Here is a 288,358-nt window from a genome sequence, read left to right on the forward strand (position 1 = left end):
GCAGACATACTAACACAACTTTTGCAGACAGATGACTCTGCAGAATTTAACTTAGTGAACAAGGCCCAGTTAAGTATATTTAAGATGGATGCAAAAGGGACTTTAGGAGGCTTGTTTAGCCAAATACTTCAAGGAGAAGACATTGTTAGAGAGAGAGCAATCAAGTTCCTTTCAACAAAACTTAAGACTTTACCAGATGAAGTCTTCACAAAGGCAGTAGAGGAGCTTATACCAACTGAATCCAAAAAGGTCCTAGAAGAAGTAGCTGGTGAAGAATTTGTTCTGTTCATGAAGATACTATCTGGGTTAAAAAGCTTACAGACAGTGAGTGGAAAACAGCAACTATAGTAGAGCTGGTGGCTAAACAAGCTGACCTGGAGCAAACCTTCAATTCCTCGATCCTGACTGCATGGATAGGCTCTTACAGTGCACTTGCCAGGCAGTACCCTTCTTCTCTAAAAATGTTCATTCCACGGGGTTTGTGATTTACTACTGTGAGCAGGTTCTTCCTAACCTCAGTTCTTTGATTACCCTGGTGGAAGGTCTCGAAATACAGTTGTAGGTATTGAAATTGTTGGCAGAGATGAGTTCATTTTCTGGTGACATGGAAAAGCTAGAAACAAATTTAAAGAAATTATTTGATAAGTTATTGGAGTATATGCCTCTCCCTCCAGAAGAAGCAGAAAATGGAGAGAACGCTCGTAATGAAGAGCCTAAACTGCAGTTCAGCTATGTGGAATGTTTATTGTATAGCTTTCACCAGTTGGGCTGAAAACTTCCAGATTTCTTAACAGCCAAACTGAATGCTGAAAAGCTCAAAGATTTCAAAATCAGGCTGCGGTACTTTGGACGGGGCCTACAAATTTATATCATACAATTATGCTTGGCTCTCCAGGGGAAAACAGGTGAGGCCTTAAAAACAGAAGAGAAAAAAATTAAAGTGTTGCATTGAAAATAACAAACAATATCAATGTTTTAATCAAGGATCTCTTCCATATTCCTCCGTCTTACAAGAGCACAGTAACATTATCCTGGAAACCTGTACAGAAGGTTGAGATTGGGCAAAAGAGAGCCAGTGAAGATGCAACTTCAGGTTTACCACCCAAGAAATCTCCGGCAGGACCAAAAAGAGATGCGAGGTAAATTTATAATCCTCCTATTGGGAAATATAGTGGCAATTTGGGCAACTTTAATTATGATGAGCATTTCCATTTGGGTGCAAGCAACATGAGAGATTAGGCAAAAATTGTGTTGTACTTGATTTTAATAATTGATTATATATTATATCATAGCTTTTTCAGATGACCTTTCTGGGTTAGCTTGGAAAATTAGGACTCTTCAGGAAACAGCTTATCTTACTCCTTTCTAACATCCTTGAGGGCGCACTGAATTGAGCATGCAACGCTAACCACTTAAAGAAAAATATGTTTCTTGGATTCAGTGGACCCAATAGAAAGAAAGAAGGGACGTTGGCATGAACCATTCATCCCTTGTTTTCCCAGTTCTGTCTTTAAGGCAAGATGTTTTTATATTCTGCATATTCTTCCTCAGGGACAGATAAGGCTTATGGCAGTTATGTTATTAATGATTTCTTCTTGGACCTTGACTGGCTGGTCTTTCCATCTTCTGTAGCTAGTTCCAAAGGAGAAGTCATAGAAGTGGAGTCAGATGTTAACACATCATCTGAGAAGGAAGATGTGTTTTCACTATAGTCTTTTCTCCCTCTGTCCAGAATGTAGTCCTATCAGTGCCTCCTGCTCCCCTTTAGCCATTAGGGTCTAAAGAGAGAGCTTCCCACCAGCTCGTCTCCCAAGGTCATTCAATTTGAAGTGAAGTTTGTCTCTCATTGGCTTATTTCCTTACAGATCCTTTTAAAGAATGGACAAAAATATTGCTGACTCAGCTCCTTATCTTGCTTAGGAAGACAAAGTTTTATAATACTAGCAACCAAACATGCTTGTGGTTGTTCTTGATTAACCAGTCAACATTAATTCTGAAGTATTTATTCACAGTACATTCTGAACCAGAATATACTCTATAATTGTTTCCAAAGTGAGATAAGTCTAACATTATCTCACAATAGCTAAATTTCTCTGTTTTAGCAAATGAGTTCTAGAAGTGCTGTTCTAGATTGTCAAATGAACTGTTCAATTGCAGACTCTTTAACCAACCTTAGTGAGTAGGAAAGATACTGAGTCTCAGTTATATAATAATATGTAAATATGTATTTCTGAGCCTTTCTTTTCTTATCTGGAAAATGGCCAGTATAATAAAGTTCTTATAAGCATCAAAGAATATTTGTGGAACCGTTTTGTAAATGGAGAGGATTATATATTTTTGTCACTACATTGCACCAAATATTGCCCTCTGTGACTTACATGATTTAATGTGTCCAGCAGTACCATTCTTAAAATCAATTATCTCAGATAGTAGGAAAATTTGACTGAAATGAAAGCAATCAAAAAATGTGGCAATAAACAAGAGAATTGTATTCCTTTTCACTTGGGCAAGTTAGTTACTCTGAGTTTGCATGAGGATTCTACCTTACATGATAGTGAGAGTCAGGTGATAGAATGCATGTGGAAGAGATGTGAAAAATACAAAGCTTTAAATTGTACAAAAAAGAAGAAGATTGTATTGGAACATAGACAATATATTTGGCTCAGGACTTTCATAAATCCTATATTTTGAGTTGGAGATTTGTATCATAATTTCCCTACATAGACCACATGGTCTGCGAAATATATTTATGCCTATGTTAACGATATAGTATGAGTTCAAGGCATTGTCAAGTTTGTGGATCTATTTTACTAAGAGAGTTCTTCAGCTAATGTTTGTTCATGTTCTAACAAATTTTGTACTTGGTTTCCATATTCATGATAGATGATAAAGAAGAATAAGTCATAATGTGAAGAGACGGAAAATCTAAAAAGCAGATCCCAAATTAAAAAAAAAAAAAAGACAGTCTATGCAATCTAGAGACTTCTGGTGTAGAGGCAAGCATTTTGACATATCTCAATGTGTTCTGAAAGTATCACTACTTACAAAATATGATTATTATTAATATGTATCTTACTGAATCTGAGATACCGGCAAAGGGTTGATTGTGGTTTAGTAAACACAATCAAAGAAAAAATTTCAAAACAGGATTTTGTACCAATTGCAAACAAGGTACAAGACATTTTGGTGCTTAAATAGGCAAACCACAGCTATCTTTCAAAGCAGTATTTCTAAAAGCATGTTCTGTTGAACATCTGTCCCATTAGAAAAATGGTCTTTTATAAAAGGAGCCCATGGCCAAATACCTAGGAAACAATGTTGGAATTGTCTGCAAATTATTTTAGTTTTGCTTTTGGATCTAAGAAAATAAACTTCATCCCTCATACAAAAAGTCACTCCATGAAGACTGGGCTCTTAGCATTTAGCAGATTAGAAAAAGGTACACTACTTATATGCAGTTGATAAAAAGAAGTATTTGAAGCAGACAATTTGAACTAATGAGCCTAGATTCAGTATTTCCTCAAATAAAGGTCCAGGTTTTAGTAATCAACATCCCATTAGAGAAAAAGTCATTGCTTTCTTGTTTTCTTTTTTCTCTAATAAAATCAGTTCTACTTTCTTGAATTCTTCTTCTCTTGAAGTGGTTTGAGAGCTTTTAGTTTTAATAAACTCTTCTGAAAACTCTAGTTAGTCATTTTTCCTCTTTAAGTATATTAATTATATTCAATGGCTTTAATTATCACTTTTTTTCTCTCAACAGCTACAACTAGAAATAAAAAGCATTTTCCCATTCTCCAGAATTTTAATGATATCAATTTATTTCAGAAATAAGTGGAGCAGTGGGCAAGCTCTAACTTAACATCTCTATGTATGCCCTAATTCACGTGTTTTCTTAGCCCCGGCATTGCTCTTGTCTTTCACAGTCTAAGCACAGAGGCGCACTTTTAGAAGCATTTGGTTGAAATGTGTCAAAGACATAGTTGAAATACTGAGCACCCCAATCTCAGGACACCCATATGAAACTCTGGAATCCAACCTTGGGTAAACTGATGACCTTATGAATTGACCTGAAACATCAAAAAAAGGAGGTTATATTGTGTACTTTCAGAAACCAAAAGACAAAGCCTCTTCTGATGTGAAACAATGGCCTTTGTTCATCAGTAGATTGTTGAGTTTGATGAGGTGAGACTCTTTAATTTAATTCCAAATACAGCACATTGGATCCTAATGAGCCAGGATTTCCCTATTGCCTAATTCACTTTGTCTATAGTTAGGTGCTTAGGAAGACCGCTAGAAGTCCATTAGATTGGAATGCTGAAAAACGGGCCCCATGTGACTTAAGAGAGATAATATATCTCATTTGTAGAGTTGCCATGAAGTTCCTGACTAACTGGGAGAAAATAGTAGAGAAACTATAAGCATTTTTTTTAGTATTTGACTTTTGAACTTCAGTTGTTTTTTAAACTTGAAAATAATACCTATATGAATCAAAGGATATTTCTGTCCATTTGTCTATTATTGCATCAAACAAACACGTTTGAATGGATTTTCAACAAATTCAGAGGCTAGTTTCATGATAGTCTAACTTAAAAAAACAGGTTGCATAGTGTGCCAGTTTAGATGTATTATGTCCCCCAAAATGCCATGTTCTTTGATGCAGTCTTGTGAGGGCAGCTATATTAGTGTTGATTAGGTTAGAATCCTTTGATTGAGTGTTTCCATAGAGATATGAATCACTCAACTGTGGGCAAGAACTTTGATTGGATAATTGTCATGGAGGTGTTACCCCACACATTCAGGGTGGGTCTTAATTGAATCACTGGCATCCTATAAAACAGTCCACAGACAGAAGGAGGTGCTGCAGCCAAGACAGACACTTTGAAGAATGCACAGGAGCTGAGAGTGGAGCTGGAACAGAACCTGGGATCAGCAGATGCCAGCCACATGCCTTCCCAGCTAACAGAGGTTTTCCAGACATCATTGGCCATCCTCCAGTGAAGGTGTACTTGCGTTGATGCCTTAATTTGGACATTTTCATGGCCTTCAGACTGTAACTTTGCAACCAAATAAACCCCCTTTATTAAAGCCAATCCATTTCTGGTATTTTGCATAATGGCAGCATTAGCAAACTGGAACATATAGCATACTCAAAATTAACATGGCACAGCAGGATAGCACATTTTGCACAGTGCCTGGCATATAGTAAGTGCTCAGTTTCTACCCAGTAAGTGTTAGCTGTTTTATCATTTCTTTCATTGTCATTATCCTCATTTTCCTGATAGGCTGTAAAGTCAACCTGAACCCTTCTAATAAACATTCCCACCCCTTTTTGAAGATTTTCAATTTTGGGAAAATATATGTATAAAACCTTATTCAAAACTTATGAAATAGTTATCACCTTAATTTGTATTTTCAAATTTATCTTTGCAAAGAAAGGGACTCAGGGAAGGGACAATTTGAAAGAAAGTGGAGGAGTAAGTATTCTTTCAGTTCTTACTGCTCACATTCAAGCATCCTTACAAACTATATGTGCATATATTGAGGACTTTCTTTGTACAAGTTTTAAAATTCCTGATTTTAGTTTATTTTTGTTGAACTGAGGAACAATTCTGAGGAAGTTGGTTGCCCAGGTCTGTAGTACATATAATTTTTATGATTATATATTAACTTCCATTTCAATGAAATCATGACTCAAAGGAATGAGGCAACATGACTGTTGCTGATGAAAAAGTAATTCATAACCTTTATTAACATCTTTATTTCTGTTTAACCTTAAAATAAAAGTTCCACCTATGCCATTAGGCTTCCAGGACATCTCCTAACAGCACAGAAGTTATAATATCTGTTTATTTTGTGTTAGCAAAAAGAAAATTCTAGCAAGCTTCTCTAACTTGTTTCTTTTAGCCCCACATATATTTCAGAAATGCACTTCTAAGACCTGATGTTTTTTATATTGCCCTATTATCTTGACTCAGTTTCATCTCTCCCTTTACCACAATTGTCTCCAATACTTACAATATTGATAAACATTTTATTTTATAATTCATGCAAGATGACAGCATGTTTTTGATGACCATGCTCTTTTCTGATCTTTAAATATGTATAGCAAGTAATACCTTTTCTCCCTCCTGTGACTTTAGAATTAAAGCCTATATAATGTGGCTTAAAACTGACTGCTATTTTCTATGTTGTATGAATAATTTTTATAATAATTTCATAATATTTTAAAAGTTTCAATAATTTTCATTCTTCTAGAAATTCCCCACCAAAAAAAAGAAATGCCACCAATTCTAAAAACATAAAAGTATCATAAACATGATTATAAGTTCATAAATTCTGTAGAACATAAATAGAGAGCAATTGAGGAAAGGGAAACTGATGGAATGGAAATTACTTGCAACAACCAGTTGCAATTAAGAGCTACTTAAAAATAAGCCAATTAGGTAAGAGATCTTTCCATCTGAGAGTAAAAGCCAAAGCATTTATGAACTTTCTCATCAACTGAAAGCGGAAAGGCCATTATAGCAATGAGGAAGGAACATGTTTATGGAGGCCATTAAGAATCAGTATGTAGAAGATAGAAATGGTTAAGGTTAATTGCCTTGATAGTAGCAAACAGCAGGACCAAAGATTTTTAACCCGACAGTAAAGTCTACCTTAGAACTGTCTGTAGTTGCAGTATAGTCATAAATGAATTTGATGAATAAATTCACGTTTTATTTAGTTCATGTTATGCAATTTTAATTCTTTTGCTTGTTTGATATTAAACAAATTCTTTGTATCCATTTACTATTTGGGCACTTGTTATTTAATTTCTGCAATTCTTTTAAGATATAACTTTTGGGCATACCTACAAGAAAATGTGGGTGGCATGCTAAATTTGGTATCTAAATGCTATTCTTATCTATCTGTTACTTTAAAGTTGTATACTTTTAAGATACTGCAACAAATTTCTAACATTTTCAGAATGTTATCTTCTAATTATATTACTACTTACATCAGTATACTGCATATGTTTGTATAGTGTTTTACCAAGGTTTTCAAATTCGTTGTCTTACTTGATTGTCAAAATACCCTTTTGGGTAGGCAGAACAGGTGTTGTTACCATTGTTTGGCACACAAATAAGGCACAAAAAGAGAAAGTGTCATACCTGAGAATTCATAACAAATTATTTATTGGCAGGATTGTGATTAGAATCTAGTCTTCTCTGTTTTATTCAGAATCCTTAACACATCATTGTTCTGTCAAATTTTTTTCATACTTTCTTATGAGTTTTAACAATTTATTTTATTCAAAATAATTTACAGAAAGTGAAGAATTTATGTGGACACATATTCCACTATCAAAGATTCATAAACTTTTTTGCAAATCACTTTACTACTAAGTTTATTTCCTTAAAATATTTCAGAGCCTCAGTATTTATGTGTTAGGGGCATGGTATTATGTTTCGTTTTATCAAGTTATCTTCTCAACATATAAACTTCAAGAGAGCAGGGCCCCTGAGTTTTATAACTTTTTATATTGCCTCGTACAGACATTTTTGGCCTCTAACCCATGGAAGATTGTTCTCTGCTATTATTTATTTTTTATTTATTTTCCTTTGCACATATAAAATGATTGAAGAGACCATAATAAAGGGTACATAAAATATAAGCAATAAAGCTCAAGTCCAGTTAGGAAAGATGAATTCTAGGAATGTAGAAAATAATATCAAGCACAATGAACACTTAGAACCTACTATCAATCAGACACTATTCTAAATACTGTATGCATGAGACTGTATAGTTGCTGTGTTTAAGCATTGACTTTCCTTATAACCAAAGTAAAAGAGGAGAGAAAGAGATGGAGAAAGGGAGGAAGGAAAAGAAGGACAGAGAGACAGAGGGACAGACAGTATATGAAATGATCATAGCTATCATTTTTTTCAGAGCTTGCCACCTAGAGGCCCTGTTTTGAAAGTTTACAAGCATTAACTCATATCATTGCCATAATAGTCCTATGGGTAAGTTCTATTGATGACCTTATTTTAAATAAGAGGAAATTGAAATACAGAATGGTGAAGCAGCTTGCCTTTTTTTTTTTTAATCATTGTTTGGCACATAAATAAGGCACAAAGGTACTGCAGCTTAACTTTTTATTTAGTCATCTTCTCTCTTTGTTGGGATATTCTCATGATCAGAATGTAGAAAGCCCACCAGTTCCTCTGCAGACAGTTTTCCTGGCAGTATGTACTCAAGCATTTACTAAGTGAATCATAGGAGTAGTAGCTCAGACAGACATGCTCGGGGCCGGACCAAGGTAGAGCTGATCCACAGTAAGTTATCTGAATCAGTGCTTCATGAAATATGAAGACTTGGAGAAAACTGCCTTTGGAAAATGTTATCAGATCTAGCAGGAAATCGCACCCAGCCAAGTCCTGCCAGGCATCCCCGGAATGCAGCGACATGGACTAGACGCTAGGGGGCACTCGGCTGAGGTGGTCCAGGATTCCACCTCCGCCGAGTAGCACTGCTTGTTGAAGGATAAAGATATCTAGCGCCTTGCCGCCCCGCCGCCACCAAGCCAGCCCCTTGAGCTGCATGGGCGGGAGGGGCGGTACAACACATGAGCTCCAGGGCCTCAGGAACTTGTTCTGGCACAGGGAGACCATGTCCCCAGGGGCCTGTTCGGATACAAATTTGAGCAGCAGCCTCTGCAGGGCCTGCAGGGAGGGTGAAGACGCTGAACTGGACAGCCATGAGGGCCCAGCCGCACTGGCTCTGCTGCTCATCAGGGTAGTGCAAGAGCTGGGCAACTAGCTGACTGAAGAGCTCGTCCTGCAGGCCCGGCTTGCGCTGGTCCTGCCGCACCAAGTAGGCCCCCATGGTCTTCTCCTACTAAGACCACAAAGGCAATTTGCTGATGTCCAGGGCATGCTGAGGGCTCTCACTGTCTGGTTAGGTGAGGGGCTTGGCTAGGGGCTGCCTGGGACTTGGCAGGGCTGGCTCCTGGAAGCCGATGGAGACCAAGCTGAAAAGGGGGAAACCACTTAATGTCTGGCAGGAGGGTCATGCTGAGCCAGTCAGTGACTTCTGGGGACATGGATTCTATGATGCTCTCTGCCAGGGTGTGCTGGCGGACTTCCGCTGTCTTCAGCATCACGGCCAGCTCAGCCAGGGACAGGATATACAAGCGTCTCAGCTCCATACTTGGCACTTTTTCCGAGGCCCCGCTGCTGTGTCAGCCATGCCAGTAACCAAGCTGCAGTCTCCAGAGCAGAGGCAGGCCCACCAGCAGGATGGTGTTCAGCTGCTCCAGAGCGGCCCACCATGGAAGTATAACCTTCAGGTATGGAGCCCGTGTATGCAAGCCTGCAGCCAGGCCAGGAGGCTGCGGGGCTGGGGGGAGATGGCAGGTATGGAGGCCACAGTGCAGGGTGAGCAGGGCCTGGGAGTGCAGCCTGGCCCAGTGCTGCTCCAGTGCTGCCAGCCCAGTTCCTGCAGCAGGACCTTGATGCCTCCGAGGTCGAGGTGGTAGACCAAGGACTCTGCCAGCGCCACCTGACTCAGGATGGTCAACACTTGTACTGTTAAGTGGGGGTTCCCTTCCTCTCTGCCCCCAGGTTCTGGAACCTGGCAAGAAAGGCGTGGAAGAGCACATGCACAGGTAAGTAAAGAGCCTCCAGGATGCCTGCCTGGCACAGCTGCTCTGCCATGTGTCCCACATTAAAGAGTCATGGGAGTTTTCCTGTGTGAGCATTGAGGCACTAAATGAAATAGATGAAGCTCTTACCCAGACCAGCTATGAGTTCCTCCAGGGTCTGCAGGAAGTGAGAGAAGAATGCTGGTCTGTTTGGTGGGTGCATATCCCTCAGCCATGTTTGAGGAAGTTCTGGATTTGGGGGTCCCTGCAATCTTTGTGGAAAAGTCATCCCTGCACCTCCAGGCTTGGCAGAACTTCTGTGACTTTATGGGAATTCCCTGTCACACTGAAGAGGAACCACTAGTGACCGACATGCCTGATGTCCACAAGAGGGCCATAAGTGTCATGCCCATCACCACCCTGGGCCACTGCAACTACTGCTTGATCCTCTACCCAGATGAGCCAGATGCAAAGAACCAGCTTGGGAAAAGCATGTCATCAAGGTAGAGAAGACTTCCATCAGCCCTGGGAGAGGCTGGAATGGGCATTCAAGATGTATACATGCTGTTGGAGCACCAAGTCCTGCTGCAGAGGCACTGAAGTCACTGGAGGAGGAGAAAGTCTTGTACCAGGCCAGGGAGTGCAGGCTAATCCATGGGCCCCTGGAGTATGTGCCATCTTCTATGGTGGATGTGGTGGAAAAATGTCAGGCTGTTTCTCTGGGCTAGAACAGGGGCATCTATGTGCAGGGTGTCAAGACCAGAAGGGTGTACCTGGGATTACAAGCACCAACATGCTGACCCAGGATGAAGTCCTGTGGGAAAAAGAGCGGCCTCCTGGGGTGGTGGAACTGCTGAACAAGGGGCAGGATCCCCTGACTACCATGGTGAGAAGATGGCCAAGACACTTCAGCCCCCAGCCCTCTGGAATAAGACTCATGTGGTCAGCTACTGTGTCCTTCACAAAGCTGCTGTGCATGTGTATGACTTCAGAGAGAAGAAAGCTCCCATGGTCTCTGGATGCAAGCGGGAGTCTCTGGGCCCTGAGAAGAATTTCACAGTGTTGTCTCTCTCAGCTTGGAGGCCCAAAGTCCCCACACCCACTATGCTCTGCTTGATTCTTGGGCTGATTTCTTCACTATCACCACTGAAACAGCAGACCATGCCAGGCTGCAACTTCAGCTTGCCTACAACTGGCACTTCGAGCTGAGTGACACCCAGGAGACAGCCAAGTTCTTTTCAGTGGCTGACTTTATGACGATGCTTGCAAGGCCACCAGGTGCCAGGTGTGGGGGCTGTGGCCTCCATCATCTTCCATAAGAACTTGGCTCGCATCATCCACACCACTGTCTTTGGCTTCAAGGCTTTGGAAGCCAAGGGGCCTAATGGCATGGCCCTGCCCCAGCAGGGACCAGGTGGTCCCTCCCAAAATGGGTTGATGGTCAGCAGCATGTATATGTAATCCATGGAGTCTGTGGCCCAGAGGACCCGGGGCACCCTGCAGTGCAGTATCCATCTAGTCATTGAGATCACCGCCAACTCCCAGGAGGCAGCTTTTAAGCATGAGGCTTAGACACTAGAATAAGAAGCCTGTGGTCAACTTGAGAAACAGAAGATCTTGGGCCAATTGGAAACTGAAAAACCTCACAGGGAACTCTTGGAGCTGGAGGCACTGAGCACGGCCTGGAGAGCACCAGGACTGCCAATGCTGAGGCTGAGTCCCATGCAGAGCTGGTGTGGATTGAGGGAGAAGGCTCCATGCTACAGGCCAAGCTGAAAGCAGAGGCCTTGGCCATTGACACGTAGGTCAAGCTCCAGTGGGTGCAGAAACTGAGAAGTTGGAACTGGTCTAGGTCCAGGCCCAACTGGAGCTGCAGGTGAGCATGGCCGAGCAGTTGGCTAACGTAGGGGTGAAGAAGTTCAAGCAGATGATGGAAGCCCTGGGTCCCAGTGCCGTCAGGAACCTTGCTGTGGCTGGGCCAGAGATGAAGGTAAAACTGCTCCAGAGCCTGGGCCAGAAATCAACTTCTTCAACACAGCATTGGGTCTGCTGGGGATGGGTTCTGAGGTTCAGTCCCCAGCCAAAAGATGGCCAGTGGGCCTGGCATCCAAGAAGGCTTGCTTTTGCAGTCCCCTCCTGCCCCTCAAGCTCTCTGCTGCTCCAGAACTTTAAGATAATTTTATAAACATTTTGAGATTTTTCACATTTCAGTGTGCCATATATATATATGCACATATATATGCATATACATTTGTGTATATTTATATTTTTTCTTAACTCTGATTTCTTTCTTTTTTCTTTTAATATTATATTGTGATATTGTGCTGATATTACTCTGTGGATCTATTTTTTCCAAGGGCAACTCAGAGTATTATCAGAAAGAAAAGTTTTTCCCTACATGAGTGAAATATTACTATATCCTTTCTTGTGATTCTGATCAAGAACAATATAAAAGGATATTGGGATATTTTATTTCAGTATTCAGAATCTGCTACCCTAAATATAAAACTATAATAATGAATTGCTAAGACTATCATTATGTCAAATAACCTTCTCTCTTTAACTGATTACAAATTTATTTTATCACCTTTTATTTATTACTACTGCTACTATTGCTATACTTTACCAGTGACCATTCCAGGTCTATGTTTTTAAATAAAAAATAAAAAAATTTTATTTAAAATCCCTAGACTTTGAAGGACAAATTACTATAAAACTACAAATGCCTTTCCATGACTTAGCACATTAGCATGGAAAGGAAAATATTAAATCATTCTCACTATTTCTAGGTAATGTTCTAAAGCGAGATATTCACATATAACAAACTATAGTCACACGATCTAGGGAACATTTGGACAAACTTCCAATGACTTGCTTACTTTCCGTCGTGGTCCCCACAGCTAAAGATTTATCTTTATGATTTACTCAATCCAGAGCTTGTTCTCAGTCTCTGGCCAGGCAGCCCTCTTTCAGCTGCTCCCTCCCCTGTCCCTTCGCTATGCTGTGGTCCTCCATGTGACCACTTTCCTTTCAGTCCAGGATAGGTGATGTCACCACCACAGATGTTCTTCAAATTGCAGAGTCTCCTGTGCCCACTTGCTCCAACGTGATGATGTCACTTTGCTGCCTGAGCCATGTGACCCAGTTTGAGTTGACCTATACTGCCTTTACCTGTTGCTATTTGTTTGTTTTCTCTGGACAAATAGAAGCAACTTTAGTAAGCCATTCTCCCACAGGGAGGATCAGGACGATGCTAGGGCAGGGATAACTAGAGAGGGAAAATTTGGAGCACAGATTATTGAGGAGTAGGAAAAAAAGGAGACATTTTCTCCTGCCCTCTCAGCATCTCCTGGTGGTCGAACATGATTGCATTTTTTCCCACTGTTTTTATATTCTTTAATATACCTAAGTATTATATTATTGATGGGGTTTTAGATTTTTCCAATGTCTTGTTTTTTCAGTGTGATGCAAATAGAATCATTGTAATCAAATTTTAAGCTTTTCCTTAATTTCCTTAATTTTCCTTAAGATAATTAAGACATGGAATGAATGAGACCAAGTGTATGCTATATAAGAGGCTCTTATTTCCAAACATCCAACAGAAATGTTGGCCAGCCTCTGCCATCAGTGTATTAGAATCAACTGTAGAAATTCTTGATATTAAGAACTATTTGGCCCATAAAAATATCAATTTCATTTTATATCTAATGTCTATCATTGTACACATAGTAACACAGTATTATAATTTGCTGTACCCATATTTGTGTAGGTGGCTTATACTTTGCTTATTTATCTTTGAAACTTTTTAGGAAGTTTGTTCTCACTGAAAATAAGATAAATATTGTCCTATGATTTTACTTAATTTATGAATCATGTTTATAAATTTAAATCTTTAGATTTTTTTCTTAATGCGTTTTGCTGTACAGCGTGTGGTACTTTTCTTTTTTTTCCTGAACAGCTATTCAGCTATTCCAGTGGGACTTATATACTACTTGTTCCTTACCTCGCTAACTTAAAATGCCACATTTACCTTATAGCAAGCTATTAATATATTAGGATTTCTTTTCTTACAGAGCTTAAAAGACTCTGGGAGATGAGTACGGCTTCTCAACTTTAATTTCAAATTTTTGCTGAGAATAAAAAGCCCTTTGGCTGAAACAAGACACAAAAACCAGTTAATTCCGTCTGAGTTTATTTCCACCCTTTTGGCCCAAAAGAAATTTGAAAGCAAGGAAGAGGCAAAATAATACAACAGGCAGTGGCAAAAGACAGCTGCAAACTCACTCTTCTCTCAGTTTAAAATTTTGTGTTTTTCATTCTTTTTGATTGTCTTCTTTTCTCATATTCTGTATTTTAGCAACAGTTAAGCTGCCTTACTATTTTCTTTAAGCAGTAAACTTATGTGAATATTTTCCCAAAAAGTTGCAATATTTTCAAACATAGTTTTACAAAAAATTTTGGTGTGGAATGAGGTCATACAAAACTGCCTTTATTCCATGAGTTATTTTAAATTTTACTGACATTTGAGATAAAAAATAAAAAGAATCACATGGTGCTCAGTCAGGGAAATAGAGGTCTAATACTTGTGCAGAATTTTCCTGTTTTCAATTATGGTATTTACAGAACTAGAGTAACTTTTGATTTTAAAATTTAGAACCATGCAGTTCACCTACAAAATCCATTGAAAATTCTTTGGTTATATATTTGGTTTACAAGGATAATAATTCAATTTGTTGATGATATTTCAGTGGCAGGTTTGTAATTACAGATTATTCTGCTTGTCAAAAATATTTAAATCGATTATGACATAATGCTTTTTAACACTTGACAGACTGTTATGTGGAAATCATTAAACTAGAAATAGATCTCTGTATTTGATGGGTTAGAAATTGGCTGCACAAAAGTGAATAATGTTATAATCTAAGAAAAAATATCATTTAGAAAAATGTTTTAAATGCAGAGGTGCAAACGTAGGAGAGTCATTGCAACAGCCCAATTTATCACCTAATCTTGCTGAACACACCCAAGAATACATCAATTTGGAAAAAGGTGGCTACTAAAGAGTACTCCAATAGTGTACAATGTTGTCAGATAAAGTAGATATAAATGCTTTGCAGAAGGGGTCAGCAAACTTTTTCTGTAAAGGGCCAAATATAAAATATCTCAGGTTTTGTGGTTCATATGGTCTCTTGCAGCTACTCAATTCTGTCACTGTAGCATGAAAGCAGCCATAGGTAGTACACAAATTAATATGCGAGGCCATGTTCCCATAAAACTTTATTTATGGACACTGAAATTGGAATTTCTTATGATCATGAAATGCTATTCTTTTTTTTTTTATTTTTTTCAACCATTTAAAAATGTAAAAAAACATTTTTAACTTGTGGGCCATGCAAAACAAATCTGCAACCAAATTTGGTGCTTTGGCAGTCATTTGCTGACCCCTGCACTATGCAATGAAATTAATCAAGAGTTTCAGCTAAGTAAAATGGAATTCTCCAAACCACAATCTTTGCAGCAGCTTTCAATCCACTATTAAACTCTGGGAAACAATTTCAAGTATTTATATTCCGAATATAATATCTTCTGCCTGAAATAAATGCGAATTGCATTGAAAAGAAGCAAAATAGGAGGGAAACACCAAATCATGTGTGTGATTTGTTATAATTAAGAAATGAAAGTAACAGTTATATTCTATATCAGATGAATTAGAGATCAATAGATGGGTCTAAAATTATCTACCCATACAAAGTTATGTGGTTCAGTGAGTTAATTATCTGTTTTATTCATGAAAATCTCACTTTATTACATTGATCTGGAGAACTCAGGCCACAGGGTTTTTAACCTTCCTGATTTCATTTTGCATATAGAGATAATTAATTAATTAATTACATAATTTGCTTCTGTGTCTAAAATATGAGGTAGTGCTAGAACTTCAGTGTAACTATTCTTCATAAAACAGAAAAAATTAGTCATAATATATTGATTCAGAAACCTTTAACATATATTTAATGTCTACTTTGAGCTGTGCGTTGTTCTACATGGTGGGCTTAGAATAATGAACAGTACAGTACCAAGAACTTTTAATTAATCTGTTTCAAGGTAGACATTAATGGAGGAAGCACTTACATGGGAATTTCAGAAAATACTCACATTAATTAAAAGTCCATTTGGACATCATTATATTATTAGATGGCTTGTATGATGAACTTACTCCAATGAAGATTCATATGCACAACATGGATTTTACAATACTTATATGACATTGATAAACTAATGAATTAAATTTGAAAATGCAAATGATTCTACATACTTAGAGTAAAGGAACATCTGCTTACTGGGTTATAAATAGGAGGGTATTCCATCATATCCTCCTGGACAAATAAATGTTATTTTTCCATGGCTAAGGCTTATTCCTGTAAAAATGCATTAAAATTTCAGTGCCTGCTTGGGACATGTTTGAATCTGCCATATAATATTTCAGGAGGTTATAAAAAGAAACGTTTTGAAATATGGTATACAAGACAACATATAATCAAAAATAAGCTTGAGGGCATTGGTCACAAAATACAGATGAGTATGGAAGAGGATCAAAATTGAAAATTATTGTGTGGGCTTCTTCAGGAGGATAAATGGTTATATCATATCTCTGTTTAAATTCATGTTTAATTGTATGATAACTTTCAAGGGGGAGAAAACATTCCCAGCATTTTAATTTCTAGTATGTTTGCTAGGTAAGACTTATCATTGGAGGAGCTTAGCTCATTTTGGCCACTTGATCTTTTTATGAATGCCTTTAAGAGGTGGGGTGTAGGGGTATGGAAGGCCTGATAGGGTCATTTGAATGGACAGAAACATGGCCATATGCCATATACTTCTCAGCCCCATATGGAAACTTTTTCTTTTTAAGTGAACTTTCTATATTTTCCAAAATTCTCAACCTTTTAAAATTAACCTAAGTACTAAACTAAATAATAACAAGCAAAATAAAGTAAAAACTGTTGGAAAATATTTGACTTTATATTGCACTTTGGATTTTCATCATTGTTTCCGACAATTGCATCTAACTTCATGCACTCAGATTATTTCTGTGACTCAAAATGAGCATCTGGGGAGTGAGTGATGGTCTCCCTTGGAGACAGTTAAATAAAGGGGCAGATTCCACTTGCTTGGAACTCTGGATGACAATACAGACTAGAGCAAGACTTCAATAATGCTGAATCAAATTAAAAATAATGACCCACCAAAAAAAGAAGAGGTAGGAGAGAAGCACAGACCTGGCAGTCTGGACTCCTCCCTCATGCTCTATCCTGCACTGTGTAAGAAACACACAGCAGCAGCACCCTGATCCGGGCACCTCCTGCCCTGACCACTGACCACAGAATCACACCCAGAGTGACTTCAAGTCCCATGCACATTCAGGCACAGGGTCCCAAGGCCACATGGCACCAAGGCAGGGCCCTAACAGTTTGCATTGTAAAAGCACACAAATCAGTCTCCTGGAAATCAGAGTTACCTGCAGAAGAACTATTGGCAAGCTGTGTGCACTCCCAGCCCAGTCCCTAATTGATGGTGCACCCAAACAAAAAAATGGGTTGTTTTGAACACTGACTTCATCTGTTTTTTTGGGTCATGATTCTAAAGCAGAACTTAGCAGAGGCAGAAATGCCACATGAAAAGGGAAAACTGACCTGTTATAAGGCAAGGTGGACCAGGGTTGAAAACTGAAGTAAAGAAATGGCCCAGAGTATGAGAGAGAAGTTGAGCAATTCATAGCCTCTGGGGAAGAGAGGCTATGATTGTATAAAGACAAAGAACAGCCTAGAACTCCAGAGGAGTTCAAAGAAAGGAAATCCTCTCCTGGAGGGGAAACAGTCATACATAATAATCTTAAAAGTTACTGTATATGTCCAGGGCAAGTGGCAGTTGAAAACAGACCTGAAAATCAGAACTGTTATTATACATGGGCAGCTCTAAAGGTTCAATATAAACTGGGCCAAGCATTGAAGAACAGTTTTCACACACAGCCAACCTACACTAAAATCCTAGGCAAGAGGGAGAAACTTACTTCCAGTGTCAGCACATTAAAACAATCAAACACCCATACAACAACAAAAGATCACAAGCCATACAAAGAAAGGGAAAGAGATGGCTTAGTCTAGGGAAGAAATTAAAACTTCAGAGAAAGCAGAGACAGTGGAGCAACTAATTGAAGATGTTCAGTCATATCTCCTAAATTGATTCAAGAAGCTAAAGGTAAATATGGATAGGAAAAAAAAAAAAAAAAAAACTAAATTTGGATGTAGAGCTAAAGAATATAAGACAATGTGTGAACAAAAAGAAGAATCAAAGTTTAAAAAGAAATATAAGGATGAAAAACTATAATAATTAAAACAAACAAACAAACAAAAACCCAGAAGAGCCATTCAAGAGCAGAGGTGAACAGGCAGAAGAAATCAATGAACTAGAAAACAGGGCAATTGAAATTAAATAAGCAGAAGGGCAGATAGAGAAAAATATGGGGAAAAAAATGAACAGAGACTAAGGGACCTGTGAGACAACATGAAGCATACCAACCTATGCATTATGGGAATTCCAGAAGGAGGAGAGAAGGAAAAATCGGCAGAAAGAATATTTGGGAAATTATGCCCCAAAATTTCCCAAATCATACAAAATACAAAAATATACATGTCTAAGAAGCAAAAAAAACTCCAAATAGGATAAACCGTAATAGACTGACTCCAAAACACAAACTAATCAAAATGTTGAGTGTCAAAGATAAAGAGAATTCTGAAAACAGCAAGAGAAAAGTAATTTGTTACATACTAGGGATTCTCAGTAAGACCGAGTACAAATTTCTGACCAGAAACCACGGAGGCACTTAGTACATGTTTAAGGTACTGAAAGGGGAAAACTGCCAGACAAAAATCCTTTATCCAGCACAACTGTCCTTCAAAAATGAGGGAGAGTTTAAGACATTATGCCAGTTTAAATGTGTTATATTCCCCAAAACACCATGTTCTTTAATGAAATCTTGTGGGGGCAGACATTTTAGTGTTGTTTAGGTTGGAATCTTTGGATTAGGTTGTTTCCATGGAGATGTGACCTACCCAACTAGGGGTAATACTTTGATTAGATTATTTCCATGGAGGTGTGGTCCTGCCCATTCAGCATGGGTCTTGATTAGTTTACCAGAGCCCTATAAAAGCTCAGACAGAAGGAGCTCAGTGCTGCTGCAGCTTAGAGAGACATTTTAAAGACGGCTGTTGAAAGCCGATGCTGACACTTTGGAGAATGTCATTTTGAAATGCAACCTGGGAGCAAGCAGACACCAGTCATGTGACTTCCAAGCTAATGGAGGTTTTCTGGATGCCAATGGCCTTTCTCCAGTGAAGGTATATTCATGTTTATGCCTTGGTTTGGACACTTTTATGGCTGTAGAACTGTAACTTGGTAACCAAATAAACCCCCTTCATAAAAACCAATCCATTACTGATATTTTGCATAATGGCAGCATTAGCAAACCAGAACAGACATTAATGATAAACAGAAACTGTGAGAGTTCATCACCAAGAGACTTGCCCTTCAAGAAATGCTTAAAGGAGTTCTTCATGTCAAAAGGAAAGGACAAGAGATAGCAGTTTAGAGCAGTATGAAGAAGTGAAGATCTCCAGTAAAGGTTAATTACATTGGTGAATGCAAAACTCAATAGTATGGTCTCCTCAATATGTAACTCTACTTTTTATTTCCTATACAATTTAGAATACAAATGAATAAGAGATAATCATATATCCAGGTTATGGACACACAAAATGCAAAAGGGTAATTGTGATAAAAACAGCATAAAGAGGTGTCATAGAAGGGTACAGAAGCAAAGACTGTGTATGCTATTGAAGTTAAATTGGTATCTTTTTTGAACTAATAGTTACAAACTTAGGCTGTTTAACACAAACCCCAGGGTGGCCACAAAGAAAATATTTGAAATATATGCAAAAGGGAAATGAGAAAGAAATTTATTGGTTACATTACAAAATATCAACTATACATAAAAGAAGATTGTAGTAAAGGAAAAGAGGAACAAAAAAATAATAAGATAAATAAGAAACAAAAGATAGTATGGCTGAAGTAAGTCATGCTTTACCAGTAACTACACTGAATGTAAATGGATTATGCTCCCCAGTCAAAAGACAGATGGGAAGAATGGCTTAAGAAGCATGATACAACTATATGTTTTGTACAAAAGATTCACCTTAGACACAAAGACACAAGTGGGTTGAAAGTGAAAGGATGGAAAAAATATTCCATGCCAGAATAACCAAAAAAGAGCTAAGGTAGTTACACTAATATGGGCTAAAATAGACTCTAAGTAAAAAACTGTTATAAGAAATAAAGAAGGACTCTTTATATCAATAAAAGAGTCAATACACCAAGAAGAAATAACAATAATACACATGCATGCAACTAACCTCAGTGCCCAAAAATACAAAAGGCAAATACTGACAAAACTGAAGGGAGATATAGACATCTCTATGGTAATAGTTGGAGATGTCCATACACCACTTTCATCAATGGATAGGACACCTAGAACACCAATAAATAAACAAAGTACTTGAACAACACTTTAAAAGAACTAGACCTAACAGACATATTTAGAACACTGAACCCTAAAATAGACAAATACTCATTCTTCTCAAGTGCACATTGATCATCCTCCAGGATATACCATATGTTAGGCCACAAAACAAGTTGCAATAAATTTTATAAGATTGAAATTATACAAAGAATCTTCTCTGACCACAATGGAATGAAACTAGAAATCAATAACAGAGGGATAAATGGAAAATTCACAAACGTGGAAATTAAACAATTAAACAGTTTTGCTTAATTGACAGGATTGGATTCAAATGAAAGAAATAGACACTCTCACAGTACTTTAGAATTCAAAAGCTAATTTTATTGGTATTAGGAAAATTAAGGAAATATTAAAGAAATTAAATGATTAGAATTAAATGACTAGTTCAAACATTACAGAAACAGAACAAAAGAGAAAGAATAAGAATACATCACCAGTTGGGCAGCAGCATCCATGGGTTTAAAAAGCAACATGCTGGGAAGCCTTTCACTCTTCAGTGGTCCTGGAGCCCCAAAAGGGAATTCATCAGCCATACCTAGTGTGTTCACTTTGCAGGTGAAGTCATCAAGGAATCCAAGAGGGGCTTTCTCTTTTAAAGACCAAAATACATTTGTTATAATCAAGAGTGTTTCCTTGAAGTTGAAGCTGGCCAGACTTCACATCTCCAAGGCAAGACTCCCTCATGACATTGTTGATGTTATTTAGGATGCTTTGTCCTAATGTTATGGAGCACTAAGTTTTATGTACATGTTTCCATGGACCTCTATTACTTAGATGTTATATATTAACCTTTGGGTGAGGCCACAGGGACATGTTCTGCAGCACCTCTTCTCCTCAGCACGTAAGCTCCCAGAATCCTTCATGTATGTAGCTACACAACTCTTAAACAACAAATAGGTTAAAGATAAAATCACAAGGGAAATTAGGAAACATGTTTAGACAAATGAAAATGAAAATGCAACATACAAAGCATATGTGATACAGAAAAGCAGTGCTGAAAGGGAAATTTATAGCTCTAAATTCTTACATTAAAAAAAAGAGAAAGATTTAAAATCAGAGACTTAACCTCAAAATTGGAATAACTAGAAAAATAAGAGCAAACTGAACCCAAAGTGATCAGAATGAAGGAAATAACAAAGATCAGAGCATAGATAAATGAAATAAAGAATAAAAAAATAGAATCAACAAAACCAAAAGTTGTGTTTTTTTTTTAATAAGGTCAATAAAATTGACAAACCTTTAACTAGACTGACAGAAAAAAAGAGGATACAAATGACCAAAGAAATGAAAAGGAGGATATTACTACCAACCTCACTGAAAAAAATGGACTATAAGAGGATACAATGAACGACTGTATATCAACAACAAATTAGATAATCTAGATGAGGATAAATTCCTAGAAACTTACAAAGTACCTATACAGACTCAAAGAAATAGAAGATCTCCACAAAACAATAACTAGTAAAGAAATTGAATCAGTAACCAAAAATCTCCCAACAAAGAAAAGCCCAGCAGTAAATGGCTTCACAGGGGGACTTTTACCAAACATTCCGAGAAGAATAAACACCAGTCCTGTTCAAGCTCTTCCAGAAAACTGAAGAGGAGGGAGCACTCCTTGATGCATTCTATGAGGCCAATGTCACCTTCATACCAAAGCCAGATAAAGATACCACAAGAAAAGAAAGCTACAGGCCAGTATCTCTTGTGAATATGATTTTAAAATCCTCAAAGAACCCCACAAAAACTAGCAAACCAAATTCAACAACATATTAAAAGAATTATACATGATGACCAAGTTGGATTTATCCCAGGTAAGCAAGGGTGATTTAACATAAAAAAAAATTAGTCAGTGTAAAATGCCACATTAACAGAACCAAGGGAGAAAAACATGGTCATCTCAATTGATGCAGAAAAGGCATTTGACAAAATCCATCACTGCGCTTCTTGATAAAAACACTTAGAATATTAGAAATAGAAGAAAATTTCTTCATAATTATAAATAGCATATATGAAAAATCTACAACTAACCTTATACTTAATGGTGAAAGACTGAAAACTTTCCCTCTATGATCAGGAACAAGACAAGAATGTTATTCAGTATTGTACTGGAAATTCTAGCCAGAATAAATAGGCAAGGAAAAGAAATAAAAGGCATGCAAATTTGCTGATGACATGATCTGATATACAGAAAGTCCTGAAAAATCCAAGACATAACTAGTAGAGCTAATAAACAAATTCAGCAAAGTGACTGGGTACAGGAATGAGGAGCTCAAGAAAAAATTCCATTTAGAATAGCAATTAAAAGAATCCTATATCTAGGAATAAATTTCAAGGAAAAATTTTATTTACAGTAGCAAATGAAAGAATCCAATATCTAGGAATAAATTTAAGCAAGGATGTAAAGAACTTGTATGCAGAAAACTACAAAGATGTTAAAGAATACCTAAATAATTGGAAGGAGATTCCATGTTTACAGATTAGAAGGCTAAATTTTGTTAAGATGTCAGTTCTACACAAAACGATGTACAGATTCAACACAATTCCAATCAAAAGTCCAATAAACTTTTTTGCAGAAATGGAAAAGCCATCATCTGATTTATATGGAATGGTTAATGGCCCTGAATAGCCAAAACCATCTTGAAAAAGAAAAGTTGGGGGGTTCACACTACCTGATTTTAAAACTTATTATAGGGCGACAATAATCACGAAAGTGTGATGCTGATGCAAGGGCAGATATACAGACCAGTCTAAAACACCCTTATTCCTATGGATAATTGATCTTTGACAAGGGTGCCAAATCTACTCAGTGGGGAAAGATTGTCTCTTCAACAAATGATGTTGGGAGAACTGGATAGCCATATGAAAAAGAATGGATATGGATCCCTACCACACAGCAAATTCAAAAATTAACTCAAACTAGGTACAAACCCTCAATAAAAGAACTAAAACTATAAAACTTCTAGAAGAAGACACAAGGAAACATCTTCAGGACACTGTGCTGGGTAGTGATTTGTTAGACTTTACACAAAAAGTATAAGCAACAAAAGAAAAAATAGATAAAAGAAACCTAAATCAAAATTAAAAACTTTTATACCTCAAAGGACTTTACTAAGAAAGTAAAAAAAGTACCTACAGAATGGGAGAAAATATTTGGAAACTATAGGATAAGGGTTTACTATCTAGAATATATAAAGAAATCAACTCAATAACAAAAAGACAAACAACCCAATTAAAAAAAATAGGAACAGACTTGAATAGACATTTCTTCAAAGAAGAAATACAGATGGTACATGAAACAGATCTTAACATCACTAGCCATTAGGGAAACGCAAATCAAAACCACAATGAGATACTATTTCATACCCACTAAAATGGCTGCTATTTAAAAAAAAAAACAAAAACAAAATCACAAATGTTGGAGAGAATGTAGAGATATAGGAACACTCATTCATTGCTCTAAAGAAAAGCTTTCCTTTGAAAGGGACTTGAAACATGAGTTGGATTTCAATAGGTACGTCTGACAACTGTAAAGATTAAGATTGATCTAGCATCTAGAGTGTGCTAAGCATTGTGCAAAGTATTTGCAAATTTTAATTATTTAAATGAACTGAGATAAGTACTATTTTCATCCACATTATTCTGATGAAGAAGATCTGCAGTTCTATCTAGGTCATTTGCTGCTGGGGAGCAGCATTTAATCCAGACCAGTTTGGTTAAACAGATTGCTAGTTTGCTGGTGACAAACTCCAGACTCTAGGAGCAAATTAAAATTCACTCCACTTGCTCTTTTTCCCACATTGTAAGAATGATATCCCTTTCTCCCAACAACACATCTGATGCTAAACATATATAAATTTTAAATACTGGTGCCAGAAATGCCTCCTTTAATAAAAGCACCATAAAACTATCTGTATCCATCTCACTAAAAGATGCATTTTCCAATAACATATCTTTAAATATTTAATAAAAATTTATCAAAATATGAAATATATTTATACTGGTTTGAGCAATTGTGAAGAAACCTAGGAGACTGCTTAGGTTTGAATCCTGGCTCCATCATTAACATCTAGCTATGCTTTACTGTCTTCATTTATAAATGGGGGAAAAATAGTATCAACTTCAAAGTGCTGTTGTGAGGGTAAATGAGTTAATATTTATGAAGTTCTTGGATCACAGTGTGGTATTATTAAGTGATACATAAGCATCACCTATTCTTCTTCTTCTTCTTATTATTATTATACCACCTTTGTTGGATATTATTGTAATAATTCAAATTTCGACCTTTAGAGTCACTTATGGCTATATACACATATAATCAGAAGGAAAATCAATAAGATACATTAATGCATAAATGCATATTTGGGAAAAACTCTCTGAGACAAGTAGTGTTTCAAGAAGAAAAGAGAAAAATGTAATGTTTCTTTTAAAGGAAAGATTGTTCAGGTACTTTTTAAAAGGATGATTTATTTTATCACATATTCTATCAGAGATGTTCAAAAGAGTGATAGAACAGTTTTATGTATAAATATCATATTTTTAATACATTTGAGACTACATCCTTTAATCCCACAATGCAACAGATTTGGAAAAAGCATGGCTTTCTGACACCTCGATTTTGGACCTCTAGTCTCCAAAACTATAAACCAAAAAATTCCAGTTGTTAAGCCAACCAGTGTGTGTTATTTGTCATAGCAGCCTGGCAAACTAAGACAAGGTCTATGGCTGCAGCAGCTCCTAACCCTGAAGACCTTCATTAAGATTAATAACTGGCATAAATCATGCTTTGTCTGAAGACTTTTACATTTATATATAAAGCTAAAAAGTAGAGTCATAAAGTAATAAACTAGTAATATAATAAATTCCAAATAAATGCAAGAATAAAGCTTATCTATTTAAGAACAAGAGGACAAAATCAGTCATTTTATTGAAGCTAGCAAGGATCTAGAGGTGCTTATAAAAATAACTCTTTTTTATTATTGGTTTCTTGGAGTTATATTTTCTTATTTGGAAAGATATTTTCTTTTTCAGTCATAAAGCTTGATTAATGTGTTTGTGTGTGGGGAGGGCCTATGAGACTTTTTTTTCCTGAGGAAAGGACCTTAATTTAATGTTGTTTTCTGTTCCCTTTGTTCATTTATTTTTGATGTTCAAAACTAATTTCTTCCTCAACAGGCAATCTTCAGTTGGAAACATCCCTGTTGACCTCTGTCTTTGGTTCTGTGTTAAAATGTTTGTGTGCCATTTTTTAAGTTCACAAGTCTAATTTTCTCCCCAGAGGGTGTTCACAGTTTCTTCAAAGACTTCAGTGCTTATCTGGTGTTTGAGGTTTTCATTAACAGGGCTCACAGATTTTGCCTTGAAGGTCTTTCTTGGTCAGCTCAGTGAGAAAAAGGAGATCCTGAATACAGTTTGCTCTGAACTGACTGCTGGTAATTAGGGAGGTTAGAAAAACAGTGCATTTTACTCTGCTGTTTTCACTTCTGATAGTTTACTCAATATCAAAATTGGAGGCAGCAGACATCTAAGATCCGAAATAAAATATTCCCCCTTTTTGATCTCAGCCTTTTAGACTTAGAGATGATCATACTAAAATACAATTTATTTTAAAGCAGATTCTGGAATGTTATAGGCCGTAGTGGGACTCTGCTGAATGAGATCATGGAAGCCCAGATTTTTAGCAGGTTTAATATTTCAGATTTGTAATCCTGGATCAATTGTGGCTAAATTCTGTGTAACTCAGAATCCAGTAATTTTTCCTTTAGTGCATGGATGATTAAAATGCCAATTTAAAACACACCGCTAGTAGCTGTCAAGGAGCTCCGGTACTCTGTACATAGGTGGCAAACCAATTCCCCAGTCCACACACCCTCACGGCTCAGGCCTGCTCTCTGCCTTGTGGTTCTCAGGACCTGTCTTATGCCCTTTATTCCTGTATGTGTAGGTCAGCATGTCATCTCTCATCCAACAGTATCTAATCCCCCATACAGCTCTGTGCAATCCCTTTCTTAATCTCTTGAAAGACTTTCACTGTGCCTTCAGAAGTCATTTCCAGCATCTTTCTCCTTCACCTTAACCTTCTTGCTTTACTCTCTTGAAACCTCTCCGTCCTCTGAGAACAATGATTTTCTTCACACCTCTTGTACCTCTGAGTTTGGAGGTGGGATAATTTTTTTTCTTTGCTCTTCTTTAAAACTTCCAAGGATCTCCCCTCCCACCCCCTGTCCCAGCCCTTAATCCATAAAAGCCATTCACATAAGGTTCACATCATCAACCTTTATTACTACTCTGCCTTGTTATGTCATACTTAACCCCACCTGCCTCCCTCCCAATTTTAGTCACTCTCTTCATTTCTTAAAGATTTTGGTTCATGACTCAATGTCACTCTCTTCAACACTACTTTGATCCTAATCCTTGGAGATTTCAAAATCAGTTTAGATGATCCTTCCAACACCCTAGCTTCTTGTGCATTCCTTGATCTTCTCCCTTTCTATAATCCTATTTTCTCCACTACCTCAGCCACTCACTTTTATGCCACGTCCTAGTTCTTGTCCACCATAAATATATCCCCTTCATAATTCCAAATTCAAGTGCACCGTTCTTTAACCTGTTTTCCCTGTTCATTCCCTCTAATACTTCAAATAAATCCAATAATCTTTGTGGTGGTTTGAGGCTGTATGTACCCCATAAAAACATGTTCTTAAATCTAATCCATTCCTGTGGGTGTGAAACTGTTGTAAGTCGGACCTTTTGATGAGGTTACTTCTATTAAGGATGGGTCTTAATTCTATTATTGGCGCCCTTTATAAGTGGAATGAAACTCAGAGAGAAAAACCACAGAGGGAGCAGCTAGGAGCTGAAACCAGTGCAAACCAGAAGAGAAGGGAGAGGCCAGAAGATGCTGCCACGTGCCTAGCCATGTAACAGAGGAGACAAGTATAGCTTGTAACCAACACCAGAATGCCAATCTTCGGGCATCACCTTGATGACACTTTAATTTGCAATTTCTTTTAGCCTCAAAACCATAAGCTAATAAATTCCCATTGTTGAATACAACCCATTGCATGGTATTTGCTTGAGCAGCCTAGGAAATGAAAACAATCCTGTAAACGCAAAAAGTCACCGATGGTATGAGTATTTGCATATCCTCTCTTTCCTATTTATCCAGCTTAAACTCCGTGACTAAGTATGACAAATACTTTCTTGCTTAATCCTTGACTCCTTTGCTTCATGCATCTCTCTTGACTAACCACAACCTCAGTTAAACTCAAATCTTCTCATATCTTATGCATGCCTCTATGCAACTGAATATGGCTGAAAAAAACACAAATACATGTTGATTGGTCTACTTTAGATTCATGATCAATGTGAAGCCTATCAATCAGACCACCTTGCCCTAGTCCAATTAATCTTGCACTCTTCAACAGAATGACTTCTTACCTTCTTCTCTATCACAATCCTCCAAAACCACAATACCATTTTCAGCTGATGACCTTGATCCTTAATTTACTGAAAAAATAAAGTTATAAGATAACTTTTACCCACTTTCATCACACTTACACCACGTGCTAATATCTATTCTCAAAAACTCTGCCTTCCTTGCCACTAATATGGGTGACAAGTAAGGCCAATTCTCTATTAGTGCCAAGGTACTATTCCTTCCAGATTACTCAAGGACATTGCTTTAGCATTTTTATCTTTTCCTTTCTTCAACTTCATTTTTTTACTCTCTATTGGATATCACTATCAAAGTGCCATTTTGTTCCCCGTCTCCAGCAACATCAATCAAATAAAACATAAATCTCTCTTTAATTTTCTCTTTCCCCCACCTCTCACTTTTTGAACTTACAAACTCCTTGAAAGAGTTGACCAGGATCCTTTCCTCTGATTCCTTTTCTAGCATTGTTTCTTGAACCACTCTAACCAGTATTTTTCTCTCACATCTTCAATGAAATTATTCTAATTATGATCACCAATATCCTATAACAAAATAATTATATTTAATTGTGCATCCTCAGAAATTATCTTACCTGAATTTTTCTGCAGTGTTTTACATGGTTTATCATTCTGCCCCCACATGACTGTGGGACACTTCATTAGGGGCTTTTTCTCGTTCTTCTTTGCTAGTTTCACCTCTCCCTGGCTTCTTAAGCCAAACACTTCCTAGGGCTCAATCACTGAACCGACTTCCACTTAATCTCATTTTTATTTCCATTTACTCCCTTGATTTCATTCAGTCTTGAGATTTTAAATAACCTGTGGACAGTGATCACTCCCAAATTTATATTTCCAACTCAGGTCATTCCTGAATCAGATATTCCAGAATCAGATATTCAACTGCCTTTATGACATCTCCATTAGTACATAAAATCTACATATCAAACTTATTTCCAAACTAAACTTTTTATATCAACAATTCTATGTCACCATAAACTAACTTTAGAAAAATTTTATCAGCCCCCAAAGAAACTCTGTACCTTTAGCAGTCATTCACTGTCTTAGATTGCAAAGACTGCTATAATAAATACCTAAAACTGTTTGGCTTAAACAACCAGAATTTATTGTCTTATAGATTTAGAGGCTAGAAGGCCATAATCAAGGTGTTGGCAGGATTATGCTTTCTCTGAAGTTTGTAATCTCTGGTGGTGACTTGCCAGTAATCCACAACTCAGTCTTGACCTCTGTCCCGTGGCCGTCTCTCCCCATCTGTCTCCTAATGTGTTCAAATTTCCTGTGCTTATAATGACTGCAGTTATATTGGTTTAAGGCCCACTCTGATTCAGTTTGGCTCCACCTCAACTAATAATATCTTTGAAAATTCTATTTACAAATGAATTCATTCACAGAACCAGGATTTATGACTTGAATGTGTCTTTGTGGGGTACATGATTCAATCTATAACATTTCTCATTCTTTCCCCTGGGTCCCCCACTGTGGACCACCTCTAATCTATTCTTTGTCTCTCTAGACTTGCCTATTCTGGATGTTTCATATAAATGTGATTATACCATATATGGTCTTTTGTGCCTGCCTTCATTCATTTAGCATATTTTTTTTGTGTTATTCATGTTGTACCATGTATCAATACTTCATTCCTTTATGTGGATGTATTATATTTCATTGTATGAATGCACAGTGGTCTCCAGCTTAGTTAGTGGCAACTCAGTCCTTTTGGTTATTAATCCTGTTGGCTGTATCTTCAAACTACACACCAAATCTGAGTACCTTTGTCCACTTCCAGTGGTCAAATCACTACAACTTCTCCCCTGAGTTTTTATAAATGGTGTTGTATCTCTGTCTCCTTTCAGTATATTCTCTGCTTTCTGGATAATTTATATTTTTTATTATCCTTTCATTTTTTAAGGAAATTTTAAATAACACTTGTATTAGGTTTCATAGCCTAATTTCATTATAGTTATTTGCACTGAACTATAATGTTCATCAGCGTATTTTTGTACTTGTTTTTCTGCATGCTATGTTGTCCTCTTTCTTGGATAGTTTTTGTCATCTTACTAAAGTAAATCAAAATATTTTTCAGAAAATGTGCATAGGTCTAAATCCTCTCAATACCAATAGATTAGAAAATGTTTTCATTTTGTTTCAAACCTTAGTTAATAGTTTGAATTTGTATAGAATTATAAGTTCAAAATTACATAAAATATTTCAAGGTATGGTTTCATTGTCTTTGGGTCTCAAACAACTCAGAAGTTAATAGCAGTATTATTCTCCGCCCCTTTAAAGATACTCTGTTTGCTTGTTTCCTCTCTGGAAATATTTAGGATTTTCTTTTTCACCTTGAAGTTACAAAATTTCATCAGTACAAGTCTAAGAATATGCCTTTTATATTTCTCTTTTTCCAACTTAGCCCTCAGTGAATACTTTTATTCTGAAGAATCAAGTCTTCCTTCATATAAGAGAAACTGTATTCAATTATTTCTTTTATGATTTCTACTCCACCTCCATTATTTTCATTTACTCTCTTCTAAATACTATTCTATTATTTTATTTTACTTTACTTTTTATTGTAATTTAATTTAATTTAATTTTTATTTTATTTCATTTATTTGTTTATTTTTATTTTATTTTATTTTCCCCTTCTAACCATTGTCTCTGTTTTCTCTCTTTGAAAATCCCTGTAAGACAGATATTGGATTCCTTAACTCTGTCCTCCAATCTATTAATTTATCCCTGTATTTTTGTTCTATGTTTGGGAGTTTTCTTTGACTTTATATTCCAGATCACTAATATAGTCCTCAGCTATATTCATTCTACTTGTTTGCCCATTTATTGATTTTTGCTTAAAAATATTTTAATTTACAAGAATGTTTCTTTGCTTTCTAGTTGTTTGTTTAATGACAGCCGATTCTTGTCTCGTAGATGCACTACCACTTGAATCTCTCTTAAGACATGAATACAACTTTTCTTTTTAACATCTTTTATTTGCTACATTATTTCTCTTCCTTGGGGGTTGTTTTGTTTTGCTCATTTTGGTCCTTCTTTTTCATGCAATTGCCTTTCCTCAAAATTCTTCTGAACTATTATAGGTTCAAATTTATAAATGAATGACTAGTCCAATTAGTATAAACAGCTGCTGTTGGTGCCTCTTGAAGTTATGTAATTGTGTTTTCCCAGGAGGCCTCTCCCTTGTAAGAGAAGATGCCCATAGCTCTGTACAAGAAGTGGGGAGGGCATGCCAACAAGCAAGCTTCCTTCTGTGGGTAGGGAGCAAGCAGATAGGCTGGAGGTTCCTACGGTTGCCAAAGAAAGGGTTTCCTTTGGGTATGCAGTATTTGTATGTATTTCCCTTGTGAGTGGTAACTTTCCTTTCCCCACCCTTCCTGTCGACTGCAGAGTCCAGGGTTCCCTCAGGCTCTGCTTTGTTTCCCTCTCCAGCAGCAATACCACGATTTAAGCCCTTGCTGAAAAGCACTCATACTTTATTTCTAGAACAGTTCTCATTTGTTTAATGTATCCTTTAGAAAGAATCAATATTGTTTTACTTACCTTGCATAAAGTCCTTTCTATAATATCCCATCTTCAGTTACTTTAAAGAGGCTCTGCTTGTGGCCACATAAATGACCAGAGCTGTGGGGGGGTTTTCTTACCCCTATACAGGGAGAAAGGCCAATTGACTCTCTGTACTATCACTCTGCCTGCAGTGTAAGTATTTATAAAAGAATTGGTAAACCTATGCTCCTCGCCTCCCTTATGCATAATTATAAACTATTTAAGAAAACATATAGCATCCTATTCACCTGTCTTGCATCTGTCCTTGTCTCCTTTCAGTATATTATTAAAGTAGCATCTAGAGTAATCCTATTTAAAACAAAAGTCAGATGAGGGTGCATATATTATTCTTCTTCTCAACAATCTAAGGCTTTTTTATTTCATTATGACTCAAAAACAAATTTAAAGCACCATTACATTAGGCCTTATACCATGCCTTGAGGTTATTTTCCCCCATGGTCCTCAACTCCCACTACCTTCTCTACTCATACTTCTCTCTCTACTCTTGTTCCCTCTACTCTAGGCACTCTGAACATGACACAGAAAAAACATGATTCAAGTTTGCTATTGTTTATATGCCTTCATAATGGAATTTATCTGAGTTTTCAAAATGGTGAGCATTAATCTGTCTAAATTATAGACCCATCAGTCTAATATTCTACCTGAGTAGCAGGCAGGTTTTAAATATGTTTGATACAATATTGGTATTTTTATATAAAAGCTTTCTCTTAGAACATTTTAGATTTACAGAATTATTGCAATGATGGAACAGAATTCTCATATACCCCATACTTATTTTTGCCTATTTTTCACAACTTACATTACTATGGTATATATGTCACAGTTATGGGCCAGCCTTGATATATGATTATTAACTAAAGAACATACTTTGTTCAGATTTCCTTAATTTTTAAACTAATGTCAATTATTAAAAATCAGGGTCTGATCCAGGATACCACATTACATTTAGCAGTCATGTCTCTTTAGGCTCCCCTTCACTGTGATAGTTTCTCAGACTTTCCTCGTTTTTGATCACCTTGATCAAAAATTTTGAGGAGTACTGTAGGATGCCCCTCTATTGGAATTTGATGATTTTCTTATGATTAGGCTGGGGTTATAGATTTAGGGGAGGAAGGTACAGGAGTAAAGTGCCATTTTCATCACAGCATATCAAGCATAAACATCATCAGAATGGCTTATGAATATTGATGTTGAACTTGATCACCTGGCAGAAGTAGTGCTTGCCAGGTTTCTCCACTAGAAATTACACATTTTTCATCCCTTTCTATACTATATTTTTGGAAGAAAGTCACTATGGACACCCCATACCTAGAGAGTGGAGAACTGGTGGTAGAGTGTTGAAATCTCCAACAATAAAAGTGGACTTGTCTATTTCTCTTTGCAGTTCTATTAGTTCTTGCTTCACATATTTTGATGGTCTGCTTTTAAGAGCATGTATACTTAGGATTGTCAAATCTTCTTGGAGAATTGACCCATCTATCATTATGTTGTGCCTGTCTTTCTGCCTGGTAATTTTCCTTCTAATAAAGTCTTTTTTGTCTAAAATTCATATAGTTACTACAGCTTACTTTTGATCAGCACTAACATGGCATATATTTCTCCATCTCTATCCCTTTACTTTTAACCTATCTGAGTTTTTAGGTTTAAAGTAGATTTCTTGTAGCCAAATATAGTTGGGTCTTGCTTTTTAAAAGATCTATTCTGAAAATCTTCTGTCTTCTAATTGGATATTTCGACCATTCATATTTAAAGCGATTATTATTATGGTTGGCTTAATATCTGCCTTGTTTATGGCTGTTTTCTAGTTGTTGCCAGAGGCTTCTTACTTTTTGCTTTCTTTGTTTTTTTGGTTCTAATTGAGCATTTTATATAATTCTATTTTATTTTCTCTCTTACTGTGTGAATTATATTTGTTAAAAATGTTTCAGCTTTTTCCTTAGAGTTGACAATATATATTTTAAACTAATCAAAGTCCACCTTCAAATAACACTATGCTGCTTCTTGTATAATGCAGATACCTTATAATACCTCCCTTCCATCCCTTGTGTTATTCCTTCACTTATCCATGTGCATTGATCACCCAATACATTGTCACTGTTATTACTTTGAAAAGTTATCTTTTTAAGTCAATCAAAATAAAAAATTAAAAAAAAAGTATTTACCTTTATCTATTCCTTTTCTGACACTCTTTTTTCCTTTATGTAGATAGAAGTTTTTGACCTATATCACTTTCCCTATCTCTGGAAAAAAATATTTTAAAATTTCCTGCAAGGAAGTTCTGCTGGTGATGAATACCTTGAGTTTTTGTTTGTTTGAGAAAGTTTTTATTTCTCCTTTAATCTAGTAGGATAAATTATTGGATATAGGATACTAGATTGGCAGTTCATTTTCTTTCAACACTAAATATATGACTCTGATTTCTTCTTCCGGCATGGTGTTTTAGTCTCCTATGCTGCTGAAGCAAATATGATGAAATGGTTCTACTTAAACGACATGAACTTATTAACTTATGGTTTGAAGCTGGGAAAATAGTCCAAATCAAGGCATCCTCAGAGTGATGCTTTCTTCCCTAAGACTGGTTGCTGGCAATTCTTGACTCCTCTGTCAAATGGCAAGGCACACGATGGCATCTGCTGGTCTTTCCCTTCTCTTCCAGGTTTCATTGATTTTGGCTTCCTGCTTCCACGGTTTTCTGACTCTCTGTCTGAATTTCATTCTCTTATAAAGGATGCCAGTAATAAGATTAAGATCCATCCTGATTGAGATGAGCGGGACACATCTTAACTGAAGTAATCTCATCAAAAGTCCTACTTGCAAAAGGTTTCCCCCACAGGAGTTGATTAGGTTTCAGAACAGTTTCTCTGGGGTGCAAACAGCTTCCAACTGCCATACATGGTTTCTGATGAGAAGTCCACTGTGATTCTTATCCTTGTTCTTCCACAGGTAAGATGTTTTAATCTTCTGGCTTCTTTCAAAATGTTCTCTACTTCTACAGTTTTCTGCAGTTTGATATGATATGCCTAGGTATAGGTTATTGTCTATGTGTATAAATACATATATATCCAGTTTTCTAATGCTGCTGTTACACAAAATACCATAAATAGATTGGCTTTTTATAAATGGTATTTATTAAGTTGCAAGTTTACAGTTCTAAGTGTCCATATTAAGGCATCAACAAGATAATACCGTCACTGAAGAACGGCTGAAGGTGACCAGAACACCTCTGTCAACTGGGAAGGCACATAGCTGGTGTCTGCTTGTCCTTTGCTCCTGGGTTGTGCTTATAAACAGCTTTTGCCAAAATGTCTCTGGGCTTCTGTCTTCACTCTTCTCTCTCAGCTTCTATTCGTCCTTGCTCCTTTCTCCCAGGGTGTTTCTTTCTAAGCATCTGGTGGTCCTTTCTTAGCTTCTCCAGGGCAAATTCTGGGCTTCATCTCTTAGCTTAGCATCTCCACACATCCTTCTGTCTGCATCTCCAAGCATCTCCAAGTGTCAGCAAGCATCTGGATCTGAGTTGGCTCTTAGTTTCTCTCTTAAATATCAAGACCCATCCTGAATGGTGGGATCCACACCTCCATGGAAATAATTCAATCAGAGGTTGCACCCTAATCAACAGACTAATCAGTTTGCCCCCATAAGATTGCATTAAAGAATATGGCTTTTCTAGGGGAACTAATATATCCAAACTGGCACACTCATAGTTCTCTGAGCAACCTGGATCTATGCTTTGGTGTCTTTCATTAATTTTGGAGAGTTCTCAGTAATTATAACTTCAAATATTTCTTCTGCTCCATCTCTCTTCTCTTTCTCATGTTTCAATTAACCATATCACCAATATTTTTAAAAAGATTTTTCCTGCAGTTCTTGGATGTTCTTTTTTGATTTTTTTTTTTCTATTTACATTTCAGTTTGGGAGTTTCCATTGACTCATCTTTAAGCTCACTAATTCTTTCCTTAATCTTGTCAAATCTACTAATGATCTCATCAAAGAAATTCTTCCTTTATGTTATAATGCTTTGCTTTCTAGCATTTTCTTTCTTTCTTTTTTTTTTTAATAGTGGCTTTATTCATAATAGCCCCAAACTGGAAATAAACCAATCAACCATCAGCAGATGAATGGATAAGTAAAATATGGTATAGCAATACTACTCAGCAGTAAAATGAATGAACTTCTGATAGAGGCTTCAACATGGATGAATATAGAAAACATTATGCTGAGCTAAATAAACCAGTCACAAAAGCTGTGGGATGATTCCATTTGCATTAAGTTCTAGAACAGGTAAAACTAAGTTACAATACAGAAAGCAAATCAGTGGTTTTCTGGGGAGCGTGTTAAGGGAATGGAGAGAACATGGAGGAACTTTTAGGATGATAAAATGTTCTATATCTTGATTGAGTTGATGCCTACACAGATATGTACATTTGTTAAAATGCATTTAAGTACCTTCTTTTTAATTTTTTTTTAATTGAGATTGTTCAGATACCATACAACTATCCAAAGATCCAAAGTGTACAATCCATTGCCCACAGCACCACCATACAGCTGTGCATCCATCAGCACAATTTTTTTTTTCAATTTTTAGAACATTTTCACTACTCCAGAAAAGAAACAAAGAAAAAAAAAAGGAAACTCCCATCCTCCCATATCCCTAACCATGCCACCCCCTCCATTATTGATTCTTAGTTTTGGTATAGTACATTTGTTACTGTTGGTGAAAGAATGTTAAAATACTACTAACTGTAGTATATAGTTTGCAATAAGCATATATTTTTTCCATATATGCCTCTCTATTATTAACCTTTAGTTATAGTGACGTACATTTGTTCTAGTTCATGAGAGAGATTTCTAATATTTGTATAGTCAATCATGGACATTGTCCACCACAAGATTCACTGTTTTATACATTCCCATCTTTTAACCTCCAACTTTCCTTCTGGTGACATGTGTGACTCTGAGCTTACCCTTTCCACCACCTTCACACACCTTTTAGCACTATTAGTTATTTTCGTTACATGCTACCATCACCCCTGACCATTTCCAAATATTTAAGTTCACCCTAGTTGAACAGTCTGCTCATAATAAGCAAATGCTCCCCATTCTTTAGCCTCATTCTATAACCTGGTAACTTATATTTCATGTCCATGAGTTTACATATTATAATTAGTTCATATCAGTGAGACCCTGCAATATTTGCCTTTATGTATCTGTCTTATTTCACTCAATATAGTGCCCTCAAGGTTTCTTCATCAACCCATTTCTTTAAGATGGTTTTGTTCAAACACTATACATTCTGTCCTAAGTAAACAATTGTTGGTTCCCGGTATAGTCATGTATTTATGTATTGAACACCATTGCCACTCTCTATATAAGGACATTTCTTCCACAAAGACAGAGGAAGAGTCAAAGAAGGCAGAGAGGCAAAAGAAAAAGGCAAGAGGAAGAGAGAAAAACAAACTAAAGAAAAACTTGATAGCTAGAAGATGACAGAAGGAAAGATAGCATTAACCTAAAGTAGAATAAAGAGTCAGACAACATCACCAATGCCTGGAGTCCCATATCCTTCCCCTATTCCCCACCCCCCATACGCATTTAGCTTTGGTATATTGCTTTTGTTACATTAAAGGAAGCATAATACAATGTTTCTGTTAATTCTAGCCTCTAGTCTGAATTGATTGTATTTCCCCCCAATCCCACCCTATTTTTAACACCTTGCAATGTTGACAATCATTTGTTCTACCTCGTGTAAAAACATATTTGTACCTTTTATTACAATCGTTGAGCATCCTAGGTTTCCTTGAGTTACAGTCCCAGTCTTTATCATTCATCTTTTGTTCTGGTGTCCCACATGATACCAGCCTTCCTCTTTCAACCATATTCACAGTCATCTTTGTTCAGAGTACTTACATTGCTTTGCTACTATCTCCCAAAATTGTTTTCCAAACCTCTCACTCCTGTCTTTTCCTTTCTGTCTGCAGTGCCTACTTTAGTGTTTCCTGTAGAGCAGGTTTTTTGTTCACAAACTCGGTCATTGTCTGTTTGTGAGAGAATATTTTAAGCTTTCCCTCATATCTGAAAGATAGTTTTGCTGGATATATGATTCCTGGTTGGTGGTTTTCCTCTTTCAGTATCTTAAATATATCACTCCACTTCCTTCTTGCCTCCATGGTTTCTATTGAGAAATCCACACATAGTCTTATCACGCTTTCTTTGTATGTGATAGATCGTTTCTCTCTTGCTGCTTTCAGGATTCTCTCTTTATCTTTGATGTTTGATAATCTGATTATTAAGTGTCTTGGTGTAGGCCTATACAGATCTATTCTGTTTGGGGTATACTGCACTTCTTGGATCCGTAATTTTATGTCTTTCATAGGAGATGGGAACTTTTCATTGATTATTTCTTCCATTATTGCTTCTGCCCCTTTTCCCTTCTCTTCTCCTTCTGGGACACCAATGACATGTAAATTCTTGCTTTTCATTTTGTCTTTAAGTTCCCGGAGATGTTGCTCATATTTTTCCCTTCTTTTCTCTATCTGTTCTTTTGTGTGTAGGCCTTCAGGTGCCTTGTTCTCCAGTTCTTGAGTGTTTTCTTCTGCCTCTTGAGGCCTGCTGTTGTATGTTTCCAGTGTGTCTTTCATCTCTTGTGTTGTGCCTTTCATTTCCATAGATTCTACTAGTTGTTTTTTTGAACTTTCAATTTCTATCTTATGCACGTCCTGTGTTTTCATTATATGGTTCATCTCTTTTGTCATATCTTCCCTAAACTTTTTTGAATTCACTACTATTAGTTGTTTCAATTCCTGCATCACAGTTGAGATGCAAGTTTGTTCCCCTGACCGGGTCATAACCTCATTTTTCTTGGTGTAGGTTGCAGTTTTCTGTTGTCTAGGCATGGTTTCCTTGGTTACCCCAATCAGGCCTCCCAAGACCAGAATGGGCTGAAGTCCCGGAAGGAAGAAATATTCAGTATCCGGTTTTCCTGAAGGTGTGTCTTAGAAAATTGGTACACCCTGTGATGCCTCCAGTCACTGTGCTTTTCTGCCCAGCAGGTGGCACCTGTTAGCCTATAATTCTTGACTGGTGTAAGTTCTGAATGGAAGGCAGGTAGTAGAGCTTGCCCCCACCCCTTTCCTCTTAGAGAAGATAGAAGCCCTAGGGGGAGGTCATTAGCATTTCAATGGTCTCTTTCTGCTTGTGCTATGTCCTTGTCTGGGTCACAGAACTGGGAACTGAAAATGGCTGAGGCTTTCTCCACTGAGCTGAAAAAGGAACAGATAGTCCCCTTCAGAGCTAGTCCAAGGTGACCCTCTGGCACTCCAAGGTCAGTCGTCACCCAAAACCTCTGTCTGCTTGTTGGGGATTTGTAGCTCATAGTGAGCAGTTCACACTCACTAATTAAAACCCCAGTTGGAGCTCAGCTGACCTATATTCGCTTGCTGGGAGAAAGCTTTTCTCTGGGACCAGGAGGCTTTGTAGGTCGGGCTGTGGGGGAAGGTATTCCCGATTTGGATCCACAATTTTAACTTACAGATTTTATGCTGTGATCTCAGGCATTCCTCCCAATTCAGGTTGGTGTATGATGAGTGGACGGTCACGTTTGTCCCCCTGCAGTTATTCCGGATTATTTACTAGTTGTTTCTGGTTTTTTTTAGTTATTCCAGGGGAACTACGTAGCTTCCACTCCTCTCTATGCCGCCATCTTAGATACTCCTCTAGCATTTCTTTTTGAGTCATTCCTAAAATTTCCATCTCTCTGCTTATATTACCCATATTTTTAAAATATTGTCCAGTTTTTCCATTAGAGCCTTAACGTGATAGTCATAGTTATTTTAATACCCTGTATGATAATTCCAAAATCTGCATTTTACTTAAGTATGGCTCTGATGCTTGTTTTGTCTCTTTGAATTGTTTGGCTTGCCTTTTTTTATATTCTTTGTAGTTTTTTGTTGAAAGTTGGACACATTGTATCAGGTAATAGGAACTGAGGTAAATAGGTCTCTAGTGTGAGCCTGTATGTTAGGAGTTAGGCTTAGATTAGTGTTTATTGTAGGTGTAGTTGCCAGAGGCTTCAAATGACTCTGGTCATTTATGATTTTACTCCCTTACTGACTTTGGGCTTCCTTAAGTATTTTTCCTCAGACAGAGTTTATGACTTGCAACTGTTTCAACTGTAACCCACTATTATTATTATATTGGAGCCCTGTTGGTGTGGTGCTAAAGTACAGAGAATGGAGAGAGTTCTATAATCTTCCAGTTAAATCTCAATCTTTAAACGTGTGACTTTCACTGTATGTCTTCCCTACCCAACCCCCCTTGGCCTTAGTAGATGAGGCAGGAAACCTAAAAGGGGTTAGAGGGGGAAGGATTCCCTTCTGCCTGGTTGAATAAGAGTCTGGAAATGTCAAAGTCGTTTCTCCTGGAGAATAAACTTTTTATGGAAAACAGTCTATTAATATTTCACAAGTACTAGTCTCCTTTCCTGTCAGAGCCATGAAGTAGTTTTCTTAGAATTTTCACTGTGAGAACATGGTATGCATTTCTGGTAGTAAAGCTCATGAAAGCATGAGGCATTTCTAAGATTGTAGCCCTAGCTGGTTCCTTAGGCTTATTTAGAATATGGATTTTAATACTCAGAGATGAGATCAATAGGAATTTTATTATGATAGATTAAATAATTAATTTCAAATAATATTTCATATCATATATTATGGCTCCATTTATTTTTACAATGTATTTTAATATTTGCAATTTAAAAAGTCAACATTTCTTGAATAATTTACTATGTGATTTATCCTATGCACAAGAGACTTATCTGGATTATCTGATTCACTTTACATAAATCCCCTATGAAATGGGTATTTCTAACCTCCCTACTTTACCTAAAGACAGTGATTCAAAGAGTATGTAAACTTGCAAAAGTCTCAGGGCTAATAAGAGGTAGCAGTATTTGAATTTTTTTGATTACAGTCTTCACTCTTATGGTTCCTAAAATATCCTTTTGGATTAATTGTATGAATTACTCTCTCCAATGGCATAATATAATATAAATATTCTTTTCTAAACTGTGGTTATAAAGTTAACAGATGTTTGGTCCTGGTACCTAATGCTACCCCACCCCCAAAAGGAAATGATAGCTATTCTTTGCACTGAAAACAACACATTTTGACTAACTCTAAATAGAAGTTTGGTTCTATTTATTTTATTTATTCATTAGGTTAAATTTTGCATTTCATTTATATGAAATATTTCATCACACCACTTTAATTAAAAAATTTTGCTTGGTTTATTCAAATTCTCCTATGAACATGGTGGAGAGTTACTAACTTCTCATTTAATAATGCAGTATATTACAAAAATGGTGAGACATTTCCATTCATCTCTGTATTCCTACCCCCTTGCAATGTGACTTTGCAACTCCTTCCATCAAGAGGTAGGGCTTATTTCTTTACTCCTTGAATTTGGTTTAGGCTTGTGACTTACCTGACACACTAAATGTGGTATGAGTCATGTTGTGTCATTTCCATACTTAGACCTTTCAAGAGGACTAACATGTGTCTCCTATCCCTTTTGGAAACTTTCTGAGGCACCATGTGAAGAAGACCAGGCTAGCCTGGCTGGATAATGAGCTACATGTGGCCCAGTTAACCCTGGCACAGTGAATAGCTGGCCAATCAGCAGGCACATGAATGAGGTCATCTTAGACAAGCCAGCCTCAGCTAACCTGCCACTGACCTCAGATGCACGTGCAAATCTAGCCCAAATCAGCCAACCTGACCTAAATCAGAAAGGCCACCTGGCTGACCCGTAGACTTGGTAGCAATAATAAAAGGCTATGGTTTTAAAGCACTAAGTTGTGGGGTGGTTTGGTACACTGATGTAGAATTATTTTGTTCATTTGTTGAAAAATAAATAAAGCAGTTTCAGGGGAAATAGATTGTCCTATAGTTATTTAGCTTTTCCACATAGATGCAGAGTTCATTAAGAATAATAATTATGATAATAGTAGCAGTAATAATAATTTATATTATTATTATCATTTATAGCGCTTAGTGTGTGTTGGACACATGGTAAGTTATGAGATCGTTATGTACAATAGCTATTTAATCCTCAGAACAACCCATGAGGTAGGTCTATTATTTTTCCCATTTAACTATATTCTCAGGCACAAATAATTTAAGTAACTTGAGTCTATCTGAACAGTTTAGGAATTAGATGTCTTAGTTCCCCTAACTACCTATCTTTATGTCTTTCATAACTTTCTATCTTCTTCTCAGATATTTTAAAAATGTCTGTAAGTGGGCATACAATTAGCAACACAACACCTGTACTTCAAGCTCCTGCTAATGTATATAGGACCAGTCACTAATTTATTGCCTCAAACAAATCATATTCTGAGTAAAAAAAAAATAATCCTAATAAAATATTAATTATGAGGTAATTCAGTAACTTCCTTTTCTACATCAGTGGGTCAAGGATCCTTGAGAATATAATGAAAGTTATGAATTCTTCCTCCAGAAAAATGTGCCAATACACCAAATGTGCATTCAATTTTAGAATTCATACACCCTGCTCTGAAATCTATTTCAGGGCTGCAACATAAGAACTCCTGCTTTAGGTAAATAAAAAATATCTTTGCATGAAACTAAAACAATCAGAAAGCTACAGATTTATGTATTAAGAGCACATTTTTACCTACCTCTACCATTTCCCATCAAGGCCCTTACATTGTCCCATCTCAGGGCTTATAATCATTTTCTAAACTTAGTTCTGCTGTTATGGCCCACAAGAAGCAGCTACAGATATGGAATATTACATATTGCATTTTTTGAAGGACTTCTTTCACTTCGTCAATAAATTAAAAGACTTTATGTGTTAGGCTGTTGTGCTTCTCCTAAGCAAATATTATATGTTCATCTTGTGGGAAAAGTTAATTTCATGATTTTCTTTTTAATATTTCAACTACTTTTTTGGAGAATTGTGACAGACATGACCATGTATTAACTTTATTCAATTCCATTTTACTATTTGACTACTGTTTTCCTTTGGTTTTATTTATTTGCCTCTCTTCTCCCTCCTTCCTCACCCTTCCTTTCTTATGACATGGTATTTCATCCTGTATGATGCCTCAAATCATTTGTGCAATGAAATGGGATGTACATTCATAAGTAAAAAATAAGAAGATAAATATCTCTTTTGAAATATTCAAGTCTTCAGTGTTGTTCTTGTCATTTCCAAGGAATGTAGATTTCTCAAAGGAATTTTTCAACCTTTTCCAGATTTCAGGTTCTTCAAAATTAAGTATATTCACATGGGGATTTCATAGTTAGATTGACATTTGCTTGTGCAATTTTTTTGAATAGTACAACATCTCTATGATAATAGAATTTGGGGCTTCTTTATTCCCAACTCTGGTGTTGGCCTGTTTTTGACAAGTTGCCAAATCTCTGTACACCTGTGTTGCTCTGTGTCTGAAACTGGAGTAATAAAATTTGTTAACTCCCTTTCTCTTGAGGAATATGCATTTGTATATAAAGGATTTAAGTCTCTGAAGCAAAATCCTTTGTGTTTAAAAGAGCAGCATGGACCACTTTCCCCATTTCATGTTTTTTTGTCTCTTCAGTTATACTAAGTTGAGCATCCCTAGAGTGGCAGCTATAAACACTCTGAGAATGCACTAAGAAAAAGTTAAGATGTTCATAATTCAATCAATTGACATGTGTAGTTGTGACTTTCTATAGCCATAGAGTCACAAAATTACTAGAGCCTTTGTATGAGGTGCAATTTGTGGACTTTCAATGTCTGATTAGGCCATTTTATTAGGGCATGGCAATAGTGGAGAATTTAGTCACTAGTTTTGCTCTGTGCAACATTTTTTTAGATTGCTCTTAACCTTGAGCAGCCACCTGTTAGATACTCATTACTTGTGTTCCAGAGGATCAAGAGTGAGTATTTTCAGTTCAATCTTCATGTCCGCAATGGCATAGTAACTTAAAGGACAATTGACTGGCAGTAATTTACTTCCATTCAGAGAATGTCTGAGGAATGAAGTTTGCTCATAAGCTCCTCAATTTCACAAAATTACCTGGTGAAAATATCAGGAGGATGGGAAACACTTGGAATAAATGGTCTAGGTCAGGGTTTTTCCCATATTGTGTGATATAAATGTATCCATAAATATAACTTTATGCTATGAAAGAGGTGGAAGAAACCTCAGAGACCATTTGAACTGACCTTTTCATAAATGAGAGAACTAAGGCAAAGTATTTGTCTAAGTTTACAACCAATGAGAAGTGGAACCTAGGTTTCCTAATACCCAAAGCAGTGCCCTTTCTATGTCTTATAACGTATTCGTTTCTTCTACAAAGTCACAATTATGTATGCAAAGGCTTCATGGTTCGACCTTTCAATTTTAAAGTGATTTTTAATTCTAACATTTATGAAAATGTAATTTTGCACAGTGATAGTATTCTTGCTCATGGTCTCTACCAGAGAAGAAATGTTGCTGATTTCTTACCAGTGTAAATTAGTTTTAATTTTTATTGGTTTTGTAGCTACATTAATATGCACTGTATTCATATTTAAATCAACCCAGTCACTTCCATGAGAACATTTGGAAAAACACTGTGTTGTGTCTTGCACAGTATAGAGCTTTTCTTATTATAAGTAGTTAATAATTATTTTTTGATTGAAAGAGTCGATGGCTGAATGAATAAAATGAGGTTTAAATGAGAGATCACATAATTAGTTTTATTGGCAGTTTGATATGAGAATAGTTTACATCTAAATTGAGAAACACCTCAAGAATATTACCAGGGACAATATTTGAATCATTAGATAGCTTTTGTGTTTCACAGTGGCTTTATATAATTCTATACAGTGCTCATTTGTGCAGACATAAATTATTTGAGAGCTATTTATTACTTCAGAGAATCAGTTTTTTGAAGGAAGTTACCATGCTGCTTAACTACCTATTTGGATATATTATTCACATTTCTAGCTGGGTGTGGCTAGTGTTTTAAAAATACATCCTTGTCTGTACCTAAACATGCTAGTTAACAGATAACTCAACTTTTGGTTTCAAAATATGTAAAATTGTGAAAAATTATCTTTTTCCTAACTGAAGTGCAGTGAGGGACCAATATATTTCTGCTACTTAAATAGTTCCTGATCTTTACCTGAATGGTGATTAGAAATCTGAAGTCTTGTTAATTATTTTTATACTGCCTTGTTAGCCTGCATATGCCCAAACTTTAAAAGATTTTCTTGTGATTAATAATGTATTCTGCCATTCTTTTTGTGTTTTCTGATGATTATCTGTGATAAATGACACTAACTGTGTTTGTTTTATATGCAGAAATCATCAAGCAACTCTGAATTTCATTTTTCCTGGTTAGGCATTTCTATTCAGTAGAACATATGTTTAGCCTCTGTAACAACTCTTGGGTACATGTATGATTTTTATTTTCACTCTTTTTTCCCCTTTTAATTTCAATTTTGATAATTTCTATTGACTTATTTTCAAGTTCACTAAGTCTCTTTTCTATTGTTTCCCATCTTCTGCTAAAGGTTTTCTCCTCTCTGATCTCATGGTTTCATTCTATCTTTTCCATTTAACCATCTTTTATAGTTTCAATCTCTCTGCTGAAAATCCATAATGAATGTTTGTATTAGTCAGAGTTATCCAGAAATATGTAGTTATTAAGAGATTTGTTATGGGAATTGGCTCATAAGGCCATTAAGATTGGCAGGTATGAATTCCATAGGGTAGGCTGAAATTGGAAACTCAATGAAAGTGATGTTGAATTCTCCTGGAAAAGCTGCAAGTCAGAAACTCCAATGAAGGTCTGATGGTTAGGTTCATGTGTCAACTTGGGCAGGTGATGGTGCCCAGGTGTCTGGTCAAGCAAGCACTGGCCTAACTGTTACTGCAAGGACATTTGTGGCTGGTTAATAAACGAGAAGGTTGGTTTATTAAATCATCAGTCAATTGGCTGCATCTGTGACTGATTATATCAATGAAGGGCATGTCTTCTGTAATGTGAGAATTCAATCAGCTGAATTTAATCCAATCAGTTGAAGACTTTTAAGTGAGACAGATAGAGGACCTTCACTTCTTTGGCTAGCCAGCAAAGTGTTTCCTGAGGAGTTCATTGAACATTTTCATCAGAGTTGCAGGTTTGTTGCCTGTGGAGTTCACTGGACACCATAATTGGAGTTGCTAGTTTGCTGCCTGCTTTATGGAATTTGGACTCTTGCATCCCCACAGTTGCATGGATTCACTTTTAGAAAAACTTATATTTAGATATCTTTTGTTGATTCTCTTTCCTTGGAGAACTTTAACTAATACAGAAGATGATGATGAATTCCCAAGGAGAAGCTGTCTGTCTGGAGTAGAGACAGAAATTCTTCTTTCTGACTACTTAAATCATCAATTCTCCCTTTAAGGCCTTCAACTGATTGGATGCAGAGACTTTTCTCATTGCTGAAGGCAGTCTTCTTTGTTGATTGTAGCCATTGATGCAAGCAAGTGACTAATGATTTAAATCCACAAAATACTTTCATAGTAACAATCAGGCCAAATTGTTTGCTTGACTAAATAAGTGGACACCATAGCCTAGCTGACTGACACATGAAATTAACTATCATACTGTTCATGCATGCTGTCCTTCTTTTCCAGTAACTCCTTTAACATATTAATAATAGTTAACCTAAAGTCTTTGCTTGATAACTCCAATATCTAAGTCATTTCTGAGTCTGGTTCTGTTTACCACTTTATCTCTTGACAAAGAGTAATCCCAATTCCCTAACCTCTCCACCCCCCATCATTTCTCTGATGTGTGACTCATAATTTTTGATTGAATACTGGGCATTATGTGTAAAAGAACAGTAGAGGCTGAGGTAAATCATTCCTATGTTTAGAAATGTATGTACCTGTAGGGAATTGAGTAAACTAGACAATAGTTGAGCTGGGTTTGGATTTGTTGTAGTCATCTTCAATGCATCACAGATTTCAAATTTCTCCAGTAGTGGGATGCTGCTACCTTTTGCTCAGTGTGGTGTCCAGTGTTAGAGAGGGTTCCTTCATGCTCCTACTCCATACTCAGCTTTCAGTAGACCCTGCACTCCTTTCCTTTAAGGCGATATTTCCCCATGTTGTTGCCCCTCCTTCAGTGGTATACTACTGTTGCTGGTTACTGGGTGCGAGGCTTGTAGTAGGAGCAAGGGTTATCGCTATGTATTTATGCTCCAGCCTCAGTCTTAGGCAGGTCCTCTGCACCTGGGCCTTAAGGATGGGTCTTTCTCAGCACTCCTGACCCTTTCCCATGACAGTCAAACTCTGTTTTGTATCTATGGCATTCTCAGTTAACAAAGAGTTTCCTGCCCCTCCATCATCAGCAGCAGTCCTCTCTCACAGGGGCAGAAGATTTCTGCCGCTACCCCTTCATCAGCTGTGGTGTACCTTTGCCTGGAACTTTTTGATAAAGGGTTTTTTCTCCTTGCTCAAGAACTAGATTGCTGTTGCTTGTTCTTTGAGACAAAGCCTATGGTGGGAGAAGGTGAAATTTCCTGTCCCCTTTCTCCAGAGACAGTTTTTGCTTCTATCATTTCCTTTTCCCTGGGACTGGCAGCTGGAGGGTTTTTTGCCTCCCATCCAGTGCTTACAGCATTTTCTTCATATGAGAAAAAGCTCAAGAAATGGGCCGGGTTATATGTGCACCACCAAGGGGGCCCTCTCTCAGGTTCCCTGCCCTGACCCCAATCTTTCTCTTGAGTACCTGCTGAAGGTCCATGGAAAGGAACTAAAAGGCGAAAGCAGGGGCTCCCAAGTATTCTAAACTATCACCCTACCCCACACTTGGTCTTTAAGAATGAATTTAAATTTCAGCTGTTTTCTTTTACTTTATTTTTATGCTCTTGTGCTTTTTATTACTCTTGTGCTCTGTGAAAGGTAAAACAGTTCATTTGTCCCTTTTCTCCTTAAAGGGCTTTTCATCCTTTGGAATTCACTTTACCCTTCACTTCAGTTCCTAGATGGCTCAAAATGTTATGATTTTGTAGTTTTTACTGGCTTTTTTGTTGTTAGGGTAGAAGTGATGTTCTCCTGTGGATTTATACCTCGTAATGAATCAGAACCTGGCCTAGGATTTATACAGCATATGTAAGGCTATTACCTTTTACTAAAACAGTTTCTTGATATTCAAAGATTTAGAATTTGCAGTTTCAACTGTATGTGATCCATTACAAAATACAGTCAGTAATTTTCAGTTGAAATCTTAGTGTTACAATTGCCTGACTTGTGTAGTGAACCTAACCCAATCTTAGTTAGTATGTGGACCTAGCTCAGTTCCTCATTGTTTGCATCACAATCCCCTTATTGTTCATCACTGTTTTCATAGATCATGTAATTTACTGCATTTACTGGGGTGGGCTGGAAAATACATGCTTTGGCGATACACATATTTCATTTCATTTAGAATATGCAGTAGACTCAGGATTTATGTCTGGGTATCTCCTGGATATAATATTCATGAAGATATGCATGATATGCTTATTAAGATGGGTATGTGGCTTCTTTTTAATTATATTTGGGATGAGAATCACATTGATATCAAACAGAACTTAACACGGTGCCTATTTAACCTGAAAAAGTTTTTTTTATTCCTACAACAGAAACATTTTATGCAGAGTGCTAGATGTAAGTGTTGAGTGAGGACTGAGCTCATAATCCCGTTAAGTGACTACAAACATTGAGCTTTATTGCACATATGATTCAAATCTGTGCTTGAAAAAAAATAGACTAATCTATGTCATAGACAATCACCACCAAATAGCATATAATTGAACCAGTAACTATTCAATCTGCAAAGGACAAAGTCCTGTTGTACCATAAACAATGGCAGTGCAAAATCATTTCTGGGTTTTAGCTAGAATTAATTAATGCTTAAAAATATGCCCTAACTTATAAGCCATTAACATCTTGCAAGATAAATGGCAGCTTTTCCTTCTCTGCTATTCATTTTTTAAATTGCTAAAATGTATATGTTACTTTAAACTTAGTAAATATATTTAGTTGTAGCTTAATTACTATCTTACAGGAGAAATAAAACCAAGTTAATGATGTGTGCCGAGTAGAAACAGTCTTCTTATCAAACTGTAAGAGCCATCTCTTCTCTACAAGGAACCAATCTTCATAAGCTATGAGAACTACCCATCTGGCACACTCTATTAATTGTAATTAAAACATGACTGTCTACTTTACTGCACTGTCATTCAATAGGTTTCAATCAGCTTTCATATTTGTATCCAGAGTGGTGAATTGTGTATTGTGATTATGACTCAGTCTGAGCCCTGATATAGTATGACATTATTTGTGACAATATAAACTATGAGATTGGCCATTTGTTCTGTCTCTCCTTCATGGCAAATATAAAAGTTCTGTCAATATAGTGACATTCAAACACTGAGATATATTTGGAAATAAATGCTCAACTACTCTAATCATTTTGTAATGACTGTCAAATTGTTAATCATGATAGTCTTACATGGGGTTACTTGGATGTAATCTCATTGTAAAATCCTACAAAATCCTCTCTTGTCTGGATTGAGGCAAATGTATCTGCCTTAGTAATCTGGGTTTGACTGCATTCAGTCCCTTCCACATTTCTGTTAGAGAGATATTTGAAAAGTGGAAATGAGTGTTCAGGGAAGAGCAAACCTACCCATCAGGCAGTTTAATTTAGATGCTCTTAGTCTGGTTCAGGTTCAGTGGTTTGATTTTGAAAATGGGTTTTCTCTAGCTCTTCTGCTTCCTTCTCTATAACCTGAATAAGGTCAATTAGACCCAGAGAGGAAATGTTCACACCTAATGTGAAAATGCAAATGATTGGTTTGTTGATTTTGTGAAAATGCCAGAGATTGCCTGTGTTAGTATTATCTTTCCTTGTAGAAAAAGACAATTTGATAATTGCAAACTGCTTTCTGCAGCTGTGAATGTCCCTTTTCAAACCAATAGAAAACAACAGGAGGCCAACTGTGAACATTCTTTTGAAAATTCTATTTACAGAATGTATCCATTAACAAACTACCCACAGCTTCCTGGGAATTAAACAAAGTCGGACCTAGTAAAGTAACAGTGCTACTCAATGGAGCTTGTTTACATGGGGTTTATTGTATTTCATTGGCAGTGGTTAGAGGAGTAGAATTGATAGGTTTTCCTGGAAGTTTTATAAAATATTTCTGTTACTAGAGATAAAAGGCCTAGCCAAGGGAATAATCAAAAGCAAAAAGCCCAGATGGGATTTATAAGAACTTTTGAAGTCATATCTGGCCTTAAGGAACTATCTATAATTTGTTCCAAATTGTTCATGGAAGTACTCCAATGCATTTGAAACTTATGATTTATTGTCTTGTAGTATTTCTCTTTTCTCAATTGTATATTTTCTCAAAGTGATTGAAAGCTTTTCGAAGACAGAGAAGATACTTCTTTTTTCTTTCTTTCTTCCTTGCTCTATTTCTTCATGTCTTATTATTTAGTAGGCTCTTTACAAATATTAATTGATTGTGTATGCATGCATGCTAATATTAGAAAATAAAACAATATTTGGTGAGATATGTTTGAAAAACGTAACATTTTAAATCCAATATTTATGTCTTCTTTATCACAAATTTCTTTTATTCTTATACTTTTTGGAGATTATTGATGTGAAATTCACCAATAAAATATGTGTTTATGTTGTATTGTTCATTTTTTTCTTAGTAGAATTGAAACACTAAAAAATAGACAAACTCTATTGCAACATTTATCCCAGTTTTATCTTTTAAAACAATTTTTTTTTTATGAAATAGAGGTTAGCATTCAGAGGCATGAAGAGAAGACAAGAAGTCTTCTAGCTTATCATAATGATCCCAGCAAAACTAAACCAAAATAATCTGATAGATATTCTGGAGGACTCCTAGCAATGGCGGTTGCATTTTCTCTTTTTGTAATCTGTTTTAGTTCAATGAGCCTGAAATACATTTTAAAGGCTTAAGTGGCATTTATTTTACCAGTTTAAGATGTGGACCATGTTTTACAGCCTAAATCTTTTGATAAATACCAAATGCCTCATTCTTATACATTCATCTCAAATCCTGTGAAATACAATAGGTGGAAGAAATTATTAATCAAAAGGAATAGTAAGATAGTTACTGAAGGATATCCAAGATGTCAGAGTAGGGAGCTCTAGGATTCAGTCTGCACTCAGGGAAGCTAGTAAATAGCTAGGAACTGTCTGAAACAATAGTTTGGGAGGTTCCAGAGACCAGAAGCACATTGTACACCAGCCAGAACGAGTGGAAGAAAGAGACTGATAAATTGTAGTGAATACCTGTGTGTGGATCTCTCCATGATGTGGAGGCTGGTGTCCATCCCCCACTGGCATGGGAAGCTTCTTCATGAGCCAATCCCTGGCTGGAAATAGAAGCCTTCTCTCCTAGGATCAGGGGAGGAGGACTCGGCCAGACACCAATTGTGGCTTTTGATTAAGAAATTTGGATTGCTAGATACCAGCTAGCAGCACAGATAAATTTGCAACTCATCCAGAAAGAAAGAACCCAGCAGGTTCTCTTTCAACCCCACTCCTGGCAGGAGAGGAAACAGGGTGGATTGAGAGACATAGAAGCTTCTTGAGATGGCAGAGATCCAGTTTGCTGAATGATGGCTCTTTCCCAAGAAAAGGGGAAGGTAGGGCCAGGCATCAACTCCAGCTATTGACTGGCAAATTTGTGGTGCTGGACTCCAGTTCTGAGATCATCTACATTTTTAAAACAACCCTTTAAAGGAAACTCCTGGCCATCTCCATTTGAGTCCTACCCAGGCAGAGGTGGAAGTGGGATTGATTAGAGACACAGTAACCTCTCAGGTGGAGGAGACAGGTTCCTGAAGGATGGCTCTTCCCCAAGAAAAGGGGTGTGGCAGGGCCCAGCTCAGTTTGCAGCTGTTATTTAAAGAATTCAGATCCCAGGAGCTAGGATCTCAGCAACAATTTCAATCTGCAAAAAGCAGCTGGAAGCCTCTGTCTCAAGCATGCACCAGCAGGGGCAGAAGTGGGGCTGATTAGCTTTAACTTGTCAGAGCAGCAGTGAACAGGGTGCTAAAGGGCACCTCTTCCCCCAAGAAAAGCGTGGTGAGCAAGGCCCAGTGAAGTTTGCAGCTGTTGTTTAGAGATATCAGATCTCAGGGTCTGGGATCCCAACAAAATTTCCACCCACAGAAAGTGGCTGGCAGCCTCTGTCATAACCATGCACATGACATAGCTGGAGTTGGCTGTGCATTAAAGGTGAAGTACCACCTTAAGACTGGGAAACAGTTGGCTGAAGAGCAGCATGTGCTGGGCAGGGCAGGATAGCACAGAATCAGGAGATGTCATAAAAAATTGGCATCCTGCCAGGTCTCCTCCCCATGGCACTTTGGAACTGATCCACAACCCCTTAATGAGTAGTGGGGCTGTCTTGTCTGGGAAAAACTGACTGGCTTAAGTCCTATCTTAGAATCTTATCCCAGAATCAGCCCTCCAGGTAAAAGTAGCTAGAGATAACACAAGGATCATTAAAAATATATAGAGGCAAATAAAAAACAAATAGAATGGATCAATATTCCTGGGGGAGGTTGAGGGAAAATAAGCTTTTTCCTAGGAATGAAAAAATTGTACAAATAGTACAATCTCCAATATGGTACCATATTTGTAGGGCAAGAATTAGATAAATCTGAGCTGAAAAAATTCTGGTAAGTTAAACACAAGCTACTCAGAGGTCTAGAAGAAGTTGAAACAGTTGCCAAAGAAGAGTTTTAGCACAAAGCCAGTCAACAAAAAAACCTTAGGCAAAAGAGAGAAACCAACCTTCAGAATAAACAAATCAAGAAAATCAGATGACTAGACACCAGCAAAAACTCACTAGGCACACTAGAAACACAAAGATATGGCACAGTCATAAGAAAAACTAAAACTTCAGACAAGATACAGGAGTTGAAACAACTAATTAAAGGTGTTAAAACAAATACCTTAAATCAATTAAATGAGATGAAGGAAAATGTGGCAAAAGAGATGAAGGATATAAAGAAGATACTGATTGAACATAAAGAAGAATTCAAAATTGTACACACAAAAGACCAAATAGGAAAAGAACAGAAAAATTGGATCAGGATCTCAGAAAATTGAATGACAGTATGGAGAGCACAAATATACATGTCATGGGTGTCCAGAAGGAGAAGAGAGGGGAAAAGGAGCAGAAAGATTACTTGAGGAAATAGTCAACAAAAATTTCCCGACTCTTATGAAAGGTATCAAATTGCAGGTCCAAGAAATGCAATATACTCCAAACAGAATAAATCCAAATAGACTTTTACTCCAAGACACTAATCAAACAGTCAAATGCCAAAGACAAAGAATATTCTGAAAGCAGCAAGAGAAAGTGGTTTATCACATACAAGGGGAGCTCAGTAAGACTAAGTTCAGCTTTATTATCAGAAACCATGGTGGTGAGAAGGCAGTGGTATGATATATTTACAATACTGAAGAGAAAAACTCTCAGTCAAGAATTCTATATCCACAAAAAACTGTCCTTCAAAAATGAGGGCAAAGTTAAAATAGTCAAAGATAAACAGAAACTAAGAGTTCATTAACAAGAGATACTAAAGGGAGTTCTACAGGCTGATAGGAAAAGACAGGAGAAGGAGGTTTGGAAAGGAGTGTAGAAATGAAGAATACCAGTAAGGGTAAATAAAAGGGTAAAAAGGGAGAAAAATATAACATATGATATAGAAAAGCCAGAGTATAAAATGGTTGAAGAAAGTAATGTCTTTAGAGTAATCACATTGAGTGTTAATGGATTAAACTCTCCAATCAAAAGACATAGGGTGATGGTATGGATAAAAAAAATATGATCCATCTGTATGCTGTCTATAAGAGACTCACTTTAGACCCAAGGGTACAAACATGTTGAAAATGAAAGATTGGAAAAAAGGTATTCCATGTAAATAGTAATCAGAAAAGATCAGGGGTAGCTATACTAATAGTGGACAAAATAGACTTTAGATGCAAAACTGTTAAACAAGTACCATGCATATTAGTAAAAGGGAGAATCCACCAAGATGAAATAGCAATCATAAATATTTATGCATCTGGCCAGGATTCTCCAGAATACATGAGGTAAACACTGGTAACACTGAAGGAAGAAATAGACAATTCTACAATAAAAGTTGGAGACTTCAATACACCACTCTCTGAAAAGATAGACCATCTAGACAGAGGATAAATAAGGAAACAGAGATCTTGAATAATATGATAAATGAACTAGACTTAACAGACATTTACAGAACATTGCAACCCAAAACAGCAGGGTATACATTCTTCTCAAGTGCTCATAGATCATTCTCCATGATAGAACACATCTTGGGTCATAACACAGGGCTCAATTAATTTAAAATGACTGAAATTATACAAAGCACTTTCTCTGATCATTATGGAATGAAACTGGAATCAATAAGAGACAGAGGACTGGAAAATTCACAAATTTATGTAGGGTAAGCAACACACTCTTAAACAATCAATGGGTCAAAGAATAAATTGCAAGAGAAATCAGTAAATATCTTGACAAATGAAAATGAGAACACAATACAGCAAAGTTTATGGGATGCAGTGAAGGCAGGGCAAAGAGGGAAATTTATTGCCCTAAATGCCTATATTATAAAACAAGAAAGAACTAGAACCAAAGACTTAACCGTACACCTGGAGGAACTAAAAAAAGAGCAGGAAATTAACCATAAAGCAAACAGAAGGAAGGAAATAATGAATATTAGAGCAGAAATAAACAAAATTGAGAGCAAAAAACTAAAATCAACAAAACCAGAAGCTTATTCTTTGACAAAAATCAATAAAATTGACAAACCCTTAGGTAGACTGATGAAGTCAAAAAGAGAGAAGATGCAAATAAATAAAATCAGAAGTGAGTGGTGGGACATTACTATGATCACCACAGAAACAAAAAAGATCGTAAGAAGATAGTATGAGCAACTGTATGGCAACAAACTAGACAACTTAGATGAAATGGAAAACTTTCTAGAAACACATAAATAATGTACACTGACTCAAGAAGAAATAGAAGACCCGAACAAACCAATCGCAAGTAATGAGATTGAATTGGTCATAAAAACCTCCCAATAAATAAGGTCCAAGGACTATATGGTTTCACTGGTGAATTCTACTAAGCATTCCAAGAAGAATTAAAAGCAATCTTGCTTGTTCTGGTTTGCTAATGCTACCATTATGCAAAATATCAGAAATGGGTTGGCTTTTATAAAAGGGATTTTTAAAATTACAAATTTATAGTCCTAAGGCTATAAAAGTATCCAAACTAAGGGATCAAAAAGATGATACCTTCACTGATGAATGGCAGATGGTATCCCGAACAGCTCTGTCAGCTGGGAAGGCATGTGGCTAGTGTCTGCTGTTCCCAGGTTGCATGTCAAAATGGCATTCTCCAAAATGTCTCTGGGCTTGTCTCTCTCACCCTCTTCAGCTTCTATGCATCTAACCTTCAGGAAGTCCCATCTTAGTTTCTCCTGGGCTAGCATCTCTTAGCTTAGCATCTCCAAATGTCCTTCTGTCCGCAACTCCAAGCATCTCTCCAAAAGTCAGCAAACATCTTTCTGGAAGTCTCTCTCTTATAGGAATAAGTCTCTCTCTTATAGGATTTAATTAAGACCCACCCTCAATGGGCAGGTTCCATATCTTGGTGGAGATAATTCAATCAAAGGTCTAGTCCACAGCTGATTGAATTACATCTCCATGGAAAAAATCAAAAGTTTAATGTCTGCCCTCACAAGACTGCATTAAAGAATATGGCTTTTGGGGGGACAAAATATATCCAAACTGGCACACTGATCAAACTCTTCCAAAAAATTGAAGAGGAGGGAATGCTACCTAACTCATTCTATAAAGCCAACATCACTGTGATACCAAAGCCAGAAAAAGATAATACAAGAAAAGAAAAATGCAGGCCGGTTTCTCTAATGAATATAGATGCAAAAATCCTCAAAAAAATACTTTCAAATTGAATCCAACAGCATATTAAAAGAATTATACACCATGGTCAAGTGGGTTTTATACCAGGTATGCAAGAGTGGTTCAATACAAAAACCACATAATTATCTTGATTGATGCAGAAAAGAAATTTGACAAAATATATTATCCTTTCTTGATGAAAACACTTCAAAGGATAGGAATAGAAGGAAACTTTGTCAACATGATAAAGGGAATATATGTGAAACCTACTGCTAACATCATACTCAATGGGGAAAGACTGAAAGCTTTCCCTCTAAGATCAAGAACAAGACAAGAATGTCCACTTGTCACCACTGTTATTCAACATTGAACTGGAAGTTCTAGCTAGAGCAATTAGGCAAGAAATATAAATAAAAGTCATCCAAATTGGAAAGGAAGAAGCAAAAGTTTCACTATTTAAAGAAAACATGATCCTATGTTTGTAAAGTTGCCAAAAATATACAACGAAGCTACAAGAACTAATAAATGAGCTCAGCAAAGTGACAGGATACAAGATCACCATGCAAAAATCAGTAGTGTTTCTATACACTAGTAAGGAGAAATCTGAAAAGGAAATCAAGAAAAAAAAATCAATTTACAATAACAACTAAAAGACCCAAATATCTAGGAATAAATTTAAGCAAGGATGTAAAGAACTTATACACAGAAAACTACCAAACATTGCTAAAAGAAATCAAGGAAGACCTAAATAGATGGAAAGACAGAACTAAACGACATTTAATTAAGATGCCAACTGATCTACAGATTGATCTACCCAAATTGATCTACAGATTCAATTCAATACCAACCAAAAATTGCAGCAGCTTACTTTGCAGAAATAGAAAAACCAATAACCAAATTTATTTGGAAGGACAATGTGCCCTGAATATCCAAAAACATCTTGAGAAAGAAAAATGAACTTTAAGGTCTCACACTTCCTGACTTTAAAGCATATTACAAAACTAAAGTGGTCAAAACAGCATGGTCCTGGCATAAGGTTAGATACACTGACAAATGGAATCAAATTGAGAGTTCAGAAATAGACCCTCACATCTATGGCCAACTGACTTTTGACAAGGCAGGCAACTACACTCAACCAGAACAGAACAGTCTCTTCAACAAATGGTGCTGGGAGAACAGGATATCCATATCCAAAAGAATGAAAGGGCATCCATATCTCACACTTTATAGCAAATTAAATCAAAATGGATCAAAGACCTAAATATAAGAACCAGGACCATAAAATTCCTAGAAGAAAATTTAGGGAAGCATCTTCAAACTTTGTGGTAGGAGGTGGTTTCTTAGACTTTACACACAAAACAAGAGCAATGGAAGAAGAAATAGATAAATGGGATCTCCTCAAAACTGAATAATTTTTTGTTTCAAAGGACTTTGTCAAGAAAGTGAAAAGGTAGCCTACTCAATGGGAGAAAATATTTGTAAACCATATCTGATAAGGGTTTACTATCCAGACTATATAAAGAAATTCTTACAAACTCAACAACAAAAAGACAAATGACCCAATTAAAATTGTGCAAAAGACATGGATAGACATGTTTCCAAAGAAGAAATGCAAATGACTAAAAAGCATGTGGAAATATACTCAACATCACTAGCTATTAGGGAAATGTAAATCAAAACCACAATGAGATACAGTTTCATACCTACCAGAATGGCCATTATCAAAACAAACAAACAGAAAACTACAAGTGCTGGAGTGATGTGGAGATAAAGGAACGCTTATTCACTGTTGTTGGCAATGTAAGATGGTGCAGCTGCTCTGAAAGGCAGTTTGGCAGTTCCTTGGAAGCTAAGTATAGAACTGCCATGTGTTTCTGCAATCCCGTTTCTAGGTATATACTCAGAGGAACTGAAAGCAGGAACACAAATAGACATTTGCTCACCATGTTTGTAGCAGCATTGTTAATGATTGCCAATAGATGGAAACAGCCCAAGTGACCATCAATTGATGAGTGGGTAAACAAACTTTGGTATATACATGCAATGGACTATTATGCAGCTCTAAGAAGGAATGAAGTCATGATGCATGCAACAATGTGGATGAACCTTGAGGACATTACGTTGAGTGAAATAAGCCAGAAAAAAAAGTACAAGTATTGTATGGTCTCACTAATATGAACTACTTATAATGAGAAAACTCTGGAAGTTAAATTCGAGAGTGTGGGTTGTCAGGAGATAGAAAGAGGGTAGAGAATTGGCAGATGATGTTTAAGGTGTACTGAATGTTTAATAAGATTCATTGTAAATATTTGGAAATGGATAGCACAATATTATGTGATGGTAGCGCAATACAGTAAATGTAATTAACAATGTTGAGTGTGAGTATGGTTGACAGGGTTGTGTATGTCACTAGAAGGAAAGCTAGAGGATAAAACATGAGACTGTATAACATATGAACTTATAGTGAACAATGGCTGTGGTTAATTGCACAAACAAAAGAAATTTCTTACATGAACTAGAACAAAAGTCATCACTATTTCAAGGTGTTAGTAATAGGGTAGTATATGGAAAAAATACAATTAATGCAAACTTAAGGACCATGGTTAACAGTAACATTGTAATATTCTTTCATTAAGTGTAACAAAAGCATTATTCCAAAGCTAAGCGTCAATAATAGGCAGGGCATAAAGGGTAAGGGATTTCTTTTTTGGAAGAAATAAGAATGTTCTAGTATTTATTGTGGTGGTGGATGCATAACTATGTGATTATACAAAAGCCAGTGAGTGTACACTTAGGGTGGATTGTATGGTGTGTGAATAAAACTGTTAAAAAATAAAAAAATAAAAAAAATGGCAACTGCTATGCTAAAAAAAAAAAAGGAATATTAGAGGTGCACTTAGTCTTTAGAAAGGCAGAAGGTAACTCTTCCTTTCCAAAAAACAAGAAAGACTTCAATCTTAAATCTAGGTACAATTTGGGAACAATTGTTTGACAATTGTTTATTTCTAATCCCAGCTTACAAAATATACACAACAATCAAAGCAACACCAAATTATGGATCTCTCCGAAGGCAAACCAAACAAAAATACTAAAAACAGGTATTTTTAAAACCTTAAATATATATTGGTGAGTATTATTCTCATTATTTGTATAGCAGGCCAATACTAGGTTTCTGGAAACAGTCATTTAACACTTGTTAGTAATGTATTGCTCTTTGCTAAAGAAAATCTAATCCTTGGCAGATTCCCCCCTGCCTGATTAAAAAACATTCTCTTGGAAGATGTGATAGCGACATGAGGTCAGTTAGCTATCATTAGCAACTGCTCTGATTGCCATGGCATTGAACCTTGAGAAGAATATTTTAGCACAAAACTTTTAAATAAAAAATTTTTCTAAATATTAAACAAGGAGGAATTCCTGCCTAGTGGGCTAAATGAAACAAGGTCTTGGGAGTGAGAGAATAAAAGAGAATGCCACTAAATTTAATTGAAATCATATAAATCCAGATGGAAATGAGTTTTGTTTAGGAACATTGTGTAATGGGTTACTTGAACCCAGACAACAGAATTGTCCACCCTCTCAGGATTCCTATCAATAACTCTCGATTTTATGAAACAAGGCTTGGTTGAAAAATCACTCAACTCATACTTTGAAGTAAGAGGTATTATTCTTTTATTGATACATTAACTGGATGTATACCCTTGGCATGGATAGGAATCATCATTTTTCTCACTTAAGGCATTTTGAACATTCATGTTACCAAAATCTTTCCTTAGTAGGACTAAAAGGTAAATTGCTCAATTCTGGCCAGGAATTCCTTCTTGAGCTATGCTAATCCTCAGCTGTGGGGATTAATGCTGTATTGATTCCTACTGACTTACCACAATCTTGGTCTCTTTTAGTTATCAGGTCCCTCATTAGTAGTTGCAGAAAGTGCTTGGTGTTTGCAACTGAAAGTTTTTACTTTCAGGACCAAGTATCTGATAATTCTTTCCTTCACTATGCTGTGCAGAACAGGAATTGCTCTTGGGTAAAGCCAATGGTCTCTAATGCTTACCATGCATATTCTACTCCTTTCTGTTATATATCCTCCTTCTCTGCGGTCAAGGAAGACATTAAAAAACAAAAACAAAAACACTAAAAGGAAGAGTCCTTTCTGATTGGATTGCATCATGACACTTCCTGTGCCACATCACTATACAGCTCTATGACTTTGATAACTCAGAGTCACTATTTTAAAATTATATTTCGTCTTTCACATGATGTGGGTTATATTGGCACATGATTTTATGCAAACTTTGTATCCTTACAGTTTTTTTTTCTTGTATCAATCTTTCTTAATACCACCCTAGAGACAGGATTGTAAATAGATAGTAATCATTCATTCATTATTTTTCTTTTATATGTTACACAGCTGAAAGCATTGCAAGATATCAAAATGTATCTTATTGTTAAGTTAAAAAAACTATTGGTCTATTTGAAAAAGAGAGATTCTATTTCATCCAAGGAAACTACTAATAGAAAAAGCAGATGGTATATTGTGTGGAACATGTTCTATCAATCTGCACAATACATTTACCTAAGGATGGCAGATTTGTCTCTTGAAGTACCTTCTGCTTCTATCATTCTGCTTCTATCATTCTATAATTATGGATATTTGAATTGGAACACTGCAATAATGATTGCATTAATCAGAGATATTTCTGTTTTAATGGCAGGGTGCCTACCTCACCAACTGCATTTCCTCTAGTTTTTCTCTAGATCAGGGATTAGCAAACTTTTTCTGTATATGGTCAGATAAAAAATATTTTAATGTTGCAGATCATATGGTTTCTATTGCAACTAGTCAACTTTGCCCTTGCAGTGTGAAAGTAGCCATAGATGATAGGAGACAAACCGATGTTTCTATGTCCCAATAAAACATTATTTACAGAAATATAGTTTGCTGACTCATGCTCTAGATCATTATACACTGGCCATTTTCCAATTTTCCATTCCTTCATTCCTCCAACAGGGAAAACTCTTTCCCATTTCAGGTGCTGTTCCCCTAGTTAGAATATTCTTTTCCTGCTTTTCTGCATTCTTAACTTCTTTCTTCCATTTGATCTCAGCTTAAATGATAACAGGCTCAGAGATGGGATAACCATGCATTCTGATTTGCCTTGAAAAGTCCTGATTTATATCTGTTGTCCCAATACAGTTATTGATGTGTCAAGTGTGCTATGGTTGGGATGATAAATCATTGATCACCCTATTCATATAGGGTTTCTCCTATCATTTTATTTATATTAGGATACTATTATAAATAGAGCATCCATTATTTATATGAGATACACATACTAGAGTTTATTTATATTTGTATTGTTCATTGTATTTCTCTCCCTAGTAGAGTGAGAACTGCATGGGGGCCGGGTTGAGGCACTCCTGCTCATTGTTGCAATCCCACGCCAAGCATACTGCACGCGTGCAAGATCTACTATAGCATACTCAAGAAATCTGCTGAATGAATGAGTACATAAGTATTTATTAAATGATTCCACAGGCTCCTGAACTGATTGGTCTGATTGGGATGTGCATGTTTTTTTTAACTTAAGGACTCCTCCTCCACCTGCCCCAGGGGATTTTCAGGCAAAGGTGGTATGGGCATCATCTTAAGACTTCCTTGAATAATCTGAAGATCAGTGTTCTTTAAATGAGCCCCAGTTTATTCTCAACCATCTTCCTTTTCTCCAAGAATATGGGACCTATTGTCATCACACATTTTCCCTGACATTTTGCTACTTTTTCAATGACAATTTGTTCTCAATTTAAGGGAGATGATTTTTTAATGTTTCCGGAAAAGGTTGATGGAAATCCCATCTGCTCAAGCTTATTAAAGGAAAGTTGCGGTGATCATTGTGAATAAAGGAAATTTAACTATGCAAAATCCAAATAATATGAAAATTTCATATGGCTTCAAATTGTGAGAATGCATTTCTGTCTGTTGCTGAAAATGAAGTAATGTATTCTTAATAATTAAAATGAATTTTTATTAGTCTTAGGCTGCTGCTTATGAAAAGCTTTCTAAAAAAAAAAAAAGTTTCTACTTTGGTAGGGACCTAAGCAACTTGAAACAAAATTTAGTAGCAATCAAAAGCTTTTCTTTACTTCTAAATATGTGAATATATTAACATTTTATCTCAGCATCTTAATTTTACTTTTTGAGTATGTTAATTTCTGTATAAAAATCTCTATCTCCAAAGAAACAAATACTGATTCCGTATTCAAGTTGGTAATTAATCAAGTTGCTATGCTCTTTTTTTTAAAACAAAGTTTTCCATTTTGTTAAGAGAAATTATTTAAAAATGATGTTTCCTAAATAATAATGTATCTTAAATATTAATATCAATTTAATAAATTATCATGATATGCACATTTTGGTAATATAGAAATAATTCAATTTTGAATCATTGAAAAAAAAAAAACAATAGGTTCTTTTTGGTTATCCACAAAGCAGAATGGAAAATAACTGGCATGCTTTCTTTAGTATTAAGTGATAAAATATAAATAGCCTAGGAGAAGAAATTAATAGGAAGAAATATACTATATCTTTTGGAAGACAGCATGGTCTATGATTTCTGCTCCAGATATTTATGCTTTCACATGCATTCAGTTAAAAGAGCTACCCAGTTATCAGGCCTTTCTCCCTACATGCTACAGACAATATCTTCTTCACTACAGAAATAAAATAGAAAGATTAAAATTCATGTAAAATACCTATTAATCTCTCAAAATTTACAGTGTGGTCTTGCCTATTTCTAGATATTTAAAAATCCAAATAAATAATAAATTTTGGTTACATTATGGTTTACCCAATGCTTCAGCATCCATTATCACTATTTTCATAAATGCCATATTCAGAGAAGCAGGCAAAATATTATTTTCTGTATTATAAATGGAGAAACTCAGGCTCTGTGCCGTTGATTGACTTACTGTAATTCATAAAGTCAGTACACAACAGAGCTGCAATATTAATCAAAGTTTTTTTATTTTAAATTCAGTTTCTTTCTTGTTCAGTCCTTTACCCAAGAATCTTTAGGTCCTTAATAATATTTCCTAATGTAATGATTTTCAAACTGCAGCTTATGATTCATTAGTGATTTATGCTATTAGTTAAATGTTTTGCTAACAGCATCAAAAATGAAACAAAATAGAACAGAATAGACTAGATCAGAGTATATCATAAGAGGTAAGGGTAAACATTGTTTCGTGACACTTTGTTTCTGTTTTACTTGCACAATTTGGGTGTCAGTGTATGCATATTTTGTTGTAAAATAAAATGCATTTCTTACTGCAGGTCATAGTATGGAAATGTTTGAAAACCAGTGCCATGATATGTATTTCTAAAAACAGTTGTTATTTTTCTGATGCTTTGGGTTTTTATGCATTTGCTTCTTTAGCTTTAACTCCCTAATTAGAAGGCAAAGCCCTAAGTGTAAGGACTACAGCTTGTTAAGGCTTCCTCATAGCATGTGGTTCCTATGGCAGACACATGAAAAATGTTGTCTCAAGGACTTGAGTACATGACTGCTGCATGTCAGTCACTGAAATCATGTGTTCCTGCTCTAGTCTCACTTATTGACACACTGAAAAAATAAACTTCTGCAACAAGGCACTCGAATGGCCTTCTATACATTGTTTTGAGTGCTAAACCTTTTTTTTTCTTAGACTGTGTTCTCCTAGATATATTTTCATATCTATCTAAAAATTCTATAAAATGCTCAAAAAGAAGAGTCTAGAGATTTGCCCTAAAGATTTGCCTAAATTATACTTATTTGCCCTAAGATCAAAGAAGTATATTTTTATAAGTTGCTATGGACTTTCCTTTTGATTCCTTTCCTTTTGATATATTTGCAAGAAAAATTTGAATTGATACTGAGATCCTCAGAAAGTTAGGTCTTCCCCCAAAATGGACTTTCAGAACAATTAAATTCCTATTAATTTTTTAACTTACATTTCTTTTACATTTTATACTAATAATACATATTTATGAAAAAGTATATTAATATAAATTTATATTATAGCTGAATATTTCATATATGCATATATATATAATATACATAAATTTTGCACTCTATTCAGGACTCAAAGTTAATCCTGGAGGCAAACACTTCTGTAGAGACATACTGAGAGAACTTGCCATTACAGAAATGCCAAACCAGAATGATAGACTTTAGTTTATGATCTAAACATCAATAAAACCAAGCTATGTTAGAAGAGAGAGAGAAGGCTTTGCCAATCAATACCTGCCATTGGAAGGAGTTAACTTAGGTAGTTGATGATTCACATATAAAAGAAGTAAACTGCTTTTTTGATTAATTTTAAAAGAATGTTGCATAGAGACAGGAGTGAATTATGTATATCTGGTACCTAAATAATTTTGAGATTAGTAGAGTCAATATTTCAAATTTATTTGAAAATATTAGGAAAACTAGAGGAAACTGCAGAACACCAGCCAAATATAAATCCAAATGTTCTTAAAAAATTGGTGTCCCTCTAACACTTGTTTATATTTTCTTTGTATTCCATTTGATTTCAACTTTATAAAATTCAAATGAGTGCCTAAAACAGCAGTCAGCAATTTCCTTTTTTTCTGTAAAGTGCCAGAGACTAAATTTTTTAGGCTTTGTGAACCATATGGTTTCTGTCATAATTACTCAACTCTGTTATTGTAGAGCAAAAACGGTCAAAGACAATCTAGGAACCAGCTTGACTGTTAGAAAAACTTCATCTATTTACAAAACTGGAAGTGGACTAGATTTGACCCATGGGCCATAGTTTACCAATCCCTGATCAAAAGAAATTAAAATGGTTTTAAATTCATAATACTTTCATGTATTTAAAATTTCCTAATTTTTATTATATTTTCTTCTATGTTAAAATATGGTTGCATTGTCACTCTTCATAAATTATGTAACCCCAAAACTGTCTAAGCATCTCATTTTTTTCTTCAGTTATAGAAATTGCCTCTGAAAGTGACAGTATATTTCAATGATAAGTGACATGCAAGATGAATTACCTAAAATACAGCTTTTTTATTTTTTCCCTGAAATCTGGAGTCAGGTTTCCTAGGCAAAAGGAAAACTAGGAAAAAAAGTCGTGTTTTAAAAACAAAGAAGAGCCTAGTCCTGTGAATTTTAATGTTGTCACAATCCACAGAAGCATCACTTTGAAAATGACATCTACATAGTAGTGGATAAGAGAAAGTGTACATACCCTTCTCAATTATCTGCTATCTCTTTTGTCATAAACCATGCAACCATTTTCACAATTCATGATAATTATTTGAAACTTACACTTAATTTTTAATATAATGGCCATATGCTTTGCCTTCCATTTAGCAATTATCAATTTCACTGTCTACTATTTTCCATGCAAAGTTTAGTTTAAATAGGAAGAGGGATATTTGAGTTGTGTCTTTTATGACCTTGATGAAATTTCTTTATTTTGTCCTATATACAATTCTAAGAGGCATTATTACTTTTTGTCTTAATAGTATTAAATTGTCTTTCCAATATGCTTCCTGAATTCAAAATAAATACATGACATTAACTTCACTCTTAAGGAACTTACGTACAAATGATCTGTTAGCCATATTTGAACAATTTGTTAAAAGTTAAAAAATCTTCTCTTGGCAGATAAGAACTTAATACTGGGAGATGAAAGATGGAGAAGTTTGCTAGATATAGAGATCATAATAACCACAGTTAATGTGTTTCTTCAATTCATACCTATGAATGTGTATATGGTGCATCTATTTTGGTAGATGAAAGGGGAAATCTGATCAAGGTGTAAAAAAACACTCATAGATACACACCAAGTACAAACACTCAACTATGTTATTTTATATTCTGAACAAAATTCTTCATACTTCCATTTTAAATGAAAACGTAAAGAGTTCAGTTTATTAACACATTTGGGACTGACTTTCATAAGTTCTTTATTATATTATATAATAAATGACATGTGAATGCATAGTCACATTCAATTTGCAAAACTTGTGATAATATTAATAACACACTTATATGGGGCATTTTACCATTAGTTATTAATATGAAATTTGTAGAAGTTGAAAGAAAATTGTTATGAAAACTTCCTTTAGTTACATAATAAATAATTGACATATTATGAATTGATTTATGTACAGGGACAAAATCAAGGTTTTAGATTAAGCCTAATAATTATATATTGGTAACCTGTTATCTGATTACTATATATCCCTATATGCATATTTATGTGCAAAATTGGTTTAGGGATTTGTTTATTATGTTCCAAACAGAACTGTATTTTTCTACCCACCTAAGCTGTTTCGTCAGAGATAAGGAAAGATTATTGTTATTTTTCTTTCTGGACAATTTACAAAATATGTGTATCTGTTTTTGCCCTGAATGTTTAAGATGTGAAAATTATTTGGATAACTCCCTTATACTTTCACATTAACTTAGCTGGGAAGTTCTGTTCCTGGTTATGGATTATGGGAGTTTGTGGTAATAGCAAGTCTAAATACTGCATTGTCTTCACTGTTGCCACATATTAGGGGATGGTACCCTAATTAAAAATAAGTTTACTTATTTATTAGCAAGATGAGTAGTTAGTAATATTAGTAATTACTTAATTTTTCATGGAAAAATGTATACAAACAAGCTTACTTAGTAGGATAAAAACAAAGTATCTGACAATCATTCAGGTATTCCTGGATCAAGAAGGACTACATCTAATTAAGTACATTAATGAATTACTTCCTCCACAAAACTTTTCTTCCTTTTCTCAACTTGTTAACACTTAATCCTTTACATGACTAATTTTGAGCATAATTTTTCAACTAGCTGCTTTGGGTAATAAGACATTTTGTTTCACTTTGCGGACCTTTCAAAATCGGTTGCAGATATAGCAAGGGTCTTGGACACTGGGCAGAAGCACTAGGAAATAAGAGTGCAGAAGTTCAGCTTCTGTTTTCTCTGATTTGGCTGCCGGCAATCTCTTAGCAAGGCAAAGTAAGACTCCTTCAGCCAATGCTACAAGTTTGTGGTAACAATTCGGGAGCTAAGCAATAAAAATGGAAATATATTAAATATTAAGTAAGCTCCATTGTCTTCTTTTTTATTAGAGTACAACATGGATTAGGAACAAGGTATAGTAAGAATACACATTCTGTGGTTCAGGTCTTGATGGGGCTTCGCATTAGAAGTGCAAATTTGAATCATTGCTCTACCTCTGCCTCATTTTCCTTATCTGGAAAATGAGGGTAATAATAGCATTTACTTCATATAGTTATATGGTACCATATATTAGTATATAGTGGTGCCATACAGAATTTGAAAAATAACCATGAAAGGAATTTTACCTTCCTGTAGAGGATCTGTGGGAGTCACTTCTATGTATTGGTATCTTGGAATTTGGAACTACTGACATTATAAATAAGAATGTAACTGAGAGTATAACTGATAATTTAAAATTGAGTTTACTAAGTATATTTGACATTGTGGTATTAAGAGTACATATATTTAAATTTATGCAAATAATTTAAAATATTGCCTACTGTAGTATTCCCTGAAAACATTTGATAACACAAGGCCTAATTAAAAGTTTCTATTATATGTGTTAAATACTCTTGTCCTTCACAGTCTAAGGTTAGATTTTTGCCCCTATACCTACATGTTGACTAGCACCCTTTTCCCCTCACTGGTGTTTGTGCTAGAAATCAGGTTCCTCCAACACCGACTCTGCAAACCAAAGCCCAGTTCACGTGTTTTAGGCCATAAATCTCCATCCTTCAGTTGTGGTCTTCTCTTCAGGCTACCACTCTACTGCTGTCGCTAGAGCTCTCCACTGCCGGTCAGGGGTCATCTGACCTCTTCAGCTTCAGCTTTTCTTCTGCCCCAAGGATTATAAGTGGTTTGCTTACTGTAGAGGAAAGGATATGGATGTTTTCTGTGGAGATTGTTGGACTCCATAACCACAGCTCATGCCTCTAGCTCAAGGGTAATGAAATGGGCTCTTGGGTCAAAAACTGGGGTTGAAATCCTAGTTCAACAGTTTTGAGCAAGTTACTTAAGCTCCCCCCAAAATGGGGAAAAATTGCATGTTTCCCCCGGTTGTCATGGGGATTAAAGTAAATAATCTACATAAAATGTCTGGCACATAGTAAATGCTCAAAAAATGATGAGGAGGATGACAATAACAGCGATGATGGTGGCAACCTCTTTTCTACACGGTTGAAGCACCTGGCTTCCCACCATATGGCCAGGGCTACCAACATCATTCTTGGTTTTCTCCAGAGGCTGCCAAAAGGCTGCCTCATTTATTGGCTCAGATTAATCTCTTCCCTAAATTAAAAGTGGAAATATTCATGATCTTCAGGCAAAACTCTAATTCCTACCCACTGATACACAGAGCTACCATAAAATGATATGATTCTTTTAACTTTCACAAAGACAGAATTATTCGGTTCTTGGTCAATTTTTCTAATATAATGGATGCTGTTAACATTAAAGTTTACTCTTCTAAGATGCCGTTAGTCTTTAAAAACTCAGGACAAACAGAATGTCCAAAATATTTAAGAGGTAGGTTTGAGGCAATGTTTCTTAAGTCTCATTTTCTTCCATTTTTGAAAGGAAGATGATTCTTTCCCCTCAAATGACTCAGATTCTATGTCCTGTTTTTAGTTCATATTAAGATAATCTTTTAAATAAGACATAATTATCCTCAGATTTTACTACCTAGTTACATATACAGAGCCCTCAGTTTAGTGGGGCATCAAATTATTTTAAAGTGTGTGAGAAAATTAGGAAAGGGTAACAAGAGAGATCAAATGTAATTAGTCAATTTAAATTGTTTGTCTTTTACTTGTACATTTGATTTTTGGCCTCTGTTTTCCTTTCCTAAGAGATCACATGGTTTTTACCTTTGAATCCACATTCCTGTGCACATTCAGCAAGTGCATCAAAGAGAACTCCATTGGCTTCTGTGGAGAAACCATCTTTGACCACGTACAAAGCAATATAGTAGTAGTCAGAAAATAAGAAGAATGAGGGTGACTAATAGATCCAGAAAGATAAGCTTTTCTGAAATACACTTTTTATGAACCTCTTAAAGACAAGTTGTATGCTTCAAACAACAGTCAACTCTGTTTTGAGGACTATTTTGTATTTGCTTTGTGAATAAAATTTCATACATTCTATGATAGGTACTTCAGTCATTCAAATTGTTTGTTTTTTTCCCACTTCAGAAAGTTTCAAGTTACCTCACCACCATCACTATCATCATGCATCATCATCACAGTCACGTATTACTGCTAAACAATCATTGTGATTGTCATAAGGAAGAGGAAAGAGGATTATTTCTTAAATGCTTATTATGTGACAGGCACTATATGAAATGTAGTCAATCTCTGATTTATTCCTTACAATAACTCTGAGCCTGTGCTGGGACCAGCTCACACTTGATTGTGAGAGTGGATTATGTGCATCTCTTCCAAGCTCTGCAGTCAGTGATAACACATTGGAGCTTGAATTTGGCCATGGTGGTGAGGCAGGGTTAGAATTAGGGAGGTGGCTTGCTAATGAGCATAGGGCAAATTCCAGAGAGCAGTCAGGCTGCCAGGAGGCAAGGAGAAAGATATCTCTGAGGAAAATGGCGGTAAATAACCCCTGGCGGCTGTAAATATTACCTGGCGCCTGAGGGAGTTATCTATGAACAGCCTACAGCAAAGGAGGAAGAGGAAAGAAACAGTAAAATAACTAGTAAAAAATTACAAAAGGAACAGGAAAACTATAAAAACAAACCCTTCCCACAGTATCACCAGCGTCTTGCCTCTTTCCTCTTAGGAGAGCATGCGCACTTTCTTTTCATGTACATACTAAATAAACTTTCTACCTGCTTAGCAATCTGTTCTGTACCTTTGGATTCTTTTCTCACTGAGGAGCCAAGAACTTAGAAACTCAAAACTGGCAAAAGTGGGAGCATTGACACCGTCGAGATTGGCACTGGAAAAAATCCAGCCTTTCCCTCCCAGAGGGCCAATTAAAAATTTACCAGCATACCACTGACTAACCTTCATGGTAAGTAATTATAATTCCTATTACAAATTAAAATAATATATGTAAGTCATCCAGGTAATTACTATTTATTGTTTACCATGTCCTAGCCACAGCTGTAAGCCTTTAAGCATTAACTAGTTTAAACTTTAAGTGTACAATGTAAGTAAACATAGATCTAGGCCTTAAAGCATAAAAAGATGGAACACAGGAATGTAGATAGTGGACAGCTTTAAAGTGGCCTCCCTGATCCCCACCTTTTTTAAATGCCCATTCCCTTGAGTGTGGATGGGGCCAGTGACTTGCTTCTAACCAAGAGAATGGCGATGGGATGTCATTCCCTTGATTCTATCATGTCATGGAAAACTCATCTTGCTAGTAGAATTGACTTGCTCCAAAGACTTTCTCATTTTCTGGCTTTGAAAAAATAAATTGCCATGTTAATAGGTCTACATGACAAGGAACTGTGGGCAATTTCTGGAGATGGGGCAACCTCTATTCAACAACCAGCAAAAAGTCAGGTCCCTCAGTCTTACAGCTGCAAAGAAACAAATTCTGCCAACAACCTGAAATGAACTTGGAAGTGGACCTTTTCTAAGCCCAGACACCTGACACAAAGTAAGAGTGATATAATAAATGTGTGTTTTGTTTTAAGACACTAAATTTGTGGTAATTTGTTTTGGAGCATAGAAAAATAATACAAGGTATTAAGTAGATTGTAGCTTTTTTTTCTTTGTTTTGCTTATTTTCTTCCCTCTTCTCAGGGCAGTTGCCAGGCCCAGTCAACAGCTCTGCTTTAGGGACTTTGGGCATCCAATTAAACATCTGAAATAAGAATGATCAGAAACACTCCGAGGAGATTTTTTTTTCTCACTTCTTGGAAGGGATAAAATTAGTATTCAGCCTATATCCTTTCTTCTGAAAACCTCCTTGGTCCTTACTCTCCTTTGCTGGAAGGAGAAACTGGTGTCTGTGAAGATGGGCAAGAGTTAATAACATTTTCTAGAGATGCATTTGGCCCCAGGTTTCTCTTGACTTTTTTCAACCTTTGAGAATGATCTTCACTTGGCCTTTGACTCTGGCTATGCCACTGCTCTCTTACTTTCTCCAAGATCCCAAGGACAGATGGGCCTGAACAGAAGCCTAATAAAGCAAGCACAGGTATGTATATCTTTTGATTTCCCTTGGTTTTCTAGTAATTTTTTTTTTCATTCCCAATCTCATCTCTGAAAACTAACAACCATGAAAGTATATTTCCTTATATTTCCTTACTTTGATCAGGAAAGGCAGATAATTTCAGCAAGCATTCTAAAATATACATAGACAACAAGAAGAAGCAATTCTGGCCTATAAACTAAGCTGAACCTTTGGCACTTTGATAGATCAGTACCAGAACTTGCCAAAATAGTTTTGGGATAATTTTCTTGATGTTCTACTTTCTGACCAGGACATTTTTAAAATTAATTTTATGGCATTTCATTGATTTTATGTTTTGCTGTTTGTTTGTTTTAATTAACTTTACCGAAGAATAATTTATATAAAAATAAACTGCATTCTTAGGAAAGCAGTTCTGTTTTCACAAATTCATATGCTTGTGTATCCATCATGATAATAAAGATATAGATTATTTCTTCATCCCCAAGAGTTCCTCCATGCCTCTTTGCAGTAAGACATCTTGCTTTCAGTCAAAAGAAACACAATTACTTTCTACTACTATAGATCAATTTTGCTCTTCTCATATTTCATGTAAATAAAACCATACAGTACAATCTTTTGTGCCTGGTTTCTTATGCTCAACAAAATGTTTTTGAGATTTTATATATGTTGTTGCATTCCTTTTAAAAAAATGAATTTTTTTTATATATTGGGATATGTAAACAAACTGTACAAACTAGTCGTGGTATGCAATCACTGGCTCACAGTATCATCACATAGTTGTGCATACAACCTCATGATCAATTTTAGAAAATTTTCATTACTCCAGAAAAGAAATAAAAAGAAAAAAGAAAACCCAAATCCTTCCATGTCCCTTATTTTCCTCCCCCATTATTGACCTATTGTATTGGTGTAGTACTTCTGTTACTGTTGATGAAAGAGTATTAAAATATTACTATAGCCCACATTTCACAATAGGTACATGTTCTGGTTTGTTAATGCTGCCGGGATGCAAAATACCAGAGATGGATTGGCTTTTTGAAAGGGGGGTTATTTGGTTACACAGTTACAGTCTTCAGGCTATAAAATGTCCAAGATAACACATCAACAATTGGGTACTTTCTCTGGAGGATGGCCAATGGCATCCAGAAAACCTCTGTTAGCTGGGAAGGCATGTGTCTGGCATCTGCTTGCTCCCAGGTTGTGTTTCAAAATGGTGTTCTCCAAAATGTCTGCGTCAGCTTCCAACGGCCATCTTCAAAATGTCTGTCTCAGCTACAGCTAGCCTCTCAGCTCCTGTGCATTATTTAAAGTGTCCCTCTTGGTGGTAGTAAGCTTGCTCTTGCTGTCTGAGCTTATATAGTGCTCTAGTAAACTAATCAAGGCCCAGGCTGAATGGATGGGGCCACACCTCCATAGAAATTATCTAGTCAGAGTTATCACCTATAGTTGGGTAGGTCACATCTCCATGGAAACACTCAAAGAATTCCAATCTAATCAACACTGATATGTCTGTCCCCACAAGTTTGCATCAAAGAATATGGCTTTTTCTGGGGGACATAATACATTCAAATCAGTACAGTACATTTTTCTCCTATACCCCTCTAATATTAACTCCTTGTAATAGTGTTGTACATTTGTTGTAGTTTATGAAAGAACTTTTTTATATTGGTGCAGTAATCAGGGACATTGTCCACCACAAGATTCACTGTGTTATACATTTCCATGTTTTAATCTCCACCTTTCCTTCTGGTAACATACATGACTAAAAACTTCCCCTTTCCACCACGTTCACACACCTTTCAGCACTGTTACTTACTCTCACTATAACATTCTGTCATTACCTGTGTCTATTTCCAAATGTTTAGGTTCAACCTAGTTAAACATTCTGCAAATATTACGCAACCATTCCCCATTCTTTAGCCTCATTGTATATCCTTGTAGCCTATATACTATATTTCATGTCTTTGATTTACATATTATAATTAGTTCATATCAGTGACATCATACAATATTTGTCCTTTTGTGTCTGACTTATTTCACTTAACAAAATGTCCTCAAGGTTCATCCATGTTGTCGTGTGCTTCAGGACTTCATTCCTTATTACTGCTGAATAATATTCCATTGTATATATATACCACAGTTTGTTTATCCATTCATCTGTTGACAGACACTTGAGTTGTTTCCTTCTTTTGGCAATTGTGAATAATGCCGCTATGAACATCAGTGTGCAAATGTTTGTTTCCATCCCTGCTTTCAGATCTTCTGGGTATATCCCAGATAGTGGGATGGCTGAGTTATAAGGCTACTCTATACTTAGCTTCCTGAGGAACTGCCATACTGTTCTCCACAGTGGCTGTAAAATTTTACATTCCCATCAGCAGTGAAAAAGTGTTCCAATTTCTCCACATCCTCTCCACACTGGTAATTTCCTGTTTGTTTAATAGCAGTCATTCTAGTAGGTGTGAGATGATATCTCATTGTGATTTTGATTTGCATTTCCTTAATAGCTAGTGAAGCTGAGCAACGTTTCTTGTGCTTTTAGCCATCTGTATTTCCTCTTTGGAAAAATATCTTTCCCTGTCTCTTGCCCATTTTTCAGTTGGGTTGTTTGTCTTTTTATTGTTGAGTTGTAGGATTTCTTTATATATTCTGAATATCAAACCCTTATCAGATATGTGGTTTCCAAATATTTTCTGCCATTGAGTTGGCTGCCTTTCACTTTTTGACAAAGTCTTTTGAAGCACTGAAGTATTCAATTTTGAGGAGTTCTCATTTACCTGTTTTTTTCTTTCATTGCTTGTGCTTTGAGTGCAAAGTCTTAAGAAACTACTGCCTATCACCAGATCCTGGAAATGTTTCCCTACATTTTCTTCTATGAGTTTTACAGTACTGGTTCTTATATTTAGGTCTTTGATTCACTTTGAGCTTATTATTATTATTATTATTATTATTTTTTGTATAAGGTATGAGATAGGGCTCCTGTTTCATTCTTCTGGTTATAAATACCCAGTTCTCCCAACAACATTATTGAAGAGACTGTTCTGTCCCAGTTGAGTGGGCTTGGAAGCCTTGCCGAAAATAAATATATATGTAGTTTCTAGGGTATTAGAATAGCTAGAAGAAAATAACTGAAATGGTGGAACTGTAATACATAACATACTGAAATTTTCTCTATAGCTGCTTGTCAAATCACACTTTGAAAGTTACCACCTTTATGTATGCATGTTGTATTTAACAATTAGGAAATAACTGAAATTGTGGAACTATAACCCATAATATTCTTTGAAATCTGCTCTCTAACTACTTGTTAAATTTTACTTTGCAAGTTATTAGTTTTCTGTATATATGTTATATTTCACAATAAAAAATGTTAAAAAATATCAATGGACCATAGATCTGAGGGTCTATTTCTGAACTCTCAATTTGATTCCATTAATTGATATGTCTATCTTTATGCCAGTACCATGCTCTTTTGACTACTATGACTTTATATTATGCTTTAAAGTGTGACACCTCCCACTTAGTTCTTCTTTTTCAAGAAGTTTTTAGCTATTTGAGTCCCCCTACCCTTCCAAATAAAATTAATTAGATTTCCATTTCTGTAAAGTAGTCTGTTGTTTTGCATTGAATGTGTAAATCAATTATGGTAGAATTGACATCTTAACAATATTTAGCCTTCCAAGTCATGAACATGGAATGTTTTTCCATTTATTCAGGTCTCCTTTGATTTCTTTTAGCAATGTTTTGCAATTTTCCATGTACAAGTCCTTTACATCCTTGGTTAAGTTTATTCCTAGATATTTAATTCTTTTAGTTGCTATTGTAAATGGAAATTTTTTCTTGATTACCTCCTCAGATAGCACATTACTAGTGTATAGAAACACCATTGAGTTTTGCATGTTAATCTAGTATCCTGGCACTTTGCTGAAGTCATTTATTAGCTCAAGTAGCTTTATTGTCATTTTTTTTCAGGATTTTCTAAATATAGAATTGTCATCTGCAAAATACTGACAGTTTTACTTCTTCCTTTCCAATTTGGATGGTTTTTATTTCTTTTTTGTTGTTGTTGTTGCCTAATTGCTCTAGCTAGAACTTCTAGCACTATGTTGAATAGCAGTGGTGACAGTGGGCATCTTTGTCTTGCTCCTGCTCTTAGAGGGAAAGCTTTCAGACTTTAACCAATGAGTATGATGTTAGCTATGGGTTTTTCATATATGCCCTTTATCATGTTGAGGAAATTTCCTTCCATTCCTACTTTTCAAAGTGTTTTTATCATGAAAGGATGATGAATTTTACCAAATGCCTTTTCTGCATCAATCAAGCTGATTATGTGATTTTCTCCTTTTGATTTGCTAATGTGGTGTATTATATTAACTAATTTTCTTGTACTGAACACAAAAAAATGTGTTCTCTTGCATACCTGGGATAAAACCCACTTGGTCATGGTGTATAATTATTTTAATGTGGTTTTGGATTTGATTTGCAAGTATTTTGTTGATGATTTTTGCATCTATTTTCATTAGAGAAATTAGCCTGTATTTGTGTTCTCTTGTAGTATCTTTATCTGGTTTTGGTGTTAGGGTTACGTTGGCTTCATAGAATGAGTAGGGTAGTGTTCCCTCTTCTTCAAAGTTTTGGAAGAGTTTGAGCAGGAATAGTATTAAATTCCTCTGGAAATGCTTCTCAAAACTCACCTGTGAAGCTATCTGGTCCTGGGCTTTTCTTTGTTGGTAGGTTTTTGATGACTGATTCAATCTTTTTACTTGTGATTGATTTGTTGATGTCTTCTATTTATTTTAGAGTCATTGTAGGCTGTTTGTGTGTTTCTGGGAAGTTGTCTGTTTCATCTAAGTTGTCTAGTTTGTTAGCATACTGTTGTTTATAGTAACCTCTTATGACCTTTTTCATTTCTTTGGGGTCCACGGTTTGCTGCCCCATTACTTCTGATTTTATTTATTTGCAGCTTCTCTTTTTGTCTTTGTCAGTATAGCTAAGGTCTGTCAATTTTATTGATCTTCTCAAAGAACCAACTTCTGGTTTTATTGATTCTCTCTATTGTTTTCTTTTATTCTCCATTCATTAATTTCTGCCCTAATCTTTATTTCTTTACTTCTGCTTGCTTTGGGATTAGTTTGTTGTTCTTTTCCGTATTCTCCAGTTGTTCAGTTATGTCATTGGTTTTAGCTCTTTCTTCTTTTTTAATATAGACATTTAGGGCTATAAATTTTCCTCTCAGCACTGTCTTAGCTGCATCCCATAAGTTTTGATATGTTGTGTTTTTGTTTTCATTTGTCTCAAGATATTTACTGATTTTCTTGCAATTTCTTCTTTGATCCACTGATTGTTTAAGGGTATGTTGTTTAATCTCTATATAGTTGTGTATTTTCTGCTTCTCTATTTCTTATTGATTTCCAGCTTCATTCCATTATGGTCAGAGAAAGTGCTTTGCATAATTTCATTATTTTAAATTTATTAAGACCTCTTTTGTACCCCAGCATGTGGTCTATCCTGGATAATGTTCCATGAACCCTTGAGAAGAATGTATATCCTGCTGTTTTGGGGTGCAATGTTCTATATACATCTGCCAGGTCAAATTTATTTATCGTATTATTTAGGTTCTCTGTTTCTTTATTGATTCTCTGTTTAAGTGTTCTATCTATTGAAGACAGTGGTGTGTTAAAATCTCCCACTATTATAGTAGAGTTGCCTATTACTTCCTTAAGTTTGCCAGTGTTGCTTCATGTACTTTGGGGCTCCTTTATTAGAAGCATGGATATTTGTGATTCTTATTTCTTCCAGGTGAATTACTCCTTCAATTAATATATAGTGTCTTCTTTATCTCTTATCATACTTTTTTGGTCTGATATTAGTATAGCTACCCCAGCTTTTTTTTTTTTTTTTTGGTTATGATTTGAGTGGAATATCTTGTTCCATCCTTTCACTTGCAACCTATTTGTATCTTTGTGTCTAAAATGAGTCTCCTGTAAACAGTGTATAGATTGCCATATTTTTAAATCCATTCTGCCAATCTGTGCCTTTTGATTGGGGAATTTAATCCATTAATGTTCAAAGTTATTACTGTAGAGGCAGTTCTTAATTCAACAATCTTATCATTTGTTTTTTATTTGTCAGATTTATTTTTTCTTTCTTTTTATCCTTTAAGTTTCCCTTACTAATACTTTTCAATTCTGTACCCTTCTCCAGATCTCTCTCTCTGATCTTATCTTTTCAGTTGGCAGTATTCCCTTTAATAGTTCTCATGGAGCCAGTCTCTTTGTAGTAAACTTTTTCAGCTTCCATTTATCTGTGAATATTTTAAACTCTCTTTCAGTTTCGAAGGGCAGCTTTACTAGATAGAGAATTCTTGGCTGTCAATTTTTCTCTTCCAGTATCTTAAATAGATTTTACCATTTGCTTTTCATCTCCATGGTATCTGATGAGAAATCAGCACTTAGTCTTATTTGGCTTCCCTTTTATGTGGTGAACTGTTTTTCTCTTCCTGCTTTGAGAATTTTCTTCTTCTCTAAGGCATTTGACAGTCTGATTACTATGTGTCCTGGAGTGGGTCTATTTGGATCTATTCCTTTTGGAATACATTGGGCTTCTTGGATTTGTATATTTATTTTCATTTATATGGGTTGAGAAATTTTCAGCCATTATTTCTTTGGATACACTTCGTGGCCCTTTCCCATTCTCTTCTCCTTCTGGGGCACCCATAATGTGTATGTTTGTATGCTTTGTGTTGTCAATCTATTACCTGAGACTCTGCTCAAAGTTTTGCGTTTTTTCTCCATTTGTTCTTTTGTCTGCTCAATTCAGTTGATCTTTCTTTTAGCTCACTGTGTCTTTCTTTTGCCTTTTCAAATATGCTGGTGTGTCTCCAGTATATTTTTATTTGCATCTATAGTGACTTTTATTTTCATAAAATCTGCTATTTTTCTATGTATTCTTTCAGATTCTTCTTTATGCTCTTCTTGTGTCTTCTTATTATCCTTTATCTCTTTATGCACATTTTCCTTCATTTCTTTGAATTGATTCAGGAGATTTGTTTGCACATCTTTGATTAGTTGTTCCAGATTCTGTGTCTCCTCTGACTTGTTGATTTGTTCCTTTGACTGAGCCATTTTTTCTTGAGTTTTAGTATGTTTTGTGATTTTTTTTGGTGCTAGCTCATCATCTGATTGAGTCTATTTTGAACATTGGTTTCTTTTTCTTGTCTAGGATTTAGTTTTGTTGCCTGGATTTGTATTAGGGCACTGCTTTGACAGTCAGGTCATCAGCATTTCTCAGCCAAAACAGGGACAGATGCCAATGCAGATGGTGTAGACCAGCTCTGATAGGCCTGGGTTAGGGTCTGGAGAGGCTCTGAAAAGCCATGAAATTTTCCCTTGCACTTTCCAGCCTGCCAAGAAGATGGCACTCTGTTCAGTGACTTAATTGCCCTTAGAGGCTGTTTACCTCCTGAAGCCCTGTAGCATCTGACCAGGCGGGGCTGAAACTGTGGGGTTCCTGTGCTCTCACTTCACTGGTCAAAATCTGTCTTAGTGTGAGACTCTGTCTCTAACTGTACTTGTGGTGAAGGACTCCCATAGCCAATGCATGTTGCAGCCATTCCCAAGGCAAGGATCTGGCTGCCCACTGCAGTTTCCCTCATGGGTTGGGGATGGGCACCAGATGTTACAGTCTCTGTCCACATTGTCTCAGACTCTTTGTCCCTCACTGATCTGAGCCTTGAAATGTCCTCCCTTGTCCTCTGGGTCCCCATGTAGTTGATTTAGACAGTTTCTGCCTGGCTATTTGCTCTTTTGGGGAAAGATTCTATCTTTCCCTCCCTATTCCTCCATTTTGGATACTCCTTCTTGTTGCCCCTTTATATTCTGCCCTCCCCAGTGGCTTAAGTCCTGCTATGAGTCCCTTTGAGCTTGGGTCTCTCTGTCTGGATATAGGTGGGGATTTGTCTCACTGTTTTTAGAGATTTTATAGTGTGTGTTCCCAGTGGGAGGTGGGAGTGATCCCAGCTGCTACATTTGAGCACTTCCCAAGCTTCATAGTACTGAGTGAGGGGAAGGGGTAAGGACCAGCCAGTCTGGGATGGAAGTTTCCTACCTGATAGTTTCTCTATCTTTGATTCAGCACTTGTGGGATCCTTCTCCAGTCTTTATCTTCTTCCCAAGTTCTGAACAAGTGAGAATTTTCCTTTTATTTTTACTGAATCTCCAGGGAGAGATTTTCAGTAGCTGTTTATGTTGCCATGCTGATGAAATCACCTCTCCTTTTTTATTGATGATCACGATTCCTTTGTATTGTTATATCACACTTTGTTTATTCATTCAATAGTTGATGGATATTGCTGTTTCCAGTTTTCAACTATGATAAACCTGTTGTGAGAATTCGTTTCTATTTGGTAAATACCAAGAACTGGGATTGCAAGATCAAAAGTAAGATCATGGTTAATTTTATAAGAAACTGCCAAACCTTCCCAAAATGATTGATCATTTTACATTCTCACTAGCAATGTTTAAGAATTCTAGTTGTTCCACTTGTTTGTTAAGAATTGGTGTTTGTTGGTCTTTTAAAATTTGAGCCATGCTAGTGGCTATATTTAGCAGCATTTGCAGTTTTAGTTTGCATTTCACTGATGACTAATGATTTTGAATATTTTTTCATGTGCTTACTGGCCTTTCACATATGTTCTATTATGAATATCCCTTCAAATATTTTGCCCATTTAAAAATTGGATTGACTTTTAATTATTATAAGATTTTTAAATATGTTTTGCATACAAATCTTTTGTCAGAATAGGTATTGTGAGTACTTTTTCCCTGCATTTTCTTTTCTCAACTGTGTGTTCTGAGGAGCAGAAGTTCCTGTTTTCAATGAAGTCTAATTTATCATTTTTTATACTTAGCGCTTTATGCATCCTAACATATCTCTGCATATTCTGAGTTATGATGATTTTCTCATATATTTTCTTCTAGAAATTTTGATTGCCCTTTGTTCTGTGTACCTTATTGGTAATTAAAATACTCACAATCCTACTGCAAGAATTTACCATAGGTGATTCCTTACAATCAAGTAATGGTGATTTGACTATATCAGTAAACTATAATTATAGATTACTTCAATCTTTTCCATTCTGTCATACAATATGAAACTACTGTACAAATTTCTAATGATTAATATTTTGGTTTTAGATTATGGTTTCTATTGAAATTCATATTCCATCTGCAGTTAAATAACTTGGATAACTAAGAGATTCATAAGAAAACAGCCATCAAGTAAAGCTTCATAATATCTCACTTTACTTATTGGTGAATGAAACTAAGCCAGGTGAGAATTCTGTACCCAACTGTATCTTAAAGTTTTAGAAAGCTCTTTTAATGTCCTATATGATATACAATATTTCAAAATCTTTAGTACTTTGTAGCACAGAACACAAACATAAATTATGAGCCAATAAAGAGTTCTAAAATTATTCATTTATCAAGTATTTTAGTACACATTTGTTGACAACAATTGTAGCCCATACTTCATTAGCCATGAGGGGATGTGTAAAATAGTTACAGAAGCTATAAAAGATAAAGTTCATTTCTAACCTATTTGAAAATATAAAACATATGTAGTTCTAATGGTTGAGAGGATATCTGGAAATTTTTGCCTGAGCACCTACCAGAGGTCTTAAAAGTGATAATGATTTAACAACTACCACCCAGGGAGAACTTTAGTGTCTGTATGGTATGACCATAGATATTTTCTCATTTGCTCCTGGTAGCAACCTTAAAATCAGTGCTCAATAGATATTTGTTAAATGAAATAATTATATGGAACAACTTTAAGGCAACATTATCATAAATGGTTAGTATTTTGAGGCTTGTGTTTAATGACAACTGACCACAAAACAAAGAGAAGGTCTCTATGGAATGGCATAGTCAGGGTGAATAACCAGCATAATATATGCTTTTATTTAAATCTTTACATAATTCCACTGGTCTTTTGAGGTAAAGACATATTTTAAGAATATTGTGCCAGTTTGGATGTATTATGTCCCCCAAAATGCCATGTTCCTTAATGAAATCTTGTGGGGGCGACATATTAGTGTTGATTAGATTGGAATCCTTTGATTGAGTGTTTTCGTGGAGATGTGACTCAATCAACTGTGGGCAAGAACTTTGATTGGATAATTTCCTTGGAGGTGTTACCACACCCATTCAGGGTGGATCTTAATTGAATCTCTGGAGCCTACAGACAGAAGGAGTCGCTGCAGCCAAGAGAGATTCTGGAGATGGCCACTGAAAGCAGACTGTTGCTGACACTTTGCTCCAGAGAAGCTAAAGGAGGACAAAACACCCCAAGAGCAACATTTTGAAGAATGCACAGAAGCTGAGAGATGAGCTGGAACACAACCCAGGATCAGCAGATACCAGTCATGTGCCTTCCCAGCTAACAGAGGTTTTCCAGATGTAACTGGCCTTCTTTTGGTGAAGGTATACTTGTGTTGATGCCTTAATTTGGGCTTTTTCATGGCCTTCAGACTGTACATTTGTAAATAAACCCCCTTTATAAAAGCCAATCTATTTCTGGTATTTTGCATAATGGCAGCATTAGCAAACCAGCACATATATGCATAATGATTAAATTCACTGCTTAGTTATTCACAATGGCAACTACTTTTGCCTATGTGGAAATGACTTAAATCTTTAAAATCAGGGTCACAAGTTGTCTTCTGAAATTTATTTGAAAATAATTTCTACAGGTAAAAGAATAATGGCTATTTTCAAAATAATTTATTCTTTTATCATAGGCTTCCATTTATTGCTACAGAAATGCATGGTATCCTAAATGTTTGTATTTGAGGAACATAAATTTATAAAACTCAGCTAAACACAGCCTCTTTGTGAGTAACTCTGGCCCCTGAGTCTCATAACTTCTTTTCATCACTTTGATTTTATTCTGCTGAATCCAGAAACTACACACTAAGTCTCAAGGTGCTCTTATTAAGAAGGTAAATACGTAAATATTATTTCCCCACTTTACACATAAAAAAGAAGTTCAGCAAAATTGAATGACTTATTCAAAGGCAAAGAACTCGGTCCATATGAGAATTAACATTTAGGATTCTGTCTTTCTGTACTGTTGTAAATCTAACCTCCATCTCTTCTCTCATTCTCCTGAGTCAAATAAAATTACCATAGTATTTATGGTAGATTCCCAATATATGTGACAGGTCATATTTTAGCTGTATGTGCACTTTTTATCTCTACTTATGTTTTATACTTCAGATCTTTCTGTGTTCTTCTTCAAGGGTAAGGAGAAGCTACAATCTTATCCAGGGTTATTCAATGCTGTATCCACAGCACTTAAGAGCCAAGTGCATAGTATTTAGTAAATATTTGTTGAATAATGGATTATTTACCAAATTTTAAATAAAGAGAGATTCATCTCTTCTCACCTTCCACTAAAGTCATAATACCTCCATTCTACCTAGCAGTCTGTCCCCTATCTATTCTTTTGATGATTATATACTTTCCTTGACAGACATCAGATCCTCCTTTCCCTACAGATATTGGAGTGGAACTGAGTTTAATTGGAGAGAAATGGAATTCAAGTCAGAATTTCATCACATTAAACATCTTATTTAAATTTGTTAATAAAGTAATTTCAACACACATATCTATATATATGTTGCAATTAAAAGCAAAAGCATTTTATTAAAATATGGGCACAGTCAGCCTTTCACTAAACCATCAACTTTAATTAATAGTACAATTAAAAAATGTGCTACCATCAATTGTAACAAATATTCCATACCAGTGCAAGTTAGTGGTGTTGGCATGGTGTATGGGAATCCTGTATTTGTTCATGATTGTTCTGTAAACCCACAAGTTCTCCAATAAAGGAAAAAAGAGGGGGATAAAAAAACAGACATAATGGGAAATTCTAGCACAATTCCTGGAACACAGTAGATACCTAATAAATTTTAATTTACTTCTTATTCTCGCTATCCTCCATTTAGGATATCCCTGCTACCAACTTATGTGTATCTTTACGGATATTCTGGTATGTTTCAGTATTAAAATTGTAGCATCCTTAAATATTTTTCTTTAACTCAAAATTATGTATAGTGAATGTCAATCTCACCCTGATTTTAATCATATCCTTCACACAAGTATGCATTCAAGTAAAAAAGAACACTGATGCTGTGAGTTAAATAACAAGCAAACAATAAAACCAAAAATAAGAACAACTTGAACTGCATGCTTTGGGCAAATTCTTTCCACACATTTTCTTTTAATCTTTTGGGGAACAATTCAATGTCTACTGGTGAATTGAAAAATTCCTAATTTGAAGATAAATTAAATTGAATATATGTGCTCAAGAGTTATTATATTCTCAGTCATCAGGATATTGAATGAATGAAAACACACACACACACACAGACATCAGCCCCCGCAGGAGTGACATCATGAAAGTCTCTAATTTTCTGTAGCAGTAGACTAACCTTTTCTCTATAATTAGTTTTCCCTGTGATGACCCAAACACTACTTTTGGCAATATCAGAAGAAAGAAGTATATTCTCCAAACATTAATTGATGGTAATGCCAGGTTGATACAAGTACTACATGTTCAAGACCACAGAAGCAAGGGCTAAGTAATAATCTGTTTATAAGGATAATTTCATGGATAATCAGCTCAGAGATTAAATGTTTACCATCAGTGGGCTCAAGAATTATCTTTTGTCTGCCTAAACATGATGATTCAGGTTGCAAAATTCTGGTCAATAAAATTTCATGAAGTTCTTTATTTTATCATCGCTATCACCCTATCTTGGTGCTTCAGAGACTACAGCATTACCATACAGCTCAACTGGTAGGTGGAAAAGGTGAGAATGGGGAGTAATGATTTTTCAGTATCTTAATTTGCCCTCTTCCAACTTTCCTGTTGCAGGTTTAGGCATTATGACTGATTTATGCATTTTTTCATGGTCAGACCCTGCTGAAATGCTTCATGGGAGTAAATGAAAATCAAGATATGAAAGAGACTAGGACAAATGAATAGTTTCTTCCAAGAGAGTTTGAGAAAAAGTCTCTAACAATTTATGTGTATCCTCCAGATGTGAATTATAAATAGTGTTTCAGGTAAAAACCAAATAAATTTTCACGGACATTACACTACTGAGATCCTAAGGATAGGATTGCAATATTTATTAATTTTCTGGGGATCTAATATGTACAATGAACTAAGATATTTTGTTTCTTTCAGGGTAAATCTTAATATTTCAGTCTTTAATTGTATGCTATTAATAAAAATACAAGTTCAATATACTAAATTCATATTTTGTTACCTTGCTAAATTAACTTATTATTTCTAGTAATTACTTCATAGTTTCCTGATAATTTTTTAAATCAGTAATCATGCCTTTTAAGAATGGAGATAGTTCTCCCTTCTTTTCTTTTCTTTTTTTTTTTTGCTTTTTTTTCCCCCTGTTGCCATTACTAGGTCATCTCATATAAATTAACTAAAAAATAGTGAGATTAGGCATCCTCCTATTGTTCCTGATATTAGGCAAAATGTAGTCAATTTTATAAGAAGTGTTAGTCTGCAGATGTCCTTTCTTGTGATGTTCAAGTTTGATCTAGAGATAATACTAGCCATTTCCTCCTTCTTTTCCAAAGGAGTTTTATAACATTCATGTTATTTGACTGTTAATAGAATTCACCAGTTAACCTATGTGGGGGTAAAGTTTTCTTGTAGGCAGATTTTTGATGAGGAATTTAGTGTCTTTAATAGCAATTGGGTTATTCAGGTTTTCTTAGTGTTATCCAGGGTCAATTTTAGTAAATTGTATTTTTCAATATATTTTTCCACTTTATTCAAGTTGTCAAATTTCTTGGAATAATTTTTTTCATAATATTATCTTATTAAGATTTTAATGTCTCTAGGATTTGATATTGGTTATTAATGCTGTCTTCATTCTCTCTTTATCTTTACTAGTCTAGGAGTTAATTTGTTTTGTAAATATCTACTTACATTATAAATTCCATAAGATAATGTTATAATTTTTGTTTGAACACATATATATTTATAACAGCAAAATAAAAAAATTTCCCAATGCTCTTCATTAGTTTCTCAATATCTGAATTTCCATTAGCTATCATTTTAGCCCAAATGACTTATTTTTGCATTTCCTGCAGCATAGGTATAATGGCTGCAAGTTGTCTCAGTTTTTCTTTATCTGAAAATGTCTTCATTTCATTTTTATTTTTGAAGGATAATTTGTTTGGTTGGATATAGAATTCTGGATTTCCCTTTTTTTCCCACTACTTCTGACCTCAATAGTTTTAGAGAAGTCTGACATCATTCATATCTTTGTTCCCCATTGTGCAATATTTAATTGTTTTCTAGTTGCTTTCAAGATTTTATCTTTATCTTTGGTTTCCAGTATTCAAATTTGGAATGTTTATGTATGCTCTTCCTATTTATTCTACTTGGGATGTGCTCAACTTTTTGAATTTCTGTATTTATATCATTCACCAAAATTTGGGAAGTATTTAGCCATTATTTTTTCAAATTAGTCTTCTGTTCCATTCCCTTTCTCCTTTTCTTCTGTACCTCCAATTTTGTGTTTGAGAGGCCTTTTGATACTGTTCCACAGATATATAAGTCTCTGTCCATTTATTCAATATTTTATTTTTTATTTTCTTTGATGGAAAGATTCTATTGATTTACCTCAATTTCACTGTCCTTTTTCTTTGTAGTCATCATTCTGTAATAAGCCCATTTGGTGTTTTCTTTGTTTCCTTGAGATGCTGTATTTTTCAGTTTTCAATTTCCATTTGGTTCTTTTTGTATTTTCTCTTTCTCTGCTGAAATTTACTTCATTCATTATTTGGGTAGTTTCTTTCACCTAATTGAGCACAATTATAATATCTAGGCTTAATTTTTTCCCAGTAATTTCAATATGTATGTACATATTGAATTTATCTTAGGATTAGGCTGTTTTGGTTTTATTCCCTTGAGAAAAGGCCAGTTTTCCTGCTTCTTCTTGGTCAGGTAATCTTGGATTTTATCTTGTATTTTATGAAGATTATGTTGTGAGGACTCTGGATTCTGTTACAGTTCTCTGAGGAGAGTCGATATTTTTGTTTTAGCAAACAATTAATTTGGTTAGACTCAAATAATAAACTCTATCTAAATTTATAAACTATTGTTACTCTAAGTTACTTGAAATCTGACTCATGATTGTATGGTTAAAGGGTCAAACAAAGACATGAGTCAAGTTTATACATAGAACGTGATGTTTCTCTCCCTGGCCTATTCCTTTCTGAAATTCTCTACCCACTGGGCTGCAGCTCCAGTTGCTGGGAGCTTCTTCGCCATCTTCCTCCACCCAGAAATAGGGCTGACTTTCTATTGAGGTTTTGGTCACCCTGCACCACCCTGCAATTATTGCTGTTCTCAGAGAAAAGGTGAACAGATGGAAAACTCATGCTTTCTTGGTTGCTTCCTCAAAGTTTTTTCTTGCTTCCAAAATCTACCTGCTTTTTAAAAAATATCAATAGCTCTGATACATAAAAACACAGGACTAATTTTTATGTATTACAGAAAATATTTAATTATGCTCTTTCCTAATGTCTATTTACATTTATAATATTTGGACTAGTAAGGGAAGAAAACAAAGCAGTTGAATCATAATGTGTGCCTTATGAGTTTTTTTATAAAGCAGAAATAAAAGAATGTATATAAGGGGCTTAGTAGAATGTCAAACGTGCAATCAGTGTTCAACAGATAATAGATCCTTACCTTTGGCCCCAAGTTGATGCCAAGAAAGTTGTTATTTATTCATTTTGTTTTAATAACCCCAGAAAGAAAATATTGTCAGAAACACTGATGTTTGAATGTAAAGGAATGATTATTAGGGAAAGTCTGTTCAAATATCCCCTGGGGTGATGACCTCCTGGAGGGAACTTTGGGCTGAAACCCTTACATTAGAGGTCTCTGCAGGCATCTAGTTTTAGTGTCTTCTTTGGACTTTAGAATAACTCTCAGTGTAGTTGAAGCAAGCTTTTCATTGACCTTTCCATATTTCTGAGTGTTTAACCTGCATCCTCAGCTTTGAATAAACATCATATATTTGGCTATATTGTTTGTATACCCAGTAGGCTCGTGCCATTTTTAGTTTGTTTTGCTTTCCGTCAATAAAGAAAAATTGATTGGGCTGCTTAACAAGGGAACATCTATTCCTATAACAAGGGAACATATTTTGTATGAGTGCCTACATATCTCTTCCATTTAGAGTTTGGCAATGTGAACAATTTTCATGTGTATTTGTGCTTGTGTATTTGTGTGCATGTCTTCTAGCTTACTGATACCTTTCCAAATAATATTTGATATATATATTCCAAGTTCTTAACTTCAGCTTTAAGTCCCAATCTATAAAGGAAATGTCTAATTACCTTTGCATAATAAGAAATAGAATTACATCATTCTACATCATTCTTAGGAATACTTAGTATGAAATTTTATCTAAATCAATATATTCTAAACCTAATGCACTGTAATCATAGCAGAAGTCTACATGGTCAAGATTATAAAAATATCCTTGTTTCATAAAACTCTGTAATGGTCTTGGAACATGAAACAGATTTGTTTCAGCAGAGTTCAGAAGCTGGCCAGGAAACATAAAATGCTAAGAGACTGTAAAAAGCTCATTGGAGTCAAGCCAAATATTAGCCCCTGAATTAAAAGAGTAATTTAAAAATCAGGACTTTATTTTTCAACCAATAGCTAACATAAGGATTTCAGTTAGGGAGAAATATATTTTGATTAATTTTGCCCTTTTCATGGGGAACCTGGCAGCTTTGTCCTTCACCAGCTGGAGTTTATGTAAAACCTTATGGATCAAGTCTGCCAATAGGGAGTTACAATAACCTAATCTTCATGGACTGGATACTGCCTTGCATGAGCAGCTCGCCTAAGTAAAGGATTTTTCAGTTCCCCACTAGGGGGCTGAGAGGACAAAGGTATCACATTGATTTCCTTTGTGACCAGACTTCTCTGAGAAAATCTGGATCCTCATTTCCTCCTACCTGCCTGAGCATTGCTTCTTGAATATTTTGGGTAGAGAAAAAAGCGAGAGAAGCTGTGAAGATTCCTGATACCTCTCTATTTATACAAGAAACAGCATGGTGTTCCGAATTTAGGAAAGGGTTAAGGTTAGCAGTTTTCCATTGTACCAGTCATTCTGATTGGCACAATTTTCGTAAAACTGTAGATAACCACTGCTTCAAGTCCAGATTCATGCCAGGTGCAGTATTTGAAATTCTGCCTTAATTGTTTTCATTTTTGTGCATCTGTTTGCTTAGCTACCTTACTTGATAAGGATAATTTAGGTATTAACTATGTCCATTGTTTTTTTTTTTCTCTGAGATTGACACATAAATACGTGAGTTACTTCATCTGGGCAGTCCTTAGAGATGCTAATTTGCCCCCATCTTCACTGATGGTCATTGTCTGGAACAGTACCTATTGCAGTACATATTATCTAAAACTTTTGTTGATCAGAAGAAAATTTCTTTATAAAAATATTTTTTGTGTGTGTGTTGTGTACAGTATTGTCTTAGTTTGCCCTGCTGCTATGACAAATACCACACAATGGGTTCCTTAAAAAACAAAGAATTTATTGGCTCACAGAAGTCCCAAGGCCAGAAATCCCAAGTCAAAGTTTTGCAAGGCCAAGCTTTCTTCCCAGTCTGTAGCTGTCTGGTGATGGTTTGCTACAATCCTTGGGGTTCCTTGGCTTACATCCTGCCTCCAGTCACATGTGATCTCTACCGGTGCTTACAGTTTCCTCTGATTTCTGGCTTCTCTTTAAAAGGCTTCCAGTAATACAGGTTAGGATTCACCTAATTCCATTGATTACACCTTAAGTAGTAATAATATCTCCCAAAGCTTCTATTTACAAATAAATAATTCCCACAGGAACATGGATTAAGTTTAAAAACATGTCTTTTGAAGGGGTACATAATTCAATCTACCACAACCATGTAAGAAAGTATATATAACCACTTATTCTAACACATGGCATAAATCTTTTGTCCCCTTGAAGAAAAACTATGACTTCCTGACATGTACACTCTTTCAGATATTCAGTACCCAATTGCAGTTACACATCAAGGAGGAACGCTGCAGGGTAAAGCCCCTTCAGCTAGAATACTTTTGATTTTTGTACTTTTCTAGCAGAAGTTCCCAATTTTTTTCAATTTGTAGCATTTCTTACTTAACTCAGGGCTTATCTTAATTATTATATTTAATCTGTTATACATGTGGATAATATTGATTTTTATGGTCTTTATAGTATTTAATTCAATCTAGTCATTTATATTTACAATTTAGATCATTTTCCCTCAAAAAAGAAAAGAAAATAAATTAGTTTATTTGCTTTGGATTTTAAAACGCATTTGGAATATCACATTTCCTATATAACAATTTAAGATATAATAATACATTGTTCTATTAGCTATAGTTGCTATCTATATAACATACAGAATAAAATACTAAGATGTTAGTATGACCTCAAATTCTAATTCAAGAGAATCTTTCCCATTCCTAATACCTTCACATCTAGATCCACTGAGTGTTTTGGATTTTCTGGAAAACAGTTAACAAGTGTGTGGTTTTTGTCATTTGCTTAATTTTGTAGAATGGAAAACTTTTAAAATAAAATGATGGCATGGGATTAGGGAACCCAGGAATAGCCTGATTCCGCTTTCTACAAGAACATCTCACCTTTCCACAAATTCTCAAGGTAAAGAGATAAGCTGGAAACAATACCACTTTATTGTTAGCTGAGATTCCAACCAAAAATTACCATGTAGGACTCTAATAAATTGCATATATCACAAGAAGTGCTTATATGACTTAGGCTAAGTGTTTTTTCCTTTTGTGCCCATATCTAAATTTGACCAAAAGCCAACAACAAACCAACCAACAAAAGCAAAAACAAAAACAAAAATAAAACACTTGCAGGGGGAAAAATCATGCAAGAGAAATTATAGCAAGATTCCTCAGTAATTCCAGGCAACTTTATCAACCTCACCCTCTATCTCAACTCTGGGTCCCAGCTATGACCACCTCAACTCCTCTTCAACTACTTGCTCTCGTCGGCCAAGCAAAAGTTCCTGAACCACTCTCTAGAAACAACTCCTCTCCTTTCCATTATTTTCCTCAGTTTCACTCTGCAATGTGCTTTCAGTTCATTGGGTACTCTAGAACTTTAAATCACCTTCTCCTGTCTTTATTTTTTCCATTCAGTTCCAATAACATAGTCTATTATTTCAACAACCTTTGGCAATGATCTTCAACTTCCTCAAACTTTCTTAGAACTGATGATGAGACTTTTCTTGTATTCAATCCTGCTATGTCATCCTCTTGCCTTAGGATAAAGTACCAACATTTATTCCTTTCAAAAGACCTTGTAAGAAGCTGTTTCTTCTGCCAATATGATTGTTTCTTCATTTAGGTAGCTTCTATACCCTACAGGTTCAGTCTTAGGAAGCATTTCCTGACTTACCTCTTCAGTCCAGATTAGGTCCCCTTCTACACACCCAGTATTTATCTTATCCCAGCATATAGTGAGCTACACGGTAACTGATTCTTTAATTGCCTGTCTCCCTCAATTATAACACACTCACCATGTCCTCTGAGCCTAGCACAATGGCTGGTACATAGCAAGCACTCAATAAATATAGCTGAATATATCAATAGATTTGAAGCTTAAGGAGGTTATATATAAATGGAAAAATTACAATGCCTTGTTATTACTAGATTTTAGAATTCTCAGTTTTAGGTGTACATTTCCATTAGTAGAAGTCTTAGTTTTCCACATTTGAGGGATACACATAATGCAGAATCATAATTCTCTTTGTCCCTTAGATACTCCTCTATTCATAGGTGCCTAAAAAATACTTTGATTTTATATCCATGAGAAAAATATTTCTCTGTTTTCCCATACTTCACCTCAAGTATTTTCCAAACTCGCAAGTTTAATTTGCATTTATCACTGAGGCAAACAGTCTTGGATAGTCCATGCTTCATAGACTATGTACCTATTTAAATTTCTATAGCACCAATAGTCTCTGAATTACAGTTTAAAGTGTTTGGTGTTTGATAGTTTAAGAAGGGCTTTCACATGCCTCATTTTATTTAATCCTCAAACAACCCTTAGAAAAGAATTATTATCCCTGGGTTATAACTGATGTCCACAGACAATTTTAGACTACACAGTATTCTATCTTCAGTTCTTTTGAATAACAAAGTACAATGTAAGGTTTCATAACACTTTATACTTTAACTGTATTAGTCACAAATTAGATTTTCCCATCATATAAAAAAAATCTAAGAAGAAGATATACTATTTATTCAAAGAGTTATAAAAATTTTTCCTCCTTATTTCTGTATGAGATGGAAAGATGAAAATGCAACTTTTCCCTTTCATAATGCTACTTTGCGGTAATCACCTGACACAATTAATACTGAGCAGCAGAAAAGCGTGAGGCCTTTATACTTAAACTCCTAAGAGACTTTTCAAATTTGCCTGACACTTTTAAGGTTGGAAAATATGTGTTTGTTTCCCATAATAGACAGTTAATTCATTAATTTTAACAAAAGGGAAATCAGCATAAATTCTACAGATTAACATTGGTCTGTAAATTTGCTTGAATGAGTGGTTTATTTATTATGTACAACATATTTTTCACATATTGTCTGTATTTTTCCACCTACCTTAAACATGCAGAGGAAATATTTGCCTGCTTTTTTGGGGAAATTTCATAATTAACAATACAGTAGTCATAGGTGTATGCTTATTAAACATGTCTATTTAACCAGTGTATACCTATTAAACTGCTCACTAGGGAAGCCAAGGCTTCTTTCCTCACATCTTGTAGTATTATTTCTTGAGATCCAAGTGTTAACAGGCAAAATAACTTCAATTGGTGAAAGCTCGCACTTCTATTAGATTGTTAACAAGATATTTGTGCTCACTCTTTCCGTGTGTGTGTGGAGGGGAGTATGTGTGTATTCTCAATTTACTTACCTCCTTACTTTATAGCTAGACTTCCAATCAGGTGTGTATAAGTCTAGCTGTAGGATTGATTTGCTAGCTGTAGGAGTGAGTTGCTCAAATTTAAATAGAGGTTTCTGCAATTGGTGAAAAATTTTGGTGCCTACGCTATTTTCAGAAATGTTTAGAGATTTATCAAAGACCATATATAATAACTGCTATGTCTATATATCTATATCTATATATGTTTCTACATTTATATGTGTATCTACATCTATCTATCCACATCTATTCACCCTTCCTGCTAAAAGTGCCAGATCTGTTAATGTCATGCCTTCAATTGGAGAGATGTGACTTTATTTATTCTGAGGAGGCCACTTTATAATTTTTGAGTTCTGCCCTTCACTAGACACCAAATCTATCTCCAAAGTATTTCTTGATTCCATTTCTTCCATCTTTTCTAGGTCAAATTGATTATCTCTTACCAATATTACTGCAATAGCTTTCTAAATAAATTCCCTGTTTTGGCTAGCACACCTGTATAATCACATTGCATATTCCTCCTGGAGTTATTTTTCTAAAGCATAGGTCGATTGTATTACTCCTTCCTTTAAAACCTTTTAAAGACCTCTTGCCTCAGGGATGCTGAACCATCTCCTAAGCAAGTACTTTAACAAGCTGGCTTCAGTCCAGCTCTTTAGCCTTAAGTGCAGCCAGCATCTCTTTAATGTGTATGCACTTTCCGTGATTTGTAACTCCATATATGCAATTACCTCTGCTTCAAGCCCTAGTTCAAACTTAAACCCTCTGTGATACCTCCCCCAACCCCTCAATGTGGAATTTAGCATTCCTCCTTCTGCTTTGTGGCAAAACCTTGTTCAATGTTTATTTATAATATTCATTCTTTGTACTATGCTTGTTAGATGCCTATTCATACCCACTTGTTCTCACAACAGGATAGCAGTTTTCTTGAGAGCATAGGTTTTGTGAAGTTCCTCTTTTTCTTCCCATTTTTAAGCATGGGGTCTACTTGCCATATAGTATGCTATCCCTGAGGACTGCGGATTGAACAGAAGAAAACACTGTGAATTTTTGTCTAAAATTTGATCGCTCTGTTTATTATTTTAAAAAGAGGTAGAAAGGGAAAAATAGGTCCTTTAAGAAATTAATACAGTATTGTAACTTTTTCCTCACTATAAAAAAGAAAACAAGCCATCAGCCAGGAGCAAGAGAGGGCCATTAATGGAGAGAGCTGTTCTAATTACAACTGAATGAAGCTAGAGGCCTAGGCTGTAGTGTTCTGCCCCAGGGGTCTTGGGAAGCAGGAAATGCTGGGGCGGGGGTGGGGTGGGGCATGAGGAAATAGATTAGTGAAGAAAGAGTGACCTGTTTGCTTAAGAAGAAACTTGGCCTCATGGAAACCAGGAGCACAGATGTGCCTACATCTCAGATTCAAATTGGCAAAGGATCTGGAAAACTTTCCACACCTATGCCTTCTGGTCATCTTTGTTTGTTTAATTTATTCTTTCTTGCCGTAGATCATTTTTCTCTGTTGTAATATGGCCACCAACACTTCCCATTCAAGACACTAATCAGATTAAGAATGGCCTCATTCACGGAGAGGAAACATGGCCCAGCTTGAATGAGATGTCAACCTCCAGACCGCTTATGTCCAGGAGAGAAGAAGGGGTCCATGTTTGATTCCAGGATAGCTGTTCCCATTGTAGGATGTGGAATTACCAGAAGGGAAAGACTGCTCGTGGATATAAAAACTGAGCTTTGGGGAGAACATGAACAAAAGGCTGCTTCATTAAGATTATGATGAAGCATTATTTTTTTAAACCTTGATAAATAAATCTCATGTCTTTGATTAAATTTAATTTAATCAAACTTAATCAAGCCAATGGGACAAACTGCTGCTCAGGTTTAAAAATACGTACATTTCTGCCTCTTAAGAATTATTAGCCAGAACTCTCTGACCTTTTCCTCCCATTTTCATGCTGAAACTTTCACCACACTCCTTAGGAAAGGAAATAATGCGAAAGTAGCCTGACACCTTCAGTCACTCTACTCCTAGGCAAAGGAGTAACTTGCTTATTTGATTCACGATATTGGGAAAGGGAGAGTGGGCACAGGGCTGTGGTCTCTCCGTGCTCCTGTCCTCCAACCAGCAAGACCAGGAGAAGGGTCTAGGGACATCTAGAAACAGGGTTGCTTTCTTTATTCCTGTGCTTGGTGCTTAATAGACTTTAGGCAGCAATACACAAGAGCTAAATGGTCTGCTTTGGGAATTCTCTCCTAAGAGGATTTGGGAAGAGGTGTGTACGTATTTTAGAAATCCTGTTTCCTATATGTCCAGGTTGCATTTTCTATTCCAGCTTTGTCATATGAGTATTCAAACTATGTTTTCAATTTCTTCCTAAGTCATATGGGAATAGAGGTCTGGTGTATAAGTGACTACAACATCCCCTCTGCCCCACCCCCCTAAAAAAAGTCCACTCACTAGAAAATCTTGTATAATTTAGAAGAAAAAAAAAAAACTAACATGTTTAATTTCTTAGATTTAGGTCACCTCTTCCAGTTACGGAACTGGAAATCATTGTTAACTGGTGTGGGATTTATTTTTTAATCAGCATAGGCCTGAATGCCAAGAACCAGGCTTTGCTGCTGGCTTTAACTTAGGCAACAAAGCTGAGAAAGGAATCAAATCACCAAAGAAAGGAAAGGCTTTTAGTTCCAGTAAAGGCTCTCCTAAAGAAATGCACAAATTCAGTTTATGAAAAGCCTCTTAAGTTTTGTTAGGTGAAACCAATTTTGCTTCCCCTATTACGATGTTCCTCAGAAGGAGTTTCTCAGACCAACAGCCTCAGCATCATCTGGGGATTTGATGGTAAAACCAATTCCCTGTTCCCCTGCCGCCAGAGAGGGGATTCAGTACATCTAGTGTGAGGCACAAGGATTTTGGGGAAAATGATTTTGTTATTAACTTTATAATTCTGAACTTACTTTGATATTTAATTTGTCGGGGGAAAGAGAATTAATCTTTGGATTTCAATTTCTTCCTGGAAATTAAAGCATAGGGAGATAATGTTGCTCAAATTTGGGGTATTTTGACATTCCTGTGATGATATTTTTTAAAAATATTGTCATTTTATTTTTATGATGGTATTGGATAAATTTTCTTGGATGAGCTGTGTTTAAAAACTGGATGGATATAATGTGAGATGGGAAATAGTTTGGAGAGTGGCATGGCCTGAGGCACTGAAGCACAACCTTGCATTGATTTAATTACTGACTGTATTGTTCTGATCCCTTCCAAATCCAAGTTGAGACAAAAGTCTTGCAACTCACCTGTAGTCCCAGGATACGTAAAAGGGCAGTAGTTAAGGCTACCAGCCATGGCCTCAGGGCACAACAGAACTTCTCCATCATGCTGTTGACCTCCTCCCCTGAGAACCAGCATAGAGTTGGTGGTCCTACAGATTGATAGCACCCTCTTCTCCAAAGCCTCATATTTCCAAAAAGAAACCTGTTTCACTCCCCAAATGAGAATAGTTTTGGGAAGATAACTTCTGCTCTTCTTCCAAGCCCTCCTTACTTACTCAGCATCAAAGGATGGTGAGAGACTTATTCCATAGATAATATTTTGCTGAAAAGAGGTGGCTCTGCTTCTTCCTAATTCTCTTGGGCTCTGCCTGCCCATAGCCTATAGGCATCTGTTAAGCTCCTGCTTTTAGGAAGAAATACAACTTCTAGAGCCTTACCACAGGAAGTGGCGTTTGTGAATCATCAGTGTCATCATTTAAGAGCTTCTTAGAATCTTGGGCCTCACCCTAGACATACTGAATCAGCACCTGCTTCTTAACAAAACTTTCTGTTAATTCATATGCAATTAAATTTTGAGAAGCTGATTTGCTTCCCAAACTTCCAGGATGATAAGAATTAGCTAGAGTGATTTTTTTCTTTTTTTTTAATGCAAAATTCTCAAGATCCATCCTGCTGTTCTGGAATCTCCAGGGGAGTGTCCTGGAAAAGATTTAGAAACACAAGAAGCCTATCTCTCAGAGTCCAGAAGAGTGCTTCCTTAACTTTAATGTACATTCAAATCAACTTTGAAATTTGCTAGCATGCAGTCTCTTATTTAATGGGTCTAGGTTGGAGCCTGAAATTCTGCATTTCTGGTAAGGTCCCAAGTGATGCCCATGCTGCTGAACCACAAGTGACACTTATTATCAAGGTACAAACACCAGGGCAAGTTAGTGTGAAGCAGTAACTTTGCAAATGTGCCTGATGTGTCTCTTTTGAACTCACTTGGGTATATGTTCTGAGGTCTAGATTTATATAAAGCATGTTAGTAAGTCTGACTTGGGGCACAGTTATAGTGCTTTCCAACTTAGCTTTATTAGTAATAAAACTGCTATTTTGATTTCCATATTTCTGACTCCTGTATCTATTTACTAATTGAATTGAACATATGTGTATGTGTGTATCTGTGCATGAGAGAAAGAGAGAGAGAGAGAGAGAGAGAGAGAGAGAGAGAGAAAGATTTGGTTTAAACCCAAGTGAGATTTGTACAGGCACAATGACTACCTGGGATGAATTTCCAAACCCCTTCTTCTCCACAAATAGTAGAACCAACTATCTACTCCATCACCTGCCCACCCACCCCCATCACCCACCAAAGGGTTTAAATAGTTATACCATAAAGGTGCATTCACATGAGCTGAGATTTTTACTAGACATTTCTTGGGCCAGCTTTAATGTGGTAAATGTCTATGCTTGAATCAGGGGAGAGAAATAAACATTTGAAAACATTTTGGCACTTTCCACCAAGAGAGAAATTCTAGAAGCACATTGGCAAAGGAGGCAAGTGAAGTTACTGAGTCATGTGTCTCTAGAGCTCAATTCAGCTATGCTGGGGACACAGATTTGGGGAATCATAAAGCAGAGAAAGAAACAGAACTTTGGTGAGGTTTTTGTATGTAAGAATTTGCTGAATACTGGCATTATTTGCACCTGAATGCTCTGGAAAGCAGTTATTTTGTGGAACAAAAAGGATGTGCATTTCCCATATTTTTGCCCAGGTAGGGAATTACTTGGAATAGGCATTTGGATGAGGGGTAGGGCTTTCTATGATTCACTTCAGTTTCCAGAAAAGCTATGAGAGGAAAGCCTTTGATGGAAAATGAGTCATAAGCTACTTAAATTGTACAGTAGGCCTTTTTTCTTTTAGTAGGGACTTTATTTTCGGGACTTGTCAAAGATATTCTCCAGGTATCTTCCCAATCAGTTGTTTGTTTCTTTGTTCATTAGTTTGCATTTTATTCAGGTACTTTTTGCATGAAGAGTTAGGAGACATGCAGGAACTGAAAACTTAAAAACAGCAAACTACAGACTTGCTGAAAAACAATTCCAAATGAAATAAGAGAAAAAGAAGATTCTCTTCCTAGTAGGAAACTAATAGGAGAATTAAAGAGTAGTTAGGAAGAAGATAATATGGTAAGATGGAGAATAAGTGACTAAGAAAGCTGAAACAAGGGCATCCAAGAGTTGAGAAACTTTGAATTAGTTATCTTGTATGAGATAAAGTGTCCATATTCTTAGTCGTGATGATGGTTGAGTTCCATACAGAACGGTTTACTTGTTGTTCTGGTTTGCTAATCCTGCCGGAATGCATGCAAAATACCAGAAATGGACTGGCTTTTATAAAGGGGGTTTATTTGGTTACACAGTTACAGTCTTAAGACCATAAAGTGTCCAAGGTAAGGCATCAGCAATCGGGTACCTTCACTGGAGGATGGCCAATGGCGTCCAGAAAACCTCTGTTAGCTGGGAAAGCACGTGACTGGTGTCTGTTGAGGAGTTCTGGTTTCAAAAGGGCTTTCTCCCAGGATGTTCCTTTGTAGGCTTTTGGGGATATTCTCTTAGTTTCTCCCAGGCAAACTCTGGAGTAGCAAAAGTCTACTTTCAACGGTCACCTTCAAAATATTTCTGTTGGCAGCAGATGCTCTGAGGTCCTTCTGTATGTGAGCTATTTTATAGGACTCCAGTAATTAAATCAAGACCCACCCTGTGTGTGCAGGGTCCACACTGCCATGGAAATTATCCAACCAGACATTTCACTCACAGTTGATTGAGTCATATCTCCACGGAAAACCTCAATCAAGGGATTCCAATCTAATCAACACTAATACCTCTGCCCCCACAAGATTGCATTAAAGAACATGGTGTTTTGTGGGACATAATACATCCAAACTGGCACACATGTTGTAACCTAGGATAGTTTTTTTGTTGTTGTTTTGTTTTGGTTCTTAATAAAAACTTGAGTGCCATATCATTTATGTTAAAATTAAATGTTATTAAGATTACAGCTATTAAATAAATGATTTCTTATGATTTAACAACAAAAAAAGATATAAGGAAAATATTTGTTGAACAATGTCATGATAATTTGACAATATTTAGTTTTCCAGAACCCATTACTCCTTCCTGATTTTACCTCTTTTCCTAGCGACAATTAATTCTCTCTTATTGTGTGTAGACATTCTAGGATGGTAATTTCACAGGCAGTCTTCCAATATGGGAGAGTAATCAGGTGCTCTCCTGCAGTAATTAGAATCACAGGTAAAAGGGATACACATCTTCTCCAAACCCCCACCTTGACTAGGCTTGACTAGGCTCCCAGGCAGGGAGTCACTTGTTATGTTTCTTTCTTCCTATGTGTTTCTTAGCTCTCTGGCAGGTGACATTGTTTCAGTCTATTCTCAAGCCTGATCCACCCACTTTCCTGTCATCTCAGTGTCCCCACCCTGCCACATCTCTCTCCAAAATATTCTCCTAATAAGTACTTTTTTACATAAATTAGCCAGTTTATATTGCCTATTGACATCAACCTATCTTGTGCAGCACCATACAAACTAGGATTCAGTTTTAGAGCCCAAAATATTAAATCATATTCTTTAGAAATGGCATGCTGAATTATTTTTGAAATATTAGACATTACATATATATTTGCAAGCTGCTCATCTGCTTCACATTGTTTCCAAAAAAAAAAAAAATATATATATATATAAAGCAATGAATCAATTGAAATTTGTGAAGGATAGATTCACAAAATATTAATGGAATTTAGCTCAGGGCAAATGTAAGATCTCAGATAAATCTTACTTTCATCCTTATATTTATATGTATTATTTACAATTTTATCATGTACATATATTATTTATATAATTGGGAAAATGATCTATTTTCACTATAAACATTGGAAGACAATACTGTCAAAAGTAATTTTGCTAATAAACAAATCAGATATTAGCCTCCTGATGTATAACAATATACACAGCAAAATTTGTTCTTCATTCTTTAAATAAGGATTGTAATTCTTGCCTCTGTTTTTTGAGTACTTAAACCTATTTCTTGCTCACCTGGGTTTTTCAAATGTGCTATAAGTAACCATCTGGGAGTAAAGAACTAAAATTGTTAAAAAGAGAATGCCAATAAAAATTTTCATGATAGAAAAGAGGAAATATGTACAGCTAGAGATGTTGAAGTAAATGGAGAGTTGTTAAATTTTAAGGATTTGCTACATGTAGGGTAAACTATGTGTATGTAAAGTAGCTAATCATATTTCTAGAGTTTTGAAACTTCATTAAATATTAGTTATATGTCATATTGAGAAAAGAAAAAGAAATAAAGAAATCTGAGAGATTTTAAGATAATGCAAATTCACTTGTCAATTTAATATAATTCCTTTTTAAAATGTTGCATTAAAATTTTTTTTAATTAAACAATTTTAATATAATCCATGCTTTTGTCTGTTCTGTTAATTGTGTGCTCTCTGGGAAGAGGATCACTGCTTACTTATAAAAATCCCCCAAACTTAGGAGCTCGTTCATTCCTTTCTGTTATCCTGAATCCTTCACTTGTGTATTAGGTAATTTATTATCTAGTAAATTCCAAGAAATATTTTCAGAACAATCTAATTATTTTGATAATATTGTCTAGCTTGCTTCCCTTGTTTGTGTCCTTCTGGGATAAATTTATTCCAAAAAGTCTTTGCAGTAAATGCTGTAACTTAATTCCAGGGACAAACATCATTTCTAAATCTGGGAGGCAGAGGGTCTCTAGCTGTCCTCTCCTAGTTTGTGGTCCTTGGAGTATTGATAGTAGCATAGTCCTGGCTCACTTGATTCTGATAGTTCTGTGCTTTTAGACAGTCACAAATATAGGAATATGACCCAATTGATGAAGGTCTATTTTCTCCTTAGTGATATGGGTCTGTAAAAATGATGACAGAAAGCAAACAAACAAATAATAGTAGCTCATCCCCACAGTAGGGGGAAAAGAACAGTGTTAATTTCCTAGGGTCTTGTTTTTATTTTTATTCTAAAAGAATGTAACAACCTTTTTCTGCCTAAACTCAGAATGAGTAAAGTAAAACACTGACTTGACATTATTATGCAGAAATTGTGACCAAGGTTGTATTAATTTGAAATAAATAGTGGTGAATTCTATGTACAGGTACATCAACAATGGTCATTTAATAAAATAATTTGCAGATACAGTCATATATAAAGGATCCAAAGGAAATAAAGTGTTAATTATTCTCTATAAGATCAGATGCTAGATTTTAATCCTTTTAATAAACAATAGTGAATAATTACAAGGTAAAAAACATAAAAGTAAGTTAAGAAATTTAAGGCAAAATTAAAGGAAGCAACATGTTTTAATGCAGCAGGGAAGAGAGATTTCTGATTGTATTTTCTGGATTCATTTGTGAAGATTTACTGGTCTGAGCCCTCTGTCTTTGAGGATGTGGTGTTTGCCTTCCTCAGGCACAATTTCATGACAGCACAGACATTTCTAAACAGCTGCCTGGTTTTGGACTGCTGCTGAGCAATATTAAGAAAGCTGTTATTCCTAATCAGAACAGACATTGGTCTCTTTCTCATGCAAATTGTACTTCTAACAGCACTTTTGAGTCATAATTCAGCCAAGGATGCATTATGATTGTATGGGTTGCTAGGAAACACTGTTCCAAGAATGTGGGTGAAAAGATACTTCTCCTTCACAGTGAAAATTTTTTAGAATGATGGATATTAAATTTAAGATGTTGTGTGAATTAAACATTTCCATAAAATTGAAGATAAAAGGTTTTGGTTCCTCAAAAGAATTGCTGGCTTAACTTTTAATCTAAAATTCCTGCTTTTTAATATTGAAGTGAAATCTCCTCTACCCAGTGGTGTTTTTGCTGTGCATCCACAAATGTGAGAGGATATTAATTAGCATGTTGTTAGAGTATAAGGGATTTTAATAGCTTAACTGGAAGGGTGCCCACATGTCCCTGGAAAATTATAAACAGCAATTCATGAGCTCTAACTGATAACCAGATGGATAAGTATGGAGTTAATGTTATTTCTTCTGGGACCAGAATGTCAAAATGAATATCTAATTAGGCTACTGAGGAACTTTCAGGAACATGAAGTAAAAATAAATCAAGGAGCAGTTTAAGAACAATAAGAATGGAATAAACTCATCTTAATGTTAAAATAAAAAGACATGAAAGGAGTGAAGATTTGGAATTATTTAATAAAAAAATTAAATATTTGAAATATATACCTATTTAAATAGAATATGTGAAATTGATTTAACTCCCATTAGGTATTTTCAGCTGATTTATAAATTGGTGTAATAGATATCATGGCTACAAATTATACAAGAAAAAATTCCCTTGAAAAAGCTTAAACAAATGACTAAGCAGAGTCATTTTTGTTTGAGAGAACTTTACTCTTGGTGTTTCTTTGAGTCCTATTCTGTAAAAAAGCATTTATTTGAAATTTATTTTAATAAATATTTATTACTTGTAGGGATAGAGGTGAATGAAGACTTTCTATGCTCAAAGGTCATAAAATTTACTGGAGATGGTTGAGTTTACTCAAAGAATTAGAACATGGAGGCCTCTAATTTTGTACAATAATTTGGAGAACTTAGGTTGTGTGTGCATGTGTGTATTTATAAAACAAACATATTATTTTTCTATGATGAATTTTATTCTTGATTCCCATCTGCCTGATTTTGATTGTCTTCAACGCTAACGATGTAAAAGAACAAATGGGACAAATATGTGTTACTAGTTTAAACATCAATTTGAAGCAACTTGAACAATAAACAAATATGTTTTATTGTTATAATGATCAGTTTGAAGTGAAATTTCTAATTCAGCCACACTGAAGAGAAGTTCTTGAGAAAAGGTTGCCCGTTAGAGGAGGGTCACAGTGGGCAGGAATGGCCTGTTTCTAAAAGCTCGGTTGCACTCAGTCATCAGTTGGGAGCACCCTAGAGGAAATACATCCTGGCAAAACATGTGAGAGATAGGTGTGGAGTTTAGTTAGTCCCCTGCAGCGACTAATAAACAAGAAGAAACACCTAGTAAATAATCTGGAACAACTGCTGGGGGACAACTGTGACTGTCTTCACATCATACACCAACCTAGATTGGGTGGAATGGCTGAGATTGCAGCATAGAATCTGTAAGTAAAAACTGCAGAACCATGCCTGGAACCCTCTCCCCATCCCCCATGGCAGGCTGAGCTACAAGATCTCACTGTAGGAGAAGGCAGCATTCCAGGAACCAGTGAATATAGCTCAGCCCATTTTCAACTGGGGTTTTAATTAACAAATGTGGACTGCTGAATACAAGCTACAAACAGAGACAAACACCTAACAAGCAGCAAAGTACCCTGAGATCGTTCCCAGTGGAGAGGAGGTGGGCTGATGGAGAGAAAGAAAATTAAGTAAAAAAGAAAAAAAATATGGAGACTTTTGGAGACTGACCTTAGAGAGCCAGAAGGCACCTGTGCCCTGGGAAAGGAACCCTAGGAGACTGGTTGCTGTCTCAGGCAAATGGGCAAAGCTGGGGAGCCATGGCTGGCTCTGAAAGGGGGCTTTCTGTCCCTTTTTCTCTCTCTCAACCTGAGGGGCTCAGTGGAGAGAACCTCAGCTATTTTCAGTTCGCAGTGCTCTGACCCTGACAGGGGTGAAGTTGGCAGAGTCAGAGAGACAAAGGAGCTATTGAAATGCAGAAGATATCTCCCTAGGGGGTGTATCTTCCCTAAGAGGAAGGAGATGGGGCTCAGCTCTAGGGCCTGCCCTCACTTCAGAACTCAGACCTGAGGGCCTGGGGGAAAACAATCCCACCAGAAACAACTTAACCGGAAAATTAAAGGGGCCACAACTCTTTACACCAGTGGGGAGTGACAGGCTGACAGGCACCACCTGCTGGGTAGGTTAAGGAAAGCACAGTAGCTAGAGGCCTCACAGGAAAGTCTGTCAATCTTCTAAGACACACCCTCAGGGAAACCTGATGCTGAATGTTTCCCATTCTAAGACCTGAACTCCATCTGGTCTGGGAAAATCTGATTGGGGTACCCAAGGAAACCAGATGCCTAGACAACAGAAAACCACAATTCACACTAGTGAAATGAAGATATGGCCTTGTCAAAGGAACAAACTTACACATCAACTGAGGTACAGGAATTAAAACAACTAATGCTAAATCAATTCAACAAGTTTAGGGAAGATATGGCAAAAGAGATGAAGGATATAAAGAAAACACTGGGCAAATATAAGTTAGAAATCAAAAGTTTGAAAAAAAAAACCTCTCAGAATCTATGGAAATGAAAGGCACAACAGAAGCAATGAAAAACACAATGGAGACATACAACAGCAGATTTCAAGAGGCAGAAGAAAACATTCAGGAACTGAAGAACAAGGCACATGAAATCCTACACATAAAAGAACAGATAAGGCAAAGAATGAAAAAATATGAGCAGTATCTCAGGGAATTGAATGGCAGCACAAAGCACATGAACGTGTGTGTCATGGGTGTCCCAGAAGGAAAAGAGAAAGGAAAGGGGACAGAAGTAATAATAGAGGAAATAATCAATGAAAATTTCCCATCTCTTATGAAAGACATAAAGTTACAGATCCAAGAAGTGCAGTGTAACTCAAACAGAATAGATCTGAATAGACGTACACCAAGACATTTAATAATCAGATTATCAAATATCAAAGATAAAGAGAGAATCCTGAAAGCAGGAACAGAAAAGTGATCCATCACATACAAAGGAAGCTTGATAAGACTATGTATGGATTTCTCAGTAGAAACCGTGGAGGCAAGAAGGAAGTGGTGTGATACATATAAGATACTGAAAGAGAAAAACCACCAACTAAGAATCCTATATCTGACAAAACCATCCTTCAAATATAAGGGAGAGATAAAAATATTCTCTGACAAACAGACAATGAGGGAGTTTGTGAACAAAAAACCTGCTCTACAGGAAATACTAAAGGGAGCACTACAGACAGAAAGGAAAAGTCAGGAGTGAGAGGTTTGGGACAGAATTTTGAGTGATGGTAACACAGCAATGTAAGTACACTGAACAAAATGAATGTGAGTTTGATTGAAATAGGGAGGTTAAGGGCATGTGGAACGACAGAAGGAAAGAAGGAAAATAAAGACTGGTACTGTATAACTTAGTGAAACCTAGAGTGCTCAACAATTGTGATAAAATGTACAAATATGTTTTTATATGAAGGAGAACAAATGAATGTCAACCTTGCAAGGTGTTACAAAGGAGGTGGTACTGGGGGAAACATACAATCAATGCAAACTGGAGACTATAGTTAACAGAAACATTGTTTTATGCTCCCTTTAATGTAACAAAGGCAATATATACTATAGCTAAAAGCCTATAAGAGGGGGATAAAAGGGAGAGGTATGGGACTCTTGGCATTGGTGATGTTGTCTGACTCTTTTATTGTACTTTATTTTAATTCTATTTTTCCTTATGTTGTTTTTTAGCTGTCATTTTTTTTCTTTCTTTTTTTTTTGTCTCTCTACCTTCTTTGACTTTTCCTCCTTCTTTGTGGAAGAAATGGGAATGTCCTTATATAGATAGGGTTGATGGTGGTGAATGCATAAATACATGATTATACAGGGAACCATAGATTTTTACTTATGATGGAATGTATGGTGAGTGAAAAAAAAAACGGGTTGATGAAGAAACCTTTAGGGCACTATATTGAATGAAATAAGTCAGACACAGAGGGACAAATATTATATGGTCTCACTGACGTGAACTAATTATAATACGTAAACTCATAGACATGAAATGTAAGTTACCAGGATATAGAACAAGGCTAAAGAATGGGGAGCGCTGCTTACCATGAGTAGAATGTTTCACTAGGTTGAACTTAAGTGTTTGGAAATGGACAGGGGTGACAGTAGCATGTTATTGTGAGAATAACTAACAGTGCTGAATGGTGTGTGAATGTGGTGGAAAGGGGAAGCTTAGAGTCAAGTATGTTACCAGAAAGAAAATTGGAATTTGGGACTGTGTAAAACAGTGAATCTTTTGACAGACAATGTCTGTGATTAACTGTACAAATATTAGAAATCTCTTTCATGAACTAGAAAAAATAACTGGAAGTTAATAACAGAGGGGTATATAGGAAAAAATATACCTATTACAAACTATGTACCACAGTTAGTAGTTTTCTAACTTTCTTCCATTAATAGTAACAAATATACTATACCAACACTATGAGTCAATAATGGAGTGGGGGGTGGTTAGGGATATGGGAGGATTGAGTTTTCTTTTTTGTTTTTATTTCTTTTCTGGAATAATGAAAACATTCTAAAAATTTGAAAAAAAAATTAATTGTGGTGATGGATGCACAGCTGTGTGATGGTATCATGGGCAATTGTGCACTTTGGATGATTGTATGGGATGTGAACAATCTCAATAAAATTGGAAAAAAAACAAAACAACAAATCCTGTAAAAACAACAACAACAACAAAACCCCCAAAAATAAACATGTGAGAGTTGGCAGCTGTCAGTCAGTGTGGTGGCTGGGAGCTATGTATCCCAGAAAAACAAGTCTGTAAACTTAATCCATCCCTGTGGGTAGGGGCACATGGTAAATAAGAGCTCCTCAGGATGTTACTTCAGTTAAGGTCTGACCCATATGAATTAGGTTAGGCTTTATTCCAAATTACTGGAGTCCTTTATAGACAGAGTGAAAGTCAGACACAAGAGCCAGAGGGAGCAGCCAGAGGCTGAAAGTCACCAGGACCTGGAGGAGAAGGGAGAGGCCAGGAGAGGCCGCCGTGTGCATTGCCATGTGACAGAGGAGCCCAGGACCAAGGACTCGGCAGCCAGCCCCAGGATGCCAGTCTTCAGGAAGAAAGCATCACTTTGAAACACCTTGATTTGGACTTCTTCTAATCTTAAAACCATGAGCCAATAAATTCCCATTTTTTAAGCCAATCCATTACATGGTATTTGCTTTAGCAACAAGGGAACTAAAACAGTCAGCTATACTTTCTGCAGCAGGTAAGTCTGATCTGAGTGACGTACTTAATGAGCCATTGCTCTTCAGACTCTTGTCAACTTTCATCACAAGGATATAAGTAATAAACAAGTAATATGCTCTTAAACAATCCTGATTATCAAAGCAAAGCATAATTTCTAACTCACCATATGTCATGTTATATCAATATCCCAGTGGAGAAGAATTTTCTCAAATGTTTGCAGTCTATACATTTTGCTAGATCAATATTTAAAATTTATGCCAGTACTCCCCTTTGCTGAATCTATGGATGACATGAAACAACCATTTCATTTTCTTTGTGGAAAACTTGGATATGGCCTTCAAATTCTTCTAATATAGGAAATCATTTAGATGCTACCAATTAGTTATATTTGGTATATAAGAAGAAAACTATTAGTTGTTGTCATACTAGATATTGTAAAATATGTTCTGTAATTAAGTCAGACAAGCCAAGAGCTATATACATGATCCTTACAAAATTGCTTTTGCTTTCTTCCTATATTGATTGATTGATTCATGAAATGGGTGGATAAATGGAGAGACGGATAGATTAATTTACTGACTGATGGGTTCAAAATTGTATTGAAGGTGTAGTAATTAGGAGATATGAAGAAAGCAAGCGATACAGACTAGCATCCTGGTGAGAACAATGCAGGGTGATAGGACTATCCTGTGGAAGAGTAGGATGATCCGTATATCTATAAAAGAGGCAAGTAATCAATTAGTGGCAACTGGGAAAATTGTCTGGAGAAAATGACATTAAAAATGAAAATTATTGTGAGATTTAGTCTGGCATAGTTAGACAGGATCAGGGCTATTCCAAGCAGAGGGAGCTGAAAGTGTGAGTGACTTAAAGTGAATATGATTAAAGCATACCACAATGTATTGATTGAAAGATTTTTTTAAAGCCTGCTTCCATTTTGCTTAGACAGATACCAGGTACATAATTAGAGCTTCTTGATCACCAAAAGAAAAAAACACCATGCAACAACAAGGACAGGACTTTTTCCATTCAAATCTTTCAAAACTCATAGAATGACTGTGATAAAATGGCAGAAATGAAAGTAATGGGACCAGAGTCTTCTGTACAACTCCATTTTAGTATCACAAGAGAACAAGAGTTGAATTACAAACCTGGATTTGCTTTTCAGATATGCTGCTGACTGGGTGCCAGACCATTTATTCTCTCTGAACCTCATTTTCCTGATCGATAGTGTGCTAGAAGTAGAATTGCCATTTTTAGCAAATTTAAATACAGGATGACATACAATATTTGGGATATACTGATAGTAAAAAAGAAGAAAATCCTTCATTGTTTTACCTGAAATTTTAATTTAATTGGGTACCTTGTATATTACCTGACAATGCTAGTTAGAAGAGAAGTAATAGAAGGAAGAGAAGATGGTAAGGTGATGGTAGAGATGCGTGGAAAATGGACAGTGGCAGCTGTATTACTCTTGTGCTCTTTGTTCTACTGTTTATTTTTCCCTTAAAAATTAATACTTGTTAACTCATAAAAATTAGAAAAACAAATACAATTAGAAAAAAAATTGTCTGAATTATCAAATATATAATAATCCTTATGAGCATTTTGATGCATTTATAAGTATCATAGAAGTGTATGTGCATGCCTATATAAATGCATAACAAATGGTATCATGTTTTGCACACTTTTATATAAACTGAATTTTTTAACTTAATGATATGTCAGAAATATCTCCTATCCCAACATATCCAGTTGTTGATCACAAATTTTGTAGCCTGTAGGTTGTTTGTTCCATTGTATAGAAGGACAATAATTGATTTAATCAATTCACAGGTATTGGATATTTGGTTTGATAGAACCCCTATATATTATAAAATCAGCAAAAAATGGCATATTTATAATAAAATCCTTGTGGGCATATGCTTATATTTTAAAAACAATCCCCTTAGAATAAATTCTTTGAAATAAAATTATTTGATTAAAGGAAAAATTATTTGGCTTAATGTTGAAACAAATGTTAAATTTTTTTTGAAAGTCTTACTCAACATTTTCAGAAATAGTATGTGGATTTATTTCTCCTTGATATTATGATACTTTTGACAATTTCATAAAGAAAAATACTATTTTGTTGTTACATATTTTTTGATTACTGGTCACATTTAATTGCTTGATATATTTTGGACATATATATTTGTTCTGCGCATTGCCCACTGTGCCAGCATTGCAAATTGGCTCATTCAACATTACATCATTTTCCTCTTTTTTTCTGCCTTCTATAAGATAAAACCTTACAAACTAATGTCTATTTCTCAAATATACCAGCAGGAGTCCATTTGGCTCCTCTGTCAAGCATAATCATACACTTAAGTTTTCTTTCTTCTTAATTTCTCTTGCTGCAATAGTAATTGGAAGTTCCATTGTCAGATCCCTGGCTCCATGAGTGTTTGTTGGCAGTGGCAAGTGGTAGCAGGGGCATTGTTTCTATTGGAATAGTCCTTTATTATGGCTGGATATTACTCCTGGTTGCTTTGTGTGATGGTTAGCCAGGTGATTCTATCCAGGTGTCTGGTCAAGCAACACTGGTCTACCCATTACTGCAAGGACATTTGTGGTTGTTTAATAAACCAGAAGGCTGGTTTTCTGGATCATCAGTCAATCGACTGCAACTGTGACTGATTACATCAACAAAGAGCATATCTTCCTCAATGAGAGAATTCAATCTGCTGGATTTAATCCAATTGATTGAAAATTTTTAAGGAAGAAAGAGAGTGAACCTTCACTTCTACTTCAGCTAGCCAGCAAAATATTTCTTGAGGAGTTCATTGAACACCTTCATTGGAGTTGCCAGTTCGTTGCTTGCCCTACAGAATTTGTACTCGTACATACTGCTCTGTGGAACTTGGACTCGTGCATCCACAAAGTTGTGTGGGAAACTTTTATAAAATTTTTTATTTACAGATATCTCTTGTTGGTTTGTTTCCCTAGAGAACCCTAACTAATGCACATCATTTTTAGTTAAATGGTATCCAAGTTTGTTTCTCTGGCCCTCCTAGAAATTCTGTAAATTTACTAAAACTCTACTAATTTCTGTTCCATTTTTTCTGGCTAAAATGTACTCTCTAACTGCAAACTCTGAATAATACATTTTCTTATGTCCATTAATCACTTATTTCTCTTGCAGTTCATATTTTACTATTAATTTGCAATGATATTTTCATGCTAAAATTCACATTTTCCCCCACGAGATGCATTAAATATTTTTGCACTTTATTCTTTACCTATTAAGTCTATTTAATTAACTTCTAACCATTCACTAATTAAAAACTAAACCAGAAATCTTGGTCCCTTTTTAAAATGTATATAAAAGTATATATCAGAGCATCATATAAGTGCAAAATTTTTGTAGTAGTTAAACTCATTGCAGAAAAGAATACAGTAAGTTTTATACACTTCCTAATTTAGGTCCAATTTTCTGATCTTCCTCTCTTCTTCAGCCCATGTTCAATCAAATCTTTGCCTCCAGCCTGTAGTCAAGAAAGACCTGGCTACCCAAGAAAGAGAAATAAAAGAAAACCCATGGTTCTTTGCTTAGGGAAATTTTGTGGGGATGGAGGGTGAAGGAGAAAGGACAGGAGAAGCAAAAGTGAGACTGAAAGGTCTCAGAGAAGGTGAGGCCTTAGATACCTCGAGAAGCACGCAAAAGCTGAAGACTTTTAAGATCATCAGTAAAATTGAGATATTGGCTCAAAGGCTCCCTTTACTCCCCTATTCTGTGTAGGATATGCCCCAGTGAAGTAACCATAAAGGCACAGAAATTATGCCCTGTCTGAATAACACTGTTATACTTACCTTTCACCTGAGCTCCTTTTGGTCTCTGAAGACTCCTTGCCAAACCCTTTCAACCTAACTCAAAATATCTCAGTTCTTAGTTTTCTAGTTCAGTTTTCTTGAGGCCTCTAGGAATTCATTGACATGGAGAGACTCAGAAATTCTTTCATTCCCTACAGAAAAGACTAGCAGGTAACTGAGTTCTGAGACAGTTGGCTTTCCGTTTGGACCATTATGGGGAAGAAAAAAGTTATCCCATAGCAGAGGCTGAAGGGAGAACTGTCTAGGATAAGTTTGTATTGCTACACAGCAATAAGAACTCAGGTGAGGTCTTGTTGGCCAGAGAGAACCACTGGGTAATTACCAGGCCAAGGCAGAGTACAAGACACACCAGCTGTTTGGCTCAAGTTGCAAACGCCATCAGGGCTAGCAGTGCCCGGAAAGACAAAGAGTATCATGGTGGAAAACCAGATAAGCCAGGAGACACAGCTAGGTCTGAAGACTCGTATACCACCATCTTTCGTTCACCAAGACTCCATTTTGGGAAGGGGGGGCAGAGATTTGAGTATTTGGGATTTATCTCAAAAATATTTTTGAATTTGGGAATCAGTTACTGAATTGGACTTAATCTGCTTTTTCTCCTCTATTACCCTTCCATGGTAGAGGCTGAGAGGCATGTAAGAGCAGTTATGGTGAATAAAGTACATATGTGGGATTATGTCACAATAATCAAAGACGGCCTTATAGTTTTATGGCTAAAAATGAAGTACTGACTTATTTTTAATATAATTTTTTTATTAGAAAAGTTATAGGTTTACAGAAAAATCACACAGAAAATATAGGGGTCCATATGGAAATAGAAGAATGAATGATAAATCACCTAGATCTAATAGACATATGTAGAAACCTTTACCCAACAGCAGCAGAATATACATTCTTCTCTAGTGCATGTGGATTATTCTCTAAGATAGATCATACGTGAGGTCACAAAACAAGTCTCAATAAATTTAAAAATATTCAATCATACAAGGCATATTCTCTGACCACAATGGAATAAAGCCAGAAATTAATAATAGAGGGAAAACTGAAAAATTCACAGATATGTGGAAATTAAACAGTGTACTCTGAAACAACCAATGAGTCAAAGAAGAAATGTACTTACTTTTAAAACATGATAATCTTAAAGTTAACGTATACAATTAGTCTTGACTTATTTTATAATTTGAGAAATCATGTGAATGGCAGAAAAGTGGCATGTAATCTTTAATTCTCTGTTTAATGGATTCACCATCTTCTATAAAATTCTGAGGATATTAGTTACTGTTTTAAAACTTTTCTTCAATAAACCAAAAGGGTATATAGATTTTAATGTAAAAGAGTTATACCATGCAAAAATAATTCTCTAACTTAAAAGAAGCTAAAAAATTCCAGAGCATACCAAAACCTCAATAAAATTTGGCATAGGTATCAAATAATTATAGGTGGGAAAGAAGAAGTAAGGCAGTGCATGTGTACCAATACTTCTTTTTTCATAGAAGAGCAAAGAAAAATTCAGAACAAATTAAGTAAATAAATGTTATTCAAATATTTTAAAGTAAATTATATACATTAACATTTAGGATTATATAGCAAACTTGATACATAGCAAAAATTGTGGAAGCAGTAGAAACAGAAAACAAAAATATCTTATAATTAAGACAAGATTTCTCTATCTCATTCATAGTAATGAGGACATTTATCAATTGAAGGAAGAAAGAAGACTCTTCTTTCAGAGTCAAACTAAAAACCTACTATATGCTGTATGTGCAAGGGTCTAAAGCAAAGTAACTAAAATACTTATATTGAAAATGACTGACAAAAATGCATTAGAAAAAAATGCAAACAACCATAAAGCAGAGTTTATAATTTTGTAGGAAAGATTTAACATAGCAGGCCTGACTGCTATTCTTTGAAAGGCCTGCCTGAAACTTGGATTTGGTAGTGTTCCTACCATTCCCAGAACTGGTAAGAGTAGCTCATTGTGCCTAAACTGTTTGTACAAGAAATGTGGTTTATGCTGAACACTTGTTTTCCTTCTGGGAGTCTGGAATGTTGGTACATGCCAGGCAGAGGCTGCCTATATGATTATCCCCCAATAAAAATTGTGGATGCTAAGTCTCTAATGAACTTCTCTGGTTGAACTCATGTCACACCTGTACCACAAATAGTTGCAGGGGGTATTAAGTGTGTCCTTTGTAACTCCACTAGGAGAGGATTCTGGAAACTTGTGCCTGCTTTCCTCCAGACTTTACTCCACATGACTTTCATTTCTGTGGATTTTGCTTTGAATATGTTTACCATAATCAACCATAGATGTAATACAACTATTGCTGAGTCCTGTGAGTCCTCCTAGCAAATCATCAAACCTGGGCATGGTGTTAAAGATGTCTGACAGTATAACATTCAAAACTTTTTTTTTACATAAGAAAAATGTGGACACTTATAATGAAGAAAGATGAAAAAAGTAAAATGAGTAAAAATGAAATACTGAGTGCCAAGTAACATAGTATCAAACTATAAAGTAGAAAATGCAGGCCATATAAAAAGATATCCAGAGACGGGGCAAGATGGCAGACTGGTGAGCTGCAAGTTTTAGTTACTCCTCCAGGAAAGTAGGTAGAAAGCCAGGAACTGCGTGGACTGGACACCACAGAGCAATCTGTCTTTGGGCATACTTCATACAACACTCATGAAAATGTCGAACTGCTGAGATCAGCGAAATCTGTAAGTTTTTGCGGCCAGGGGACCCGTGCCCCTCCCTGCCAGGCTCAGTCCCGTGGGAGGAGGGGCTGTCAGCTCCGGGAAGGAGAAGGGAGAACTGCAGTGGCAGCCCTTATCAGAAACTCATTCTACTGATCCATACTCCAACCATAGATAGACTGAGACCAGACACCAGAGAATCTGAGAGCTGCCAGCCCAGCAGAGAGGAGACAGGCATAGAAAAAAAAAATAACACGAAAAACTCCAAAATAAAAGCAGAGGATTTTTGGAGTTCTGGTGAACACAGAAAGGGGAAGGGCGGAGCTCAGGCCTTGAGGCGCATATGCAAATCCTGAAGAAAAGCTGATCTCTCTGCCCTGTGGACCTTTCCTTAATGGCCCTGGTTGCTTTGTCTGTTAGCATTTCAATAACCCATTAGATCTCTGAGGAGGGCCCTTTTTTTTTTAATCCTTTTTTCTTTTTCTAAAACAATTACTCTAAGAAGCCCAATACAGAAAGCTTCAAAGAATTGCAATTTGGGCACGTCAAGTCAAGAGCAGAACTAAGAGAGCTCTGAGACAAAAGGCAATAATCCAGTGGCTGAGAAAATTCACTAAACACCACAACTTCCCAAGAAAAGGGGGGTGTCCGCTCACAGCCACCATCCTGGTGGACAGGAAACACTCCTGCCCATCGCCAGCCCCATAGCCCAGAGCTGCCCCAGACAACCCAGTGTGACGGAAGTGCTTCAAATAACAGGCACACACCACAAAACTGGGCGTGGACATTAGCCTTCCCTGCAACCTCAGCTGATTGTCCCAGAGTTGGGAAGGTGGAGCAGTGTGAATTAACAAAGCCCCATTCAGCCATCATTTGAGCTGACTGGGAGCCTCCCTACACAGCCCAGCAGCCCAGAACTGCCCTGGGGGGACGGCACTCACCTGTGACATAGCACAGTCATCCCTCAACAGAGGACCCGGGGTGCACGGCCTGGAAGAGGGGCCCACTTGCAAGTCTCAGGAGCCATACGCCAATACCAAGGACTTGTGGGTCAGTGGCAGAGACAAACTGTGGCAGGACTGAACTGAAGGATTAGACTATTGCAGCAGCTTTAAAACTCTAGGATCATCAGGGAGATTTGATTGTTAGGGCCACCCCCCCTCCCTGACTGCCCAGAAACACGCCTCACATACAGGGCAGGCAACACCAACTACACACGCAAGCTTGGTACACCAATTTGGCCCCACAAGACTCACTCCCCCACTCACCAAAAAGGCTAAGCAGGGGAGAACTGGGTTGTGGAGAACAGGTGGCTCGTGGACGCCACCTGCTGGTTAGTTAGAGAAAGTGTACTCCACGAAGCTCTAGATCTGATAAATTAGAGATAAGGACTTCAATAGGTCTACAAACCCTAAAAGAACCCTATCAAGTTCAGCAAATGCCACGAGGCCAAAAACAACAGAAAATTATAAAGCATATGAAAAAACCAGACGATATGGATAACCCAAGCCCAAGCACCCAAATCAAAAGACCAGAAGAGACACAGCACCTAGAGCAGCTACTCAAAGAACTAAAGATTAACAATGAGACCATAGTACGGGATATAAAGGAAATCAAGAAGACTCTAGAAGAGCATAAAGAAGACATTGCAAGACTAAATAAAAAAATGGATGATCTTATGGAAATTAAAGAAACTGTTGACCAAATTAAAAAGATTCTGGACACTCATAGTACAAGACTAGAGGAAGTTGAACAACGAATCAGTGACCTGGAAGATGACAGAATGGAAAATGAAAGCATAAAAGAAAGAATGGGGAAAAAAATTGAAAAAATTGAAATGGACCTCAGGGATATGATAGATAATATGAAATGTCCAAATATAAGACTCATTGGTGTCCCAGAAGGGGAAGAAAAGGGTAAAGGTCTATGAAGAGTATTCAAAGAAATTGTTGGGGAAAACTTCCCAAATCTTCTAAACAACATAAATACACAAATCATAAATGCTCAGCGAACTCCAAATAGAATAAATCCAAATAAACCCACTCCGAGACATATACTGATCACACTGTCAAACACAGAAGAGAAGGAGCAAGTTCTGAAAGCAGCAAGAGAAAAGCAATTCACCACATACAAAGGAAACACCATAAGACTAAGTAGTGACTACTCAGCAGCCACCAGGAGGCAAGAAGGCAGTGGCACGACATATTTAAAATTCTGAGTGAGAAAAATTTCCAGCCAAGAATACTTTATCCAGCAAAGCTCTCCTTCAAATTTGAGGGGGAGCTTAAATTTTTCACAGACAAACAAATGCTGAGAGAATTTGCTAACAAGAGACCTGCCTTACTGGAGATACTAAAGGGAGACCTACAGACAGAGAAACAAAGACAGGACAGAGAGACTTGGAGAAAGGTTCAGTACTAAAGAGATTCTGTATGGGTACAATAAAGGATATTAATAGAGAGAGGGAAAAATATGGCAAACATAAACCAAAGGATAAGATGGCCGATTCAAGAAATGCCTTCACGGTTTTAACGTTCAATGTAAATGGATTAAACTCCCCAATTAAAAGATATAGATTCGCAGAATGGATCAAAAAAAATGAACCATCAATATGTTGCATACAAGAGACTCATCTTAGACACAGGGACACAAAGAAACTGAAAGTGAAAGGATGGAAAAAAATATTTCATGCAAGCTACAGCCAAAAGAAAGCAGGTGTAGCAATATTAATCTCAGATAAAATAGACTTCAAATGCAGGGATGTTTTGAGAGACAAAGAAGGCCACTACATACTAATAAAAGGGGCAATTCAGCAAGAAGAAATAACAATCGTAAATGTCTATGCACCCAATCAAGCTGCCACAAAATACATGAGAGAAACACTGGCAAAACTAAAGGAAGCAATTGATGTTTCCACAATAATTGTGGGAGACTTCAACACATCACTCTCTCCTATAGATAGATCAACCAGACAGAAGACCAATAAGGAAATTGAAAACCTAAACAATCTGATAAATGAATTAGATTTAACAGACATATACAGGACATTACATCCCAAATCACCAGGATACACATACTTTTCTAGTGCTCACGGAACTTTCTCCAGAATAGATCATATGCTGGGACATAAAACAAGCCTCAATAAATTTAAAAAGATTGAAATTATTCAAAGCACATTCTCTGACCACAATGGAATACAATTAGAAGTCAATAACCATCAGAGACTTAGAAAATTCACAAATCCCTGGAGGTTAAACAACACACTCCTAAACAATCAGTGGGTTAAAGAAGAAATAGCAAGAGAAATTGCTAAATATATAGAGACGAATGAAAATGAGAACACAACATACCAAAACCTATGGGATGCAGCAAAAGCAGTGCTAAGGGGGAAATTTATAGCACTAAACGCATATATTAAAAAGGAAGAAAGAGCCAAAATCAAAGAACTAATGGATCAACTGAAGAAGCTAGAAAATGAACAGCAAACCAATCTTAAACCAAGTACAAGAAAATAAATAACAAGGATTAAAGCAGAAATAAATGACATAGAGAATAAAAAAACAATAGAGAGGATAAATATCACCAAAAGTTGGTTCTTTGAGAAGATCAACAAGATTGACAAGCCCCTAGCTAGACTGACAAAATCAAAAAGAGAGAAGACCCATATAAACAAAATAATGAATGAAAAAGGTGACATAACTGCAGATCCTGAAGAAATTAAAAAAATTATAAGAGGATATTATGAACAACTGTATGGCAACAAACTGGATAATGTAGAAGAAATGGACAATTTCCTGGAAACATATGAACAACCTAGACTGACCAGAGAAGAAATAGAGGACCTCAACCAACCCATCACAAGCAAAGAGATCCATTCAGTCATCAAAAATCTTCCCACAAATAAATGCCCAGGGCCAGATGGCTTCACAGGGGAATTCTACCAAACTTTCCAGAAAGAACTGACACCAATCTTACTCAAACTCTTTCAAAACATTGAAAAAAATGGAACACTACCTAACTCATTTTATGAAGCTAACATCAATCTAATACCAAAACCAGGCAAAGATGCTACAAAAAAGGAAAACTACCGGCCAATCTCCCTAATGAATATAGATGCAAAAATCCTCAACAAAATACTTGCAAATCGAATCCAAAGACACATTAAAAAAATCATACACCATGACAAAGTGGGGTTCATTCCAGGCATGCAAGGATGGTTCAACATAAGAAAAACAATCAATGTATTACAACACATTAACAAGTCAAAAGGGAAAAATCAATTGATCATCTCAATAGATGCTGAAAAAGCATTTGACAAAATCCAACATCCTTTTTTGATAAAAACACTTCAAAAGGTAGGAATTGAAGGAAACTTCCTCAACATGATAAAGAGCATATATGAAAAACCCACAGCCAGCATAGTACTCAATGGTGAGAGACTGAAAGCCTTCCCTCTAAGATCAGGAACAAGACAAGGATGCCCGCTGTCACCACTGTTATTCAACATTGTGCTGGAAGTGCTAGCCAGGGCAATCCGGCAAGACAAAGAAATAAAAGGCATCCAAATTGGAAAAGAAGAAGTAAAACTGTCATTGTTTGCAGGTGATATGATCTTATATCTAGAAAACCCTGAGAAATCAACGATACAGCTACTAGAGCTAATAAACAAATTTAGCAAAGTAGCGGGATACAAGATTAATGCACATAAGTCAGTAATGTTTCTATATACTAGAAATGAACAAACTGAAGAGACACTCAAGAAAAAGATACCATTTTCAATAGCAACTAAAAAAATCAAGTACCTAGGAATAAACTTAACCAAAGATGTAAAAGACCTATACAAAGAAAACTACAGAACTCTATTAAAAGAAATAGAAGGGGACCTTAAAAGATGGAAAAATATTCCATGTTCATGGATAGGAAGGCTAAATGTCATTAAGATGTCAATTCTACCCAAACTCATCTACAGATTCAATGCAATCCCAATCAAAATTCCAACAACCTACTTTGCAGACTTGGAAAAGCTAGTTATCAAATTTATTTGGAAAGAGAAGATGCCTCGAATTGCTAAAGACACTCTAAAAAAGAAAAACGAAGTGGGAGGACTTACACTCCCTGACTTTGAAGCTTATTATAAAGCCACAGTTGCCAAAACAGCATGGTTCTGGCACAAAGATAGACATATAGATCAATGGAATCAAATTGAGAATTCAGAGATAGACCCTCAGATCTATGGCCGACTCATCTTTGATAAGGCCCCCAAAGTCACTGAACTGAGCCATAATGGTCTTTTCAACAAATGGGGCTGGGAGAATTGGATATCCATATCCAAAAGAATGAAAGAGGACCCCTACCTCACCCCCTACACAAAAATTAACTCAAAATGGACCAAAGATCTCAATATAAAAGAAAGTACCATAAAACTCCTAGAAGATAATGTAGGAAAACATCTTCAAGACCTTGTATTAGGCGGCCACTTCCTAGACTTTACACCCAAAGCACAAGCAACAAAAGAGAAATAGATAAATGGGAACTCCTCAAGCTTAGAAGTTTCTGTACCTCAAAGGAATTTCTGAAAAAGGTAAAGAGGCAGCCAACTCAATGGGAAAAAATTTTTGGAAACCATGTATCTGACAAAAGACTGATATCTTGCATATACAAAGAAATCCTACAACTCAATGACAATAGTACAGACAGCCCAATTATAAAATGGGCAAAAGATATGAAAAGACAGTTTTCTGAAGAGGAAATACAAATGGCCAAGAAACACATGAAAAAATGTTCAGCTTCACTAGCTATTAGAGAGATGCAAATTAAGACCACAATGAGATACCATCTAACACCGGTTAGAATGGCTGCCATTAAACAAACAGGAAACTACAGATGCTGGAGGGGATGTGGAGAAGTTGGAACTCTTATTCACTGTTGGTGGGACTGTATAATGGTTCAGCCACTCTGGAAGTCAGTCTGGCAGTTCCTTAGAAAACTAGATATAGAGCTACTATTCGATCCAGCGATTGCACTTCTCGGTATATACCCGGAAGATCGGAAAGCAGTGACACGAACAGATATCTGCACGCCAATGTTCATAGCAGCATTATTCACAATTGCCAAGAGATGGAAACAACCCAAATGTCCTTCAACAGATGAGTGGATAAATAAAATGTGGTATATACACACGATGTAATACTACGCGGCAGTAAGAAGGAACGATCTGGTGAAACATATGACAACATGGATGAACCTTGAAGACATAATGCTGAGCGAAATAAGCCAGGCACAAAAAGAGAAATATTATATGCTACCACTAATGTGAACTTTGAAAAATGTAAAACAAATGGTTTATAATGTAGAATGTAGGGGAACTAGCAGTAGAGAGCAATTAAGGAAGGGGGAACAATAATCCAAGAAGAACAGATAAGCTATTTAACATTCTGGGGATGCCCAGAAATGACTATGGTCTGTTAATTTCTGATGGATATAGTAGGAACAAGTTCACAGAAATGTTGCTATATTATGTAACTTTCTTGGGGTAAAGTAGGAACATGTTGGAAGTTAAGCAGTTATCTTAGGTTAGTTGTCTTTTTCTTACTCCCTTGTTATGGTCTCTTTGAAATGTTCTTTTATTGTATGTTTATTTTCTTTTTAACTTTTTTTTTCATGCAGTTGATTTAAAAAAGAAGGGAAAGTTAAAAAAAAAAAAAAGAAAGAAAAACAAGGAAAAAAAAAAAAGATGTAGTGCCCCCTTGAGGAGCCTGTGGAGAATGCAGGGTTATTCGCCTACCCCACCTCCATGGTTGCTAACATGACCACAGACATAGGGGACTGGTGGTTTGATGGGTTGAGCCCTCTACCATAAGTTTTACCCTTGGGAAGACGGTTGCTGCAAAGGAGAGGCTAGGCCTCCCTATATTTGTGCCTAAGAGTCTCCTCCTGAATGCCTCTTTGTTGCTCAGATGTGGCCCTCTCTCTCTGGCTAAGCCAACTTGAAAGGTGAAATCACTGCCCTCCCCCCTACGTGGGATCAGACACCCAGGGGACTGAATCTCCCTGGCAACATGGAATATGACTCCCGGGGAGGAATGTAGACCCGGCATCGTGGGACGGAGAACATCTTCTTGACCAAAAGGGGGATGTGAAAGGAAATGAAATAAGCTTCAGTGGCAGAGAGATTCCAAAACGAGCCTAGAGGTCACTCTGGTGGGCACTCTTACGCACACTTTAGACAACCCTTTTTAGGTTCTAAAGAATTGGGGTAGCTGGTGGTGGATACCTGAAACTATCAAACTACAACCCAGAACCCATGAATCTCGAAGACAGTTGTATAAAAATGTAGCTTATGAGGGGTGACAATGGGATTGGGAAAGCCATAAGGACCACACTCCACTTTGTCTAGTTTATGGATGGATGTGTAGAAAAATAGGGGAAGGAAACAAACAGACAAAGGTACCCAGTGTTCTTTTTTACTTCAATTGCTCTTTTTCACTCTAATTATTATTCTTGTTATTTTTGTGTATGTGCTAATGAAGGTGTCAGGGATTGATTTAGGTGATGAATGTACAACTATGTAATGGTACTGTAAACAATCGAAAGTACAATTTGTTTTGTATGACTGCGTGGTATGTGAATGTATCTCAATAAAATGATGATTAAAAAAAAAAAAAAGATTCCAAAGCACATAATACTAATAGATCTTAGTTCATCTCTTCCAGGTCATAAAATCAAGTGGTCTAAAAATAAACACATAGAGGATTTGATTATTAAGGATGATAAAATAAATATATATTGGCCCAAAACTATGAAAACAAAGAATATGCATTCACATTAAGCACACTGGAAGAATTTCAGATGACAAGTTTTCATCATATTCCAAATTCTTTATACATGTACCTGGATTGTTTCCACCATGTACTGCTCCATTGGTTTATTAGGCTATCCTTATACTGATACACACTTTCAAATTCCTATGAACTTTGTAATAAGCCTTTCACTTAATTATTTTTCCTAAAAATGGTCTTATGCATTTTTGGCTATGTGCTGTTCCATATTGAGGACCATGTGAAAATTCTCATTGGTTATTTTCTTTTATCAGAATTGCATTGAAAATGTAGATGAGTTTGGCATCTTTAGGGTACAAAATCTTCCTATCCACAAACATGGTTTCTTCTCTGTGTATTTAGATGCATATTAAGCCTTTAAAAATTTAAAATGATATTTATTTTTGTATGCTGATCTTTATAAAAAGATTTTTTAAATTTAGAAATATAATATATGTATGGAAAAATGCTGAAAATTAAGTAGTATGACAGTTAAATGATTGTTATAATCAAGTGTCTGTGGAAACTGAAGCCAGGTTAAAAAAATAGAACATGACCAGTATCCTACAAGCTGCACTATACTACTTCCCAATTACTTCCCAAGTGAAACCACTCTTGTTACTAATATGGTAAACACTTTATTGCTTTATTTTATAGGAAAACCACAAAAGTGTACATCCCTAAAAACTATAATTTCGTCTTGCCTTTTTTGAACTTTATATAAATGGAATCATACACTATACATTATTATCATCATCATCATTGTTATCATTTGTCTGTTTCTTATTGATTGTTAGGAATTTTGTATATATCCTGGATTGAAGCACTTTGTGGCTTCTTTAAATGTCAAATATCTTATCCCACTCTGTTATTTGTCTTTTACTTACTTGATGGTGTCTTTTGATATGCCCATGTTATTAATCCAATAGCTAATTTTTTTCTTTTAAATGTAGCAATTTTTATATCCTATTTAACAAGCATTTCGTACCACGAGATAATGAAGATATTCTTCAGTATTATGTTTTAGAAGCTCCATTGTTTATATTTACCCAGCCTGATTAGATCTTTGATGGAGCTTTCAATTCATTCACACTTAGCATGAATTACTGGTATATTTGTGTTTAAAACTGCCATCTTAGAAAGTGTCTTTTGTTTGTCCTGCCTTTCCAATATTTCTTTATCTATACATTTTTGCTATATTTACATCAATTATCTGCTCTATTTTCTAGAAATGTTTTTGTTACTTTTCTTATAGTTGTTACCCTTGACCAATGATTGAATGTCTATTCTGGACATAGGAGAAATCTAATGATACTAGGAACTTTTACTTTTTTCAAACAATGAAAGGAGGTTTATATTCCTCAAAGCACAATACACTGATTAAAGATATTTTGAATCTCTGTTCCTTGATGACATGCCCTACCCCAATCCATGTTTCACTCAGTAAACCATGCTTTGATGTCTTACCGCATGTTGGGTACCCAGGACCCCTCCTGCAGGATCGTCTAATTGTCAGAACCAGTAACTTGTGATTTCACATTCTTGATGGCATGAATTTCTGATCTGTTTCTGGTCCATAAAAGAATTTAAAATATTTTTCATTTTTTTTAGCAAGGTTATATATATAATCACCATGTGGTCCAAGTAAAACAGTAGGAGGCTATGGTGTAGAAATTCTATTTGAATGACTGCACCACGTTGCCCAGCGTCTCACTGAATTTATTCTTTATTTTTATTATCTGAACTATTTCTTTAAAATACTGAATTATGTAATCAGAATGTCATTAAACTGTGTTTTAAAATGTAATTACTTGGATGCATTATGTGAAACCTCAAAACTTCAAGAAATACCATGTATAGAATAGCCTCTTTAGAAACTTAGGCTGCGAGTTAAACAAAACAAGAAAATATCAATAAGTAAATGCAGAAAACATTTTTTATAAAATTGAGTAAATATCTGAAACTGAAGCAGACAATACAGAATTTTGTTTTTGATGAATATGGCTATTTCTGGTGCTCATGCATTGTATATAAGGCATCTAATATTATTTACATTATTTTCTTAAAAGCTGTTTGGGATTCTGAGAGAGAACTAGTGGTTAACACAACTTTGCTTCAAGCTCCAAATTAATATACATACATCTACATACATATACATATTGCACCCTTTGCCATCAAAACTGGAGTATTAACTTTATGAATAAATTTTACTAATTTTGGTTTAAGAACTGGTTTAGTTATTCTATTTCTTCTCCCTTTCATTTCTCCTTTGATAAACATTTCTTAAAATAATGCATTTTTTTTTCAGTAAATGTTTTATTCAACTTTTGATTAAGAGCAAAATGCTGTTGCTTTCAATTGAACATATATAACCTCATTTATCATGATTTTCAGTTTATCAACTACAGCATCAACTAGTAGTCACAACCAATAAAGTCCAGCCTTTATAAATTAAAGCCTTTTATTTCAGCTATTTTATCCTCTCTTATTCTATGGTGTTTAGTTCCACAAGTTTATGTTTGTTTGTTTGCTTGCTTTTTTGTTTGGTTAATTCAGTATTTTTCCTTGTAAGTTTATATTGTTTATTGTCGTAAAACAAAATGGGGGCTAGAGTTTTTTGGTTCTTCTCCTGACACCGTTTATTCAGGGATGCAGTTCTCTCTAAGGCTGTTGATTTGCCCATCACAATCATACACTGGAAAAGAACTGCTGGGATATGTGTTTGCTGCGCTGTAATCAATTACCTGTCCAACTTAGCCCTGCACTTATTATTTTCATGGAAATTTCTTTCTTGGCTATACTTAAGTATGCTTTACTTCCTTCTGCCTCACCCATCTGTACTCTTTATGTATCTTAGGGGTTTAATAAACTAAATTCCAACATACACATTAGCTACTAAAAACATTAATATACTAACAGCCACAATCAAAACCACTCCTGTAAACCTGTATTAGGAAATGCTGATGTAGAGAATTTAATGGAAGTGTCCTACTTTCTGGAGTCATTTGTTTTGATGAGAGCCTGAGTGTAAATTCTGTGCAAAACACAGACAGCTATTATGCAGTTAATTATGCACAAAGTAAACATGTACAACTGCAAACAGCAAAATGCCACCTAATAATGGATAACTCCGGATTTATGGTACACAGGCCCAATCTGTAAAGGCTTCTACTCATGAATCTAAAATGAATGGAACATTACCTAAATGATCCATAATGAAGGATTTAATACATTGCTCTACTCTTATTGCTACTTATTTCTTGTCAGCAGATTTTTCATTTTGCTTTAATTTATTATACACAAACATTATGCGAATATTTGGGTCATATTTAAAAAACATATGGCTTGTACTTATGATTACTGGTTAGGCATTTTATTACAAATTACTTGTTAAACTAATCACTTTCTTAATTATATGGGTCAACATATAATCCCCTTGCCCACATGTGCTTGTCATACAAAGCTCCACTAAGTAAATATACTGTGTGTAATTTAGGAAATGCATTGACATATTGTCCCCAAAATGTATGTCAGTGTTGTCTTCTAATTTTTTTCATCAATGCAAATGACATTTCTTTTATAATGAGCATTTCAAATTTTGTATCTTATGCTAGTATAGGGATTTTTCTAAAATTTGATACCATATGAAATATTATACTTGATCATTTTTATTTGTTCTCCAAATAAAAAGAATAATTGAAAGGCTAATATTATATTTTATCATTTTACAAAATTTGTTTTTATCCTGCTTTATTCCAAGAAATAATATGGCTTACAAAATGCCACAAATGCAATAATTTAAGAAGGAACCAAGCAAGGAACTCAGATTGAAGAGAAAATAAAAGGTGGGGAAGTAAGATGTAGCAGGAGTAACATTAATCCATAAAATATGTGCTGAGAGACTTTTGAGAGTTGAGCAACCAATTTGGCTCTTATTAGTCAAAACAGATCTAGAAAAACAAATGGTTAATGATGTACTATGTCACACCAATCCACTGCTTTAGAGAAGCACACTTATTCTTGTTTCCTAAATTACAGAAATGTATCCTGTGTATCCTTTTAAAGAAAACACTTTTAAAAATCCCAAACAATATTCTCATAGTTAATTTTCTAAGAGTTTGTAGGCTTTTCCACATTCAAACCATAAATATAGAAGGATGCTATAACTCCCAGTATACTTAAGTTAAAGCGATCTCTTGGGTGTGACAGGGAAGGTAGTGGGTGTGTAAGTCAAACAATGCAATTTTGCTATGCTGCTTTAGAGAATGCTTGTCCTGCTCTAAACTGTCTCAATATATTGATATACATTCCAGATATATATTCCAGATTCTAAGTATTTTTGTCAAGTATTTGGATGGTTGGTAATTCATTAAGCCATTCATATATAAAGAATGGCTTTACAATATAAGGATTGGATTAAGAACCTCTTTCCTTGAGAGTGGCAGGCCATGTACAGATAGAAGAGATTAAAAAACACAGTTAGAGATGATAAAAGAGTGGTCATTTTGATGCTATTCAAATAATTGTATGTGTTACTCATTTCGTATACATTCTTTTGACACTGTGAAATTGCAGTAAACCAATGGCTAATTGACTTATTTATTTTGATAAAAGTGTTCAGGCACTTGGAAATTTTAGCTCACTATGTTTTATAACAAATTCAATATATAAAATATCTTTTTTTCTTTTAAAATTTCACAAAGAGAAAAAGTTGTGATAGTGCATCTGTGTTCTTGTTCAATTTACTATAATTTTTTGCTATTTTTTGTTATGTACTGGAATAGATGGAATATCAATGCATGAGAGGTCAAAATATGAAATCAATTACCATATTTGTGCAGTTTCCAATTTCTATGCAAAGCATATGGCTTTTTTCTTTTTCTTGCTTGGATAATTACTCCCTTGCCACTTTCCATTGCTATTATTATCAGCTTTCTCTTCTATTTCTTTTGAGAGATGGGGGTGGGATATGTGATATTATTATGTATTCTTAAAATATTCTCCTGACTTGGTTGCCATACATATCTGTTTATTCTAAATAGTCAATAACTATTTTCAAAAAGTGCATGAGACCAGAGAGAATGAAAACCATTAGAACATGCCAGAGCTTTAATCCAAAAACGACTACACAGACTACTTACTACATTGAAATTTTTTAGAAAGTCACTACTATTTTCAAAAAGTGCATGAGACCAGAGAGAATGAAAACCATTAGAACATGCCAGAGCTTTAATCCAAAAACGACTACACAGACTACTTACTACATTGAAATTTTTTAGAAAGTCACTATTTGTTAAAATTGTGGAGTTTTTAGAGTAGAAAAATAAGGGAATGCAGGAAATTAGTTGCAACTAAAGTTAAAATTGCAAATCTATCACTATAGCTACAAAATTCAAGTAAGTATATAACAAGATTATTCTTTAGATTACTTATAAATCGTATTAAAAAATATTTAATTGCCATATATATATTTTGTGGGGACTTCTTCTATTTTGGAAAGTCCTAAGCTACATTTCATGATGAATATTATTTAGCAATTAGAATATTGGGCTGAAATAGATATTTTACATGCTACTTCATGTTGATAATTGGAAGCCCAGGGATTGACATTTTTTGGATATTTTAATTGTGTGAAGTTTATTTTCAGGTTTCTAAAAATTTTAGTTTATCCATTAATAGGATAACTTATGACTATATATGAATATATATATATTTCTCTTTTGTGATCATTTTATCCTTTGGACCAATTTTTTATTAATCTATTATTTGAGAGTTATACAATGCTTTAGTCAATGTCTTTGTTGGAGTTGTCTTAATTCCGATCGCTATTTGCAATTACTAGTATGCCCTTTGAATATGAACCTTCACATATGCCTTCATAAGGGCAACCTAAACTTGAGAGTGCTGATCTATAAAAACACCTCCCATGTGTGTTCTTCGTGTAGAATTATTTTTGACTGAATTTAATCATGGAGTTTGTTCTAGTTTGCTAATGCTGCTGGAATGAAAAACACTAGAAATGGATTGGCTTTCATAAAAGGGGGTTTACTTGGTTACACAGTTACAGTCTTAAGGCCATAAAGTATCCATGGTAAGGTATCAACAATCGGGTACCTTCACTGGAGGATGGCCAATGGTATCCAAAAAACTTCTGTTAGCTGGGAAGACACGTGGCTGGTGTCTGCTCCAAAGTTCTGGTTTCAAAATGGCTTTCTCCCAGAATGTTCCTCTCTAGGCTGCTGTTCCTCAAAAATGTCACTCTTAGTTGCACTTGGGGTATTTGTCCTCTCTTAGCTTCTCCAGAGCAAGAGTCTGCTTCCAACAGCCGTCTTCAAACTGTTTCTCATCTGCAGCTCCAGTGCCTTCTTCAAAGTGTCCCTCTTGGCTGTAGCTCCTCTTCAAAATGTCACTCACAGCTGCACTGAGTTTGTTCTGTTTGTCAGCTCATTTATATGGCTCCACTGATCAAGGACTACCCTGAATGGGTGGGGCCATGCCTCTATGGAAATATCCCATCAGAGTTATCACCTACTGTTGGGTGGGTCACATCTCCATGGAAATACTCAAAGGACTCCAATTTAATCAGCACTAAAACATCTGCTCCACAAGATTGCATCAAAGTACATGGCTTTTTCTGGGGGACATAATACCTTCAAACTGGCAGAGAGTTATAAAGAAAACTTGATTTGTTTGGTTTTTCTCACAGGAAATGCCACCTTCTATTCAATTAGTTTCTTTCATATTCCTAAGTGGATCCTAAATTCCTTGTTTCTGGTTTTACTTTGCAAGAAAAATGGCTACAGTGTCATGGAAATATGTAGATGACTTCTTAAAACTACAGAGATACGTACATATATTACTCATCACAGCCCCCTCCCCCAAAGCAATTCTAATAACTACCCATAAAGGAACTGTTCTGGTTTGCTAATGTTGCCGGAATGCAAAACACCAGAGATGGATTGGCTTTTATAAAGGGGGTTTATTTGGTTACAGAGTTACAGTCTTAAGGCATAAGGTAAGGCATCAACACAGGGTACCTTCACTGGAGGATGGCTGACAGCATCCGAAAACCTCTGTTAGCTGGGAAGGCACATGGCTGGCATCTGCTCCAGAGTTCTGTTTTCAAAATGGCTTTCTCCCAGGATTTTCCTCTCTAGGTTGCAGCTTCTCTCCAAAACATCACTCCCAGTTGCTCTGAGTCCCTCTGTCTGTGAATTCCTTTATAGGACTCCAGTGATCCAATTAACACCCACCCTAAATGGGTGGGGTAACACCTCCATGGAAATTATCCAATCAAACATTTCACTCACAGTTGATTGAGTCACATCTCCATGGAAACACTCAATCAAAGAATTCCAGTGAATTACACACCAGTAACATCTGCTCACACAAGATTGCATCAAAGAACATGGAGTTTTGGGGGACATAATACATCCAAACTGGCACAGGAACTAACAATTTTTATTTCAGAATCCTTCTCCTTATTATCATAAATCAATGGAAAACAGCTTTCAGGAATAAATTAAACTGATAGGGGCATAAAAAATGCACATAATTAGTAAAGTGGCATACTAGTGACAGAATCAACACTGTCCAAGACCTTGAGAAATGGAATAAGCAAATGGGTTATAGAGAGTCAAGAAAAATTTGAGTGAGGTTATTGAAAAGGATAATCTACCAGCTGAATGAAACTTTAACTAATTTGACAAGTTTTAGGTAGAAATTTTCTCTCACAGGAAGCCTCTCAGTCAACAGGCCTTTAAGCTAGTAGGCCAGGTGACCAAAGGGCCACCAGTCCAGTGACAGAAGGAAGTGCACTCTGGCATCGTGCACAGGATCCTTAGCTCCTTTGGCTTTCTAGGAATTTATGTGATGGAGAAAAGAATTATCAGTCAACTCAGTGGGGACAAGTTTGTCCTCTTAGAATCACAAAGTCTTTTTCTCTACTAATTAAGAAAAGGGAAAATTAAGAAATTAGGAGGAGACTGGAAGGGCAGGCTGGGGATGACCTATGAAGAAACAAACCCTACACAACTGTAATGGTAAAAATGGAATTAAATAGGTTCGAGATCAGCGAAAAAACTGAACTTACTCCCTAATGCAGTTGGCACTGTTTACAGATTATTCTTGTTGATAATACTGAAATTCTACAAGTTATTACTACCTTTATGTTAAGCAGTATCTTTTTCTGTAAGTGCTTTTCTTTTTTTTACACTTTTAAAAGCTACATTAAGTTATAATATGGATAAAATAGAATGTATCTGTGCTGGTTTGAATCTGTTATGCACCCCAGAAAAAAACATATTCTTTTGATCCTTTCTTGTGGGGGCAGATGTACTGTGGGTGGGACCTTTTGGTTAGGCTATTTCAATTGAGTCGTGACCCAGCCCATTCAAGGTGGGTCTTAATCCTTTACTGGAGTCCTTTGTGAAGAGGATAAAAGGCAGTAAAAGCCAGAGAACTGAGAGAAAAATTCTCTAGGAGAAATAAGCAAGGACCTACAGGAGCTGAGAGTGAAAGAGAGAAAGCCATTGATATTGGAACCCAAGAAAGAAGGACTAACAGATGCCAGCCATGCCTTCTTGTGTGACAGAAGGACCCTGGATGACAGCAGCCTTTCTTCAGAGAAGGTATCTTCCTTTTGATGACTTAATTTGGACATTTTCATGGCATGAGAACTATAAATTTGTAACCTAATAAATTCCCATTGAAAAAGCCAACCCATATCTGGTATATTGCATTCTGGCAGCTTTAGCAAACCAAATCAGCATCCATTTTAATTGCAGAGTTGAGTGGGTTTCCATGAATGCATACACCTGTGTAATCACCATTTATTTAAGACATAGAATATTTTAACACCCCCAAGAAAGTCCTGTTGTGTCCCTGTGTAGTTAGTCCCCTTCCCCTTTTCAAAATAGGCACATATTTATCTTCTTTCTATCACTAGAGATTAGGTTTGCTTGTTTTATTTTTTCATGTAAATAAAATCTCATAGAGCATATTTGTATTGGTCTGGTATATAAATCCAATCTAGCCTCACTAATCTTACTCAGTGTATCATGCCATACATTTCCAAACTCATAAAATCATATATAGATATGTATATATAGTTATATGCATATATGCCCCTATAGATATAAAGTAGCTTTTGATCTAAATATAAATATTAAAAGGAGATTGTATATACTTCTCTTCATGTTGAATTATTCACACAATAATACTTCCAAATTGTCTATTCTAGTGGCTCCAAAATTGTATTATAATTTATTCTTCCATTCCCTTTTAATGCTCATCATATTTATCTCATGATTTTTCACTCTTCTAAGAATAACATGCCATAAAAATTCTTGTGCTTGTATACTAAATTTTTAAATAGCTTTATTAAGGTACAAATGACATAGAATATATTGTGCATATTTGAAGTATATAAATAGAGAAGTTCTGACATGTATATACCAATGAAACCACCACTGTGATCAAGATAGTGAACACATGCATCACTGCTAAAAATTTTCTCCTGCCTATTTGTAAATCCTTTCCTCATGTTCCATCCCTCTTCTTAGGCAAAAATTTTAATCTGCCTTCTGTCACTATTTTAATTTTCTAGCTTAAAATAAATGTAATCATAAATGAAGTACTCTCTTTTTGTCTGCCTTCTTTCACTTAGCATACTTCTTTTGGATTCATTTATGCTACTTTGTGTATGAGTAGCTCATTCCTTTTTATTGCTGAGTTGTATTTCATTTTAGGGGTATTCCACAATTTGTTTATCCATTCACCTATTTTTTCCAGTTTCTATCTGTTCAGATAAAGCTGTTGTGGACATCATGTGCAATTGCTTGTATGGATATATTTTCTTTCTCTTGGATAAATAGCTAGAAGTGGATTGGCTGGATCAAATAGAAGGTGAATATTTAACTTGGAAGGAAGGAAGAAAGGTATGGAAGAAGGAAGAGAGAGGGGATGGAAAGAGAAAGGAAAGGAGAGAGAGGAGGGATAGAAAACAAAAACACATTGCAAGGAACAAAAATCTTTAGACCATGAACTTTATTTTTTTTTCATTTAAGGCATACATATCTGTTACATCTAGATGATTATTTTGAGAAATAAATTATGCTGTTAACTGTCATTGTTAGGTCCATCAATTGAGATTTAACACATTTCAGAAAGTTTTTCTTTATCAATCAAATTCTTTAAACCAGCTGGTAATAACTTTACTTGATAATGGAATTTGAGTGTGTATTTCAGTACATACAGTAGTGATAAAAGAAAATATAAGAGTATAGAGTGTGAAATGTCATAAATTCATTTAACATCATCCAATTGAAGATTTCATGGATGATTCAATGGTAGCAGGTTGATATACAAGTTTGTGACCATGATATCTCTCTGTAGGTTAGTTCACTTACTTCAAGTGACTGACAGCATGCTTTTCAGAGACAACGTTTATAACCATAGGTCTTTTGCGTCTCAAACAGAATGGTTATGTGTTGCTTGATAATAAGACGACTTAGGTCTTTTATTTTAATTCCGCTATTGAAAGACTTTGAAACTTTCAATTGTTTATTATATTTTATTGTATCTTTGGGGCTGTCCAGTTTTTCACTTCATGGTATTCTTTCTTTCTATCATAAAGAATCTGATGAAGAAAGAGGACATCCAATTAACCACTCGCCTGACACCACAGTTTTTCCTTCAGAATGAAGCTTGTCTCTCTCATGACATTTTACTATCAGACATTCAGGTGGATTGCATTAATGACATTAATTTTCCTGCCAATCTCTCAAAGCAGTTTCAGAAATGTCCAGTAATACAGCAAATATTGTAAAAGGGCCTGAACCCATTGTCATAACACATAAATGTTGTTATTCAGTCTACCTATACTGACTTATCTTACAACACTATACAGTACTAACATTTATATGTGATAACTGTTTGTTAATTCATCACATTGTACCATAAAAAAGGAGAGAAAAAAACATAGAAGTGCAGTTAGAAGTTATTTAAAATAATTAATGTTTTCACACTTAACAATGTGAAATAGCTAGTATAAATATTATAGAGTTTAGTGATTTTTTTTTATAAAAGAAATAAGTACTGAAATTTTTGTTTTGTTTGTTTTTACAACTTTTCTTGTTATTGCATGGAACCTATTTGAAGTCTATCCTTTGCATTCTAATTTCACTAATAGTCAGAACAATCTTGTGAGTTTATTTTATTTCCTCAAATATGCCATAAGCTCCTCAAAGGCTTACATTTGTGATTTTTATGTCTTTTGTGTCCCCTATGGCTTTCCTACTGTGCAAATATTGAGACACTCAAAAACACTACTGATTTTTTTTATTAGAAATATATGTTGAGTAACCTCCAGGGGACATAAATATTAGTAAAATAAGTTAATACGTACGTTCAAAGAGCAGAAATTCAATGAGAGGGATAACACAGACACATCCAACCCACCTACACACATACACTCACATACAAGGAGAATATAAATTAGAAAGAATAAGCTGCAGAAGAGGCCCCCCCCAAATTGTTACAGTAGTTTAGAAAAGAGCTTACAACTGACTGAGTAAAATCAAGAAAGGCTCCATGAGGAAGGATACTTTAATATGTTTTGCTTTTACCTGCCCCCACCCCCGCTTTTTTTTAAGATGGTTTTATTCACCCACCATACTTTCTGTCCTAAGTAAACAATTCATGATTCCCTGTATGGTTACATATTTATGTATTCATCACCATCACCACTATCTATATAAGGACATTTCCATTTCTTCCACAAAGGAGGAGGAAGAGTCAAAGAAGGTAGAGAAACAAAAGAAAGAGAAAGAAAGAAAAAAAAAACATGACAGCTAAAAAGCAATGAAAGGAAAGATAGAATTAAACTAAAGTAGAATAAAAGAGTCAGACAACGTCACCAATGCCAAGAGTCCCATACCTCTCCCTTCTATCCCACTCTTACAGGCATTTAGCTTTGGTATATTGCCTTTGTTACATTAAAGGAAACATAATACAAAGTTTCTGTTAAGTATAGTCTCTAGTTTGCATTGATTGTATTTTTTTCCCCAATACCACCCCATTTTTAACACCTTGCAGGGTTGACATTCATTTGTTCTCCCTCATGTAAAAACATATTTGTATATTTTATCACAATTGTTGATCACTCTAGGTTTCACTGAGTTGTACAGTCCCAGTCTTTATCTTTCCTCTTTCCTTCTGGTGTCCCATATGCTCCTAACCTTCCTCTTTCAACCCGTACTCACAGTCATCTTTGTTCAGTGTACTTACATTGCTGTGCCACCATCACTCAAAACTGTTCCAAACCTCCCACTCCTGTCTTTTCCTATCTGTCTGTAGTGCTCCCTTTAGTATTTCCTGTAGCACAGGTACCTTGTTCACAAACTCTGTCATTGTCTGTCAGAGAATATTTTAAGCTCTCCCCCATATTTGAGGACAGTTTTGCTGGATATAGGAGTCTTGGCTGGTAGTTTTTCTCTTTCAGTATCTTAAATATATCACACCACTTCCTTCTTGCTTCCATGGTTTCTACTGAGGAATCCGCACATAGTCTTATCATGCTTTCTTTGTATGTGATAGATCTCTTTTCTCTTGCTGCTTTCAGGATTCTCTTTGTCTTTGACTTTTGATAAGCTGATTATTAAGTGTCTTGGCATAGGTCTATTCAGATTTATTCTGTTTTAGTTACATTGTGCTTCTTGGATCTGTAGTTTTATGTCTTTCATAAGAAATGGGAAATTTTCATTGATTATTTCCTCTATTATTGCTTCTGCTCCTTTTCCCTTCTCTTCTCCTTCTGGGACACCAATGACCTGTACATTCTTCCCTTTCATTTTGTCCTTATGTTCCTGGAGAGGTTGCTCATATTTTCCATTCTTTTCCCTATCTGTTCTTTTGTGTGTAGGATTTTAGGGGTCTTGTTCCCCAGTTCCTGAGGATTTTCTTCTACCTTCTGAGATCTGCTATTGTATATCTCCATTGTGTTTTTCATCTCTTCTGTTGTGCCTTTCATTTCCACAGATTCTGCCAGTTGTTTTTTCAAACTTTCAATTTCTAACTTATGTTCACCCAGCGTTTTCTTTATAGCCTTTATCTCTTCTGTTATATCTTCCCTGAACTCGTTGATTTGGTTTTCGATTTGATTTAGCATATTTCTTTGAAGCTCTTTAGTAGATTGTCTCATTAAACTGAAGCAATATCTCAGCTGTATCTTGATCGAGGTATAAGTTTGTTCCTTTGACTGGGCCTTATCTTTGTTTTCCCTAATGTAGATTGTAGTTTTGTGTTGTCTAGGCATCTGGTTTCCTTGGTGTGCCAGTTTGAATGTATTAGTTCCCCCCAAATGCCATTATCTTTAATGTAATCTTGTGTGGGCAGAATTATCAGTGTTAATTAGATGTGCCTCACCCAACTGTGGGTGATGACTCTGATTGGATAATTCCATGGAGGTGTTGGCCCGCCCACTGAGTGGGTCTGAATTAAATTACTGGCATGCTATATAAGATCAGACAGAAGAAGCAAGCTGCTACAGCCAAGAGGGACACTTTGAAGAAAGCACAGGAGTTGCAGATGAGAGATATTTTGAAGATGGCCATTGAACGCAGACTCTTGCTCTAGGGAAGCTAAGAGAGCACAAATACCCCAAGTGCAACTAAGAGTGACATTTTTGAGGAACCATAGCCTAGAGAGGAACATCTTGGGAGAAAGCTATTTTGAAACCAGAACTTTGGAGCAGACACCAGCCATGTGCTTTCCCAGCTAACAGAGGTCTTCCGTACAGCATTGGCCATCCTCCAGTGAAGGTACCCGATTGCTGATGTGTTCTCTTGGACACTTTATGGCCTTAAGACTGTACCCTGGTCAGATTTTCCCAGAAATCTGAACCCAGAACAGGTTCAGGTCTCAGAATGGGGTTATATTCAGGGTGTATCTTAGAGGAATGACAGACTTTCCTATGAGGTTTTCAGTCACTGTGCTTTTCCTAACCTGCCCAGCAGGTGGCACCTGTCAGCCTGTCGCTTCCAACTGGTATAAGGAGTTGTGACCTCCTTGGTTTCTGTTTTGGCTGTTTTTCCCCAGGCTCTAGGCTGAAGGGAAAGCTGGGCCCTTCCTCCTTACTCTTAGGGAAGATACAGCCCCCTAGGAAGTTATCATCTGCATTTGAATAGTCTCTCTAACTCTGTTATCTCCACCCCTGCCAGGGTCAGAGTGCTGTGAAATGAAAATGGCGTTGGCTCTCTCTTCTGAGCCCCTCAGGTTGACAGAGAGAACAAGGGACAGAAAGCCCCCTTTTGGAGCCAGTACACAGCCTCTCAGTTTCACTCATCAGCCAGACACTTTATGTAACACCCAGTCTTCTGGGCTCCCCCTCCCATACAGATGAGACTTCTGGTTCTTTAAGGTCAGTTGCCACTAAAAGCCTCTGTCTGCTTGTTGGGGTTTTTGTAGCTTGTTTTCAGCAGTCTACATTGTTAATTGAAAACCCAGTTGGTGCTCAGCTGAGCTATATTCGCTCTCTCGGAGAGTGCTGCTAGTTTCGACCACAGCAAGGCTTCACAGCAAAGTCTGCCATGGGGTAGGGGGCTCACAGCATGGTTCCGCAGCTTTTACTTACAGATTCTGTGCTGCAATCTCAGGCATTCCTCCAAATCCAGGTTGGTGTACGATGTGTGGACTGTCATGGTTGTCCCCCAGCAGTTATTCCAAATTATTTACTAGTTATTCCTTGTTGTTTATAGTTGTTTCTGGGCACTGACTAAATTCCACTCCTCTCTATGCCACCATCTTGCCCCTCCTCTCCCACCATCTTGCCCCTCTTCTCAACATGGTTTTTAAAGAGTTTTACAAGTGCACGGAGAAGGAGGCCATTCTATAGTTGGGAAAAAAAAACACATTTGAAAGTTTGAAAAGTTAATTTCTTAGAAAACAAAGTAATCTATTTTGATCAAAATATAGGAAGTGTTCACATGAATAGAGTAAGAGAGAGTGCTTGAGGATCAATTGCAAAGGTACAATCCTTTAAGTGCTTTAAGTGGTAGGCTGAGGAATTTATGCTTAGATGTTATTTCAGGAGATATACACAAGAACAACAATAATAAAAGCACCAAGAGATGTATTCTCAGAAAAATTGGGAGACAGAGAAAAACCACGAATCCAATTTTTAATTGAATATTTCCAGAGGCAACAGATCTGGACTGAGGGGGCCTAGTAGTAGAAGATCTCAGAAATCTCCAAGAATTATTCATTATTTTCAGAAAAGGCACCACCCTGAGGGGAACTCTCATACTTAGCCTGCTGTGAGCAAGGCTGAGAATAGATAGGGTCTGAACACCTGGATAGGCAAAAAGAGAAGATATGGAATAATCAGAATGGCTCAGAAGTAAAAGCTCAGATAATAAAACTAAAATGCCTATTCTAACTATTGAATGAATCACCTTGCAAATCCAAAACTAGGTTCCATCCCAGTCATTTGCTTGTGAAGAAACTTAAGACTCATGGCTGATATTAGAAACCATCTCAAATCAGGTTGCTTTACGAAGTTGAGAAGTCATGGCTACACTGAGGCACCATATGTTAAGGAAACAATTACTTCATGTAGCAACCTAAGAGGGGGATGGTGAGTGGGAAAATCTGTAAAGCTCCTTGAATCACTCATCCCATCCAGAAAAAAATGCTTACAATGAGTTGTTTAGGAAAATGCAGTCACTCAAATACAAGAAACAAAACGCACAGCATTCATGCAAAAATATTATAGAATGCAAAAGAAAATAGTGCAACATTTATAAACTCACTAGAAAGATCTTGGCACAAAGTAGAGATAAATTATAAACCAACTGTGCTCACAACTTGACTCTAAAGCCTTTTTCTTTTTGAGAAAGACATACTGGATCTTTCTTTTTTGCTCCCCCCAGGCTTTTTATATGCATTTGTCTGAACGATTATATTGTGTTATATTTGATTGCTTATATGCCTCTTCCCACTGGATTTTAAACTCCTCAATGATATGCATGCTGCCTTATTACCTTTATAAGCCCATTCATTATTTTAGACAGTGTCTGGAACCTAGTGGGTGCTCAGTGAATGGTTGTTTAATTTCCTTATCTTTTTACTAACTTTCTTTAAACTAAACGAAACTCCTTTTATATTTGCTCATCAATGAATCCTCACTAAAGTTGATTTTTAAAATTATCGCAATGACCTTTCCATTACAAAAGATCTCCCTGTAATGTGTGTTTTATCTTCACTTTTTAGTTTCCCATCCCTCTTTTGGACACTTTAGGCAAGCTACTTCATCTTGCTGTGCTTCAGTTTCCTTCTCTGTACAACTGAAGTGGTGAGATTAATAAATCAATATACATAAAGTGCTTAAAACAGTTCCTGGCATTATATATAATTGCCTCTAAGATAGTTCCTGTCATTATTATCACTTTTTCTACTGCTAAGTAACCTGTTTCCTTTGCTCACTTTTGACTTTGTCTGTACAATGTCTTAAATGGTAAAAGAGATCTTGCAGTATCTCTTTGGAAATCCAGCCCATCTTGTCTGTGGCAGTGCCCCAAGGTGACTGCTTCCTCCCGCCCAGGAGTTTATCAGCCTGCCTCCACAGGACTGGGTTTTTTTCCATCCTGCCTCTAATGTTGGGGGCCATTTCTCAGAAATAGAATTGATCTCAGATGTCCTAGAAACAATTCATTGGGATGATAGTTTTTACCTAATTTTACTTAAATAATATCTATTTTAAAAGGAAAATGAATCATGGGATTATCAAATTATTATAATTAATGTTATTATTTGCTAATTCAAACTGCTTTCTGGACATATCTGTAATCCAGGAAACAAACTTTATATGCAATAACTAATATAATCAAATGTCCTTTCTGGGGAGAAAATATCTTTGTCAGGAAATATGTATTTATAGTCAAGAAGGTGAAGTTGTGGTGAAGATGACTAATGTGGTTCATCTGTAAAATATGTATAATAATATCTACCTGTCAGAGTTAAATATGATTGGCAAGTGCCTCTCACAATTTTTGAGAATAAGCCATTACTAAAACCTATAGAAGCCCTTCGAAAACAAATGCTGTAAATAATAATTGAAAATCACAGTGTGAAATATGTATATGTAACTTGAAAACTTATTTTTAGCAAGCATTTTGGTGACTAATTCCTGTGTGATAACCTATATATAGAAATGAGATTTATTTTCTTTAGGCTTCAGATGTATTTTCCTCAGTGATTCATTATAATCATTGATAATTTAATTCTGTATATTTTTTTAGTCTTCCTCTTTTCAATCTTCAGTAACAAACAGATTTTAATGGTTGCCCTCCCTAGCTTCTGCTTTTGTCTTCATACTAGACCTTTCTCTTGAAATAATGTCAGATTGCATGCCAGCAGCACGCCCAGACTTCCATAATTGATGTACTTATGGCTTGGAGAGCAAGAAATCAAGGACACAATTTTTTTTTAGTTTGACAGTTTATCTGAAATTTTAAAAAATTACATTTTATCAGTGATTATTCTAGTTTTTGATTCCCAAAATGCAAATTTCAGACATCAACGTTGTCATCATTTGATTCAATCAAATGCATCTTTTGATACAGAGAATGTATTCTATAGTATCAGTAAGTTGCTTAGGCAACTGACTAGTGTGTATTATGGCAATGGATGCTATTAAAAGAAATCAGGAAGGACTATATTAACATTTAATATTTATTTGAAAATATTTTGTGAAAAAATGCAATGCACATGTATTACTTCATTCATTTAACACATATTTATTGTTCACATACAATGTACCAGCCAGTGTTTGAGACCCTAGAATCCTTGTATCCAAAAGAAACAACATAATCTTTGACCTCAAGGAGCTCATATTTTAGTACAACATGCAACTGTAAAAGATGCCTGCCAAATTTATATAAAATTATACATGAAAGACTTTAATGTTTTATAAATTTTTTTTCAAAAGAAATATTTTAGCAGGTAAAGAGAGTCAATTGTTGCCTCATGCTTACTTCTGTAGATATTCAATTTAAAAATTATCCACCAAAATAGAATATTTTATTAGTTAAATTCTTATAATGGGAACTACCAGCATTGTATGGTGAGCCTCTGCCCTTGCTTTTGTTTTTGTCTGCAGTGGTCTCCCCATATATTTTAATGACCCTAATCTCTCATTTCATTTAAGTCTTTGTTCACACGCCATTCTCTCAGAGGGAATGAACTTTGTTTCTCTTCTTAATATAGCAAGCCTGTATCTCTATCCTTTCCTGCTCTGTTTTTTTACGTTTATCACCTTCTGATCTATGATACATGTTTTTTACTTAGTGTCTTTCTTATCATCTAGAACGAATGCTTCATGACAATAGCAAATTAATTTTTCTCTGCTATATCCCAGTGTCTACAATGTGAGAACATAGTAGGCACTCAAGAGATATTGTTAAGAATGAATGAACCTTAAGTAAGAATGAAACTTCAAACTAATAATGTATACAGGGAATTTGTGTCAGTTATCTGAATTTGAAAAAGGGGTATTCTGTTCTTCCTGGCATAATAATGGTCTATTTTCTATCAAAGAACATTGTGTAGTTTTTCAGTTATAAGTTTTAGTAAAAGTAATAAGCTTAGTTACTTTTAATCATTTCACAACTGCTTCTGTTTTAACCTTTGAACATTAAACACAAACAGCACCACCAGAATAAAATGAGACAAATCTTTAAAATGTAGACTTTCCATTCACCATGCGGTTTTGTCTGGAATTTAGTCAAATTGAGGATATAATAGTGTTCTTTATAAAAGGAATTTTACTGTATTATAAAACTAATTATGGGAACAATTTTTAAAAATGCATTCCTTCAAGGGAGCCTGAATAATCTCAGTTTTTAAAATATCAGACTTTCTTTAAATAATTCATGGAGAAAACAACTTCTGACAAGGGAAGTTATAGAAAGATTGTAGTTTGATTAAATGGTATTCACTAATTATTTTTTTTTCACAATGGGTGTTCACTTCAGGGTAGCCAAACAAGTAGTAGATAAAATATTAGATAAAAACTGAGAAAAAAGACCTAAAAATGTCCACCTGGAGACTGAGCTCTGTACCATCTTGATAGTATTTCACTGTTTTCAGCCTAAGGCATTGCATATAGTGCTTATTCAAAGAATATTATTTTTATGAATGAAAAATATTTCCTTTATATATTGTATAATTGCATCAAAATATAAATTTCTAGAAAAAACATTCTTGCTTCACTTTCTGATGTTTGTTAGTTACCTATTAATGTTAGTAGAATCAGATAAGTGATTCAGAATGAGAGACATTATGTAACAGACAGAGACCAGTTAGCCAAACCCTACTATTTTATAACTAAGAAACCACATATAGAGTGAGACTGGCTTAATGGGAAAAAAAAGACAAAAAAATACGAGAAAAGCAAGCAAGCAAACAAAAATACATGGACTTGAGAGTTAGTAGGTATTTTATAGTCCTCTTATTCAATTGGTATTCTTAACTAAATTTAAATTTCATGAAAAGTAAAGTGTTATCTGACTATTGAAATAATTTCAGCTAAGTTTCATCAAAAACATTAATTTCTGTTTCAACATATTTGGAGAAGGCATCAATATAAAATGACAAAAAGTTTATTACTATAAAGAATTACATTGAATTGAATGATTCCAAATATACTAGCCCACTTTTAATTTGCCAAGATAATTGGTAGTCTCCTATTTACTGTTCTTACCCAAGTACATCTTTCTTTTTAACTTGAGATTTTGAGTTTCTAAAGATAGGCTTATTGGCAATACCAGTCTTTTCATAATTATTGTCAAGTATAATGACATTGCCTACATGCCCAGTAGTACAGCCATTTTTTCATATTGAAACCTTTAAAGAAGTGATCCTACAACTAAGTGAAATGCTGATTCAGTGGACAAGAAATGTCAGTCCCAAAGTGACATATCTGTCACATTAGCACAAGCATCAGCTAATAGACGGCAGGGAACGGTTTATAGAAAGAACTATTTTCAGGTTATAAATCACTTTTTGCTGCTAACTTCCTACTGCTAGAAAAAATTAACAGGGAGTGCTCAGTTGACTAAAACACTATAAAGAGATAAAAAGAGAAAAAAAATCAAGTTTTAATTGGTTTCTGTAGCAAGATTTTTTTTTTTAGAAAACTGTCAAATAAAAAAAAATGGCACACTGACAGATTTTATTATAGTGCACAATTGTGCCAATCACATGTAATAGAGAATAACATTATCTATCTGCTAAAATATGATAGGTAACAGTTTATCTCCCTGGAAACTTTTGTCAAAAAGAAATGTATTTTCCTGAAGACCATACTGAAAATGAATATTTTGTCTCTAACTTCATGTTTACAAATATTAAAGTCCCATTGCAAAAATGGTTTGGCATGTTCTAAATGAGATTTACATATTATGTAATTTTGCCTGGTTTATAGTCATTCAAGGAAAAAAGACATTCCTTTTGATGTCTTTTTTAAGATAAGATAAGATAAGGATAAACAGAGATTATCCTTAAATTTTGCCCAACTGTTTCTAGAGTCATTAATACCTTAAATTTAAAGAACAATCATTGAGGTGGAGGAATATGTTGGAAATAATAGCGGATTGGAGTCAAAGATTAGTGTTCTAATCAATCCTCTACGTGGCCAAGAGCAAACAGTTTACATGAGCATAAAAAAGGGAGCTGATAAATCACTAAAGTCTTTTATGTCTTTAAAATCCCATGATTCTCAAAAGATTAAACCATACATAGAAGCTTCTATAGCCCATGTGCTTCCTCAAGTAATCCATGCCTACTGTATCCAATTATTTGAGACTGAGTTCACTCAATTGATATTGTAAAATGTTATATTTGAATTGCTAAAAAATAACATCTTCCATTTAATGGTTGATTAAGAGTTATACCTCTATTTTTAATGAGAATGGCAAGAAACTATTTCCTTCTTCTTTGTGATTATTAAAACATGAGTATCCATAACCTGTAATTTTTTTGTATTGTTCTATTTCCAGCTTATTCACTTCTACTCTCTCACCCTAAAGTAACTTCTTTCTTCCCTCCCTCCTTTTCTTCCTTCCTTCATTCTTTCCTTCCTTCCATCTTCCTCTTCTTCATTCTACCTTCCCTTCTTTCCTTGTGCTCTCTGCCCTCCTGCTCTTTTTTCATTCTCTCCTTCTTATCCTATTCTTCTTTTCTCCCCTCAAACATTTATTGAATGACTACTATGTACCAGACACTGTGCAGTATCATGTTGGTGTTTGAATTTGGATGCATTTAATTACTTGTAAAAGTAAATATTTCTTTTGTTTTATTGGTATTTTTGGCATCTTCTTTAATAAAATTACATTCCTTACCTATACATTTCATGATTCTCTTACTTTCTCAATTCCATCCTTTCTGTCTCCTTCATGTTTTTCAGTATTATTATGAAGTGGTTTATTTATCCATAAAACATACTTTCTGTCATTTATTGGGAATTAGACTGAAAGGAGGGAGAGATTTCTCTGTGTGCTCATTTTGAATTTTTATTACATTGGAGAACTCATGAATTTTTCACTCGTTTGTTTTAATGGTGAACTTCCAGAAGGGTTAGTTACTATTAGTGATGGAGAGCATTCTAGACATATATTGGACTTAAATGAGAAGAGCTCTGTAGTTTCAGTTTCAGTTGGTAAAATGTTGGCATTTTAACATTTATTTATTGCTATTTGAAATAAAGTTTTAATTATTTTTTAATGTGTGACGGTGATAATCTCTTTTCTCAGTGACTTTTATATGCCCATAAGTTATATATTTTTATTTTTTTCATGAATTGTGGGGGCAAATAAATTCAAACTTATTTAAAAATAATATTAAACCATTTTTTCATTTATGAAATAAAACACATGGATATGGTATGTTAGTAGTTACTTTCTTACAGGAGTTAACTTGCAAATTATTGAAAATAATTTTACTTTTTAAAAGTTGCATTTATTCTTTCTTTTTGATATCATATACTCTCATTTGACCAAATATCAGTAGTTTCCTCTATCAATATATTGCTAATACTATTACTTAATATCCACTTTTCAATGAAAACTCATTTTATACTGTTAATTATACTATTATAATTATACTATTTTACTACTTAGTAACTATTTTCCATTAAAATAACTCAGTTTTAAACATAAATATGTGTATATTTAAAAAGGGAATTTTGTTTCACTGTGAGAACCATATGATAATCTGGCATCACTATCTCAAACAGAATGTCAATGATAAAAATAAATATAATGTAACACAGTGTTGTTAACATAAACAAAATAATTATAATAAAATTTTAAGACGAAATCATAACAATTAAAAATTCATACTGAAAATAATTTAATTGAGAGGAAAATAGAGCTATTTATAAATAAGTATACTGTTGAGTGTGGTATAATTAAAGAACAAGAAAGGTTCAACCTCAATAAGTTGATTGTTATTTAACTTCTTGCTTAAGAAACATTGAAAATTCCCTGTTAAAAAGAACAAAACATATGTATTAAAAAATTTCTTAGGCAAAGTGATATAAGTTGACTTTTGTTTTTCAAAAACAATATATATTTCAAGAAATTATCTGAAAAATATCTAGAATCTATTAATTTTGCTAGATATTTGGTAATATCTTCAAAGGGATGTTTGTCCTCTTACTGCTTTATCCTCTAATTCTTGTCATTTAGTTTGTGAAATCACTTATGAAAAACTTTCAGAAAGCCTTTATAAATATTCTTTGTTTTGATGTTTGAATAGCTTCAAGGATTTTTCTCAAGTGAATTCACAATCAGCATTTGAACATAAAGAAATTCAATATTTGCTAGTTGGTTGAAAAGTTAATGAGGTCATTGGAATGTTGCCCAGAGCCTTGGGTGCACTATGGTGGATATACATCATATGCTGATGTACTAAGAGCTTTATATGGCTTATCTCATTTCTTCGCACAATTATTGCAATAGGTAGTTGTTAGTATTATATGTCTTTGACAGTGGAGGAAACAGAGTCTTAGAGAAGTTGAGATATAACTGTATGGCACTAATGAGTGATGGAGTCAAGACCCAAACCTAGGTTTGACCAGTCTAGAGCCTAGCTCTCACGTGTGCTCCTCCACTGCTTCGTGAGGTCCTCAAGTGGAATCATGAGCCATAGAGCAATTTCTGTCTCCTGAAAGCACAGAGAACTGTGTACTAGGGCTGGATATTGAACAGGCTTTCCTCAGGCCTGAGCCTTCAAAAATTTCTGGCCACAATGTGCCTGTGCTTGCTTGTTTCATAAGCACACTAGTGCCAATTATGACAGTTTGGAAAAAGCAGACGTAAATGGATATCATTTTGTTTGGTGCATAAATGCTCTTTATTGTAATTTAAATTCCTTAAACTATCTGAAAAAGGTTTTGGCTGTGGGCTGTATTTTTTTTTTTTCCTTTAAGAATAAATGCTTTTTGTGCTGTTTTGAATGTATTGTGTCCCCCAAATGCCATTATCTTTGTAATTTTGTGGGGCAGACGCTTTGGTGCTGGTTAGATTTGCTTGGAATGTGCCCCACCCAGCTGTGGGTGATGATTTTGATGAGATGTTCCCATGGAGGCATGGCCCCGCCCATTCGGGGTGGGCCTTGATCAGTGGAGCTATATAAATGAGCTGACTCAGAGAGAGGAAAACTCAGGGAGTGCAGCTGTGAGTGATGTTTTGAAGAGGAGCAAGCTTGCTAGAGAGGAACGTCCTGGGAGAAAGTCATTTTGAGGCCAGAGCTTTGGAGCAGATGCCAGCTGCCTTCCTAGCTAGCAGAGGTTTTCCGGACGCCATTGGCCATCCTCCAGTGAAGGTACCTGATTGCTTGGACACTTTATGGCCTTAAGACTGTAACTGTGTAGCGAAATAAACCCCCTTTTTATAAAAGCCAATCCATCTCTGGTGTTTTGCATTCTGCAGCATTAGCAAACTAGAACACTTTTCTACTTTTTCTATTACACTTGCTCTTAGCTAAAAGGTCACAAAGTAATATTTCAATAATACTGCCTTTTATGTTGTTCTCCTTGTTTGGTGGAGAACATGAATTACAAACACAATGACAATGATTATATTGGAAAATATCCATGATGTATTAGCAGGTAAAACATTTACAAATGTTCACATGGAATATCCATTTTGTTATGTTCTGGGTGTTCTTTTTTATTTTTATTTTTTTCTTTATTTTGGAGTAATGCAATTGTTCCAAAATTGATTGTGGCAATGAATGCACAACTATATGACGATACTGTGAGTCATAGATTGTATACTTTGGGTGGATTATATGGTGTGTGAATGTATCTCAATAAAATTACATTTTAAAAAGTCCATATATTTATGAACATATACATAGAAAAGTATTGGAAGTCTTTAAAATATTAACTATGATAAATGGTTAAGAAATAGAAGTAAAAATTTATTAAATATTCTTATTGTGCTTTACATTTTTCCCATCATCAAATAATAGTGCTTAATTAGTAAAAAATTACAAACTTTATCTTACAAAGTGTTATTTTCTTCTTTATTTCTCTAATTCTATATTACAGATAGCCATCTGATCTGATTCTACAGATTTTTTTTTTTCTTTCTTTTGAACTATGGTATCTGTTCATGTCTGGGGAAATTTTCCTTTTTCTTTTTTTAGCAAATGGAAATCTATGCTTTTATATTTTGGGGAATAAAATCTACATGTAGAGCTGGACTCCACAGGTGCTGAAGCTAGAGCAGAGCGCGAGCTGTGCAATGGATTCCAGTAGGGCTGGTTGCGACCCCTGCACTTCTGCGTGCAGCAGCTCGAGGCCCTGGGGAGGATGGTGCAGGAGCTGGAGAAGGACATCCTGGTGGTTATTGCTTCAGACCTATGCAAGAGTGAATTCAATGCATCTGGTCAAGAAGTCATTACTGTCCTTGGGAAAACTGATAATGCACTGCAGAAGCTTCCTGAATGGGTTTACTCCTAAACAAGCTAAAAAGAACCCCACCACACTGGATGAGATGTATATTCATTTGGAGCCCCTGGGAGTAGCACTGATTATCAGTGCTTGGAACAACCCCTTTGCTCTTACCGTTCAGCCAGATAGGTGCCGTGGCTGTAGGAAATGCTGTGAGTAGCAAGCCTTCTGAACTAACTATGAATACAGCCAAGATCTTGCCTACACTCTTCCCTCAGCATTTAGACCAGGTTCTGTATGTTGTTATTAATGGTGGTGTTAAGGAAACCACAGAACTTCTGAAGCAGGTTTTTGACCACATTCTTTATACTGGAAATACTGCAGTTGAAAAAGTTGTCATGGAAGCTGCTGCTAAGCACCTGACCCCCATGACTCTTGAGCTAGGAGGGAAGAGTCTATATTATATTGATAAAGACTGTGACCTGGACATCACCTGGGGCAGGTACATGAACTGTGGTCAAACCTGCATTGCTCTGGACTACATGCTCTGTGAACCCTCCCTCCAGAACCAAATTGGGCAAAAGACTAAGAAAACAGTGAAGGAGAGGCATTTTATGGAGAAAATGTAAAAGAGCCTCCTGATTATGAGAGGATCATCAATGCATGTTATTTTAAGAGGATATTAAGTTTGCTTGAAGGACAAAAGATAACTTACAGTTCAGAGACTGATGAGGTCATGCCCTGTACTTACTGATGTTGATCCTGAAACCAAGGTGATACGAGAAGAAATTGTTAGACCAATTCTTCCCATAGTGCCTGGGGAAAATGCAGATGAAACCATACAATTCATAAATGAGCACACACATCCATAAAAAATCTCTGGCTTTTTATATATTTTCTCATAACAATAAGCTGATCAGATGATGGACAAAACTTCCAATGGTGACATCACTGGCAATGATGTTATTATGCATTTCACACACAGTTCCTTGCCCTTTGGAGAAGTGGGTGTCAGTGGGATGGGTGTTATCATGGAAAACATACTTCTGATACTTTTTCTCATCCCTGTACTTGTTTATTAAAATGTTTAAAGAGAGAAGCTGCTAACAAACTTAGATATCCTCCTAATCTCCAGTCAAAGGTGTATTAGGCAAATTTTTTTCATTTTGAAACCGCTTAACAAAGGAAAGCTTGGTCTATTTTTTGCTTTCCTGGTTGTTACAGTTTGCTAAAGCTGCCAAAGTGCAGTATACCAAAGGCGGGGCAAGATGGCAGCATAGAGAGGAGTGAAAGCTAAGTAGTCCCCCTGGAACAACGACAAAAAAACAGAAACAACTAGTAAATAATCCAGAATAACTGTGGGGGGAAAAACAAGACCATCCACTCATCATACACCAACCTGAATTGGGAGGAATGCCCGAGAACACAGCATAAAATCTGTAAGTAAAACCTGCGGATCCAAGTCGCGAGACCCCCTCCCCCATAGCCCGAGCTGCAAAGCCTCGTGGTGCCAGAGAGAAGCTCTCTCCCAGCAAGCAAATACAGGTACACATCCCCAAAAAACAGACAGAGGCTTTGGGTGACAACTGACCTTGGAGAGCCGGAGGGTCTCCTTGGACTGGGTCTGAAGGGGCCTATCTGTTTCTTTTTCAGCTCAGTGGAGAAAGCCCCAGTCATATTCAGTTTCCAGGGCTGTGACTCTGGGATGTGTGGAGACAGCACAAGCAGAGAGTGAGACCATTGAAATGCTAATGACCTCCACCTGGGGGGTCTGTCTTCTCTAAGAGGAAAGGGGTGGGGCCCTTTCCATTCAGAACCAGACCCCAGAGCCTGGGGGAACATGGCCATGCCTCCTCACACCAGTCAAGAATTACAGGCTAACAGGCATCACCTGCTGGGTAGAAAAGCACAGTGACCCGAGGCATCAAAGGTGGAGCAATTTTCTAAGACGCACCCACAGGGAAACCAGATACTGAATATTTCTTCCCTCTGGGACCTGAGCCTGTTCTGGTCTGGGAAAACCTGATTTGGATAACCAAGGAAACCATGCCTAGACAACAGAAAATTACAACCTACACTAAGAAAAACAAAGTTATGGCCCAGTCAAAGGAACAAATGTACACTTCAACAGACATACAGGAATTTAAACAACTAATGCTAAATCAAATCAAAAAGTTTAGAGAAGATATTGCAAAAGAGATAGAGGCTGTAAAGAAAACAGTGGGCATATATACGGCAGAAATCAAAAGTTCAAAAAAACAACCAGTAGAATACATGGAAATGAAGGGAGCAACACAAGAGATAAAAAACACAATAGAAACATACAACAGCAGATCTCAAGAGGCAGAAGAAAACACCCAGGAACTGGAGAACAAAACACCTGAAAGCCTACACGCAAAGGAGCACATGGAGAAAAGAATGAAAAAATATGAGCAATGTCTCCGGGAACTAAAGGATGAAACAAAGTACAATAATGTACATATCATTGGTGTCCCAGAAGGAGAAGGGAAGGGAAAGGGGGCAGAAGCAATAATAGAGGAAATAATTAATGAAAATTTCCCATCTCTTATGAAAGACATAAAATTACAGATCCAAGAAGCGCAGCATACTCCAAACAGAAGAGGTATTAATAGGCCTACGCCAAGACACTTAATAATCAGATTATCAAATGTCAAAGACAAAGAGAGAATCCTGAAAGTAGCAAGAGAAAAGCAATCCATTACATACAAAGGAAGCTTAATAAGACTATGTGTGGATCCTCAGCAGAAGCCATGGAGGCAAGAAGGAAGTGGTGTGATATATTTAAGATACTGAAAGAGAAAAACCGCCAACCAAGAATCTTATATCCAGCAAAGCTGTCCTTCAAGTATGAGGGAGAGCTCAAAATATTTTCTGACAAACAGACAATGAGAGACTTTGTGAACAAAACACCTGCCCTACAGGAAATACTAAATGGAGCACTACAAGGTGATAGAAGACAGGAGTGCGTGGTTTGGAACACAATTTTGGGAGATGGTAGCACAACAATGTAAGTACACTGAACGAAGGTAACTATGAATACGGTTGAGAGAGGAAGGTGGGGAGCCTGTGAGACACCACAAGAAAGGAGGAAAGATAAAGACTGGGACTGTGTAACTTGGTGAAATCTAGAGTATTCAACAATTGTGATAAAATGTACAAATATGTTCTTTTACAAGGGAGAACAAGCAAATGTCAACCTTGCAAGGTGTTAAAAATGGGAGGCACTGGGGGAGGGATGCAATCAGCATAAACTAGAGACTGTAACGAATAGAATCATTGTATTATGCTTCCTTTAATGTAACAAAGGTGATACACCAAGGTAAATGCAGATAAGAGGGGGGGATAGGGGAGGCATGTTAGACACTTGACATTGGTGGTATTGTCTGATTCTTTATTCTACTTTGATTTAAGGTTATTTTTCCTTTTGCTGCTTCCTAGCTGTCATTTTTTTTTCCTCTTTCTTTTGCCTCTCTACCCTCTTTGACTCTCCCTCCTGCCTTGTGGAAGAAATGTAGATGCTCTTATATAGATAGTGGTGAAGGTGGTGAACACATAAATGTATGACCATGCAGAAAACCATCAATTATTTACTTGGGATGGAATGTATGGTGAGTGAACAAAACCATATTAAAAAAAAAAAGGGTTGATGACAAAACCTCAAAGGCAATATACTGAGTGAAATAAGCCAGATACAGAACAATTATTGCAGGGTCTCACTGATAGGAATTAATTATAATATGTAAACTCATAGACATGAAATATAAGGTACCAAGATATAGGACGAGGCTTAAGAATGGGGAGTGGTTGCTTAGTATGAGCAGAATGTTCAATTAGGATGAACTTAAATGTTTGGAAATGAACAGGGGTGTTGGTAGCAAGATGTGAGAATAACTAACAGCACCGAATGGTGTGTGAATGAGGTGGAAAGGGGAAGCTCAGAGTCATATATGTCACCAGAAGGAAAGTTGGAGGTCAAAAGATGGGAATGTATAAAACTGAATCCTATGGTGGGCAATGTCCACGATCAACTGTACAAATACTAGAAATCGCTTCCATGAACCAGAACAAATATATGACAATACAATCAGAAGTTAATAATAGAGGGGCATATAGGGAAGAACTATATATGTATTGCAAACTATATACTACAGTTAGTAGTATTTCAACATTTTTTTCATAAACAGTAACAAATGTACTATATCAATACTACAAGTCAACAATTGAGGGGGGTTGGTTAGGGATAGGGGAGGATTAGAGTTTCCTTTCCTTTTTTTTTTTTTTTTTTCATCTTTCACTTTATTTCTTGTCTGGAGTAATGAAAAGTTTCTAAAAAATGAACAAAAATTAAGTGTGATGGATGCACAGCTGTATGAGTGTATCCAGGGGCAATTGATTGTACACTTTGGATCTTTGGATAATTGTATGGTATCTGAACAATCTCAATAAAAATGAAAAAAAAAAAAAAAAAAGCAATATACCAGAAATGGATCGGATTTTCAATGGGGATGTTAGGTTTCTAAGGCCATGAAGATGTCCAAATTTAGACATCAAGAGGTGGATACCTTCTCTGAGGAAAGGCCAATGGCATCTGGGGTCCTCTGTCACACATGGGAAGGCAGATAGCTGGCTCTGCTGAAATTAGCCTGGGTTTAGTTTCTGGTTTCAGTGGCTTTCTCCAGAATTTCTCTGGGTTTGTCTTGGCTTCTCTCAGCTCCTGTTTGTCCTTGCTTGTTTTTCTCAGGTCTTTTCTCTCTGAGTGTCTGGGGGTCCTCTCTTAGCTTCTTTGGGGTAAAGTCTGGGCTTATCTCTTATGTTAGCATCTCCAAACCTCTTTCTGTCTGCATCTCCGAGCATCTGGGTCTGGGTTGGCACTGAGTTCTCTTAAGGACTCCAGTAAATTAATTAAGACCCACCTTGAATAGGCAGGGTCACATTTCCATGGAAATAATCTAATCAAAATGCCCCATTCACAACAGATCTGCTTCCACAAAAGTTAATTAAAAGAACATGTCTTTTATGAGGCACATAACAGATTCAAACCAGCACACTGGGCATGGTGCCAGTCAAGGCTGGATACTACTGAAGAATGATCCTGCTCAACCTCCTAGTTGCCTCTACTGAATTTTTCCTTCCCTTAAATGGTTAGTGAACAAATAATTTAAAATCTCTACTAAAAAATTTGAAGATAAAGTAAGCACATGCACTGTGATTAAATCCCCAAATCCTTGCCACTCATCATTTATGCAACTTGCCTATGCCAGCATCTTTCTGGAGAGGTTGTAACCCAGTCCATCCTGGAGGCTGATTTGCTCAGTGCTGCCTAGGGTTACCAGCAGTCCTCTACAGACCAAAAAGGTGAGACCAAAGCTCCCCAGTTTCCACTGGGGTCTGAAAGCCCCAGATCTGTATGCATGGGCACCCTCCCTCATCTGGGCCTGGGAACCTGGCCTCTTTGAGTTGACCCTCAGTTCAGACATGCCATCTGACCAGCAGTCCTTATCCCTCCTCATCCAGCCACCATCCTGCACATGTTTGCTTTGTGGCAATCTCTCCACAGATGCTTCTGGTGACTAATGTCACTGAAAGCATCCTATAACTCCTAATGCTTCCTAGAAGTCAGTTGCCTATTTCAGGCAAGTATCAGCTATTAGTCTTATGGCCTTGGGGTTGCAGAATTCTACATCTTATAAAAACTAACTGGCATTTTTTAAAGGCTATACATTAAAGTACTTTTAAAATACTCTCTCAGGATCCTAAACTTGGAAGTGATGGATCTTACAGGATACACCTCTGGGTTTCTTATTTCTGTAGCACAATGCAAGTAAGTTTAACAGTTGAAGACTTCAGATAGATCCCTTTCTGACTAAAGTCAACCTACAAAACTCAAATACAAGTTGGAAACCATTTCCTCCAATGGAAAAGAAGCCTTGAATATTCAGGACTGAGGGGCTTGAAAGCCACGTGGGGCAGATGGTGGACCAGTTAGAGAAATTTGGAGAGTATTTCTGTAATTCCTGGCGACTGACCATATGAAGGGGATGGTGGACATAGTAATAGGAACGTCAAATGTGGAGTCAGAGAATCTTGCAAGTGAGGAAGAAATTCTTCTCAGAGCTATACATGGCCAAGACCTGAGGCACTTCACTGGTGCTGGAAACTGCTACAGAAGTGGCCCCTGTGGAACCCGGCTCTCCTACGGGGACTATTGAGCTGCGCCTCAGAGCTCCTGGCTAGAGGGACTCCCCTATTCCCCACCACTCTCAGAACATTCAAAAACAGACTTGGCTCCCTCAATGAGAGAATGTGATTCACTTTATAGAATGAATAATCAACTTTGTTAAATGAATATCTTCTATAAAGGCTGCCTGAAGTATGTTTTGTTCATCTTTATCTATAATATGAAATGTCAGGATTTAATCACTAGCCCAGTTAAAGAAAAGGTTGCTTAAACTGTGGGTGTAACTGTCAGAAAAATCAACTATTAAAATATCTTAGACAAAATTTCAATATGAAAATTTCATTTTTAAACTAAATTATCGGATTAGCTACTAGTGAGTTCTGTTTCCAAATGACAAAAAAAAAAAAAAAAAAAAAATACAGTTACATAGGATATTATCTAAATATTTCAAGCCAGGATTAAAAAAAAGGAAACAAAAAGAAGGAAGAAGGATAAATTTTTAAACTAAATTTAAAGTAAAATTTTTACTTTATTTTACTTTCTAATTTAGAGATAAATCAAACGAGGAAAGGAGGAGTGAAAAACTACAGCTGGGGGAATTTTTGGAAGAAGCTGGTTCCAACAGGGATATATTCCTTCTGCTTTATCACAAAGTTTCTAAGAAGGTGTGCTAGTTTCATTGGTCAGATATTATGGCATTAAATGACACGTTTGCAGATTGGGTTGTCACAGTGCATTAATCAGGACCCATGTATATTGGCTCTCTTTTATTTTTATGTCTTCTAGGGGTAGTCATCCTCTGTAAGTTCAGTGCTAGACATTAGAAGCAAATGCATTTTTCTTGTTGTATGGCTCTTTCTCTGGTTATTCTCTTTCTGGCATGGGTATATGTTGGTTCAGCTTTTTTAGCTTACAGTATTATATGCCAGTATTTAGATATGGGTATTGAAGAGTTAGAAAAGGCAAAAGGTTTCATTGTATGCTTTCTCTGAAATTGTTTAGGCCTTGTGTCAGTTATCAGTTTATTGCCTCAGCTTCAAATTCATGTATCATTGCCTTTTCTGACAAAATGGAGCAGGACCCTTTAAATGTTTCTCCTTTGCTAGCTGACACAGTGTCAAACTTTGTTAGTGGAAAATGTGGAGGACACGTGAAAAAAGAGGCTTCCTGTCTGGGTTCAGAGTGCTCCACTCAAGGGCTCCTGCAGCTCATGGCTTCTGCAGCTTCTGGTTCCTGCAGCAATCAGCTTCGCCAGAGTGATGTTCCTGCAACACACGTGGCCAGCAGCACCCGCAGTCAACACTTTTCCTGACAATCTTCAAAATGCAGTGCCCCAGTGAGACACCTCTCCATAAATGACTTTCCTGGCACCCCTTTGGGAAACTACAGCTAGCTCATTCTGACTTGCAGCACCTACCTGTGGATGGCTTCCCCTGGATCTGCAGATGGAGGATATCCAGCAAGTTCCACAGGCCAAACACTCCTCCACCATCCAGTGAGCCATGGCTGTTATGGACCAAAAGTGAGTCCTCACCCAAAGGGCACCAAGTGGATCAAGTGACACCAAGATTTTGAGAAGAGAAAGAGTTTGTTCAGCAAAGGCAGCCTTGCAGGCTACAAGAGAACTTGTCTCAGACCTGTCTCCCTGAGTTACAAGCATAACAACATTAGATTGGCTTTTCAGTGGAGAGGTAGGTGACGTGGGTTGATGGATGGCTCAAGGGTGGGACTTTCTTACGCAGGCATAGTCACAAATCATGCCAAAACGTACTGCCATATACATCCCATGTTCAGAAAATGGTGTCTAAATCCTGCCCAGAGGTAGAGAATTTACCATTATAATGACTAAGGTGACTCGAGGTCAAGATTTTATTTAATTGTGCATGCTCTTAGGGCTGGTTTGGGTTGGTTTAATTGGATAACAAAAAAAGCAGGATCTTGTGGTTACTATAGGAGTTAGCTCAGCTTCTGATTGGGTACAGGGTCTTGTGGTTAGGGCCTAGCAGGTGCTGAGCTCAGGGTGGGAAAGTCTTGATTGGGGGTGGGGGGGTCAAGGGGATTTATGTGGCAACTCCTGGGCCCTTCCACCGCCATTCCCTCTCCAACAAAATCTGTTTTTCAGGGTTAGGAGGAGAAGACTGCTGTCTTCTTTAGGTGTTCTATCTCAGCCTTAAGAATGTTAGTTGCTTCCTGTATCTATTACTTCTGTATTCATTAGAGTTCTCTTCACTTCTTAATAGCCAGTACCTTGTCACTCCAATCCCCTGTAATAGTTAGTAATTCTGTATATTAAACTTTCCTGTTCAAATTACTGTGTTTTTTGTGTCTCTTGGTGGAATTCTGACTGATGAAGGCCTTATTAGCTTAAGAATGATTAATATGGTGCAGAATACTTTATTAACATTTTCTGCATTGCTCTATATGACAAGAGGATAGATATTTATAAAGTGTTTATCTAGCTCTCATTTATTACTTTCAATCTTTCCCCAGGCATCTTGAGAGAGGACTGTGAGAAAGAGATGGCTAATTACCTATTATAATAGCCATTTTACTTTATTCTTTAAGAAGATATCATGATCTTTAGGTGGGAACTGTGTTTCTCCAGAATAAAATGTTTCCTCTTCCCAACTCTCCTTTTCATCAGTGAGTGATTAGGTAAATAAATTCTTGCCACTGACATGTATAAGGCAGGAAGTTGCTTAAAGGGAGCTAACCTAACTGGGATGGACCATTTTTGTACCTGTCTGCCTTCCCTTTGTCTTCCTGCTTGCAACTTGATGCGGTGGCTGGAGCTACTATAGTCATCTTGAACCATGTGGTACTTTAAGGATGGAAATCATGCAGGAGACAGTGGAGCTTAGATAGGAGTCAGAGTTTGGAGATACTGCAGAGCACTTGAACCAATTTAGCCATTCTATTTTTAACTTGTTTAAAGCCACTCTGTTTTTAGGTTTTCTGTTGTTTGCATCTGAATCTAATCCTGACTCATACAGACTGATTATTCTTAGTCTTGATTGTGGCATCTCATTTGTCTGGCCTAATATCATAGCGGCATAAAAATATTATGACAAAGTCAAATAAAAGAAAACTGTGCTCTGTGCCAGATTTCATTTCCCATATCTATTGTAGTAACCAGAAATTTTCTAAGGCTTAGTTAGCACTCTCCAAAGGGCACTGCTACCTGCAGGAAGAGTTGCTGTGGAAGCAATGCTCAGAGAGCTTTAGCGAAGAGACGTTGTCAGAAATCACATATGTTTTCACCTTCTCCACTCATAATTGCATAAGTCTATACTCTTATTTCCAGCCAACTCCTATCCATAGCAAGGGAAAAGCATGCATTTATACTTGGTTTATTCTGCTTTTTTTCTCAAGGAAATTATTATTTATATTTGAAGAGTCACCAAAACCATATATCTGAAACATCGAAGTGACATATTACTCACCTATTCAAAATATTTGAAGGGACTCCTTAAAATCTTGGAGTTTATAATGTTACCTTTCCCTAATATTTATTTTTGAGATTTTTTAACCCTATTTTAGTATTACTCATTTCAAAAAGATATGACAGGGATGGCTCTACTTCCAGTTGAGATGTAGAATGATTGTGTAAGACCTCCACTTCTATGGTAACAATAAGAAAGAAAATGGATAAAATAGATATCTTGCTTTTCCCTGAAGCTATCAAAATCCTGAATTAAGGAAGCTGTGTTCAAATAAATTCCAGAGGAGAAGTATTTTATAGGCAACTTGTGGGAGCTTCCAAACCTGATAACTATCGCCTGAACTGGATGCAGGAAGATTGGAACAGCAGACCTGCCATATGTAAAGAGACTGCATTCTCTTTCAAGAGGAAACTAGCAGAGACTTAAATAGATTAAAGAATTTTCAAGACATGAAAATATCATAGATAAAGAGATGGAAAATTTCAGTAGAGAAATGAAAATTTTGGAATGGAAAATATAATATTTGAAACCAAATATTTAATGAATGACTTAAGTACATAGGAAAGACTTAGTGATTTGAAATTAACAAACATGAGGCAAAAAAAGTAATTAAAAATATTATCAAAGCATCAGTGATCTGTGACAATATCAAGAGATACATAGCTGGAGTCCCAGAAGAATTAGAAGGGAAAAAAATGGGGCAAAAAAGAAATCCAAGACATCTCATACGTTTTCAATTTGATGAAGAACATAACTCAAGAAGTTCAGTAAATCTCAAGTAGAATAATGCAAAGGAAACCAAACCTAGGCACATCATAACTACATTGCTAAAAATAAAAGGTGAAGAGATAATCTTAAAAGTAGCGATAGAAAGACCCATAGAAATACCATAGTAAATTTCTCACCAGAATAAATGGAAACTAGAAAACAGTGGAATCACATTTTATAATGTTGAGGAAAATGAAAAAGAAAATATCTCACTGTACAATTCCACATACAGCAAATAATTGATATTTTAACAGATTGCAACAATTTGGTCATTATTGGTCAAGATACTCAAAATATTGTGTTTTTCACAGTTTTAACTTTATTTTTTTATTCATGTAAGTGAGAAGAAAATCTTTCTATCCCTTTAGTTTTATCTTTCTCTTTGCATCTCTCCTAAGAGATTGAGTTGGATGAGTCTGATTCTGTGACATTAATTAGCGCAAGTTGACTGGGCAGAGCGGCACTCTCTTTGCCACTTCCATTCATGAGACTGGCATGATAGTAGGGTCAGACCCTCGTCATTTTGCTTTCTCTCTCTTTAGCTTCTTTCCCATTTATAGCTGAGCAAACTAGGCCATCGTCTTCACCTGCTTTCTTTTCTTCCTTTTGTTTGCTTGCTCTTTTGGGGAGGCAAAGGGGCTACCTAGAACTGGGGCTGGATCTGGCCTCATTTTTGGAAAAGTCCCAGCTTAAACTGTGTTCATACCCAGTTTTTCAGAAAGCTGTGAACTGGGTTCTAGCCTGCTCAATAATAAATGATCACTGCCTCCTTTGGGGATTTCATAGGGAAGGAGGTGACTGTCAAGGCAGAATCTCACCTTTCTGAGTGTTTTCACCCCAGAATCAGAACATGTTGCCATGGTGGACAAAGATTTAATAATGGCATCAGAAACCCAAAAAATTGCGTGTACAAATCCGTTGAATGACAAAATGTCCCCAAGTACTGAGTACTTATTTAATAAAATAAAATTACATTAAAATCATTGTAGAACTTTTTGATTATTTTCATCTTTGTTTTAGCTTATCCATGACCTTCTCCCCATGATCATCCCAGTTAATCTGGTTTAAATTGGCATTTATAGTAAAATATTAATAATAATGATCTTGACATTATAAAATCCTGAAATATTTCATGATTTTTTCTAAGAAATATTAAGTTGCTTTTAGCATACTTTTCATAGCACTAAAAGGATATGATATATATAATAACATGTATTTAAAAATGAAATTGTATTCTGCACATTTGTATTAGATTATTTTATTAAGGACCACTTAATTTCTTTATTGTTCTAAATAGAAAATTAAGTCTGTTTCAGGTTTAGGAGAAAAATGCAAATAAGAGAGAGGTAATGAATACTACCTGGAATCAATATCCCAAAACATGAAAATTTCATTTCAATATAATCTTAAATGTAAAAATGAGGTAATTAGGGGATTAAAGAGGAAAAATCAAATTTCCAATAAAGTTTCTTACTGATAAACCTAGAGGCACCATGCACGATCCATCTGCAGGTCAAGTAGCTAAGATTCTTTTCCAAACCTAATACCCATAAAAGTTTCAATGAAATTAATAGACCTATTCATTTCAATGGGAATATATTACAATGAGAATGACTCAATGAATTCATTATGGATGAATGGCTAACATCTCATTCTAGTCACACCTTCTCTTTCTACTAACGCAATAAATATTTGGTGCTTAGAGAGTAGTTTGTAAGAAAAAAACATACAAATATGCCTGTTTTTAAATATTGTCATACAAGAAGCTAAAACTTTCAGTTTTTTGTTTCTGTATGTTATAAATTCAATAAAAATAGATTCTTTTGGTTACTTCCAAGATAGTACACTTACAGTAATGTTTTTGAGTTAAAGTGCATGCACTTATTAAAATTTTTGCTAAATTTCAGAATGTATTATAGCACACTGAAACTCATGCCCTCTAGACAGTGGTTTCTCCAAAGAGAGAGATTATATCATACATAGTTTAGTATGATGCCAGATAAAATAAATATTATTAAAGGAGAGAATAGTATAGCTGAATCAAATCTACTGCTGCTTGTCTCCCATGAATAAAAGAAACCTACACCATAAAATAGATTGCACATAGTGGGTTGAGATTATAAAGCTTTCCAAATTTTCAGAATAAATGTATAAAGAAAACTATTTTGCTTATGTTTCAGAATCCCATTAGTATTTGTAAAGTTTTTACAGTACTGTGTTAGAACAAAATGAATATATACAAGCCAAAAATCCACATGAGAGCAAACAAACGGTTACTTTAGAATATAGTGTGGAGAAAGGAATTTGATATTAATCTTCCTGGAAAAACTACAGACCTATAGTAGTAGATATGAATATGTTATCCTGGCTTAAATCCTGTCAATACAGATTTACGTCAGCCTATCCTAGACGTTGTTCTTTTATGTAGATTTGCAAGCTTCGATAACACTATGAAGATGTAAATAATTGGCATCATTATCAAAATGCAGTATACTAGCATTGTGGTTCATGCTTTTAAAGGAATTGTTGCCAAGGATTTCACCTGCTAAGTGGGATGTGTTACTTTCTTCATATGATTTACTTTCAAAACAAGATAGTGTTTGGGAGTAGCCTATCCAGTAACAGATATTTCCAGTTTAGGTATGTTTCTCTGTAAATATATCCAGAGGAGATAGAATGCACAAGAAAGGCTCATGCAGAGTGACCATGCTAAGTGAACAGCCCAAATGTGCATAAGGAATCTTTTTGTATTTAAATGGCATAAGTAAAGCAGTAACAATCCTGTCATAGGCTGCAGAAGTCTTTTCCTTTAAGCACTGAAAAATATGGTCTTAAGGAATTGTTAATATTAGGTAGTTGCTATGTTTCTAAAGAGTAGAATAAATGGAGATCAATAAATACACTAGGTAAGTCCACTGTTGCATGTATTTGTTTATGTGTATGTATGTGTGTGCTTGTATATGGAATCTTTATAAAATACTGAATTATATAATAAAGGCTTGCCTTACATACAAACATACATTTAGATGTCTACATCTCATATTTAATCAAAAGAAATGTGAAACATCTTTTGGAGAAGGAATTGTCAAAACCTAATGAGAGATGTACTTTAAAACTTTTGTGATTTTGAATTAACATGCAAGCTGAGGTTTATTAAGAAACATCATCTTGTCTTCCGCTTCTTTGGGCAGCGTTCTTCCCGCTGAGGTTTCAGGCAAAAGAGCATTATAGTCTGTTATCCCTCTTTTTGGAGTATAACAGCTGGCTTAATAAAAATTTCCAAATCATCTAAGAAAAGTGTTATGACTCTCCTTTAACAGGAGATGGCCCTTAACCTTTAGGGAAGGTATTTTCACCTTTTTGAGAAGAGAATGAGTGTTAAGAATTGTTTAATGTTTTGATTTATGCTCTGTAAACCCCTTCAGCAAATGTAAGCCTGATGTTGTTGTTGTTGCTATTGTGGTTTGTTTCTTTGTGGCTTATAAGAACGCTGACCTGGTTCACTAGATTGTCATCACTAGTGTAGACATAATTGGGAGACATTATCCTGACTGAGGAATGTCACCTACAAAGCCCAGGCATTTGGAAGCAGAATCCTATGATGAATCACAAGCTTCACAGCAAACCACCTCCAGCCAGCCTCATCCTTGCACAACTACAACACAGACATCGCCAGCCCATCCGCAGCACTGAAGAACTCCAAGGGACTTTCCTAATATGGGGCAAAGACAGTTGGCAGTGTTTGTCTTTAAAAGATCAACTCCATTTCTCTTCCCCAGAAACTCATTCCCAAGAGCCTACCTGACACTGTGCTGATAGGGTTCTGTGCTTGCCCATAAAACATCTTCACAAAGCACTCCATCTTTCATGTCTAAGTAGAGTAAAAGAGAAACTCCACTGAGACTTCAAGTGGAGAAAAATGATTCATTAGAGATAGGAACCCATAGCTGAAAGTGACCAGAAAAACTGTTAGCTGCCTGGAAAGTTGCAGATGTATGTGGGTCTTGTGTTTTCTTACAGGTTTTTTCACAGGATGGGGTGTGGAGCCCATGTTCACTGTCCCTGAGAAGGAGTGTTACTTGGCTGACACATAGAATTAAAATGAGCAATTACTTCCAAAAATAAGAAAATTTGCCTTTTTCAATCTTTGGAGTTTACCGAACTGACGTTTAAATTTCATATCATTTGAAAAATAGAATTGACAGAGATGAGGAAGACAGGCTTTTTTGCAAGAATCAAATATCTCACTGAAAAATATGTGAAATATCTCATGAAAATGATCTCTTCCTGGCATTTTCCCCCTTGACTTTATTTAAGCACTTGTGGAAATATTGGGTGATGTATATTTATCACATAACACAAGTAAGTAACCAGAAGAATGTTAAAAAATATGGCAGTTATATAAAAACTCAGGTTTTTAAAGTTCAAGTTTAGTGATCTCAGTAACACCATTTCTCTGTTACTCTTGGAGACTTGGATTTCTGATGAATTTGTGATACGCTGTTCTTGCCAACAATGTATGACTATTAGGATTCTGTCAGGGTGATGCTGGGGAAGCTTTCTAGATTGCTGTGTTTTGTACACCAGTGACCCTCTTCTCTGTGCTTTCTCAGTGAAGAGCACTTAAATAAGAATCAACTGCAAAGGGATTTTCTGATCATGAATTCTGAGTTGATTGAATGATGGCAAAATGTGTAGCTGATAGTCTCCCTCTGGGTTAAAGTCAGAGGCAATAAATCTGTTTAATACCTTTGAGTTTTATGGGTTTCTCCTGAAGAATTTCCCCTATATAAATGATGCCCCAAAAGTGTGCTATGTTTACTTACCTCAGACTTATTTAAACTTCAGATTTCAATAGTGACTATCTTTTATTACTCAACAATGGATGAAAGCAGGAGCTTGGGTGTTTTGTGGAAATTATATATTTTTGTACAGAGGACTGTAACAGTATTCTCTCCCCATTGTTGGGTCTGGCAGATAGCATTATGTATTTCTGCTTAGCTGGCAGGAAGATTTAGAACTCTGTCTACTTTCTCTTTCAAATGCTGATTTGGAAGAACTGGAGGTAGTTCTCCAGGGCACACATCCTTTAGAAACTGCCAGAGAGATGTCTATACCTGGAATAGGGACCTGTAACCAATGTTTCCCTTAAAAATTATGAAGGATTTTAACATTCTTGTTCAGTGCCCAATGACAGATTTGGGTAAAATTTGGGTGCTTCCCTAGCTTCTAGTAAAACAGGGATGTTCCTTTTTCAAAAGATTATCCAAGTCACTTTTGGGGGGATTGGAACTCTTCTGTGTATGTTAGAAGTTCCAGTCTTCTGGGGCAAAATATTTAATACTAATACTAATAAATATAGATGTAAAATTACTTCCCAAGGAGGATTTAGTCCTGGGAGATCTATACAGAAAACTGGAATTGAACTATTGATAACCTAAATCATAAGAGTTAGATAAATCTGCTATGTACTAATTGCTAAAGTTCTAGTGTCTCCTTGAAGAGTATAGATTGTTGGTCAGAGCAGGAGGGAAACTTGACTGTACCATGAATATTCAGGAAGTCCAGAGAAAGTTGCCTTTATGTGGCTGAGAGGGGAGTATGATCACCATTCTAGATGACAGCCTTTTAAAGTGTGACGGACATTTGTTAACATGAAAAAAAAAAGAGATAATCTCACAAACTATTATGCTTTGTATATATAGATAGAGGAAATATAGAATAGAAAAATGCAATTATGAATTCAGTAATTCTTTTAAAGTAATTTTTTATTCACTGCAATATCATTAATACAAATTCACAAAAATAGTAGTGTAGCCTTATATCCTACATTTCCCCAAATCTCAGCTGTCTATAGTTACAGAGGAGGTTCTATTAACAGCACAAATATTTATTTCTTTGACTTATTCCCCATATGCATAATTCGGAATCTCAACCCCTCTCACTTCATGCATCCATTTCTAGCCCAGGAGAATTTCTGTGGATTTGCCACACGCAGCCACAAACAGTCTTCCACTCCAGGGTTCCTCATTAGTGCCTGCTAACGCTAAACAAGCCCCTTGGCAGTGACTCTGCTGGGTGAAATCTCTGCAATAACTTTCAGAGCTTGTGGGATGAGCAGTTTATAAACTGGGAATCACCAGGAGAATATGAAGCATGTGCTGAGGGGATGAATAGGCAGGAGCGAGAATTGCTCAGAACTCTCCCCTTGTTGACAGGGAAACCTGGCTCTTACTGGCCAGCACGGGGGCTCTGGCAGTCCTTTCAGGTGAGCAATATTCATTCCCTCACACCTCAGGGATAGCATCCCGTGACCTCCTAGTGGCACTTTGCAGAAGGTTGACCAGATTATGGCCCTCCTTCTTAGAAGTTGTGTGTGTGTGTGTGTGTGTGTGTGTGTGTGTGTGTGTGTGCCCGCGCATGTGTGTAAATGATATGATTTAAGGAAAGTAAACCATTTTTATGTAAGTACCATAAATTCAGCTTCTGTTTGTTGTTTTATGTTTTTTGTTTTCATCTAGACTAAGTCTGATGATCCAGTTGTATGACTTAGGTTTTAGTTTCAGTATGTGGCTTAATGCTGCTTTCTTCTGATTCCTCATGTTGCCACATTTTATATACTATAAATTAGCTAGTCCCTGGGAAAATATGTGATGAGAATTTTTTGCCTAATATGACTGATAGGTTATTTCAATTTAAAAAAATCTAATCAGTTAATTTTCTTTTAAAATTAATATTGTGATATTTTTACACTAAGTTATAAAAATCCTAGTTAACTTGTATTATTTAGTTTATTCATAAAGGCTGGGTACAATATCTTCTGAAATGAGCTAGCTGACTTTGCCCTCCACATCCATCAGGCCTGGCTGCATTTGGTCAGGACATTCTGAGGGTAAGTTAGAGGATGTGAGAAACCTTCAACGTCACAACATTTATGTACCAGCCTCGGATCATCTTTTGAGGTCTATCACTTTCAGTAGTCTATCTTGTTTACAATACATCTATATATTAATCAGAGTATCTATCAGGAAAGACTAGGTTACGCTGCAGTAACAAACAACCTCCATCTTAGTGGTTTAATACAGCAAGCTTTATTTCTTTTTTACATTACATGTCTTTTGTTAGTCAGATGATTAGCATATCATATACCCTCAGAGTCCTAGGCTAATAGATGAGCCATCATTTCTAATGATGGTGTTGGCCATCCTAGAGGGAAAGAGAGCCCTTGTGGCAAGCAAAGACATCCACTCAGAATGTACACATTATTGCTTCTTCTAAATTATTGATCATAAATATTCATATAATCTCACCCAACCTAAAGGGAGCCAAGAAGTCCAATATTATCTTGTGCCCAGAAGTTAAAGAACTGGAAATAATAGCAAATGGCACCAATGACCAACACAGAGAGTAAGCATAATCACCTAGATTGTCAATTAGACCCACCATCCAAATAAGCTATCTCATTCTTTAAAACCATTTGTTGTCTATCTTTTTTGTTAAAAGCCCTGCTTCCCTAAAATTCCTGCACTCTCAGCTATAGTGTTTCTCAAACTTTATTTAAATCATACCTTTGAGATTGGTTGGTGTGATGGTTAGGTTCATGTGTCAACTTGGCCAGGTGATAGTACCCAGCTGGAGAGGGGGAATATTTATCCCAGCGCCTCCCTTAGAGGCCACTGTCTGGTCAAGCAAACACTGCCCTAACAATTGCTGTGAGGAAGTTTGAGGTTGGTTAATAAACCAACAGGCTGGTTCATTAAATCATCAGCCAATTGACTGCAGCTGTGGCTGATGACTCACCAACGGGTGTGTCTTCCACAATGAGAGAATGCAATTGGCTGGATTTAATCCAATTAATTAGTTGAACACTTATAAGGGAGACAGATAGAGGACCTTCACTTCTTCTTCGGCTGCCCAGTAAAGCGTTCCTGAGGAGTTCATCAAAGTTGCTGGTTTGTTTCCTGAGGAGTTCATCAGACATCTCCCTTGGAGTTGACAGTTTGCTGACTGCTCTACAGAATTTGGACTCGTGCATACCCACAGTTGCGTGAGTCACTTTTACAAATCTGATAGTCAGAGACACCTCTCATTGATTCTGTTCCCTAGAGAACCCTAACTAATACAGTTGGCCATACATTTTAAAGGGTAAGTATTGTTAACAACAGTTAAAAAGGAACACTAAGGTTTGGACCATTGAACTACAAAAAAAACATTCCCATTATCTCATGATTGTATTCAGTTGACTACTCTATTTAGCACGGTGTCACCAATTAAGTAGAATTGTCTACTGTTCTGACCTCACAGTCATATAATGTGTTTATATCTTCCAGAAATAAGTAATTTTTCTTTGGAGAGCAATTAACATTTTATTATACTGCTTATATTATTTTACATAACAATGGCAGCTCAATATTTTATCTAAGAGAAAAATCACTGTAAAAGTATGTGTCCTTAGTTGAAGCAGAAGCAAAATTTATACTTTAATCAAAATTTAATGTCACACCAGGGAAGGGAGCATCCCACCTCTATTTGTTATTTTCCTTTGATTTCATGCAGGTCAGTCCCTCTCATTAATTGAAGACTTTGGTGCTTGACAAACAGTATTGGCTTATAACAAAGTTACTATAACAGCTGTGTTCAGGACTCATACATCTGCTTGGTTTCACATTTTCTTGCCTGTTTAAATTACTTTGTCTTTCACTTGCAATTCCCCTCAGCCACCACTCATAACTATAGCTGGACCTTGTCATCACCATCACGTTTGTTTGAAGCACTTAAAAGACCCCTGTCTGATTTCTTGTCCTGTAGTCTTGTGCCTTTCTAAAACATTTCTGACATTGTTGTGACTTATTCAAAATGCAAACCTGATCATGTCAATCACTCTTTAAAACTTTCCCATGGCAGTTCAAGTTACAATCCAAACTCTTCAGCATATCCTAATTTCCCCCTTCTTCACTTTTGAACTTCATTCCTTCCAATTTCACCCTCTTCCTTCACTCTAGACCCACATTCTGTTCCATGAATGTGCTATCTTGCCACTTAATTCCTGTTCAGCAATCACTTCTCAGTTCTTCCTAACAGCCTTCCTGATACAGCAAGACCATCCTTTCTGGCTTTCATAATGCACTGTGCTTAACTTAATCCTGTAAGTTTCTCTGTAAGCAAAAAAATAGATGTTCAATTAAAAAAAAATGTTTAATCAAAGTGAATTCCAGTAGAAAAGTCACGACAGCAGAGAGCAATGCAACAGGTTTTGGGGAATTCTCATGGAGAAGGGGATGGAAACTGATACTGGGGAATGCTCATCATGAGATATTCTGAGTTTAGAGCATTTTAAAAAGCATATTATGTATAATTTAACTGTTGCAGAAAAGCATTTTTTTGTAAGAAACATTCCTTATTATAATTGGAGCTTGAACATGACATATTGGAGCAGGATTTTAGGACTCTGAGTCTAGCAGAGAGATTTCTCTTAGACTTAAACCAAGTATAAAATCTTTAAAGCAAAAATTAGCTTTTCTTGCCACAGATGTCTCTGGTATGATGGAAATGGCATCACAAGGTCAATGTAGTATGACAGAAAGAGTACTGAATTTGAAGTGGGAAGAACTAGGTTCCATTATTAGTATTCCAATTTACCCTCTATATACCTTGGGTAAATCTCTTAGGCTTTTTGAATTTTTAGCTTCCAGTTTTTCTAAATTGAGATAACAATGAACGATATCACTATACCTCACATGATATTATTATGATCCAATTAGACAAAATGTGAGAAAGTATTTAAGATATACTAAAAGCATATATGGATATGAAAAGGAGTAAAAGTACAAGTCATGTACAAGTAGCAGTAATATCACAGTAAAATGAAAATAGAAATTTAAAACACCTCTTTATATAACCCAGTAACTACTGAGATTCCACACGAATCTACCTGGAAAGGCACGAGACTACAGGACAAGAAATCAGATAGGGGTCTTTTAAGTGCTTCAAACAAACGGGATGGTGATGATACAAGGTTAAAACAGAAAAAACCAGTTCTATTACATATGATACCAGCTGGGAATTTTTCTACACTTGATGTGGATATAAGGAATGTGGATATGATTTTCTTCACATTGGGAAAAGTGGAGAAAAAAGCTAGTCATTTGATGAAATGAAAAAGCACTACAGAGCTAAACATCAAACTGGAACAAAGCTTGTTGAGCCTTGTTCTCTGACTACATGTGTGTGTGCACATGTGATCACAGAAATGCATGCATATGAAAGTCCATAATTATAAAGTTTGGTTTATAGATCTCTGTGATCTATGCTTTTTACACTACTCTTAACATTTAAAATGGGAATAATTTCATAAATTTCAGCAAGACTTCTCTAATCTTTTTCTTTCACTGCTGAATTTTTCTCACCTTACAGCTACTCACAAGCCTCTTACTCACCAAAAACTCAACATTTTCTCAAATTCCAGCCAACAGCATCTTGTGCTTGCCATCTCTGTCCCCACTCCCAGCTGGTTACTAGGCAGATTTACCAAACCTCTCTGGTTAAGTCCCATTGCTTTCCTCTTGTCTCTCCACAATTCTTTTTCTCCATCACAATTGGATTATTGGGAGGCAAAGAGGAAAAATGAGAAAGTGAGAGGAAAAAGAGAAGAAACATTTAGAAATTTATTAAATTGTGTCTCCATCACATATAAAATCATATATAAGGCAAAGTATTAATGTTATGATGACAATCTAAGAAAAGTTCAAATGATAACTATATTAATTAGAGTAGTTGTTTTAAAATACCAGAAATTCAACTCTAACCACACTTGGTAAAATGGAGAAATGATTGGAAGGATACCAACATGTATCATTTCTCATTTAATACCAGGATGGGTAAAATCATGTGGATAGCCAGGATTCAACCATATTCCATGACAAAGCTGGTTCTTACTCTTTCTCTGTCCCTCCTTACCCTTCCCCCTTCTCCTTGTCTTTCTTCCTTCCTTTCCCTGCTCCTCCATCTATGTTTTACACTGTGCATGTTGGCTACATTTTTTAGCTGAAGAGTGGATTCTTCAACCCAGCAAAGAATATGATTGTCAACAGTCTCCATGTTTCAATTTTTTGCAATTCATAATACCAAATAAGAATTTACCAAATGTGTGAGTTTTTTGTTTCTCAGATTTAAATTTACAAAAAAAAAAAAAAAATAACAAATCAAAAACAACCAAAAACAGAGATGAATTCTGCTTATTCAACCTTGGATAAGGTCCATACTACTTGGTAAATCTAGTGGCAAGAAGGATGGAGAACTAGAAATATGGCACTAAAATATGGTACATCTGAAGCTCATGAATGGGGTAAAAAAAAAATTAAAAAAAAAAAAGCAGTTCTCAGATGAAGGGTGGCTATTTCTGCCAAGAAGTTTCCAACCAAAATGAATTTTTAAAAAATCACAGATATTAAAATGTTATTTATGCTCATTTTATATTTACAGATATGTCATTTATATGAAAAGCATGTTTTATTGTTAGGGTATAATTAGTATTTGGAATTTTCATTCCTCACAGGTAATGAAAGAAGTCAAGTCAGTTTAAAGAAATTTATAATGGCCAACTACTTGTTAATTGTACTTTAGGGTATAAATTGCATCAGAGATTTCAGTACAGTAATTACTCTTTAGAAAATTAAAGCATGGTATGGATAATTTCTTTGGAAAATTTTTTCCTATTTTTATTTTCTACCTTTTTTTTTGAAATCATTAATGAAATATTTTTCCAATGAAATAATAATCCTATATTGAGATATAAAATTACAGCAGATCCTGTTTCTTTGGTTTAAGTTTCTATTTAATTATGACTATTGCTAAATTTGTAGTATAGATATATTGAGAGTTTCATAGAGAATAAATGTTACATAAACATAAGAAATCATTTCCCCATAAACTTTATTCCACAATAGCATACTTCCAAAAGGGAAATTTTTGCTGAATATTACAAATATCCTTGAAGATAGGAAGAATAAAGCAATGTCATGGGGAAAAGATAGCACTGCAATACTTTGAAAATATTCCTTTTGCAACAACAAATAAATTCACAGAGTTCTAGTTGTTCTCCAGGGATTATCCAATGATTATTTTTAGCTAATCATACATTTTTGATAGGAAATAGGTCAATATAACATCAAAGACTCTTGATAGTGATAGTCCAAGTAATACTCCATAAATTTATATTTTTTTAAGCTAGTAGGTTTTCATACCTTGTGGGAAATTTTTACTTTTACTTAATGGGACTGACTCTTTAGAGGTAAATATTAAAATATTTGTGTTGATAATCTAGTATCATTATCAACAGAGTCTGTTTTACAACATCTGTAAGTGACTTTAAAACATAACCTTAAAGAGGAGCTAAGATGGCGGCATAGAGAGGAGTGGAAGACTGTTAGTCCCCCCTGGAACAATACATAAATGACCGAAAACTAGTAAATAACCTGGAATAACAGTGGGGAGACAAACGTGACTGTCCACTCATCATCCACCAACATGAATTGGGAGGAATGCCCGAGATCCCAGCATAAAATCTGTAAGTAAAACTGCGGACCTGCACTGAGAGCCAAGAGCCGAGAGCCCTTCCCTCATGGAAGCCGCGCGGTGCACTCTCTCAGCCCAGCTCCAAGTGAGGTTTTAATGTTAACTGCTCAATACAGACAGCAAATCCTCAACAAGCATACAGAGGCTTTTGGTGACAACTAACCTTGGGAGAGTCAGGGGACATATCTGTCTCAGGATGGGGAGCCCAGAGGATAGGGTGCTATTTCTAGCTGACGGGTGAACCTGGGAGTTTTTCTGTCCCTTTCTCTCTCTGTGGAGAAAACCTCAGCAGTTCTCAGCCCACAGTGCTTTGCAGTAAAGACAGCCTCCGCCATTTTAAAATCAAAACACTTTGATCAGCAGAGTCACAGAAACAAAGAACTTATTGATATTCAGATGACATCTCTGGAGGGGGCATAGCTTCCCAAGAGGAAAGGGAGGGGCCCAGCTCTACTGCCCATCTTTCAGTCTTTCCGGAACCAGACCCCAAAGCCTGGGGGAGGAGAGCCACAGGCCACACCCTCTTACACAGGCAGTGACAGGCTGACAGGTGGATTTGCCAGGCAGGAAAGCACAGGTGTCTCAATCCTCTAAGAAAAGCCATCAGGGAAACCAGATACTGAAATATTACCTCCTTCTGTGACCTGAGCCTGTTATCATCTGGGAAAACCTGATTGGGGTGGCCTAGGAGGTCAGATGCCTAGACAACAGAAAACTACAACCTACACTAAGAAAAACAAAGCTATGACTCAGTCAAAGGAACAAACAACGGAGATACAGGAATTTAAACAACTAACGTTAAATCAATTCAAAAAGTTTAGAGAATATTTCACAAAAGAGATAGAGGCTGTAAAGAAAACACTGGACATATATAAGGCAGAAAGTGAAAGTTCAAAAAAACAACCAGTAGAGTACATGGAAATGAAAGGCACAACACAAGAGACGAAAGACACAATGGAAACATACAACAGCAGATCTCAAGAGGCAGAAGAAAACACTCAAGAACTGGAGAACAAAACACCTGAAAGCCTGCATGCAAAGGAGCAGATGGAGAAAAGAATGAAAAAATATGAGCAACATCTCTAGGAACTTAAAGATGAAACAAAGTACAAGAATCTACATATCATTGGTGTCCCAGAAGGAGAAGAGAAGGGAAAAGGGGCAGAGGCAATAATAGAGGAAATAATCAATGAAAATTTCCCATCTCTTATGAAAGACATAAAATTACAGATCCAAGAAGCACAGCATACTCCAAACAGAATAGATCTGAATAGGCCTACACCAAGACACTTAATAATCAGATTATCAAATGTCAAAGACAAAGAGAGAATCCTGAAAGCAGCAAGAGAAAAGCAATCCATCACATACAAAGGAAGCTTAACAAGACTATGTGCAGATCTCTAGCAGTAACCATGGAGGCAAGAAGGAAGTGGTGTGATATATTTAAGATACTGAAAGAGAAAAACTGCCAATCAAGAATCCTATATCCAGCAAAGCTGTCCTTCAAATATGAGGGAGAGTTCAAAATATTTTCTGACAAACAAACAGACAATGAGAGACTTTGTGAACAAGACACCTGCCCTACAGGAAATACTAAAGGGAGCACTACAGAGTGATAGGAGAAGACAGGAGTGCGTGGTTTGGAACACAATTTTGGGAGATGGTAGCCCAGCAATGTAAGTACACTAAACAAAGATAGCTATGCATATGGTTGAGAGAGGAAGGTTGGGAGCATGTGAGACACCAGAAGAAAGGAGGAAAGATAAAGACCAGGACTGTGTAGCTTGGTGAAATCTAGAGTGTTCAGCAATTGTGATAAAATGTACGAATATGTTCTTTTACAAGGGAGAACAAGCAAATGTCAACCTTGCAAGGTGTTAAAAATGGGGAGGCATTGGGGGAGGGATGCAATCAATGTAAACTAGAGACTGTAACTAACAGAATCATTGTATTATGCTTCCTTTAATGTAACAAAGGCAATATACCAAGGTAAATGCAGATAAGAGGGGGGGATAGGGAAGGCATGTTAGGCACTTGACATTGGTGGTGTTGTCTGACTCTTTACCCTACTTTGATTTAAGGTTACTTTTCCTTTTGCTACTTCCTAGCTGTCATTTTTTCCTCTTTCTTTTCCCTCTCTAGCTTCTTTGATGCTCCCTCCTGCCTTGTGGAAGAAATGTAGATGCCCTTATATAGATAGTGGTAAAGGTGGTGAACACATAAAGATGTAACCATACAGAGAACCATTGATTCTTTACTTAGGATGGAATGTATGATGTGTGAACAAAACCATCTTAAAAAAAAAAAAATGGGTTGATGACAAAACCTCAAGGTCAACATACTGAGTGAAATAAGCCAGACACATAAGGACAAATATTGCAGGGTCTCACTGATAAGAATTAATTATAATATGTAAACTCATAGACATGAAATATAGGATGAGGCTTAAGAATGGTTAGTGGTTGCTTAGTATGAGCAGAATATTAAACTAGGATGAACTTAAATGTTTGGAAATGAACAGAGGTTTTGGTAGCGAGATGTGAGAATAATTAACAGTGCCAAATGGTGGAAATGGGAAGCTCAGAGTCATATATGTCACCAGAAGGAAAGTTGGAGGTCAAAAGATGGGAATGTGTAAAACTGAATCCTATGGTGGGCAATGTCCATGATTAACTGTACAAATATTAGAAAACTCTTCCATGAACCAGAACAAATGTATGACAATACAACTAGAAGTTAATAATAGAGGGGCATATAGGGAAGAACTATATACCTATTGCAAACTATATACTACAGTTTGTAGTATTTCAACATTCTTTCATAAACAGTAACTAATGTACTATACCAACACTACAAGTCAACAACTGAGGGGGGTTGGTTAGGGATATGGGAAGATTTGAGTTTCCTTTTCTTTTTCTTTCTTTTTCTTTTTCTTTTTCTTTTTTTTTCCACCTTTCACTTTATTTCTTGTCTGGAGTAATGAAAAGTTTCTAAAAATTGAACAAAAATTAAGTGTGGTGATGGATGCACAGCTCTATGAGGGTACCAGGGGCAAGTGATTGTACACTTTGGGTCTTTGGATAATTGTATGGTATCTGAACAATCCCAATAAAAATTAAAAAACAAAACAAAACAAAACAAAAAACATAACCCAAGTTTAATAGAGTAAAATCTAGCTTGATTATAATTTTGCCTATTGTATTAGCTAACACTTCTGAGCATTTACAGAACAATAGCTAGTGTTCAAAATTATGATACTCATGCACTCCAGGATTTGGAAGTGCAAAATGAGCTATCAATGACTAAAATATTTGGAGGGGAGGTAGAATGAAATGTATTTTATTGATTTTCTAGTTTTCTTTTCCATTGTTTTCTCCCTCTCTCCCTCTCTCCCTCTCTCCTCTTCTTGCTTGCTTTCTTCCTTTCCTTTCCTTTATTTTCCTTTCCTTTCCTTTCCTTTCCTTTTCTTTCCTCTCTCTCTCTCTTTCGTTCATATCATTTCCTTCCTCTGTTCCTTCCATTCCTTCCTTTCTGCCTTTCTTTCCCATCTTCCCTTCCTTTCCTTTCTCCTTTGAAATCAATTCATACATATGCAGGTGGTAGTCTTGAGTAATGAGATTATTAAATCGGATAGCATTTTCTTTGAACCAACAGGTGAACTGTAATAAAACCCCATTCAACTTTTTATAAAACAACACTCAACTTTTATTATCTGTAAGTAAATATTTCATATCTTTATCCTGGGGCCTTGTCACATGTTCCAGGGCAGCATAAAGGTTTCTTTATTTAAAACACACAAGACACAGATTGGACTACTGAAGGGGAGAGAGCAGAGGGAGAACATGGTGATAAATCCTGAGTTACAGAGACCGGAATACTTTTGCTTTTCTAAAGATGGCGAGAAGAGTCAAAAAAGAGTTTTGTTTAACCTGACATATACCAGTTTTCTTGAAGGATAATGGAACTTGGGATTGCAAGTATATTTAAGAACTACTGCATTAGCTTTACCAACATTATAAGCACCACCAATTTTCATGTCAAAATGTATTTATTGCCCTCTGTCTTGTCTCATATTACTAAGCCCATAGAATTGAACACGTTTTAGTAGCATATATAAACCAAATGAAAGCAGACATTCCCCAAAACAGCCAGAGCAACCCCCCCTACCCGAAATTGAAAGAGACATTAAGATACCCTTTGTTGCTTCCTGCAAACCTGAACTATATACAACTATTAGAAAATAGTTGGTAAAATGGTATATTTACTTAAAATACTACAGTAAAATAACCCTAAAGAAGAGGCCAAACTGAAATGATTTCTGAAACCAACTTTGGATGATGAGGGCTATGGTGACTAGAAGGCTTGGGGTTTGCTTTAAGGCACTTTAATTCAATATTTTCCCCAAACATTCTACCAAAAATATAAAGCACAATGCAATTTCAACAACAACAAATTGGGTTTGCAAACTAGTTGATACTACACCATGTAAGGAAGGAAAGCATAAGAACATAAGAAAATAAGTGCTTTACTCAAAAGGATGTACTGACAGGGCTTGTATTTTTCTTATTTTTCATTGGAGGTACTTAAAGTAAACATCCCATTTACATGCACCCTTGGATGCTGTATTCTTTTAAAGTTCTTGTTTTGCACTCTTTGCTCTAAGGGGTTAAAAATTGTATATGGTTTATTAAGCATAAATATATGAATTTTAGATCTCTAAAGCCTGCTTTCTGTCCCTCTCACCCCTAAATGGTTTGTATTGCTACCTCTTTTCACATTTAATTTGCTTGTCTATATTTTCCCTACATCCTCCTGACTTTTTACCACCTATGAACTTAGGTTTTAAATTTCTAAAACTGCTGATTCTTCACTACCAACATCACTAACCTTACCGTGAGGAAGCAGTTGCAAAATTCCTGGAGATAGCTCAAATGCAATTTGTGGATAAATTTCAAGGGTAGCAAGAGAATGGATTATGATACTTTAGATTCATATAGTTTATAAGAAATTTTTTTAGCCATTTTGACTCAAGACTTTATGATCATAAGTGAAAAACATGTATAAATTGTAAAAATCATAAGCAGTTTACCCATACTTCAGCAAGTAAGAAAAATAGTATTAAGTAAGGACCAACAATATGCCAAGAACTCATATTCACTAGCATTTTAATAATTTAATATTCACAACTCTGTGAAGAAGGTAATATTATCTTCACTCCCAGTGCAGGAGTATAGTAGGTGGTTTATAAGATAGGAACCTCACTGTATATATTCATGGATTATGTGAAATCAACTAACATCTATTTACTTAGCAATTTTACACTCTGATGCCTTATTATAAAGAAACAATAGTCACTGACTCTAGACTGTTGAATTAAATAACAATAACAAAAATACAATTAATGATTAAGGCTTTTCATATACCAACACTTTGGATGATATTACTGAGAGTCATTAAATAACTACAAATTATTTTCATTAAATATATGTTTCCTTAATGGACACACTTTCTATTTAAACATAGTTGGGAACTCCCTTCTAAGAGGAGAATTTCCAAATAACTTCTCAATGTCCTCTATTAAAATGGATATCCTCTAAAACAGACAAATCAAGCTTTTCTCAATTTGTCAACCTGAGGGGAGTTACAAGGTTCAGACGGAAATAAGATGGATATTCTAAATAGAATGTATTTGGATGCCTTTCATGAGACATCAGTGGGTCTTTAAAGAGAGTTTATTGATTCTTCAGGCAGCACCTGAGGCAGCCCAAGATCTATTGCTCTGTCACTTTAAAGGTAGCAGCAGACGTGCCACTTTCCTTAGGAGATCTTTCTCTTAAGACTTGAAAATTTCTACAAACCAATTGCATTTGTCATCTCCTGCTTGATCCATAAAGTCCCAGAGGTGATGTCTGAATGGTTAAAAGCTATATTTTTGCTCAAAATACTTGTTGGAACAAATGCATTTTTAGGGCAGAAACTCTGTAAATGAAAACTAAGCATTCAAACCTGTAAACATCAATGAGGCAGAGCTATGACCAGGAAGGAGGCAGGCTGGAACCATGGTCCCGGGTCAGCTGAAAAGGCATCCCAGAGTTACCCTCTGCAATCAGCCTCTTGTGGATACTTCTAGGGAGGGAAAACTCATTAATTCATGTGGAAATAAACTTTATTTGGGACAGAACCATTTTAAAAGCTGACCTTTTTGTTATTCCATAATCCAGCTTTAAATTTAATTTATTCAGGTTAGTTTAATAGGTTGAAGATTGCTGTCAGGCTGACATATGCCAAACATTCTCCTTCATCTTTGCCTGTGTAGCATAGTCGTTCTTGTCATTCTCCTTGGGAAGCACTGGATTTTGCAGTATTCCTTAGTCTTAATTAAAGAAAAAAATTCAAAACTTTAAGTATAAAGAATGTGTAGGTAAAAATTTTAGATAATTCTGGATCATTTTCCAAAATAACCTGAAGAACCCTCAGTGACTTCTTTCTTCTAGGCTTTAGCTTAAATTTGTGTTGGCCATTGTATTAAGGATTTCTGAAGGAATAGAATTGTGCTTTTCCTTTTTCATGAGGAAAGCATACTAAGTATGTTTAAGTGCGGATAGTAAATCTTTTGGAATAAAATATACATGTTGGGTGTATATTAGTGATAAGTCTGTGTTTATTAACAGATGCTAATCTCACAAGTTATTATTTGTTAGAACTACTTTTAGAGTCAGCTTTACTAACTAATGTAGTTGCATCAGTTAAAAATGAATCTTGCTTTTAATGAACAGGTGCTAGGAATGAATGCAACAATTAGGGATCAAATTCCATTTCTGAAATAACAATTTTGGAGCCTTATAGTGCTTTGCTAAAGGCATGAACTCTAAAATTCAATTATTTGACATACTTACTTTTTTTTTTTTTTTGTCAATTCACCTCAGATGAATATGCTTCTCTTTCAAGTCTGCTGCTTAATTTGATTAGTTCATTTACTTGGCTCAAGGAAGAGAGACAGCTAAACTGCCTCTACTGCTGAGACAGTTAAGCCTCCCTATGCACCTGGTGCCCAGTGTAAGACTTAGTAATGTGTCCCAGGGAAGCCAAATAAATAGAGTGGGACTCAGTGAGTTCCAAGATACAATGTTAGCGCATATGCCTTGCTGTTTAGATTTGGACTGTAGCTTATAAATGTGGCATGCAAAAAGGTAACCTATGTATCCTCTGTGGTGGGACCTCAATCTCTTAAGAGATACACCACCTATACTGTGACTCAACTTCAAGTCTCCCATACTAAGGACTACATATTTCAGGTCACCATTCTACTTAAAAAGATTAAACTAATTCTACTTAAGATGAAACAATTCTACCTAAGAGCACAAAAGGCAGTTTGATATTCCCCTAGGCCTTTCTGGTATAAAATCACCGAAGTACTAGAAAATAATTTAAAATAATCTTTCATTAACAGGATGGTAAGGAAATCCTTAGAAGCCAAAAGTAATCAGAAAGGGGAAATAGGAAAAGTCAGCAAGCATTGAAAAAGAGTATTGCCCTCAGGCCTCTGTTAATTGACCCCTACCACCCCAGAACTCCAGCTAAGGGTCATGTGGGGATGACAAACATTAGAATATATATGGTGGGAAAGGCAGATTGGAGTTTCAGCATCAAGCCAGAAACCTCAAAGGGTGCCATACTCTGTGGCTGAAAAGGGAAAAACAGACCTGTCTTTTGGTGGAAAATATTAAGGAAATTTAGTCTCTGTGTAGCTTAAGGAAAAAGACATAAATGAATAAGAAAAACTAAACAACCAACAGACAATAAACAAAAAAGCTTCTCCTGAGAATTTATAACCACCCTTTCCAGGCCTTGAAACTGGCAAACAAAACATTTACTTTAAATTGGTCCTCAAGGGCCTGGCAGAAGCATATGCAAATCTTCTCTGAAGGCAAACACATTCAACAAATTCAACAAAACTCAAAGTGATCCCACAATAAACTTCTGAGGAATGTGAATTCTCACAACAAAAACAAAAACAAAACAAAACAAACAAATTAACAAGACACACTAGTAAAGAAGTAGGTCTCTGTGAGATTCACAGAAACAAAATAGATTTTCATAGACTGCAGATATTGGGTTTGTCATCATGGAGTGTTAAATATGTAAGTTAAATTTCTTAAAAGAATGAGAAAAAATGCATCAAAATTATGACTAAGAGATAAGACTATCAAAATGAGCAAGTAGAATCAAAAAAGAACATTATAGAAGTTTTAGAAAAAAATAAATAAAACACAAAGGTCAGGCTAAACCAAAAATTACATGCAACAAAGAGAAAATTAATAAAGACAAGTTAGGAAACATGTAGGGTAGAGTACAAAGTTCTAACAGTTATGCATTCATTTAATTTAATTCCCAAAAGAAAATACTAAATAAAACAGGGGTAAGCAACAGAGATAATAGGCTAGAATGTCTCTTAATTGATGAAAATGAAAGTTGCAAAGGAGGATAAATGAATCTCAAAATTTCCAGAGCATGAAAGCTAAGTAAAAATTCACACCTAGCTACATGATACTGCAGAAAACCAAAAAGAAGCTTCCAGAAATAAAAGACAGCTTACCTTCATAGGAAGGAAAATTAAACTAATAACTGTCTTTTCATTGGCAACATTAAAAGCAAATAGATTGTGGAATAATGTCTTCGGAGTTCTGAGAGAATAACTGACAGCATAGAACTCAACATGCAATGGAAGAATGAAAGTATTTTAAAAAATAAGAATGACATAAAGATATTTTCTGACTCTCAATATTCCAAGCATTTCTCTTTCCCCAAAACTGAGATTTATTTCAATTCTAGTAACATTCTAATTATTTGTTTTAACATGCCCAAGTCAAGTTTGGAAATTATACAGAATAGCAAAAGTTCACACAAAGCCAGATAAACATGTAGATAATGAAATGAAATATAAATAAATGAAACAGGTGTAGTGACTTAATCAGATAACAAAACATTTAAAAATATAAATTTTAATTTTAATTAGTCAGGAAATTGGTGCTGGGAAAATAAGCTACATATGCAAAAAATTATCTCTGCTGCACATTATACAAAAAATAAATTCAAATATTTTAAGGACTTAATTATGTAAGGCAATATTTCAAACATTTTTAAAGAAAATAATGGAACTCAAGGAGAAAGCTATAGTTCCATTGTGTTAGAATTAAGAAAAATTTTTCTAAGTATAGCATAAAGGAAAGGACAAAACATGCCACGACTTAAGAGAAAATACTTGCACCATACATATTACTGTATTAACACACACACACTCACACACACATTGCTATAAATCTACTAAAATAGATGTGTAACTAGAAAAAAAATGCATATGCACACTCACAAAATACTTATACAACAATTAGCAAAAGAAAATAGGCAAAACAAGCAAAGGTATATATTTTCATTCAATTTCCTGCAATGGGATATGTACATCCTGGAAAATGCAAAAATGTGAATCATTTCAAACATAATAATCAGGGATAAAAAATAAGTTGCAAAAGAATAGATAAAATGGTTACATTATCTGATGATAACATGTATTAAATTAAACACTATTGTTTTAGTTTCTGGGCTGCTCAAGCAAATCCAAGCAAATAAAAACAATGGGAATTTATTTGCTCATGGTTTGATGCTGGGAAAAATCAAAATCAAGGTGTCATTAAGATAATGCTTTCTTCCTGAAGACTGTGGCATTCTGGGATTGGCTGCTGGTGATCTTTGGTCCTTAGCTTGTCACAATGCAAGGCATATGGTTCATTTTGTGGACTCTTTTCTTCTGGGTTCCATTGATATTCAGCTTCTTGCTTCCTGTGCCTTTCTCTCTGTCTTAATTTCACTGTGCTTATAAAGGATTCCAGTAATGAGATTAAGAGCCACCCTGAATGGGTTGGGCCATTCCTTAACTGAAGAAACTCATCAGAGTCTTACAATGGGTTCATACCCAAAGGAATGAATTGGACTTAACAACATGTTTTTCTGGAGTACACAATTATATTGTTTAGGGAAACACACATATAGTATATAATCATTAAGAAAAAAATAATAATTACCTGAAAATTTATATGGTGGTTAACTCTTCAGGGAGGAACAGTAGTCTGAGAAGGGGCATACAGAGGCTCTCAAAGACAATGGTTATTATTTCAATTCTTAAGGTGGGTGATAGGTATGTGTGTGTTTTTATTTATATTATTATTATTAAAAGAATAACATATACTATATGCACTTTTTGTGTTCATGATGCATTTTACAACATGAAACTCCCGAAAACAACAGGAAACCATTTGCAATAAACATCTTTAAAGAAATTACTGATTAATGGCTAATCATCAGGTCAACTTAACTGGATCCTCAACCAATAGATTAAATATATACAGATATGTCCAGATCAGTTCAACAGATATCCTGATGCACTATAGGCAAGGCTCAAAGAATTATCAAATAAATAAAATATTTAGAGTAATTAAATGCCTTTTGGCATTTCATCAATAGTAGTATAGCCCTGCTTTAATTAATTTTAACACCAAAGTAATTTTATGCTTGAGAAATAGGCAAATTCAGGTTAAAACTTTAGCAATTCCCAATTAATTTCTGACATTTTACATTTAGTAGTGGAAGTAGCAGAATGGAAAGAGGAACAGTATTAAGGGTTAGGAGTTGTTTGGGGAGTGTAGGGGAAATCAGAAAATGTGTGACATGAATGCAAAGAGGGACTCAAACTTCAAGAATTTGATTTTAGATAAATTACTACACCCAGGAAATAATATTTATGGTTCTGAGAGGAGAAAAATTAAAAGGATTAGAGACAGAATTCAGTGAGGAAAAAAATAAAATCACTAATGATTAACATCTAATGTGCAAAATGCAGTGAGCTAACAATTGTTATGTCATTCAATATTCACAATTAGATTAATATCAAATTACAAATATTGAAACTAAATATCAGAGATGTTATTGACTAGTAAGTGGGGGAGCTAGGACTGAATCATGTTTGCTGCAGAGATTCTTATGAATATTGATAGACAAGAAGCTAGGAAGCAGAAAAAATTTTTAAATGTTTTTTAAATTAAGTTAAACAATGTCCACAAATATTTGAGGGACATTAACATAGTACATAAATTAAAATGAAGTTGAAATCTCTCTCTCTCTCTCTCTCTCTCATGTATATATATTATATATATATATTATTTTTATATATGAAAAATACAGGAAAAGTTCAAAAAGAACAGGAAGATAAGTTCAAAGAAAAGGTTGGAGAGAAAATAAGGAGCTCCTTGAGAAAAGTGTTGCTCACAAACAAAGGGCATTCTTTCCCATGTGTTGGTCTGATTTAAACCAAAATTAAAATGTGGCACATGTAGGAAGATAAATGAATTGAAACTTCATCCCAAAATTCTCAGTAACATTATCATCGGACTCAAGATTCTAGATATGATCTATGGGTTACAGCTATTACTAAGCCTGTTTACTGCCCTCCATATATAGATTTATCTTGCCAATGCAGCAATAACAGAGAACAGAGAGTGTGGTATATATATACATATATATGCTTTTTTTCCAAATGAGAACATATCTAGAGCACCACAATTTGGGCAAGAAGCACTCTTAGAACCTCTAATTGCTGGCAGCCATATTTGTTGTGGGAAAATTTACTGTGTAAAAGTCTGTTCTTATATTTTAATGATGACCTGGTAATAAGAACAAAAACAATAATGGGTATGAGATTCATGTTGTTCTAGTTTGCTAATGCTGCTGGAATGCAAAACACCAGAAATGGATTGGCTTTTATAAAGGGGGTTTATTTGGTTATACAATTACAGTCTTAAGGTCATAAAGTGTCCAAGGTAATGCATCAACAATTGGGTACCTTCACTGGAGGATGGCCAATGGCATCCAGAAAACCTCTGTTAGCTGGGAAGGCATGTGGCCAGCATCTGCTCCAAGTTCTGGTTTCAAAATGGCTTTCTCCCCAGACATTCCTCTCTAGGCTTCAGCTCCTCAAAAATGTCACTCTTAGTTGCTCTTGGGGCGTTTTCCCTCTCTTAGCTTCTCCGGAGCAAAAATCTGCTTTCAAAGGCTGTCTCCAAAATGTCTCTGTAAGCTGAAGCTCCTCTCTCAGTTCAAGTGCATTCTTCAAAGTATCCCTTTTGGCTGGCATTCTTCAAAGTGTCCCTCTTGGCTGTAGCTCCTCTTCAAAATGTCATTCTCAGTTGCACTTCAAAATGTCACTCACAGCTGCACTGAGTTCCTTCTGTTTGTCAGCTCATTTATATGACTCCAGTGATTTAATTTAGACCCACCCTGAATGGGTGGGGTAACACCTCCATGGAAATTATCCAATCAGAGTCATCACCCACAGTTGGGTGGGGCACATCGCCACAGAAACACTCAAAGAATTACAGTCTAATCAACACTGATATGTCTGCCCACAGGAGATTACATCAAAGATAATGGCATTTGGGGGGACACAATACATTCAAACCAGCACATTCCACCCCCTGGACCCCAAAATGACATTATCTTTCCATATATAAAATACATTCATCCCACAGCAATACCACAGAAACTTAAATCTTTTCAGTAACAATAGTTAAGTACAAGATCCCATCAAAATCAATTATAGGCATGGTCAGTGCTAAGGCATAATTCTCCTTTAGCTGTGGATCTGTGAACTGAGAATGAGTTATGTGCTTCCAATATACAAAGGAGGGACAGTCATAGGATAAACATTCCCATTGCCATAAGGAGAAACAGTAAGAAAAACAGGATTAACAGGACCAAAACAGTTCCTAAAACCCTCAAGACAAACTCCATTAGAATTCAAAGTCTGAGAGTTATTAACAGAATGACATTGCATCCTTGGGGCTTGAGAGAGTGGGAGTCTAACCCTTCCTAAGGGCCTTTTCAGCAGCCCTTTCCTCTCCAAATGCCGGGATGAATTCTCCAACATATCCCCACATTGGGAAGACCACCTTCTTGGCCCCACCCTCCTCAAACATCGGGGCAGCACCTGGTATCCCTTCCATCTCCAGCATTCATTCTCAACCCCTTCAGAACAGTGGGATGGTGGCGAGGCTCTCCTCAACCTCTGGGGCAAACTCACCATTTCCATGCGTGTGGGCTGCTCCACTCTCCCAACCCAAGACCTCTTGACTCCAGACCTCAACCTACATGGCTCTGTCTTTGAAGACATTTTTCCTTCAATTTGTTCCTTGTCTGTCTCCACCAGCCCAGACCAGCAGCATCTCTGTCTGTAAAGATCTCACAAAAATTCTGTTGGCTTTGCATGAAGCACACAGGGGTCAAAGCCATCAGACAATAGGACTTTCCACAAATCCTTTCTGCTTAACTCCTTTTGCAATCTTGGCTTATACTGAAATGGCAGTTGGTTCCATGTTTGGTTACATCCCCATGTTGGGCTGTAGCTTCCAGGGTTTCACCCCCTGGAAGCCTAGAGTTTTTCAGGCCATCAATTTCTGGTTTCTTTGAAACCAAGAGTTCATTTCTCAGCTTATCTCTGTCCTCTCGCATTTTACTATAAGCTACAAGCAAAAGCCAGGCTACTACTTCTATATTTTGCTTGGAGATTTCATCAGCTAAATATTCCAGGTCATCGCTTTCAAATTCTGCCTTCCATCCAACACCAGGATTCAATTTTGCCAAATTCTCTGCCACTTTAAAACAAGGATCACCTTCCTTCCAGTTTGCAACAACACATTCATCATTTCTGTTCCAGCCCTCATCAGAAGTATCTTTAGAGTCCATATTTCCACAGTCTCTTCAAAGCAGTTTGGGCTTTTTCTATCAAGCTTCTCACAATACTGCCAGAAGCTTCCCTTATGCATTTAAAAAGCTGTTCCAACATGTTTGGTATTTGCAAACACATCAGCACTAGCACCCCACTTCTGGTACCAAAATCTGTTCTAGTTTGCTAATGCTGCCAGAATGCAAAACACCAGAAGTGGATTGGCTTTTATAAAAGGGGGTTTATTTGGTTACACAATTACAGTCTTAAAGCCATAAAGTGTCCAAGGTAATGCATCAACAGTTGGGTACCTTCACTGGAGGATGGCCAATGGCATTCAGAAAACCTCTGTTAGCTGGGAAGGCATGTGGCCAGCATCTGCTCCAAGTTCTGGTTTCAAAATGGCTTTCTCCCTAGACATTCCTCTCTAGGCTTCAGTTCCTTAAAAATGTCACTCTTAGTTGCTCTTGAGGCATTTTTCCTCTCTTAGCTTCTCCAGAGCAAAAGTCTGCTTTCAAAGGCTGGTCTCCAAAATGTCTCTGTAAGCTGAAGCTCCTCTCTCAGTTCCAGTGCATTCTTCAAAGTGTCACTCTTGGCTGTAGCTCCTCTTCAAAATGTCACTCACAGCTGCACTGAGTTCCTTCTGTTTGTCTGCTCATTTATGTGGCTCCAGTGATTTAATTTAGACCCACCCTGAATGGGTGAGGTAACACCTCCATGGAAATTATCCAACCAGAGTCATCAACCAGTGGGTGGGGCGCATCTCCACAGAAACACTCAAAGAATTACAGTCTAACCAACATTGATATGTCTGCCCACAGGAGATTACATCAAAGATAATGGCATTTGGGGGGACACAATACATTCAAACCAGCACACATGTCTATGATCAGGGTTCAATTGTGCCCAAAATACTCAGTGTTTTGATATGCTGATGTGTAGCAGGATAGGTGTCACATACTCTTTTTTTTCCTCCATATATTCTTCCTTAGCCAATACTGTATGATTAACATTTAAATAACCTTGGCTGTAATGAATTTTGGGGACCTAAGTTTGGGTTCAATTATATATAAGTGGATATGGGCAGTTTTATCAAGAAACAAAAAAATTTATGGATTCCTTTACTATTTAAGAGATGTGTAAACCTTTGGGGTTGATGAGGAGAAAAATAATAAAGTAATTTTTTAAAGATCAGATAGTAAGGAGGAAAAGAAGGAAAAAGACTGTGCCTAAACTGTTTGCTTCATAAAGTTTGAGAATGATTCCAAATTCTCTATCTGAATAGAAAACTATTTTTTCAGGCTTCAGAAGAATAAAATCAGAACTGAGGACAAGATTAGTATTATTTTATAACCTTAGGTTTAAAATTAGGGGCAGAACATGAATTGAAGAAAAGTGTGCTGGTTTGAAGCTGTTATGTACCCCAGAAAAGGCCATGTTCTTTTGATCCATTCCTGTGGGGGCAGACCTATTGTGAATGGAAACTTTTGATTAGGTTTTTCAATTGAGATGTGATCCATCCAATTCAAGGTAGGTCATAATTCCTATGGGGATAAAAGACAGAAAAAGTCCACAGAGACCTGAGAAAAAGAAACACTCAGAGAGCTTAGAGAGAAAAGCCGCAGAGATGCTAAAGAGAACCCACAGAAGCTCAGACAGGAGGCCACTGGAACAAAAAGCTGCTAACAAAACCCAGGAGTGAAGGACCAGCAGCTGCCAGCCATGTGCCTTCCCATGTGACAGAGGAGCCCTGGATGCCAGCAACCTGCCTTCGGAGTCCCAGTATCATTCTGTTGATGCCTTAATTGGGATGTTTTCATGGCCTTAGAACTGTAAATTTGCTAACTATTAAATCCCCATTGAAAAAGCCAACCCATTTATGGTATATTGCATTCTGGCAGCTTTAGCAAACTGAAACAAAAAGGTAAAAAAAGGAGGACTCTTAGATCCAGTTCATTGTTTGCCTTACATGGGGTAGAGAAAAGTGGGACCAATTTTAGAAGTATGTTGAATTGATAAAAAATGAGCTGAACCCTCTTGAAAGATGTAAAGAACAATAGAGGGGAATGGGATAGGAAGAGGGAGGAAATCAAGTTTGATTTTGCAGCTACAGGAAAAGAGACCAGAAAAATGACATGAGATCTGAAGAATTCAAAACTATGGAAAGTCAGATTAGGGTATGAAGAAACAAAACAAAACAAAACATGACAGTAGGTTTTTAGGTGACCAGTTCAAGGAAGTAGACACAGGAATTGTTACATTTTCCTCTAATAGAAATGGTGGAGGGAGAATTTAACTGGACAAAAAATATTTGGAACAAGGGGAAGTGTCTCTGGAAAGTAATAATTAGGAGTCTAAAAAGTTAAAAACACAAGCTGTAGGAATTGCCACTGAGGAGCAGAGGGAAAACAGTAACAAAAATAACAAAAACCAAACCAAACAAACCAAAAACCAAAACTGATGTAATCCTGCTGAGTAGAAGAGTAAGGGATAACGGGGAAGGCAAAACTATGAATTTACCATAGGAAATTAAATGTTGTAAAGTGGTAGGTATCCCACTTCTAAAAGAAAAATAGTGTTTCCCTGAACAGAGCTCATACCAATGCAGAATTGAGTGCAAAGATAGCAAGGGTAAAAGAAGACTTGCAAAAGGAAATTAAAAGATGTTAGAAGTATTTTGAAGACATTAATGAGAAGAAAGCATCCTCAGGGAAGTCTTACGAAAAGGAAAGTGTGAGGATTTGTGTTTCTGTTGCTATTCTAAAGAGAGGGAGGTTGTTTGTATGCACAGCTGATAACTTTTCATCCCACAACTCTATTTGCAGGTTATGGATCTCTTACAGAATGTTACCTCTCTGACTGCAGGGATTTTTGTCTCTTTTGTTCACTGTTGTATCTCCATGGTCTAGAGTAATTCTTGATATTTAATAGGTCTTCAATGCATCTCTGTTGAATGAATGATTGAATACAATAATGCTAACCTTCACTGGATTCCACTATGGTCTATGATAAATTCAAATAATGCATCCATTGGAAAATGTGTGTTTTTAAGTAAAACAGCTTTTTAGTTGACTTCCAAAATTTATTTAAATTATTTTAAATATCTGAAATATCTTTATGGAATTATTGGATACAAATCAATGACTTGGGCAGGGTAAGGTGGTTAGTGGCAAAAGAATTGGATAAATTGAAGCTTTAAACTATTGTTTATGAAAATGCATGTTAATTATTGACTGTTTTTGAAGGACAAAATTAACTTATGAAAATCCAATATTTCAATAGAATAAAAGAGGATACCAGTTTTCTAAACTACATTCACATATGGCAATTAACCAATTCATCCAAAGTGGCTTTAACTTACTTAAGTAGAAGATGAAAAGAAAGGAGTTCAGTTCAGGAAAATGGCAGAGTAGGGAGCTCCAGGACTCACTCCTACTCCAAAGTAGCTAGTGATAGGCAGGAACTGTAGTGGGGATCCAGAGGCCAAGGGAGCACTGTACAGTATCCAGGGAAGAGTGGAAGGAAGAAGCTGAGAGACTATAGTAAACAACTATGAGTACCTTGCTCTGCAGTGGCTGCCAGTGTCCGTCCCCCATTCTTGAGTTGGCCCACTTCAGGGTACTGTCTCTCTTGGCTGCAGTGGGCAAGAGGGACTTGGAGTCCTCTTCCCCCAAAACAAGGATTTGGGGCATGGTCAACCACTGATCATTGCTTTTGATTGGTGAATTTGGATGATAGTCCCAGCTCTGAGTTGCTGTTTCAGCCTACCCAAGACAAGAACAGCCATGGTCATTGTTTCCTGATCTGTCCTGGGAGAAGGGGAATCAGAAATGTCCTTTCTAGGGTGATCCTTCTTTCAGAATTTGCCCTCTAGGCAAAAGAGGTTACAGGCAATGAAAGGAGTGTAAAAATAAATAAATAAATAATAAAGCCAAAACCAAAAAAAAAACTCTACAGGCAAAACCAACCAACCAACCAAATAAACACACAGGACAGATCAAGATTCCCAGAGAAGGAACAGAGGAAAGGAAGCCTTCGCCTCCAGGTGAAATAACATCAGTGCAATCTTAAAATTTTACCACATATCCAAGGCAAAAATCAGATGCAGAAGAGCTGGAAAAATCTAATTAGTTAAACATGGGCAATTTTAAAGTTTCGGAATAAGTTGAAAAAAGTATCAAAGAGCCTTAACACAAAGCTAATCCACAATGAATCCCTATGCAAGAGAGAGTAACTTACCTTCAGAGTAAAATCATAAAGATAATCAGATGCCTAGACACTGGCAAAAAATTGTAAAACATACCAAGAAACAGAAGATATGGCCCAAAGGAGCAAAGAAACAAATCAGAACTTGAGATGAGACACAGAACTTGAAACAGCTAATCAATGATGTTCAAATAAATCTCCTAAATCAACTCAAGGAGATGAAGGAAAATATGGCTAAAGAGATAAAGGATATTAAGAAGACACTGGGTGAACATAAAGAAGAATTTGAAAGTATAAAAAGAAATATAACAGAAATTATGGCACAGTAGAAGAGATTAAAAATACACTTGTGGCATACAACAGCAGATTAGAACAAGCAGAAGAAAGAATCTGTGAACTAGTAGACAGGACTATCAAAATCTTACAGACAGAAGAACAGATATGGAAAAATGGAAAAAAAAATTGAGCAGGGTCTCAGGAATTTGAATGACAGCATGAAATGCACCAACATAAGCATCACGGGACTCCCAGAGTGGGAAGAGAAGGGAAAAAGGGCAAAAAGATATTTGAAGAAATAATGGCTGAAAATATCCCAACCCTTATGATGGATATAAATATACATGTCCAAGAAGTGCAATGTACTCCAAAGAGAATAAATTCTAATAGACCTACTCAAAGACAATTACCAATCAGAATGTCACATGCCGAAGGTAAAGAGAGATTCTTCACCTACAAGGGAAACACAATAAGAATAAGTGCAGATTTCTAAGCAGAAACCATGGAGATGAGGAGACAGTGGTATGATATATTTAAGGCACTGAAAGAAAAAAAATGCTAGCCAAGAATTCTTTATCTGGCAAAATTGTCCTTCAAAAATGAGGGAGAGTTTAAAATAATCACAGAAAACATAAACTGAGGGAGTTCATCTGTAAGATACTTACCTCACAAGATATTCTAAAGGGAGTTCTGCAGGCTAAAAGCAAAGACAGGAGAGAGGGGTTTGGGGTAGAGTATAGGGATGAAGATTATCAGTAAAGGTAACTAAAAGAATAAAAAGAGAGAAAAATAAAATATGATATATAAAAGCTAAAGGATAAAATTTTTGAAGTACTGCTTTTACAGTAATCAAATTGACTGTTAATTGCTTAAACTCCTAAATCAAAAGACATAGATTTGCTGAATGATAAAAAAAAAGTATGATCCAACTGTATGCTGTCTATAAGAGACTCACCTTAGACTCAAAGGCACAAATAGGTTGAAATGGAAAGATTGGAAACAGATATCACATACACACTGTAACCAAAAAAAAGCTGGGGGAGCTATATTAATATAAGACAAAATAGACTTTAAATGCAAAAATGTTGTGAGAGAAAAAGAAGGACATCATAACTTAATAAAGGGGGCAATCAACCAAGAAGAAATAACAATCATAAATATGCATGCACCTAACTTAACCACAGTGTCCCAAAATACATGAGGCAAACACTGGCAGCACTGAAGGGAGAAACAGACATCTCTACAATAAAAGTTGGATACATCAGTGCACCACTGTCATCAATAGATAGAACATCTAGACAGAGGATAAATAAGGAAACACAGATGTTGAATAATATGATAAATGAACTAGGCCTAACATATATATATGTATATACACACAGAACACTGAACCCCAAAACAGCAGGATATAATGGTTCTCAAGGGCTTTCTATTCTCCAGAATAGACTACATGCTGAGGCACAAAACACATTTCAATAAATTTAAAATGATTGAAATTATACAAAGCCCCTTCTATGACCATAATAGAATGAAGCCGAAAATCAATAACGAAGGGAAAACCAGAAAATTAAAAAATATATGGAAGTTAAACAACACACTTTAACAATCAGTTGGTCAAAGAGGAAATAGCAAGAGAATTCAGTAAATGAGATGAATGAAAATGAGAACAAAACATTTCAAAACTTAATGGCATCATCCCCCTATGTAAGAAATGACTCCTGGGGGTGAGCCTGGTCCTGGCATCATGGAATTGAGAATGCCTTCTTGACCAAAAGGGAGAAGAGAAATGAAGCAATAAAGTTTCAGTAGCTGAGATATTTCAAATAGAGTCAAGAGGTCATTCTGGAGGTTATTATAACGCATTATATAGATACACCTTTCTAGTTTTTAGCATATTAGAATAGCTAGAAGGAAATACCTGAAACAGCTGAATGGCAATCCAGTAGACTTGATTCTTGAAGATGATTATCTAACTATATAGCTTTTACAGTGTGACTGTGTAAATTGTGAAAATTTTGCACTTGACACTCCTTTTATCCAATGTATGGACAGATGAGTAGGAAAATAAAGACAAAAAGTGAATAAATAATGGGATGTTTTGGGTGTTTTTTTTAATTTTTGTTTTTATTTATTTTTCTGAGTAATGAAAATGTTCAAAAATTGTGGTGATGAATGCACAAGTATATGATGGTACCATGAAACACTGATTGTACACTTTGGATGATTATCTGATATGTGAATACATCTCAATAAAATTCCATTAAGAAAAAATCCTACAGAACATTTTTGCACCATTTAAGAAAAAAAAAACAAACTTATGGCATGTATTGAAGGCAATACTGAGAGGGAAAATTATATCTCTAAATGCCTATATTAAAAAAGAAGAAAGAGATACTCTTGGTGTTTCACAGTAACCAAGGAGAAAGCATCTTCTGGGTGGCAAAAACTATACTGAATGACAGATTGGTAGTGTTCAATCTAAAGTCTCATTGGAGAAAGCTTCAGGCATTTTCAATTATCATTGCTGGAACAGGCAAAGGTAGAGTTAAGATAAGCAGAGAGATAAAAGAAGTCAAGTGAGGTAGATAATTCCCTAAAGGGCATATCTTCCCTAAGAAAAGCAGGAGGGGGGCGGGGGAGGGGTGCAGGCAGAGCCCAACTCAGTTGTCTGCTCTCCCTAAGACAATTCTGAACCTAAGGCCCGGTGATAAAAAAACAAACAAACAGAAACAGCTTAAGCTTGTCTTCTGACCATCCTCATCCCATGTAGGGTCAGGGTCTGCTAAGAATTAAAGGCAATGCACCTCTTTATGCCAGTGGGGAGCTGCAGGCTGACCAGTGCCACCTGCTGGGCAGGATAGGAAAAGCCCAGAGTCTAGAGGCCTCAAAGGAAAGTCTGACAATCTTCTGGGGTTCATCCTCAGGGAAACTTAATACAGATTATATCCTCCTCCTGAAATCTGGGTCCATCTGGTCTGGGAAGATCTGATTGGGGTAATCAAGGAAACCAGATGTTTAGACAACACAAAAATATTATGAGTTACACTAGGAAAAGTGAAGTTGTGGTCCAGTCAAATGAACAAACTTACACTTCAAATGAAATACAGGAGTTGAAACAACTAATTAAAGATATTCAAACAAACGTTAAATCAGTTCAAAAATCAAATCAAGTTTAAGAAAAATAGGGTAAAAGTGATGAAGGGTGTAAAGAAGACATTGGAAGAACATAGGGAAGAACTTGAAAACTTGAAAAAAACAATTGACAGAACTTATGGGAAAGAAAGGCACAATAGAAGAGATGAAAAACACAAAGACATACAACAGCAGATTTGAAGAGGCAGGAGAAAGGATTCAGGCACTAGATGATAGGACATCTGAAAGCCTACACACAAAAGATAAGGAAAAGAATGGAAAAATATGAGCAGGCTCTCAGGGAATTGAATGACAACATGAAGTGCATAAATATACATGCCATTGATGTCTCAGAAGGAGAAGAGAAGTTAAAAGGGGCAGAAAGAATAATTGGGGAAATAATCACTGAAAATTTCCCATAGTTTATGAAAGACATAAAATTACAGATCCAAGAAGCACAGCATACACCAAAAAGAATAGATCCAAATGAACCTACACCAAGACACTTAATAATCAGATTATCAAATGTCAAAGACAAAGAGAATTCTGAAAACAGCAAGAGAAAAGCAATTTATCACATACAAGGGAAACTCAACAAGACTGTGTGTGGATTTCTCAGTAGAAACTATGGCGACAAGAAGGCAGTGGTATGACATATTTAAGACACTGAAAGAGAAAAACTGCCAACTAAGAATTCTGTGTCTGGCAAAATTGTCCTTCAAAAATGAGGGGGAGTTTAAAATATTTTCAGACAAACAGAAGCTGAGAGAGATTTTGAACAAGATATCTGCTGTACAAGAAATACTAAAGGGAGCACCACAGGCAGATAGGAAAAGACAGGAAAGAGAGGTTTGAAAGGCTAGGGGCGTGTATGACACTGGAAGGAAAGATAGAAGATAAAGACTGGGACTGTATAACTTAGTGAAACCTACAGTGGTCAATGATGATGATTAAATGTACTAATATAAGAATGTTTTTACATTAGGGAGAACAAGTGAACGTCAACATTGCAAGGTGTTGAAAATTGGATGGTATAGGTGAAAAATACAATCAATGTAAACTAGAGTCTATAGTTATCAGTAACATTGCAATATGCTTCTATTAATTGTAACAAAGGCAATATACCAAATCTAAATGTCTATAAGAGGGGTATATAAGGGAGGGGTATGGGATTCTTGGTGGTGTTGCTGTTGTATGACCTTTTCATTGTATTTTTTTCTTTTAATTTTTCTCCTATCTTTTATTTATTCCTCATTTTTTTCCCTCCTCTTCCTCTTTCTTTGCAGTAGAAATGGAAATGTCCTCATATAGATTGTGGTGGTGAATGCATAACTATGTGATTATACCGGGAATCTTTGATTGTTTACTTAGGATGGATTGTATGGTGTGTGAATAAAACTTTAAAAAACAAACAGAGGGATACAAGTGCTGGAGAAAATGTGGAAAGAGAGATGAACTTATTCACTGTTGGTAGGGAAGCAGAATGGTGCAGCCCATCTACAGGGCAGTGTGGTGGTTCCACAGTAAACTAACAATGGGGTTGCTGTAAGGTCCTGCAACCAAGTTATTCGTTGTACACTTGGAAGAACTGAGAGAAGGTACACAAGTGGACATTTGCACACTGGCATTTATGGTGGCAGTATCCATGATTTGCAGTGGTTGGAGGTGGTCTAAGGGTACATCGACTGATAACTGGAATGGTGAACTGGCATATACATACAAGGGAATATTGAATTGTGGCAAGAAGGAATGAAGTTGTGAGGCAGGCAACTAGGTGAATGGACCCTGAGGACAGTATGTTGAGTGAAATAAGCCAGAAATGAAAGACAAACATTATAATGCCTCACTAATATGGACTAACAAAAATGTGCATACTCTGAGAATTGAATCTGGGAGCATTATCAGGGGAAGGCTTATTGTAAAGTTTCTTAGAGTGTAGGCTCTTACAGCAGTCATGTCTATTCATGAGTTATAATGGTTATTTCTAAATTTTGAGATGCTGAGCTGTTTGTGTGTTGGTCCTGGAAATTTAGGTGTTTGTCTGCAACCTGGGACTTGGAACCAGAGTTTGGCAGCTATGAGTGTTGAAATTGTCTCATGCAGCAACTGTTAAATAGGCTGAAAAGGAGATCAGACTACTTCAATTGGAGATATGAATGAAATGGACTTGGTTGAGACTGGGGTAGATCATACTAAAAGGTAGAGGATGATATTGACTGTGTTTTAAAACTTCAGCTTCTGTTTGGGACCAGAGGAAGAAATGTTTATTTGGTGCAAAATCTATATTTTCTGTAGCACACTGTATAATTAAACTTGCATGGTTAGTTTACTCAAATACCATAATTGCATGGAGCTTTGAATGAGGAGAGAGATTGGGTTGATTTGTGTGGATTGGTATGAGGCCCCAATATATCCCAGAGTGGTTTGGGCAGAGAATGGAAAGTATTTGCAGACCCCCTTGGGGGACTGGAGAAAAATGTGGAAATATTAAACTTCCCAACCCGGGGAATTCCTGATATTCTCGCAAGCATTGGGAACTACCAGTTTCGTAGGCTGAGCCCTCAATCTTGGGGCTTACACTTATTGAACTCATTACTGCAAAGGAGAGAATAATTCTACTTATGGTTGTCCCTGAGAGTCATCCCCCAGATGACATCTTTTGTTGCTCAGATGTGACGTCTCTCTCTAAGCCAACTTGGCAGGTAAACTTGCTGCCTTCTCCACTACACGGGACATGACTCTCAGGGGTGTAGGTCTCCCTGGCAATGTGGGACGTGACTCCCAAGGATGAACTTGGACCTCACATTGCAGGATTGAGAAAGCCTTCTGGACCAAAAGGGGGAAGAGAAATGAAAGAATATAAAATTTCAGTGGCTGAGAGATTTCCAATGGATTATATTGGTATCCCTTTTTAGTTTTTAGTTTGTTAGAATAGCTGAAAGAAAAGATCTGAAACTGTTGAACTGAAATCCAGTATCTTTGATTCTTCAAGACAAGTATATAACTATGTAGTTTATATCGTGTGACTGTGTGATTGTGAAAACCTTATGGCTCATACTCCCTTTATCTACTATATGAATAGATGAGTAGAAAAATGGGGGGAAAGAGTAAATGAATGGTGGTTGGGGAGGAGTGGTATGGGATGTTTTGGGTGTTCTGATGTTCATTTTTGCTTTTATTTTTATTCTTATTTTTGCTTTTATTTTTTGGAGTAATTAAACTGTTCAAAGATTGATTGTGGTGATGAATGCAGAACTATATGATGATACTGTGAACAATTGTTATGTACTTTGGATGATTGATATATTTCAATAAAATTGCATTTAAAAAAAGAAAGAGCTAAAATCAAAGACCTGACTGCACATCTGGAAGAACTAGAAAAAGAAGCGCAAACAAATCCCAAGGCAAACAGAAGGAAATAAATAACAAAGATGAAAGAAGAAATAAATGAAATTGAAAAAAACTAGTGAGAGAATGGACAAAACAAAAAATTGGTTCTTTGAAAATATCAGTAAAATTGGCAAGCCCTTAGATAAACTGACAAAGAAAAAGAAGAATGAAGATGCAAGTAAATAAAATCAGAAATTGAGAGGGGGAACATTACTACAGATCCTGCAGAAATAAAAAAGACCATAAGAGGATACTCTGAACACATGTATGGCAACAAATTAGACAACTTAGATGAAATGGACAAATTCCTAGAAAGACATGAACAACCTACACTGATTTGAGAAGAAATAGATGTCAACAGACCAATTGCAAGTAAAGAGATTGAATCTGTCATCAAAAATCTTCCAGCAAAAGAAAATCCAGGACTACATGGCTTTACAGGTGAATTCTACCAAGCATTCCAACAAGAATTTATATCAGTCCTGCTCAAACTCTTCCAAAATTTAAAGAGAAGTGAAGACTACTTAACTCATTCTATGAAGCCAACATCACCCTAAAACCAAAGCCAGATAAAGATACTACAATAAAAGAAAATTACAGACCAATCTCTCTAATGAATATAGATGCAAAAATCCTCAAGAAAATATTTGCAAATCAAATTCAACAACACATTGAAAGAATTACACACCATGATCAAGTAGGTTTTATCCCAGGTATGCAAACGGGGTTCAACACAAGAAAATCAATTAATGTAACAAACTGTTTTAACAAATCTAAGTGGAAAAACCACATGATCATATTGATTGATGCAGAAAAGTCATTTGACAAAATCCAGCATCCTTTCTTGATAAAAACACTTTGAAAGATAGGAATAGAAGGAAACTTCCTCAACATGATAAAGGGCATATATGAAAAACCCACAGCTAACTTATAGTCAATGTTGAAAGACAAAGCTTTCCCTCTAAGATCTGGAACAACACAAGGATGGTCACTGTCACCACTGTTATTCAACATTGTACTAGAAGTTCTATACAGAGCAGTTAGGCAAGAAAAAGAAACAAAAGGCATCCACACTGGAAAGGAAGAAGTAAAACTTTCACTGTTTACAGATGGCATCCTGTATTTATAAAGTCCCATGGAATCTGCGACAAAGATACTACAGCTAATATATGAGTTCACAAAAGTTGTGGGATACAAGATCAACAAGGAAAAATCAGTAGTGTTTCTATACTAGTCCTGAGCAATCTGAGGAGGAAATCAAGAAAAAAATTCCATTTATAATAGCAACTAAAATAATCAAACATCTAGGAATAAATTTAACCAAGGTGTAAAGACCCTGTACATAGAAAATTACAAAACATTGCTAAAAGCAATGAAGATCTAAATAAATGGAAGGACATTTGGGTTCATGAATTGGAAGACTAAATATAGTTAAGATGTCATTTATACCCAATTTGATTTACAGATTCAAGAAAATCCCAATCAAAATTCCATCAACCTAATTTTCAGAATTGGAAAAGCCAATTATCAAATTTACTTGGAAGGGTAAGGGTCCCAAAATGTCCAAAAACAATTTGAAAAAGAAGAATAAAGTTGAAGGAGTCAGACTTCCTGATTTTAAAGCATATTACAAATCTACAGTGGCAAAAACAGCATGGCACTGGCTTAAAGATAGATATATTGACCAATGGAATGGATTTGAGGGTTCAGAAATGGACTCTCACATCTATGGCCAATTGATATTTGACAAGGTTGGAGATACTAAGCTAAGGACCCACATTTGATGAGAGAGGAGCTGAAACACAATCCAGGACAAGCAGACAACAGCTAAGTGCCTGCCCGGCCAACAGAGATTTTCCAGATGCCATTCTTCAGTGAAGGTATACTCTTGTTGATGCCTTAATTTGGACATTTTCATGGCCTTTGGACTGTAAATTTGTAACCAAATAAATTACCTTTATAAAAGCCAATCCATTTCTGTTTTTTGCATAATGGCAGCATTAGCAAACCAGAACAGATTTATTGTATGGTATGTGAACATATCTCAATAAAATTGTGTTTTAGTTTGCTAAAAGTGCCTAAATAAAATATACCAAAAATGGACTGGCCTTTAACAATGGGGACTTATTAGCTTACAAGTTTACAATTCTGAGGCTGTGACAATGTCCAAATCAAGGCACCAACAGGATGATATCTTCTCCCCAAAGACCGGCTATTGGAGTTCCTCAGCTCCTCTGTCACATGATAAGGTGCATGGCAATGTCTGCTGGTCTCTCCCTCTCTCCCAGGTTTCATTGCTTCCAGCTTCTGTCTTCAGTGGCTTCCTCTCTGTTTCTGTGGCTTCTGGTGGTTTTCTGTGTCCTTCTCTCTCAGCTTCTCTGACCTTTTTCTGTCTTTTATCCTTTTATAAAGGATTCCGGTAAGAGAATTAAGACCCACCTGGGGCAAGCCTTAACTGAAATAACCTAATCAAGAGGTCCCACCCACAATAGGTCTACACCCATAAGAATGGATTAGCTTTAAAACATGATCTTTTCTGGGGTACATACAGCTCCAAACCATCACAAACTGCTTAAAAAGAAGACGACGAAGTAGAAGAGGAAGAAGAAGAGGAAGAGGAGGAGGAGGAGGAAGAAGAAGAAGAAGAAGAGGAGGAGGAAGAGGAGGAGGAGGAGGAGAAGAAGAAGGACGAATGAGGCCAAAAGAACTTCTTGAAATTATCATTTTAATTCTAAAATATTCTAATTCTAATATAATTCTAATATGCAAAGTAAACTCAATTGGTCAGAAAAAGAAAAACTGAGTCAGCCCCACTGTGTGCTGGTACTCAGAATTTACCAGCACATATGGGATTTTTTTTTGCCAATTGCTTGCCCCCTCCCAGACCATTATTTCCTCAGGCCTCTGTACTTCTAAACCTGCATGTCTGTGGAAACTGCTCTAGGAAGCCCATAGACTACCACCCCAAGTGCACTTCTCTTTAATCTGCACAGAATTATGGGCTAATATCTGCATTATAACTTGCTAATAGTCCTTTAAATAAACCTGTCTATTTTTCATGACAATCTTGTTTTTGTTCCATGATTGATATTGTGCATATGGTTGACAATGATTGACAGAAACATGCATTAAAAAAAAAACAAGCAAATTTAATGTAGGTTAATATATAACTATATAAATGATATAGTTACCATAATTATATAAATGATACAGTTACACAGAGCAGCAGACTTTCTTGCACATTCCCTAAGAGACATGAGAATAAAGTGTTCCTATCCTCTACCCTTAAGATCAGCCAATCCTTAAACACTCCCACTTCTAAAAGTCTACCAGTTCCTAATGCCACACTTCCCCCAAACCAATATTACCTTGACTCTTTGCTTTAAGCAACTGGGATTTCCCCCTTTCCTTAGCAAAGAATAATTTTTTTACATATTTTTCCAAATTTAAGAAGTGACCCTTTTTTACACACCCAATGAAATCCTGATCAGATTGAGGATCCCATCAAACCCTTGAGAAGTTCCTTTTGCAATTCACTATTTTTTAATATTCTTTCTAGCCACTCTGATAACAAGAACATAACTCTCTGCCCAAGTGGTAAGAATAACTAGCAATATTCCAGAACACCCATGAGTTCTTACTGTAAGAGTGAATGAAAAGTCAACTTTCCAGAGCCAGGTCCCAGGTATAACATTCCTCATGAGAAATGGGGGTGTAGGGAGTGGTCAATAATTTGGCTTAAATCACTATTTTGAATTAAACCCTGTTTTTAAAAATTAACAATGTAAACAAAGAAGAAAAGAAACCATAGTATGATTAGAATAAATTTAAGTGGATATTTATAGAAGCCTTTATATAGGAAGGCACATGAATCTACAGAAATGGATCACTCAAAACAGTTTAAGTTCACCTCATAAATATTCTTCTGTGCTTAGAATATAAATAATATTTAAAGGAATTTGACACAAAAACACATGACAAAAAGTTAACATTGTCATTTAAAAAAAAAAAAAACCTCCAAATCAATAAAAAGTAGATGTACCACCCTAAAAATACAGTAGAATGACAGAATTACAATGTGTATAAATGATAAATAGTAATAAATATTTGATAAATTGATTCAACCTCCATTGTATTCAAATAAATTCAAATGTAATCAACAAAATACATTTCATCTCTATAGTAATAGAATTTTTTGGAAGAACAGGTTGTTTGCTTTATTTCTTAATAGTGGCATATAAAAGTGATGGGTATGGAGGAAATGGATAGATATACATTGTTCCAAATAATGTAAAAAGATATGAACTTACCTAAAGTTTTATCCCCAAACTAAAAATTTATATAACTTACTTTCAACAACTCCATTCTACAATATTTTCTAGAATATTTCTAGAATATGTCCTAAGAAAAAAATACATGGAAATGCTAAAATTTAGCAAAAGAATGTTAGCCTTTGTGTGGCTGTCAGTATACAAGAAGAAACAGCATATAGAATTCAACATGAGTTTGTTTAAAGTACACCATGGCAAGTCTTTGCAATGAAATATTATCAACCCATTAAATGTGATTCTATAAAAATAATTGATTAATTACCTTCCAATGGGATTTTGATTTGAAATAACAGCCTTGGACTTATGTAGTAAAATGCAAAATAAACTCACATTTCAATTAATCATAATATGGGAGCACAGTAGAATTTTAAAAGGCTACGTGGTTGTATAAGAATTTTGCAGAGACTTTCAAAGATAAAACAAATATAAAAGGCATACAAATTTCAACCTATAAGAATTGATGTAGAAAATGTTTAAAGAAGTAGAAGCATAAAACTGGTAGGAAAATCTGCTGGGGAAAACTACCTGAACCAATTGTGGGCTTCTGGACCACCAAGTATGGTGATAAAAAGAAAAAAAAAGTGGGATCTGTAGCAGGTTTCTAATAGCAAGCACTGGGGTGTGCTGTGGAATTTGACATCTTCTAGAGCATTTTTCACTTTAAAATAATTATGTATGTACTTACTTCTGTCATTATTATTTTTCCCCAACCTCTTTTTTGTCTAAAAGTTTGATCTTGTGAATGTCTTTCATCCTTCTGCTTTACCCTTGGATAAAAACAAACAAAAAAAAAACAAAAACAAACAAACAAACAAACAAAACAAGCATTATACAATGCAAAGCAGTGAAATCTTGTCTGTTTTGTCTCTTATTGGAAAAGACCCAGCTGGAATGGAAAGTGCTATGGTCAGCTCCACTCTGCTTTTCAGTCCCAGCCAACAACGTCTCCAAGAACTCCATGCTGTGTTTGCTGATTCAGCCAAGAAGATCTCTGCTGAGAAGTCATGCTACTTTCTGTTGTTGTTTTAATTATAACTGTTAATTATATACACTAAGAATTCATTGATGTCTCATTATAAATGTATTTTGATTTGCATGTTAGAATTATATTAATGGAAACATTTCTGGTACATTCTGTTTCAATAAATCACAGTGATCCAAAGTCTGTTCTGAGAGGCGTTTTGAAGCCAGTTAGATATTTTAATCTTATTAAATCTTTAGTTACATATGCCCATCGTGTAGTCCTTAAGCCTGTTGCTGCATTCTACTGTTACACTCCTTGTCAATTTGTAGAAAACAATGAAAGTAAAATATTAGATTAAAAACACTTTTTTTATTTTTTGGATGAAGTATCCCTCAGTCTTTTTCTCTAGGACTAAACCTTAGGTCTCAGTTACACAAAATCTCTACAGATTATAATATACTTTTTTTAAAACCTTCACCCTGAACACTATGAAAAACAAGATTAATAGGAATGATCTTTTCAAAGTTAAATGATCAATTTCAAGAAGTTCTTCCTTTGGTTTCCTTTTCTTTTTATGTCTTATCTAATGAAGTTGAAGATAATTTGGATGGATTGTTTATTTGCCCTATAATTCTTTCAGGTAGTTTAGCATCATAGTCAACCATATTATTCTTTAGAAAAGGGGCTATTAAGCTAACAACATTTCATGTGAAAAGGAAATACCCTGAGCTATATGTGATTGCAAATTCATTATGCGTCTACAGTAATGACAGTGATTTGGTTGTTGAAAAATCTCATGCCAATTTAGTAGATTAAAACAAAGAGTGTCTAATTTGTTTTTAGTTTTAAAACCTACATCACAAGATAATCCCCTTATTTTTTTTAAAAGATTGCATCCATTGACTGAAGAAAAAAATTAGACATTTTGACATAAGATAAATATAACACATGCTTAGTCAAAGCAGTAAAGCAGGATCAAAGCATAGCAGTAAATAAGGTTAATAGCTTTGAACAGAAATATTTAGCTATTTTCAAGTAGCACAGTATGATAGAGTTATATTTGCCTTTTCTGTCAAAATGACTAAGACTGATTATCTGAAAGCAGACTATTGGTGACTATTACTTGACATGTTTAAACAGAGACATAGAGAGAGATAGATGAGTTCATGGAATATCTTTCATAACACATGCAAGAAAAATGTAAAACTCCTTAATATTTCAATACGTCATATTTCTGCTAAAATTTGGAGTGCCATGCGATACTTCAAAATATATTCTTTGATGGGTTTATTTAAGCATTTCTACAGTTCAAAAAAATTTAAGAGACACCATTCAAGATGTCCTAATGGTATATAAAATTTAACCATTACTCTATGAAATGTTGTGACAGATGTATCAATAAAATAAAACATATGCCCACAACCCAAGAGACATATGAATTTTGGCCTTAAGTATACCTTTCAGGTAATTCTACTCTATCTATTGATTCTGGCAATTTTCCTTTTTCTGACATGTGACTATTTTGTGTTATTGCTTTTAACAGTCTACATTTATAGAACTATAAATGAGTTTTCTTTGGAAACACTGACATTTTTCTACTATTTTTATTTTGCCAATATTTCAACAGACTCTAGGATGTCTTTTTTTTTTTTTTCTACCAGAGTTTCAGAATTGCTTGAATTAAAATTATAAATTAAAATTAGTTTTCTAACTATAATTTTGGCTTGTTTGTTTAAAGTTGTATTTATCATACATTAGTGCAGTTTAAAATCTTAACTCTATGTCCAACCTATGGGGGGAAATCAAATTAAAAGCCAACAAATTATTGCTACTTTTTGTCATGCATGTTTTCGGAATGTGAAATGTATGGAAGAAGTTCAAAACTTTGGATAAATTGTTCCTTCCCTTTTATTCTCCCAGAAGAACTGTCTACAGTGAAATTTATAGAGCCTAGAGTAGATTTATGTAATTAGCTTGGTTGCAAGCCATCCTTCCCATAGGTCAAAACAATTAAAGGATAGCTAAGGGAGACAGGGCTCCAAACTGGCATATGGCACAGTGGCACTAATGTTCACCGGAGAGAGGAAACAAAGTCACATGGATTAACTTTGAAATGAAACAAAATTGGATGTTGAGCACTTTGAACTCAAAATCCTTCTCTCTTTTTGTTTTCAGTTTGTACACTTTCTGGCTTTTTCTGTAGTCTTTTCTTATGTTCAGCGAGTCTTGTTTGGGTGGAAGGAGGAGAAGGAGGTTTGGACACTGTGGCTTCATTCCCAGTGTCATTTGCCACATGATGATCCATGTCTTCCTCTCTTCCTGGGTTTACTGTTGATTCTCACACAGGATCCAATTTTAATGATGTTTCAGATGCCAGGTTTACTAAGAAGTCAGCTTCCTATTTTAGAAATCTGACAGAAGAGGCAGACATCCACAGAGATAGTCTGAAAAATAGGCAAGAATGATGAATAAAGTGTTAAAATAATATATGAAAAAAGCAATTTGAATGAATATTCCATGCATATTGACTGTATTCGATAGTGACAGTAAGTAGTGACTGTCTTCACACATTTCCTGTACAAAGTTAGGGGAAAAAGAGAATTTCAGCAGTAAGAAAAATAAATGAGGTTGTGGAATAAGTCATATTATAACCAAACTCCTAGACTGTGCCAATTAATGGTTTTCAAATCAGAGCATCAGGAGTGCAAGGTGACAGACTCACAAATGTATAGATGTTTGTTGGCTTAATTAAAAGTCCATCAAATACTACTTTAGGATTAACTTGAGACTGCAAAACAATTTACCATCAACCATCTTGGGATTTAAATCTATTATGCCATTCATTCCCTTGGCTCTGTTCCTTTGCCCTTTTAAGACCCAAATTGAAACTTATACTAAAAAAAGGTAGAAATTAAGAAAGTCTTTTTAAGTCTTTTTTTTTTTTTTATAAGAACTTTGCATTGCACCAAATATAGCTGAAAGGCCATTATCTGGTCATTTGAAAAACTATGGATAGACTAATGGAAACCTCCTTGATTCCTAGTTTTGCTACTAATTTTCTGTGTGATTTTAAGCAAATCGGATTTCACCTATGCCTCAGTTTCTTCATTTGCAAAGCGATAGGGTTGAGGAGGGTGGGACTGACCACAGAATCTCTGAGGTTTCCTTCTAGCTTGAAATTCTCTGAGCCTAATCATTCTGTTTTTACTAATCAGGTTTTACTCTGCAGAAAAAGAAAATGAAAAGTCGTTACTGAGACAAATAAGGAGAAATTATGTAATGAAGTACAAATATCTAGAATGGATAAATGAGATTTTTAAACCACAAAAAGCTGCCCTTTGGAACAAGCTGAGTAGATTGCTGTTTATTATGACATTGCAGAGTGCAGCACATTTACATCAGTCTTCCTCCTTGAGAGGTGAGCTGGAAATCTTCAAATCCCCTCATCACCATTCCATCAGAGGACGCTTATTTTCTCATTTGCTAATGCTTGAATTATTTGCATCATATGAGCATGTTTCTTTAGAGATTCAGATTCAAAAGACTGTTCTATGTGGAACCACATTTGATTTCACCCTTGACATTTATTAATGCCTAATAGTATCAGTTTTCACACAAAAGGCTTCATCTAAGATCTGTTCTATGCTGACAGGCTAAGTCCCACTAAGAAATATAACCTTTTTTGCTGTGAAAAACATATAGAAATGTGAAACTAATTTCTATTTTGCAAGTATGCCTTGGCTGGATTTATATTACCTGAAATAAAATATAACTTTTACTATTCTAATTTACTGATATCTTGTAAATTCTCAATATAGAAGTAGTTCGAATACCTCTGGATTTTGTATTCCCTTCTAAAAATCCATAAGCAAGCATATTCTTCATGAGCCTAATCTGGCCATGGACAAAAAGTTTTACAATGTCCTTTGGTGCTTAGTGCAGAGACTGAATGATATTCCTACACTTAGTCTCTTTAAAATGCTACAAGCTAAACTAGAAATGGTACAGAAATATTGTAGCAGAATTATCATCTCATTTTAAAAAAATAATAGTGGGTGTATGAGGCTTCTGTCACGTCTCTATATTTACAGTGAAAAGTCAATTCTAGGCAGTTTGTTGAAAATGACAGCATTTCTATCAAGCTCTACATCAGCTGCTGTGAGCTAGAGTCAGAATTATCATCCTTCACTGGGCTGTCTTGCTTTATGATATCAATTAGCAAACAATCTGTTTTGTTGGCATATGATACAATTAGGATGCAAAACAGAGTGACTGCAAAGGAAAACATTCTTCAGGAAGAAGGCTGTTTTGCCCAGGCATAGGGAGGGGGAAATGGTATCATGCTATTGTCAGTCTTTCTTTCATTTGCCACTGATACTGATTTATTGACACAAATACAATGTAATAGTATTACTAGTTTGGCTGTTGTTTTTACTTTTTTCCTGATATTGCTAATATTTATTTTTTGAGAAAAGTAAGGTATTAATGATTACTTTTATGGCTTTTAGTTGTTCTAGAATTTATTTCTATTTTAATTCCTAGTTACACTAAAAAAAAAAATTTACCCTCCACTTAAAACAAAAGAGAAGGTACACTAGAGGGCACTAGTAAGCTATAATGTTACTTTATTTTTTTCATTTACCAATATAATTTGCATGTCTTTAGGGATGCTTTTACTGCTAATCTGATCTATTTGAGAGTACTCATTTTTCTTTCTTTGTTGCTCTTTTTTCTTTAAGACTAATAAACTCATTTGGTGCTTTTCATTGAGTAGGAAAGTTCCAGACCTTTAGGTTCATTATTTTGATAAGCTTTATCCCGCATGGATTGTCTGTGTGGCCTTTATACCTTTACTGAAACTCGGCAATCTTGTCCTATGACATTTCTGATGTTTTCTTTTTTTTGACAGAACATCTCCACAGCTGTCAAGTGATTGCTACTTAAGCCCAATTGTCTGGGCTTTGAGATGTACACATCTCTTAAACCACATTTAAACCCCCGTCTCCAGAGGTGAAAGGCTAGCTATTTAAGTAATCTGCCACCTGGCTCATTTTAACTTGATTAGGAGAGGAAACAAATTCATCTTCTGAAGAATATAAAAGAACAATTTTTCTTAAAAGGTCAAATGAAATTTATGCTGCATGCTTGAAACTTTGGCATTTCAATTAACTTTTAAAAGTCAGAAACAATATAGTGAGCTCTAAAATGTTCTCGGAGAGAAAATACATTGTATTTATTAGACAAAATAAAACAAATATAATGACTTTTTCAGAATATGTTTCTGTTACCCCTTTATTTAACAAGATAAAAAATACATCTCTAAGTTCTATGATAAGAGGAATACCCTCTAAACTCTGTTGCTACAAGGGATGCTTTCATTCTTTTAGCTGCCTTCTCTTTGGAAATATTATTTTCTTAAATCATGACTAAACAGATAAAGTAGTTATTTTACAAGTACACATGATGTAAAAAATGTAGGAAATCCATGCTAGTAAGTACAATGTTGATGGAAATGGTTATAATATTTATTCAGCAGAATACAATTAAAACCTTAATCAGCTATAACATTGTTCAAATCCAATCTCTTGAAACCTAACATTTTACAGCAAAATATCTCTGGGGATTCCCGGTCACTAAGACTCAGCCTCATTTATTAACTAAAAAAATGAGATTTCCAGTGTACATCTCATGTAGAGCATGTTTTTATTCTAATACACATAAACGTCTTTCTCAAAACACAACACAGATGGGGGCCACCTCAAAATAGGAATAAAGAAATTCATCTTGATTTCCATACCATCACCCAGAAGCTCCACATTGTAAAATATTAGACTGATCTTTGTGGGGACCCAGGGCTGATAGTGATTTCACTTAGCCGCCTACTTGCCAAGACAGACCTTAAAAGTCATCGGAACTCTCCAGGGGAGGAAGAAAGTGTACTGTAAACAAAGCATTGAAACTCCCCTCCCCTGATCACTGTTGGTAACAAATCTTTATACCCTTGTGTCACAAGACCCTGCGAAAACTCTGTTCTCACACCCCGCTTGCCCTAACCTTTATAAACCACCCCCTGGCAAACCCTGCTTTTGCTGAGCACCAACTTCAATCTTTCCCAGCCCACCGCTGCCATGGAACCATAATTCCTGTAAGTAAGTCTTATTAAACTCGTGTCTGACTCTGTGCCTGGCATGTTCTTGATCCTGGGGCTAAACTGGGTTGGAACAATCTTACTCTCTGTCTCCTCCCCATCTCCCCCCAGCAATGCATACTATTACCATAGCCATTTTTGTTGCTGTTAAAGTTATGTTTTAAGTTTTATTGGGATAATTTTCTCAGATTGAGGGTGGGTAGCTGTAGTGGAGGAACCCACAGAGGTCAGGGGTCAGCTCAACAGGATGCCATTGTTTTCTCCCTTTGGAAAGTTAGTACTTATTTTCTGGTCTGCTGTCTTTATGACCATCAGGTTAAAAAGTAATTAAAAACATAGACTTTCCATCTATTAGATCATATGGGATTGAAACGAATAACTAATTTGATCCAGTTCATGCTGGCAGACAAGTGATAACAAACCTGTGGCTCCCCAAGTTTTTCCAAGGCTCTTCTGCTTCACAAATCTCCTTCTGTACAACAGAAGTCAAAATCTCCACCCAGATTTATGCCTAGTGATATTTATTAATTTTCTATATGTAAGTTTTGAATAATTATTGTAATCATTTCTTTAAGATTGTAAAAGAAAGTGTATTTTCTATTAAAAAGTTGACTAAACTTACCTTTCAAATGAAAATATATAAAAAAGCTTTCAACATCTTCTAAGAAAATAACTAGCTATTTAAACATACATATTCTAAGAGAATATTTTCACCTTTATCCATTGCGGACTTTGAAAATCTGCCACAAAATAGAAGAGGTCGAGTGTATATTTGCAAATACAAAGAACAAACCCTTGATTGCTGGAAGTACTTGATGTCCCTGGATGTTTTGTTTCCCTAGTAGGAAGAATTTCATTTAAAACACTGCATGGAGTCATATGCTTTGTTTTAAAATTAATGAAGTGAAGGACAACTGCTACATAAGACTATGACAAGCATGGCTTTCATAAATCTGTTTTTCACAAAGTCACAAATTCACATGTTTAGCAATCGGACCAATTATCATGGTCAGTTCTATTTATAGGAAAAAAACACATAATTGACATTACATGCATATTTTAAAGACTCATGATGCTTCACTTGGTAAATTGTTAGATTTTAACATTTTAGTGAGATATAATTTATAGAATGACTTTATCACTATTACACTATAGTAAATCCAAATATAAATATTGCAAAAATAATTCTACCTGCATGTGAATATATATATATAATAAGGTTTTCAGGGGTCACCAATTACACTGATACTGCAGGCACACATTTGGAAGCTAAAATCACATGTAAGATTTATTAACTCAACCGATGGTAGATCTCAGGTTGATGGTATTTTACAACTATACAATATAAAACATATTTCCAAAAGACATGCTAATTTTTTAGGAAAGCATCCTGTTTCAAATAACACATTGTTACATTTTTGTAGATAACAAGAAAGGAAAATATAGTCAATAGACTTCATGTAGTTATTAATGGGTAAGAAAAATAAAGACCTTTATTTCGTTGCCATGCAAATAATCTGTCTTTCCAATTTGGAGATTATATGCATCATTCAACTTGGTTCCAGTTCAAAAGAGTGGTTTGATATCACCCTGTATATAAAGCAATGTTGTGGGAATATACTGCTGTGATTGGTGATAGGCAAGAAGGAAGTTGAATGCTCTATAACATTTTAATGTCTCTTAAGAGCATATCAACATGATAGTATGCCTCCAATTCCATAGATTCAAATTTTGGAAACATTGTTATACTATACCTGGTTTTCAGAGATTGCAACTGAGGAAACTATAGGAAGAAATTTCTCCTAGTAGCAACATGGAAAGAAGAGATGAAGGAAGGAAGAAAGGAAGGAGGGGACCTTTACTGAGTACCCCTCTGGTAAGAGGGATAACAGTAATTTTCACATTAGCTGATTTCATCTTCGTTCAAATTATTTGAAAGGAGATAATACAGATATATAACAATCCACCAAAAAAAAAGAGCTAGACGTGCTATGGTCAAATAGAGTAGCTGTGTATAGTTGGATGGACTTCTTGTTCACCAGGGAAAAAACATTAAATGTAGAATACTAGTCTTCTTGTTCAAGGCAATACAATATGTTGTCATCTGTGTGTATGTGTGCTCACACATGCAGGTGTACATGAGTGTGTATGTGTGTGTTCATATAGGAAGTGGTAATCAGGATTATTTGATCATGAAATTTTAACAGTAATTTAGCAAGTTTATTAATAATTGATTTTATTTCTCTGTCTGATCATTAGGTTTTAGGAAAAAGGCTATGACTTTGTAGTGGGGTCTCCAAGACTATCCTTAGGTTTCATGATTTGCTGGAAGGACTCACAAAACTCAGTGTATTTTACCCAGAATTATGGTTTATTACAGTGTAAGGCTACAGATTAAAATCAGCAAAGGTAAAAGTTGCAGAGGGCAGAGTCCAGGTGTGACCAGGCACAAGCTTCCAGGTGTCTTCTCCCAGTGGAGTTGCAGGGGCAGTAGTTAATTTTCTTAGAAACTATGTGTGACAACACATGCAAAGTGTTGCCAACCAGAGACGCTCATCCAAGCTTTGGTATCCAGGTCAGTGATATGGGCATTGAGTACCATGTGACTGACCTTAGATTCTCCGCCTCTAGCCCCCAACTCTAGAGGTCAGACTGATACAGTGTAGCTCAGGGCTCTAGGCAAATCAAAACAGACATTTTCCATAAATCACATTGTTAGCATAAACTGTCTGGTCCAAGGCCCCAGGTATACAAAAATACTCTTATCAGATAGTATATCCCAAGAGTTTAGATATTTTCTCCCAGGAGCTTGTCAAGAGCCATCTCTGAAGAGTTTTGGAATATGCATAGTTTGAGCAGCCCAGGCCTGCTGAGTTAACCCTTTACTGCATAATTTAAAGGCTACAGACATTTCCTGACTTTTGCCACTTAGGCAAGAAGACAAGAAGGTCAATATAGTAAATTATTTTTATGTTTTAGATGTTGAGTACAAGTACACCTGAAATAACTTCAGAATTGAAAATGATTTTCTTAGGTAGCATCTTAAACAATTTTGAGCTTAGATCACTGAGTTTTTCTTTAATGAAAACAAAATATGTGATAGAGTACACACATAAGCACACATGTATACACACATACACATGTATATAAATATATATGTATATGTGTATAGACAAACACATATCCATATATACTGCACCACCAATTATGAAATTCTGAAAGAAAAGCATATCGGAGTCAACTCAGAGAACACTTGTAGGAATTCAGAAAACGAATCTGGCTCTTCTAGAAGGCAGGAGGACTTCAACAGTCCTTGATCAGTTTCTTTAGAAAAAGAGCACTTATGTAGATCAAGCTCTGATGCAAAACCTAGGTCAGAAACCTAGGTCAAAACCTAGGCTTGACACAAAAAAGTTTACAGCATGGGGAAAGTTTAGGGCACAAGTCTCCACTCAGGGGCTACTTAGAGGGGCTGAAGATGTTCCGTATGACTGCACCTTAGAAATCAGACAGAAGTTAGGAATTAAGATGTGTCAGGTACAAGCTTACCTATGAGCAACTAAACGTCTGACTAGCAGACGTCTACAGCTTGGAGCTAGACTTTGAAAGAGCTCAGCCATACCAGTGGTGGCAAGCATGCTTGTTTGACCTGATCAGCTAAAGCCTGGTCAATCATTACAACAAGAGGCAGAACAAGTAATTAGTTTCTTAATAACGTTGAAACAAATTACCAAAAATGAGGTGGCTTAGACAACAAAAATTGATTATCGTACTGTTCTGGAGGTCAGAAGTCTGAAATGAGTCTCATGGGGCTAAAATCAAGGTTTCAGTAGGGCTGTGTTCCCTTTGGAGGTTCCAGGGGAGAATCTTTTTTCCTTCCCTTCTCCAGCTTCTAGAGATCCCCTTCATCTTCAAAGTGCATCATTCCATCTTCTGCTTCAGTCATCACATCTTGTTCTGACTCTAACTCTCCTGCCTGCCTCTTTCCCTTATAAGAACCCTTGAATTGGGCCCACCCAGATCATACAGGAAAATATCCCCATATCGAGATCCTTAATTTAATCACAACTGCAAAATTTCTGTTGCTATGTAAGGTAACATATTCATAGGTTCCAGGGATTAGGGTATGAACATCAGTGTCTACCAGAAGAGGAGACAGGCATCCACAGGGACAGCTGGTATTGAAAGTAACTTATAGCAAAGGCTTCTTTTAAATTTTGGGTAGTCCAGTCAGATCCTAAAAGAAGGTGGCTGCAAATCTTATTGACTCAGGAGATTTTCATAAATCAATGGATGGAATGTTGCACTCCAAGTTCCATCAACAATGAATAGGTTATCTTTAGTTTTGTAGATCCAGAAAATCAGTGTTCAGGAATTCAAGAGGTAATCCTTTTACTAAGTATTCACTCAAACCAAAATGAAAAGGGATTGATTTAATAATAACTACCATTTATTTTGTGTTTACTGTATGTTCCAGTTTGCTAAAACTGCAAGAATTCAATGTATCAGAAATGGGTTGACTTTTATAATGGGGGTTTATTAGTTCACAAATTTACAGTTCTAAGGCCATAAAAATGTCCCAATTAAGGCATCAACAGGATGATACCTTCTCTGAAGAAAGGCTGATGGCATCTGGGGTTTCTCTGTCACATGGGAAGGCACATGGCTGGAGTCTGCTGGGTCTCTCCCAGGTTTAGCTTCTGGTTTCCCCAGCCTTCTCAAAAATGTCTCTGGGCTTCTATCTTAGCTTCTCTTGTGGGGTCCCTCTTGCTTCTCCTAGGGCAAACTCTGGATTACATATCTTAACTTCTCTCCAAAATGTTTCTCTCAGCTTCTCTGAGCTTTCTCTCTCTGTAAGCTATCTTAAAGGATTCCAGTAAAGGATTAAGATCCACCTTGAATGGGCAGGGTCACATCTACCTGGAAACAACCTGATCAAAGGGCCCCACCCACAATAGATTTCCCCCCACAAGATTGGATTAAAAGAGCATGGCTTTCTGGGGTACATAATAGGTTCAAACTATCACACTATATGTCCAATTTGCCAAACCATAAAATTATGTTGTCTAATGCAGTTCTTACAGCAGTATTTAAAAACAGGTTCATTAACCTGCTTAATGTGGCACACGAAGCAACCTGGTGGAGACAGGCTGTGACTGTGTGTCTGAATGAATTCAAAGCCCAGGTTTTCTCCACTACAGAATGACAATATGTTTATTTAAATTTTAGGATATCTCTTTCAATTTACCAAACATTTCATATCCATAATTTAAGGTATCTCCTTTCCCAAATGCTAGATCAAACATAGGGTTAACACCAGGGTTTACTCATTGAATATAGAATTAGGTCATTGGATGAAAACAGTGGGATCTTATCAAAAAAGCTTGGGCAGACTGATGAAACATTTCTTTCCTATAGCAGAAAACACCCCTTAAGTGTTAGAAATCCTTTGGGGCAGACATAGTCCATTTTGGAAATGCTACCACCATTGGTACTCTGGTGGCCTATTTTGATAAACATAATTACCACATACCCTTCTTCAATGTCATTTGAAAATTTGAAATGAGTTATGTCAGCTAAAGCTAAGCCAAAGTAAGACAATTTTAGAAAATAAATTTGGGTTTGAGACAGCCTCTCCATCCCTTGAATTTTCCAATATCCATTTGGATATTGACTCTTTTTACAAGTGTTTCTTTACATGTGGGGAGGAAGAGAGGACACTTTGAAATACTAAGCTTGTTCATTTGCTTTTCAGAGTGGAAGTAGAGGGAAAGAAAGCCTTCACAAGTGTATAAAAAAAGGACTAGTGACTGACTTGTGAGGAAAACAAGAAAATATTCCCTCCGAATTTCTCCAAAGAGATTTCCTCAGTTATTTAGTATCCTGACCAACCTTGAGTTTCAAACAATTGTATTGGCTACCTTTTGATGAAGAACAGGCATCAGGGAAAAACTTTCTCTTCACAGTTCTCCAAGGGAGATTTTTAGTCATTGCTATAGGAATCTGTCACATGATTTCATCCTGTGGAAGGGGGAGGGGGGAATAGATGTGATCTTAGATACTTCCATGAATCTTTTCTTTGGATGCATCACTAAGTCAAAAATTGAAGAGATTATTTTTAGTACCAGTTCATTCTACTTATAACTATATTTCAGCTTTAAGTTCTCGAAGTACAATATCATAAAAATGATGTTGCTCTTGGCCCTGGAAGTTTCAGATTCACTGTATTCAAAGTTTTATCTATATCTGCCAAATATGCCAAGTTCCCCTGAAATTTATCTTTTTAAAGTCTGAAGCAGTTGGTCTTTTCACTGGTGTTCCAAAAATAAGGAAGCAGCATTCTTCAGCTCATAAATCTGTATATATATATTTCTCTCTGACAATGAACAAACTAAAAATGTGGAATAAAAGGGTTTTGTAATCAACATTAAGATATTCATAAAGAATGAAAATAACCTAATTTTGACTTATGATTTACCTAATTGACCAACTTATAATTCTATGAGATCCAATACAATGATTTAGAAGCCAGTGCCTCTCAATGAATGATGCAGAGTATCCCAAGAAAAATGTAGGTTTTCTTTGTTTTAATAAATGAAATTATTGATTTTGAAACCACATTTATGAGAACGTAATCAATGTTTATTCTAATATGTGAATGCAGCTACATGAATACATATGTGTATATATATGAATATAAATATAACTATATATACATAATATATATGTTTGCATATGTGGGTGTGTCACAGCTCCAAATAATTGTCATCGTTAGTGGCTGTCTCCAACTCTAAACTTTAATAAGTAGCATTTCTTCCACATAAGATTATACACTATTTTCAGTATAATCACTCTCATCAGTAGAGTATTCAAAAGTAATATCAAAAAAGGTTTTACAAAACCATGATTTTTTAACTGTAATTAATCCAGTACTTAATTGTAGAATCAGAGAAAAATATGCAACTTGGTAATTGTACATCATAATGTTTAGTGTCCAGGAGAAATGGTTTCATGAGAGTTTCTTCAGTAATGTGAAGTTTGTGTTCTTGTTTGGCAGTTAGAAGAGCAGTTCCACATGAAATGTTAATGGCATTTGAGGTTCCTGGTAATATTTTCTAATAATGTCAAGGTCATATGTGCTATACAATATTGTACCCAACTTTAAAAGTACTATATTTTTTAAATTTTAAAATAATATATGCATGAATTTCAACACAAATGTTTGGTTGTGGGGGTTCTGTTATGACAACATTGCTCAGCATTTTTCAACAGACAAAGATGATTGGCTATCTTGGCAGAGAGTGCTAGCTGATCAGCATCGTCTTCTTCCCTTCTGGCTTGAACATGGGCAGACTAAATTTCTCAGTCTCCTTTTTAGTTGAGGTGTTATGGCTGATTTTCAGCCATGTGTGCCCCATTTCCAGGCTTGGTCTGCATATACATCCCACATATGATCCTTTATGCTCTTTTCTGGCTGACTAGAATGGAAAAGACTTCAGAGTAAAGTTGAGGGCTATGTGTTGAAGATGGCAGAGTTACGATTGAATGGAGGGAACCCAGTTCCTGAATCACTTCTTTGAGGAGAGTAACCCAGAAGAGCTGATAAACCATGAGTGCCCACCTGCATTCAACTGTTACGTTAGAAGGGGAAAAATTGGTTGTGTTAAGCCTCTGAAATTTCAGGATTTATTTATGACAACAGCTAGCATTACCTTAACTAATATTGATAGTATCCTTTGCAATTATTTCACCCCATGATTGAAAAAATAACATCCATTTTCTTGGCTGCTATTTCAACTGTCCCAAAACAAAATATATAAAGTTAAATAAAATTACACACACACACACACACACACACACACACATATACATATACATATATAAAATAAAGAAAGAGAACAAGAAATAATGGTAAGGATGTCTGGTTTTTCTTACAGAATAATGAGTGATGCGGATATCTGTCAGTGGGTGGTAGGGTTTTTTCCTGGCTTCCAGTCATGCTCATGTCCCAAGTGAAATCTATATTAATTTTCATAAACACTTATATCACTGATCTTATTTTCTTTAATTTAGCCTAAACCAAATTTGAATAATGTTACTTTGCCAATCTTATTTCTAGCTTGCAGTTTCAGGATGAAGTCTCACTCAGAATATGTAAAAAAGTAAAACTAAATAAATAATCTGCAAGGGTTTGTTTTAATGTGTTTTACAAATGACATTATGGAATGTTTTAAAAAATATTTTCTTGCCTTAAAATTAAAACTATATATTTAGGTTGTGGAATATGTAAAATGATATAAAATTGTGTTATATGCATGAAAAACATCATATAAAACAAAGACTATGCACTAGCTATCCCACAATTATAGACTTCACTTTCTTATTCCATATTGTGCTTCTGTCAAGCGCTGATGAAGAAATTATTAAAAAAAAAAAGTTCTATCATCTGAGATTACAGGAAGTCTCAAGGTGGGACATAGTTTCCTTGTGTCATAACTTATGAATAATTCTTTATAGTACATTCCTTCTTACTCTACACTCTGGGGATATGCTCTTGGTTCCAAACACTTGGGTATTGGCAGGAAATGTCTAGTACTTCAAGGTATTCAGGATAGCAGAATAAATGCCCACAGACATGGTTTGGGAATCAGGGTTCAAATTGGTCATGATGAAGTGATTTGGAAATGTAAAGCAAGATACAGTGAGTCCAGATACAGGAATGACAAATAAGAGCACAGCTAGCCATGATAGTTTGTCCAAGGATATTGTATGCCTTGCTATCTATACTGGTGCTAAAGAGATTTCCTCTTTCTGATGAATGGATGAGAATGCCTAGATTAAGTCAACAGAGATTATTACAGTTGAAGGCAGGATTCTAAAAACTTTGTCTTGGAGTATCAAAAGAGAGGAGAATCAGAATTTTGTCCCTCATACTCTGATCACAGGCACCTCCTTGATCACAATCTGATGACCCTAATTCTACTTTTTGATGGTGACACTGAAAACAAAATGTAGTTAAAACTGTATATTTAAAATCAGTTCCCAAACTGGTTTGCACATTAGAATCACCTAGTGATCTTTTAAAAATTCTAAAACTTAGGTCAGACCCCAGAAAGATTATATCACAATCTCTGAGGTTGGGCCACAAATATCAGTACATTTTTGAAGCTCCCAGGTGAATGCAATGTGCAGACAAATTTAAAGACCACTCACAAAGTTATATAAGAATTTTGATGATGAAAATATGTTCAAGTGCCAATTTGTCAAGAGAGTTTCCTTCCAACTTGTATATATTCAAGGAACCAACCTGCAGATATTCAAAAATGTTCCTCAGAATTGTCATACTCTCCATTCTATTTTGTAGCCTGTATTTTTATTTAACAATATATTACATTAGAAAGTTTTACTTTCAAAGGCTATTTTCTGTGGCCTTATTCTCTAGTCCTTTTCAAAAGCTTTTCTGGACCATGACACCATTTCTTTTGTGTTATTACTTCTATTTTATCTGCCCTCAGGGCCCTTTGACTTTGGTTTAAGAGAGTAAGGCTTACCATTTTAGATGAATTCTAATAAGTTTGCTTAACTGAAAGCTGTATATTTTCCCTCAAATCAAATCAGAAACTTAGCAGAGAAACTGGTTCTCAAACTTAACTGCATCAGATTCACTTAAAGAAAGGTTTAAAATACTAATGGTCTGGCTGGAGTTTCTGATTCTGTAGGCGCAGGGTAAGTCCAGGCAGACCTGCGAATTTGCATTTCTAAAATATCCCAAGTGATGTTTGTGTTGCTGCTCCAGGAACCATTATAGAAAAAGATTTTTCTTTCTCCTCATCAGTTTTTCTCTGACTGAGCCCAATATATTCAAGTGGTTTTCATTTGCAGCTAGCTTCATAAATACCCATTTTTGATTAGAAATTTCCAAATGCTCCCTATTATTTTCAGCTTCACCAATATTGACTTACACTGAAAACTCATCTGAATAGTACAGGGTGCTAACATTTTATCTTAAAAGTTAATAAGCTAAAGTCTTCTCACAGTCAAATGGGCAAGTTAGAGTAACTCAACTTCCTTCATCTTTGAAAAGAATATTATATTCTTACCATCCAGATCCTTAGGGATACCTTTCCCATAATTTTGAAATCTAAAGGGAAAAGAGCTCTTGTAACAGGTTTGACAAAATTTGTGTTGTCACAGTGCTTTGTGCACCAGGCAGGGGAAAAGCAAATTCCTATAAACTTGAAGATGCAGGCTGTGTGTGTTTGCCTCAGATGCATTTCTTTAACCTTTTTCTTTTCAAGTGTTAATTCCTCCAGTAGAGATAATCTGTTCTCTTTCATGTCTCCTCCTTGAGCACTATATTTCAGAGATTAATATAATATGGATAACATGCCTGTGTGTCTTGCCTAATTCAAAATGCTGAGGATATTAGTTCTGGCTTAGGGAGTTGGAGAAATTTATATACAGGAGATTTGGAATGCTCAGAGAAGTATTGCGTGTTTGGCCCTGGCAGTTTGCCCATGTTCCTAGCAGGTCATTAATAAAGGTTACAATTGCACCTACATTTAGATTTGCTACTACTTACTCAGCAGTTGCAACTGTTATCTTATACTGTCATGGATCATTAAAAACTTTCATCTGGCATATTTTTTAAAGATGCTCTACTCCTATTTGGGTTAGAGCTGTTTATCTACTTTTACTCACTCACCTTTCAAAAGTGGATTTTTAAAAACAGATATTGGGGCAGGGGGGTAAATGTTTTAATAAACAGCTCAATTTCAGTAACTAATGGTTTAAGCTTCAGTTCCTTTGTAACTTAGAAATCAACTATTTATCTAGAAAATGCCCTCAGCAAGAGCACAGTTTGGGATTTATTTCACATCACAGATTAAATTATTGCTTGCTCACTTCCTTTACTTGAAATGAATAATTAATTTTTCACAGCAAGTTTAGATTAGTCCTTACATTTTCTTCTTTACTTGATTTTCAAAGTCACTTAAAGCCATCTGAGCCTTAGTATTTTTACATCACAAACTATAAATCAAGTTAAATGTTGAAGTCAGGGAGCTCTAATGCTACATTTAAATCTAAAGCAACAGTAAAACTATAGTTTATCTGGCTGTATTACAGGCTGTCACCCAACAATAAATAACCTCAAAAGTTTTGCGGCTTTTTTGTTAGAACAGCCGCAGTTGAAGAATTGGAAAGTACTACAACAAATTAATGATAAAAATACGAAGAATATGAAAGCTATGCTCTTGTTTCTTTTCTTGCAAGATGTTGTGGTTTGGGACTTTATAGTAGAATTATATGACCATAAATTCTACAAGAATCATCTCTGTAAGAACCAGGCTGAAGATATTGTCATTCTAAAGAGATTTAAAAAATTTTGATAATGTCTGTCTGTGGGGGAGGAAAGTTATAATGGCTCTATCTGAATCTAGGGAAGGCACACAATCTAAAAACCATAAGTCTGTCATCTTAGTGATGATTACTGTGGGAAAAAGAAAAACGTAATATCGAAACAGTGTCCTTTTTAAGATACTGTGCACCAATGGAAAAACAAATGAGTTGTCACAGCCCAAGAGGGCTTTTGTAGCCAAAGGACTAAAGAAAGCACCGGAGGCATTCTGAGACATGAGCCTTTAATATGGGGCTTACTTACACGGTGGGGAAGTTGAGTCACATTGCCCTAAAATCAGAAGCTTCTCTGAATTGATTCAGGAGCTGCTCTGAATGGCAGCAAGTTCAGAGCTCAATGTGGAAATAGTCTGTCCTTTGGGGAGGCTAAATAAGCTGGTTATAAGGGCTGGACACTCCAATGGGTATGAGAGCATAAGGTGGGGAGCAGGGGTCATGCAATGTAGGGAGGGATTGATTGTAATCAACAGGGTGGAGGGGAGGATTATAGATTATCTTGTAGATGACGGTGTCTCAGGGAGTCTCAGGGAGGAGGTAGTTTCAGGTATAGATTACATTTAGCACCTGATATTACAAGGAGAATAGGTCAAACCCTAACTGACCTAGGTCACACAAGCTGCTGTGTGCAATCTTCAAGGCCCTTGATGAATGCCCTGTGCCCAGGGTTCCCGTGTGAGTAATAAATAATAATTATATAATTGCCTTTTAAGGAAATTTTTTTGTACCTTTTTTTCATTTAAATGTAACAAAGTGAAGCAAAAACTAGTAAACAAAATAACATAATAAAAAATAAAAAATTAACATTCAAACCATACTTGGAGAGATGTACTGGCTTTGCATTGTTAGATGGAGTGCAATGGAACACATACAAACATACTGGCTCTTGAGTCCCACAGTTGCAGTGGCCCTTAACTTGGACACTTAATTGCTATGTTACAATAGGCAATTTATTTAACCTCCCTAAGCCTCCATTTCCTCAACTTTTCAGCCATAATAATATTGAGGTTAATAAGATCTACTTATTATTATCTGTGAAAATTACCTCAAAGTCATGTGTGTGAGTAATATGGTAATTCTTTCAAGATTAAATGAAATAATGTATCTGCAGCACCTCCTCTGGCTGTTGCTATGTGACAGGTGTTGTTGTGTTGTGAGTGTATGTTGTGAATGCATGTAGAAGGCAAGAAAGTTGTCTGTTGTATCCACTACTGTTTCCCCAACACAGATCCACAGCAAATACTCCACAACTCTTAAATGGGGCAATGTTTATTCAGCATGTTGGTGTATGTGATGGAGGCATTTTTAAGATAAGTTAAGGCAGTGACTGTCTCATTTTCCAGCTATTTACTGATTCTCAACTAATAGAAAATTCAGAAAGGAGTCCCACCTAGGAGTACCAGGTTTATCAAATAAAAAAGACAGGACACCTAGTTATCTTTTAATTTCAGGTATACATATTTATCATTATTTTTAAATTTTTTTATTTCTAATGTAAGAATACCTGAAATAATGCATTGCACATACTTATACCAGAAATTTATTTGTTGTTTATCTGAAAGTAAAATTTAACTAGTATTTTATCTGGCAATTCTAGAATGAGGAAAAAGAAGGAAAAAACACTCAGTTGTTGAGAATAAATCCATCTGTGTGCAATCAAATAATAATATTTCCTCCATGTCTTTGTACTCTGGCCACAAAGATCTTGTTTCAGTTTCTGGAAAGTGCCAGGGTTTTCTCGTTTTAGGATTTTTGTGATTTCCTCTATCTGGAAGGATACTCCCTACTGCTCCCCTTGCACAGTCCCCCAAACATGTCTATTCATCCTTAGACTCTCAGCTCAAGCATCTCAGTATCCTGGATGCTTTGCTTTCCCTGACCTAGTTCTCATTTTCCCTTCCCTACCTCTTAATTCACACCCCAGATTTATTCTATACTGTCTCAAAGAATGGTGTGTGTTTGTTCAGAACACTTATCTCATTTTGCAATTAAGAATTAATTAATGCAACTGTTTGATCAGTATCTGTCTCCTCTGCTAGATTGTAAACTCCATGACAGCTCTTTTTGGCTCACAATTGTAACAGCAGTATTTAGCATATGGGGATATATTTTAAAATGAAACTGTAATTCATTTCAAATGAAGGATGCTCAGCAATATGAATAAAGACATAGTCTAGGTTCTAACAGAGACCCCCTCCACCACATCAACTTCTAATTTTGTGTTCTTAGTAAATGTATTTAAATTTTCTGAGCCTCTTTTTGTTTTTCCTCTCATTTTAAATTGTGGATAAGCACACTTCATTCTAATGTTGTACTAAAGAATAAACAAAATGTTGGCAAAGATGCAGTCCCTGAATCTAGCAGATATTCAAGAAAAAGTGGTAAGATCAAGAAAACAACAATCACAAGCGGTGAATACAGAAATGGTAATAATTTAAGAGAATTCACTTCTGACTCTGTTGGTCATGCAAGGCTTTATGCAGAGGTGAAACTTCAGTTAGGTCTTGAAACAGGGTTGGGGTTTCTGAAAGACAATGGGAAGTGGAGTTATTCCAGGCCTTGTCCTAGAAGTTCAAGATAACACTTGAAATGTTCAGAGTCTCTCTTTGGACCTGGAAATGTGGTCCGTTAACAGCACCTGGGAGCCTGTTAGAAGTGCAAAATCTTGGGCCCCACCTTGACCTACTGGATCAAATTCTGGAGTTTAACAGGACCCTAGAGTGATTTCTATTTACATTAAAGTTTGAAGCACTGCTCTATAGTCTGTGCTTATCAATGGGTGGTTGCCAGACCAGGGCATCAGCATCACATGGGAATTGTAAGAAATGCAAATTCCCACCCCTACCCCAGAGCTACAGAATCAGAAATGCTGAGGTGGGACCCAGCAAGCTGTGTTTTACCTATTACCTATAGGTGATTCAAATGCCCAATAAAGATTGAACCCCTGCCTGAATATAGGAATCACCTTGGTACTGGAGGGTTTTCTAGATAGCAACAATCAGTAGCTAATCATCAAGAATTGATTGGGCAGACAAAATGTGTCCTGTGTTAGGTTATATCTACAATAGCCATAGGACTGTATCTTCTGCTGGGAACAGGCACCTCAAATATTTAGGACTCTACATATTTAATGTCCAGGTGGCATGATTAGTTTTTTGTTTTGGTGAGAAATTCTGTTATCTGTGTATTTGAAAGACTTGTTTTGACCTACGGTATAATTGATTCCTTTCTAAAACTATGCATTTTATAAACAAATCTAGCAGAGTCTAAAGAAAAAATGCACCTGGGATCACAACAGCTTGAAATAATCTCTACATTGGGTATAGTTTCACTTAATGTTTCAAGGATATACATATAAGGATATTAAAAACAGACTTTCTTAATGGGAAAATAAGATTCTGGTGTGAACTTCCCTGTACTCTGGGGCTGCTTGAGCAGCAGCTTTCTGACATCAGCACTTAAAATCATAAAATCACATAGTTGTTTTTGATATGTACACAAAATAGCAGCCGATGTATTAAAAGCTAACGAGAAGTGGTCTATAGTCTATAGTCATATTTTCATGTATCTCTCCTCCTTTCTAACTTCTCAGAATAAAATGAGAAAAATATCTGACTCTTTCCTGACAGTAGAGAAAGCAAAGCAAAACAGGATTCACATCACAGAAAACTTCCTGTTATGAACATACCTCCTGCTATAAGAACCAGAGACTTACACAGACCTCTGTTAGGGACAGCCTGCCACCTCCCTCCTCTCCATTGCCTTCTCTTGCCTGGGGCTATTGGCCTGTGTGATAGATGGTTAGACTGCAAAGTATCTTCAGGAAATCTACTTGGTATAGACCAATGTTGTATAAGCGCAATATGAATCCTGCTGTGAGTTAAATCTTTGTCTGCAAAGACTTCTTACTTTATGGTTCCCAGCTCATTTTGGATTTCTGCTTGTGTTTGTTTAAAGCTCCTGCCACCCCTGTGATTGTGTATTCATCTCATCTAGTCAGCTCTAGGCCAGCTGAAAGAAATACAGTGCTGTTCCAGTACTTTAGTGAAGACATGTGCTCTTAAAAATAGGACCAAGAGATTTTTAGCCATACAATATATGTGATTTGAAAGTATTTGATAAAGCAGAAATGATGAGAAAATCTTAGCTAACATTTAAATTTAAGCCTATTAACTTTTATTGAGTCCTGACTAGAAACAAATAACTATATTGGGTTTTGTTCAATTTTCTGCCCTTAATGTCAAAGTTAAAAAAGAATTTTGTCCAGCAATTGATCTTGGGAGCTGGGATAAAGCAGGAGAGTTAATTTTGAAATTCTGACCCTGGCAGAACAATAGGGTTGTGCAAGATAAGCCTATTCAAGTTGGCCCAAAAGTGATTCTGGTGACAGATTCAGAAGCCTGAGCATGAAGCAAGATGGGCAGAAAGGATGGACTGTATTCTATGGAAAGGGGCAGAGATTTTATGTATTTCACGAAGTATGCCTTTAAGGCTCACAGTGTCTGTGGCCACATGGCTGGACTGCCTTCTCCTAGCTCCTAACCTCAGACCTCTGAAGCCAACAACCAGAGTCTATTATCACATAGAATGCTCTGTTCCCTTAACACAGCCTGAATCGTATTTCAGGCAACCATCTAGAAAATAAAAAGCAAAGAAGTAGTCACATGGCCCTGAAGTTGATAGTGGATCCATATTTTTTTATTGAGATTACCATATTATTCAACTTCAAGAAAAAGTAGATGCCCACTTTAAGATAAATGTAGGAAATAACCTTATGAATGTTATAACCCAGCTTAGCCCCAGACCGAAGAACAAGCCAAGAGTATAGTATGTGTGTGTGTGTGTGTGTGTGTGTGTGTGTGTGTGTACACGTATTTATTTTTAACCAATTTAAATCGAGCTCTTTAAGAATTTTTGTTAATGTGTTATTCCAACTGGAGGTATAAGAAAATACATTGAACAGGCAAACAACACATTGAACAGGCAGACAAGACACAAACAGAAAGTTATTCTCAAGAAACAAACACAGAAATACTTTTGAGAGGGACAAATACAGGATTGAATATACATCATTTCATCTCATTTCTACCCTTTTTTCAGAACAATTCTAATACAGTGTTCTTTCCATATGGCCATTTCTCTTCCTTAGAACCATTTGTTTCATGATTTTAAATCATATTGAGGCCAGATTTTGTTACAGAAATAAGCCTTTTTCACATAGGCTCATAACTAAAATCTTTCCTTTTTTTTTTTTTTTTTTTTTTTTTAATACAGCCAAAAGTTTCCCATTCTTCCTCCCCTTCCTCTTCCTAGGAGGAGTCTATGGAGTTCCACACTTTGGAGTCCTATCCTGAAGTAGATAAAATTCTCTGGACTAAAATTCTCCTGAGACAACTTATGGCTCTTGACTCATGCATATCTGCATGCCAGTGTCTCTATCGGATCACCTACTCACAGCGGGCTATCAGTCAGAGAGTCCTTCATTTATACCTGAGCAAGGTGCATATCTCTTTCTAGTTTGACTTTATTTTCTAAACAGCATGCAGTAGCTTTCACCACTCGTTCTGCCTCAGCAGCCATCCACAATGTTCCTAACAGGGGTTGTGCCATGGCCATTACTATTTGGTGGTCCCTTTTCTTCTCACTTAAATCTAGTTGTTCTGCTATCTGTTGCAAAACACTTAGCAACACCACCAGCATTTTCAGGACATCTCCATACTCTTTTGGTGGTCTCTATTCATCCAGGAGGGCAGCCACCCCTCCCCACATGGATGATATTGGACAATTGGGAATTCCTCTCCATGGATCTCCCTTCCTAGAATTCATGCCCACCATGGCGGGAGGCTCTTTGGTCCTCCTGGCTGGCTTGCCAATTGTTAAAACTTGGCTTAGCCCCCAGACTAAAGAACATACCAGGCATGTAGTTAGACATGAGTTTAATAGAAATTAATTACAGGAAATATGGTTCCACAGTGGTGGTGGGCTGGGAAAGATGGAAGTTAGTGTTCTGCAAAAGCAGGGGTTGCCAGGGGGTGGTTTATAAGGGTTAAGACAAAGAGGGTGTGAGAACAGAGCTTTGGCAGGGTCTTGTGACACAAAGAGGTGGAGATCTGTTATCAACAGTAATTAGGAGAAGGGAATTTCAATGCTTTGTAAGCAATACATTTTTTCCTCCCCTGGGGAGGTCTGATGACTTTTTTAAATGCAATTTTATTGAGATATAATCACGTAACATACAGTCATTCTAAGTGTATAATCAGGTGTTCACAGTATCATCATACAGTTCTGCATTCATTACCATAATCTAATCAAACTTTGAACATTTTCATTATCCAAAAAATATAGTAAGGATTAAAATAAAAAAGAACATCCAAAACATCCCATTCTCCTACTCCCATTGTTCACTTACTTTTTAAAATACAGTTTAATTGAGATTTATTCACATACCCTACAGTCATCCACAGTGTACAATAATTTATTCACAGCACCATCATATGTTTGTATGTTCATCACCAGAATCAATTTTTTAACCTTTTCTTTACTCCAAAATAAAAATAAAAGCAAAAAAGAACACCTAAATATTTTCATCCCCTCCATCCCACCATATTCTTCATCTGATTTTTGTCCCCATTTTTCCACTCGTCTGTCCATACACTGGATAAAGGGACTGTAAGCCACAAGGTTTTCACAATCACACAGTCACACTGTGCAAGCTACATAGTTATACAATTGCCTTCAAGAATCAAGGTCACTGGGTTGCAATTTGACAGCTTCAGACCTTTCCTTTTAGCCATTCCAACACACTAAAAACTTAAATGTGATATCTATATAGCATATAAGAATACCTTCCAGAGTGACTTCTCAACTCCATTTGAAATCTCTCAGCCACTGGAACTTTATTTTGTTTCATCTCTCTTCCCCTTTTTGGTCAAAAAGATCCTCTTAATTCCACAGTGCTGGGTCCATGCTCATCTCCAGGAAGCATTTCCCATGTTGCCAGAGGGAATTATTCCCCTGGGTGTCATGTCCCAAGTAGTGGGGAGGGTACTGCTGAGTGGGCTATAGAGATAGAGGGTGTTCTGGTTTGCTAATGCTGCCAGAATGCAAAATTCCAGAGATGGACTGGCTTTTATAAAGGGGGCTTATTTGGTTACACAGTTACAGTCTTAAAGCCAGGAAGTGTCCATCAACAAAGGGTACCTTCACTGGAAGGTGGCCAATGGCATCTGGAAAACTTCTGTTAGCTGGGAAGGCATGTGGCTGGCATCCACTTGATCCCAGGTTGTGTTTCAAAATGGCATTCTCCAAAATATCTGCATCAGCTTCCAATGGCCATCTTCAAAATGTCTCTCTCAGCTACAGCTGCCTATGAGCTCCTTCTGTGTGAGCTTATATAGTGCTCCAGTAAACTAAACAAGGCACACTCTGAATAGGCAGGTCCATACCTCCTTGGAAATTATCCAGTCAGTGTTGTCATGTACAGTTGGGTGGGTCTCATCTCCATGGACACTGAACCAATAGGCTCCAACCCAGTCCACACTAATACATCTGCCCCCACAAGAATGCATTAAAGAATATGGCCTTTTCTGGGGGACATAAATATACAAACTGGCACAGGGAGTCACATCTGAGCAACAAAGAGAGTTTCTGGGGGGGGCAGGGGGACTCCTAGGCACAATTATATGTAGGCTTAGCCTCTCCCTTGCAGCAACTAGCTTCACAAGGGAAAGCTCCCAGATCGATGGCTCAGCCCACTAAATTGACAGTCCTCAATGTTTGCAGGAAAATCAGCAATAACCCAGTTGGGGAAGTCCAACATTTCCACATTTCTCCCCAGTTCCTCAGGGGCCCTCACAAATACATTTTTACTCTCTGCCCATATCACTCTGAGATGTATCAGGATTTCACCCCAGCCTGTGCAAACTCACCAAATCCTACTTACCATTCACCACTCCATGCACCTATGGTATGCAAACAAACTGATCATACAAGTTAAATTATCTAGTGTGCTACAGAAAATATAGATTCTGCACCAAATAAACATCTCCTCCCTTGGTCTCACACAAAAGTTGTAGTTTTAAAACCCAGTCAGTATCGTCCTTTACCCTTGGGCCTGATTTGTCTTAGTCCTAACCAGATCTTCTTCATTCATATATTTAATTGAAGTCTGAATTCTTTTTCAGCTATTTCAACAGTTGACATAGGGGGTAATACTGACATTCATAGCTGCCAAGCTCTAGCTCTGAGTATCAGGTGTCACACAGAAACCCAAAGTTCCAGAGACCAACCAGGTTATATATAAGGAGTTCAGCATCTCAGGATTTAGAGATAACCATTAGATCTCAGGAATAGATGTGGCTGCTATAAGAGCTTACAAACTAGGGATGATTTCTATAAGCATCCTCCTGATAAGCTATGCCCTAAGATTCAGTTCTCAGAGTTTACACATTATAGTTATTCCATGTTAATGAGGTATTATAATATTTGTCCTCTCATTTCTGGCATGCTTCACTCAGAATGCTGTAGTCAAGATCCAGTCACCTAGTTGTGTGTCTCACAGCTTCATTCCTTCTTGTAGCCACTCAATATTCCATTGTATGCATACATCACAGTTCACCATTCTGTTCATCAGTCAATGTAGTGTCAGGCCACTTCTGTCTCCATTGCAAATAGTGAATACTGCTGCCATATATACCAGTGCATAAATGTCCATTCATGTCCCTGCTTTCTGATCTTCCAGGTATATATATCCCATACTGAGGTTGCAGGACCTTGAAATACCCACATGCCTAGCCTCTTGTGGAACCTCCACACTGTCCTCCTGATAGGCTACACCATTCTGCTTCCCTACCAACAGTGAATACATACATCTCTCTCTCCAGCTTCTCTCCAGCACTTGTGCCCCTCTATTTATATTTTCCCTGCAATTTTATAGGGATATATTCAAATACCATACAATCATCCACAGTGTACAATCAATCATTTACATTATCATCATATAGTGCTTTTATCACAATTAGCACTTACACGTATTCATTATTCAAAAAAAAAAAAAAAGAATTGAAACAAAAGAATAATAAAAAGGATAAAAGTTAAAGTAAAACTAAAATAAAGAACAGCAATAAGGTGAGTCAACAACACCACTACCAAGAATCCTGTACCCCACCCTTACTCCCCTCTCTCTCAGATATTTAGCTTTGGTATATTGCCTTTGTTACATTTAATGAAAGCGTATTACAATGTTACTGTTAACCCCAGACTCCAGTTGCATTGTTTGTACTTTCCCCCCAATACCATCCCTTTTACAATATCTTTCAAGGTTAAAATTCATTTGTTCTCCCACATGTAAAAATATTTTTACATTTATATATTGGTCACCATCACTGACCACTCTGTTTCACTAAGTTATACAGTCCCAGTCTTTATTGTCCATCCTTCCCTCTAGTATCATACATGCCCCTGGCCCTCCTCTTTCAACTTTACTCACAGACTTCTTTGGTCAGTGCACCTGCAATACTGTGCTACCATCACACAGCACCGCATTCTCCATTTCTGGATCTACACAGTCAATTTTGTTGAATGTTCAATCCTTCAGCATCAAGTGTCTGATGTCTACCAACTTTCTATCTCCTGATAACCTGTGTTCTCAGCTTTAACTCTCAAAGGTTGTTCATTAATGTTAGTTCATATTAGTGAGACCGTACAGAATGTAGAATGGTGAAGCCACTCTGGAAGGCAGTGTGGTGGTTCCTCAGGAAGCTAAGTATAGAATTGCCGTATGCTCCAGTAATTCCAATACTAAGTATATACCCAGAAGAATTGAAAACTAAGACATGAGGGGACATTTGTAAACTGATGTTTATAGCAGCATTTTTCACAATTGCCAAGAGATGGAAGCAGCCCAGATGTCCATCAACAGATGAGTGGATAAACAAACTGTGGTATAGACACACAATGGAATATTACCCAGCTGTAAGACAGAGCAAAGTCATGGAACATATAATAATGAGGATGAACCTTGAGGATGTTATGTTGAGTGAAGTTAGCCAGAAACAAAAGGTCTGATGACTTTTAATGTCTATCTTTGTCAAGTAGGCAGCTACATGAAATCACTATGGTGGGGAGGGGGCCTGGGCCCTGAATCCCCACAATGAACAATTACATTTATGTATTAGGGTCAAGGTATTACATGCTATTAAGCATACTGTAGTATAATATCATGGTTAGTATGCTGCCATGTATTAGAATTCTTAGAAAGCATTTTGTGAAGTAGAATTGGTGGGGAGTTGCTAAGAATTTGATATTTGTAAGAGTAGAAAGAGTGTCTCATTCATGTTTGCAACATTAGGGACAGGAATACAGTATCTATGACAAGGAAAGTAAGTTTTTGCTATTTTGCTTTCAACTCTCTCCTGCCTCTTCTAAGAAGGCCAGTCTAATCTTGTTGCTTAGACTCTGGAATATGGTTCTGGCCATCTTTATTTGCTGCAATGAAGGGTGGGTGGGATGGGGCACTGTATTAAAAAGCCATGCTCATGATTTTTGCAAACTGTGATGCACTAAGCCACCCCTGGGCTACAAGGACTTTCCTCTTTTTTTTTTTTTTTTGCTCCCCCCTTCTGTTTTTCTGTTGCCATGCTGTCTGATAGCTCAGATCAGTGGATTTCAAATGGGAGAGATGCTGGAGTGAGATGGTAGGCACTCAAAACTAATGAATGATGCTTGAAACAATCCCATACAGTTAAAAATTGTCTTCTCCAAAATGTTGACAATACTTTCTTTGAAAAATAATGAATGGTTGGCTTGCCTTCCTTAACCCATCTTTCCTTGCATATTTGATCTGGCTCCATTGCTCATTGGTAATGAGATTTGATTTGGACTTAATGGAGCTGCAAGGCTTTACGTAAGATCCAACCCAGCCTTACCAGAGTTTTGTATTGGTAGATACTCAGCCCTTATTCACTAATACTAATGCACCACCTTATTTAATATTTTGCTATTTTCCTTTTATCTATAGCTTCCTGGAGAAATTTATGGTTTAGATGTGAAAGACAGATTATGATTCAGGTAAATATTCCTGTGTCTGTCACACAAAAACCTTGTCCACTAACAATATTTTACACTTAATACACATATGTTGAATAAGTAAATGAATAAATAGATAGGAAAGATGATTTTGGATCAGGGGAGATTATGAAATATACACCTAATAGTTAAAACCACTAAATATTTTCACTAGTTATGAATTTAAGTCTTAGTTGCAAGGTCTACTGAAAGAAAATGAAGTACTTTCAAACCATTAACTATGTAATATGTAACTTAATTTTACCTCTAAAGAGCTGCTAGTATTTTGGAATATCTGCAATAAGAAAAATATCTCTGTATAAGGTGTGTTATGTATGGCATTATGTCCCATCCTTCCAACATCCATGTATGAGTTTTTTAGTATTCAGTTACTCCTGACTTTAGATTTCTCTATTCTTCTTTTTTCCTACATGAGATATATTTTAATGCTCCTGTTAATACCTTTCTTCCTAATGCCAACATTTGATGCCTTCTATGCTTATAGAATGTGTAATCCAAGTTCTAGAATAATATTTTAGTCAATTGAATATACATCAGAATATTTATTGGTTTAATATATAGATATAGAAACAGATACAGAAGTAAAATTTTGGAAACTTAAATTGCAGTGAAATTGACTACACCTTGTGTGATGTTTTCAAGCTGTATGTTCCCCAGAAAAGATCATGTTCTTTTAATAATTCCTGTGGCTGTTTTACCCTATTTGGGTTATTTCAGTTGAGAAATGCCCCAGGGTGGAACTTAATCCTCTTATTGGAGTCCTATATAAGAGGATAAAATACAGAGAGAACACACAGAAAAAGCCCCAGAGAAGCGTAGAGAGAAGGACAAACAGAAGCTGAGACAGAAACTAAAAGAGAGAAATACACAGAAGCTTAGAGAGTAAGCCACTGAAGCTAGAACCTGGATGCAACAAAACCAGAGAGAGAAGGACCAGCAGACACACAATATGCCTTCCCATGTAACAGAGAAGCTGAGGATGCTGCCAACCTATCTTCAGAATCCAGGTGTCCTCCTGTCGATGCCCTGATTTGAACATTTTCATGGCCTCAGAATAATAAACTTGTAAGTTGATAAATCCCCATTGTAAAAGCCAACCCATTTCTTGTATATTGCATTTCATTGGCTTTAGCAAACTAAACACCTTGTTTTAAAGAATCCTCAAAAATTGAATTGTAAGAGAAACCACATAAAGGGAAGGGAGAACATTAGGTTTTAAAACAACACAAAATGATTCCAATTTCAAGAGTCTTGACTAGAAGAATTAGCTGATAAACTATTACTATGATTTATCTACATAAAGATTCTACAAAATGTGTAGTGTAAAATGAGATGTTTACCTTTGATCCAGTAATCTGACATATAAAATTTACACTGAAGATATATTCTACAAACTAACAAACAAAAAAACAATCTATACACAAGGAGAACTTCAAGTATGTTGTTAAGCTTATGAAAGTTTTCCAACATAAAAGCTGAAACATTGTACCTCAAGATGTTTTAAGTTTTTATTTCTTTATTACAAGTGAAGTTGAGCATCCATCCATATGTTTAAGAACCATTTATAAATAATTTTCTGCATAACTGCTTATTGTTTTTCTTTTGTCTGGGTTTCCTAGCTACTCCAATCTGTTTATATTTTCATATATGGACTTCAAAGGCAACTTATCTATCTCCAGATAAAGAAAAAAAGAAAATTCCTTCCTGGTGTTTTGTTAGAGTTCCATTATCTTGTGTGAACTTGACTTGTCTGACCCGCGAAGCCATAAAGTTGGGCATGCACAGCAGCACTCCATCATAAAGTGGAAATGATATGTACGAGACAGGGCTCAAGTGGGTCCTGAAAGTACAAGTAAGTTATAGGAGTAAGTGGCTCAAATGCCCATGGCCCCCACTCCTGCCACATTACCTTCTCTTTCCCAGCCCAGAGCTATGGCCTCTTGGGGATTTCCTTAAAATCAGTTGACTGAGGAAGAGAAAACTCCCACCTGGTTTACAGATGCTTCTGCATGATATGCAGGTACCAACCAAAATTGAACTGCTGCAGCACTGCAGCCCCTTTCTGGGATGCTCCTGAAGGACAGTGGTGAGGGGAAATCCTCCCAGTGGGTGGAACTTAAAGCAGTGCACCTGGTTGCTCATATTTTTTTTTTTTTCATTTTTATTGAGATTGTTCAGATACCATACAATTATCCAAAGATCCAAAGTGTACAATCACTTGCCCCCGGGTACCCTCATACAGCTGTGCATCCATCACACTTAATTTTTCTTCAATTTTTAGAAACTTTTCATTACTCCAGACAAGAAATAAAGTGAAAGATGAAAAAAGAGAAAAATAAAAGGAAACTCTAAACCTCCCCTATCCCTAACCACCCCCCCTCAATTGTTGACTCCTAGTATTGATATAGTACGTTTGTTACTGTTTATGAAAAAATGTTGAAATACTACTAACTGTAGTATATAGTTTGTAATAGGTATATAGTTCTTCCCTATATGCCCCTCTATTATTAACTTCTAATTGTATTGTCATATGCGGGTGACTGAGCTTGTACCTCGGCTTACCAGGCCTGGGCCAGGGGACCTGATATCACCCCCTGGGGAGGGTAGTAGGTACGGGCGTTAGTGCCCTCTGCAGCCCCCCCGAGCCTGGGGAGCGAGGTCAAGGCAGCTCCCTTTTCCTCACCCAAAATGCCACTGGCAGGGGAGGCTTGCCGGAGGAAACCGCCTTTCTCCCAACCGCCCTTTCCTCACTTCCTTATCTTACCCGCACACTCCCCTGTGCCAAGGCCACTCCTGCCACCGCCAGCGCGCATGCACCGTGGCCAGAACAACTCCCGCCCGCTGCAACGGCTCCTGCATCCTCTCAGAACCAATCCTAGCCCCTCTCCCTTCAGTATTGCCATTTAAGGCTACTTCACCTCCTTTCCAGCCCTGCCCTTCTTACCAGCCTATATAACCTGTAATCACCCCTGAATAAATCTCTTTGGCGCATACTCCTACTGGATGAAGAGTGTCTTGTCCTTATCGCCGCCCTCCACACCTTGCACGCCTCCCGCCGAGGACCCGGCCAAGTCCTCCGCCTCGCCCTCGCCTCCGGGAAAGAGCCCCCGCCGCCGGTACCCTTTAAGCAGCCCCGAGAGCTGAGGGCTCAGCTACCGGCCGCCACTCCCCCCAGAAGCAGTAACCGCGACCGCAACTGGTGCCCCGTGTGAGGAAGCGTCTCCACACAACAGTTCGGCAGGTCGCCCGCTCGCCCGGACGCCTCTCCAGCTTCCCGTTTCCTCGCCTGCAAGGTAAGGGCCGCCTCTCCTTCACCGCTTCCGGAGCCGTGGGAGGTTCACTGCTCCGAAGCCGCTCCTCCCTTCCCCCACGCTCTCTTCGTCCGGTGGGAGTGTGCGCCAAGGAGAGCTCTCTTCGTCCTCTTGTATGCACACTTCTATGACCCCCGTTCCTCCTAACGCTCTCCCTCTTCCCCTCCATTACTTTGCTGTGGTTCTTTGTATCTTTGTTTCCTCATTTGGCACCGTGTGCCTCTTTGCAACCGCCCCCCCCCGACTGCTCCCGTTGCCAAAGGGCACTGCTTTCCGCTCTCGCCGTCTCCTTCGGCCTTGCGGCCACAGTTTATCTCATTCTCTCTGCTCGGTAAACAACCCCCCCTCCTCCCCCCTCAGCTATGGGTAATCGTCTGTCTACGTGCCAGGCACCTCAAGTTCGTGCTCTAGCGGGTCTCCTAGACACGCATCGCTGCAAAGTGTCTGTTCGGCAACTGCAGGTGTACTGGGACCTCCTGCTGCCCTTTAACCCATGGCTCACCACTTGCCATCTTTGGGACCCTGTTACTTATGATCGTCTTATTAATCAAGTCACTAACGCCATGGAACATGAGAGCAAGCGCTTCCCTCCCGGCTTGCTCCCCACCTTGATAACCATCCGCTCCTGCCTTCAAGGCTCCCTCCCCCCTGATCGAGGCCCCGTTAAATCCAAGGAGGCCCTATCAACCCAGCCAACAGATTCAGATAGCGATATTAATTCAAATCATGACTCGGACACGGAGTCCTTAGTCGAGCAGATTAACAACGCGCTCGAGGTGACTCCCAAAAAGCAAAATAACACTGCGCCACGCCAAGATGACGAACTTCCTCCTTCTTTTTCCATCGAGGGGAGGAAATGCTCCGGCGATGACATCAGCCCTAAGCTGGGCCGGAAACCGCGTACGCTTTACCCCGCCCTTTCACAGGGCGGAGTTAGTCCGCCATCTTATGCCTTGGGCCCCGCCCTTTCACAGGGCGGGGCTGATCCACCATCTTGTGTCTTAGCCACGCCCACCGCGCCGCCATCTTGCGACGCTTGGGGCCTCCCACTCCCGCCTCCCCCTTCGGCGAGCTCCCTCTCGGAGCCGCTACCGGCAGCTGCCGCCGCTCCTCCCACCCTGCCGACTAACAACCCCTGGCTGCCTTCTACACCTCAAGGCAACCCTTGGGGCAACGCTCCCCCTACCCCCACTCCCGCGCCAAGCCCTCTGCAAGCGCGTCCTCCTTTCTCTCGTGCTTTTCGCTGCTTTCCTCTTAACCTTGCCCCCGCCCCACAGAAACCGTATGACTGGTATCCCATTGACTCAGATACTATCAAGCAGCTTCGCAGGGCCGTCAAGGAGGACGGGTTAGGTAGCCCATACTCTTCCCAAATACTGCAGGATCTCGGCATGGACTATTGCGTCCCCCAAGACTGGGCCTCGCTTGCCCGTTCCATTCTTAACCCCGGTCAGTTTGTTGACTGGCGTGCTCACTTCCAGGCAGAAGCAGCTAAGCAAAGTGAGCAAGACGCAGCCCTTGGAGTCTATCATCCCCCCGAAGCCTATTTGGGCACTGGAGCATTTCTAAGTGCGTCTGCTTATATTAATGCACCTGCCACCTTGTGGCCTATCCTTTGGGGAATCGCCTTACGAGCATTTGCCAACTGCTCTGCCTGTCGGCCTAATAAATTCACCAAGCTCTTCCAGGAGCCGAGTAAGCCTTTCGCCACCTTTGTCTCCAGAGTCGAAGAAACCTGCGCTCGAAAGGTAAGTGATCCCCAGGCCCAATATTACATGTGCCCATCCTCAAATCCTGGAAAATCGTACTGTAATTCCCCCAACGAGTACTACTGTGCATACTGGGGGTGTGAAACACTAACCACTAATTGGAAGCCTCCTGTTCCTGATCATTACCTTACCCTAAAGTGGACCCCTACAGGGTGCAAACTCCCTACTGTTAACTGGCTCGGCCAAGAAAGTGAGAGATCCTGCACACATCTTAATCTTACAGTGCAGCTCCCCACTGATCCCTCCTGGTTACTCGATCAAACTTGGGGCTTCAGAATCTATGAGAAAGGAACCGACCGAAGATCACTTATTCTCATAAAAAAAGAGGCTGCAAACCTACCATACCAAAATACTGCTTTAAAAACACCCTCTGGCATAGGTCCCAATAAAGTCATTAACCCCCTTTTTCCACAGCCCTCCAGCCGCACTTCAGGTACAAGCAGCGCATCCGGAGGCCGCACCTCAGCTGCAAACAACGCATCGCCAACCCCACCACCCCAACCTTTTCTACCCCCCTCTCATTACTCCTCTCCCCTCTTCAGCCTTATCCAAGCAACCTTCACCTCACTAAATGTCTCTTACCCCAATCTTACCTCCTCTTGTTGGCTTTGCCTCTCCACTTCCTCCCCCCTATATGAACCAATTGCCTCCAACCTCTCCTTTTCAGAAAGCACAGAAAACAGCCCCTTGGAATGCATTTGAAATACCTCTGCCGTCCCCCTGACCTTTCATTCAGTCTCCTATACGGGAAAGTGCGTCCGCCCTCGCTCCAGTAACTCTCCCGACCTCACTGCCTGTGCCAGCTACTCATCTCCCAGCAGCTCGGCAAAATTTCTCATTCCTTATAACTCCTCCCAATGGCTCTGCTCCTCTACAGGACTTACCCCCTGTCTCAGCACGAATATCATCAGTGAATATAAAGAAACTTGCCTCCTAATTGTCCTTATCCCTAGGGTCTTATACCACAGCGAAGAAGACTTCTTCCTCCGTCTGGAAAAAACTGCAGCTCCTGCCCTTCTGCAAAAGCGAGAGCCCATCACCGCCCTCACAATTGCCTCCCTCCTAGGTCTTGCCGGCACTGGCACCGGAATCGCTGCACTAGCCAGTCAAGGCTCCGCCCTAACTCACCTCAGGGCGGCTGTTGACGAAGACATTCATCACTTACAAAACGCTATTTACCATCTAAAAAATTCTGTCAATTCCCTCTCTGAGGTAGTGCTCCAAAACCGCCGAGGTCTTGACCTTCTCCTCCTCAAAGAAGGAGGCCTCTGCGCCGCCCTAGGAGAAGAGTGCTGTGTATATGCCAATTCCACAGGTCTCATCGAGGACAGCCTGAAAAGGGTCCGAGAGGGACTGGAAAAGCGTAAAAGAGATCGTGAAGCCACCAGTTATTGGTCCAGTTTTTTCACTCCCATCCTCCCATACATCCTTCCTTTTCTTGGCCCCTTATTAATAATTATTCTAGCTCTCATCTTAGGACCCTGCCTCATCCGCAAAATTGTCCAGCTTGTAAGGAAACAAACAGATGCCATTTTTTCCTCGTTCGTGCAAATCCAGTATCAGCGACTCGCCACCTCTGACGCCCCCCACTCCAAGATGACAGCCAACCCTCCGCGACCTCAACGCCACCGGTCAACTCGCCAACCGCGAGGCCCTTCTCAATCACCTGAACATCGCTCTCACCTCGAGTTCCAGCTTCTCTGAACCCCTGAACTTTAAACCCCTCACCTTCGCCCAGCCCGCTGCAGCGAAGCCATTGTTAAGCGCCCGGGCACCACACCAACATTGAGCTCCAGCCTCGCTGAGCCACCGTCAACCCCTTTTTCCCTTCCCTGACCTCCCCCTTCCCTCACCCTTAGCGGGCCTCTCTGGTAAAGCCTCTTCCTCTAATTAGTAAAGAAAGGGGAATTGCGGGTGACTGAGCTTGTACCTCGGCTTACCAGGCCTGGGCCAGGGGACCTGATATCACCCCCTGGGGAGGGTAGTAGGTACGGGCGTTAGTGCCCTCTGCAGCCCCCCCGAGCCTGGGGAGCGAGGTCAAGGCAGCTCCCTTTTCCTCACCCAAAATGCCACTGGCAGGGGAGGCTTGCCGGAGGAAACCGCCTTTCTCCCAACCGCCCTTTCCTCACTTCCTTATCTTACCCGCACACTCCCCTGTGCCAAGGCCACTCCTGCCACCGCCAGCGCGCATGCACCGTGGCCAGAACAACTCCCGCCCGCTGCAACGGCTCCTGCGTCCTCTCAGAACCAATCCTAGCCCCTCTCCCTTCAGTATTGCCATTTAAAGCTACTTCACCTCCTTTCCAGCCCTGCCCTTCTTACCAGCCTATATAACCTGTAATCACCCCTGAATAAATCTTTTTCTTTGGCGCATACTCCTACTGGATGAAGAGTGTCTTGTCCTTATCGCCGCCCTCCACACCTTGCACGCCTCACGCCGAGGACCTGGCCAAGTCCTCCGCCTCGCCCTCGCCTCCGGGAAAGAGCCCCCGCCGCCGGTACCCTTTAAGCAGCCCCGAGAGCTGAGGGCTCTGCTGCCGGCCGCCACTCCCCCCAGAAGCAGTAACCGCGACCGCAGTCATACATTTGTTCTGGTTCATGAAATGATTTCTAGTATTTGTACAGTTGATCATGGACATTGCCCACCATAGGATTCAGTTTTATACATTCCTATCTTTTGACCTCCAACTTTACTTCTGGTGACATATATGACTCTGAGCTTCCCCTTTCCACCTTATTCACACACCATTCGGCACTGTTAGTTATTCTCACATCTTGCTACCAACACCCCTGTTCATTTCCAAACATTTAAGTTCATCCTAATTGAACATTCTGCTCATACTAAGCAAGAGCATCTACATTTCTTCCACCAGGCAGGAGGGAGAGTCAAAGAAGGTAGAGAGGCAAAAGAAAGAGGAAACAAAAAAATGACAGCTAGGAAGCAGCAAAAGGAAAAATAACCTTAAATCAAAGTAGAATAAAGAATCAGACAATACCACCAATGTCAAGTGTCTAATATGCCTCCCCTATCCCCCCCTCTTATCTGCATTCACCTTAGTATATCACCTTTGTTACATTAAAGGAAGCATAATACAATGATTCTATTAGTTACAGTCTCTAGTTTATGCTGATTGCATCCCTCCCCCAATGCCTCCCCATTTTTAACACCTTGCAAGGTTGACATTTGCTTGCTCTCCCTCGTAAAAGAACATATTTGTACATTTTATCACAATTGTTGAATACTCTAGATTTCACCTAGTTACACAGTCCCAGTCGTTATCTTTCCTACTTTCTTGTGGTGTCTTACATGCTCCCCATCTTCCTCTCTCAACCGTATTCATAGTTACCTTTGTTCAGTGTACTTACACTGTTGTGCTACCATCTCCCAAAATTGTGTTCCAAACCACATCCTCCTGTCTTCTATCACCCTGTAGTGCTCCCTTTAGTATTTCCTGTAGGGCAGGTGTCTTGTTCACAAAGTCTCTCATTGTCTGTCTGTCAGAAAATATTTTGAGCTCTCCCTCATATTTGAAGGACAGCTTTGCTGGACACAGGATTCTTGGTTGGTGGTTTTTCTCTTTCAGTATCTTAAATATATCACACCACTTCCTTCTTGCCTCCATAGTTTCTGCTGAGAGATCCTCACATAGTCTTATTAAGCTTCCTTTGTATGTAATGGATTGCTTTTCTCTTGCTGCTTTCAGGATTCTCTCTTTGTCTTTGACATTTGATAATCTGATTATTAAGTGTCTTGTCATAGGCCTATTCAGATCTCTTCTGTTTGGAGTATGCTGCGCTTCTTGGATCTGTAATTTTATGTCTTTCATAAGAGATGGGAAATTTTCATTAATTATTTCCTCTATTATTGCTTCTGCCCCCTTTCCCTTCTCTTCCCCTTCTGGGACACCAATGATACGTACATTATTGTACTTTGTTTCATCCTTGAGTTCCCGGAGACGTTGCTCATATTTTTTCATTCTTTTCTCCATCTGCTCCTTTGCATGTAGGCTTTCAGGTGTTTTGTTCTCCAGTTCCTGAGTGTTTTCTTCTGCCTCTTGAGATCTGCTGTTGTATGTTTCCATTGTGTCTTTCATCTCTTGTGTTGTGCCTTTCATTTCCATAGATTCTACTAGTAGGTTTTTTGAACTTTTGATTTCTGCCGTACACATGTCCAGTGCTTCCTTTACAGCCTCTATCTCTTTTGCAATATCTTCTCTAAACTTTTTGAATTGATTTAGCATTAGTTGTTTAAATTCCTGTATCTCAGTTGAAGTGTACGTTTGTTCCTTTGACTGGGCCATAACTTGGTTTTCTTAGTGTAGGTTGTAATTTTCTGTTGTCTAGGCATGGTTTCCTTGGTTATCCAAATCAGGTTTTCCCAGACCAGAACAGGCTCAGGTCCCAGAAGGAAGAAATATTCAGTATCTGGTTTCCCTGAGGGTGTGTCTTAGAAAATTGCTCCACCCTTTGATGCCTCGGGTCACTGTGCTTTTCTGCCCAGCAGGTGACGCCTGTTAGCCTATAATTCTTGACTGGTGTGAGGAGGTATGGCCATGTTCCCCCAGGCTCTGGGGTCTGGTTCTGAATGGAAAGGGCCCCACCCCTTTCCTTCTAGAGAAGACAGACCCCTCAGGTGGAGGTCATTAGCATTTCAATGGTCTCACTCTCTGCTTGTGCTGTCTCCACCCTTCCGGGAGTCACAGCCCTGGAAACTGAAAATGACTGGGGCTTTCTCCACTGAGCCAAAAAAGAAACAGATAGTTCCCTTCAGACCCAGTCCAAGGCGACCCTCCTGCTCTCCCAGGTCAGTCGTCACCCAAAGCCTCTGTCTGTTTTTTGTGGCTGTGTACCTGTAGTGAGCAGTTCACACTCGCTACTTAAAACCCCAGTTGGAACTCAGCTGAGCTGTATTTGCTTGCTGGGAGAGAGCTTCTCTGTGGCATCACGTGGCTCCGCAGATTGGGCTATGGGGGAGGGGGTCTCCCAACCTGGTTCCGCAGGTTTTACTTACAGATTTTATGCTGTGTTCTCGGGCATTCCTCCCAATTCAGGTTGGTGTATGATGAATGGATGGTCTCGTTTGTCCCCCCGCAGTTATTCTGGATTATTTACTAGTTGTTTCTGGTTTTTTGTAGTTGTTCCAGCGGGACTACTTAGCTTCCACTCCTCTCTATGCCGCCATCTTGCCCGAGTAAAAAATCTCATATTGTTTTGAAGAACTGGCCAGTAGTGCATTTGTATACTGATACATGGGCTGTTGTTAATGGTTTGGCTGGTTGGTCAGGGACTTGGAAGGAACATGATTAGAAAATTGGTGACAAAGAATACAGGGGTAGAGGTATGTGGATAGACCTTTCTGAGTGGGCAAAAACGTGAAGATATTTGTGTCCCATGTGAATGCTCACCAGAGGGTGACTTCAGCAGAGAAAGATTTTAATAATCAGGTGGATTAGATGACCTGTACTGTGGATACCAGTCTGCCTCTTTCCCCAGCCACTCCTGTCATTGCCCAATGGGCTCATGAACAAAGTGGTCATGGTGGTAGGGACAGAGGTTATGCATTGCTCAGCAACATGGACTTCCACTCATCAAGGCAGACCTGGCCACAGCCACTGCTGAGTACCCAATATGCCAGCAGCAGAGACCCACACTCAGTCCCTGATATGGCACTATTCCCCAAGGTAATCAGCCTGCTACCTAGTGGCAGGTTGATTACATTGGACATCCATCATGGAAGGGGCAAGATTTGTTCTAACTGGAACAGACACATACTCCAGATATGCGTTTGCCTTCCCTGCTTGCAATACTTCCCCCAAAACTACATCCATGGACTTACAGAATGCCTTATCCACTGTCATGGTATTCCACACAGCATTGCTTCTGATCAAGGAACCCACTTCATAGCAAATAAAGTGTGGGAATGGGCACATGCGCATGGATCCTCTGGTTTTAACATGTTCGCTATCATCCAGAGGCAACTGGGTTGATAGAATGGTGGAATTGCCCTTTGAAGACTCGATTATAGTGCCAAGTAGGTGGTAATACCTTGAAGGACTGGGGCAATTGTTCTCCTTGAGACTGTGTATGCTCTGAATCAGCATCCACTCTATGGGGCTGTTTCTTCAATAGTCAGGGTTCACTGGTCCAGGAACCAAGGGGTGGAAATGGGAGAGGACCACTCACTATCACTCCTAGTGATCCACTAGGTAAATTTTTGCTTCCTGTCCCTGCAAGCTTAAGCTCTGCTGGTCTACAGGTCTTGGTTCCAAAACGCGTAGTGCTTCCATCAGGAAACACAACAATGATTCCATTGAACTGGGAGTTAAGATTGCTACCTAGCCACTTTGGGTTTCTCATGCCTCTGAATCAACAGGCAAAGAAGGGGGTTACCAGACTGGTTAGGGTGATTGATCCTGACTAACATGGGGAAATAGGACTACAACTACACCATGTAGTTAAAGAAGAGTTTTCCTAGAATACAGGAGATCCCCTTGGGCATCTCTTAGTACTACCATGCCCTGTGTTTAAAGTCAATGGAAAACTGCAACAACCTAATTCATGAAGGATGAACAATGCCCCAGAAACTTTAGGAATGAAGATTTTGGTCACCCCACCAGGCAAAGAACCATGGCTAGCTGAAGTGCTTGCTGAGGTTAAAGGGAACATGGAATGGATAATGGAAAAAGGAAGTGATAAATATGAACTATGACCACATGATCAGATACAGAAATGAGGCCTGTGATATGTTTAAGTTATAGGATATCAAATTTAAGAATGAATGGTACCCAAGGACTTGCACCTTATTCTGGAGAGATTTAGTGTGTTTCTAGATGTATGCAGGACACCTGAATATTGTTAGGCAAAATATATGTCTGTTATTGTGTTCTATTTAGAGATTAAGTATGGTTTAAGGTGATGTGTATAGCTGCCAAGTTGACAAGGGGCAGACTCTGATGGTTAAGTTCATGTGTCAACTTGCCCAGGTGATGGTGCCCAGTCTGATCAAGCAAGCATTGTCTTAACCACTACGGCAAGGACATTTGTGACTGGTTAATCAACCAGAAGGCTCGTTTATTAAATCATTAGTCAATTGATTGTATCTGTTGCTGATTACATCAAAGTAGGTAGTGTCTTCTGCAATGAGAGAGTTCAATGAGCAGGATTTAATACAATCAGCTGAAAACTTTTAGGGGAAAAGAGAGAAACTTCACTTCTTCTACAGCCAGCCAGCCTCTCCTGGGTAGCTCATCAAAGACCTTCATTGGAGTTACCAGCTTGCTGCCTGCCCTCTACCCTATGGAATTTGTACTTGTGCATCCCCACAGTTGCATGAGATACTTTTATAAAATCTCATATTTAAAGACATCTGCTGTTCTATTTCCCTAGAGAACCCTAAGTAGTACAGCTTGGTACCAGAAGTGGAAAAGAATTTTTTTTACTTCTTCTCATATATCACTGTATCTATGTATTCTTATTCTGGGGCATAATTATGTATTTTAATTTTGTCAAATTCTGACTTCTTACTGCATGTATAAACAGAGCCATTTCCCCCACATATATTTTTATGCAAAGCAGAACTAAGGTGAACCTCCATATAATTTAACAATGAGATCAATGACAACAAAATGGCAAAAGTAATAAAATGAGGGGAATAAAATGCTCAATTCCTTTTGGTATTTAAAATGAATGGACTTTTTTAACCTGCTCTTTCAATGTGTTGCTGCTCCCAAAAAGAACAAATTCTGTTGAGAGGGATGTAAGAAATTGTTTACTGAAAGAAAATTAAGCTCATTAATATTAGTAGAACTTAAATATTAAAGAGACTTGACATTCTCAAGATAGACGACTAAGTTCTAATGTAATTATCATTGCTTATACTTGTGAGAATTAGGCCAAAATTTTTATGTCGTCATTCTGTTATGCCATTGGTCTGAAGACTGTTAAGGAGGTTCAGATTGAGAGTATGGGTCATGAAAACAGTGTCACTCGATTGGTAGGTATAACTGGAGAACACCAAAAGCAAAACAGGACTCCGAGAGGGAAAAAGTCTTAATTTCAAACTTAACTTTAATCACAATAATGCATAGAAATTTTGTCTGTACTTATAGATATAAATCATGTTCTTTGAGCTATTTTTTTTTTGTTTGTTTCCATGTTTTTTAAAAACTATCTTATAATAAATGGGATCTTGGATTCAAGAAAATATGCTACAGCAATTCACTAAAACATTTACAGAGAACTTTATAAATGTTGGGCAGTGATTAAACTACCATTCCAATGGAATGTGCCTATATGTTCAATGAGAAATCAGAGTAAAGCAAAATAAAAATAAGTAACCATGCCCCAGGAAAAAATGCACAGGCACAATGAAATATCCAGGAAAGTGAGGCAACATTTTTTTTTTTAAACTATTCAATTTGTGAGTTAACCAATAACTTAAAAATAAATCAAGTACACACAAGAAATAATCAAGAAAACAATACGATTCTAAAATTACCCTGATTTAAAAATAATCTGAAGTAGGATATTTTTTCTTTTCTGGTCAATGTTATTTCCCAATATTGGGTAAGAGTGGAATGCTGGGAGTAATGATCACCTGCTTATAAGGTGAGGAGGAATTGCAGGGAATAGCAGAACATAGGCCAAAACCAAGACAGAAATGACAATTCTGAAAAGCGGAGTTAACAAACAAATCAAGCCAATATGGCAGCTTAGAAAACTACTATATTTGCATGCTGGGTTTTGAGAACTAAAAGAAATTTGACAGGAAGGAAATAGGGCAGGTGTCTAGGTTTGGAAGCACAAAGTAGAAATGCAGACCAAGCAATTTCCAAAATTCTATATAAAAATATGATAAGAAGAACAGGGTTTAGTCACCAATAAACAAAGTTGAAGTAAAAAGAGTCTTCCTTAGAGTTATATGACAAGTACCCATGGCCTTGGGGAGCATGGGGAATGTAACAGCACAGAAAGTCTGTGCACAAATGGGCCAATAAGCAGATTTGCTGTCCCCTAAGAGTATCTGTGGATCTGTCTACAGGCCAGGTTTCAGGGGTTCCAAGCACTTCCAGATTTAGTCTTACAGCAGAAAAGAACATTTCAAATCCCTGTTAGTAAATATAATTCCTGAATTGCTCTTCAGTGAAACTGGTAGAAAGGGGAGGATTCCAGGAGAGAGAAAAATACAGGATAATTTTGATGAATGTGGATGGCATTAGAGCAAAATACATTAGGATAAAATAATGCACTATTTTTCACAAAGTAACAATATTTCAAATAGCAGAGGTAGCCTTTTTAGTTATATCTTCATTAGCATTTTTAAAAGCTCCCCAGGTTGTAAACACTGGAAGATAATTATAAAGAGAGGTGGAAAAAGTGAACATCACACTATTTTGCATATTTATTTCACTGTATTTATTTTACTACATACACATGTACATATTCACACACACACATATATATGCACATACATAGACATATCTATGCAATACACTCACATATATACATATAAATAAAAGAAAATCAATCACTTTTAAGAATATTTAGAGGACAGGTATGGTTCTATACAAGCCTAGATATTTATTTGAAGAATACTTTAGACATATCAAATATTGTATTCTTAGAATATTTTGTATAAAAAGAGTTCTGAAAATGTTCAGAAATGTCTTTTACTTTAATCATGAGAAACAGACATCTGTCCATCAGGGACCTCCTTGCTACTGGGTGAAAAAAAAATTCTATGCTATTATAATAAATTATATTAAATTATATTAAATTATATTAAATTTCAGCTATTATAATTGAAAGGTCCAATAAATTAAGAAAAAAGATCTGATGATCTGTCATCAGATATATTTTAATTGGAAAGTCATATTCTATTTTTCAGTACATTACTGATACTGTTACAGATGATGTCTCTATCAACTTAAGGATTAATAAAGTATTCCAAAAGACAATTATCATTTCAAGTTTGTTATGAAGAATCATAATTGGTTCTCATTTTGATTTATAATTTTAAGAAATAACAGAGACTTGATCTCTGTTCAGTAAGAACTGTTTTTCAAGGAGGGGCATTCCTTTAGTTTATAGATATGTTAAAAATAAAAGGCTTGTATAGTTTGGATTCCAATACAAGTGATGTTATTAATTTTTATTAATTATTAAGGACCTGGATCAATTCATGGGATATGAAAACCCCAGCATTTTATGATTTAATCTTCTTCCTCAGCCATCTCATGTGGAAACGATCTATCTAAATTAAATTCAATGCACTTCAACCATTCAACTAATTTATCTCAATAAGCATGTTGCACACTTATTCTGGGCATTGCACTGTGCTAAAAATCAAATAGTTGATTGAATTTAAGCAATTATAACCACATAAATAAACTAGAGACTCAAACATATTATGGGAACCTGAGTTTGTCAGTGGGCCAGTAAAATGGCTACCTACCTATTGTTTAGGTAGACGTATTTAAATTTATTCAAAAAACTTTAAAAAATAAATTTGTTAGCACCTGTGGAACAAGTAGCTACACAGTGTGTCGTGAAGACACAGGCATAGGCACAACAAAAACTTTCATCAAATGACTGCTTTATCATTTACATAGCTCATGGAGTCCAAAAGAGCAGGGGAAGAGATCCCGTTGTGGTCAGTCTCCAGGGGTAGTCAAAAACTGCTCAGGCTGGGGATGGTAGATGGCAGCTCCACATGACTCTCCTTGCTTTGGAGAAGAGACAAATCTCTGCTGAGTGTGAAATTTATCTTCCCTAGGGGGAGGGGACCCTACCATGAGAAGTCCCACCTGAGGCCGCTTATTCCTGGTTTCCAGGTTTAAAGTCTGGTCAGGCCTTTTCATTAGATTTAACATCTCCCCCAGTTGTAGAATGGCGACACACTGATGTAGCATCATCTCTTAATAGATGGTACTGAGCATCCAAGTCACAGCTCACTTCCTTAAAGAATCCATGGCCTACAAATAGACATCAACACATAAATGTGCGTGAGAGCTCAAAGGAGGATCCCGTCTTACGGTTTTGGGTAGGGAGATCAGGAAAACTTCCTAGAATAGGTTTCCAAGCTGAAGTCTGGATAATAATGCATTTAACAGAATAGGGGAGTCATTTGACAACTGTAATGCCTTCTTTTAAGAAGCTTAAGTGTGAGTGATGTTGATAGGTATCACTTCCATCTAGTGCCTTTTCTGTGTATAAATTGTTTGCTTATACCACATGATTCCATTATTTGGGCCACAGATGGTTAAACTAGAAATAGATGTGTTCCAGTTTGCTAATGCTGCCATTATGCAAAATATCAGAAATGGATTGGCTTTTATAAAGGGGTTTTATTTGGTTACAAATTTACAGTTCTATAGCCATAAAAGTGTCCAAACCAAGGCATAAACATGAGTATACCTTCACTGGAGAAAGGCCATTGGCATCCAGGAAACCTCTGTTAGCTCGGACAGCATGTGACTGGCATCTGCTTGCTCCCAGGTGGCGTTTCAAAATGGCATTCTCCAAAATGTCTCTAGGCTCAACTTCTCAGGGCAAACTCTTGGCTAGTATCTCCAAAGTGTCAGCAAAAATCTGCTTTCAACAGCTGTCTCCAAAATGTCTCTCTAAGCTGCAGCACTGAGCTCTTTATGTCTGAGCTCTTACAGGGCTCCAGTAAACTAATCAAGACCTACACTGAATGGATGAAGCCACACCTCCATGGAAATAATCTACTCAAAAAGTTATCGCCCACAGTTTGGTGTTTCATGTCTCCACGGAAACAGCCTAATCCAAATATCTCATAAGATGGATTAAAAGATCATGGCTTTTTCTTGGGGTACGTAATATGTACAAACTGGGACAGGATGACTGAATCAGAATCAGCCATCTATTAACAAGACAGCAGCCCATGGAATGCCCTCACTAGGGCTCTCTGCCCAAATGGATAATCTGCTGGATTATACCTTGCTAAGCATCCATCCATTCATCTATTTTTTCATTGAGTTACACTTTAATATTTATCACCATACATACTAATTTCTGGGTACACAAGTATGAATATGAGGTAGGCAGATATGGTCTGTACATTTTAGGAACTTGCAATCACATCAGGTGACTCAGACAGACAAATAGGCAAGTGACAGCATGGTGAATACCGACTATGGTGAATCAATTCTAGGTGGATTTAGGTGTTCAGGAATTCCTGATTCAGGTGTTCAGGAATGTGTTCTAGTGGAAATAGTACCAAATCCATGGCTGAGAAGAAGGTAATCAAGTGAATAGGTCAAAAATACTATTGCAGAAGGGTTTCTTGGAAGCAGTAGGGGAAAACTGTTCTCTGATTTAAGAAAAGAAGGTAGATCATTCTTGCTGGGGCCCAGCATAGCAATTGTTTGGTAGACAGAGGGAGAGATAATACATAATTCTGAAATGATGAGTGCCCATTTAAAGAAGGGCCATGAGTAATAACAGCAGTGTTAGTTTAAGAAAGGGATAAACGGGTCATATTTTTATTTTTAAAACATTACATGGGCTGTGGCTCAAGTAATAGATTGGAAGGTATATCAGTTAAGAATGTAGTAGTCTGTTTTAGCAGTCTGCCAGAAATCTTGGCAAGACATCCAACATACTAGAAATGGGCACCTAAAGAAGTCAGTTCAGTCAATATTCAGGAGATTAAACCAATAGGAAATGATTATTGATTAGATGTGGGTTATGGGTATGAATGAAAAGCCAAAAATTATGACTAAGCCTTGAGATTGAGCAATTTAGCAGATACTATGAATTTTGGAAATAGGAAGATAATGGGAAAGGACATGTTAAATTTTGTTATTAGTCTTTTGGTGTGTTTGGAAGATAACCATCTGGAAGAAGGTTGGATATAAAGCTAAGGAGTTCTCTAAAGAGACCAGGTCTCAGAATTTCTCAGCTTAGTAAAGTCTGAGAAGCTGCAAAGAAATTGATGAACAATAAAATGGGGAGATGTGGTTTCCTAGAATAGACTGTTAGAAGAAGAAATGAGTGGTCAACAGTGCCGATTGCTGCCAGGAAGTCAAGGAAGAAATGGAGGATTCTAGCGGATTTAGCTTGAGGAGTCTTCCTTGGGAAGCATATTGCATTCAGCAGAGCGGTGGATGGGTTTGTGTTTGGAAGCCAGATGCAGAGTGCAAGGGAGGTGAGGAAATGAGAACACAAGTATGAACCAATTACCAAAAGGTTTTGATGTTTTGATTTGAAAGATAAAAATAGGGACACAAGTCTAGGAAGACTTTTGTTTGTTTGTTTGCTTCTATGTTTTTCTTTGTGGAATTGACTTCATTAGTTTTCTTGTAGCTTTTTGTAAAATTAGAGAAGTTGTAATTTTACCAAAAAAATCATGTGCAGAGTTTCCAAATAACACCCTCACACATGCAGTTTTCTCCATTGTTAACACTTTGTACTGGAATGGTACCTTTTTACATTTGATGGAGCAATGTTTTTATAATTATCGTATGAACTATAGTCCATCATTTACATTATGGTTCACTGTGTTGTACAATCCTATGGTATATTTTTAAATTTTAATTTTGGTAATATTTCCCTCCTTTTAACCACATTCCAATATACAATTCAATGTGCTAATTACATTCACAATAGTGTGCTACCATCACTGTCATCCATTACTAAAAATGTTTTCATCAACCAACACAGAAACTCTTTACCAATTCAGCATTAACTCTATGTTCTCTACTCCTACCCTGGATCTTGATAACCTATATTCAAGTTTCTGACTCTAATTTCACTCAGTATTTTCATATTGGTGACATTATATAATATTTGTCCTTTCATGTCTGACTTATTTCACCCAGCGTGATGTCTTTAAGGTTCAACCATGTTGTAGTATGACTCTGAGTGCTGCTGGAGACGGATAGTGCACTGAAGATACTACATGGCACAGGAAGAGGGAGTAGTTTTTAGACAGAAGGTACAACATTTAAAATGCAAATCTAGGTAAGGAGGTCTTCTGTTTTCGGTACATAGCATGAAACAAGCCCTAATGCTGAAATGAGGAAAATTATCAAAGTCACATTTTTTCAAGAGAAAAAAGTCTAGATGGTAAAGAGGAGGGAGTGCTGATTATGAAAATATAGAAAGATTGCTGTTGAGGCTGAAAACAAAGGATTTGTAGTGTCATCAATCCATATAGCTGTGTGATTTTGTTCAGCATTTCTAAGAATCTTAGGCATAGTTATGGTAAAAGCAGATATTTGATTGATTACAGATGTTTCTGGCCTGGAAAAACAGAAGGCAAAAAAATGAGGAAGGTGAATTTTGGAATGAGGCTTCTGAAGGGATGGGTCACACAACTCAAACCCTGTAGGAAAGGAAGTGAAGAAGGCAAGTGATTTGCAAGTTACAGAAAATTGGAAGAATTAATGTCTTGAGTCTCTGGATTTTGAAGAACAGATATAATGACAAAACTGTGTGAGAGTCACATTTTGGAAAGTGGATGGTATATTTGACTTGAGCTAAATCAGTAGTGGATATTAACCAAGATTTGAGGAGGCAATATGAGTGGGTGGTTGAAGTGGGCTAAAATTAAGGTCATTAGAAATAAGAAGATCAATGATGAAAGAAGGGAGACTACAAGATTGGTTATTCCCATGGACCTCAGAGTCATTCAGTTTTGTTGTAGGTACTGGCATGAAGAGGAAAACTGTCTTCCTGAAAATCTGCATTAACAGAGGAACCGGCAGAGTGGTACAGCTAGAGAGCAACAACTTATAACGATCAATTATTTTTATAAGAAGGTGGAGGAGGAATGGCTAGAGATAACAATGGAAAAGGAAAGCAATAGTGATCTCATCTCATAAGTTCTTAGGAAACTCTCTCTTGTCTACTCTCACTCCAACCCGTGGCTATTATTTTGGATTTTCCTATTCTTGTGTTTCTGTCTTCACTAAGGTGACAGGTTTTATCTGCAACACATTAACAGCCAACACCGCTAAGAAAGTTTGATTCTCTGTTGCTATAAAATGATTGTTTAACCAAGGAAGAGCTCTCCAAAAAAGAAATTCCTCTGTTAGGGTGTCTGTTGTGATTTTTGCTTTTTTTTTTTTTTTTTCAGGCCTTGTTTCTCATACTTTTTGATGCATTTTACTTTAAAAATATCAATTTGGAGGTGCCGTTTATTAATTATGAAATCTGATTCCCTTCATGTGTCTATAAAGTTCAAATTCTGATTTTTTGCTCTTATTTCTCAAAATGTTCTACTTCCTAGAAATGGGTTTTGCCTGCTAGGTGACCCGAATTATATTTGAGTTAATAATTTTGGAAGACAGGTAGAAAGATCTACTAATCTTAAGTCTGGTTTGTTTTAGGCCAAGAAGAATTCACAATCATATTCTAACCAGATACCACTCCTTTTTGAGGGGTGGGGGGTGGGGGAGGGGATAGGGTGGGGAAGTAGGACCACATTTGTCTCTCTTTTTTAAACTTTAGTGTACAGATATAGGTAGCTTAATATCATCACCCTCTAAGTCCCAAAACTACTGGGTTAAAGTACCGATTTACATTTTTGACTATTGCCTTTGCTATGCTCTTTTATTTGGTTTTGTATTCATACAGTTCTCAATAATAATGCATTACAAATATAAGTAATATCTAAGTAACACATGAGAGCATTTCTTCATGAAAACTTGTTCAAGTTAAATGTAGAATTTAATCTTCCCAAATTCATTGGTGTTTGTGAACTTAACAATCTTTTATGAATTATTATAAATGTTAATAAGAATCTTTACCATAAATAACTTGCTGTTAAGAAACATGAATATATTTTTCTTAATAACCCAGTAATTATCTCCTAATTTTTAAATTTTTTTCAGTTATATGGAAAAATGTTTTGAGTTATAACCTTCCATTTACTTAATCCACCTTAATTTCCTTCTCAAAATATACTATTTAATGAGCCAACATTAAATAGTATATTTCGACTAAATGAAAATAGAGAAGACTGATATTAACTGAAGCTACTATTCAAGTAAAAAAAAAAATATATGTAATTTCACCATGGTTGTAGTTAGCCATCTGCGGAGCACTTTTCAAAGTCAATTTGCAATATGCATATTTATACTGGCCTGATTTTGTAGTTAGATCACAGAGACAGCATGAAATTAATCAAGTATGTATTTTCCTAAACTCCTTTAAGATCTATACCTATCCTTTTGGCCATATTTATTTCTTGGTTATATGAGGATTTAGAAGTTTAAAGTGTGAAAAAATAATTATACCTTTTTACTAAAATCAGTCATATCTTTATAATTCATTACAAAGAATTATGCAACTCATTTGTGTTCAAATGAGCATCATATTTTTTTTTCCTTTTTCCATCTTAGATTGGTGTTAGGTATACTTCTTTCTCCTATTTGTGAGCTTTTTATTCCTATCAGATTTTTAGAATCTGGTAAAGAAGTAGTCTTCCATCCTCAACTGTAATATTTATGCTCATCTGAGGAGTAATGTAAATCCTGCATAAAAAGTCCCATATATAAATACATACTCAGAAATTATTCCCATATTCAGAATGGTTAGTACTGAAATTCTTGTTACTGTTTAGTTTTACTTGAATAACATTAAAAAGCTAGAAAAATCACACATAATTCCACTATTTTAGTAATTATATAGTAAAAAGAAACAAAATCTGTCCTTGCCTAGCCAAACCCCCTTACAACTACTCATACCACTACAAGTAAAACGTTAGAAATTGGGAGTGTATCACAAACTAAAACTTTTGTTTGAACTAATTACTCTGTGTGCATGGAAATAATAATTGAAGTCCAAAGAGCCTTGGAAGTAGCAGTTGCTGGGATCACATTGTCATGTTTATGATCCATAGATAAGTGGCTAAAACAAATTTAGAATCATATTTAAAAATTTCCACACTGAATATATTAAAAATCTCAAAATATACAGATAGAAATAAACAGATGGAGCCCTGTGTTGGGAGAGTCATACTAATTAGCCCTCAACCTGTGGTACTTTTTTCTACCTCTATTTTTTCTTTTCCAGTTGACCCTTGGTTTTTTAACTTCAACTCCCATCTGTTCTACCCTATAGCTCCTTCAGAATGACATGCTCAATTATTAGCTGCTCTGGCTGTCAACTCCTTCCTCTTCTTACTATATTGTCTTTCCTAATCAGACATCTCTCAAATATACAGGAAAGAGGGCCTACCACTATCTCAGGCCATGTTCTTTTTCTGAGAGTTCCTACCCAGAGTTCTCTTTAAGGGATTTTTTCCCCTTAAGTCTCTTCACACTCCTGACTCCTACTTTTGGATCCAGGGTTTGGCACTTTCCCCCAGGTAACCTAACTATTGGGTGATATACAATGAGACCACTTTTCAAGGCACTGCCCGAAGTGGAATGATAGTGATCCTCTCATTAAGTGAACTGTAGAAACAAGGTGATAGTGTTACAAATGAGAAGGCAGAAAAGAGAAAAGCTTGTATTCCAAAATAGCTGAGATACACAAAGACAGAGCTCTAGAGTAAAGTTCAACAGAGTGTTGCTGCTAAAGAACACCAAGATAAGCTAGTTGTTGACTTCTGAGTTCCAGGCTGTGTTAGACCATTTGAGTTGTAATATGGTTCCGTGTCATTCACTTTGGCTTGATTGTTTGACTTTTCCAGGCTTGCCATGGGAAGTTGCTGAGATGTATCTCCTTGTCTGTAAACTTACACTACACTTCCATTACCTAGATCATTTCCTCCCTTGAAACCGAAAAAGAATATAGTACTCCTATTCACCTGGAAGTTGGCCCTTTGGACTCCCCTCCCTACATGGGGAAGAAAAAGGGTGTAAATCAACCCTACCATGGGACACTCCGTGATCTTTACCCCTTCCATCTGTGCCTACCTTATGATTTAATCAAGAGGAAAGGGCCCAGGACAGCAATTGGTCATATTACAAATTATGTTATGTTATGTTATGTTATGTTATGTTATGTTGTGTTATATTATCAATAGATGCCTGCAATGTTATTTAAAATCCATAATCTGCATTCTAAAAATTCTCTGTTTTACAGTGAATGTTCTCCAGGTCCAAGAGAAAGGCTGTCAAGTATACTTTTCTACAGCATTTAGATTTGTGGTTTGGTATTATTACTTCTGATTTTTAGTTTTATCTTAAAAATTAAACTTGGGAGTAAAAAGGCTAATCGTCTGTTATAAAGGTATCAGCTTAATACAAAATTTGAAGTAAAATTCTGGCCATCAAGTAAGTAATCTAAAATTTATAGCTATAGAGGGATTTCAGATTCTGAGTAATCTGCCATAGACATTTTAAATTACAGGAAGTGAATATTACTTTTCTAATACTAAGTTTGAAGGTTGATGACTAAAAATGATTATTATTTATTTATATACCAATACAACACCATTTAAAGTGGTATATTCCATGAGGAGCATGACTTCACAACCATATATCTGATTGCCTACTAGATATTTCTACTCATATATTCCATAGACATCGTAAACAGAGCTCAATAATAGAAAAAAAAATTCCACATAAGGCACCCAAAATCTGTTTCTTTTCCTCTATGTGCTGCCTCACTTCCAAATTTCAGAATCATAAACATTCTGCCTTCTTACTGTTGTTGAAAGTCCTTCCCTTTTCTCTAGTTTAATATTTACTATTAAGCTAGAAGCCATCTCTCACCTGGATTTCTCCAATGGCTTCTTATTTTTCCAGCCTTTACCAACCTCTCCAATCCATTCTGCATAAAGTAGCCAGAGTATTTTTGCTTAACAGATAAAAACCCCATTTCCATTTTCCCAATTGAAACCTTTTATTTGTTCTCCATTGACATTAAAATACAATCCTAAGCTTTTTAATTAATTTTAATTTTTTTAATTTAATTTTTTAAATATAATTTTGTGTATTTTTTAATTTAATTTAATTTCTTTAATTTAATTTTTTTAATTAAGTCTTAGCATTACCTCGAGACAACCAGTGTAACCATTATTGCATCTTGAAATCTTGCTTTAAAGACCTTCTCTCTCTTCTCCTTCTCCAACCATTCAGTTTTATGAGGGCTTCCCATTGTGCAAACCAATGTGCTGGGTGTGTGTGATTCCTCTCAGGGTGAGCCACTGACTGAAGCTAAGACAATCATAGCACTTACTCAAGTATGGGAAAGAGATTGGCCCAGCTGGCAGGCAAAGCTGTGCAGTAGCCATGATTCTAGTCTTACAGAAAAAGCTAGTCTGAAAGAATCAAGCAAGCATTCAGGGGAAATTGGGTGAAATATGGGATACTGAGTCCCAGAGGCATTTAATTCTCACAACTTGAAGAAACCTTCTCTTTCTATTGTTTCTTTTCATGGGTTCACATAGTCTATTTTCCTCTAAGATAATTCCAATTGGATTTTTGTTACCCCATAGATACCCGGTTGATACAGATGTCAAAATGAAAGAGGTTATTCACCTAAAGCAGAATTCTCTACACTGGCTGTGCATTAAAATTATGGGAGAAGCTCTAAAATAAATGTCTGGCCCACACACAGAGTTTTATACCACCCAAAAAGAGAGGAAATGAGGTGGACAAATGAGTAAAAGGAAAGAAAAACTGATGAAATTTTGTTGAGGCATTTATCGTAAGGATAGGTAAAATAAATATGGCACAGAAGAAGTTATCATCTATAAACTTAGCCAGGAGAGTGACTTAAAAATGTGGGAGCCTCACAGAAACACTCCAGAGTATGAGCCATAGAAAGTGAATCTTGTCGGAATTTCAGAATGATGATGAGGATTTGACTGCATTAATACAGTATTAAACCAAGAGGATACAAACATGCTTGGCCTTTTCTCTCTCCAGCTTTCTGTGTGTTTACTGAGGGAGTTCTCACAAAGAATGAAGTGAAATTGTAAGTCAAAATGTCACTTTATTAACTAGGCTAGCTCTTGGTCTGTGTTATGAGTTTCTCCATTCTCTGGATCCAGGTCCTCAGCAGTGCTACAGAAGTGAGTCATTGGGTTGTGGCTTTATAATTACTGTTGCAGCCCAAGAGGGCCATGCCAGTCCAAAGGCCAAAGAAGACAGTGAGCATTTTCTGATACATGAACTTTTATTCAGGGCTTACTTACAGGGTGAGAAGTTGTGAGAGATCATGACGGCTCTCTCAAGCCGGGCAGGCATCACGTTCGCAGGGAAGATGACCGAGCGATGCAAAAAGGATAGAAAGCCTTTTATAAGGGTCTAAGACAAAGGCCTTCCTAAGGATGGGGGGAGCATAGATGCAGGAATAGGTCATTCTGACCTGGGGGGTGGTGCAGGAAGGACTAGAATAACACTTGAACAATTACATTTTGCTCTTTTTGTGAGACTAAGATCTTCTCACTTCCAGCCCGCTTGCATAAAGTTACACTTTAAGGTCAATTTACCCTTTTTTTTTCTTTACTGGCTTAGAAAGACAATAGGTTAAACATTTCGCTGCCTAGGTCACACAGACTGCTGTGCACCAAAGATCTGCAGGCCTGTTTTGCTCAGGCCATGGGTTGCCACAATTACTATATAAATTCTTTGCATATCTTGTATAATCATCCTGCCTCTGGTCCGTGCTTAATACTTCAGTGAAGGACCTTTTTAAAATAGAAATCTACTGTAACACTGCCTTGCTTAAAAATAGTCAGTGGATTCCGCTAGTCCTCAAGATAAAGTACACATCTTTAACAGGATTCAGAGGGTTTCTGATGTCCACTTAGGTATGACTTTCTTTAGGAGGCGGCTTTCCTTGGCTTTTCTTTATTGTACTGGGTACCTTCTCCCTTCATTGTGAGTCTTTATTTCCAAGTAAAAGTCCTCATTGCCATACATATTGCACTCATTTGTAATTGCCAGGTATTTCTCTGAATCCCTAGATGAATGGGAATCTATGAAATCAGGTTCTGGGTTTTTTCATTACTGTGTTTGCCATGTAGTTAGAACAGTGCCTGAAACATATTTGATACACATAAATATTTATGTAATAATAAAAATTTTAAAATTATGGTCTCATTTTTAACAATAATGTAATAAACTTAGTTAGGCTTCTGTCTCAGTTTGCCAGGACTGATATGACAAATAACACACAATGGGTTGGCTTAAACAGGAATTATTATTTCATGGTGTTGGAGGCAAAAGGCCAACATCAAGGTATTGGCAAGGCTTACTTTTTCCCAGAGTCTATAGTTTTCTAGCAATCCTCTGGCAAATGGGACCTCTCTCCTTTTGTCTGCTTCTCAGGTTTCCACTGACTTCTGGCTATTGCTAACTTCTGGTTTCTATTGACGGACTGCATCCAAATTTCCTCTGCTTATGAAGACTCCAGTTATATACATTTAAGACCCAACCTGATTTGGCCTCATGTAAATAGGATCTTCAGTGATCCCCACAAATGAGTTCACATCCTAAATAATAATATCCTCAAAGGTCTTACTTACAAATGAGTATATACCACCTGCCCAGGGGCTAGGACTTGAACATATCTTTCTGGAGGGCATGATTAAATCTCCAACGGCTAACAAATGAAGTATGCTAGTTTTTCTTTGCTTTTCAAGCCTAAAGATGTCTAGTACTACAACTTTCCTGTATTTTATAAGGAATTAATAATCATCTGGTAAAAACCAACAGAAGCCAGTCAGGGAAATTAAAATTCTCTGTGGGTTTTGTCTTGAAATTCTAATCTCTTCTGAAGTGATGTAACTATTATATTGCCAGTGAATTAAAGAAAAGAGATCATTCCTGAATCTTAAGGTTATAGCCTGATGCAGTTTAATTATTTTTACTTCCTTAGGTGAGGGTGAAATGATGTGATTACATTTCATTTGAAATCTAAAATTAGCTCAAACCAGCATGTTCTCCTTAAAAGGGTAAAAGGAAAATGATGTAATGTTTTGTATGTCACATTTAATTCTACTAGAAGTCTTTGTAATGAATTATTTTGTGATTTTGTGTTTGAGCTTCTGCAGAAGGAAATGGAGCATTGAGTAAGCTATACCCAGTTAATTTTGTTAATTGAGCAAGTGAAAAAGGAGTTTTTACCTAAGGAAAAAAATGTATTCTTCATGTTTTACTATGGAATGGGACCACTAAACTTTCAAAAGTATGTATGAGGATTTTCATGATTTGAAATGATGTGTGAAATACCTTGATTTTCTGCTGTGATATTGTACCTGAAATTTTAAATGCAAACAAATGTAAATAATAAATAATTCAGATGCTTATATCCAGTTTGGAGAATTAATGTCTACTCACAACATTAATATGGCCAATGAAATGAAATTCGTATCTGCTAGTAAAATAATTTTCAAAAAATATAAATATAGAAACAAAGTCAAATAAATTAGAATTTTTTTGTCTTTTCCTTTAATCATTACATTTGAATCAAATTAAGAACAATTTTAATATTATTTTCCAATTTGATACAAAAAGTATTAAACATCTCATTTATACATTATTTAGCAAATTTTGGTTCTTACTTACTTGGCTTCAATGTTTTTTAATACTATAATCAGGCATGCAATATGAAATAGAATGGAATTTATGAAAAAATTTTGTCCCACGGTAGCTAGTATTTTCTAAATCTCTATGGGTGCTCCAAGAAGAGAGACAATGACAAAGGGGTAGAGGGAGTTAAATGCTTAAAAATGTGAAAGCATAATTCCACACTATGAGCACTGATAATCTAAAAGGGGAGAGAGAACTGCTACAAGCAAAATAATAAGAGAAAAAGTAAAGACATAGTAAAATATTTACTATAGGAATAAGATAAGTTTAAAAAATGAATTGTCAATAGATTTTCCTGGGCTATTTGTGTTGAAAAAAAAATTAATGCATTTCTTTTTGCTTTGGTAGTTTGTCCAGAAGTGGAAGAGAAAATAGAATAGTCTAAAATGTGGTGAAGATGCTGAGGGCACAAAAAGGTGCGTGAGCAGCTCCGTAGCACCCGAGTCCATTTCATTCTAAATTGGCCCCTGGTTATTTTTTACTGAGGTAACTGTAGATCACATGCAGTTGTAAGAAATAATATAAAGAGTTCCCTTGCACATTTTGCCCAGTTTTTTCCCAATTGTAACACTTGGCAAAATTATAGTACACTATTACAAATAGGATATTGACAAATATATAGACCTTTGAATTTCTATAAAAGCCTGTTTCCTTCCATGTATCTTCCTGCTATGGGTGGGACCTGTTATGAGACCAATATTATGACTGGATATAAATAGTGTTTATAAAAACAAGCCTCATTGATAACTTGAAATCATTTTATTCATTTGGAGACGTATTGCCAACTACATACCACCCACGGAAAGATTCTCTCACCTTACCCCTCCCTGCCCATATACATATAATTATTTTCTGATCACATGCTAATTTTGGAGGGTGATGTAGCATGTCATTCATGTTCAAGATGGCATGCAACACACACAGTGTTGGATTCAAGATACAGAGAGAGGAATATTTGATCCACTAACCCTGCCTCCCAGATATCAGTCACAACCCCAGTGTACATATAGCCAACATACTGTCATTCTTAATTGTGATAATTCAAGTTTATGGGGCTGCTCATTTAATAAACATAGTTTACCTCATGGGGCATTTCTTCACATTTACAAAGACCATTTTGGACTTTGAGATCCCAGCCAGCATCTCACAGGCACCTTTGTGCTTGAAAGTTGGAACCCTGTTTTATTCCTACCAAGATTTCTCCTTGCTTCACAGTTTAGTGACAGTCTTTTTTATTATTTAAAGTGTTTTAATTGATTTGGATTTTTCCTCTTTTTTTTGCATTAAAAGATCAAATGTGTAAAGTTTATGTTTCATAAACAAACACATGCTTTATTGTTTTCTATTGAAATACTTGTGGACCACTTGCTCCAATGATAAGCACAATTTCAACTTCATTAATTCATCTTAGAAGGGATTTCTTCCTCAGTGAATTATGCTGTAAGGACTATTCTTGACCAGAATCTAAGGATCCAGAAAATAATCTCCCAAGATATTTCTTGTAAAAATTTTGCCAGTGGGTTTGGATAACTTGTCAAGTAGACTTTCCACACACAAATAAGTTTCCTTTTACTTGTGTCTAGGAAATATTGGTCCTTCCTCACACTTTTCTCAGGTGAAAAAGAAGCCAGAAACACAGCACATGGCCTTTGAAGAGTTGTCAATCCTAACAACATTATTCATCTTGGAACAACATGGTTGTTATTAACAGAGCAGCTACAGATCCTAGCATTCTCTCAGACTTGCTGCATTTTATTACAAGAAATAGGAGAAAATAGCATGTATAATTATAGGTTTACATTATCCAAGTATAGAGTTGAATCTATGAGGCATTGTTGAAAACTATCAAAATATTTTTTGTGCTTCATTTCTTTTGCACAAAATGATGTCAAATAGCAAATTGCTATACAGATATTTCTGGGATAAAACTAATTTGCAATATAATATTAACATTATTTAAGTATCTATAAGAGAATAGGGAATTATGATACCTTAGATTTAACATTAGAATATCTCATAATATCTAATATGTAAAGCATCTCTGAAAATAGAACTGGATTGAGAAAAGAAAGCTACAGAGCAAAATGTGGAAGAGTGCTATTGTAAATCTTATTGCACAGTCCTCTACATTAAGGGTTGATGAGTCTTGGGAAGATTTAGGGTACCTAGAGCTACCCAACAGTTGGTGGAATGGAAATACCTGAAAAATCAGCCAGACTGGAGAAACCTTCACATTGCTTGTCCTGCCACATCCTGGACCAGATGGGATCAATTGTGATTTTTGCCTCCAGGAGGGAGCAATAAGCTTGAGAACTTGGATGCAGAGGTGGGGCAAGAACCTTGACAACTGCACATACGCTAGAGTAAAGCTACTCTCAGACCCCAACAGGTACAGCAACATCCAACAAAGAATAATAAACACAAAGATAAACACACAATACAACATCAGCAAATATTTGCAGAAATACAATAACATGAAAGAAGCACAGAAATTAAACAGCAAACTTAGAAGAGAGAGAACCATAGTATAATGGAGCAAACAAAAGAGGAATGTAGAATAAGCATCATCAATACTGTCATAAACATGAGACTATGTTGAACTCATGGCAATAAAACAACACAGATAATGTAAATGAAACACTTGGTCAATGAGATTTTTAAAATGTGAGCTCAAGATATGGGATGCAAAGCAAACAGGTTAAGCACATAAAGAATAAATAGGAATGAATAAAATTGCATGAACAAACTGAAAATTTTTTCCAGAAAATTTGGTTCACAGTACAGAGAGAAGAGGAATAGTGGATAAATAGAGAATTTGTGAAATCCATCTAACGCAACAGAAAGAATATGAGGATAAAACACACGCTCATGTTCATCTACATTCACACATACACACACACACACACACACATACCATAACATAGTGAAATTTCAAACCAAGAAAAGTATAGAAAAAAACAAAATCATTCTTTAGAAGAGATATCAGATCCTCCACAAAGGAATAACAATTGCTGTAATTTCAAAAAATTTTTTGACAATACAGTCTTGAACAGAAAATTACATGAAATTTCCAACTCATATTGGATTCTTACTTAGCCAAGTTTTATCTACCGCATAGGAAAAATAGAACTGTTTCCATATATGAACACTTATTCTCAATGGGCTAAGGAAATTTGTTATCCATAGAACTTCTGAAATAATTCATAGAAGATATGCACACTTGTGGGAAGACAAAATGAATCTAAGAAAATAATTGGGAATTAGTGATTATTTGTAATAATATTAATAAGCTAATCATGAGTATAAAATTCTATGAAGTATTAAATATAGTTAGAAAGAATGTGAACACAGCCAGACATAACTGGAATACCAGCTCTACCACTAACTAGCTGTATGATCTTGGGCACATTTCCTAACTTATTCCTGGCTCAGTGTCTCTACTTCTAAAATTGATAAAATGGCTTTGTTCACCTCCTAAGAGTATTGTGAGTATTAAAGTGGTACAGGTAAGGTGTAAAGAACAGTGCCTGGTGAATGATAAGCACTTAACAAATGTTAACTATGATTATTCTTTTTTATTTATTTATTTATTTTTAATTCATATTTATTGAGATATATTCACATACCATGCAGTCATACAAAACAAAGCATACATTCAGTTGTTTACAGTACCATTATATAGTTGTGCATTCATCACCAAAATTAATTTTTGACATTTTCATTACCACACACACAAAAATAATAAGAATAAAAATTAAAGTGAAAAAGAACAATTAAAGTGAAAAAGGACGCTGGGTGCCTGTTTTCTTTTTTTTTCTTCCCCCATTTTTCTATTCATCCATTCATAAATGAGACAAAGGGAAATGAGGTCCATATGGTTTTCCCAATTACATTGTCACCCCTCAAAAGCTACATTTTTATGCAATCGTCTTCAAGATTCATGGGTTCTGGGTTGTACTTTGATAGTTTCAGGTATTTACTGCTAGCTATTCCAATTCATTAGAACCTAAAAAGGGTTGTCTATATTGTGCATAAGAGTGCCCACCAGAGTGACCTCTCAGTTCCTTTTGGAATCTCTCTGCCACTGAAGCTTATTTCATTTCCTTTCACATCCCCCTTTTGGTCAAGAAGATGTTCTCCATCCCACGATGCTGGGTCGCGATTCCTCCCCAGGAGTCATATTCCATGTTGACAGGGAGATTTACTCCCCTGGGTGTCAGATCCCATGTAGGGGGGAGGGCAATGATTTCACCTGCCAAGTTGGCTTAGCTAGAGAGAGAGGGCCACATCTGAGCAACAAAGAGGCATTTGGGAGGAAGCTCTTAGGCACAATTATAGGGAGGCCTAGCCTCTCGTTTGCAGCAACAGTCTTCCCAAGGGCAAGTCCTGTGGTAGAAGGCTCAGCCCATCAACCCATCAGTCCCTATGTCTGTGAGCACATCAGCAGCCACTGAGGTGGGGAAGCCCAACACCCCTGCATTCTCCACCAGCTCCTCAAGGGGGCTCTGCATTGTTTTCATTTTTTTAACTCCTTTTTTTTTTAATCAACTATATGAAAAAAATTTTTAAAACATGCAATAAAAAAACATTTCAAACGAACCATAACAAGGGAGTCCAAAATGTTCCTACTCTACCCCAAGAAAATAAGCTAATATAGCAACATTTCTGTGAACTTGCTCCTACCAAACCCATCAGAAATTAACAAACCATAGTCATTCCTGGGTATTCCCAAGATGTTAAATTTACCCACAATAGCTTATCTGTTCTTATTGGGTTATCGTTCCCCCTTCATTAATTGCCCTCTATCAGTAGTTCCTCTACATTCTACATTATAAACCATTTACTTTAGGAGTGTGTTGTTTAGCCTCCAGGTGTTTGTGAATTTTCTAAGTCTCTGATGGTTATTGACTTCTAATTGTATTCCATTGTGGTCAGAGAATGTGCTTTGAATAATTTCAATCTTTTTAAATTTATTGAGGCTTGTTTTATGACCCAGCATATGGTCTATTCTGGAGAAAGTTCCGTGATCACTAGAGAAGAATGTGTATCCTGGTGATTTGGGATGTAATGTTCTATATATGTCTGTTAAATCAAATTCACTTATCAGATTGTTTAGGTTTTCAATTTCCTTATTGGTCTTCTGTCTACCTGATCTATCTATAGGAGAGAGTGATGTGTTGAAGTCTCCTCCAATTATTGTGGAAACATCTATTGTTTCCTTTAGTTTTGCCAGTGTTTGTCTCCTGTATTTTGTGGCACCATGATTGTGTGCATAAACATTTATGTTTGTTATTTCTTCTTGTTGAATTGCCCCTTTTATTAGTATGTAGTGGCCTTCTTTGTCTCTCATAACATCCTTGCATTTAAAGTGTATTTTATCTAAGATTAATATTGCTACTCCTGCTTTCTTTTGGCTGTAGCTTGCATGAAATATTTTTTCCAATCCTTTCACTTTCAATTTCTTTGTGTCCCTGTGTCTGAGATGAGTCTCTTGTATGCAACATATTGATGGTTCATATTTTTTGATCCATTCTTTCAATCTGTATCTTTTAATTGGTGAGTTTAATCCATTTACATTCATTGTTATTACTGTGAACGCATTGCTCGAATCAGCCATCCTATCCTTTGGTTTACGTTTGTCAGATATATTTTTTCCCTCTCTCTCTTATTGTCCCTTAATGAACCAATAATGAATCTCTTTAGTACTGAATCTTTCTCCATCTCTCTCTCTCCTTTCTTTGTTTCTCTGTTGGTAGGGCTTCCTTTAGCATTTGAAGTAGGGCAGGTCATTTATTAGCAAAATCTCTCAGCACTTGTTTTTCTGTGAAAAACTTAAGCTCTCCTTCAAATTTGATGGAGAGCTTTGCTGGATAAAATACTCTTGGTTGGAAATTTTTCTTTCTCAGAATTTTAAATATGTCATGTCACTGCCTTCTCACCTCCATGGTGGCTGCTGAGTAGTCATTACTTAGCCTTATGTTGTTTCCTTTGTATGAAGTGAATTGCTTTTCTCTTGCTGCTTTCAGAACTTGCTCCTTCTGACAATCTGATCAGAATATGTCTTTGAGTGGGTTTATTTGGATTTATTCTATTTGGAGTTTGCTGGGCATTTATGCTTTGTTTATGTATGTTGTGTGGAAGATTTGGGAAGTTTTCCTCAACAATTTCTTTGAATACTCTTTCTAGTCCTTTACCCTTCTCTTTCCCTTCTGGGACACCAATGAGTCTTATATTTGGATGTTTTATTTTATCTGTCATATCCCTGAGGTCCATTTTGATTTTTTCAATTTTTTTTCCCATTCTTTCTTTTCTTCTTTCATTTTCTGTTCTGTGGCCCTTGAGGTCACTGATACATTGTTCAGCTTCCTCTAGTCTTGTACTATGAGTATCCAGAATCTTTTTAATTTGGTCAACAGTTTCTTTTATTTCCATAAGCTCGTCTATTTTTTTATTTACTCTTGCAATTTCTTCTTTATGCTCTTCCAGGGTCTTCTTAATTTCCTTTATATCCTGTGCCATGCTCTTCTTCATGTTCTTTATATCCTGTGCCATGCTTTCATTGTTTGTCTTTAGTTTTTTGATTAATTGCTTCAAGTACTGTGTCTCCTCTGATCTTTTGATTTGGGTGTTTGGGTTTGGGTTATCCATATCACCTATTTTTATCACATGCTTTAAAATTTTCTGTTGTTTTTGGCCTCTTGGCATTTGCTTTACTTGATAGGGTTCTTTTAGGATATGTAGGATTATTCAAAGACTAATCTCTAATTTGTCAGATCTACAGCTTGGTGGAGTACACTTTAACTAACAAGCACATGGTGACTGTGAGTCACCTATTCCCCTCAAGTCAGTTCTCCCCAACTTTGTTTTTGTGGTGAGTGAGGGTCTGATTCTTGTGAGATCCAATTGGTGCACCAAGTTTAGGTATGTTGTTGGTGCTGTCCATCCTGAATATGGGGTGTGTGTCTGAGTGGTTAGGGAGAGAGGGCAGCTTTAATAATCAAACCTCCCAGGTGTTCCTGGAGATTTAAGGCTGTTGCAAGAGTCTAAACCTTCATTTCAGTCTCACCACAGATTGTCTCTGCTGCTGACCCCCAAGTCCTTGGTATTGGTGTGTGGTCCCTGGGATTTTTAAGTGGGTCTTTCTTCCAAGCTGTGCCCTTCTAGGGCCTCTGCTGGGGGAAAGTTGTGCTATGTCACAAGTGCATGCCATCCCTCAAGGGAAGTTCTGGGCCACTGGGCCGTGTAGGTGCTTTCCCAGCCTGCTGTAAGGATGGTTGTATGGGGCGTGTTAATTTCCCCCTTTTCGCACAGCTCCACCTTCACAGCTCTGGGAGAGTTAGCTGTGGGTGTGCGAAAGTCTATTGCCCATGCCCAATGTTGTGGTGTGTGCGCATGTTGCTGGAAACACTTCCTGTCACATTGGGTTTTTTGGCACAGCTCTGGGCTGTGGCTCAGGCACCTGACAGGAGTGTTCCCAGTGTGCTGGGAAGATGGCTGCAAGAGGCATGGTTATTTTCCCCTTTTGGCTCACCTCTGCTTGCCTTGCTCCAAGAAAATTAGCAGCACATGCGCGAAAGGCAATCTTCCATGCCAGATATTGAGATGTTCATATAGCCCGTTCCTGCCACACTTCACTGTGCAGTTCTCACTGTCATATCTGCAGCCACTTTTGTTTTTTTTTAAAAAAGAACTAGTCCAACTCCAAATGCCAACCCACAGTTTCCCCACACCACAGCATGGCTGCAGGATATTCAGCAGGCTTACTCACTCATTTCAGAATGCAGAATCCCAGTTTCACCAAGTGCATGGTCCCTGTGGATTTAGCAGACCTTGTCCAGCTGGTGCATCACTGGAACTGATGTTCTGGATCACTTTCTGGTTTTATCTAGTATTTTTCTCGGAGGTGTTTTTTTGTCCTATCTCTCCTAGCTGCCATCTTAGGTTCTCCCCATGATTATTCTTAATGTAGAAATTAATAATAATTTTGGACTAGAATTGCAAATGTTACCAAATAGTAATTAGTTGTGACACTGGGAGAATAAGTTTTGCTTTGATATAACAGGTGGCTTTTATCATTGCTAGAAATATTTCCATTTAGGAGTGTTTGTTAAATATTTAGTCAGAGTCAGTTTCTGTTTCTTGCAACCAAAGAAGTTGTTGCAGTTTCCTCCTTGTGTGTCTTCAGAATTATCCTTTCCTTTTTGATCATTCCTCAGTAGAGCATTTTGAAAATTTACTTGGGGGAAATAATCAACTTCCTAGAAAACATACCAGATTTATGTATGTGTTTGTGTAGAGAAATTGTGAATTCATTTGGGAAAGTTAATTTATTATTGGTTTCTTTCTTATGTCACAACTTGATTTTTATTTTAAAAATAAATTATATTAAGTGATAAGTGATTTATTTTTATAAGAGAACACAGTTTTAAAATGCTATGACTAATAGAAATTTAATTCAAAAGTCTTTAAACATTAATTTTCATCTAAGTTAACATGTCAATTCCTCAGCATAACTAAGAAAATCTTTCACTTTGTCTCTATTTAATCTTCTAGCATCCTCCACCACCACTCTTTTGTAATCTTCAGTAAGATATGATATTAACCAGCCATGCCATCTTGCCTTTGTGATTTTGCTCAAGGTACTCATTCGGTCTAAAAAACCCACTTCCTTCCAAGAAAAATAAAAGTGAGTGAAAGCATATCTATATAGGGACAGTTATAAAAAAGGTAAGCTTTCAAGAAATGAAGCAGCACAAATCCCATCTTCTCTAATGAGACTTACCAGATCCCCTGATATAAGAAATCAGAAATAAACCTATTGAGTTTTTTGGGGGTGGGGATAAGAAGTAAGGATCTATATGTAAGGCATTGTGTACACCTACAGCTACCTAATTTTTTCCCAGGTACTATATATGAGTTCAAGATTACACTGACCAGATCAGTAGGCAGTCCTTCATATAGATGTCCTTAGAGGTGGGAGAGACTACAGAATGGCTATTCATCATGTTATATTCATTCTCCCCCTTTCACAGTGCTTTAATTTTCTAGCCCTTTCTCTTCCCTTATCTATAGTCTCCAATTCCTTATTCCAGGTTAGGGAATTTCTTCACAGGAATGGATGATTGCCCAACCTATCTTTGGGACATGCAAAAGTTTATGGACTTGAGGGTGTGTTAAGAGCATAGCCATCTTTCTGTTTCAAGTTTCAATTTCACTTGGTCCCCAGGGTTTTTAAAATCAAATCCTGGGGATTTTAACATTTTTAACATTGTAAGATTTAATTTCATGGAATAGCCCTTTTCAGGATAACGTATGAAATTAATTGTTCCTCTGCATGTGTACAACTCAGGACTTCAAATTGAAAAAGAGTATCTCTATTCCTCTTGATTTTTACTAGAGTTCCCTTATAAATTTTTCTTTGATTGTCTTATAGTTGAGAGGTACAGTGATTAAACATTTTTCCCTTCCCCATTCCAGATTTCTTGCTACATTAGATTTTGCTTCAAGATTTGACAATGACTTTAAGATTTTTTAATTCAATTTTGTTGAGATATATTCACATACCATACAATCATCCAAAGTGTACAATTACTCACACTGCCATCATATAATTGTGCATTCATCACCCCAATCTACTTTTTGAACATATTCCTTGTACCAGAAAAAGTAATAAGAATAAAAAATCAAAGAAAGTACACCCAAATCATCCCCTCTCCCACCCTATTTTTCATTTTGTTTTTGTCCCCATTTTTCTACTCATCCATCCATACACTGGATAAAGGGAGTGTGATCCACAAGGCTTTCACAATTACACTGTCACCCCTTGTAAGTTACATTGCTACACAATCATCTTCAAGAGTCAAGGCTACTGGGTTGCAGTTTGGTAGTTTCAGGTATCTACCTCTAGCTATTCCAATGCATTAAAACCTAAAAAGGGTTATCTATATTGTGCATAAGAATGCCCACCAGAATGACCTCTCAACTCCATTTGGAATCACTCAGCCAATGAAACTATTTTGTTTCATTTCACATCTCCCTTTTGGTTAAAAAGATGTTCTCAATCCCATGATGTCAGGTCCAGATTCATCCCCAGGATCATATCCCACATTGCCAGGGAGATTTAAACCCCTTGGAGTCAGATCCTATGTAGGGAGGAGGGCAGTGAGTTCACCTGCTGAGTTGGCTTAGCTAGAAAGAGAGGGCCTCATCTGAGCAACAAAGAGGTACTCAGGGGGAGACTCAGGTGCAAATGTAAGCAGGTTTAGCCTCTCCTTTGCATTAACAAGCTTCATAAGGGCAAGTTCCAAGATAGAAGGCTCAGTACACCAAACTGCCAGTCCTCAATGTTTGAGAGAACATCAGCAACAATCCAGGTGAGGAAACCAAACACATCTGCGTTTTTCTCCATCTCCTCAGGGGAGCCCTGCATATATATATTTATCCTTTGCCAAAATTACTTTGGGATGTGTCACTATTTCATACTAACCTATGCAAACCCAATGGGTCTCACTTCCTATTTAAAGTTCCATGTAATTATGGTATTTGAACAAATCGTATGAGTTAAATTGTTTAGGAAATATAGATCCTGCACAAAATAAACATCTCTTCCCTTGGTCTCACACAGAAGTTGAAGTTTTAAAACACAGTCAGTATCGTCCTTTACCCTTTGGCTCAATTTGGCCCATTCCTAACCACATCTGCTTCATTCATGTCTCTAATTGGAGTCTGGACTCTTTTTCAGCTTTCTCAACAGTTGCTATAAGCACTAATACTGACATTTATATCTGCCGAGTTCTAACTCTGAGTTTCAGATGTCACACAGATACCCAAATTTCTAAGGATTGACCAGATTATACACAAAGGGATCAGCATCTTGGAATCTGGAGATAGCCATTACAATTCAGGAGTAGATGTGACTGCTGTAAGAGCTTACAATCTAGGGACCTTTACAGTAAGTGTTCCCCTGATAAGCTGTGCTCTAAAATTCAATTCTGAGTTTACAAATTGTAGTTAGTCCATATTGGTGAGGCATTATAGTGTTTGCCTTTGTTTCTGGCATAGTTCACCCAAAATGCTGTCTTCAGGATCCATTCACCTCATTGCATGTCTCACAGCTTCACTCCTTCTCACAGTTGCTCAATATTCCATTGTATGCACATTCAACAGTCACCATTCTGTTTTTCAGTTGATGTACTCTTAGGCCACTTCCACCTTTTGCAAATCATGCATACTGTCTCCATAAACACCAGTGTGCAAATGTCCATTCATGTCCCTTCTCTCAGATCCTCCAAGTATATGCCCCTAAGGAGACTGCAGGACCTTATGGCACCCACATACTTAGCTTCTTATGGAACCACCCCACTGTCCTCTGGAAGGGCTATGCCATCCTGCCTCCTAACCAACAGTAAGTATGTACATTCTTCTCTCCATGTTTTCTCCAGCACTTTTATCTTTTTATATTTTTTCATACAACTTTATAGAGCTATATCCACATACTATATAATTATTCACAGTGTACAATCAGTTGTTCATGGTATCATCATACAGTTGTGCATTTATCACCACAGTCAGCACTTGAACATATTGGTTACTATGAAAAAAAGTATTTTTTTAATAAATAATAAAAACAATAATAAAAACAAAATAAAATATCATACAATACAATATAATAGTAGGGTCAGACAACACCACCATTACCAAGAATCCCATATCCGTCTCTTATATCCCCGTCATACACATTTAGCTTTGGTATATGAATTTTGTTACATTTGGTGGAAGCATATTACAATGTTACTGTTGACCATAGACTCCAGTCTGCTTTGATTATATTTTTTCCCCAAACCATCCCTTTTCCAACACCCTGTATGGTTGACATTCATTTTTTCTCCACATGCAGGAACAGTTTTATATTTGTACATTTAGTCACAATCATCAACCACTCCAGTTTTTGCTAAGTTAAACAGTCCCAGTCTTTATCTTATATCTTTACCTCAGGTGTAATTCATGCCCTTAGTCCACCTTTTTCAGCTTTACTCACAGATGTCTTTGTGCTACCATCACACAGTATTATGCTATCTGTTTCTGGATCTATACAGTCAATCCTGCTGAACATTCTGTAGTCCTTCAAAATCAAATGCCTGACCTCTATCCTTTTGCTATCTCCTGGTAGCCTGTGTTATCAGCTTTTAACTCTCAAAGTTTGCTCATTAATGTTAGTTCATATTACTGAGACCATGCAGTATTTTTTCCTTTTGTTTCTGGCTAAGTTCATTCAACATAATGTCCTCAAGGTTCATCCATGTTATTATATGTTCTGTGTCTTTTTTCTGTCTTATAGCTGCATAATATTCCATCATGTGCATGTGACACAGTTTTTTTAACCACTCATCCATTGATGGACATTTGGGCTGTTTCCATCTCTTGGCTATTGTGAATAATGTCATGATAAAGTTGGTTTAAAAATATCCACTTGTATGTTAACTTTCAGTTCCTCTGAGTACATACCTAGTAATGGAATAGCTGGGTCATAGGGCAAATCTATACTTAGCTTCCTGAAGAACTGCCACACTGTCTTCCAGAGTGGTTGCACCATTCTACATTACTACCAACAGTGAATAAGTGTGCCTCTTTCTCCATATCCTCTCCAGCACTTGTTATGTTCTGTTTTTTTGGATAATGACCACTCTGGTAGGTGTGAGATGATATCTCCATTGTGATTTTGACTTGCATTTCCCTAATAGCCAGGGAAGTTGAGCATTTTTTCATATGTTTTTTAGCCATTTGTATTTCCTCTTCAGAGAAGTGTCTGTCCATGTGTTTTGCCCATTTTTAATTGGGCTGTTTGTCTTTCTGTTGATGAGTTGCAGTAGTTCTTTATATATTCAGGATACTAAACCCTTATCTGACATGTAGTTTCCAAATATCATGTCCCATTGTGTAGGCTGCCTTTTTACCTTTCTGAAAAGTCCTTTGATGTACAAGAGTGTTTAATTTTGAGGAGATCCCATTTGTCTATTTGTTCTTTGGTTGCTTGTGCTTTGGGTATAAGACCTAGGAAACCATCTCCTATGAAAAGATCTTTAAGATACTGCCATATGTTTTCTTCTCAGAGTCTTGTGATCTTAGTGCTAATGTTTAGGTCTTTGATCCACTTTGAGTTAATTTTTGTAGAAGGTGTGAAATAGAGTCCTCTTTCATTCTTTTGGAAATGGATATCCAGTTTTCCAAATACCATTTATTGAAGAGGCTGCTATGTCCCAGTTGCTTTGGCTTCACTGCCTTATCAAAGATCAATTGTCCATAGACGTGAGGTTCTATTTCTGAACACTCAATTCGATTCCATTGGTCAGTATATCTATCCTTATGCCAGTACCATGCTGTTTTGAGCACTGTAGCTTTGTAATATGCTTCAAAATCAGGTAGTGTGAGACCTTCCACTTCATTCCTCTTTCTCAAGATATGTTTGGCTATTCAGGGCACTTGTGCTTCCAAATAAATTTAGTTATTGGTTTTTCTATTTTTGCAAAGTAAATTGTTGGGATTGTAATTGGTATTGCATTGAATCTACAAATCAGTTTAGGTAGAATTGACATCTTACTTATATTTAGTCTTTCATTCCATGACCACAGTACATCATTCCATTTTTTTTAAGTTCTGTTCAATTTCTTACAGCAGTTTCTTGTAGTTTTCTTTGTATATGTCTTTTGTGGCCTTCATTAAGTTTATTCTTAAATACTTGATTCTTTTGGTTGCTATTGTAAATGGAACATTTTCTTCATTTCTTCCTCTTTTTGCACATTACTTGTGTATAAGAACACTACAGATTTTTGTGTGTTGATCTTGTAGCCTGCCACTTGCTGTATTCATTGATTGGTTCTAATAGCTTTGCTATGGATTTTTCTGGATTTTCTACTTATAGAATCATGTCATCTCTAAAGAGTGAAATTTTACTTCTTCCTCTCCAATTTGGTTGCCTTTTCTTTCTTTTTCTTGCCTAATTGCTCTAGCTAGAACTTACAGCACAATGTTGAATAATGATGATGACACTGGGCATCACATTTTTGTTCCTGATCTTAGAGGGAAAGCTTTTTTTTTTTTCTCCAACCTTTCACTTTCAGCCTATGTTTGTCCTTGTGTCTAAAGTGAGTTTCTTGTAGACAGCATATAGATGGTTCCTGTTTTTCATCCATTCTACAAGTCTGTTTCTTTTTATTGGAGAGTTTAATCCATTAACATTTAGTGTTATTAGTATAAGGGCAGTACTTTCTTCTACCATTTTGTCTTTTTGATTTTATAAGTCATGTCTTATTTTTTCCTTTCTCTCCTTTCACCTTTCCTGATAATCTTCATTTCTACACTCTTCTCCAAACCTTTCTCTCCTGGCTTTTCCTATAAGCCTTTAGCACTCCCTTTAGTATTTCTTGTAGCTCTGGTCTCTTATTCACAAACTCTCTCAGTGTCTGTTTGTCTGAAAATATTTTAATCTCTCCCTCATTTTTGAAGAGCAGTTTTGCCAGATACAGAATTCTTGGTTGACAGTTCTTCTCTTTCAGTATCTTAAATATATCATATCACTCTCTTCTCACCTCCATGGTTTCTGTGGAGAAATCTGTAAATTTGTCTTATCGAGCTTCCTTGTAAGTGACGGCTTGATTTTCCCTTGCTCTTTTCAGAATTCTCTCTTTGTTTTTGGCATTGGATAATCTGATCAGTAAATATCTTGGAGTAGGTTTATTGGGATCTATTCTGTTTTGGTAGGCTGCACTTTTTGAATCTCTAATTTTCTGTCTTTCATAAGAGTTGGGAAATTTTCAGTGACTATTTCTCCTGCTATTCTTTCTGCCCCTTTCCCCTGTCTTATTCCTTTGGGATACCCACAACATGCATATTCATGTACTTCATGTTGTTACTCAGCTCCCTAAGACCTTGTTTATATTTTTCCACTCTGTTTACCATCTGTTCTTTTGTGTGTATGAATTCAAATGTCTTGTCTCCCAATTCTCTGATCCTTTCTTCTGCCTGTTCAAATCTACTGTTTTAACCCTCCATTGTCTTTTTCACATCTTCCATTATGCCCTTCATTCCCATAAATTCTCCCATTTGTTTTTCCAAGTTTATGAATTCTTTATGGTCATCCAGTGTCTTCCTTATATTCTTCACCTCTTTTGCTGTATCTTCCCTCAGTTCATTTATTTGATTTTTGAATTGATTTAGGAGATTTGTTTGAACATCTTTAATTAGTTCTTCCCTCAGTTCTTTGAATTGATTTAGCATTAGTTGTCTCAATTCTTGTATCTTGGCTGAAATATTAGTTTGTTCCTTTGGCTGTTCCTTATTTTCATGTTTCCTAGTATGGCTTGTTATCTTGAGCTGTCCAGGCATCTGAATCTTTTACCTAGGGTTTTTTGTTGGTTGGCTTTGTTCTCTAACCTTTGGTGTTCAGTTCAGCTCATTCTAGACATATAATTTAGGTTCTATTAGTTAATCAGAGTTTTTCGCCTCTTGTTTTTCTGTTTCTTGCCCTGGGTCTATGTAGCCTTTTTGTGAGAGGTTCTCCTCAGACGTGGTGAATCCCAATCAGGTTTTCCCAGTCCAGAGAGGCCCAGGTCTCAGGAGGAGGGTGTGGAGTTTCCCTGAGGATGAGACCCTCCTATGAGGTCTCTAGATTCTATACTTTTCCTATCCTGTCCAGCAGTTGGTGCTTGTCAGCCACAGCTCTCCCACCAGTGTAAGGAGGTATGGAGACTTTAGTTCTCCTGGTGAGCCTGATCCTAAATTTCCTTTGTGAATTCCATCCCTGGGGTCTGTGTTCACTGAAGGAGGGCTGCCACTGGTGCTGGACCTCACCCATCTTTTCTTGGGGGATGTTATGCCCTTTAGGGAATCGTCTCTCTCACTAGACTTAATGCTTTGTCTCTCAGAACTATTTTAGTTCTGATCTTGCTTAGGCTGAAATTGCAAGTCTTTGAGGCTTTCTGTAATTGGCTACTTAGAATAGTTATTTAAAAAAAAAAAGATAAATATATTTAAAAAAAAGAAAAAAGAAAAATAAAGGCCCAATATAGACTATTTAAAAAAAGGTCTTTAGTGTTATCTCTTCCCACTGGATAGTTACTCTGAGACAACTTTAATTCTGCCCTTGCTGTTCTGATGGGCTATTGAAATGCAAAAAGATAAGGAGTTGGAGAGCAGTTGAGGAGTAAATATGAAACCAGAAAAACTGACTTTTCAGAGAAGAGCTCTGACTTCTGGGGTTTACATATGTGCCTGATTCTCTTTGAGCCCATACTCTCCTTATTATGTTCACCCCAACTCCAAAAGTCTCTGTTTTTGTTTCTGTTTTTGTTTTTTGCTGTTTTTTTTTTAGCCCTTTCTCCTCTGTGCCAGGCAGATTGCTCCCAGATTCTCCAGTGTCTGGTCTCAGTTTATCTATGGTTGGAGTTTTTTTTTCAGCAGTCTCAGTTTGCTAATCAGTTCTGCAGCTGGGGCTGGGTTGAACCTCCCTCCTGGTTCCCAGCACCAATGGCCCCTCCTGTCTCAGGAAACCAGCCACAAAACAGTCAGCCTTGCCTAGGAGGGAGGGGTGTGGGCCCCATGACCTGAAAACTTACAGATTTTGCTGCTCTCAGCTGCTTCTCATGTTTGAGACTGTTATATGACACGTGTCTGATTTCCCTGAGGTATCTGTTCCACACAGTTCCTGATTATCTACCAGCTGCCCCAGAGGAGTAACTAAGACCCACACTTTACCATTCCACCACCTTGCCCCACCCCCAAACAATGACTTTTTAAGTATTCTTTAGATTTTTTCCCTTTGAGTTATTGATTTCCTTTGTTTTCTCCTATCATTTTCTTCCCCTTAATTTATGCTCATTTTAAATTCAACTTAATTATATTATATATTTAAGTTCTTGATTTCAATTCAATGCATTGGAGTTACTTGTTTAAAATTTGTGTCCAATCAGCAATATTGGCCTAGAAGCCAATATATATTTTAAATTGTATTTTATTATAATTTTTAATGCAATATTATTGAGATATAGTCACACACTCTACAAACCATCTGAAGTTTACAATCTGGCTCACAGTATCATCACATAGCTGTGTAGACATCCCCATGATCAATTTTGGAACATTTTCATTACTCCAGAAAATAAATAAAAATGAAAAAGAAAACCCAAATCCTCTCATACCCCTTATTGCCCGTTGTTATTGACCCATAGAATTGGTGTGATATGTCACTGTTAATTATTCTCACAACATTGTGCTGCCATCACCTCTATCCATTTAGCAATATTTATAGTCAACCTAGTTAAATATTCTGCACATAATAAGCAATTGCTCATTCTTTAACCTCATTCTATATCCTGGCAACTTATATTCTATATTTTATGTCTATGAGTTTACATATTATAATTAGTTCATATCAATGAGATCATACAGTATTTGTCCTTTTGCCCTTTTGTGTCTCTATTTAGTACATTTAATGTCTATAAAGGGTCTTCTTTTTTAACGTAATGAAAGAAAAAGAAGAATAGACTATAAAATCCTCTTACAACCTGAGAAAACAAAACAATCTGCCTTTTTGATACTGATGATCAGTGATTGCTGTGGAGATTTGGTGAGGAGAAGAGCTCCACACTAACCACTTCTAAGATTTCACATATCCTCAGAGAATCAATACGCTACTGCCACAACTGTTCTCCAGCTAGAATGGCAGTTGACAAAGAATTTTCTATGAGTTCAAGTCACAACATAGAAAAACCAGTCCCAGAAGTGAATGAGACAAGTGTAGGTCAGATGGATCATTATGCTTGCCAGTTCTGTCTCCTGTTGACTTTTCCCAGCTAAGCTACATATCCAGGATGAGTGGTTACAGGACAACTGCCTCACACTATAGGCAAAATATGCTTTCTGAGCAAAACAAACAAAACAAAAAATGGGTCAGAGAGGTTTAGGTTTATAAGAATGGACACTCACATTGAAGAACTGACATAAAATGATGCTTAATGCAAAAAAAAAAATTTGGTGGATATTTCTTCTTCAATAAAAAACAAAGCCAAACTCAGAAGGGAAACTCATAATTACAAATCTATTGTATCAATTAAAACTTGAAAAACTAGCTGACTCACGAAATGATATTTTATGCTGGAAGTAATCTGAAGTCTTTGTATGAATTTCAAGCATTTATCATGTTCTTCACTTATTATCCCATCAATGAACTCAGCACATTATAAACAAAGGAGTGACAGGAAAGCAATTAGATATTTAGTACATATTGCTGTGAATTGTGCTTTATTTTCATTTTTCTTTTTATTTGTTTATATTGTCAAATAAGTGCACAGCTTCTGTAATGCTGATCTGTTCCATAACTGATAGTGAGTGGTAGATTTTTCTTTGAAATAGTACAGCTGTTAATACTTGTTTAGTTTAGGGCATATATTCCAATTTGCTTTCACTGATGGCTATGTCTTCTGAGTGAGCACCCATACTAACTCATTTCATAGGGCAAATCAAGATGGAGTTCTTCACACCAAGGTCTTAGAAAAGGTTAAGAGTGCTCCTTAACAGGAAAAGTGGACAGAGAAAAATAATAGTGAGTGGCAAAAATTTGTCATCCCATTTCTTTATCCCTTACTTCAAGGCAGGATAATTCTGGGTCTAGTATTTCTCTCAAGATGGATGTGCTTTGGAAATTTTAAATTCCATTTATTGGTCTCTTACTTTTAGGTGCTGAGATTGCTTGGTTGGGGATGGGTGGCATTGCATACCTGGACTGGTCTCCAAAGAGCACTTGACCAAGTAAGGCTCCCAGTATAAGTGCCCAACCCACACACTGGGTTTGGCCCTTTCATTGTGCTCTTGTCCTTTCCTCCCTTCCCTTTTAATGTTGCAGTGTGTGATTCGGTTGCCTCAACTCCCCGAAGCTGGTGTATCAGAACCAAGGGCTTATTTTTCACTGTTTTATTTTTCTCCAAGAAATGTTTAGAGGAGTTATGCCTAGCTACAGTATTTTGAGTGGGAGGACAGATAAGCTTAACATAAATGCCCAAAACAATCTGGTAGCTAGGTCTTTATGGCCAAGTCATTGCACTTATTCAAACAAAGTAATCTAAATGAATAGAGACAAAATGCTAAAGGTTGTTTATCAGTGAAAGGGCTGTAGGTGAGTATTTTCTTTTGATATCTTTCCATGCTATGTGGTCATGTTGAATACATAATATCTAGTAGAATAATAATCTGAGATCTTAACCAGCATTTTCTTCTCCTTCCCCCACTCCTAGCAAGCATCCAAGCTTGGGGCTTCATTAAATTTAGGGAGAAGTCATCAGATCAGCACAGAGTCTTGCTTCTAAAACAAAAAAGGCCATGCTTTAGGTACAATACCCAAAACTTTTATTTCATAGCTATAGAATCCATTATTTTTGACCTCCTACTTTGTCAGCCCCTTATCCCTGCCCTCTACATGAGAACTGTGCAATCTGGTAAAAGAGTAAGAAGTATTGGGAGGATTGGGAGAATTGTGAAAGAATAGAAAGTGAGTGAGATATGATCAACTTGCTCCTCCACATCTCAGAGGCCTCCTGAAGAGGTTCTCAGTGTGGGTAACTCAATTTAGGATCTGAAAGGAGAGAGGCCCTGTTTCTCTCTTCCTAGATTATGTTTTTGAGGATATCCATGCACTCTTGAGAGAAGTTCCTAGAGACTTAATTGCATCTTGGGGTACCAGTGGCAGAGTTAGCTGTCTACATGTGAGAAAGCCAGAGGCTATCTGGGTAGCTGCTACAGCTCCTGAATGAAATGGAAGGTCATTCAGAATTTTCTACAAGTCCTGAGCATGGCATGTCAGTTAACTGAGAGAGCAAATCGTATGTGGGCAGGGCTAGTCAGAGACCATCTCAAATGCTACAGCCTTTACCAGGTTTTCCTCCATTTACCCCAGCAGTTATTCCTGTTTGTTCTTGTGGTGGTTAGGTTCATGTGTCAACTTGGCTAGGTGATGGTGCCTAGCTGTCTGGTCAAGCAAGCACTGGCCTATCTGTTACTGCTAGGACATTTTGTGGGCTTAATCATCAGTATGTTGATTGCATCTGTGGCTAATTACATGTGCAGTCAGCCAAGGGGAGTGTCTTCCACTGTGAGAGATGTTTAATCTAATCAACAGAATGCTTTTAAGGGGGAGGTGATAGCTTCAGTGGACAGAAGAGAGAATTTTTGTCTCTACTTCAGTCAGCCAGACTCTCCTGGGGAATTCATCAAAGTCCTTCATCAGAGGTGCCAGCCCACAGCCTGCCCTACAGAATTTGGACTTGTGCATCCCCACAGTTGCATGAGACACTATTATAAAATATCATACTATTTACAGATATCTCCTGTTGGTTCTGTTTCCCTAGAGAACCCTGACTAATACAACTCTCATTACAATTTTTCCTACATTTTTCAGACAACTTGCCTCACTCTGCCTTTTATTATAGTTCTTTTTTAGTTTTGACACCTGCAATAGATATGCAAAGACATGATAAACTTACTGAATTTTGTAATTTTTCTTTAAAATAGAATCCCTTCCTTTCACATATTGACTTATAAACAGTAATAAGGAGAAATACCATGTTCTACATATTTCTGTCTGTAACACAGGGTTTCACACCTATGAAACTGTGTGAAAGATGGAGAAAGAGAGAAAGGGAGTTGAGAGAGGGAGGGGGTGAAAGAGGGAGAGGGAGAGTGAGGGACTGAGAAGAGAATAGAGAAGAGGAGAGAAGGAGGGAAAGTATACAAAGTGAGATTTAACAAAACAACTGCATTAGAATAGTGTTATACATTAAAAGTTTGGGCTGTGTATCACGTTGGCTGGGAGGGAAAAGTTATATAAATGCTTACCACAATTTTCTCATTGTTAAAATGATGACAACTTGCTTCATATGCTTGTTTCAAGAAATTAGCATGACATCCAATATATAATGAGTGCATGAGAAGCATTTGTTGAATAAAAAAATTAGTGACAATTTGGATAACTAACTTTAATTGAAGGACACAGGAATCTGTGTGGATGGTTATAAATTACAGCACAGGAATCTGTGTGGATGGTTATAAATTAAAGATCAAAGAAGTAGTCATAATATTTACTCTTTTGGCAGCTAAATTCTTATTTGTGAGCAAATTTTTTATTGCCTTCATGTTTTATAATAACCGCATGGAGGAGAAGTAGATATCAATTGGTTTTTTATGCTGTGAAAAAGAAAAATGATTTTTAAAATTTTATATTACAATTTAGTGCTGTTCACAGTATTTGAAAGAAACACACAAGGTAACTACACTCCTTTCCTTTCCTTCCAGCAAATGTGTGCTTACTCTGTGCCAAGTCTTCTGACAGATAGAGAGCACATGATGATGCATGAGGTACATTTTAAAATCTATTGGAGAGACAGAAATGTACTATTACCATACAGTAATAGTCATATTACCATACAATAATATGATCCGTGATATGATAAGTGACAGACATAGATGCTTACAGGAGGGGAACCAAATTCAGACTTTGGAGTTTATGAAAGATTTCCTAGGAGAACTGACAGTTAAAGGGAGACCTGCAAAATAAATAGGAGTTAACTGAGAATAAAGAAGTTAAGATTGTTCCACTCGACTACACATGTGAAAACTGGGAAGTAAGAAAGAGCTGGACATCATAAGGATGGTTTTGAGTGGCTTGCACTCAGGATATGATGGAAAAGAGAGCTATATGAAATAACCTCATGGCAGCATGGTAGCAATACAGAAATGTTTAAACTTTATCCAGGCGAAAGACCAGATGGATTAGGCGGGCTCACATGTCAAGGATAGCGAGGAAATCAAGGGTTTTCTTGGCAAGGGTAACCAAGAATGTTAGTCTGTGCGGGTTTTGATGATCCCTGGATTTTCAAAAGGTGATTCTCAGCAGTTCCTGGTCTTGGATGTCTTGGGAAGTCACTGTTCTTGACAGATCAGATTGGCCAAGGTAGTCAGCCATCCAAATAATTTGCCAGTCATTGGTATATCCATATTGAAGTTAAACAAAATTTTAGGGAATTTCAAAATATCCATTTGCTTGTTGATAATGAAGGATGGTTTGCTGAATGAAGACATGAAAGCTCTAAACTATCTGTTGAGGCAATTATTTTTATTGTTCTTTAAGTATTCAAATGTCAACAAATCAAACAGAAAATGAGCTGTCACTAACCTGGTATGTAAGATGCCATTGGGTGAATATTCTAATACTGTAAGTCATAAATTAGTTTTCTGACTCATAAATTTCCTAATTCTATAAAAATAAACCTATATTGAAGGAAAATTACTCTTTCTTCCCTCTATTTTTACATATTGATTACAAATGCCCTTAAAAGAAAATGGGTATTTAGCAATACCTTAGCATAATAAAGAACTCTTGAAAAACAAGTTTTAAAATTTTTTTCTTCTGTGACAATTTTTCATTCTTGTTTTTGCAATTATTAGTTTCCTTTCTGCTAAACTGAGAGTGTGATTTTTAATCTACAAAAAGATTAGTTCATCATGCATTCAGATACCACTGTGTCTTGGAAAGTGCAATTGGAACATAAGGGTAGAGGGGCTGGTTCATAATTTAAATATTAGAAATTATAACATTTTCACAGAATGATTTTTCATCGTTCTTGTCCATTTGTGTTTTATTTTTCCTGTTGGTTTGTTCTCTCTACAGTTTCATTTTCATCTTCTGAATGAGCACTGCCTTTGTGTCTTGAGCAGGTAGTTTTGGCTGTCTTCATCATGAAGCAAAGCTGGCATAAATCCTATTCTGAAACTTGGGTAAGTTTTTTTTCTCCCTTTCACTCCACCTCCCTTATAATTAATTATTAATGCCTTACACATTTCATCATGAGAAAGTAAAATTGCAACCTATCATTTAGATTTCTGATGTTGCATTTTGTTATTTACTGTGTTTTCCTGGGAATTTTCACCAGAAGTTGAGGGCTGCTAACCAAAAACCATTTGAATTCCATGTCCTGCTCTTATGCAAATTGAAAAAATATGGGCTTTCTAAAATTTTTACTGCTAAATCTTTAGCCAAATATGTTCTATATCTTGAATACATTATTTTTCTATTTTGTTTTCCAGAATTTGTTCATGGACCCCATGTTGTTTTTTTCCTCTCATTTATCTTTAAAGAAGAGGTCAATCAAGGCATGATGTTTCCCAGTAGATGTGCCCCTGTTCTCTCCTTATGCCCTCACTAATCACCTGCATCCTTTAGGATCCTTTCCTCAAGTCTTATGCTGATGCCCACTGACGTGCACAGACAGAATCTGTAATCTGAGGACAGTGTTTCTGTTCTTGCTGCACAGTTCTTTGATTATGTTGAGGCAAATATGTCCTTGGAAAATTTGATGCAAGCTCTGCTGTTTCTATTGACAGAAGATGTGCAAAAAACCTCCAGAGTGCATTGTACCTAAAGCCCTTCCATTAGCTAGCCCTTCCTGATTATTTAATTCACTTTTCAGTATGCAATGTGCTTTTCTGAGTTTGATGCAGCTCTTTAATCTGTGTCACTAATGAGATATATAATCTTGGAATAGTCATAGATGAAAAGGTAATTAAGTAAAGAGAGGATCTTGAAATGGCTCTGATCACCACACAAAACAGCAACCCTGGTAGTAAATATGACATGAACTTGAGGTAATGTGTATAGGAGGGGGCAAAGAAATCATTTACAGTTTTCTTCATGTTTGGAGCCCATGATTTTTCCTTATAACCCCATTCATAGGCACTGATATCCTGGAAAAATATTGCTAGCTAGAGGGATTTTGAACTTTTAAATTTATTTTTGCATTTTCAGTGGACTTTCAAATGGAAAATGGGAAGAGTGAGGGAAAAAGTGAGGCAAATTAGATATCACTATCTTTACCAGAAGAGTTTCAAACAAATTTCATTGGGTTTTCTTGCTAAAGTCAAAGTGAAAAACAAATACATTCGACTCTTTCAGATTCAAGTGCTAGTAACCTTAGCTGCTCTTATTATTAAGATATATACCAGCAACTAGCTGTGATTGGATGGAGCCAATATGAGATCCTCTCCAACTCTTGAATTTTTCCCATCTGGCATGGCAAATAGCAGCATGTTGGATGGTGACTCTTCCAGAACTGAATGACTAATGAACTGTAATGATTATATATAGCTAAGTAAGCAATGGACCTTTCATATTCTAAGCCACTGAGATTTGGTGTTTTGTTTGCTTGTTTGTTTGTTTGTTTTTATACCAAACTTAGCCTATCCTGGCTTCATCCATTTTCTAATTGGGCAGCATCCATGGCTTGTTGTTGTTAAATATTTTACACATCATGCCTGGTAAGGATCTCCTATACTCCTTACCACATGAAGCCAATCCTTACCTTAGCATCAAAATAAACCCATAAATATTTAAAAGATTAATTTACACCCCAAAGCCCCAGTGTTCGTAAGATTTAAGATGAAGATTTACTTTTGTTTTCTTGTGTGCATTTTCAATATATTGGGCACATCATTTATATTGTGTCATTGTACATTGTGAGACTGACTATAATATAAATTGTATAATTGAAGACCTTTTAACAAAACAACCTTCTATCTGCACATGTTGAGCAATTATCATGGCTTGTGGAAGCATCTTACAATGCAAATATAAAAATCTGTGCATTGGTGTCCTGTCATGCTTACCCATTATATTTTACCCTAAATGTATGTGAGTTGACATATGCAATTACCAACTGAGGAGTGCTTCTTAGAAAGGGATTGACATTTAGATTCTCAAAACCTATTATTTAAATGTGAATAAGCTTGTTTGCTTCTTAATTTGTCAGCATGAGGTGTGCAATTATGGCTTAGAAAACAAAATTTGAAAATTTGCTTTCTTGTTTCATGTTGTTTAACAGGAATACAGTTGCATTTTCCACCAGCTGTTTGTTACATTGTTCCCCCTTTTTAAGAGTACTCCCAAACAAGCAGTATGGAAGAATTAGAAAATGGTTCAACTTCTATTAGGCACTTAGTTTGACAGGTAACTGCTGATCCATTTTTCTCCTAAATTTATAAATTATTAATTATAATATTAGAGTAACCTTTCTCCTAATAGGAAATATATTAGCATTTTTTAAAATTTTTTGTTTTGTTTTGTTTTTTTTTTTACTTCTTTCATACTCTATTTGGATTTTTTATAATGTTCAGTATGGATGCATTTTAATTTTCTTTTTTCTAAGTGAACATAAAAATAAACCACCAAATGTGGCTTATTTTAAAAGTAGAATTAATGTGTAAAATATAACCTAATAAAAATTGGCCTTAGCACTGAAAAGAAGATGCACATATGTGGTGCTGACTAAGGTGCCAAGAGATACATTTAGGCCACCATAATGTTACTCTTTAATTTAGCAGTTTTTTATTCCTATTAAAAAAAGTATATACATTCTACTGAAGTGAGATAAAGTAGGTAATAGCTGACCCTTTCAGAACACCAAGAAAAGAATTTTCCTATCAAAGTAGAAGCCGTTTATACTATAAACAATGTGTTATGACTACAAGCCTCAGAACAAGGGACTCTATTTTTGAAAACAGAGAATTAGTCCTCACCTATTTATATGGCAACTCCATTTTTTTTTAATCCTTTTTTTTTAATCCTTGGGACCAAAATCCTTGGAGTTGTCCTTGATTCCCCTCTATTTCTCACATTCCATATCAGTCCACCAGGAAATCCCGTCAGCTATACTGCTTTCTGTCACTCTTTACTGTCCTGGTACAAGACACTATTCATTATTACTAGAATATTGCAATAGATTTTGATTTGCTTGCCCTGCAGTGACCTTTAAAAAATTTACAAAACAACAGCCAAAGTGAGTCTAATAAGACATGTAATATCATGCCACTCTTTTCCTTAAAATGCATCAGTAACTCCCCATCTTATGAGTAAAATCCCAAGTCCTTAGAATAGAATGTAAAGCCCTACAAGATCTACCCCCTCCTAGCTACAATAATTATCTCTCCTACTATTCTTCCTCCTGATTCATTCCAGACTGACCACTATCATCCCCTTGCTATTTTTTTAAGCACCAAAGCCAACTGGCATATTCCTGCCTTAGGCCTTTACACTTGCTCTTCCTTCTTCTGGGATGCTCTCCCTCCAAAATTTAGATGACTTACCCCACCTGGGGCTTCAGGTTTTTGTGAAAATATCTCCTTTTAGGTGAGGTCTTTCTTGACTATCCATATTTAAAAAGATTTCCTCTCTCTACCCTGCCGCTCTCTATCATATTTTCTTACTTTATTTTTCTCTAGATCATTTATGTCTTCTAACATGCTATTTAACTACTGTAACATGCACTCAGCTCCGGTTACATCTGTCTGTGGTTTGGTATTTGAACAGGTAACAAAACTCATAAAAGAGTAGGCTTCACCAGCATCAAGCTTATTTAGCTTTAGGAAAGTATCAAGGGCAGAGAACAATACAGCACCCACTACAACAGCATAGCAGATGTCTTAGAATTCCTAGGCAATTTCCCATATCCCCAATCAGAACATGTGTATTCTAGGCAAAGGGGCTCACTGGGCACAGGCCATCAGCTTTGGGATCCCTTCACCTTTTATATGTAGCTAGTCACTCAGTGCCCTCTGGGGCAGGCGACTAGTTCCCATTGTTAACTGACGCTCTCTCTCAACGGTGCTGGTGATCCATTTCCCATTAAATAGTCTCAACAATAAAGTGCAGACACTTATTCTTATACAGAGTCTTTGGTTGACTTCTCATTTATCTTGGATCTGATATTGCATCCATTTATGAATTATTTGAGTTAATACTGCCAGGGAAATTAAGCCAATGTCAAATCCTCAAGCATCCCTGAGGCTAGAGAAAAGACCAGAGAAACAGCAGCTAAGCCTTTCCTACAATTTTATATAGGTTTATTGGTATTTTATTTTCTGTTCTATGACTTTTCCAAACTAGCATTTGCATTTATGATGTTGAATGACATTAGCAGCATATGACAAGCTTTTCTGACATAGCAGACTTTGAACTCAAAACATGAATTCAAACTTTAAGAAGAATTGAGTTTAAAGTTTATAGTGGTTAAGATGTTCATTATCTTAAATATAGACACTAACTTATAGTTTGTTTGTTTGTTTTTTTAGTTTTTTCCAGTATGAGAGCTATGATATTTATTATATTCCTTCTTTATTCCTGGATGTCAGGAGGTTCATAGTTATATATGGAACTTCATGAAAAGATTAGTTTAACCTTTATTGTAAGCAGATTTTTATTAAGTTTCTCCTTTCGTCTTAGTTTTGCAATTAAAAAGCATATCCATTAAAAATGTTTTTCATTTAAAGCTATCTCAAATCATGTAGTAATGAGTCAAAATAGGAATATAAATTAAAAAAATATAAAATAAAAATAAAGTCATGGATTTCATTTTTGTTTTTAAAAGACGATTTGTTAAAGCAGTTTTTTACTTGATGAGAAGCTGTCAAATATCACTACCAATATAAACTTTTGTGGTAATGTGTATGTATTGTGTATATATATATTTGAACACAAAAGTATTACTGTTGTGGATATCTGAAAAGAATTAGAACTTTCAACAAAATGTCAATAGTCAAGATAGTCTTAGAAAATAGTGGCAAGCCATTAAGGGCAAATCACTATAGGTTATCTTCAATGAAAACTGAAATATATGATAGGGTTTTTAATAAAAAAATCTATACTGTTTTACACTTTAGGTAAAATAAATATTTTATTTGCTACAGAGTAATAATACTATTTCATTCAAATGGCAATCATAGTGGAGAGCTAGCTGAATAGGTTGAGACATGATGTATAATGAATACTAAATTAGCTAAATTAATGAGAGGGAGTTGTGGCAAATCCAAAACTCTGGACTACTATAAAGTCAGCTTCTACTTACTTAAAAGAAATTTGGATGATGAATTTTAAGATGCTTTTAGTTTCCTTGATCATATTATCTTGGGTAATGGGAGAAGGCATATTAGTTCCATGTTAGACAGTATAGAAAAACTGGACTGAGATTAAATTTGCTGAAGGTTCACTAAGCACATAATTCTTTTATAGATAATCTAGACATGACTACAATTGGCAGTCTTTATTATTTACTTCACCATCCACTTCAAATATAAAGCTGAAATAAAAATTGTTTGAGGTTTCTTCCAGGAAACCTTAGGGAAAAGGAGTCATTTGCAGTAAATATGATTAAGAATATTCTAAAGCAAAAGAGACAGAAAACAGGACAGATGCTTGCCATTTATGATGCTGGAACTTTGTTTTTGATTCACAGATATGCCCTCATTAAAATAAATAATTAAAATCCTGTAGGAAATGTCCTCAATCAGTTTCACTTATAATCATCTAGGTAAATTTGAAAAGGTTGCCAGAACATTAGCTAAGTTCCAAAGATATCATGTTTGTGCTGGAGGCTCTAGCAAAAACGAAAAAGAATAGTAGAGGAGCGGTGTATTCATCATGTTAATTAAGCATAAAGCAAAGGGTTAGTTACCAAACTTGATCAGAGGCAATGAAAAAGCCAGAATCTCTGTCTACTTTCACATAATTAATATTTGTCAGGAAGTAAAAAGGACTGGAGGGAAAAAGTTCAGATTTAAGGTAAACAAGTTAGTCTCAGCAGCATTAAAAATAAGTTCCCACCTGCTTCTAATTTTCTTGTTGATTACAAAGGTCATTGGCTGTTTTAGCAGTGAAGAAAAAGAAGCTTTTAGAAGAGCATGCAAATGAAAGCTCTCTTAAGGGGTCCTATATGTTAATGAGTGAGGGGTGTTGATCAGTACGCAGTTTCAGGCTCTATGATAAACATGCTTGAAAATCTTTCAATTCACAAGAGCACTCATTTATGTGTGCAAGTCAGCAGCATCAATCCATTATTTGAAATTGTACTGAGACCTTCAATTACCTTTGTGAAAATAGGTATTCTTGTGTATAGAATAGAGGATTTGGTCTAACGGTCTTAAAAGTAGAACTTAAAATCTTACCAAAATTACAGATCTCATTAAAATATGATATCAAATTACATTACCTGTGATCCCTTATAAATACACTATTTCTTCTTTTTTATGTATTTTTTCAACCTCTTACAAGAAGAGAAAATGATGACCATCATTCACTGACTGTTAACAATGAGGTAGGTATATATATATTATCTCCAATAATCGTCACAACAACCCTGCCTGTAAGGGATCATTACCCTAATTTTATGGAAGAGAAACTGAGTCTCAATTCAACAAGATGAGAGACTTTGAGTTTTTCCTTTAAGCTATAATATTTGCTTAATATTCCTAGAACAGGGGTTCTTAATAAGGAGTGCTTATCAATATCATCTGGTTATGTTTTTAAATTTAAATAGTGCTGAGCCTGATGCTTAAAAATTCTGTTCCATAAATTTTTATGACATTCATCTCTGTGTTTTGCTTGCTTAAGAGATAAAGAATGATGCTTATGCACACCCATGGTTGAAATCCCTATTTCTGTTTGCTATTATAGAATATAATTCTATACTATTTTAGTTGTCACTCATGTTCAGCTATGGATTGATCATCCCAGACTCTGAGTCCTAGAGCAATGGCTTCTGTAACAGTGCTGCTGGCTGATTTATTGACCTCTTATTACGTGCCTGACTGATACTATTCTATTATTTTATGTTTGATAACAATTTAATCCTCATAACAACCTAACTGGATATTTCTATTATACTCATTTCATAGATCAGGGACTGAAGCAAGGAGTGTTACAGAATTTGCCCCAAGTAAAAGAATTTGAATGAATGCTGTGTGATTCCAGAGCCTACATTCTTAAACTACTTACTGAATATTTACTAGCCTCTCTGTGGCACTAAAAGGCTCTATTTGATACTATGAAATATTTCATATATTCCAAATAATGTGTATAAAATAACAATAGATATATGGAAGAATAATAAAATAGCATTTTAAAAACTGTACATTTGGGAGGGGCAAGATGGCGGCATAGAGAGGAGTAGAAGCTAAGTAGTCCCCCTGGAACAACTACAAAAAACCAGAAACAACTAGTAAATAATCCAGAATAACTGCGGGGAGACAAACAAGACCATCCACTCATCATACACCAACCTGAATTGGTAGGAATGCCCGAGAACACAGCATAAAATCTGTAAGTAAAACCTGCGGAACCAAGTCATGAGACCCCCTCCCCCATAGCCCGAGCTGCAAAACCTCATGGTGCCAGAGAGAAGCTCTCTCCCAGCAAGCGAATATAGCTCAGCTGAGCTCCAACTGGGGTTTTAAGCAGCGAGTGTGAACTGCTCACTACAGGTACGCATCCCCAAAAAACAGACAGAGGCTTTGGATGACGACTGACCTGGGAGAGCTGGAGGGTCGCCTTGGACTGAGTCTGAAGGGGACTATCTGTTTCTTTTTTGGCTCAGTGGAGAAAGCCCCAGTCATTTTCAGTTTCCAGGGCTGTGAAGCGGAGAAGGTTGGAGACAGCACAAGCAGAGAGCGAGACCATTGAAATGCTAATGATCTCCACCTGGGGGCTCTGTCTTCTCTAGGAGGAAAGGGGTGGGGCCCTTTCCATTCAGAACCAGACCCCAGAGTCTGGGGGAACACGGCCATACCTCCTCACACCAGTCAAGAATTATAGGCTAACAGGCATCACCTGCTGGGCAGAAAAGCACAGTGACCCGAGGCATCAAAGGTGGAGCAATTTTCTAAGACACACCTGCAGGGAAATCAGACACTGAATATTTCTTCCCTCTGGGACCTGAGCCTGTTCTGGTCTGGGAAAACCTGATTTGGATAACCAAGGAAACCATGCCTACACAACAGAAAATCACAACCTACACTAAGAAAAACAAAGTTATGGCCCAGTCAAAGGAACAAACATACACTTCAACTGAGATACAGGAATTTAAACAACTAATGCTAAATCAAATCAAAAAGTTTAGAGAAGATATTGCAAAAGAGATAGAGGCTATAAAGGAAGCACTGGACATGTATATGGCAGAAATAAAAAGTTCAAAAAAACAACTAGTAGAATCTATGGAAATGAAAGGCACGACACAATGGAAACATACAACAGCAGATCTCAAGAGGCAGAAGAAAACACTCAGGAACTGGAGAACAAAACACCTGAAAGCCTACACGCAAAGGAGCAGATGGAGAAAAGAATGAAAAAATATGAGCAGCATCTCCGGAAACTGAAGGATGATACAAAGTACAATAATGTACGTATCATTGGTGTCCCAGAAGGAGAAGAGAAGGGAAAGGGGGCAGAAGCAATCATAGAGGAAATAATTAATGAAAATTTCCCATCTCTCATGAAAGACATAAAATTACAGATCCAAGAAGCGCAGCGTACTCCAAACAGAAGAGATATGACTAGACCTACGCCAAGACACTTAATAATCAGATTATCAAATGTCAAAGACAAAGAGAGAATGCTGAAAGCAGCAAGAGAAAAGCAATCCATGACATACAAAGGAAGCTCAATAAGACTATGTGCGGATCTCTCAGCAGAAACCATGGAGGCAAGAAGGAAGTGGTGTGATATATTTAAGATACTGAAAGAGAAAAACCGCCAACCAAGAATCCTATATCCAGCAAAGCTGTCCTTCGAATATGAGGGAGAGCTCCAAATATTTTCTGACAAAACGACAATGAGAGACTTTGTGAACAAGACACCTGTCCTACAGGAAATACTAAAGGGGGCACTACAGGGTGATAGAAGACAGGAGTGCGTGGTTTGGAACACAATTTTGGGAGATGGTAGCACAACAATGTAAGTACACTGAACAAAGGTAACTATGAATACGGTTGAGAGAGGAAGGTGGGGAGCATGTGAGACACCAGAAGAAAGGAGAAAAGATAAAGACTGGGACTGTGTAACTTGGTGAAATCTAGAGTATTCAACAATTGTGATAAAATGTACAAATATGTTCTTTTACAAGGGAGAACAAGCAATTGTCAACCTTGCAAGGTGTTAAAAATGGGGAGGCATTGGGGGAGGGATGCAATCAGCATAAACTAGAGACTGTAACTAATAGAATCATTGTATTATGCTTCCTTTAATGTAACAAAGGTGATATACCAAGGTGAATGCAGATAAGAGGGGGTGATAGGGGAGGCATGTTAGACACTTGACATTGGTGGTATTGTCTGATTCTTTATTCTACTTTGATTTAAGGTTATTTTTCCTTTTGCTGCTTCCTAGCTGTCTTTTTTTTTCCTCTTTCTTTTGCCTCTCTACCTTCTTTGACTCTCCCTCCTGCCTTGTGGAAGAAATGTAGATGCTCTTATATAGATAATGGTGAAGGTGGAGAACACATAAATGTATGACCATGCAGAAAACCATCAATTATTTACTTGGGATGGAATGTATGGTTAGTGAACAAAACCATATTAAAAAAAAAATGGGTTGATGACAAAACCTCGAGGGCAATATACTGAGTGAAATAAGCCAGACACATTAGGACAATTATTGCAGGGTCTTACTGATAGGGACTAATTATAATATGTAAACTCATAGACATGAAATATAAGGTGCCAAGATATAGGACGAGGCTTAAGAATGGGGAGTGGTTGCTTAGCATGAGCAGAATGTTCAATTAGGATGAACTTAAATGTTTGGAAATGAACAGGGATGTTGGTAGCAAGATGTGAGAATAACTAACAGCGCCGAATGGTGTGTGAATGAGGTGGAAAGGGGAAGCTCAAAGTCATATATGTCACCAGAAGGAAAGTTGGAGGTCAAAAGATGGGAATGTATAAAACTGAATCCTATGGTGGGCAATGTCCATGATCAACTGTACAAATACTAGAAATTGCTTCCATGAGCCAGGACAAATGTATGACAATACAATTAGAAGTTAATAATAGAGGGGCATATAGTGAAGAACTATATACCTATTACAAACTATATACTACAGTTAGTAGTATTTCAACATTTTTTCATAAACAGTAACAAATGTACTATATCAATACTAGGAGTCAACAATTGAGGGGGGTTGGTTAGGGATAGGGGAAGATTAGAGTTTCCTTTTCTTTTTTTCTTTTTTCATCTTTCACTTTATTTCTTGTCTGGAGTAATGAAAAGTTTCTAAAAATTGAAGAAAAATTAAGTGTGATGGATGCACAGCTGTATGAGGGTACCCGGGGGCAAGTGATTGTACACTTTGGATCTTTGGATAATTGTATGGTATCTGAACAATCTCAATAAAAATGAAAAAAAAAAAACTGTACATTTAACAGTCAACTTAAAATATAGAACACAATGATAATCTTCATAACCCATCCTTGATTGTCTTGAAGAGGGATGTGTGTTGTTTTCCAGAACATTCTATGATGTGTCATTGTTTCTAGACCCATAATAGATTGAAATCCTGGCTGAACCAGGGAGAAACACGGAAAGTTTGATATGAGAGAAGAAATAATCTACACCAAAAGAACTTTGAAAATGTGTCTCTTTATACAAGCAGTTCCTTACAAGAACATAGAAATGGACAAAACACAGTAGACTAGAGAGCTTGAAACCTAATATTGAAATAGACTGAATCTGTAAACCTGAGGGCACTTACTAGAGATTCTAAATGCATGTATTAGCCTGAGCTGATTCCTAGAGACCTAATAGATTATTTATTGGTTGTTTGAAGCTTGGATAAAAGAGTGACCCACATTAAATGAAATTGAG

At 36.6% G+C, this 288,358-nt stretch overlaps 3 pseudogenes; all 3 read left to right on the top strand.

The window, feature by feature from the left end:
• Positions 1-1,239, top strand: part of LOC119540267 — a 1,533-nt pseudogene extending 294 nt beyond the window's left edge.
• Positions 1,240-9,820: 8,581 nt separating this feature from the next.
• On the top strand, positions 9,821-11,799 carry LOC119540554 (annotated as a pseudogene).
• A 22,373-nt stretch (positions 11,800-34,172) lies between these two features.
• LOC119540555 lies at positions 34,173-146,486 on the top strand (annotated as a pseudogene).
• The last annotated feature ends 141,872 nt before the right edge of the window (positions 146,487-288,358 follow it).

This window comes from Choloepus didactylus, chromosome 7, assembly GCF_015220235.1.
Source record: "Choloepus didactylus isolate mChoDid1 chromosome 7, mChoDid1.pri, whole genome shotgun sequence".
In the NCBI taxonomy this organism is placed as follows: domain Eukaryota; kingdom Metazoa; phylum Chordata; class Mammalia; order Pilosa; family Megalonychidae; genus Choloepus; species Choloepus didactylus.